Below are 235413 nucleotides of genomic sequence, written 5' to 3' on the forward strand. Positions count from 1 at the left end.
CATTGAGGTGAGGAGGGCAAAAGCAGAATATCAAAAAAGTAAAAGAGTAAAATAGCTAAATAGCATAATTCATAAAAATAGCAAGATAGTTAACCAAGTTAAATAGCAATACATCAAAATAGTATAATGGCAAAATAGCTCAATTAGAATAAAATCAAGATAGCAAAATAGCATTTTTTTTTAAATATCAGGATAGCAAATAACAATCCGCGTCATCAAAAAATTACGAAACCACCACCTCCCCCCCACCCCACCCCTCTTGGTCACCACTCATCCCCTAGCATTTATTATGAATCGAATCGATACATTGAGAACAGGAAATCGCAACACGTTCAAGGGAAGGTTGAGCCGTACAACGGCGCTGCGGTGTGGTCCAGACCAACATGTTCGGGATCTCCGCGACGTATTTCTCCAGCTGTTTTTGCCTCTACAGAGAGTGGCAGCGATCTTGTTACCGGTCGAGTACACGCCAAGGTTGAAGCGAGTCTCGAACTCGTCCTAGATCGAACCAACCGCTTCGCCAACGCTCTTCATCACTTCGCGACTCTTGTTCTTCTTCCCGCTGGACAACAGCGATCTCAACATTTTCTCCTTTGTTTTGACCTTTGGTACTCCGCCTGCAGCGACCAAAAAAAAAGAACCGACTTTTTGGCAACGGTTTCCACCTTGTCGTTTGCACTGTTTTCATGGACCCCAGCTGTAGCTACCCCGGACAATGTACAATGTACTACCAATGTACAGATCTTCGGGTGAGCGGGCGTTCTAGAAGAAGTAAAAGATCACGTCAAAGTGAAGATCGAGGAGCCTTTTCTGTATACTCACCGGTGGCATCAGCATCTGCCGCGAGGAAGGCGTCCCCGGAATGTGGATTAAGTCCAGATTTCGTCGAACATTGAGAGTAAACTTTTGCGCGGAAAATTTAACTCACTAAATGCGACCGACATGCCGATGCAACTTCCCGAAGGCACTGCAAACAAATACGGATTAGTATAAATTAGTTCACAAAAAATAAAGTTTAACTCAACATTCAGACTGTCTGCTGGCACCATCGAGTTTACACAGTTGCAGCATACGAACAGGTCGCCACGTGATCCACTCTTCACCGGGGTGCACATATTCCGGCGATCCCCGGCAACTGAGGACATAGGATGGCTCTCGTGGACACCCGAACTTTGTACGGCCGCGATCGACTTCAGCAGGTGCCACAGAACTGGCGGAAAAGAGCTGCTGTTGCCGTTGATGCAGGTGGTGAGGCTTCACATAACCCGACGGTGGTTGGGCGAACTCGTCCTCCACGATAAACGAGCATGTAGAAGAGATGTAAATTTGGATTGAACAGCGGCGTCTCCGGGTACTGCTGGTGTTGCAGCAGTCCTTTCTTCTTTTTCTGCGTATTGTTGGTCAGAACCACGATGGCATACCGAAGGTTTTGGTTTGCCTTCCATCGGCGCTCGATCGTCTTCTCCAGCTCCAGCAAGATCTCCACAACTTACGGCCAGGACGGTAGTCAAAGCCAATGTTTCGATCTTTCGGACCGTGTCGCGAACCGATGTCCAGTGGGCCGTTATCACCGAGGCCGATTTGTCTGTCTCGTCAAGATCAATGGTCGAGCGTCCATGCTGCCATTGTTCGCACAGTTCCTTCTCCTTCTTCCATAGCGTGTCCTTGAAAATGTTGCCCGCAGATTTCCACTTCCCCCACCGCCGGTTCATCGATGTCAATGTCGCTGCACGACTTCAGCTGACTGCCCACGTCCATGCTCTTGATGTTGATCTTCGGTTCGAACTCCTGGATCGCCGAAGATATGTTCAAGTTCAACGGAGTGCAGAATTCGCCCTGCGCCTGCGGTTGCCAACGGTCAGTAAGCGACTTATATTAATTTGCCTGGAATTAAAAAAGTCAACATTAAACAATGTGAGCCGCGAAAAGTACCGTTCCTAGATGAAGCTCCTGTTATCATCCCTTTTTCTCGGGGTGGACGCAGCAGAAACATCCGACTGGTCATCTCCTGACCAAATTTCCAAATCCGGGAACATTTCCACCAGGAATAAGTTGCGCCACTAGCGTCAACAATGGATCGGAAGCTGCTTTCTCTTCTGGATTAACAATCCACTTTTCTCCGAGTCCACTTTCGCCACTTCACCGTTCAACTGGTCCACAAACGATTCCTTCGCACTTCGTACAAAACCCTCACTCACATTATTCATCGGAATCTTCCCAACAGCTGCCGTGGTGATTCGTAACCGATTAATTCGCTACTCCGGTGGCCACTTTCGCTGCAGGAAAAACGGTTCCGGGCCGGAACTTCCGGCAGAAAACGGATCACACTGCCCAAGACAAATAATTTCGCGGCTTTCAAAAACATGTAAACAATAACAATGCTTGACAGTTTGTTTGACAGATCTAGCTTTCAAGAAGGGAAGAGAAAGAGAAAAATGATTATGGCGGCCGCTGTCACGCTGGTGGTAAGCGATTGAAAATTTGTATGGGGAAAATCCGTTTAAATTCGATATTTCCCAAATTGAGCAACGCTCATACATAAAATTTGACCTGATCAAAGGTAATATTTTTTTGAATCACCAGGTCAAATTTTGTCTGGCTGCGATACGTAGTTTTTGAGATATTTACAAAAAAGCAAATTTCTCAGAACAAATTTGAATTTCTTACCACCAAACGAACAGCGCCATCTATGAGAAATTTTGGCCCGTCCGGTAATCCATTGTTGCATGGTGTAACCGGTGTAACCTACCCAAAATTTGGTTTCACTAATTTTACCCAAAAGTAATTTATTTTGAATATACGTGTAGAAACATTCTTTTCAAACTCAATTTCCATCAAGTGTGCATTGCTGTCAAAGTTCTTTCATGCTCGTGCGCTCGTGGTTTGTCGTGGAGGTGAAAAAGCGAGGTTTTTTGGCCAACGCCGGTGAAAATCCGGGACCCGGAACCGCTTCATATCCGCGATTCGACTCTGAACACACGTACCCCCCCGTTGCATAATAGTGAGTATTGAGAACCGAAATGGCCGGAGTGCGCGGCTACGAACAGCAGCAGCCGGTTGCCGCCCCAACTTGCATGACGAACCGGCCGGAATATTACTATGTTTACGTGGCGGAATCGGAATTTTCCAACGTCGGCTACTGGATTCTGCTCGAGACGGATAAGACGCTTAGTTTGGTGAGTCTGCGCGGTTACTTTGCGACCTGCTTCGGGATCAAGTACAAATTTGTCAACGCCATCAATGAGGTCGAGACTCGGTACATCCGGTACCATAATGGGTTCTTCCGGTTCCCGCCGGGGCTGGACATGAACAATACACGCTTCGTGGCGTACTACTACAACGATAAGGATGACGTGAACGCGTTTATGGAGATGGCCGAGGCTAATGATGATGGGAGTGGGACGCTTCCGGCGCTGGAGTTTAAGGAACAACCGGCGGCAGTCAATCTGCAGCAGACGCAGCAGTTGCAAACGCACAATGATTCGACCTTTTTGGGGCGAACGGCGTTGAACTTTGAGATGGACAAGGTGTTGGTTCATGGTGCGCAGAGTACGCCGAACAAGCCGTTGCCGGGAGGGTACGTGTCCTCGACGTCGGACGTGATTCTGCAGGAGAAAACAATTGAGGTGATTTCGGTGCACGATTCCCAGTCGATGCTGAATCCACCACCTCCTCCGCCGGGTCCGCCCCAACATCAGACACCGAAGGTTCAGCCAAAAGCCGAACCGGTGGCGCCCGTCGTAACCGGTGTGAAGGCCAAGTTGGGACCAAGCGTTTCCTCCACCTCGGACGTGGTTAGGGCGGAACAACGCTTCAGCCGGACCAAACGCGACCGTGACAACGATTCCAGTGGCTTTCAGCGGGAAAAGAGCTCTGTGATGATCAAACCGCAAGTGGCGCCGAAGAGCAAGAACATGCTGAACCGGTACCAGCAGCAACGGCGAGCTCAACCGGAAGATGTATCGGAAAAGACGCCGTTGAAGATAACGCTCCAGACGCGTGGCCACCAGACGGAACGTAATGCAAAAATCCTGAAGATTGAGGACGAGAAAGGCCGAACTACGGCGCTGTTGACGAAACGCAAGTGGGGTGGCAAACCGGGCCCATCATCAACGGCTGGCCAGGCCAACAAACGTCGCTATGAACCGGAACAGGAAAGACATGAGCCAGAGCGTTACGAGAAACGTCGCCGGTACAATACGAACCATCAGCAATACTACCACCAGCCGGAAGTTACATCCCCAGTTTACGACGATTACTACCGAACCCTGAACGTGCTGCTCGTGGGCTTCAACACTACCGCTCCGGCCATCCAAGAAACGACCACATACTTTAGCGAATTTGGTCTCGTGCAAGATCTGCACCTTTACACGCTGGACAATCGGCACAACACTGCCGAATATTACGCGTTCATGACGATCCGGACGGACGATGCCGTGTCGCTGTTTTCCGACCGCCACCTGTACAACGGCACCGTAATCTACGCCATTCGCGTAGACGGTGACCGGCTGCCATCCAGACTGAACTGCAAGGTTTGCGGCTACTACGGCATCAACGTCGGCTATCTGCACTACCACCTCGAGGGCTACCCACACCAGACGCAGCTGCAGAAGCGGCTGGATTCGCTTGCCACGTCGGTTCCCAACATCTACCGCGATTCGTACTACCGAATCACGCACGACGAGGTTTACGTGCAGTATCCAAGTGAGTTCAGTTCAGCCTTACTATTCCAAGCGATCGTAATATTGCACATACGGCCTCGGTTCCTTAGACAAAACAAAGCATCTGTGTCAATTTTGAGCCTAATCGGTCTAAGGAATCAAGCCAGGGGGTGTGCCTGGTGTCCATTTGGTTGGTGTTTTGATGAAGAACTTTGTTTTGTGGCTCTATACGGGGTAGCAATACATACAACAATTTAACGCCTGAAGAAGAAGCACCCCTTCCCATCTCCGGACGTGCTGTTCAAGTATCTAAAGTTGTTCATCATGATCTATCTCTTCCTTTTTACCCTTCAGAGGTGTGGATCTTTAAGAACTTGTCATCTGAACGTTCATTTGGCCATCGAATGGCACAAGTTTTCTTAAACGGTTTGCTACGGACTGTTTTATGAGGTCAAACAAGAGACACTCAGGAATGACATAAAAAAGCAAATAGCGTTTATATTTGAGGTGATAGGTACATCCGCCCGCACCCTCCTCACCGGTAACATCCTGATAATATCTGTGTTCTAATAAAAAAAAGTTTCTCCCCTTCCGTAACGTGAATGCAGGTTCCAAATTCCGAGATGATTTCATATGAAAAGGAGAACTCGAAAATTCGTAACTCGAGCTGGAACACCTCCACTCGACGACAGAACTTCGTAGGCGAGTCAATACCTTAAACCATCTTTTGTACCCTGTCTAAACGGGCGATGGCTTTCTTTTTATTTGTGTTGTATATCATAGCAAGCTAAACTTATGTGCTTTCGTCTTGATCTAATGACAGTTAAGGAATGGTGAAAAGTGATAAACCGTTTCAATGGTTGCTTGGATTTCATGAATTTCATGGGTTGCTTCGCTAGTCAAAGGTGTGCAACGACGTTTTTACTGCTGTTTCCTTCAACTTGATTTAGTCCGGCATTAGTTCCTTCACCTTCATTGCCATTGGTTTTGAATTTTCCGGTTTTCGATTAGGTGTTGTCGCTGCTTTTCGATGTCTTCTTCTTCTTCAAAAAAAAAAAAAAAAGGATACCAAACTTAATGTAAAATTTAAAAAATTGCTTAATGCAAAAAACCATCGGTTAGGTCGCAATACTACGATCGCCTGCAACTTAATCAAAATGACTCGGCTCACCAAATTGTAACACGACTCCCCCTGTTTCCCGTTCCAGACGACGCCATCCAGGAGCTGGTCCGCAACAACAACGACTACATGAAGCGGCCACGTACGACGAACGCCGCCCCGGGACCGTCCAACAACAATCGTTACTACAGCACCGAAAGGGAGCGTTACTATTGAATAATTGTTCTTCTTCACATCATCTTGTTTAGAACCGATTTTTATCGGGGTTTGAGTTCGAGTTGACCCCGAGTCGATGAATCGGGGCTTTCGAAAGGAGATTGTTAAGTTTTACCCATCGCGAGATATTATTCAGGATTTTTATTTAAAAAGAGCTGTCGAAATTTTCATTGCAGCATTCGAGTTGTGAGAAATTAACGTTCGAAAATCGTTACTTTTTTCTGTGATTGCGCAGAGTCGATTTTATATAGAAATGATCTGATAATCCGCAGCTAGAGAAGTGAAGTCAGCCTCAATTCGTTCAAATGTTTTAGTTAGTTTTATTAGTCCCGCCGTCGAAAGCGATAGTCATCTGTTGAATTGAAAAGACGCGCGCGCTTGCGATCAAATCGCGTCGGATGGATTGTAGAGGCACAATGAATAAAGAAAAGCGTTCGATCGTTTCAAGTGTTAAAAAAAAAAAACGCTATCTTTATTGCTACCGGTTCATCTGGGTTTCCGCGTGTCGAATGTGAAAGTTGGCAATGTACTCGGTGTTGATGCGCTGCACGCTGATGGCGAACGGTTCCGTCGGGTGGAAGGTGAACGCAACGAGCCGTCGGCCCGAGTTGGCCTGCTGGTTCTGGACGCCGGCGTAGATCCGGAACTTGAGCAGTCCCGAGTCGCGTGCAAAGAATCGAATCGGGAACTCGGCGCAAGCCTTTGGCCGTTCCAGCACCGACACGAACTTGTCGTCGTAGCTGTACAGACTGAGATCGAGAAACGGTGAACTGCTGTACGATTGGGCACTGATTGGCAGCTGGGCCAGGATTCGCTTGGTGGCCTCTTGAACGCCACCGCCGCGGGCACCGATCATGGTTTGTTTGAACCGCTGGTGGATCAGATTGCTGTAGATGTTGTTGCTTGGCGAGCACGTGTACTGCGACTGCATGGCCAGATTTGCGTTCCGGAAGCTGTCGCAAAAGTTTTCGTACAAATAGAGCAGCTCAGCCGACTGGTTCCCATAAATCGCGATGATCTTGTTCTTCCAAATGTTGTACACTACAAATAAACTCGAGCTGTGGTTGTTCGGTTCCATCGTTTTCAACGTCACGACGTCTTCACTGGCGTATCGAATAAAAATGTGGTCATCGTCCAGCAGCTGCATCTTCCACATCCGCAGATTCCGGTACTCGTCAAAACGCCGATAAAACTTGCGCAACGCCAGCCTATCCTCTCCACTCTCAACCACCTGCTGAGCCTGCCGGAACAAAAATACCAACATCCGATGCTTCAAACTGTTTATCGTCGGTTCCCGGAACGCCCGCAGATTCGAATTGATCCCCGCCCGACCACCCATCGTCCCCAAACTGTACAGGAACCCCTCATCCGGACAGCAAAACCGCCCAATCATCCGCTCCAAAATGAACGTCCCCTCGGCAATCGAGTAGATGTGAATGTTCTGGTGCTGAATCGACAGAATCGCCAACGTCTCATTAAACAAGTACAGGCCCTGATTGTGCGACAGCACTATTTTGTCCACCTTAAAGTCTTTCGAGTCGGAAATGCGCCCGTTGTGCAGGTCGATAATGTACAGCGTGTAATCCTCCAGCGGGCAGCTCGCCGTCGGTTTGATCGCCTCGTTGTTCGTGTACAGCTCGTAAAAGTGGGGCCGGTTCTCCTCCGGGATGAACAGCGCCGAACCGACGATCACGAAGCGACAGTCGTTCGTGAACAGGCTGCACTCCCGGTTCAGCTGCTTTTCGTTGTTGTCCATGTTGACGACGTGCTTGAGCTGGAATTGGGCAAAAAAAGGTTGGTGAAGCTTCAATTTCAGCGATTTTTTTTTAATTTTAAGGCTCTTAAATTACTCAACTTTTAAGCTCGCAAGATTTGCAAGTTATTGCAATCGATCGTTTTCAGTACATCTATTTTAGATCATACAAGGACTATCGAGGTGGTTATTGCACTAGATCGTAGTATCTCGAAATATCACAATTTGTCAACGGTAAGTCGTAATTGGTTGAGATCAATCGATCGTTATTTCTCGATCTACCATTGACAAATTACTACTAACGATCGTTACTAAGATTACAGCGGCAGAAATTTTTGAAATTTTGTTTCACTTTTAAAAACTTTGAATTAAATAAAACCACATTGTTCAATGTTTGAATTTTCATAAGAATACTGAAATTTAATTTTTGCAATTCCGTCGTGAAACTACTTACTTTTCCTGTCATTCTTGAACGACGAAATAGCCTACTTTTCTGTACAAAAAATAACATAATCGAATAGTAACACTTTTCAAAATAAATGCTGAAAAGTTCTACTTTTCAGCACTCAAAAAACGAAGTTGACTTTTTATAGCTGTCGGCCACCATTGCTAGTACCAACCACTAGTGTCTTCCTTTTATCTACAAGGACTTCGCCGCCCTGGGCTCCTAAGTGTATGAAAGTATGGCACGGAGCGACGGCGCCGAATACCCATATTTACACAAAGAATTTTAGAGCGCCCGCCGCGGGATTCGAACCGTCGACCTCTAGATAGTGAGTCCAGTGCGCGGTCCGATTGATCCACACGGGCGGGAAAGTTGAACTTTTCAGCACTTGTTTCGAAAAGTAACACTTTTCAACATTTTTTTGATTTAAACGATTTATTGACAAAATACATGAAAATTTGACATAAAATTTCACTCAGTGTGTGTTTTTTGGAATTGCAAAAAATGTTGTATGGAACTCGTTGCAAAACTTGATTTTTTCAGCACTCTTCGTATTTATCCAACTCGGTGAACCTCGTTGGATAAATGTACGACTCGTGCTGAAAAAATCCTCTTTTTGCAACTTGTTGCATAAACTACTATTTTGATGATTTTGACATTTTTAATATTTTTATTTTATTTTACTTTTGATATTTTAAAGTTTTTGGATTAAAAAATAATAAATTTTAAATTCAAGCCCCGGACACATTTTTTTAACTTTAAAAATTTTAAAAGATCAAAAAAATATATTTTTTTAATTTTTAAATGCTGTAATGCTGATTTTTTTTTCGAAATTTTGAAAATGATATTTTTTATGACATCTTTGAAATTAATAAAAAATTATTAACGAAAGCTTAACAAAGGGCCATCCGTAAACCACGTGGATATTTTTTTTGCAAAATACAACAAAATTTACAGATCATTTTTTAATTAAAGTTTAAATATAAAAAAATCAATAACCAGAAAATAGAGTTTTGGGGTTTATTTTTGTAATGGTCCAATAAACAACATTTTTATTTTTTAGTTTTTATAGGTGTTTTTGAATACCCCTGACTCAAGGCGGTTTCAAAAACACTAAAAAAGGAAAAAATAGGTATTTTTAACGCTTTTAGAATTTACAAAATAGGCCAGACATTTTAGACATTTTGTGAAATCTTTGAAACAAATAAATTAAAAAAAAAAAAACAAATGATTTCAGTTTTTGAATATTGAAATTTGCGTTTTCTGAATTTAATTTTAAATTTTTTGTAGTTTGCGGTTTTTTATTTTTTTTTAATATTGAGGTTTTTATATTTTTGCTTTTTTTTTTTTTCATTTTAAAAAACACTAAATTTTAAATTGAAGCTTCGGCCACATACCGATCTTTTTTCTTCAAAAAACGTAATAATATAAGATACCGAAATTTTTTTTTTGAAAATTTTGATGTTTTTTTTTTATTTTATGTTGAATATTTAAACTTTTTTTTTTCATATGTTTAAATTCTTGTTTTTATTTTTGAAATTGATTTTTATTTTATTTTCTAAAACAGTGTTTACGTGGTTTATGGATTGCCCCTGATCGAGGTTTCAAATAATTAAATTTAATGATGTCCAAGAATTCCAAATTTTAAATATTTCAAATGTAAATAAATATATTTTTATGTAATAATAATTTTTTTAAATTTAAATTTAATTTTTTTAAATCAAATTTTAAATCAAACAAAAAAATTTTTTTTTAGTTCAAAGGGGTTCACAAAATTTAAAGATTTATTTTTTCATTATTTTTATGTTGAATATTTTGAATATTTTTTTTTGTTTTAAAATTATAAATCCTTGTTTTTTTTAAATTAATTTTTAAGACAATAAAAGTTTCAAATTTATTTTTTATTTTCCAAAAAAAAGTGTCCACGTGGTTTACAGATTGTCCCTGGTCGAGCTTTCACATAATCAAATGTTTGAAAATTTCAAACAATTCAATTAAGTCAAAAAAATCCAAATTTTATTTCATTTTTTTTATTTAGATTTTTTTATGAAAAACTAGAATTTCAACTAAGGCCGAATCCATTTCAAAAAATTGTGCAGCTCTGGAAACTTGAAGTTCACATCCGTGTTAGGAAAGGACTTATTTTACTTGCCAATTATATTCATTTTATTAACATTTTAGAATTTGTCGACACCATAATGGCATTGTCGAAAGTTTAATAGAATACACTCAAACCCCGATGGTTTGACACCAACTGTTGTCAAACGAACGGGGTCACTTTTTAGTTTGACACCCCTTTTACACGGAGTTCACGCACACTATCAAACGTTTGTTTTGATAGTGTGCGTGAGCGCCGTGTAAAAAGTGACAGATCGTCACTTTTTAGTTTGACTTTGACCAACCAACGGGGTACAAACTAAAAAAGTGTCAAACGAAAAAGTGACCAACCACCGGGGGTTGAGTGTATTACTGAACAAATTTCGGATCGTCTTGTCGTGTCATCGATGGCTCCTCACCTTAAATAGCTTCTCGAAAATCTGACTCCGGATCTGGTAGCTCTTCCCGCCCGTCCCATCGTTGCTGACCAGCTCGCTGTCGCCCCAGTCCTGGAACAGATCGCCGGCCGCCGAACAGCCCATGTAGCGGTAAATCTCCAGCGAGGCCTGATCCGACGAAAACGCAATCAAATACCGCCCGTCCGGGCTAAACTTTCGCAAGTAGCACGGAGGTTTCTCCACGTTGACCACCGTCGTGCCCGGCAGGATGTTCTGGTAAAACTCTCGAACCGAGTGCGACCGCAAACCGAGCGCGCGATTCTGCAACCGGTGGACGATGTTCTGGGAGCGAAACTTGCGGAACTTGATGCGCTCCGAACAGACAAACTCTGCGTCGCCGCCGGCGGAGGCATTTTCAGCAGCGTTCATCGGTCGACCGCCAGCAGATTACGGTTCTGGAAGCGAAATTGTAAGTGTTAACACCTCAGCTGTTTTCATGTCGTTTGTAAACAAGATTGTTTTGAGGTTTTGAGTTGTCACTAGAAACTACACGCTCGCTTGAAATCAGTTCGAAACGAGTTGTTCACGTCAGATGTATGCCTACCCATTTTTGAGTCAGCATCGAAGGTGACTCTTTTTGCACTGAATTTGTTTTATCCTGAAACGAGATAAACAAACGGGATCAAACCAACTGTCATCTTTCTGAGCGCGTTCGAGGTTGGTGAAAGGCGCGCGAAATAATCTTTTACAACGGGAAACCGGAAAGATGGAACCCCGGATGGAGCGTTACCTGACGACCCATTACGATGAGGAAATCAACGAGCTGCTCAACAATCCGGACGAGCTGCTTCACGTGTCCGTCGGTGTGAGGTTCGTAGCATGGCGTGGCGATTCTATGACAAGTTTGTAGGTAACACTTCTCTTCCGCACAGCTTAACCCACCTGGCCCGGAGCGAACCGCCGCTGTACGATGCATTGATGGCGTGTCCAATGCGCGAGCTGGTCAAGTGGGACCGGTCGCTGTGGCAAGCGCAAAAGAGTCTGGTTGAGGGACCTAACTTGTTTCTGGAGCCGGGGTTCAAACTCAAACACAACTGCCACGTGCGTTTTACAAACATGCCGTCGTCGTCTTTGGAGCGGGATGGTGGTTCGAAGAAGGACAGAGTTACGTACCCGAAGCTGGATCAGATGGGGAAGTTGGTCAAGGTGTCTGGGACCGTGATTCGGATGACGCAGGCGCCAAAGTTTGTAGAGTTTAAGCGGGAGTACGTGTGCAAGCGGTGCAAGCATGAGTTCGACGTTGAGGCGTTGTACCAGGAGAAGTACGTGTTCACCGTTCCGTGGGGGTGTCCGAATGCTAGGGAGACTGGCTGTAAGGGTGTTCCAGTGCGGAAAAATGATCAACCGGTGCCGGATTATTGTCGCAACTATCAGGAGATTCGGATTCAGGAGGTCGCTGGGAACAGCAACAATCCGGATTCGATCCAGGTTACGCTGGAGAATGATTTGGTCGACAGTTGTCAGCCGGGAGATCGGGTGAATGTTATTGGTACGGTTGAGTTGCGCTGCGGTCCGGGTATTGTGGGCAAGCAGACGGAGTTGACGATCACGTTGAATGCGAACAGCTTGACCAAGGAAGGCAACAAGATGAACACTGGGAAGGACTTTGCCGAGCATCTTTGCTTTGTACGGGCCGAGTGGCAGGGAACGGTTGATGAGATTGGTGAGCTGGCCGCGCGGGATCTACTGGTGCAGTCGATTAGTCCGGAGATTCACGGGATGTACCCGGTGAAGCTGGCGATCGCACTTTCTTTGGCCAGTTGTGCTCAACGGGACCTCAGCAATACGGCGGTTACTCGTGGCCACTCACATCTGCTGCTGGTGGGAGATCCGGGATTGGCCAAGTCCAGGTTGCTTCGGTTTGCGGCCGATGTTTCGAGCCGGTCCGTGTTCACGACCGGAATGGGATGTTCGGCGGCGGGACTTACGGCGGCTGCCGTCAAAGAGGACGGCGAATGGCAGCTGGAGGCCGGAGCGTTGGTCATTGCCGACGGAGGAATCTGCTGCATCGACGAGTTTACCTTGATGCGAGAGGCGGACAAGGCGTCTATCCACGAAGCGATGGAGCAGCAGACGATCAGCGTGGCCAAGGCAGGTATACGATGTACCTTGGGGGCACGATGCGCCGTCCTGGCCGCAACTAACCCAAAGATTCCGTTTTCCGTGAGTGATCTCGAGGGTGAAAGCGCCAGTCTCGGAGTAGGAGGACCACTGCTCAGTCGTTTCGATCTGGTTCTGCTGCTGCGCGATCAGTACGACCCCGAGTGGTACATGGACGTCTGCGATCACATCCTGTCGCTGTCCGTGCTCGACGAAGCGAAGGACCACTTCCAACAGATTTCCCCCGACACGTGCTGGAACTTGGACACGCTGCAGCGGCACTTTCAAGCCATTCAGGAGATCGATCCGAAGTTCTCCGAAGGGGCGAAAACCATTTTGAGTAAGTTTTGAATCTCACCTTGACATTCCGATCTTACTGAATCCATTCCCCACAGACGCATACTACCTGGCCTGTCGAGCGAATCCCAACCGAAGTCAGCATCGAACAACCCCTCGGCTATTGGAGAGCTTGCGCCGACTATCGCAGGCCCACGCGCGGCTCCTGTTCCGAGACCAAGTAACCGCGGTCGATGCCATCACCGTGGTCCGATTGATGGAGAGCACCTACGAAATGGGACGAATCATAAAGCCGATCGACGTAATTCGGGCTAAGCTACCTCTCGGGCCGAGCCCGCAGGAAATCCAGGAAATATTGTCAAAATTACCCCTCGAGCGTCCCGTCGAAGATATCCACATCCAGCAGGGCGATCCCACCAAGCTCGAACAATTCCGAACGAAACTCGCGGAAAAAAGTCGTAAGCAAACGCCCAGCAAGTGGGAAACACTGTCCTCCCAGCGAATGGCTCAGTTCGACCAAGATGTTCTGGCCAAGCTGGAGGAAAGCGCCCGCGAGGAACCCCCACAAGCGCCAGCACCAAAATCCGCCATCGACGACCTCTACTCCAAGTACTCCTTCACGCAGTACAAAAAACGGAACGCCGCCAAAAAGGTGAAAAAGTCCGAACCGGAACGGCAACCCGTTCCGCAGGACGCCATCGACAGTGAGGAGCAGCTTAACTCGATCATGGGTGGCCTACGGGAAAGCTTCGCTTCCAGCGGAACGGAAAACACGACGACGCCGGGTCGCAAGACACAACGTGGGGAGTCGTTCCACGCGCTGCTCGACATCAGCAGCTTCCTGTCGGACGAGGAGGAAACAGCACCGGCCGAAGACCCACCGCCACCACCAATCCAAGACGATGACAACGTGTCCCGGTTCAAGGTGACTTTGCCGAAGAGAAAGCCAAAGCCGAGCAAGCCTGTTGTGGACGAACAGCCGGCCTTTGACGACATTGCAAGTCTGCTGGCGGACGACGACGATGACGAGTTGGGTGGTGCGGTGAACGCTGCTCCGCAGCAGGTCAGAGAGGTTCCACGAGAGGCGATACCCGCTCCGGCGCAAACGCCGGTTTGTCCGGTTGGTGGAACCGAAGACGATATGGACGATGCGTTGGCCTTTTTCGCAAACATTGACGATATTTTGAGTGCGTCGAATAAAGACTGAATTGGTTGGATGGTACATAAATAAACATAATTTTATTCTTCAAAATTTGCCTTAAATCTTTAATTTCGTATTTTTTTTAAGTCCATTTTTATTAAATAAAAGTGCTGTTTTATGTGAAAAATTTTGATCTTTTTGGAACGATTTTGTGTTCGACGAAAAAACATTACAGCCTAAAAAGTAAAAACATGGTTAAAACATGAAATTCCAAAAACTAGGTAGTACATAATATTATTTTCCAGTAAAAAAAAACAAATATCAAACCTGATTTAAAAAAATACGAAAAGTATCACAAAACGCTTTATACATCATGACAGTTATGCTACTATTAGAAAATTTGCAAATATTCTTAAACTTTTAGTTCTTCAACCACTCCGTGGACTTACTCAATTCAATTAAATTAAAGAATCTTTATTTAATTAAAAATATTTGAATAAAAAAATATTGAACAATGCATTTTGAATAGTTTACAATCGATTTTGCACGTTTAAATGGAAATTTCAGTTAATAGTTATTTTTATTTCTATATTAAATTTTCAACAGGTCTCCTCTGCATATAAAATCCATGACTCTTATTTTTTTTTTAATTTAAACTGCAGAATTGAATTTAGATTTTTTATGTATATTTTTTCATATTTTAAACTCATACAAAAATATAATTACAATCTAGACTCGATTGTCTGAAAGCCTCGAAATACTTCGGATAATCGAGGCTTCGAATATTCGAGTCTGGACAGCATTCAGAATTCGACATTTCTGGAGGTTTTTTTTGAACAGGTCCAATAAACCAAATTTTCAGTTTTTGTTTTTTGGGTGTTTTTTAATACCCCTGACTCAAGGCGGTTTCAAAAACACCTAAAAAGCAAAAAACTGGAAATTTGGTTTATTGGACCTTTTCAAAAAAACCTCCAGATTTGAGCATAAAAAATTAAAAATACGTTTAATTCAGCAAATTAAACATGTTAAAAACTCTAATTCATAAATTAAAATATATTTTTTTTTAAATTTTGAATTATGGAATTTTAAAATTTCTAAGTTAAATTTTTCTTTGTAAATTTCCAAATTAAATCCAAATTTTAAGATCACATATTCATATTTTTTTTGAAACCTATTTTTTTGCTGTTATTTTTTAAATTTTCTAATTATTCAATAATAAATTTTCAAAAAGGGTTTTGATATTTTTAGTTTTTTTAACCTCTACCTCTTTTCAATCATATAAGGGACCATTCAATTAAAAAAAAAAATCTGGATTAAAATTTCAAAACAACCTATCGGTCATGGGTTTCCTATGCAGATAGGACCTTTTAAAAAAATTTATCTAGAATTAAAAAAAAAATCTGAATTACAGAATTTTACAATTTCTTAGTTAAATATTTCTTTGTAAATTTCAAATTAAACAAAATAGTAAAATTTTCATCGCCTTTACTGCCGTTCTACGCATAATTGTCCCATGTTCAAAAAAGTGCAACTGAGAAAAACGCGATTGAAATTTTCGACCGATTTCTGTGTTTCTACGCATAATTGTCCCGTGGGTTCCTATTCGCCCTATGTGTCCCTAATCGCCCCAGTTAGCAGTTTATCACCCTTATTTGTGATTATCTTGCTATACAACAGGTAAACAAGGCATAATGATTAGTAAAACTAATGATTCCGTGTAAGAAAATACTTGGTGGGACAATTATGCGTAGAAGTTCAACGATGGGAAAAACAGACTTGGTGTTGTTTTTGATGAGTTTGCGAACAAAGTACCAGATTTTATGTGTTTTTCTTAAAGTACACATCAGACTAAACTTAAAAATGACATATAGTCAAAATCGTCAAAAACTGACATGGGACAATTATGCGTAGAACGGCAGTTTATTTTTTAAAATTTTCTCATTTTTTCCAATCTTTAAACTTTTTAATTTTATTTTCATTTTATTTTATCTTTTTTGAGATTGTTTCGTTTTTGTTTTTTGAATTTGTTAAATTTCTTAAATTTTCTTAATTTTAAAACTTATTTTTTTCCATGTCCATTTGTTTTGAAAGAATCATTAAACATTTTAAAAATATGTTTTTTTTTAGTTCTACATACATTTTACTGCTTTTTTAAACCAAAATTTTTTGTGTTGTCGTTTTCAATTTTCTAATATCCTGAACTAATAAAAGATGTTGATATTTTTAGTTTTTTTTTTATTTTGCCATTTTTTTAAATAATATATGGGACCATCTATACACCACGTGGACACTTTTTTTTTTTAATTGCAGATCTGAAACCCGTGGAAAATTTACGGCACTTAAAGGATCTGTAGATGAACGATTTTAAATATCTTTAAAGTTGGTTTATCGTAAGAAGGTTGAACACCGATGCAAAAAGGGCTTTGTTTACCAATGGCTCTTGCGTCCTTTTGAAAACTAATCCGAGATATCTACAGTGAGTCAAATATTTGTCCGTACCCCCCCGTACGGGAAATGTTTGTGATATAAAAGTACATAAAATTCGACTAAAGTGCCATGTTTTATACATCAATCGACGCGGCAAAATGTCCTCTTTAAGACATTGTCATTGGATTTGCAAAAAACTTTTTCTTGAAAAATACAAAAATTGTTTACTGAAAAAAGTTAAAAAAAGAGGTCCGTACCCCCTAGTAAAAGTACAAAATCTGATCGATTTAAGTGAATTCATTTATGAAATGTTGTTTCAGTGTCAAATACTAGTACCTTTAGCCAGTTTGTGACAACTTTGAACTTCTGATAAGTTTGTTTAGTTAATTTATATTAAAAATTGGATTAAATTTAGTTTTTAAAGTAAAACTTATCAAAACATTAGTTTATAAACAACTATTTTTATAAAATTGCTATTTTGTGTTGTAAGAGTCTCTATTGAACAAGTTTCAACAATATTTGTTCAAAATATACATTGATTTCATCTTTTTTATTGACATTTTTCGACCAAAAAAACTGTTTCGGAACAATACCGTTAAACAATCCGGATTGTCCCGGAACCGGTTCAACCCCTCGGAGGGAAATTTTGTGGTGGTCAGATAGAGGACAAAAAAACTCTCTCATGCAATTTGAAGCATCCAATTTTGTCCACTTCAGCCCGATTACGAGTCCCTAGTCTGAAATTTGAAATTTTCACTTTCCGTGCTGAGAATTTCTGTACCGTTCTGGGTCAGAATGTTTTGCTTGGGGAATTTGAAAATTTCAAATTTCAGACTAGGGAATCGTAATCGGGCTGTAGTGGACGAAATTGGATGCTTCAAATTGCAAGAGGTGGGTTTTTGTCCTCTATCTGATCACCACAAAATTTCTCCGAGGGTTGAACCGGTTCCGGGACAATCCGGATTGTTTAACGGTATTGTTCCGAAACAGTTTTTTGGTCGAAAATGTCAATAAAAAGATGAAATCAATGTATATTTTGAACAAATATTGTTGAAACTTGTTCAATAGAGACTCTTACAACACAAAATAGCAATTTTATAAAAATAGTTGTTTATAAACTAATGTTTTGACAAGTTTTACTTTAAAAACTAAATTTAATCCAATTTTAATATAAATTAACTAAACAAACTTATCAGAAGTTCAAAGTTGTCACAAACTGGCTAAAGGTACTAGTATTTGACACTGAAACAACATTTCATAAATGAATTCACTTAAATCGATCAGATTTTGTACTTTTACTAGGGTACGGACAATTATTTGACCTCTTTTTTGACTTTTTTCAGTAAACAATTTTTGTATTTTTCAAGAAAAAGTTTTTTGCAAATCCAATGACAGTGTCTTAAAGAGGACATTCTGCCGCGTCGATTGATGTATAAAACATGGCACTTTAGTCGAATTTTATGTACTTTTATATCACAAACATTTCCCGTACGGGGGGGTACGGACAAATATTTGACTCACTGTACATTTCCGTCATTATTATTTCGCGAGAAATGCAAAATCATTTAGAAAATTCTAATTTCAAATATTTCGTCGCTAACATTTCAAAAAGCGCCATCGTTATTTTTGTATGGGCAATAGCCGAAATTGAATGGTGATTTGTACGGAGGACCAATGATGCAAAATTACTCTTGCAGGAAAGTATCCAAGTTTTAGGGGAATATTTCTTTGAAAAAAAAAGATTTTTGTTGAACTTAAAAATATTCTCGTTTTTATTATTATTATTATTTCTCTACCGCTCTAAGCCATCTCCACGATGATATTTTAGTACTTGATCTCCGTATCATATCATCTAGGGGTAAAACTATAAAATTGTCTTATCCTTAAGAAAAGTATTGTTAAAGAAACCTAAAGAAGTTATATAAGAAAGTGTTGCGATTTTCAACCCAAAATTCACATCTCTTTACGTGGTTTTACTTTCAAAATAGTTGTATCTGTATGTTTTGACCCATGATTTCGCGCCCACATAAATAATTGCAGAATTCAGCGGCACGTGTGTGTGTGTGCAAATCTGTTTCTATCTAAAACTCGGTGTGTGTGTGTGCTTTCAGTGTAATTTGCCGTTTTCACTTTTCGATTCTTAAAAATGATGATAAAACTGTTCTCTTTCCCATTCTTCCGATGCCGCTGCCACTTAATTGTCCCCATCGTGTAATAATTACGGCGCAAATATGCTTGAAATTGTTGTGTGATTGGAAATTGTTCTATTTGGTATTACGTTTACTTGCGTTTCTTGCTTGGAGAATTTTGAACTAAACTTTTCTTTATACATCACTGTACGATTTTTTTTTTAATATTCACATAAAGATAACGGGAGCTTCCGGTCCCACAGCGGCCACAACAGCGGAACAGCGACGCCGAGAAGCAGGGGGATGACACTTTCTTCCTAGTAAACTTTTGTTTCTCGCCGGTTTGTTGGAACCTGTGGAACCTGTTCAAGATATGGTACAACTGCTCTTTTCGCTAGTATTTCCATTATCGCGCTCGATTTGCTGCAACAGCAAGTGGAATATATCGGCGACGGACTGAAAGAGGGAGGGATTCGTTTGATTGCACTGTAAAAAAATATTTTTATGCTACAAACCTCATTTTGTTTCGCAGAAGTCTCTAAAAATTGCGCTTTCCAAGATTCGGCTAATTTTCGTCCTTCCTCGGTCGAAACTGCCCGCTCCTGGTGCAAATCGGTTTTGTTCCCAACGAGGGCTACCGGAACGCTGAAACGGCACGAGCCATTAACCATGGTACTACTCAAACCTCCTCCCAACACTCACTAGGCCTTCCCCATGACATCGAGCAGCTTCTCGTAGATAATCTGAATGACCTCGAAGGACTTTTGACTCGTGATGGAGTACACCAGCACGTACCCGTGAAAGTCCATGCTGTACTGGGCGGGAAATATGCTGTACTCATCCTGGCCGGCCGTGTCCACCAGCTTGACCTCGTAGTCGGTCGAATTGACGCGGGTTATTTTGGTGAATGCTGTCGGAGAGGAGCGAAAAAGGAATGATGATTCATCAAACGTGGAGGGAGAGGTTTGGCGCCAATTGCACACAGCCGTCGAGGGTGCTCGCAAATCGATGATAAGGATCACCCTTTTCTAGCTGTCGCGTCGCAATAACATAAAAAGCGGGTGTTGGTACTAGAGACAATTACGAACGCGCAATTATGATGAACAACCTTTTTTTTCGCTTGTGCGAACCTTTGATTATTCCAGGAAGAATTGTTAGCTGATAAACAGCAATTCAGTGTATAAGTGTGTAGTGATAAAAATAACTGTTTTGTTTGGGGCTAATCGAAGAATTGTTAGCAACAAGCGTTACTAACATTACTGTCCCTTTGAATCCGAGTTCTACAAACTGACATGGCGGGCGCCGTTGGTGGCCAACGACTGTTGCCTATTCGTATCTCTGATGTTCTGAGTTCTGATGACCTTGGTGTTTTATCTTTTCAGCGCATTCATACATGCTGTTGAAAAGGGAAACATCACTAGATCGTTGTGGCGTATGATCGGAAGAGCTTTTAAGTTAATACGATCCTGTTCAGCAACGGCAGGGCTGTAGGTTTTGCAAATTTTATCTTGACGGAAAAGCCTGAAATCATTTTTATCGTATTCTTCGGGAAGTTCAGGATTCCGAGATACGTTTTCTTGAAAATAACAAGTGGGGTTTCGGCAATATTCTCGATCAAAATATTACGATCGTAATTTGTCAACGGTAAGTCGTAATTTGTCGAAAGCAGATTGAGATCATTCGATCGTAATTTCTCCATCTACCGTCGAAAAATTACGACAGTCGATCGCTCAAAATTCATTTGTCCACGTTCAAAGCTTCTCTTCATAATTTCAAAAATATCCAATACCGCAAAACGGGGTGACTTTGATAGCCGGGGTGACTTTGATAGGTTTGCGATTTTTCCGCAAAATGAAGAGTACAATTAAAATACGTAAGGAATGGTTCAGAAACATACTGACCGTGGTAGAGAAGTGTTCAAAGTACCTCAAGAAGAACTTTTCATAAAATTTTGACAAGTTTAAAAAGTTAGTTAACTATAGTTAAGAAAATGATGATGAAAGCCATTATTTTAAACTTCTCAAAGTGTCATGATTTTCTCAGTGAACATGATTTTTAATCGGAAAACGGAATGCATTTTCGGATTTTTTGGACAATTTTCCACTAGGAGAAGGTTAAAAAAGTTTGTAAAAAATAAATAATATGTGTTTTCGAAACACAATTATAAAAACACTCTTAATTTATACGCAATTTCAGTTGAACAAATTTCATCTAAAATGTGAAAACTTGTGATTTGTGCTTCGAATTCAGTATAAAATGCAATATAAATCGATAATTTTATAAACAAAACTAGTTTTAACAAATTTCAGGCAAAATTCCGACTTTTTAACAATTTTACCTAAAATTTATATGTATTTTGCTTAAAAGCTTATACACTTAGTTAACTAAAAATAAACATTGATTTTTTTTTTCTTAAAAACTATATCAGCTACTTTAGTGATGGTACATTTAGCGTACAAATAAAGTTTGAACATCTTAAATATGATTTTAACAAGAAAAACTATGGCTATCAAAGTCACCCCGGAATTCAAACTAAGATTTTTTAACGTAACTATTTTTCTAAACGTTATTGAAAAAACTTTTTTTCCGAAATATTGCATGGACTTTATGTGGTCTACCCCAGTACATGTTTTAAAAATAATAATCTTGAGAAAAACCTTACCTGTTGGAAAATATTCTAAAAACAAATTGAAATCCTATCAAAGTCACCCCGGTTTACGGTACTTTAAAAGTTTACATAAAAAATCTGAAAAACGTAAAAAAAATAAAAATTCTAAGATTTCAAAGATTTCAAAGAATTTAAAAAAATTTAAACAGATTTGTTAAGATGTTTTTTTTAAAACTTTCTAATATCCTAGTTAGCAGTTTATCACTCTTATTTGGGACAATTAGGGCATCTCCAGCGCTGGGGTGCAAATCAAATTTGCACCCGGCTCATGAATACCGAGATCAAATTTGCCACCTTGAAAAAACTCCGTCATCCCCACCGCTAGGGTAGCAAATTTGCCACCGAAACAAGCCCACCGCGGGGGACAAATATGGGGTTTTATCATGTTTTGCTCTCGTTTACCTTCAAAATCAATAATTATGTGTTGATTCATGCCTAGAAATGCTAAAAGTTTATTAAACTATTTAATCCTATTGAAAATTTCAAAGAATTTCATTTTTCGAAAATGTCGAAAGCTAAACCATTTGCTCCCCGATTTGATTCCCACCAAATTTGCTCTCGAGTTTGCCCCCGAGTCTCCCACCGCGCGTAGCAAAGCAGGTATCAAATTTGATCTCAAGTTCATCTGTAGAAGAAAAATATGTGTCGGTACCTGTCGGGTACTCATTTTCTGATACCCGACAAGTACCGGCAAGCTGGGGGCAAAGTTTTGAATGCGTGTTTCGGAGATTTTTGTATGTCTGCTCATGTGTATGATTAAAAAATTCACAAATTCACAAATTCAAAAATTTAAAAATTCAAAATTCAAAAATTCAAAAATTCAAAAATTCAAAAAAAAAACAAAAATTCAAAAATTCAAAAAAACAAAAATTTAAAATTTAAAAAATTATAAATTTAAAAATTCAAAAATTCAAAAATTCAAAAATTCAAAAATTCAAAAATTCATAAATTCAAAAATTCAGAAATTCAGAAATTCAAAAATTCAAAAATTCAAAAATTCAAAAATTCAAAAATTCAAAAATTCAAAAATTTAAAATTTAAAATTCAAAAATTCAAAATTCAAAATTCAAAATTTAAAAATTCTAAAATTCTAAAATTCTAAAATTTAAAATTCTAAAATTCTAAAATTCTAAAATTCTAAAATTCTAAAATTCTAAAATTCTAAAATTCTAAAATTCTAAAATTCTAAAATTCTAAAATTCTAAAATTCTAAAATTCTAAAATTCTAAAATTCTAAAATTCAAAAATTCAAAAATTCAAAAATTCAAAAATTCAAAAATTCATAAATTCAAAAATTCAGAAATTCAGAAATTCAAAAATTCAAAAATTCAAAAATTCAAAAATTCAAAAATTCAAAAATTCAGAAATTCAAAAATTTAAAAATTCCAAAATTCCAAAATTCCAAAATTCCAAAATTCAAAAATTCAAAAATTCAGAAATTCAAAAATTCAAAAATTCAAAAAATCAGAAATTCAAAAATGCGTTTAAAAAGCTTAATTTTCGTTGTTTTTCTTAGTTTAAATAGCTTAATTTTTGTTGTTGTTTTATTTTAAATTTAAATAGCTATAATTTTTCTAATTTTTTTACATTTTCAATTTTTTTATTTGTTCTAAATTTTTTTCAATATTTATAATTTTTTCAATCTTTTTCAATTTTTCCAAATTTTTTAATATTTTTCAATTTTGAAATTAATTTAAATTTTATTTTTTTTAATTTCTTTAAATTTGTTAATTTTTTTGAAAATTTTATTTTTTTTTTAAATTTTTTTATTTTATTATGTTTTTTTTTTTTAATTTTTTTTCTTAATTTTTTAATTTTTTTTTATTTTTTTTTAAATTTTATATATATATTTTTCAATATTTTTTTATTTTATTTAATTTTTTTGAATTTTTTTAATGTTTTAAATTTTTTGAATTTTTTTAATTTCTAAATTTTTGATTATTTTTTAGTTTTTTTTTAAATTTTTTTAATTTTTTTTAATTTTATTTTTTTTTTAAATTTTTGTTAAATTTTTTTTAAATCTTTTTAATTTTTTGAATTTATTTTTTGATTTTTTTTTTCAATTGTTTTAAATTTTTATTTTTTTTTATTTTTTTAGTGTTTTGATTTTTTTTTTATTTTAATTTTGTCATTTTTTATTTTTTTTCATACATAAAAAACAGTTTAATTTTTTTCCGTGCATCATTCCATTTCCCGCAGTAGCAAACCAGCAGAATAGCGGGTAGCAAAGTGAAATCCCGAAGAACTGAGAGCAAATTTGCTACCACGACAGGTACCGCGGTGGGGTTGACGTCGGGTGCAAATTTGATTTGCTTCGATGTTTGCTACCCGCGCTGGAGATGCACTTATGCGTAGAAGTTCAACGATGGGACAAACATACTTGGTGTTGTTTTTCATGGGTTTCCGATCGAAGTACTAGATCTTAAGTGTTTTTCTTAAAGAATACATCAAATTAAACTTAAAAATGCCAAAAAAGTCAGAATCATCCAAAAATTACATGGGACAATTATGCGTAGAACAACAGTAAACAGCAAATAAAACTGCATTTTCAATGAGTCCGCCATTTTGGCCGCCCTCTTGGATTTATAAATTCAAAATAATTTTAGAGTAGTTTTAAATTATGGGTCATACTTAAGCTCGACCATAGAGAAAAAGACGACGAAAAAAAAATAGTGATTCGATCAGATTAAATTACCTAAAAATTACATCAACTCAAAAACGGTACATTTTATCTAAAATTCACATATGATTCCAAACCCAACTTAACATTCAACAGTTTTAGAAGCTTTTCGGGAAAATTTCCAATACCTTTTAAACATCCCTATTTAAAAAAAAAGACCGATACAAATATTTTTTAAAATTTTTCTCTCGACTCTGGCCGAGGTCGAGGTGTAGGGGTAAAAACTAAATAAATATAACACAGTTCAACAAAAAATCAAATGTTTCTTGTCTCTGAGACGAGAATATGTGTTCCTAGTAGATTTTTGCCTGCTGAATCCGAATCCGGGTCCAGAATTGCTCCAAATGGTCCCAATTTTGAGATACACCCGTTTGAAATGTTAGTTTAGGCCAAAATTAGCTACTTTGTCCACTATTTTACAAAAGAACTATTGAATAAACAAATAAAACAATACATGTATCTTAAAGTTCACGTTCTCCCCTTTCTGAAACACCCCTGGTTTTTAAAATTTGATTGTTTCTACGCATATTTATAGCCATTTTAAAATTAGAATTTGACTTGCATGCAAGTTGGAAAAACTTGAATGAGACCAACTGAAAATATAATTTTAAAATGGCTATAAATATGCGTAGAAACAATCAAATTTTAAAAACCAGGGGTGTTTCAGAAAGGGGAAAACGTGAACTTTAAGATACATGTATTGGTTTATTTGTTTATTCGATAGTTCTTTTGTAAAATAGTCGACAAAGTAGCTAATTTTGGCCTAAACTAACATTTCAAACGGGTGTATCTCAAAATTGGGACCATTTGGAGCAATTCTAGACCCAGATTCGGATTCAGCAGGCAAAAATCTACTAGGAACACCTATACTCGTCTCAGAGACAAAATCTTGTTGGACTGTGTAATAATTGAAATTGCAAGCCAGGATTTCAACATTGTAATGGAAAAACCATTGCTTAAAATGCATCACCCGTACAGTTGGAGTATCTTATTTATTTTTTTTTTCTTGAAAAGGTCCAATAAACCAAATTTCCAGTTTTTGCTTTTTGGGTGTTTTTGAAACCGCCATGAGTCAGGGGTATTAAAGAACACCCAAAAATCAAAAATTGAGAATTTGGTTTATTGGACCTTTAAAAAAAACTCCAGAATATGCAATTTTTAGTTTTAAAAAATGTATGATTCAACGAAAAAAATAAAAAATAAAACTGACTAGAAATGGTTTTTAATCGTGTTCTTTACCGTTGAACATAAAAATTTACATAAGGTTTTAGGATTCTATTGCTCTGTAGCAGCATAGAAATAATTACCTGTTTGCAAGATACAAATCAATTTTATGCCAGAAGTTACAAATTTCGATATTAAAAGTATCTAGGTCAAATAACTGTAGGATTAAAATAAGAAACACTTTCGTGACGATCACGTACTGCTCTTAAGACGAGATGACTATTGCAAACACAAAACAACACTTACTGTTCTCGATGGTGGGATCGTACGAGTCCACAAATTGTCCTTCCACGAATTGAATACTGAGCGATGACTTTCCTGGTGAGGAAGAGAAAAGGGAAAGAGGCAAGGATGAGCCACATTGGTGATCAACAATCGCGTTTTTTTCCCATCTTCTGCCAGGTGTGTTCCGTTCCAATTAGCACCTGCTGGCCCGGCAGCCACACAGCCTCCTCGGGAACACACCACGGTCACCGACGGATTGACGGAGACAACTTGAATGTGGATGTTGTGGCGCTTATCGCTTCGTCTCTTCCCTTCCGACGATGAGCCCAATTTTTGGCCAATGCATGAAGCTGCTGATAAGGAGGGCGCCAGCAGCTGCGCGATTGTGTGTGGAGTGGGATTTGCAACAGGCAACAAAGGGAATCTTTTCGCGGGGAGCACTCATTGCGTGCGTGTTTTTATTATTTTCAGCATCGCAATTGGAACCTGTTTTTTTTTGCGGGTGGACAACTCGTACCTACGGATCGGTAGCCCATCATGGCAATGTTACGCTCCTTGGCTGGCATCTTCGGGTCCGCTTAGCGCGCAGTTTAACAATGGGGGGATGTAATCGAAACAGTGCCGACGTAATTCCGGATTAACTCGGCCAATATCCCACAAGCAAATCGTAGTATTCACAGCGAAAAAAAGAACGATGTGATGACGGAGGAGCAGCTGTCAGACGCAGCGACAGTTCGCGTGTTCAGGGCCACTACGCAAAAAAGGGAGCAATCCGAAAATCACAGGCCGGAACGTGCGCACCTCACTGGGACATCGGAAGCGAACGGGTCCGGAACATTGGATAAACGACGCGACGCGCTATTCTTGCACAATCGAAGCAAATTTAACAATCGAAATTTTCTTGCGCGAGAGAAGAAGGAACCATCAGCACAATTTCACTGCAGGTTTGTTGTCTTTGAACTGAAGAACTTGACATTTTTGAACTTCGTCGATCACAAACACAGCCAAAAGCACGCGATCGGAAACACACGCACACAAGCGAGTACTTTTCGTTTGTCAAAATTGTGTCATTTGACGGATAGGTACAGACTTATTTGAAGTTACAAATGTTTTGGTGATAATATTCAGACCTTTAAAAAAAATAAAATTAGAAAAAATCCCATTTTTGTTGATTTACTAAGCTCTATGTTTTTCACATAACTGCAAAAGAAATTGTAACAAAAGGATCTTTTAAGAGGTTAAAAGTTACGAATTTGAATATATTTGAAATTAATATTTTTAGATTTTTCAAAATTTGTAAAATTTTTAGATTTTTTAAAGTCTTTTGTTTTTTTTTTAATTTAGCTGATTTTTAGATTAAAAACAAATGTTTTAATTTTTTTCAATTTATTGTTTTTTTTTAATTCTTAGGAATTTTTGGAGTTATTGGTATTGTTATTAGTGGATTTTCTGAAATTTGACGATTTTTGAGATTTTTTTTAATATTTGAAATTGGCAGATTTTTTTTATTTTAAGAAACTTTGAAATTTTGAGAAAATTTTTTTTAATTTAGTTTTTTTACAAAAATTCAAACTTGGATTTTTTTTTGAATTTTGGAAATCTATAGATTTTTTTTTAATTTCTGGTTCTTCTTTATTTTTTTTTTAATTTTGGAATTTTAGATTTTTTGAGTTTTTTGTGTAACAATAATAACAATAACAACGCATAACAAATTTCAAGTATATGCAGGTGAGCACCGATAACCATATCAAAAATTAAAGTGGACGAATAAGGCTTTTAACTACTTATTTAACTGTGTACAGGACGTCATGTTGAACATGTTCTGGCCTACCAATTATTTTGCAAATCGAAACCAGTTAAAAAAATGAAAAAAAAAAAACATTTTTATTTTTATGTCAAAAACCGAGATTGTTATCTTTTTACTCTTTGGTCTGACAGTCTTAGTCTGACAGATTTGGTCTGACAGCTCTATCATGGATTTTGGTCTGGACAAAGCGAGGGATAGGACACAGCACCCTCTTGGATTCGACATGTTAGCTTGGGTGCCTAATATATTTTTTATGTATAGCACTATAACAAAAAATCAGAATGATTTTTTAAGAATATATATTTTTAAAAATTTTGGATTTAGATGTGAGGGAGATACACTTAGTATTTATTTTGAAGCCTCTGTGCTCTCTTATGCTAATTTGATAGAAAACCCCGCAAGATTAGTGCAGAGGCATCGATTTGTTTAAAGAACCGGATAAAAAATGTTCAGAAATACACTCTAACCCCGATGGTTTGACACCAACTGTTGTCAAACGAACGGGGTTACTTTTAAGTTTGACACCCCTTTTACACGGAGTTTACCCAAACTACCAAACGTTTGTTTTGATAGTGTGCGTGAGCGCCGTGTAAAAAGTGACACTTTGTCACTTTTTAGTTTCACTTTGACCAACCAACGGGGTACAAACTAAAAAAGTGTCAAACGAAAAAGTGACCAACCACCTTCGATTTAAATATCATATATTTGACCAATTTTCTATTCCATAAATGCATGGTAGTATCAAAAACATTCCAACTTTTAATTACAAATTTTCAACTTTCTACGAATATTCGCTTTCGACCAGTTTAGATGACTTGGGAGTGTGTCTTAGATAGTTTAGGCACAGACAAACAGACGGGACACTTGAGTGCGGAACCATCGTCCTTCAATAACCGAGCCAAAAACGGTTATTTCAAATGCAATTTAGCTTCGGCATCCACTCACCCGGCGCTGATGGCGCTGCTGTCGTGACAGCTCGCCCGTTTTTTCTCAGTGTGTGTGATGTGTTTTTGTTGTTGTAAAGTTGAGCGTGAGCACGTGGCAGCAAATGAAAACAAACAAAATATGATGGAATTCTGGAATTTTATCGGTGAACCACAATCCAGGCTTTGCGGGACAAGATTGGGGCAGTCTCGGCCAGGGTCAGATGAGCGGCTGACTAGCGAGGACATACCTTTTGCCCCACTATTAACCCGGTAGGTCTGCCGATGTCGAGGCTGCTGATGCGACGTCCGCTACTGCGGAGGAAGCCGTATTTTGTGGTTGAATCATCTTCTTCGGAGCAACCTGCTTATCCTTAATGGATTGCCTCTGCTGGTCGTCCTTTTGGCGATGGTGCGTCGATTTCATCTCATTTGCCGCAACTTAACTGCGCCGTGGACCGTTTCCCGCGGATGTTTTCAAACGCCCATCGTTGGGATCAATTCCGGTAGATTTGAATTATTTTTTTTTTTTATTTCGGCGGCCACTACGGGTGTTTTCGGGACCTTATATCTTGTTGATGATGGTGTCAGGTGTAATGGTTCGAGGTTTCGATGGAGAAGGAATGTTGGACAAAACTTGGAAGCAACCAGTGGTTTGGTCTCTGTCGTTGCGGTTGTGGTGCGTCGTTGCTGGTGCTGCCACATGATTTGGCTCATGAGGTTCTGCCATTGAAAACGGAACCGACCCTCCGTCATCTTCGGCCGTCGGTGTTAATTTTTACTATTATTTCATCGAGTACTGACGATCAGAAACAACAATTATTTCAATCAGCTGTTGATGTTTACAATCGTTAAGGCTTGATTGTCTCACGCATACACTGACATGACACAGGACAGTAATAGGTTTGTATTGGTATGTTTGGGCTGCGCTTCGGCATCAGCTCACCAGGCAGCGCTGGCGTCGTCGTTATATGGTGGTTTGATGAAGGACGATGGATTTCAAAAATAATTTGTATGAAGAGTCACGTCTGTTTGTCTGTGGTTTAGGTGTGCACTTTGTTGGAGAGTTTTTTACAACTTTCACGATTTTTGCAAAATCTACGAAATCCGCAATAAATAATAATATTTATCGCGAAATTAAAAGTGAGAGTGTGTGCCACATGGAGTTAAACTTTCTGTGAAATTGCTGTGAAGATTACCACGGCACTTTCACGCAAAACGGACATTAGGTATAAATTCCTAATTTTTAGTATTTTTTGAACTTATGTTCTAGCTTGTCAAATTATACCTAAAAATTAGTATTTTTTTCTTCCTAAAATTTAGGATTTTTTTAGAACACTGAAGTACTTCTTAAAAATTCCTAAATTTTAGTATTTTTAGTTCTAAAATTGCGATTCACGTTTTGACAAGTCAAAACAAAATAATTTCGTGGCTGTGAGTTGGTGTTCCGCAGTGCTGCTGAAAACTTAGGAACTTTGGCAAGGTAAGTTTTGTGCAGGAAGAAAAGTGGCTCTCCGGTTCTGCACGGAGAACGGAACCCGGAGCATCCTTATTAGAGGAAGTGTGGCTCGCGTGCTTGTGGAAGAGGAGGAGGAGGAGGACGGAACCTTCAACTCCCGGCGGAATTAAAAAAGCCGCCACTTCCCTCTCGTGCTCTGGAGGACGGATCTCGGGACGGATATTTGCGGAAGAGCTGGAAAGGGGAAGTATAAACGGACCCCAACCGTGGGGATTGTGCGACCGTGGCGATTGTGTGAATGAAAAATTGTATCGAGTTTGAGTTTGACGAACCAATTTTTATCTTTTTGTGATTTGGTTGGACGTTGCGGGTGTGTGTATGTATGCGTTTGTGAAAGTGTTCGTGTGTGTGTGTGTGTGTGTGTGTGTGTGTGTGTGTGTGTGTGTGTGTGTGTGTGTGTGTGTGTGTGTGTGTCGTGTGTATGAGAGACTGAAAGTAAATGGGTGGGGGTAGACGAAGAGAAAGAGAGAAATAAAGAGAAAGTGGGAGAGAGAAGAGGAGAGGGAGAGAAAAAATGGGAAAGAAGAAAGAAGAAGAGGGAATGAAAGAGAGCGAAAATGGGAAAGGGATAGAGAAAGTAGAAAAGGGAGAGAAAGGGGGAGTTTGTGAGAGAAGGCTGGAGGGGATGAGCGAAAGAAAATGTGGGAAAGAGATAGGATGAGGGTAGAGGAAGAGAGAGATAGAAAGTAAGAGAGAGAGAAAGTGGGAGTGAGAGGGGCAAAGATGAAGAAAGAGAGGGATAAGAGATATAGTTGGAGAGAGAGTAGGAGATGGAGAGATAGTAGGAGAGGGAGAGATAGTAGGAGAGGGAGAGATAGTAGGAGAGGGAGAGAGATAGTAGGAGAAGGAGAGAGAGTAGGAGAGGTAGAGAGAAGGTGGGAAAGAGAGAGGTGAGAAAATATGGGAGAGAAAGAAAGGGAGAGAGGGTAGGAGAGAAAGAGAAAAAGTTGAATTGAGAGGAAGGGAAGAGAGAGAGATAGCAGGGAACAGGAAGAGCGAGAAAATAGAAAGAGAGGGGAGAGAGAGAAAATTTTAAAAATCTCTAATTCCAAACATTTTAAAACTCAAAAAAATCTTATATTCTACAATTCCAAATATTTAAAGATTAAAATGTTGAAGTTGTAAAAATATTAAAATATTAAAATAATAAAAGATATTTAAAACAAATAAATATTGAAATATTAAAGATATATTATATAATATTATACAAAATAATAATGTTAAAATATTCAAATCATTAAATATTTATTTTAGGTACGTACATTTATGCAAAAGTTGTGTTTTATGTAAATAAAAATATTAATATCATTTAAAATTTTGTTTTTCTTCTGCCTGCATAACTCTTGGAAAATACCTAATTTTAAAATTAAAATATTGAAATATTAAAATATTAAAATATTAAAATATTAAAATATTAAAATATTAAAATATTAAAATATTAAAATATTAAAATATTAAAGTATTAAAATATTAAAGTATTAAAATATTAAAATATTAAAATATTAAAATATTAAAATATTAAAATATTAAAATATTAAAATATTGAAATATTAAAATATTGAAATATTAAAATATTAAAATATTAAAATATTAAAATATTAAAATATTAAAATATTAAAATATTAAAATATTAAAATATTAAAATATTAAAATATTAAAATATTAAAATATTAAAATATTAAAATATTAAAATATTAAAATATTAAAATATTAAAATATTAAAATATTAAAATATTAAAATATTAAAATATTAAAATATTAAAATATTAAAATATTAAAATATTAAAATATTAAAATATTAAAATATTAAAATATTAAAATATTAAAATATTGAAATATTAAAATATTAAAATATTAAAATATTAAAATATTAAAATATTAAAATATTAAAATATTACAATATTGAAATATTAAAATATTAAAATATTGAAATATTAAAATATTAAAATATTAAAATATTAAAATATTAAAATATTAAAATATTAAAATATTAAAATATTAAAATATTAAAATATTAAAATATTAAAATATTAAAATATTAAAATATTAAAATATTAAAATATTAAAATATTAAAATATTAAAATATTAAAATATTAAAATATTAAAATATTAAAATATTAAAATATTAAAATATTAAAATATTAAAATATTAAAATATTAAAATATTAAAATATTAAAATATTAAAATATTGAAATATTAAAATATTAAAATATTAAAATATTAAAATATTCAAATATTAAAATATTAAAATATTAAAATATAAAAAAATTAAAATATTAAAATATTAAAATATTAAAATATTGACATATTAAAATATTAAAGTATCAAAATATTAAAATATTAAAATATTAATATATTAAAATATTTAAATATTAAAATATTAAAATATTAAAATATTAAAATATTAAAATATTATAATATTTAAATATTTAAATATTTAAATATTTAAATATTTAACTATTTAAATATTTTACTATTAAAAAATTAAAACATAAAAAACCAAAATATTTATAAAAAAGATAAATTTAATATTAAAAATATAGATTCATTGAAAAAATAAAATATGATTTAAATTTTAATATTCATTTTTAGGTGAGAAAATTTATGAAATAGTTGTGTTTGATATAAATAAAAATATTAATATCATATAAACCATTGTTTTCTTCTGCCTGCATATCTCTTGGATAATACCTAATTTGATCTTTGATTATTCTTAAGTATAAGTAATTTTCGATCCCTCACGTTTAAAGAAAATACCTCAAATTTAGGTATTTATGCCTAGAAATAAGGAATAAATGGTCCGCCATCTTTGATTATACCTGATTATCAGTAATTTTGGATCCCTCACTTTTCCAGAAAATACCTCAAATTTAGATTTTTATACCTAAAAATTTGGAATAATCATGGTCCGCCATCTTTGATTATACCTGAATATCAGTAATTTTGGATCCCTCATTTTTTCTGAAAATATCTCAAATTTAGGTATATATTCCTTAAAATTAGGAATAATAATGGTCCGCCATCTTGGATTATACCTGAATATCAGTAATTTTGGATCTCTCACTTTTCCAGAAAATACCTCAAATTTAGGTATATATTCCTAAAAATTAGGAATAATAATGGTCCGCCATCTTGGATTATACCTAAATATCAGTAATTTTGGATCCCTCATTTTTTCTGAAAATACCTCTAATTTAGGTATATATTCCTTAAAATTAGGAATAATAATGGTCCGCCATCTTGGATTATACCTGAATATCAGTAATTTTGGATCTCTCACTTTTCCAGAAAATACCTCAAATTTAGGTATTTATACCTAGAAATTAGGAATAATAATGGTCCGCCATCTTGGATTATACCTAAATATAAGTTATTTTGGTCCCCTCACTTTTCCAGAAAATACCTAAAATTAAGGTATTTTGGTTCTACAATTATACCTAAAATATAGGAATTCTCGTACTAAAACGCTATTAGTAATTTTATTACTAATAGCCGATTAGTAATAAAATAACTTATTGCAGTCAGGTTCGATTATACCTAAAAATTAGGAATTTATACCTAATGTCCGTTTTGCGTGTTGAAAAGTTTAACTCTATGTTGCACGCACACGCTCACTTTTAATTTCTCGATTAGATTATTGCTGGATTCTCACGTCAAATGACAGTTCAGAGATCAACCAAACTTGTTTTTACAGATATCCTGACAGAAAACACACAGAACCGGCAACCATGCCCCAAACTGACATAACCTCTTCGCTCTCTCCAAGGTCGCTCTCTCGCGATTTTTCCCCCGTCATCTCTCGTTGAATTCTCTTTTCCTGAGTCCGAGTACAGAACGTTGTCAGCTCGAGTGTGGTGGCCACGGCACGGTTTTTCGATTCAATCCCAATCCTTCAACAATCCTTCCGGGAAAAGTTTCAATTCAATTGAAAAAGCTAAAAAATGTTCGCTCGTACCTTGAAGTCCGTTGCCGCCCAGGGCGCTAAGAACTTCTCCACCAGCGGCCAGGTTAGTAGGATTGAGGGTGTGATTGACCGGATTTGGTTTTATTTAATTTTTTTGCAATGGTTTACGTAACCCGTTTGCCCGCCCTCACTAATGACAATCCTTGACCGGCTATTTCAGAACAATGTGAAGGTTGCCGTTTGCGGCGCTTCCGGTGGCATTGGCCAGCCGCTGTCGCTGCTGCTCAAGAACAGCCCGCTGGTGACGGAACTGTCCCTGTACGACATTGTCCACACGCCCGGAGTCGCCGCCGATCTGTCCCACATCGAAACCCGTTCCAAGGTCACCGGCTACAACGGACCCGAAAACCTGGAGAAGGCTCTGGCCGGTGCCGACATTGTCATCATTCCGGCCGGCGTTCCGCGCAAGCCGGGCATGACCCGCGACGATCTGTTCAACACGAACGCCTCGATCGTGCGCGATTTGGCCGCCGGATGTGCCAAGGCGTGCCCCAAGGCGCTGATCGGAATCATCTCGAACCCGGTCAACTCGACGGTGCCGATTGCCTGCGACACCTTGGCCAAGGTAAGCCTCGAATTGTGCAATGTTGAGTAATATGCGCTTCGCTGGTCGATTTTTTGTCCATCGTGATGAGTTTATAATTATCACCAGCGCTTTTAAAGTCATTCAACCTTAGCTCTTGCTTGCTTCTCAGTGCAGCGATTTTGTTTTTCATTTCAACTTGCTTATCAATATCATTTAGCCCTTGATTCAAGACATTGTTTATCTCGCTCTAGATTTCTAGCTTAGATTTCATTTGCCTTGAAATTTATTGATCTCAAATTCTTTCCAGGCCGGAGTCCTGGACCCGAAGCGCGTGTTCGGCGTGTCCACGCTGGACATTGTCCGTGCCAACGCCTTCATCGGTGAAGCCTCCGGAGTCGACCCGCAGAAGGTCAACATTCCGGTCATCGGTGGCCACTCGGGTGTGACCATCATCCCGGTGCTGTCCCAGGCCACGCCCTCGGTCAGCTTCCCCCAGGACAAGATTGCCGCGCTGACGGAACGCATCCAGGAGGCCGGTACAGAGGTCGTCAAGGCCAAGGCCGGTGCCGGTTCGGCCACGCTGTCGATGGCCTACGCCGGAGCTCGTTTCGCGCTTGCCCTGGCCCGTGCCATGAACGGCGAAAAGAACGTGATCGAGTGCGCGTACGTCCGCTCCGATGTGACCGAGGCCACTTACTTCTCCACGCCGCTGCTGCTGGGCAAGAACGGTCTCGAGAAGAACCTGGGACTGCCCAAGCTGAACGCCTACGAGCAAGAGCTGCTGAAGAAGGCCATTCCGGAGCTGAAGAAGAACATCCAGAAGGGCGAGGAGTTTGTCAAGAAGAACTAAGTGAACAACAACAACAAAAAAGTGATTCTAGATCAAGATGAAAAGATGTTTGTAACTAACCATTGAAAAGAACTTTCAAGTACAAGATTTAGCGCATTTGGCACGATACAGCACTACCATCCTTTTTAATTTAAGCTCATTCAGATGACTCTCTTCCTTAGGAACAATCAGCCAGAATCACAAACACAGTCACGAATAACGACCAATCAAACACCAAACGAATTGTTCATACAAAACAAAAAAAAAATAAGTGAAATTTAAGTTATTAACCACAGTTTTCTCTTCCGTAGAGGTAAAAAGTCAGGTAATTCAACAATAAATAAAAACCAATATGAAGGAAAAACTGAACTGTTTTCATTTATACAAAAGAACTTTATCCCAAACTGGCGTGCGTTAAGTTATTGCATTTTTAATTGTATTTGAAGTTGAAAAGACGAAAACTAAATAAATGCATTAATGTTTTACAAAAAAATTTTTTTTCATAATTCTTAAAAATTCAAAAGGCACTAAAATTTAAAAAAATATGTTTAAAAATAAAATCTAAAATTTCAATTTTAGAAGTTAATTTCTAATCTAATCAATTTTAAAAGTTAATTAAAAAAACATTTAAAAAAGTTAAACATACAAAAGAAGTTATATTAAGAAATGCTAATAATAAAATTTTCAAAAAAAACATTTACTTACATTTAAAAATAAAATCTACAAATTAAGCTTTAAAAATTTAATATTTAATAAATTGGTCTATAAATACTTAGAGTATTTCTTTTTTTTAATTCTGAAAAAAAAAAAACAAACCAAAAAATGTATCGTGCAATTTTTTTTTTATTTAAAGAAAATGCAATATTTCCACAAATTCATAAATATATAAGAGAAATAAAAAAATTTAGTATTTTAAAAATAATGAACACTTGTTTATATTTTTTTAGCTTCCTATTTTCCAAATTTTGAAACTATTAGATTTTTTTTCTGTGGTTTTTAGAATTATTTTAATTTTTCAAATATACAAAAAAAATTATATGCAGCAGTTTTTTAAAGCATTTTTGTTGTGCTTTACTTAACCTTATACATTTCGATAGGGACTTATGGGACCCTAAGATGAATCGAATGAGGCCAATACGGTCAAAATCGGTTCAGCCAGTGATGAGATATTCCAGTGACATTGATTCGGTATCCATGTCTACATACAGCCAAACACACAGACATTTGCTCGTGATTCCGAGTCGGTATGTACAAATGAAGGTAGGTCTAGGAGGTCTAATTAAAAAGTTCATTTTTCGAGTGATTTTAAAGCTTTTCCTCAGTAAGGTGAGGAAAGCAAAAAGAATCATTCCATTTGAGCAATTCTCTACGAAATCGGTCTTTTTTCTTCAATTTTAATTTTTGTATTTTTTAATCCGACTGAAACTTTTTTGGTGCCTTCGGTATGCCCAAAGAAGCCATTTTGCATCATTAGTTTGTCCATATAATTTTCCATACAAATTTGGCAGCTGTCCATACAAAAATGATGTATGAAAATTCAAAAATCTGTATCTTTTGAAGGAATTTTTTGATCGATTTGGTGTCTTCGGCAAAGTTGTAGGTATGGATACGGACTACACTGGAAAAAAAATAATACACGGTAAAAAAAATTTGGTGAATTTTTTATTTAACTTTTTGTCACTAAAACTTGATTTACAAAAAAACACTATTTTTAATTTTTTTTATTTTTTGATATGTTTTAGAGGACATAAAATGCCAACTTTTCAGAAATTTCCAGGTTGTGCAAAAAATCATTGACCGAGTTATGAATTTTTTAATCTATACTGATTTTTTCAAAAAATCGAAATTTTGGTCGTAAAAAATTTTCAACTTCATTTTTCGATGTAAAATCAAATTTGCAATAAAAAAGTACTTTAGTGAAATTTTGATAAAGTGCACCGTTTTCAAGTTATAGCCATATTTAAGTGACTTTTTTGAAAATAGTCGCAGTTTTTCATTTTTTAAAATTAGTGCACATGTTTGCCCAGTTTTGAAAAAAATATTTTTGAAAAGCTGAGAAAATTCTCTATATTTTGCTTATTCGGACTTTGTTGATACGACCTTTAGTTGCTGAGATATTGCAATGCAAAGGTTTAAAAACAGGAAAATTGATGTTTTCTATGTTTCACCCAAACAACCCACCATTTTTTATCGTCAATATCTCAGCAAGCATTAAGGTCCGATTTTCAATGTTAATATATGAAACATTTGTGAAATTTTCCGATCTTTTCGAAAAAAATATTTTCGGAATTTTCAAATCAAGACTAACATTTTAAAAGGGCGTAATATTGAATGTTTGGCTTTTTTGAAATGTTAGTCTTGATTTGAAAATTCCGAAAATATTTTTTTCGAAAAGATCGGAAAATTTCACAAATGTTTCATATATTAACATTGAAAATCGGACCATTAGTTGCTAAGATATTGAAGATAGAAAATGGTGGGTTGTTTGGGTGAAACTTAGAAAACATAAATTTTCCTGTTTTTAAACCTTTGCATTGCAATATCTCAGCAACTAAAGGTCCTATCAACAAAGTCCGAATAAGCAAAATATAGAGAATTTTCTCAGCTTTTCAAAAATATTTTTTTCAAAACTGGGCAAACATGTGCACTAATTTTAAAAAATGAAAAACTGCGACTATTTTCAAAAAAGTCACTTAAATATGGCTATAACTTGAAAACGGTGCACTTTATCAAAATTTCACTAAAGTACTTTTTATTGCAAATTTGATTTTACATCGAAAAATGAAGTTGAAAATTTTTACGACCAAAATTTCGATTTTTGAAAAATCAGTATAGATTAAAAATTCATAACTCGGTCAATGATTTTTGCACAACCTGGAAATTTCTGAAAAGTTGGCATTTTATGTCCTCTAAAACATATCAAAAATAAAAAATTAAAAATAGTGTTTTTTGTAAATCAAGTTTTAGTGACAAAAGTTAAATAAAAATCACCAAATTTTTTTACCGTGTATTATTTTTTCCAGTGTAGTCCGTATCCATACCTACAACTTTGCCGAAGACACCAAATCGATCAAAAATTCCTTCAAAAGATACAGATTTTGAATTTTCATACATCATTTTTGTATGGACAGCTGCCAAATTTGTATGGAAAATTATATGGACAAACTAATGATGCAAAATGGCTTCTTTGGGCATACCGAAGGCACCAAAAAAGTTTCAGTCGGATTAAAAAATACAAAAAAAATCGAATGACCGAAATCCTAGAGAACTGCTCATTTATTAGAAATTTTGAACATTAAGATCATTACTAGGATTTCTACGTCATGAGAATTTGTATATTTGATTATTTTATACAAAACTTAAAATTTTGATATTGTTACAAATTTTTAAGTTCTTTAAATTGTTGTAGTTTTGTTAAGTGTAAGTTTTCTTTTAAATGCAATTCCGTTAGGTAACAGTTTTGATACTGTTATTTTTTATGTGAAAAATTATTTTGCTAATCATATTCTAAAATATTTAAGGTTAGAGTTACAAAATATATTTTCTTGGAAATTATAAAATTTGATATTGTTTAAAAATGGCCCACAAACTTCTTAAAAATTAACCCGCAAGTAAAAAAAAAAATACTGATCGACTATATCTTGGAAACTATTGATTTGATTTTCAATGTTGAAAAGTGAAATCTAAGGAAAGTTTGTTCATTCATCTAAAAAATAATTTCAATATCTCGACTTGTTTTGTAAAAAGTATGACTTGGTCATTTTGAAATGTCTCTCTCGATTTTTATATTCGCAATTCGCAATTTTCAGTGTAAGAACGGGCCTTGACCGATCTTATGCACTAGGTTCCCGACGAACACGCACTGCCCTTACACCTACATCTCACCCTTGCTCTGAGTCAGTACGAGCAGCACGCTAGAACACGCTTTGAGTGTTCGTGCCAGGCATGCACACCTTCTTTTCCGGTTACGCATTTTAACTCGGCCGGGGGTGGTACATTACGTAGGGTTTGATGTAAGTATAAGCGCCTAACCATTTAAAGTGTGTCTATCAACTTTCATTAAAGCAAAAACTGTTTTATTTTTAGTTTGAATTCAAAAACTTATTGTTATTTACTGTGTATTGTTTTCTCCTGAAATCTTCCCTATTGTTGAGTCTGTTTATCTGTTGCTATTTCTTTTGTCGCGGTGTTTTGTTACAATTTTTGGTCCTAAGCATGTTATAAAAGTTTACCAAAAATACAATAGTAATATTTGTGTTAATCCTTTAACCATTCCATTAATTGTGTAAGGGCTCAAACCTCACTTGTTTGAAAAAAAGGGTGAAGATTGAAAACAATTGACAGTAAAAGAGAATTTATTTTATAAAAATCAAGTATCAGTAGTAAGAGAATGATTAGCGTATTTTGAAGAATAAAAATGAGGTAAAATTAGACAATAGTTAATAAATAGAGATACAAAACAAGCTTAGATTATAGTAATGATAAACAGATAAACAGATAAAGAATTATTCAAATAAATAAATTCGCAATAAAATCAAAAAAGATTAGGCGAATGATAAATAGACTTGATATTACTAGTACATTAAGGAAAAGTATATTTTTAAGGAAAAAAAAACAAAGTTTGTTACAGCAGTATCAATTAATAGAAAAGAGTGGAAAAGCTTTGAGAGATAAGAGAATCAAAAGTTAGTAAAATTAAAATCAAATGTTGGATATTAAATAGAAGAATCAGTGAAGAATTGGGAATCAGAAGAGAAAAATAAAAATAGGAGATAGGTGGTAGCTGAGAATGAAGAGAAGAGAAACCCTGTTGTGCGATGTTTCAGGTACATCCACAGCAGTTGACTCAACATACTGCGAATCAAAACAATACCGTCTACAATCACAAATTACTTCCCTTTCCCACATTGTCGAGCCCCTTTCTTTTAGCCGTCTCGAATCTGACCCGCGGGGGTCAAAGGTTTACGATCCGTTTCCACAGGCCACCAGCTAGGTCATCATGAAAACCAAGCCAACGTGGAGGTAAGAAAATAGGACACTCGCAAGGAACCAGAGCTATACTGTTCTGATCAAGATAATTCGGATGATCTAACAGAACTACGGATGTAGTTAGTTACGCTCCTTCCAGGATGTTCCTTACGTGGACGTCAACCGAAGAGCACGCAACAAGGTCAGTGCCATTGCATGCTCTTAGGTATCAATCCTTGGCCTGCAATGTCTCTCTCGATTTTTATATTTTGAAAATTTTTGTCCAGGAAAATTAGAAAACTGTGCAGAATTTCATTTGTTGACATAAAAAAAAATAATTAAATTTTATATTCTCTCAAATGTACAGTTTTGGGCACAAATTATTAACACCATAAAATTATATTAAATCAATAAAAATATAAAAAAAAACATCCGCAGATTAATAACTCTGCCCACCCCTGTCTACCGCCAAATTTTTAACTCGATGCCAAATTTGATTTTTTCAGCACTCCCCGTATTTATCTAACTTGTCAAATCTCGTCAGAATGTATGTATCACAAATCTTCATCTTACAACCATTGGCAGTTTATTTTTGTAGCATAATCCTGGGCTGCTCACTCAATCAATCAGTTATGATAATTCAAGATTAAAAAAAAGAAATCAAGCCGAAGAAAATATAGCTTTTCTTCCAATGTTCCAAAAGAACAGATCTAACCAAACCATTCTTCTTCTTCATTTTGAAGCTTCTAATATAACGCACATAACAAACCAGTTTACGAAAATTCGTCTATTTAGCATATCTTAATTCCATTCCTCAGGGAGCCACGTGAACCCGAGAGGTCGTTGGGTCAACCATGTTGCTTTGCGTACCTTATACCAAAACATCTTTTAAAACGTGTCATTGGCCGTTTTCTAGCAAAAGACTGTATTTTTTTTTTGAATTTTTTTGGTAAATTTTTAAACATAACTGTTCCTTCAATATTCTCAAGAATTCTCGTTACCGACCCGGCAACGTGAATTCTGTGTATTGACCATCGTCGTCGCACCCTCAAAACCCGTGATCGATGCGCTTTCCACCGTGTCAAAGCTTAATGAAAGTAAAGTATTAATCGTATGCACGGAATCGTTAATCGAAAGTGTTGTGTGCGCACACAGAACGGGAGTACGGGAGGGGTCACCCCTATAAAACGGTCCGGCCGGAACGATCGTCGTTCACTAGCGTACCGGTCGTTGCGTCGCTGAGTTCAAACGCCTTCTTCGTGGTTCTTACGGTTGAAACTGTACCAGCGCGGATTTTTCAAGTTCAGTGTCAATGTGCAGTGCAGTGAAGTAAAGCAGGAAGCTCGGATACTCAGGCGCGCCAATCCCCGGTGTACGGACTATTGTGAACCTGCTTTGTGGTTGTTACTTTGGGATTAAGGGTTTAGTGTGTGATCAAGGGGGTTGTGGAAAGTTGGTAGCATAGGACAATACAAGTAGTACAACGCAAGGATGGCCTCCACGATCGATAATCCGGCGATCGAGCATCGTGCCAAGCCGCCGACTCCTGGAGAGGAGATTGTCATCTCCGGTATTGCTGGGCGGTTCCCGAACTCGGACAATGTTAAGGAGTTTGGGTACAATCTGTTCAACAAGATCGACATGGTCGATGATCTGGAGACGCGTTGGCGCCACAGCAACGTCGAGATCCCGCGTCGTATGGGCAAGGTCAACAATCTGGAGAAGTTCGATGCGACGTTCTTCGGGGTGCACTTTAAGCAGGTAAGAGGCGGGAAGCTGGACGAGCTTGATAGGGTTGATCTGACGAGCGTGATCTTGATCTTTGTTACAGGCCCATACCATGGATCCGCAGTGTCGAATCCTGGTTGAGCACGCGTACGAAGCGGTCATCGATGCGGGTGTCAATCCAAAGACGCTGCGAGGATCGCGGACTGGTGTGTTTGTAGGAGCGTGCTTCGCCGAGTCGGAGAAGACCTGGTTCTACGAGAAGATCTCGTCGGGTGGGTTCGGTATCACCGGGTGTTCGCGTGCTATGATGGCCAACCGAATCTCGTACACGATGGGCTTGAACGGTCCGTCGTTCCTTCTGGATACGGCTTGCAGTAGTTCGATGTACGCGCTGGATTGTGCGTTCAACGCCATTCGTAACGGAGAGTGCGATTCCGCGATCGTCGGTGGATCCAACCTGCTATTGCATCCGTACGTAACGCTGCAGTTTGCCCGTCTCGGAGTCTTGGCCTCTGACGGCTACTGCCGTCCGTTCGACAAGGATGCTTCCGGATACACCCGATCGGAAGCCATCAGCGTGGTCTTCTTGCAGAAGGCCAAGGACGCACGACGAATCTACGCCAATGTGATGTACTCCAAGACCAACTGCGACGGGTTCAAGGAGGAAGGTATCACTTACCCGTCGGGATCGATGCAGCGTAAGCTGTTATCCGAGTTCTACCAGGAGATCAACATTGATCCGTCAACGGTCGACTACGTGGAAGCTCACAGCACGGGTACCGTCGTCGGTGATCCCGAAGAGTGCGCAGGTCTGGACAAAATCTTCTGCACAGGTCGCAAGAAGCCACTGCCCGTGGGTTCCGTCAAGTCGAACATTGGTCACTCGGAGTCCAGCTCCGGTATCTGCTCCATCGTGAAGAGCTTGATCGCTTTCGAAAACATGATGATCCCACCGAACATAAACTTTACCGAACTCCGTAGCGACATCCCGTCGTTGGTCGAGGGTCGACTCAAGGTCGTTTCGGAACCAATCAAACTGGACGGTCCACTGATCGCAATCAACTCGTTCGGCTTCGGCGGTGCTAACGCTCACGCTCTGCTCAAGGGTAACCCGAAGGAGAAGGTCAACTTTGGAATCCCCGAAGATAATCTGCCCCGTCTGGTCACCTGGTCCGGAAGAACCGAGGAAGCCATCGACGCTATCCTGACCGACATGAGCAACAGACATCTGGACGCCGAGTACGTATCGCTGATGCACAACGTCCAGAGTGAGTCCATTCCCGGAAACGTGTTCCGAGGTTACGGAGTGTACGCCAAGAACGGTACCGAGAACGCGCTTTGCCTGGGTCGTGAATGCCAGCATTACACAGGTTTGAAGCGCCCACTGGTCTGGGTCTTCAGCGGTATGGGATCGCAATGGTCCGAGATGGGCACTTCGCTGCTGGAGATCCCGATCTTCCGTGCCGCCGTCGAAAAGTGCCACAAAGTCCTCGAACCACGTGGACTGAACCTGATCGAGATCCTGACCTCCAAGGAGTGCAAATACGAAAACATTCTGCATTCGTTCGTCGGAATTGCCGCGGTACAAATCGGTATCGTCGACGTGCTCCGATCGCTGGACATCGAGCCGGACTTTGTGATTGGACACTCCGTCGGTGAGCTGGGTTGTGCCTACGCCGATGGCTGCTTCACCGCTGAACAAATGATCCTGTCGGCCTACTCTCGTGGTATGGCCAGTTTGGAAACCAAGACGGTCTTCGGATCAATGGCTGCCGTCGGATTAGGCTACCGTAAGATCCGTACCATGCTTCCGCCAGGTATCGAAGTGGCTTGCCACAACGGACCCGATTCGTGTACCATTTCAGGACCGAAAGAAAACGTTGAGGCATTCGTCAAGGACCTCACCGCCAAGGGCATCTTCGCCAAGGAAGTTCCGTGCTCGAACATTCCGTACCACAGCAAATACATCGCCGAGATGGGACCCAGGCTGCTGGCCCGACTCAACGAGGTCATCCCAGAGCCAAAGAAACGATCGCCAAAGTGGTTGAGCTCCTCAGTCCCGAAGATTCGCTGGGATCAACCCGAGAGTCAGCTCTCCTCCGCTCACTACCACACCAACAACTTGCTCAGCTCGGTTCTCTTCGAGGAAACCTCCGCTCTACTGCCCAACAATGCCATGACCATCGAAATTGCTCCCCACGGCCTACTGCAAGCGATTCTCAAGAAATCCATGCCCAACGCTATCCACATCGGTCTTACCAAGCGTGGCAACAAGGACAACGTTCAATACCTGTTCAACGCGCTCGGAAAGTGAGTTCAAACCCCCCTCCCCTTCAACATCTCCAAATCCTAACCCTAACCCATCTTTCAGACTCTACGTCAACGGTCTGGACATCCCGGTGTCCCGACTCTACCCGCAGGTAGCCTTCCCGGTGTCCCGCGGAACACCCCCCATCTCCCACCTCATCCGGTGGGACCACAGCGAGGACTGGTTCGTGACCAAGTTCGAGATGCAAAAGTCGTCCAAGAGCGGCGAACGGCGCGTAAAGGTCAAGCTGAGCGATCAGGACTACAGCTACATCTCGGGCCACGTGATCGATGGGCGTGTTCTGTTCCCAGCGACGGCTTATCTCCACCTGGCCTGGGAAACGCTGGCCATGGTGAAGGGTCCGATGTACTTTGATCTGGAGGTTGAGTTTGAGGACGTCAAGTTCCTGCGGGCGACCTCGATCGCAAAGGATCAGGAGATTGAGTTTACCGTCATGCTGCAGCCGGGAACGGGTCGGTTTGAGGTAGGTTTCTGGTAGTGGAAGTTGATCGTTGCAAGCGATTGGTAGATTGCGATCGTATTCAGTAGATTGACGATCTAAATTTTGTGGTCTTTACATATAGATCGACGATCCAAAATTGGAATCGTTTAAAAAAAAAATTAAATTTCTAAAAAAATATATAAACGCCAAAATAAAAGTTGGCATCAATGATTTTTTTATTTAAAAAAAATAACTTCAAAAATATAAGATTTTTTTAATTTCTAAAATACTTCTACAAAATAAGAATATTATTTTTATGATTTCTGGAATTTAAAAAAAAAGTATTTTTTTTAAGATTTTCAAAATTTTCAAAAAAATTATTTTTTTAAATAAAATAAAAACTTTGGTAATTTTACAAATTTTGGAAAAATAATTGTATTTTTTTTGTATCATTGAAACATTATAAACTCCTATATTTAGTTTTTTATGTCTAAAACTTTAAAAAATTCTATCTTTTTAAATATTTTAAAAATTGTTAGTTTGTGAAATCAAAAAAAAATATGTAAAACTTCCAAAAATTTCTAAATTTAAAAAGTACTTTAAACTTTTTAAAACAACAACAAAACTTCTAAAAAAAAAAAACTTTACAAATTCATAGCACGAGACTGTATGGGGGTAGCCTTGGAGCACAGTGTTGAAATTTACGTTCTTAGAATATTTAATTGACCATTATGGCACCCCCTACAGCGTGGTGCAGACCCGTTATACTATGCTATGCTACACATTCAGAGCAATTAAAAAAATATTCAATATTTTAAAATTTCCAATTTATTTTAAATTTTTCATATTCATAATTTTTTTTTTCAAAACGCATTTTTTTTTTTAATTTCAATGAATCTTAATTTTAGTTTTTAATTAAAATTTTCAAAATAAAAAAAAATATCTATATTTTCAATGCTATGATTTTTTCTAAATCGATCGCTTACAACAATCTGCGTGATTTTCAATCGGAGTTCATCAAAATTAATCGAATCTTCCAACAGATCACCGAAGGTACCGCCGCCGTTGTGACTGGTTACGTGAAGCACGTTGAAAACATCCAACTTTCGGAGATTCCGGATCCACCCCAGACCGACCACCCAGTCCTGACACCGCGTGACTTTTACAAGGAGCTTCGGCTGCGTGGCTACCATTACAACGGAGCGTTCCGATCGGTGGTGGAGGCTCGGGCCGATGCGCGCTGCGGAAAGGTCAGCTGGGAGCTGAACTGGGTATCGTTCCTGGACTGTCTGCTGCAGTGTTGCATCGTCGGCAAAGACACGCGATCGTTGATGATCCCGACGGGTATCGAGCGTCTGCGAATTGATCCCAAGATGCACCTGGCCATTGCCAACACCATGGACGATGGTCAGCAGGTGTTTGACTTCAAGTACTCGGACATTCTGAACACCATTCGCTGTGGAGGAATCGAAATCATTGGTCTGCAAGCGAGCACGGTTGGCCGCAGGAAGCCTCCAGGTTATCCGGTGTTGGAATCGTACCAGTTTATTCCTCACCTGCCGACGCCGAAAATGTCCAAGGCTGATGCGATCCGCGTTTGTGTTCAGCTTGCGCTGGAGAACATTGCCGTGCCCAAGGTCAAGGCGGTGGAAATTGACTTCCACAACGATACACCCATTACGCCCCTGTTTGCCGATGCTCTGGGTGATCTTCCGCTGGTGACGGCCGATCTCATGTTCCTGTCCCAGCAGCAAATTACCCCGGCTGGAGTGCACGTTGAGGACGGAAAGCTTTCGACGCAGTCGAACTGCCTGTTCCTGATTTCGATCAACTGCCTGGGACGACCGGAGCTCATCGAGGAGGCCGCAGGAAGTCTGCATGACAACGGCTTCATCCTGTCGCGTGAAGCTGCCAATTTGGCAACGGACAGCATCGTGGCTCCGGCTGGATATCAACTGATCGCGGTTATACCCGTTGAAAACGAAACCTACGTCCTGCTGCAGCGCATCAAGCGCAAGTACCTGGGAAGTCCGACGATTCTGCAGATTCCAGCCAACGACGAGCAGTACCAGTGGATTCCGAAGCTGCGTGACGCTCTGAAGCAGGGATCAGTTATTGTGGTCTCGCAGGGTGACAGCTCGTCCGGTATCGTCGGATTGGTCAACTGTATCCGTAAGGAACCGGACGGTGGCATGGTGAGCTGCGTGTTTATCGATGACCCGAAGGCACCCCCCTTCGAGTTGGATAACCCGATCTATAAGGCGCACCTCAAGCTGGGTCTCGCGATCAACGTGTACCGAAGCGGTCGTTGGGGAACGTACCGTCATCTGCAGCTGTTGCAACCGACGATCACGAAGCCGAGACGCGATCACTGCTACGCCAACGCTCTGACCAAGGGAGACCTGTCTTCGATGACTTGGCTTAGCGGACCGTTCAACCAGTGCCGACCAAAGGGTGAGATGGTCCGAGTCTGTTACAGCTCGCTCAACTTCCGCGATGTAATGTTCGCTTCGGGCAAGCTGTCGGCCGACTTTGCCAACTTGACCCGCATCGAGCAGCAGTGCGAACTTGGCTTCGAGTACTCGGGAGTGGCGGAGAGTGGTCGCCGCGTCATGGGCATGGTCACGACTGGAGCGATGGCAACGCACGTCGAGTGTGACGACACCCTGAACTGGACCGTCCCGGACAAGTGGAGTCTGGAGGAAGCGGCGACGGTGCCGGTTGTCTACACGACCGTGTATTGCGCACTGTTCATCAACGCCCACATCCACAAGGGACAGTCCATTCTGATCCATGCCGGAAGTGGTGGAGTTGGTCTGGCTGCGATCCGGGTTTGCTTGGCTTACGGGCTGGAGGTGTTCACGACGGTCGGATCGCAGGCCAAGCGGGACTTTTTGCTGCAAACGTTTTCGCAGTTGAAGGCGGACAACATTGGCAACTCGCGTGATACTTCGTTCGAGAAGATGATCATGCTGCGCACCGAAGGTAAGGGCGTTGACTACGTGCTGAACTCGCTGTCGGACGACAAGCTGCAGGCTTCGCTGCGTTGTCTGGGCAAATACGGCAAGTTCTTGGAGATCGGCAAGTACGACATGGCCAACGACACCAAGCTGGGTCTGCACCGGTTCCTGCGTGCGCTGTCCTTTACGGCCGTTTTGGTCGACTTCCTGTTCACGGCGCCACCGGAGGAGAAGGCCGTCCTGAAGGCCATGCTGGACAAGGACATCAAGGCGGGCATCATTGTGCCACTCAAGTCGAATGTGTTCCCGGCGAGCGAGATCGAGCATGCGTTCCGATATCTGGCCAGTGGAAAGCACGTTGGTAAGGTGCTGCTGAAGATCCGTGAAAACCCCAAGGACGACGAGTCGCTGCCGTTGGCGTATTTGCCACGCATGTACTGCAACCCTGACCTGTCGTACGTGGTTTGCGGCGGTCTGGGAGGATTCGGGCTGGAGTTGGCCGATTGGTTGGTGCTGCGTGGAGCGCGCAAGATCGTGATGAGCTCGAGCCGTGGCATTTCCAAACCGTACCAGGCGTACAGGATCAAGTAAGTTGTATTGCTGCTTTGAACTTGGATAAGTAGTAACGAACGTTCTTTTCCAGGATCTGGGAGCAGTACGGTGTCAAGGTGGTGGTCAACACCGAGAACATCTCAACGAGAAAGGGATGTGAGGCGCTGCTCCAGGCTGCCTGCAAGCTGGGTCCAGTTGGTGGAATCTACAACTTGGCGGTGCAGCTTCGCGACAGCATCTTCGAGAATCAAACGGTGGAGAGGTTTGTGGAGTGCATGGGACCGAAGGCGTTGGCCACCAAGTATCTGGACGAGCTGAGCAGGAAGATGTGTCCGCAGTTGGGATACTTTGTCGTGTTTTCGAGCGTTTCCTGCGGTCGTGGTAACGCAGGTCAGAGCAACTACGGAATGGCCAACTCTGTGATGGAGAGGATCATCGAGCATCGTCACGCGTGCGGACTGCCGGCCAAGGCTGTCCAGTGGGGAGCCGTGGGTGAAGTCGGTCTTGTGGCGGACATGCAGGAAGATAAGCTCGACATGGAAATCGGTGGAACTCTGCAGCAACGTATTTCGTCCTGCCTGCAGGAGTTGGACCCACTGCTGACTACTCCGGATCCGATTGTGGCCAGCATGGTTGTGGCGGAGAAACGTGCCCGCACAACCGGCAAGGACAACATCATCGAGTCGGTCATGAACATCATGAGTATCCGTGACATCAAGTCCATTTCGATGGATACGACACTGTCGGAGTTGGGCATGGACTCGTTGATGGCGGTTGAAATTAAGCAGACGCTTGAACGCGAGTACGAACTGTTCCTGACGCCACAGGATCTGCGTTCACTAACCTTCATGAAGCTGCAAGAGTTGACAGAGGCAAAGGCCAACGCTGACGAGAATGTCAAGCTGAAGTTGGCCAACGAAAAGACACCAACCGGAGTTGCGATGTTGTTGCGTAACTTGGGAGATGAGTTCAACAGCGAGAACACGATTCTTCGTCTGCAGTCGGAGAACGACTCCAAGAAGTACAATGCCTGCGTTCTGCTTTCGCCTGGTATCGAAGGTGTCGCTGGAAACGCCTGGCACAACATTGCCTCTCAGCTGACTCTGCCAACCTTCATCACCCAGCTCACGAAGACCATCAACATGGAGAGTATCGAAGAAATTGGCCAGTTCTTGTCGAACGACGTGATTGAAAACATCTTCAAGGGTACCGAGCACTTCTACCTGGTTGGTTACTCGTTCGGAGCGTTCATCACGCTCGAGATGGCTCGACTGCTAGAAGAAACCGGCAAGCATGGTCAGATCCTGCTCATTGACGGTGCGCCCAAATTCCTCCACAAACTGGCCATCGACCAAATGTCCGCCAACTGGACCGAAGAATCAATCCAGATCGTGCTGATTGCCGGCATCCTCAACACCATCTTCCCCGACGAAACAACCGACGTTCTTCCCATCATCACCGAATGCCCAACGTTCGAGTCTCGCATCGACAAGCTGCTGGAACTGGCCAAGGATCAGAACATCTACTCCGAAGGGTATCTACGAATGATGACCAAGGCCCTCTACAATCGCATCAAGATCACGCTGCTAACCGACGTGAACTGCATCAAACCGCTTGAATCCCCCATCACGCTCGTTCGCCCAACCGAAGTGTCCGTCGTGGACATCGAGGAAGACTACGGCCTGTCCGAGTACACCACCGGCACGGTCAGCCTCAAGTTCCTCGAAGGTAACCACATCACCATGCTGGAGAACCCCAAGCTGACGCAAATCATTACGGAGTCGGATCCGGTGCTCGAATCCGATCGCTCGTTCCAGAAGTACCTGCAGAGCAATGTGATTGCTGAGTAAAAACAAACACCCCACCCCCTTTTGAGAAATCCTCAACAAACTAACAGAATCCACAGAAGAAGAAAAAACCTAAATTGGCAAAAGACAACGACCCGTTAATACGCTAGAACAATTGTAACACACACTTTCTTCCAGGAACTTCCAGGCACCTTGAACCCAAAACCCACAACCACACCCACATGTAGAAGAGACAAATATTTATTACAGAAAATAAAGCTAAATGAATTCCTAATTCTTTGAATTTTAATTTCAATATCACTCATAAAATAAGGTAGAGCATTTTGGGTACCTGATGGGAACTATTTCATTATTTTCAATAAAAAAAACTGATTTCTTTTATCATCAATGTTGTAAATGAGAGATAGAAAAAAACTATCATTTGATGGTTCCTGCTCCAAAATATCAGAAGATAGAACGACCGTAACTATAGCTTGTGAGTTCTCTTCTTATATCTCGTGAATGCCAGTATGAGCTTTCTCTTTCTATCACTCCTTCTCTTATCCTCGTTCACCAACACTCGCCGAAGATTCTTTTGTTTTCTCAGAAAACCATAATTAAAGAACGCCGATCATAGATAACGGGACCTTGTCGGTTAAATTTTGTTTTGTAGCACCCTGTAGATGAGGGATGCTTGTGAATGTGAGAAAAAGATATTGTGACAAGGGATTGTGTTAAAATGAGCTATAGACCGACCATTTTTTTGCTGAGAATTTCGCGACGGAAACAAGGCCAGTGGAAGTTGGGAGATGAGATTCGAGAACTGAAAGTTTAAAAAAAAATGATAACATTTCTGACATGGTTTTTTTCTGAAAATTTTAAATTGTTAAGCAGTCTAAATATTTCGATCGTCCAGATCTTAGACTTGTAAAGTTTTCATGATTTCTTTTACTCTGATTTAAAACCAACATCATAATCCCTATTTGGTACGTTTATTTCTAACACATTTCAAAACACAATCCAATCAAGCTTGCTTGCTCGCAGCCTTACGACTCATGTTCCGGGCCACCTCTTCAAAGCCTAGACTAAAATTGAGTGGCTTCATGTTGAGTTGCGTTCCAAACAACTGCCGCAGCGCATCACGTGCCGCTTCATCGATGGCCGTGTCCACATCTTCCCCAAAGCCGGAACCAACAAACTGCTTGTTGCAGTAAATCGCCACATTGTGCGCGGCTAGCAGGGTATTCTTTCCAACCAGTCCAATCGAGCGCGGTTCAGGTTCGCCAAGCTTCTTCTCATGGCAATATTCCTTCAACAAATCGAGCGGCCTTTCAATCGTCCAATACTCGTTCACGTCTTGCTGGTTGAGCTGAGTGCAAATGAAATCACGAACAAAAAGGAACGCCCTTTCATCTCCGGAAGATCGCTGCAACGCCCCAACAACAGCCTTTATCGTGTCGGCTAGCAGCGTTTGATCAACGGGGAAGGTCGCCGCCAGAATAATGTCCTTTGTGCCAAGATGGCTCGAAACGTGCGCCAAGCTCGCCTCCGACGTCAAGTGGCCAACAATCGCACCGATTCCCTCCTGTGGAAATTTTGGCAGCGCCGTCAACAAAAACGCTTCCACGTACTGGTTGATCAAACTCCCACCCAGTGCAATCAACTCTCCGTTGTCGCTCAGCCCCAGTTCCGGCTGCTCAATGCCCACCTCGGCCTGCTTCTGCTCTTCTTGCGCAATGAACGACCGGTGGGTAAATGCTTGCTGCAGCAGCTTGGCGTCAAATTGCTCCGAGAGGCGCCTCCCAAAGGCAAACAGCTCCGCGTTGTAGTTCCAGTCGCTGTGACCCGAGCGGGATAGGGCCGCTTCCGGACCCATTTTCTCCCGGCGGCGCTTCAGTTCGCGAAGTGTGGGCGCAACCCAGCGGTGGATTTGCCGGGTTTGGTTTGCTGGAGAAGTTGCGGATTTTAAGTTTGAGTTTGATGTTATGCGGATAGAATAGATTAAAACTTACCAGCATGTATGGACCGAGGAAGTGTTCTCACGAGAATGCTTGAGAAATTTACAAAAGACATTTTTACTTGGCCACTATTTGAACTATTGAAAAAAATAAAATCACGAAAATGTGCACCAAATCGTGCATGGATTGTTTTGATTTTGTAATCGGCTCTTTGACAGCTGCTTGAACTTGAACAGTGTGCCTCATTGACCAAATTCTGCCATTTGAAATTGTCGGCACAACTCGAGCACGGAAAACAAGTTTGCTGTGGAAGTCAAAATGTTTGGTTATGCTTGCCAAAGGCAAATACACAGGCAAACATGCATTGATATACCAAGATCGAAACATCAATAAATGCGGCCAAGCCTATTGCTTTAAATTCATCGCAGAGATTATTCGTTGCTCTCAATTAAATTAGAGAAGTCATGTTTAAACAACGAACAATACTTGTAAATATTTTTAAACATTTTTAGAGAAAAATCGAAAAGCCTTTAAAAAAATCAGTCTTTAAATTTATGTTACGATAATTATACATGACGTTCGGACAAATTCTGCACAATAAATGTTTTAAAACATTTTCTCTGAAAATATAACTTGTTTATTGCTTTAAAAAAAACTAGGCTAAATCACTTACTTGCACCTCTGCACGACTCTCCTCCAATCACCCCGAACCGCCCGTGTCCGAGATGAGTCGTCCGTCCTTGTCCTTCAGCCGGACGCGCCCGTTCGAGTACCGGCTCTCTTGGCTGCCATCCGGATAAAGAAACTTTATCGTCCCGTCAGGATAAACGCGCCGCTTGTGCGCCCGGGTGTGAATCTCGACCTGCCCGTTCGGCAGCGTAATCACTTTGTCGTCGTTTTTCTTAACAATCACGGTGGAACCGTCCGCGTACTTCCACTCTTCGGCAATTTCCGCGCTGTTGGGGTTCGTGGTGCGGATGGAACCGTTTGGGAAGTGCACCTCGGTGGAACCGTCCTTGAAGCGGTGCTCGGTTTGGCCGCTGGAAGCAATTTTGAAAAGATTTTAGACTTTCAGAATTGAGCAATTCTCTACCAAAACCGGAAATGGATTTTATTTGTATTTTTTTATTTGGCTCAAACTTTGTGGGGGCCTTCCCTATGACCAAAGAAGTTATTTTGTGTCATTGGTTCACCCATACAAGTCTCCATACAATTTTGGCTGCTGTGCATACATAAATGGTACGTAAATATTCAAACAGCTGTTCAAAAAAGGGCAACTGAGAAATACGCAATTGAAATTTTTCGATTGATTTCTGTGTTTCTACGTACTAAAGCCATTTTTTATGTACAACGGTAAAAAACACGATTAAAAACCATTTCTTATCACTTTTTTTTCTTTTTAATGCATTTTTGTTTTTTTAACAAGACAACATTTTTTCTATACAGCGGTTCAAAGAAAAAGAAACACAAAACACAGCCAACCATTTTCTAATGGTCGGATTTTTAATGTTAAAGCATGAAACATTCGTGAAATTTTCAGAACTTTTTTAAAAAAATATTTTAAAAATTTTTAAATCAAGACTAACTTTTTAAAAGGGCCAAACATTGAATATTTAAAATGCTTGTCCTGATAAAAAAAATTTCACGAATATTTCATATTTTAACAACAATTTTATCAATTGTTTTTTGCATGAAATTTTTTTTTTTTTTCAAAAATTCATAACTCGGCGGAAGATTTTTTTGACCATGTTTCTCTATAGCTCAAAAGTTGCGGATTTTTGTCCCCTAAAACATTCCAAAAATCTCGAAAATCAAAAAATACGTATTTTTCACAATTGAGTTTTTGTGAAAAAAAGTTGATTCAAAAATCTGCATTTTTTTCTGTGTAACAATACCTACAACTTTGCCGAAGACACCAAATCAAGAAATTCACTCAAAAGTTACAGCTGTTTGATTATTTACGTACCATTTTTGTATGAACAGCAGCCAAAATTGTATGAAGACTTGTATGGGTGAACCAATGACACGAAATAACTTCTTTGGCCATCGGGAATAAAAAAATACAAAAAAAAAAAAATAAAAATGGTCGAAATCGGCCGATTTCGTAGAGAGTTACTCAATTTTAAAAATTAAAAATATTATAATTTTAGAATTTTTAAATTTCAAAAATAAAAATTCTAAAAATTATAGAATTTTTAAATTTAAGAATTTCAAAGATTTAAAATTTCATGATTTTAAACTTTTAAGATTTTAGAATTTTAGAATGTTAGAATTTTAGAATGTTTAAATTTTAGAATTTAAGAATATTAGAATTTTAGTATTCCAGAATATTAGAATGTTGAAATCACAGAATTTTTAAATTTTAGAATTTTTAGATTTTAGAAATTTAGAATTTCTAAATTTAGAATCTTAAAATTTTAGAGTTTTTCTTAAAAATGTCCTTTAAGCTATTGTGATTCATATGTTTATAGGACCCTTTAAAAATCGAAAAACTTCGTCTTAAGGCCCTATACGGGTAGCAATCCAAAATTTGTTGCACCTCTTACAATTTAAGACTTAGAAAAAAAGAAAGTTTAAAATTTTGGTTTCAAAGGATTTTAGAAGTTTTTGATATAAAGAATTTATTTGTTTATTTAAAAAAAATAGGTTAAATTAAAGAATTTGACTAAGATTTAAAAAAATATCGAGTTTTAGAGTTTAGAAAGTTGTAAATTTTCAAAATTCTGATTTTATTTAAAAGATTGTTTTATATTTAACTAAAAATAATTTAAGAATTTATATAATTTTTAAACTTCTTGAATCGAATGATTCTAGAAAAAAAGACATTTTTGAATTGAAAAAGCTTGAATTAAAAAAAAAAATAGAAGAAATAAAAATTTTTAACGAGAAAATTTTAAACTTTTCTCAATTAAGGAATCTATGAATTATTTGAATTAAAGAATTTAAAAAAATGGAAATTTAGATTTTTTTATCGAGATATTTTAAATTTAGTTCATATAAGAATCAGTGAAATAAAAAGATAGAACCAAGTTTTTTTTTTATAATCGGGGAATTTAGTCTTTTTTAAAATAATTTTTGAATTCAAGTATTCCGAATTTAGAACATTTTTGACTTGAGGAAGTGAGGAAAAAAAAGATAACTTACTCAGGAAACTCCAAGATCTCCAGCCCGTCCAGATAGGTCGTATGCCACGTATTAGTCTCAAAATAGTAGTACTTCGTCGTGCCCTCGCTCATGTTGGTCTCCTTGATGTCCTTGTTAAAGTATAGCATTCGCATAACCAACCCGTCCGGCGAGATTTTCTTCATGTTCCCGTTTGGATACCAAATGTCCCGGCTGCCGTCCGCATTCACGACTTCCTTTTTCAGATTCTTAATCAGTTCGGCCGTTTCCGGTTCGTTTGAGGTTGAATTTTGTTCGGGTGGATCGGGATTGCTGTTGTTGAACAGGCTCTTTTTACTTTTCGCCTTGAAGTACGAGGATTTTGACAGTTCAAGCGTTTCGCAGCCGGACACTTCGTCGGAACTATTTTCGTGGTTTTGGTTTTCAACGTCGCTTTCGCTGCTTTCAGAGGAACTTGGCTGTCTGTGCGACCTCGGATGACTGACCACTTTGGCCGTGGCAACCTTCCCAGTAATGTTCTTCTCGATAACGTCGATTTGCTTCATCTTGGAAGGAACACCTACTTTTCGAGGCTTTTCCGGGGATGAATTTCGTCGCGAATCGCTCGAGCTTTGAGGTGGTCCTGCTAGTTTAGCAATATTTTTGTTGATTTCCAGCAACATTCGGCTGTTGTTTTGACGTTTGAGTCGAGCGTTTTCAGTCTCTAGCTTTTTGTTGTCCTTCTTCATAACGTCCAATTCCAGCTGCGTTTCTTTGAGATCCTTCTCCAGACTTTTGATTTGCGATCGGAAACGCGCTTGCGACGACGCGTGTTTCGCTTCCTTCGCCTTCATCTCCTTCTGCAGGTCGACAACCTGTTCCTTCAACCTCAAGATTTCCTCCTTCTCCTTTTTGGTCGGCCTCATCGCTTCCTTCAGCGCTTTCTGACGTTGATCTTCGATCTTGACCCGTTCGTCGTGGAAGTAAACTTCCATTTTGATTCGCTCGTCGTTCAGCTTTTCCATCATTTCCTCCCGTTCGTGCTCAAGTTTGAGTTTGTCCAGCTCGTGTTCCTGCTTCATTCGTGTCAGTTCCGCATTCTCTCTCCGGAAGCTATCAATTTCCGTCTCCAACTCGGAGAGTCGCTTCTTGAGCAACTCACTCTTCCCTAGCATTTCCTCCCTGATGCGATTCTGGTCATCATTTTCAGCTTTTTCTTCCGGAACCGAATCGTCAATCGGATTACGTCCTGCCTTTTCCTTCGGCGTCGACATCCGACTATAATTCACCGTTTGCAGGTCAAGATCCGTTTCGTCCCGCTGCTGCTCCGACTCGTCCTCGCTGGCAAAGCGCACGTGAATCCCGCCTTCCCCATCCGTGTCCTCATCCTCATCGGAAGATTCGCTGTCCTCTTCCTCCGGTACAAAATGTCTCCTAGGATCGGGAACGGGTCGAATCTCCAAGCAGCGTACTTCTTCCGGTTCCACTAAGGGTTTCGCCGGAGTTGCGGGAACCAGCGTCGAGTCCATCAGGGCCAGATCCGACAGGTTGATGCTGTTCTCCGAGAGGAGCCTCAGCAGGGCGCTGGCATCCGAAGCGACACTTCCGTTGCCGGTGACCAGACGCTGCTCGAGGAATTCAAAAAGGTTGAGGTCTTTTAGTTCCTTCAATTGGCGAAGAAGGGAGGCGTCGTCTTGGAGTTGTTGCTTCCAGGGAATGTTTTGCTCGACGAGAGGTTTTTCTGCAAAAAACGGTTATTTTCAGTATAGTTCAAGGTGTTCAAGAGTTATTTTTTCATCGTAAAATGTCTTCTGCTATTGACAAATTACGACAAAGCTTTCCCTGAATGCCAGCAAAAAATAAATGTTTGTAACATTCTAATTTTAATTCTTTAAAAAACTCTTGAAAAAACTAAAATAAATATTTTTTTTAAATCCATGTCATTTAAATAAAATAAAGCTATGAAAAAAATATATTTCTTTAATCTTTGAGATTCCTAAAATTCTTTACAATCAACAAAAAAAAATTGAAATTTTTAAATTACGATTACATTACATTCTTTGCATTCTAAAATTTTTAACATTTTTAAAATTGTAAAAAGAAATCTCAAAATTATAAATAAATAAGAATATTTTTCTATTCGATTTTTGTTTTAAATTATCAAAATTTGTAAAATTCAAAAAAATAATAACATTTTGAAAAAAATAGGCTTCTCTAATGCTTCCTATTGAAAATTTCGAAAAAAAACATAAAATTTGGAAATATTCCTCAAATATTTTAAATTATTTTATTTTTCTAATTACTTTAAGAAATTATTAAAAATTAATGATGTCCTAGCAAATTAAAAAAAAAAATACGAAAAATATCAAACTGAAAAAACTGTCTCTCTTTCTTATGAGTGAACAAAATTGTAAAAAGGCGGGTTTTGTAAAAAATAATGTGTTATATATTCTAAAAAAATATTTGAAAGGCGCTTCCGATGAGCTCAAAATTTTAAAATCTAACAACCCTGTCAAAAATAATAAGTGTTTGATAATTAGTTTATATCGACGGTAACATTTCAAAAGGCATCATGTACATTTTTACACTTTCTGGGTTATTGTATATTCTGAAAGTACTTCTAATAAGCTACCTCTCCACCAAAAATGAGCAAAAGTTACTTCAGTAAAGTCTGTTTAATCATGATCTTAAATAAAGAAACATACACAAAATCTCTGCCATCAGCAGTCCCTGTTTATATAGCCCTGTCAACCTGTCATCATTAGAACATCTTATTTTGCTTTTATATAAAAATGGTAATTGAAAATGGATGCTCAACATTCAAATGCGTTTTTCTCAAAACGCATGGTTTGTACATGATGCTTTTTGAAATGTTGGCATCGATATATGATTTTATGATCGGATACTGCTATATAGGGAACACACAACGCACCAGATGGATTGAGTTAAATTGTCACGACCAGGGTTACCAGATAAATCTGGGAATGCCAGATTTTTCCGGTGTCAGCCAGAATAAAGATTCATCCTTCACAGTGCCAGATTTCGCCAAATTTTTCACTTCATGCCCATTTTGAACAACTTTTTGATTAAAATAAACGAATTTAGTTGAAAATAGAAAAAAAAAGTTTTCTTAGAAATAATGTAAATTACACTTTTTTTTATATTAAATTAATTTAAGGGACCATCCACAAACCACGTGGACACTTTTTTTTGGTAATCTCAACCCCCCCCCCCTCCCCTCGTGGACAATTGTCCATACAAAAAAAAACTTTTTTGTATGGAGCGTGGACAATCGCCATACCCCCCCCCCCCCTAAAGTTTCCACGTGGTTTAGGGATGGTCCCTAACCTGAACTCTAAATTTTTTGTTTTAAATTAATTTTTATCCTCCCTCCCCTTCACTATTGAGAAAGGTTAAATTTTGGTCTGCCAGTTTTTTTTTACAAATTTTTGATAGGTACTTTGCCAGATTTTCCGAATTTTGACCTGGTAACCCTGCCACGACTGCGCCGGGTTTGTTTATGTCACGGTTTTGCGATTCAGTGAATAGAGATGAAAAATTCATGTCAGCGTCGCCGATTTTCACCCTGACATTCTCAGCAGTGGTATTGGTAAAACAAATAAAATCTTGTTCAAAAAATATTAATCTTAACTATTTGAAAAAGAGTTTAAAATTTCTAAAATCTTAAAGAATTGTTAAAAAAATCTTACCATTGATTGGCTCGGAAGGTCTCATCTTGATCGATTCAATGCTCGGGAGAAGACTCTCTTCGCTGAACGTATCCTCGGAAAAGCTCTCATCAACTGTTTCCGATGGAACTTGTGGCGCTGGCACTGGAACCGGAACTACCAATTTCTTCTGTTGAACCTTGTTGATATCTAAGGCCACCTTGGGAGAACTGCTCCTCTTCTTCCGGACTTCTTCTACTGGCTTAACTTCCGCTTCCTTCACCTTTTTCACGTCCTGCCCGTTTGGATTCTTCTTCAGCGCCCTAATTTTCGCATGGTTAGCGTATTTATATTTTGGAAGATTATCTAGCTTAAATACGTTAGGATCAACTTTAAACCTGGCTTTAAGGCCTTCGCCACGCTTCAAGAACGGTCTCGCCGGAACCTTTCTGGGCTGCAGGTTGGTCTCCTCAAACTCGCCTTCTTCACTTTCGTACTCTTCGTAACCATCCTCCGGTTCCTGCTCCGATGGAGGAGCTCTCCCTTCGATCCCGAGAATCGTGTACATTTTCATCTGTTCCTGGTTGAGAAGCTCGCGTTGGGCGATTTGTTTTTCAAGTAGAACTTGTTGCTGTTCTTCCTGCCAGAGCTTCAGCTGCTCCAGCCTGGCCAGGATGCTGCGTGGCGAGTCGGCCATGGAATGTGGTGTGTTAAAACTTTTGTCACAAAATAAACTAAAACATTGGACAAAACTGCGTTCTTCTAAAAACAAATTCCAACCGTCGACTGTTTATTTACACTTTTGACAATTCGTTGCCGCGGAAGCGCGCACTCCTGTCGGCATAAATCGTTTTTGAGAGAGTCGGACTAATTGGAAATTTAATTTTCATGGCGTTCCCCTCTCACTGAATCAGTAAATTGGTATTAGTTTCAAAATATCTGTAACACACAAACGACGGACGACTGACAGACTTTCAGAGTTTGCCGAAGATACAAAATCAATCAGACCAGTCGACCAAATCGACCCAAAAATTGCCTGCAAAAATGTATTGAGACTTGTATAGAGTAATCTACGTGCGTATGTATTGCGTGTACGTACACGATTCTAATCAAGAAATTCAAAGGGTCATCGTGTTCCTTAGCAGCGTTCCCCTATAAAATCTGTAAAACTATTTGCCTCGATGTCTGGCTACACTGCCGCTCTTTCTCACGAAATCAAAAGAGAACGCAAAACAAAAACAAGACGTGACGTTCGAAGCGAAATCATTTTGATGTAAAATATCAGACATAAACATTTCCCTGCTGGCTGCTGGTCGCATAAACCGTAGAATATTCCGGAATTCCGTGTTTGGTGCATTTGTGTTCTGTCCGGAAAGTGGTTTCAACTAAAAGTGTAACAAGTTGCTCGTAGAATTTTCGGGAACTGTGTGAAATTTAGTTTTCCCGTTCCAAGCATGTCATCTTCGCCATTTTCACATTCCGCCTTCTACCAGGGAACCAAAAAAGTGGCCCCTTTGAAAATCCGGTAAGCTGGTGCTTTTTCCTAGATTTTAATTATCTTTACGAATCTCTCTTTTTCAACAGCAATCCGAGCATCCATCCCTCCCAGATAATGCCGACGCCGAGCGGAGTGCCGTTTAATGTTTCAGATATGCCGTGGTCCTTCAACGGAAACAGGACTCCTGGCCAGCTAATGGAGTTCAATGCGGTGATTAGACCGAGTCCTTTGTCGCAGAGTCCACCGTTTGGAAAGTTTCAACCGGCTTTGAGTCCAGTGGCCATGTGTGAACTACGTAAGAGGAAAACCGAACTAGAACCGATGCCAGTGTAAGTACCTCCCACATCAATGGCTAATTTCCAGTTGTCTACAACAGTTCTTGTTGCAATCCACAGACCTCCGAAGCAGTTTCTCACGGAAGAAGCAATGGCATCGCACCTCAACAACATGCACCTGTCGACAGAGTACACATCACATGGCGGTAGCACCAACTCCGGCGGCCTGTCCCCGTGCTCCTCGCTCGATGACGACATGTCCCTGGGGGAACCGGGACCGGGCTCGACTGCGGCAGCCGCGGCCGCTGCCGCCCGCCACGTCTACATGTCTCCCCAGGAACTCGAGGATCGGCTTCGCAAGGCGCAACGGATTGCCGTCTGCGAAGAGGTTCGCAAGTTGGACAATCGAGCGGAGATCCTGCCGAAGGTCCTGCTCGAGCGAATCGAAAAGCCGTGCACGGCCCTGGTGCTGTGGCAACCGCCGGCGACCCCGCTGGAACTGGCCACGAAGCTGGGCACGGTTCAGGAGCAAAAGGAAGAAGCCGAGCGCCGGACCACCGAAGAGATGATGGGTGAGGACGAACCGCTTCCGGATTTGCCGGAGTATGACGATGATCTCGACTTTGAAGTGAATAATAATAACAACAACAACAACGCCGCGGTGGGCGATTTCAACAGTATGGACATGGAAATGTAGTTTAGAGTTGTGCACGATTTCTTATAGTGAAGAATGAGAGGAAGGTATGAAATTTTTCATGCACGAGTTTTTTTTATATATATGGATGTTAGAAGGTAAGATTTAATTTGGTAAGCGAAATCCAATCGGTTATGTTGATACTTTTGAACGCGAACTTCGAAAATATAAATGGTAATAAGTTTTACGCGCAATTTGCCTAGCCTTTTTGCATCATCCGAAATCCTTGTGATAATTAAAGAAGTCCTTTGCATAGAAACATCGCTCGGATGGCACGTTGAAGGGCTCTGCAACGCCCATTTCGGGCCAATTTGATGACGACACCAAAGAAGAGAGAATCTTTTTCACAAAGTTTAAACTTCAAGAGGATGTAATCACAACAACTGATCAACAAAGTAAAAAATCGTGTTAATTTGAAAATTGATTTTTGATGTTTTGTTTGACAATTCTTTATATTTTTTTCCGAAAAAAATCAGATTTTTCAAAAAATCATATCTTTTGTACTGAATATTGCACCATCCTAAACTCTAACGTGAAAGATGCTTTTCAGTCCCCAAAAACATATCAGAAATATTTCGATAATAAAAAAAATAATTTTGTGAAATCAACTATCAGTGATAAAAAGTCAAAAACATTTTAATTTTCTTGAAATAAAAAAAGTTTTTAAGACATTTTAGATTTTTTGAAAAATCTATTTTTTTAATCCTTGAAATTTTGTAAATAGCTATCACAAATTTTCAATGTGATTTCTCGTTACGTTGTTGGTGACATTTACAGGCGTATCATTTTTCAATAAAATTGAATAAATTAAGCAAACTAAGCGTACTTGTTTATATTTTAGCTCTATTTTTCTTTAATGTTTTGGGACCTTGAAAAACATCGAAATGGTCAATTGTGAACATAAATTTAAGAACCACTTAAGAAAATTAACAATTTCAGGCCTGATGGGTCATATATGACCCAAAAATCTTTGCAATTCCGCCGTGAAACTACTTACTTTTCCTGTCATTCTTGAACGACGAAATAGCTTACTTTTCTGTACCAAAAATAACAGAATCGAATGGCAACACTTTTCAAAATAAATGTTGAAAAGTTCTACTTTTCAGCACTCAAATGGGTGCTGAAAAGTTGAACTTTTCAGCACTTGTTTCGAAAAGTAACACTTTTCAAAAAAAAAATGATTTATTGACATACATGAAATACATGAAAATTTTACATAAAATTTCACTCAGGAATTGCAAAAAATGTTGTATGGAACTCGTTGCAAAACTTGATTTTTTCAGCACTCTTCGTATTTATCCAACTCGGTGAACCTCGTTGGATAAATGTACGACTCGTGCTGAAAAAATCCTCTTTTTAAAACTTGTTGCATAAACTACTATTTTTAAACCAGCCTATCCAGGTTTTTAAGCGAAGATGGCGTTCCAATGTTCCTTTTCCTTAATGTACTAGTAATATCAAGTCTATTTATCATTCGCCTAATCTTTTTTGATTTTATTGCGAATTTATTTATTTGAATAATTCTTTATCTGTCCTATAAATTATCATTACTATAATCTAAGCTTGTTTTGTATCTCTATTTATTAACTATTGTCTAATTTTACATCTAATGCATCTAGCTTCTCATTTTTATTCTTCAAAATACGCTCATCATTCTCTTACTATTAATACTTGATTCTATAAAATAAATTCTCTTTTACTGTCTATTGTTTTCAATCTTCACCCTTTTTTCAAACAAGTGAGGTTTGAGCCCTTACTAAATTTATGGAATGGTGAAAGGATTAACACAAATATTACTATTGTATTTTTGGTAAACTTTTATAACATGCTTAGGACCAAAAATTGTAACAAAACACCGTGACAAAAGAAATAGCAACAGATAAACAGACTGAACAATAGGGAAGATTTCAGGAGAAAACAATACACAGTAAATAACAATAAGTTTTTGAATTCAAACTAAAAATAAAACATTTTTTGCTTTAATGATAGTTGATAGGCACACTATAAATGGTTAGGCGCTTATACTTACATCAAACCCTACGTAATGTACCACCCCCGGCCGAGTTAAAATGCGTAACCGGAAAAGAAGGTGTGCATGCCTGGCACGAACACTCAAAGCGTGTTCTAGCGTGCTGCTCGTACTGACTTAGAGCAAGGGTGAGATGTAGGTGTAAGGGCAGTGCGTGTTCGTCGGGAACCTAGTGCATAAGATCGGCCAAGGCCCGTTCTTACACTGAAAATTGCGAATTGCGAATTGCGACTCGTGCTGAAAAAAATCCTCTTTTTGAAACTTGTTGCATAAACTTCTATTTTTAAACCAGGCCTATCCAGGTTTTTAAGCGAAGATGGCGTTCGAATGTTGAACGACCGAAATGTCAAAATCGCGCAGTAGCACCAACATTAGAAAAAAAATGCGGCTGTCATGCCATGGCACACTTTTTTCGTAATGTTGGTACCGCTGCGTGATTTTGACATTTCGAGCGTTCAACATTCGAACGCCATTTTTGCTTAAAAAGCTGGATAATTTTCGTATGGTCTCTAAAATCATTTTTCTATCAACAACTAAAAACATTTTTTTAATTAAGGCTTATGGCCTATCTACAATCACTTAGCTTAGAACATCTAAGTAAAGTAGTTACTTAGGAAAGTCTGCAACTTACGTTCGTCATCCACAATCAACTTAGAAAACTTGCTGGGCTGATATACGTTGCTATGCAGTTGTTTGTTTACCTTTGATATGGAAACGTCAACTTACCGTATATTTTGAAATTTTCCAAACCAAACGTCAGTTTCTAATTTGATTGCTTTTCCATTGTAGAAACTCAGATTCATTTCCATTGATTCAAATTCCTAAGCTAAGTGAAATTTTCTAAGCTAAGTGATTGTAGATAGGCCATTAAAAGAGTTAACAAGGACATTAGTTCCGTTGTGGTTCTTAAAATCCTGAACAAAATTCACGACTTCATAAATTTTCTTGAGAGTGCTTGAGAGTGCTGAACCACATAGGTGGCAGTATATGCACTTCTGAAAAAACGGTCAAGAAAATTTTTAAAAGGGCATCGGCTGCGAAGTAAGCCAGAAAGACGGAAGAAAGGCCCGAAGAAATCGTACTCTCTCCTTTGTTCTGCTGTTCGTAAACCAATTTCTTGACCCCTTTTTGGTGAGGTGCGTATTGGCCCTCAACTTGGATTCGTTTTAGTTGCTTAAATTGATTTTTGGTTCTACTTCGCGGAACATCCACTACACAGAAAAAAGTTGAATTTTGAAAGGTTGAAACTTTGACTGGTTGGATATAACCTCTTTTTTTTAGTTACCTAAAATATGTGTAAATGTGAACCTGATGAAAATTCACCAGTGTCTGAAAAAAAATTATCTAATTTTCTGTGTACCAGCAAACCTTATGAAAAAAAAAAATAATGATTTTTCTCCGGACTGTTCTCTCCTCGGTTCTCTCTGGGTTACTCTGTGTGGTAACTAGGGTGGTCCAAATCTGGGCTGCCTCGGGGCAACCACCTGAAATCAAAGATGGACCATCACTACAGAAAAAATGATGGTAATATTCATCAGGAAATGGTGACCGATTTTGTGGCAAAACATATTTTTCTGCGTGTATCGACTAGTATGACAAAAAAACTTTGCTGACCGTTCCTCTCAAAAGTGGCATTTCAGAATGTAAAGCTAGCAAAAATGACAATCGGTTGTGAGAAGGGAGCAGTGTCTCGCATTTTTGTAACGCGCCGCAAATTTTCGTTTTTCTGAATTTACTGAAATATCATCAACAATCACGTCCAGTTGTCTGTACCCCGTGCATGAGCTGCTTGCTGTGTATAACCGGGACTAGAGAGCCTATATGGAGAGGCGAAATGTCACTCTCAGGGTTCCAATCGAACTGTCAAATCGGGGTTCCAATCGAGCAACAAGATCATGCAAGAACAAGGTCGGAATCAATTTAAAATAATTTTGACAAAAAAACGAGACTTATAACAATCACAAGTATTGTAAAACTGTTGTTGATAACAATCTGGTAGTTTTTGTTATGTTTATGCTTGTTCGGTACAAGAAAAGTGCCAGCACCAAAGAAAAACTACAAGTTTTCCAACCTTAAATTTGAATGACCTTGGTTGTTTGAAATTTCTCCCAGAACATTTCATTTCCCTATGTAGGTCCCTAACCGGGACCGGTTTCGCGTTCGCTGTGCTATGCGTCGCTCATTGGGCCACCAGCGCTTGAACGGAGTGGACGCACTTCCATACGGCAGCCGCTTCCCTAGCTTTGTGTATGGCGCGCGCCGGGGAGAAAGAAATGTCGAAAATTATAACAAACTAGCGAGAAGATCGAGCGGTCGGTCGGCAAGACAAATAAGATTCTCCGGGGGATGGTGAGCCGTCCCAACAACACAACGGCAGCCAGCCTACTGTGCCACTGCTAGGGCGGAGAGCGATTCGTGAGAGAAAACAGCGCTTGGTTTCGGTAGTGTGCGTGACGGCGGCAGGCAAGAGCCTCGTGTCGGTATACAGGTGCGATCGCAGTGTGCGTGTTGTCGGCGCGGACCATTTGCAAAGCTGACAGCAATATGAGGTAGAGCACCACAAGAGTGAGAGAACGGCAGTCGATGCGGAAGGTTGTGCTTGTGATTTTGCTGCTGGTGCCAGCGTAGAAAATTAATCGAGAAGAAAAAAATCGAGAGAAAAAAAAGTCCGAGAAAAGGAGTGGAAAATTGATAGGCTAGGCGCTGTGTGTTTTAAAGAGTTCTGGGCCCCCGTTTTTGTTCGTGTGTCCACCGTGGTTGGCAGGTTTTTTGGGGTGCTGCTGGGCAGAGCCTGGCGTGTGTGTGACGTGCAAAGTCACGGCATACTGCGTGGATAATGGTGTGAAAAGAAGTGGTAGACTCGTGACGACGGCAGAAAAGTATAAAGTAGCTGAAAATTTGGTGTTCGATCGACCGTTTTGTGGCTAAATTCCGTAGCGCGGCTAGAGCGTCCGAGGCGCGTGGGTCCGTCACACGGCGGAACGTGCTTGAGGAGTGTGTGTGTGCGCACCTTCCCCTCCTGCCTGCCAGGTGGAAGTGGACCACCACCGGAACATCCCCAACAACAACATGTCTGATAAAGTGTCGATATCGCCATCCAAAAGTCGGAGGCAATTAGTAAGTGATTGTAATTGTAATTGTAATTGATTGTTTATTTGTGACGAGAGCCTGTTAGTTTACAACTTTTTATCAGGTTAAGGAGGTAACTTTAAGATAGAAAACGGAAATAAATAAACCAACAAAATGGTTCCAAATAAAGCTAAAAATCCAAGTTAGATGCGGAAGGCTTAAACTAGTTGTTTAACACAGCTTTTAAACGAAAATAGCGTTGTTTTTGTCTTTGCCTCGATCGGCAATCCGTTCCAGCAAGTGGCTCCGTACACCAGTACACTTTTCCCACTGGAAGTAGTGTGTCTGGGGATGATGAAACAGCGCGCTCGTTCCAGTTGTCCTCGCTGCACGTGCTGCTGGATGTACTCGGGAAGGCTGCCGTGGTACGCTTGCCGCATGAAGCAGCAGATCCTTAGGCGTTGATTGGACGGCAAATCCACTCCCAGGATGTTGTCGCGAACAGCCGCTGTTGTGTCTCGTCGTCGGAGGCCGTAGACGAACCGTACGGCCGACTTGAAGCAGCGATGCAGCTGTCCTTTCAGTGCAGCTGACAGGCCCGGAGTGTAGATGATATCGCCGTAGGAGAAGATCGGCATCACCACCGCTTGCACCAACTTGAGTCTAGTCTGCGTTGACAGTACCGAGCCAAACCGGCGGAAAGTTCGTAGCACATTGTACGTTTTCATCACCACATCGTTCACTTGAGGCTTCCACGTCAGGTTCCGATCCAATTTGAGCCCAAGGTTGACTACGGTCTCCGACAGCGGAACAGTTTGTCCACAGAAGGTGATGTTTGTTTGTGGTTCGACGATCCCGGTCTTGCAAAAAACGATCGCCTGGGTTTTTTTCGGGTTGGGCGCAAGCCAGTTTGCGTCTGCCCAGCGCGCTATCGCCTCAAGATCTTCGTTGATGGCCCGTACAAGTGTGTCGACATCAGCAGATGGACCGGAAGTGTAAACTTGTAGGTCATCGGCGTAAAGATGATAGCTGCATTTTAGGGTCGATGGGAGGCTGTTTATGTATAAGCTAAACAGCAACGCGCTGAGGCAGGAACCCTGCGGTGTGCCGTCGGGGACATCGCGCTCTCCTGACAATGTGTCTGCGAGCCGAACTGATTGTTTCCTTCGCGCAAGGAAGGACGATATCAGATCGCACGCCGCTCGAGAGAATCGGAATTCGCTTTGCAGCTTCGTTCTTAATTTTGGTGCTTAACGCAATTGAACGCGAGGGAGAAATCCACGAGAACCATTACGGTGCAGCGACCGTTGTCAAGATTCTCGTATAGGTCGTGGGTTACCTTGGCTAGTGCGGTGGTTGTGCTGTGTCCTTTCCGGTAACCAGATTGTTGTCCAGCCAGCAGAGGAGCGTTGGGGTTGTCGAGGTGTTCAGCGATCTGCGACAGCAATATTTTCTCCAACACTTTTGAAACCGCTGGCAGAACGCTGATCGGCCGGAAATCCTTCGGCTGGGCTGGGTTCGACTGCTTCGGAATGGGGGTGATGATGGCCTTTTTCCAGCACTCCGGGAACACTTTGGTCATTATAATTTCGTTGAACAGATGCGTAAGGATGGGAAGCACAAATGGACACAACAGCTTGATGAAAGAAATCGGGATATCGTCCGGGCCGGTAGCGTTTGTCTGGATTTCGTAGATTTTCCGGCAGATTTCTTCGCCGGATGTGGCTCGAAAAGTGAATTCATCTGCACCGTGGTCGATTTCTGTTCTGTGCGCGGGTTCGGCTGGATTCTCTTGGCGTGCTCCTAGCAGCTGACGATGACCGTCACTGAAGAACTTGTTCAGTTCGTCGGCGTCAGTTCCTTCGGCAGCTTGGTTCTTCTTGGCGTTGTTGTGAATACCTTCTCTCCGCAGATTACACCACAATGTTTTAGCTGGCAGGTTGGCGTCGAAATGTTGATCAGCGTAGCGTTTCTTGGCGGCAAAGATGAGGGAGTTCGCACGATCACGTTTCAGGATGTAGTCTTGCCACTGGTTATCACCTCTGACTCGGTTGGGGTTACGGGAGTAGAGCGCAAACGCCAGGTCTCGCAGTGCCACAGCTTGCTTGATGGTCTCGGAGATCCAGGGGGTTCGTTTATCGCGAACAACGATGGTTCGCTCTGGGGCGTGCTGCTGCAGCAGATCCGTTAGTACACCGTTCAGCAGAACTGCTTTCGCGGACGTGTCCTCTGCTTCGAGGATAGGTTGGAGATTTCTGGCTTGAAAGTCCATTTGCAGCCGCATCGGGTCGATGGCACGTAGGTTACGAGTGCGCACAGTCTGCGGGGCAGATCGCGGCATCCTGACGTTCGAAAGCAGGTACACAACCTCGTGGTCCGAGATAGCATTGCCGGTGCAGGTCTTCGATTTGATCACCGATCCGGGAGAGTCGGTTATCAACAAGTCGATAGTGGTTGATGTGGTCTCGGTGATTCGTGTCGGTCCGGTTGGGAGGACTGTGAGATTGAATGCGGCGTTGATCCGGGAAAGCGCAGCCAGATTAACGCTTTGTTGAGGTGCAGCCACATTGATATTGAAATCGCCGACTAAGAATAGTCGGTCAAATCCAAAGTCGAGAAGGTCGATAAGAAGTTTTTCGTAGGCTTGAGCAAAGTGTGGGTTCGTGCAGACGGGGTTGTACAACACCACCACGCAGATGTTGAGGTCGTTAATTTTAGCTTGTACGGCAAGAAACTCAAATCTCTGGCTGATGGGAATAGCTGGGTCATGTAAGGATCTAAGGATTGGAGTGGCTTTGATCCCTTTCTGCACGTACAGCCCAACACCACCACACGTACGCGCACCACGCCCACGGCCAGTCGGCAGTGAGTGTTTGATAAAATTATAGGCTGGGACACGGATTGGACCAGCTGGTGAAGATTGTTTAAGTTTGGATTCCGTGACACCGAAGAAGTGGTACTGCGCCTGTGATGGTTGTTCTTCTTCTTTACTCCTCCTCCCCCTCCACTTTTTCTACCCAACGACTTCCCTCGAAGGAGAGTCACGACGACGACGACGACGACGGCGGTGGTGTGGTGACGGTGACGGGCAATGTAGGAACAAGAAGAACAAGAAGAAACCCCGAATCCAGTTCTGGTCCCGAAATCAGCAGCGGACGGAAGAACAGGCGAAAATACGCGTTTCTTTACGGGAGGGTTGTTTAGGTCGAGAGGATGCAGAGAGATACAAAAGAGACGAGATTATCAAGTGCATGCTGATTGAGCTGCGAGGAGGTGGCGAACGTTTCCGTCAATGTGGGTCGTGCAGACGCCATAATGGAAAATATATATACTGCCCATAGGGGGAGCGGGCGCGAATTGGCCAATCCGCTTGGGACCTACGAAAACCTTTCAAAAGATCAAAGCCATGATCTTGGAAACGATCAGGTACAGGACCGCCGCTACAACAGATCATAAAAATAATAAAAAAAGGCAAAAACTTCGATCCACCATCATCACATGCATTGCGGCATTTTCGACCGAGAGAATGATTTCATTCATTTTTCACCATGCTTCGACGTCGACGTCGTCGTGCGAGTCAAGCTCCGCAATGTAAGCAAGCTAGCAAGCAAGGAACATACACGACGATGAGCTGCTATACAGCGAAGCTGTGAAGAGTAAACGAGCAGAGGCGAAAGGCAAGAGAGCAGCAAAAAAAAGTAACGCGAAGCTTAGCTCGAACGAAACCAAACGACAGAATGCTCGAGATATTGCTGAACTCGTCCAGAACACATCCATCGGTGTTGGCGAACGTTAGAAAACTGAACGCGGCTCTCTACTGGTAGGAGTTTAGCTCAACTCTGTGACTGTGACACATACAGATTCAAGCTACCAAAGAACGAGTGAGAAGCCGAGAGCACCTACACTTGCACATGTACGAAGAGTCGAATATTTTGCCAAATCCGAGTGGGGCAGTGTTGGAAAACAGTTGGAGTATCGTAATCCTGAAAAACGTTGAACATACTTGAACGTTTTCGTTGAATCAAAATCTATCAAAGTTAAGGTTCTCAACAACAGTTGGAGTATCGTAATCCTTTAAAATCGTTGAACAGTTTGTCGAGATCAAATCTAAAAAAAAAATAATGTTCTCAACATACATCTCCACCAAAAGAAGCACATCTGGCAACCCGGGAATCGCTCGGCTCACCCGGCCATTAGGTCAGGTTGTCTCGACGATGCACAGCAGCCGCGGAATCACTCGCCATGCAGCAAGGCGAGGAGCAAGACGATGTTTGAGTTGGCTCCGCAGAACATCGCGCGGCGTAGCAGGTTGATGAGCCGGCCTGCACACGAGAGTACTCGCAAAAGGTCGTATACGAACGAAGTAAATAAAAATATTTTTCGGTTTCGTCATTCTCCGAACTGGAAGCGTCGACTGGACGCAAGAATGAGGGGCGAGTTCGCGCCGAAAACAGAACCTGCGTGATGTTATTGAGGGGGTTATGCCTTCAGATGTACATGTACAGGTCTGCAGGTAAACTGAGAATGGAGTAAATGGAGGAGCACTGGACGATGTGAGAAGAATGCCGATTTGTTTAGCACTGTCGAATGTAAAGATTGAAGCCACGAATTGGTGTGGCAGGAGGTTGAGACCAATTTCTGACATGGCTGGTGGCAATTATCGGGTTTGAATTGGAGTTGGATTTGAGGAAAGTGAAATGTAAACATTGATATTCCCCGTTCTATGGATTGGTAAGCAAAAATGCTAACCACTGTGCCATCACGGCTTGGTGAGCTTTGACTGGAATTAGGAATACTATTACTACCAACTAAATACGTGCTGGGTCTTTGTCCATTTGGCAAGGACCCGGAAGTTCTGAATAACGTTTAAATCCGATTGATGCAAACGTTCTTTAGGGCGGGGCTTGTCGGTTCAAGCTGAGGTACCTCGCGCACGGCTAGCCTGCGTAGAAATGGGTCACCGAAGCTCGGCAGAGCTAACACTATCCAAATGCCTATGCGAGTTATTTGCATGTATAGAATGTAAATCTAAAATACATGGAAACAACTCAATTTGTAAGAAGCGGCCGCGTGGCTCCGTTTGGTTGGTTGCACACACACAGTGAAATGTAAACATTGATTACGTGTGCTCACAAACAAGTGTGTTATATATATTATCGAAAAGGTGGGGATGGCAAGAATTGGAAAGACCGGTTCGTTTCTGTTGGATCAGCGTCTTGGAAGTCAAAAGAATTTTACCCACACCACCATCCGTCCTTACTCCTCCCAGAAGTCTCGAATTCAGTGGTCGGATTAGCATGTATTCACAACATTTCTTCTCTCAAACAGCGTGAACGGAAGCAACGCAAGCTGTACTCGGAAGAGTGGGCCCTCGGCGATGATGACTACGAGGGGGCGCGGGGCTTCAGCGTGGCCGAAAAGCTGGAGTCGGCCCGGTTTGCGCAGTCCGGAATGGTGCGCGAGATGAAGGGAAGCGATCTGACCGTTGGGTAAGTGGGGATAATACTTTGTACTTGAACAATCAATTTATGGAAAATGATAGTATAGGTTTGCAATAAAGGGGCACACTTACTGTGCACTCGAAAAGTCATTAAGATAAGACAAGGGGAGACGATTAGCGAAACGGTTGTCGATGTTTTCACAGTAAATGAATCTTGAAGAAACAGTATTGATTTGATTGCCACCTTTTCCAACTCTCTTTACAGATTCCTACAACAGTATGGCTTCAACATACCGCTGCTGTTCAAGGAAAAGACCGGTCTCGGTCTGCAAGTGCCATCACCCAACTTCAGAATCAACGACGTGCGGATGTGCGTCGGATCAAGGCGGGTCCTCGACGTGATGGACGTCAACACCCAGAAGAACGTCGAGATGACCATGAAGGAGTGGGAAAAATACTACGAGGATCCCAACAAGAAAAAGCTGCTGAACGTGATCTCACTGGAGTTTTCCCATACGAAGCTGGAGAACTACGTCCAGAGCCCGAACATTGTACGTCAGATCGATTGGGTCGATGTGGTTTGGCCGAAGCAGCTGAAGGAATCCCAGGTGGAGGGAACCAACGTGTTGAATGAAATGATGTACCCAAAAGTGCAAAAGTATTGTCTGATGTCGGTGAAGAACTGCTACACCGATTTTCACGTGGACTTTGGTGGAACGTCAGTGTGGTACCACATCTTGAAAGGAAGTAAAGTGTTCTGGTTGATTCCACCGACGGAGAAGAACCTGCAGTTGTACGAAAAATGGGTGCTGTCTGGAAAACAATCGGACATCTTTTTCGGTGATACCGTCGAGAAGTGCGCCCGAGTGTATCTTACTGCTGGTAATACCTTCTTCATACCAACCGGATGGATCCACGCCGTTTATACGCCAACAGATTCGCTGGTGTTTGGTGGAAATTTCCTGCACTCGTTTGGCATCGTGAAGCAATTGAAAATCGCGCAAGTCGAAGACAACACAAAGGTACCGCAAAAGTTCCGGTATCCCTTCTTCACGGAAATGTTGTGGTACGTGCTGGCCAAATATGTCTACACCCTGTTGGGTCATTCACATTTGGAGGGTGAACCCGGTCGTGAAGCTGAACTGGTTGACAAAAGCCACGTGCATTTAACCCATTACGAGCTGTTCGGATTGAAGGAGATCGTCATGTATTTGTACGACTTACCACCACAGAGGAAGAACGTGCCAGATTTGATAAAAGACCCAGTGGCGTTGATCAAGGACGTGAGAACCCTAGTCGAGCGTCACTGCAAGGACAATCCAGAACAGGCAATCACCGGAGTGCCGGTACTGCACCCCGATCTCAACAAGAGCAATAATACGTATCTCCGCGAGCGTTACGAGTACTACGCCGGCGAAGGCATGAAAACGCCCGGCCCCAACGAAGAAGAAGGTGAAGCGTCACAAGCTAGTCAAGAGGAAAACACACAGGACATGATGCCACCAGCAAAGCATTTAGCAGCACCGATTGAGAGTGGCTCGTTGGCCCCACCGAACCCCCAAATCGGTACGGACGATCCAACGAGCAGCAACGGAGTAGGATTGATGGCTGCTCCGTCGAGTCAGCAAGACGATGATCGCAACTTTGTTTCGCCACGACCTGGCGGACCGGGGGCAATCCGTGGACCGTACAAAAAGAGTAGCGGCAATAACAGCAGCGGAGGAGGAGGTGGCAATCGTTCCGGTTCAGAACGCCGGGATGGAAATGGTCCTCGAAGAAGACGAACGCGCTGCAAGAACTGCGAAGCTTGTCAGCGATCGGACTGCGGCGAGTGCAGCTTCTGCCTGGACATGGTCAAGTTTGGAGGTCCGGGACGGGCGAAGCAGACCTGCATGATGCGACAGTGTTTGCAGCCGATGCTGCCGGTAACGGCACAGTGCGCGTACTGTCATCTGGACGGATGGAGACAGGCACCGATAACGGCTCCGGCACAGGCCAAGCTGCAGGCACAAATGCAGGAAGGACCGTCGGCGCTGATGGAGTGCTCGGTTTGCTACGAAATATCCCACCCTGATTGTGCCCAACGGCTGGCGCCAGAAATCAACGGTATCGTCAACGAGGACTTGCCGAACAGTTGGGAGTGTCCGACTTGTTGTAAATCGGGCAAGAACACTGACTACAGGGTAAGTTTATTTGATTAGCTTCAAAGTAGTGTTATTCTAACGCTTGCAATTCTTCACATTCTAGCCACGCCACTTCCGGGCACGACAAAAATCGTCCGACATTCGGCGCTTGTCAGTCAGCAGCGATGCGTCCTCGGTTCATGGGGACGTGGGCCGGATAGGTGGCTCGGTTATACAGCCGCCGATGAGTAGTACGACGGCGGGTAGTGGCGAGATGTCCGTGGTGGTTGCTCCGCGCTTCCAGAATGACATGTTGTTTGATTTTGCCTCGTCGGGCAGTGCAGTCATCGTGGGTGGAAACGGTGGGAACATCCTGCTATCGCGAAAGCCGAAAATAAAGGACGAGGACATGTCCAGCGGGTCGGAACAGGACAGTCAGAAGATGGCAATGGGTGGGACTTTGATGCCGAACAGTGTACCAGTGAAAATGGAAATTAAGGAAGAACCAATGGACGGTGCAGGACATAGCAGTGGTATTGGGTTGAAAAGTGGAGAAGGCAGTGTCGATGCGAGACACGCTTCAGGAAGTATGGTGATGCCGAAGCGAAGAAAGAGTGACGATGGAAACAGTATGTGTAGCAGTGTGCAGGACTCTGTGGACATCAGTGAGCCCAATCATTCTCTGCCGAGGAAGAAGTCATCGCTCAGAACGCAGCTTGCCCATCAGATTCACAGTTCGTCGACGAAAGCAATGAAAAAGCCGCTGTACCCGGTGAGGCCGGCACACGTGCACACGCCCGTTCTGTCCCAGCCGGGAAATTACGCACTGGATCCGACGTGTCTGCTAGCAGTATTCCGTTACCTGCCCCCGGAGACCCTGGCCGCCTGTTCGTTGGTCTGCAAAACGTGGTCCAACATCTCGGTGGACTCTTCACTGTGGAAGCGCATGAACTGTGCAGAGTACAAACTCTCTCCTAGTCTGCTGACGGCCATCGTACGCCGCCAACCGGAGCACCTGATAATGGACTGGATCGGGCTGGGCAAGCGGCAAGTCACGTGGTTAATTTCGCGAATGCCAGGTCTGAAGCATTTATCCCTGCAAGGAACACCCATCCAGGCCGTGCTGGGCCTGCACACGTGCATGTGTCCGCCGTTGCAAATTCTCGATCTCAGCTTTGTAGCCGGACTGAACGATTCAGCGATTCGCGACATCCTAAGCCCCCCGAAAGACTCCCGTCCAGGGCTTGCCGACTCCAAATCCCGCCTCCGCAATCTCAAAATGTTGAAACTAGCCGGCACGGACATCTCGGACGTCGCCTTGCGCTACATCACCCAAGGCTTACCCAGCGTGACCCACCTGGATCTGTCCTCGTGTCAACGCATCACCGATGCAGCCATCGCACAAATCGGAACGTCTCCGGCAGCCATCAAAACCTTGATCGAGCTGGATCTCAGCTGCTGCAAACTGATTACCGAGCTGTCCCTCGATCATCTGGCCAAGTGCGACGCCCTGACCAGGCTCGACCTGAGTCACGTGCCGCAGGTCACCACGCAGGCCGTCATCAAATTTGCGTCTACTTCGAAAAATGACCTGCAACTGCACGACATCAAGCTGGTCGACAAGCGAAAACCGGCTCAGTAAACTCAGTTTTGATGCCATTTTAGAACACTTTCACTACTATTTTTCTCTTCAAGAAGCATAAAAGTAGCCTGATAAGAGCACACAGACTAGTTGAGTGAATTAAGAAATAGAACGTGTTTTTGTTAGAATTTAAACTTTACAACACATACACACAAACAAAAGCCAAAGACTACGTTTTAAGTTGCAGAAGGAGTAACAAAATATTCTTGTTTTCCCAACATTCAATTATGTGTACACACTGTATTAATTGTAGATGGACGTAAAATAATAATGAGTGAAGCTTTATGCACCGTAAAATTTGTTCAAGTGAAAGATTTCCATTTTCCGCAGCATGCAATTCAGAGTAGGACGACGAGCAGATGCTTCAAAAGCATATGTATTTTAGTTTTTTAACGCGTAGACAACAGATTCATTGTAAGCACAGAGGAACCACAATTTAAGGTAAAACGTTTATTTTGTAGTGTCGTTTATTCTGCCACTTTTCGCATAATTTATTGTGATTTTCATGATAAGAAAAAAACATTAGCAAGACATATATTATGTGTTTTAGTTGAGGAGCTTTAGTGAGAAAACAATTGTGTTTTTTTTATCCGAGTAGAGAAAGGTAGAGTAGTGAGACAAAAGCGTGCAATTTATGTAACGTTTTCTATTACGATTATACAACACACACAAAAACACAATAGATGTAGGATAAATAGTATCGGAAACACCCTCGTTCTTGGCATCTAGAACTTGAATAGATCATAGTTTTATCTTGAGCTGTATTAGAGAAGACAACTATTGCTGTCATCAGTAAACGTTAGATACAAAAATGAACACACACACACACAATTCTGACGTGAAATTTATCTATTCAACCAGAAATATTGCTAATCGTGGAGCCCACTATTTGTAAATAAATTCTAAAAATAATTGTGATCGAGAGTGACTTTTGGTATTTTTTGAGAATGCCTAAAACATAACCCTTTGTCCCAAAGGCAAACTCGCAAACGAAGCAAAATGGGCAAACTGTCAAAAAGTGCGAGTTTGTTCGTTTATCATTTTCTAATACCTCCTACTCCTACTAATCAGTAATCAGTTCTACAAACTAAATTTGATTGAAAATTGAGTGATCAAAAAGACAAATTCATATGCTTAAATTTTGACAACACTAAAATATCCAACAGGTTAAATATATTTAATTAAAAGTGAAACGAATCTGAAAAAGCTATACGTTACGATCCACATAAAACTTATGCAACTACAAGCTGGAGCATTTGATACGGTAAGTCCACGCATTCTTCTTTCGCTGTAGATTCTGTGAAATGTGATCCGTTCACAGAACCTCCTCTGTGGTAAACACGGTGCAGTAGGGCTGGCCGCTTTAATTTTTACATTACATTTTCGAGTGTTCCAGAATGTTCAGCAGCTATGATTAGTGATTACTAACAAAAAAAATGCAAAAAATATTCCAGCATGAAAGCTTGCATCGGACTGGCTGCGCTTGTGATTTTTTTTTTAAATATTCTAATGTATAAAAATGAAATAATTGAAATATATTGCTTTATTGGTTAAAATTCAAAAAAAATTTTTTTTTTGAATTTTAATCCTTTTAATCATAAAAAATAACATAAAAATCGTTTAACAACAAACGATTGTGTTATTTTGAACCCCGTTCTTAATAACTAGATCAACGATCGTCAAAATCAAGGTGTTGGACTTTTCTTCAGATGAACCCAATAAAACAACCCTGCTCTGTTTAGAAATGCTATATTTTTATGTTTTAAAGAAGTTTACAGCAAATAATAAAAAAGAAGCACATCATGTAAGCACATTTTATTCTTCCACAAGCATTGCAATTTTTTGCAAGATTACTCTTGCATGGCTGTTAGCAACGATCGGACCGAGGAAGTTCACGTGTATTTTGTTTTCTCTTATTTCTTCCTTAAATTGACGGATTTTCAGCAGACGCTATTTGTTGACTTTCGGGTTTTGGCAATACTTCCACAGCTAGGCACTCTATATTCAATGTACTACGAGACAGTCTTCTTTTCAGTTTGACGTCGTGTTCTTTTTTTTTCCTGCGGCGCGTATTTATCATTAAATGAAAAAAAGTAACTACTTATTTGTGATGTATGACTCTACAAGTTATACTTTCTACGCGTATTATTATTTTGAAGAGGTGTAAGGCAGAGATAAGTATTAGCCAGTAGAATATGAACCTTGATTAAATCGGTAAGCTTAGAGCACCACGTGCTTTTTGACACGTTGTGAAGAGGTTTGTTAAAATATATATATGTTTCTAGTATAGTTTATTTATATCCTTACATGCAATTTATGGTAGGATGTTGTTAAAAAAAAAATATCTTTCAGTTTCAGTTTTGTTGCTGTGCGTTTCTTAAAAAGTTATGAAATTAATTCAAATGTAACAAAATACGGTGATTGTTCTTTTGCTCAATTTGAGAATTCTTTTTGATGTGATTTGATTGAATGTAAGTGGTAACAGAGATTGTTCGAAAAATATGTACCTTTATTTTGGGGTACAAAAAAACAATTAAACAATTCCAAATTTTAAACTGATGATCTACAAATCAGCCGGAGGTGCGGACGGAGCGAACGCATACGTCGGATACCGTGGGGCATAATCCGCCGGGCCAACGAATCGAGTGAACTCGCTGTCATTTTTATTCGAAATGTTGGGCGCCTTGAAGGTGGCTTCCGCAAATGTTGGAGGAGCTGTAAAAAAAAATCAATATTTGTGTAATCTCACAAGATGTTATCACTGACGTAAATCTCATAGAAAATCCATCAATCAGCAATTTACTGGCCAATTCAAATGATCAGGAATTCACCACGCGTTTGACAGTTACTTGTATTGACGAATTTTTGAATAAGTTTTTCAATGATTTACGTTTGTTTAACTGCGGAATCTTAACTTACGTATGTTGGGGTACGGATTATCCGCTCCGGCAATGTTCCAGCCTAGGGCACCACCTGTGCCGTTGGGTGGGCTGGCCGGGCTAACCGGTTGCGTTGGCAACATCGATGGATCGTCCGTAATCGGAGGATTGTCAGTGTATGGCGGCGGAGGCTGGAACGACGCCAACGGAACCGTTCCCACCACGATCGGGATGTTTCCGTCCAGGTTGGCGTGCGGCCCGGACACAACAGCTTCCACCTTGATGTCGTAATCGACGTCGATGATGCCACAGTTGACGAGGTTGGACGGCGGCAGCGGAGGAATTTGAATGTGCTGGCTCCAGGTTTGGCTGTTACCACCCTCGACCGGACCGACGGAAATTTCCGAGATGACCTCCTTTTTCTTTTTGGTCTCACGACGTGGAGTCATCACGTGGAAGGCCAGCAGCTTGCGCATGGTCAGCTTAACCGAGTCAACGCCAACGTTACTAGCGTTATCGCACTCGATCGTCAGCGGAATCGTCTGACCCGACACGAATCCCGTCACTGGAATGTGAATAATCAGGCTGAGCGGACCAGAGGCACAGCAAAAGCAGCAGAACGTCTTCTCCAGCTCCAGCTTGAACGGATCCTTTACCCTTGGATTCTGGTTAAGATCAACCGGTGAAATTACGGTGAACGCCATCTTCAAGTCCTGATCAAACTTCCACGGCCTATCCAGCGTGACCTTTATCGTATACCTCACGAAGCCCCATTCTCCCTCGAATGAGGACGGAAGTGTCGGCGGAAGAGCACAGGTGAACGGATACGTGTGACTTTTCGCTTCCAGTTCGATTTCATTGCTGTTTTTACCGCCCAACAGATAGTACTGGATTTGGAAGTACTCTTCCTGGCCGGTCAGGTTCGTCGTACTTTCGTACTGCTTTCCCTCCTGATCGGTTTTCGTTTCGGTTTGGCTCCACTTGGTTTCCGCTTCACCGGCGAACTTTATCACGATTCCTAGGGTGAAAGCAATTTACACCTGTTATAACAGTAATTTCCCACAAAACAGCATGATTCGAAAAAAAAAGTTCTCCTTTCAGGCCCAAAATTGATGTGGGGGTTCCTTGGCCGAAATGTTTATCCATTAGGGTGACCTATGCTGTGTTAGGGTTTTTCCGTTACTCAACTGTAATTTTTTTTGGAACATTTTAAGGGAAATTTAATGTACTTTTCGAATCTACATTGACCCAGAAGGGTAATTTTTTCATTTAGAACAAAGTTTTTCATTTTAAAATTTCGTGTTTTTTCTAGCTTTTTAGTGTAATAATGTTCTACAAAGTTGTATAGTAGACAATTACAAATTTACAAATTTGGATATATAAACATAAGGGGTTTGCTCATAAATATCACCACTTATCCCACCCGTGTGGATCAATCAGACCGCGCACTGGACTCACAATCCCGAGGTCGCCGGTTCGAATCCTGCGGCGGACGCTCTAAAATTCTTTGTGTAAATATGGGTATTCGGCGCCGTCGCTCCGTGCCATACTTTCATACACTTAGAAGCCCAGGTCGGCGAAGTCCTTGTAGATAAAAGGAAGACACTAATGGTTGGTACTAGTAATGGTGGCCGACAGCTAAAAGAAAAATTTTGAAAAAGTTGGTCGTCGTCGATCATGGCCGTTCATTGTCACCCTCGACAGACACGGACGACATAACAAAGAGAAACGCAAAAAGTAACTTTTTCAAAACTTTTTTTTTCGTAAAATCGCGATAACTCGTAATGGTTACAAGCGAACCCCTTTTGTTTATATATCAAAATTTTTGTAATTGTCTGCTCTACAACTTTGTAAAACATTGTCACACTCTAAAAAATAACCCTGTAATGTTAGAAAAAACACGAAATTTTAAAATGAAAATGTTTGTTCTAAATGAAAAAATGACCCTGCTGCATCAATGTAGATTCGAAAAGTACATTAAATTTCCTATAACATGTTCATGTTCCAAAAATTTTTACAGTTGAGTAACGGAAAATGGCAGAGTTTTTCAAACTTTTTTAGTGTTTTTTTCTATGAAAAATATGTTTTTTCGGAATTCGGAGTACGCCATCAAATCGGACGTCTAATCTATCTATCTTCTATATATATAAAAAATTTCGATGGTTTTGTTTGAACGCGAATCAATTCAACACGGAATGTCGGATCGAGGTGCTCTTTGTTGCGTTGGGTTCGTATAAGTCTAAGGAAGGTTCTTACGCCAAAATGTTACAACTTTGCCACTCTGGAACCGATTCCGGGTAATTCTGCAGATTGTATGGGAAAAGTTACGTAAAATCAAATTATGATCACAGGAGGCTGAATAAGCAAAAAAGGGTAAAAACGTCAACAAACGAAAAAAAAAGGCAGAACGAAGTTTGTCGGGTAAGGCTTGTTTTACATAACTGGAGTTTTTTTTTGAAAAGGTCCAATAAACCAAATTTTCAGTTTTTGCTTTTTGGGTGTTTTTTAATACCCCTGACTCAAGGCGGTTTCAAAAACACCCAAAAAGCAAAAACTGAAAAATTGGTTTATTGGTCCTTTTTTTTTTAAAAAAAAAAACTCCAGATAAAGTCCTTTTGACACCAAATTTCTATCTCATCACCGTTTCAGGCTTCAAATTATTGAAAAACACCTCTTTTTTCGCATGTTCAAAAATTGAAGGGGTCATACCGCCCCTCCGTCACGAGGTATCAAAAAACGGACCTCGGATTCGCGATTAGGGACAAAAGTTACCCCTTAGGCAAAGTTTCACGCAAATCGAAGTGGGGCGGGGCAACTTTTCCCGATTTCGTGTGAGTTGGTAGAAAATTACCCCAATACATTAAATAATATTCAAACACAAATATCATTTCAAAAGGTGATAATTAATTTGCATGAATAGCATTTGCATGATCTTAGAAATTCTCACGAAATTTTATAAAATTAGCGTAAACAATCTAACAGGAAGCGAACAGCGCCCAAAAGCACGCAGCTTCAACTCCTCTCACACAGTTCTGATCCCGGCGTTGGTCGGATGCACGCACACACTTTGTCTCTTGGCGATGCGTTAAGCGCCCCAAGGTTTATTTATAAAAATAATTATCATTCCACTCGTTTTTCGCTGCGAGCATGCTGCATACTAGCAGTGTCGTCTTCTTCCGAACATTCCCAAATCTCAAATCTATGTATGGGTGGGGCTGGCCGTGCCCAATGTTACGCGTTCTTATCACACATCTATCGTTCATCATTGTAACTCGTGACACATTAAACACAAATTCTTGGTTTGATACCAAAGGTCACATAGTTTTGACCGTCATCAATCAGCGGCGTTGAATCATACGTCTTTGAGTGAGGTGTTGTTGGCTGCTGTTTTTAGGATATATTGCCACCATCAGTGCAGTCTTCGCTTTCGGCACTGACTTCAAGCTGAAGGTTAGCACTTACGGAACACCCCCGAAACCTGCCAACTGGACTGTAACGCAAAACCACTGCACCGGCTCGGTTATACATGCTCTATACCGCGAATCATCGCAGACTTTCGACAGCCGGATGATGTCATCGAAACGCTATTTATGGTCCTACACATATTCTAATGATTGTCTTTGCCACAACCAAAAATTACCTCGAACTTTCTTCGGCGAATCGAAGGTGAACGTAACTTTCCCGTTCACGGTCTGGCCGGCGTAATACGTGTTGTACGGGTTGTCCAGCTCAATTTCGCAGTCCTTGAGTCCCATCCTGCTCTGCTCGTCGTCGTCGTCGCCGCCGCTCGGATGCTGCACCTTTTAGTCACTCAGTCCAAGATATACCTCCTGCCTGTAGTTGGTACCTCGTCACAACACGGCCCTCACCCTGAGATATCACTCAACAAAAAAAAAAAAAAAACACCGTGAGACCGTGCAATATTGTAGCAATATTTCAAGCAAATTTCCGCAAGTGTCCGGATCCAATCTCGAACCCAAAAAAATCACAATTCAATCCACCGAAAATAGCAGCAGCAATTTTGGGACTTTGTCGGACGTGATGGAACTCCTCTGGCTACTGCCGCGTCGTCGTCGGCAAATTCGGTCGTGATTGCAGTCCGTCGTCGTCTACACCCTCTAACACTAACTCTCCGAAGAGGGGCCAGACCGGTTGGTGGTGTGTGCGATGGAGTAATCGGGGCTTAAACAGGCAATGGTTGCTATCAAGCAAAGTGTGAGGGTTTTGTTGCTTTCAGCGTGTTGGTGAAAAGAAATTTATCGATAGATTCTTGAAAAAATCTTAAAAAGAAACCCAGCATAAATGGTTTTTTTTTAAGTTGTCAAATAATCATCATAAAAATTACCGTCTTTTTTTGAGGAGAGTACACCAGAACAATGCAGAGCAAACCTAAGAAACAAAGAGAATCTGAATTTGCTCTCTTGCTTACTGTCTTGGGGTCGTGCATAAACCACGTGTCTTAAAATGGGAGAAGAGCACTTGTTGACTGCTTGTTATTTGTTAACAAAGTCCATAAAAATCTTCATACAATTTTGTTGTTGTTTGAAAAGCTAAAAAACTAAAATTAAATTTTCCTTGAGATTTTATTTAGAACCATCATTGAGACCACGCGGCATCCAAATTTTAAAGTGCTTCCTAACTATGATTTGATGTGAAATGAAGTGATACAAACTTTTTTTTATTTTAATATTTTAGAACAAAATTTGATATTTTTTATGAAAACATGCAACTTATAATAAATTGCCAATTGCAAGCTATACACGATTTTCATTTTGAACGTTTTAGTAAAACTAAATACTTGATAAACACTTTGTGAATAATTTTAAGCCTAAAAAAAAATTAAAAACTCTAAAATTCTTAAGTTAAAAAAACAAAAAAAGGTTTTGATGGAGAAATACTGATAGATTCGAAATTTTTTATCAAATACCTCTATCGAGTGTTAGATTTGTAGTCATGGAACAATTTCAAAAAATCGACAATTTGTAAATGTTTTCTAAATTTTTCTTGGAACATGCTAATCATTGCAATCGATCGAATTAAAAAAAATCATAAAATAAAAGAGGATTTTAAGCTTAAAAAAAAAACTCCAAAATCAAGAACTAAAAATTCGTAAGTAAAAAAACGAAAAAAAAATTATGGAGAAATACTGATTGATTCCAAAAATTTAATCAAATATTTCTATCGAGTGTTAGATTTGCAGTCATGGAACAATTTTAGAAAATCGATTTTTAAATATGTAGTTCCCTACTTATTTTGCAATAGGGCATAATCGGCATCACGACCTCCGTCACTTTATTTTAATTTTTTTCTCTGATGATGATGACGGACATGCAGATGCACAATTTGAAGCATTTTTGATGTGCATTATTTGTTTACAAATAACGCTTAGGACATTTTGAAAACTAAGCAGAGAATTGCCTTTTTTACTCATCTGAACTGAATTTGATATCGTCATATTTTTTTCATGATTTTTTATTAAATATTTATAATTAAACGATCAATTAATCTCTCAAGAAAATGACAAGTAAATTTTTCAATAAAAAAATTGGAAAAAAACTCTAGAGTTCTTTTTTATTGTTTTTGACAAGGTCCAATAGTTTATAGGACTTTTGAAAAAAACTTTAGAACTCATACATTTTTAGAAAGCTGAATTTTTCATGATTTTACTTGTTTTATGTGATATGCCAATGTTTTGAAATATGTAACTTTATCAGGAATCAACATTGATTGTGTTTTTGACTAACATTCTCAATATTCCATGTAATTTTAGTTATGGACCAGATTGAAAATCGAAATCGAAATCGAAAAAGTGACTAAGAAATATGAGAAAACAGCAAATAAGAAAAAGAAGAAAATATTTTCAAAAGAAAAAAACTAAAAAATAACAAAATTGAACATTATTAAAGCATTTTTGGACAGTGGTATTAGTTATTAGTTTTACCTCTTGCATCGAAACTTTGTTTTCAACAAATACACTCTCGACGTTCACATGACAGTCGGCATTTTATGCTTATGTGCGAAGCAGACATGCAGACACCTGATTCGTATGCTGCACAAGTGTGAGCTTGCATAACTCGAGTTGGGATTTTATTTGTGTGAGTTTTAAATGGGCTATGCTTTAATAAAAAAAAATCTGTCAGAAAAAAGCGTGAAAACAAAAAAAAACGGTCTAAACAGTTACTGATTTAATTACAAAAGTTATTTTTTTGGGCATTTTTTGCGTTTACGCAATTATAATATTTAATAGAACTTTGGAACTAGGATCGAATCTAAGCAAAAAAGCTGGGTCTATCACCCTCAACATTTACACTGGCCAAGCCTACTGCGCACAGTCTGCCGCAAAGGTGATTCGTTGAAAAATATGCTCCAAGAGGGAGTATCGTGTTAATTACATACAAAATATCTTTAAAAAGGCATTTTTTTTATTAACAATTCGGATGTAGCCACTTTCAACCAAACTGAATCTACGACGTTCCTTTGCCAGGATCTTCAAAGTTGTACACCGGATACCGAGGCATGAATGGTTTGGACATTGCCGGCTCTTGCGCTTGTGATTCTTCCTCGTTGTCTGAATGATCCGAAACGGTGACGCTCATTGCTTCCTCGTAAGTGGGAGGTGCTACAAAAGTAAATCAAGTTGAAATAACATGATTTTTTAAGGGGAGAAACCATTGCTTACGTAATTCATTCGGAGATGTCGCAGTTTGAGTGGTTGACGGAGCTGATGGTCCTGCAACGTTGGCAGCAGGTGGTTGCGATGGTCCGGGAGCACCAGATTTTTCCGGCGGAGACATTCCGTCCACATTGAAGCCGATCTTGGGTGGTTGAGGAGGTGGTGGCGGTTGATCGTCGGAGCTGGTTCCAGGGATTGGTCCCATCAGGGGAATCGTTCCGATAGAGATGGGAACGTTAAACACCGGGTTGTCTCCGGATGAGATGTGGACGTATACTACCAGTTCGTAGGATATTTTGATCAATGGACTCACGCTGGTTGGTGGCACAGCTGGGATGGTTAGATTACGCTCGAAACGAACCTGTCCCTGTTTGTGCATATCCCGATTCTCGACTTTGACCACGCTCTGTTGATCGGTTCGCTTCTTTTCGTACGGATCGGTGGCTTGGTATTCTTCGTTCTTGAACAGTTTGATGCGAACTCCGTGGATGCTGGCATTGCTGCTGTTATCCCAACGAACCGTTACCGGAATTGCCTGTCCAGGGACGAATCCCGTGCAGGGAATTTCTACGACTATATTTAAAGGATCCGACTTGAAAACCCACCAGCCGAAGGTTTTGCTCAACTCTAGCTTTTTCGGGATCTTCAGCGAAGGATCATCGTTGAGATTGACGTGTCGCAGTACTGTGAACGCCTCCCGATAGGTCGTGTTCTTTTGGGTTGGTCTATCAACAAGAATGGTTGCCGTGTATCGAATGTGCCCATATTGACCTTCGAATGATGTTGGCAGGTTGTCCGGTAGGACACAGGTAAACTTATACACATGTGTCCCTTGAGGAACGTTGACGGACGGTCCATTCGGCGTTCCTCCAATCAGGTATGTAAGACTGTTGAGATAATCTTGGCGCGCAGTAAAATGTCTCGATCGACGTCTTTGACCTTGTGGACGACGCTCGCTCCAATGCACCACCGTGAATCCTTCGATTTTGATGGAAATTGCTAAAATACAATTACAATCCTTGAGTTTCCGAAAGCTCCACGTCAGTCACTACGTCATTCATGACATCACAGCGTAAGTCAAGGTCAACTCTTGAACCAAATCACTTACCATTCACGGTGTCCGACTCCGTAAGCTTCAAAACTGCACTTCCCGACAACGTTTGTCCAGCGTAGAATATCCCCTGCGGGTTATTATCGTACTGAACTTCGACACTGATTGTCATGGTGATCAATAGTTAACTTCCAAAAAAATAAAATATCTCCAACTAAATCAGTCGCTTTCGTGACGATGACTGAAGGCTTTTGTCCATGAAGATGGAAATTTTGCTTCTGAACTCGCGATCGTGCGTTGATATTTGTGGAAGGAGACGCTTTCGTGCTGGCCGATCGTGGCTGTATCGTGTCTCTACACGTGTACCTGCACAACCTGCACCTGAGTCACCTCAAAGCAAAGTTGTATCATTGGCTGTGTGTGGCGGTTTTTTGAAGAAGTTGAACAACCAAAACAAAAACCGCCGTGTCGTGAAGGTCAACCGTGTGAATGGATGGCCTGTATCGCAATGTATCGAACTTGAAGAAGTTTGGAGCATTCAAGTGATTAATAACAATTAATAACGATACTGAGCTAACCGCGGGATTAAAAAGTGTCGCGTTTCTGTCTTTTTACGGTGGTTATTAATCCAGAAATCCGAATAATATTAGGAAAAATAAAATCTCAAATCGCATTTTAAAACTTTATGTATTTTAAGAATTAAGAATTCGATCATTTATTATAGATTTAAAGAAGCTAAAGAATTTACAATTTTGATTTTTTGGAATTCTAATTTTAGAATTTTAGAATTTTAGAATCTTAGAATTTTAGAATTTTAAAATTTTAGAATTCTAGAGGTTTAGAATTTTAGAGTTTTAGAATTCTAGAATTTTAGAATCTTAGAATTTTAAAATTTTAGAATTTTAGAATTTTAGAATTGTAGAATTTTAGAATTTTAGAATATCGTTGGAAAACCGCATCCCATTGCATTCATTACACACACGAATGCAATTATTTTCTCCGCTATACATTTTCTATAGTGGGTCAGCTTATCTCAAACACATGAGCTGTGACAAAGTAGTGAATCACACTGCATTTGCGCCACAAACCAGACCAAAAAACACGGCATGACCCACTGCGAAATAAAGTTCCACAACAACTCGCTCGGAATCTACTACGCGGGCCAAACCCTGGTCGGTTCCGCCGAGTTGCGGTTGGAGAAGTCGAAGAAACTTAAAGGTTTGTACAGTTTGACTATTGATGTAGTAGTCGGTTGATTGTTTACGCAATTTCAGAGTTCATTCTAACAATCAGTGGGATTGCGGAAATTTCATGGACAGAGAAGGATGGCGACGGCAAAGAATCAAGCTACAGTGGATCGGAACAGTTACTTAAAGCTGTGCATGTTCTGATAAAACCAAAAGGAAGCGAAAGTATGATGATTTGTGTTGGAATTTATACAAGTCATATAAGTTTTATGGTGTATTGCAGGTGATACCATTGAAATACCGGCTGGAATTCATGTCTACAATTTCGAATGCGCTTTACCATCTACTTTACCGACGTCCTTTGAGGGTTACCACGGTCACATTCGGTACACGGTATCCGCAACGATCGTGCGTCCCTGGAAGTTCAACCAGACCAGCAAGGCGGCGTTCACGGTGCTGCAAGCACTGGATCTCAATCTGGGACCGGAGCTGGTACGACAGCCTTCCAAAGCCGAATTCTCCAAGAGATTTTGCTGTTGGCCGTGTAGTTCCGGTCCATTGCACGTCACAGTTAAGACGCCAATCGCTGGCTATGTTCCGGGCCAAATTATCCACGTGATGGTCTTGCTGGACAATAAAAGTAGTGTGACTGTGAACTGTTTAATGACAAGTCTGGTCAGGATCGTTACGTATATCAGCAGTTGCGGAAGAACCAACGTAGATACCAAATCGATCGCCAGTGTTGAGAATGTGGTGACCGATGATCGAACTGATCGGTTCAGCCAGCACATGGTGGTTCCATCCATAGCCCCGAACATTAGTTGTTCGGTGTTGAATGTGTCCTACGAGTTGCTGGTTACGATCAAGGTTGGATGCTGCCGGATTAGCCCACGATTGAGGATACCATTAACCATTGGAACGGTTCCGATCGTGGCGGCGCCAACGACGGTGACAACCGCTGAAGAGACCGCCAACTATGGGACATTTGGTGCTATCTTTGGACCATCGGCACCAATTGAAGACTCAGTTGATCCACCAACTTATGCCGAAGCGATTAGCACCACGTCCGTCAATGTGAACGATCATGCCAATGCAATTGGAGTTCAATCTTACGTGCCCAGATATCCCGTGTACAAGTTTGGGGCCGGAGAACTTTGCTGATTCTTGTATGGAGAAACGCGAATTCTCTTATTTTTTGTATTACTATTAACAAAGCAGAATAAAAACATTTCATATTGATCGTTTATATACAAACATACATTCAATCTTGATACAAATTCAAAGGATATCTCTCTCCTGCAAGAAGATGAATCTTTTTTTTCAGCAACTTATACATAAAGTTTGCCGGTATAGGATGATGTCATTCTTCACCATCCGACGCATGTGTAGTGGTAATGTCTATACCAATGTTGTTGTATACATTAATCTCTTCGTCATATGCGTGCAACGTAGTTCATTAATGGTCCTACGGGTATGGTTGTGTGATGCGTAATATGAGTATTCGCGAGTGCCGATCATAACACAGTTTTGTGCTTGATTCCCCTAGAAAGATAAAATGTTTGTCGAAACAATCCGGCTGTCGATTTAGAATTTTTATTCAAGGTGAACAATTAGCATCGCAATGACCCACTGCCAAATCAAGTTCGATGACAATCCCCAGGGAGTTTACCACAGCGGACAGACACTGTCCGGCTCGGTCGAACTGCGATTGGACAAACCCAAAAAGCTTCGAGGTTTGTTTGATTTGAGTTTAATTGTGTACTTCATTGGGAAGTTATTACCTATTTTTAGGTTTTAAACTATTGATACGAGGAGCTGCCGAAGTTCGCTGGACTGAACGACATGGTAATAACAAGTCTACCACGTATTACGGAACGGCAGAACTGTTGCGATCGGAGATCGAGTTGGTAAATCATGGAGGAGGTATGTAGATTGATCTGAACGGAACTACGAACTTTGTTCATAAAATCTTTTTGCCCACAGAGGAAACCGTCGAATTACCACAAGGACTTCACGTCTACAACTTTGCTACGTTCATCTCCCCTCTGCTTCCAACGTCCTACGAAAGCGAACATGGACACATTCGATACACGGTGACCGCCACCATCGATCGTCCCTGGAAGTTCGACCAATCCAGCAAGGCTGCTTTCACGGTGTTGAAAACGTTGGACCTCAACCTGGGTTCCTCTGCACTACGAGAGCCGTTCAAAGAAAATCGCATCAACACGTTCTGCTTCCGTACGGGAAGGCTTGAAATCACCGTAGAAACACCCTTCAAGGGATACGTTCCAGGTCAAAGCATTGAGGTGAAGACAAGTTTGAAAAACATTGGCGATATCAATATCGAGTGCATTTCAGCCAAACTGTACCGAACCGTTAAGTACACAAGCGATGGTGGGAAGACTAAAATTGTGACAAAATCAATTGCAAAATCCAAACTACCAATAACTGATAAAAGAAAACCAAATCACACTCAGCATGTCCTAGTTCCGTCCATCGCACCGACTACCTCCTGCAGCGTACTAGATGTAACCTATGAACTAGTGGTCACCATTGAACTCGCCTGGTGCTACATCGACCCTCAAATACGCATCCCGCTCACCATCGGCACCGTTCCAATATCGCCCAATCCAGTCGGATGGACTATGCCCGCAAACATCCCTCAACCAATCAGTCGTCCTTCAGCTCCAGCAGCAGCTGTAGTGGCTGAAGTTGCGCCGAATGTGCCATTATTGCTGGATCCACCGACTTATGAAGAGGCCATGCACGCACCACCGCCGGTTAACCTAAACGACTATCCGCACGCAATTGGCTTTGGGAATTACGTTCCCAAGTATCCGGTGTACCAGTTTGAGACGAAGTGAAGAGAAGATTTCCCATGATGTTCTTAAAATGTGCTTTAGAGCAGAATAAGCTCTCTAATGAAAGATGCCTCTAAAATGTGTTAACGTACTTCATATTTCATATACTCATGTAATCTCAAGAAAATATATTATATTTAATTATACAGTTTATATAATGCTTCTAATGTTATTTGTATCAAGAAAATAAAAATATATATAAAAAAAATGTTTCTTATGCTTGCTCTTAATATCCTAATTCCTGATATCCTCACCCAATCCAATTAGCTTTGATGGTAATGTGGCCATTAGGGTGGCTCAACATGGTCGATTTTTCAGAACATTTTGGACACTGAACAACTCTCCAAAATTTGGGAACGATTGATAGCGTCAAACTAACACAATTGCCTTAAAATTTATAATATTCTCAAAAACATTCCCGAAGAATGTATAGTGCTATCTTGCTTCTGTCAAAAGATACAAAAGATGCAGCGTGCTCAAAACTGGATTAAAACTTTATTTTCGAGCAAAAATATAGTTTTGAATCAGTTTTCAGGACGAGGGGACTACCGTTGCATAATATTTTCTAAATGAAATATACAAATAAAGGTTACTCAAATTAATTTACAATGATTACTTTTCATATTTCTTCAATTGTGACTTAAAGTTACATAAAAAGTTTGAAAAAAGTTTTATTTATTTATTGAACATGATTTTTGCATCCAATAACCCCTCGGTGATTTCGGTTTGTTGACGTTTGTTTGCTTTTTAACTGGACTTCGGCCCAGTTATCGAGCGCCCAGTTAAACAACGCCCAGTTACCGAACAACTACTGTAATAGTAAGAATTACAAAAATCAAAATACTTAAGGATATTTTTTCAAAAAAAAAAATGTTTAGGGGCATCCAGGCCACTTAGGCAACACAGTAAAAAATCCGAAGGAAAATCGCATGCAAAAGCATGCACATCACCTTCATCAAAAAACAAACTTAATATTACACACTGCATGTACAATTTTTGTAAACACAAAAAAAGTTCCAACCGACGGGATTCAAATCCAGCACCAACAGTACGGACTAGCGCCTTAGCCCGCTCGCACTATGGGGTTTCAGGCGGTCATAAATCGAAAAACCGACATACTCTAATTATTTTTTTGGTATTTTTTTTTCGAAAATAAACATTCTAACTAAGAAAAATCCGGAGTTTGAAAGTTGTAGGTTCAAAATTCACTGAATTGCAGACCTTCAAAGGCGAAAATGGTAAGAAAAAACATGTTTTTTGACAAAAAAATGATTATTTTTCATAGTTGTACTGTGTAGCTGTTTATGTATTTTTTTCTGCATCTTTATATATATTCAGAAAGGTAATTGATTCAACTTTTCAATAACATTTTACAAAACACACTTTTACAGGCTAAAAAAAATAATAAAAATCAAAAAAGAAGGATTTTTATTCAAAATTTAGTTTTTTTCAACTTTGTTAATGGAGTACTTTTTTTGTGTGCGTTTGTGCGATCTGAAAATTTTGCAGCTTAAAATTTGAACCATGTCCTAACTTGTCTCCAAATTTCAAAGTGCACTTATGTGCACTTTTTGAGTTATGTCATTTTGAACATTTTGATTCATGCAAGAAAATTAATGATTTCGCGTATACGCTTGGTTAAAATCACATTATTTACCTGCGGAGGCAGAAATGACGTACCTGCTATGTATGTTTTGAAATTGATTTGATATTCATGACTTTGTTGGTACCCTAAGTACGTTTAATAAAATTAGAAATTCCTATTCTAAGTATTTTACAGAAACGATTCGTCGAATATTCATGTCAGTTCGTTGTTGTGTTCTTTTGGAAGTATGGATAATAATACCGTAGTGTCCCTGTACGATATAACGAAGCACTATTCTGAAAACGTGAGAACTGCTTTCGAGTATATTTGTAAAAATTATAACATTGCAGAACCATCACATGATCAACTCAGGGAAAAACCACAGATGAAAAACTACGCATGTTGTTCTGTAGCTTCAAAACGAGGAATACAAAATCCCATAGAAGAAGTTCATATTTTAAGTAATCTAACGACAATCGGTTACATAGTGATTTTGATTTAGAAGAATTTATCGTGGAAAACGTGAATTGTGCTAGTGGATCAACCAAAAACGTGGACGAGAATCCATACAATGTTCCATAAAATAAACCGTCTAAAATTCAAAAACACCGCAAAAATCAAATTTTAATTGGAGGGGGAGGGGGAAGTCTTCAAAGAGAGGTGGATTTTAACTCAAGAAGAAGGGGAGGGAGATTGAACGGAAATCAGAAACTTTAACATAGCATAAACCGCCATTCCGGGCATCAAATAGACAGAGCAAGAATATTAAAATTCACCACTTTAATGCATGTGGCCTAAAATATATGAAAAAATCGAAAATTAAACTTTTTTTTTTGGAAAAATATCAAAATTCATTTGTTTTCATTATACTAAGTACAAACAACACAAAAAAGTCACAAAAAAAGCAAAAAAATATTTTTGGCCGCTCGCTTATATGGAAATACCCCATAGTGGCTCGGCCATCAGAGCGATGAAGAATGAATAGGATAAACTCATAAATGAGCTTGACATTTCGGTCAAGTAGGTTTCCCATACTGATGGGCTACATATTTCAGGGTGTAATATTATATAGAATTTCATAAAATAATGCAAAAAATATTTTACACCGAGACCTTTTACACGCAGCTGGCTTACTACTTTTTTTAACTGAAGACAAAAAACGTTATTTAAAAAAATATTAACAAAAATTAAAAATTAAAACATTGTAAAAAGAATCCTATCTTTAAAAAATGTTTAAAATTAAAAAAAATAAAAGGAGTACCGAAAATTAAGAAAAATAAATAAAAATATTAAAGCCATTATGTTTAACAAATTTTTTAAAGCTAAAATGAAAAAATGAAAATGCATTAAAAAAATTAAATTAATTAAAACATGTTAAGGCCGATGCAAATATTTAAAAAAGTTTTTGTCCCTCGGCCCTGGCCGAGGTCAAGGGGGGGGGGGGGCAAAAAAATAAAAAAATATAAAAATTTAAATAACAAGCCATAGTCTTCACATTTAAATGAAAAAAAGTGATTTAAAATGCATTTTACACTAGTTCAGTTGTTTTGCAATCATTAGTTTTCAAAAAATCTAAGATCTGACAAAAACAAAAATTGTATCGAAAAAAAAGATTTTGCATCGAAAATTTTCAAAAAATCTTAAGATTTTTTAATAAACCCAAACATGCTAAAAATGATTTTAAACGCAGAAGAATGTATTTTAATTTGATTTCAGCTGGTTGCACATGAATTTTCATTGAAATTTTGAAGTTTATTGTAAAATATTTTTTTGCCCCTGATTTTTCGGGCCAATTTTGAAGGGGGTTGACAAAAACTTTTAAAAATATTTGTACTAGCCTAAATAAAAAAAACTAATTGAATCCACTTATGTGGTTGGTGGCTTCCTTACTCATTACAAACAGTGGGTGACATCAAGGGACACAAATTTCATCTATATGTTTAGATCCGGAATAAAAAAGTATACAAATATCACTCAAGTGGCCACAACTCGAGACAGGATTGCCAGATCATCAATGTTTTGGACTCGTTGGAAAGATCTTTCAATTACCTAACCAACAATGGGTCAGATGATAGATCCGGACATAGTTTACATACATTTAAGTGAGATCCGGATATTTGTGAAAACACATTTTTATATATAACTTTTGAATTACTTATCAAAACTTCAAATCATTCAATAACGACGTATCGTACCGTAAACCCAGTCGAATGCGACCAGTTTGAACAAAATTAAGCCAGTGCTGATAAAACTGAGTAAGATTATTGGTCACACACACATACACACAGACATTTGTTCAGTTTTATATTCTGAGTTGATAAGTAGGTAATTGAAAGATCTTTCCAACGAGTCCAAAACATTGATGATCTGGCAACCCTGTCTCGAGTTGGGACCACTTAAGTGATATTTCTGTACGTCGTGTACGACGACGACGTTTCCTGAAGAAGTTAATTTTCCGAGCAGGATCATAGCCTTACCTTAGGTGAGGAAGGCAAAACAGTCCAGGCTCGATAATCCGAAGTTTCGTCATACGAGTTGCATTGTCAAATTGATTTTGGTTAACCGCGGTAAATTTTCTTGAAATATTTCAAACTGTCAAAAATTCATCAAGGAATTTACCACATTAACCACAAAAAAAAAACTGTCGTAGAAAAGTATCCACAACGATCCAACGCGATCAATTTTTGACAGTTCGACGCCAACCAAAATCAAAATTAACAATGCAACTACGTTCTACCGTAGCTGAAGGTGCCATTTTAGTTCGAACGAAAAGATGATTTTCCAGAGTGGACGGATCACTTTACACTCCTCGGCAAAGTTGTTTTTAATTATTAGCTCATGCATTTTTGAAATCACTCTTCACGAATTCAATTTAATTTGCAAGAGAAAAAGAAGATGAAAGATAAAACAAAAAAATAAGTATTGTAGACTGAAGTAGCTTTATTTACTGTCACATTTCAACATTTTAACAAGCAAACTTGGACACATGGCAAAACATCTCATAATAATAATATCTGTATGTAAAATGTTAACATTCATTCCAAAACGACCATCTGCTGCCCAAACAATTCATTTTCCTAAGTCTCCAACTCCATGATCGTAGACTCGCGACGGTCGCAGTTCAGCGGAACCGTCCCGATCAGCACGGGAATGGTCAGCTTCATGATCTGATGTACGGCACCAACTTCCAGTTCAGCTTCCAGCTCGTACTCGATGCGGATCTTCTTGCTGCAACAGTCGCTACAGCTGGTCGCCGGCAGATGCGGTATCAGCAGGGACTCTTCGTACTTGACCTCGTCGAGATCGTCGATTTGGTCCAGCTCGGCCCGCACGACGTCTTCCCGGTCGATTTTGATCTTGGCTCGCGGGGTGTCGCTCGAGTACGAGACGACCATCACCAGCTTCAGGTGGATGACCTGGATTTTAGAACTGCTTCCATTGTTGATCTCTAGCAATACAGGGATTCGCTGGCCTGGGACGTACCCGGTCGCGGAGGTTTGCAACGCAACGACCAGCGGACCGGTTCTGCACGGCCAGCAGCGGAACGATCGGGTTATTTCTGTTCGAGCTGGTCCGCGGATCGACGGAGGTTGCGTGTTGAGATCAACGTTCCTTAGTACGATGAATTCTATCGTGAAAATCTTGTCTGCCTTCCAGGAACGCTGCAGGATTACGGTTATGATGTACTGGATTCGGCCATGCTTTCCCTCGAACGTGGCCGGCAATGATTCGGGGAGGAAGCAGTCAAAGCTGTACGTGTGCTTTCCAGCCGGAACATCCGCCGTTGAGTCACCTGATGATAGTGGAGTCGTTCAAAATGTATTGTTATATTACGCACTTTGCTTATATTACCAACTGCTCGCAGAAGGTCAATTTCCGAGTGCAGACACGCCTCACTGCCCTTGAAGGTTGTGCTGTACCGATTCGGACCTCGGTACTGTAACCACTTTACGTGGACCACTCCTGCGATGATAAGTTTGATTCCTACGAGACAAACAATGGAAAATTCGCAATTTACACTTTTTCTCACTGTTTCTCTCGCCGCGGTGTACAACAAATAGTAGGGGTGCGCCTGCAGGGTATGCCACACGCTAGACAGTCGCGCCCTTTTTTCTCTGTTCCCCTACTCTGAGACGCGAACAAGATGAAAAAAAAGAGGTTCTTTTGTGCGAATAATCGCTGGCGGAACCACCCATCCGTATGGATATTACCGTTCACTTTTTTAGCATCCGAAAAGGTGAGATCCACACTTCCTTCGAGCTTTTCGCCGCAATAGTACAGCTTATTAGTGTCGTTTCGAAGCCGAAATTTACAGGTGGTTGGCATCGTCGAAAAATTGCGTATGTGTATACAGACTAGAAACTATCACTGAAAAAGCTGAACAAAGCTGCGTTTGAAACCTATTGGTCAGCTCCTGTAGTCAGAGGTGCTTTTGCATCCACGAACCCGTAGTAAACACTGAATGGAGCTGGTGATATGGACCGTGTTGCATACACTCGAGGCGCAACAGACGTCCTCGCGTGAAACTGTAGAAAGAGCAAACTATAGTCGAGACTCTGTGTGTGTGTGTGTTTGCGTGAGTGCGTGTCAACCCTCGGGATCCGTAGAAAGCTGGAGGTCTACGCATGTGCGGTGCAGGCTGCCTACCTTGCAGGCGGCGGCGTGTCGAGACGGCAATTCATTCAACTGTCGATTGCTCATTCACTTCCTGGACTTGGTCAAGCAGGTGCTTCAAAGTTGATGAATGGGAACGAGTTCAAAACAAACTAGACAAATAATTTCTAAGAAAATCCTATGATTCTACTGTTGAATAATATTGCTGATTCTTGAAGCATGAATAAAAGATGTTACGATTTGTTCATTTAATTGTTTAATAATGTTAAAACAAATCAAACAAAGTAGGTTACAAAAAATATTCGTATGTCATCATTAAAATCCCCTAAACTTGTTGTTAAAACGACTTTCGGCGAAACTAAGAAACTTTACTGCTTTCTTCAGCAAATCTCCGAAAGCCCTCGAAAATCAACCCCGAAAAAAGCTGCCACTGCCCATGCTGATGTTATGTTCCGCAGAGCGCCGAACACAGACAACGTGGCGCCAGTGCTCTCAGCATCCACGTGCGTTCTATCTACGACGGTCAGTCTACATTCTAGGGCGCTTCCTTGCACAGTGTATTAGGTATGAGCTATCGTTCAGGATGACGATAAAAATTGAAATTGTGCTCACGAGTGGATCCGACGGGACGTTCTACCCCGGCCAGGAGGTTTCCGGCGAAGTGCTCGTAGTGTTAACCAAAACGATCAAAGTTTCCAGTGAGGGAAAATTTGTAAATGTGATGTAGGGAAAATAATGATTTTTTTTGTCTGTTTGTTTCCCAAGGAATCAAATTAGCCGTATACGGTGTTGGAGTGGCGGAATGGAGCGAACCAATCGTTGAAAATGCTCGATTCCTAAATCTGGAACAGTTTCTTTTCCAGACGAACAACGATGCCTCAAATGTGGCGTATTTTGGTAAAGAGCGCTACATGTACTCGGAATTGATTCTGTGCAAAGTGAATGGTAATGGTTAGAAATTCATGCTGACTAAGATAACTAATTAAACAATCCCTCAGACTTTGTCCCAGCGGGTGGTTACACGTACGGATTTGCCTGTCCACTTCCAGAGAACATACCAGCCTCGTTCGAAGGAACCGACGGATACATCCGCTATACGATACTTGCAACTGTGGAGCGTCCCTGGAAGCAATCAAAGATATTCACGCAAAACTTCCAAATCTCACGACACCTCGATCTGAACAACGAGTCTTTATTCCCCATAAAAGCAGAACACACCAAGTCGATAGGATGCTGGCCCTGTCTATCCACCGGTCATTTGTCCCTCTCGGTGCAGTTGCCCTCGAACGGATTCGTGCCAGGCCAAATCATCTCCACCCACATCCAGGTCCACTGTAGGCGGAACATCAAAATCCGAAGCGTCACAACGGTCCTCATCCAGCGAACCATCTACAACGCCAGAGCGCCAAAACCGCGCCAACGGATCGAGAACCAGGTCGTGTGCAAGAACGTTTCCGCCGGAATCCGAATGCCCGAGGGAGGCGCCGTGGCCGAGGACCAGCTGCAAGTGCCCTGGATGTTGCCCACCAGTTGCAACTCGAAGATCATCAAGATCTGCTACGAGCTGAAGGTGGCCCTGGAGCTGGACACGTGCTTCCTGCAGGATCCGCACGCGATCGTGACCATTCCGGTTGTGATAGGGACCGTGGCGGAGCGGGACGCTTCGGAGCTGTCCGAGTGCGAATCGATACAGCTTTGGCCGAGTAAAACGTGAGCGGAGTAGGCGTTGATTTTCATGCTTATTTGAATGTTCCAAATTTTAGCGTTGTGATGACCATTTAACATTCCAACGCCCATGGCTCCAAAAAAGTTGGAACGGTAACTTCAACTCAATGGTTCTCGGTAACTCAACCAATTAAGATGATTCTTCTTTCCAGTGATTTGTTAGGATGTCTAGATGATTCTAGACCTTTGTAGAACTTAATTTGATCAAATCTGTAATTTTTGCGATCAAAAACATCGTTCCAACTTTTTTTTCGCGTGTAAAAAAAAATTCGCCGAAAATTCCGCGGAGGCAGTCGTTTAAAAAAAGTTGGAACGATGTTTTTTTTTTGAATTATATATACTTTATTGAATCTTTCTTATAATAATTACATTTGGTTGATTTGGTTTACATAATAAGTGGTCAGCTGTGGCTCTTCAGCTTTAGTTTGCTTTTCGTGATTTAAACACTGTGCATTTTCTTAACTTTAAAAGTATATGATTTATCATTTTTGTAACACTAGGTACAACGAGGAAAAAAAAATTAAGAAAACATAACCTAACCTAAAACTAACTTAATCTTACCATAAACTAAACCAATCCTTGAATCAAGGGGTATTCAGATATAGCACATTTTTCCCTGAATTTCAAACATTTTTCTTGAATTTTCTGATCCAACATTTTTACTTCTGCTAATTCATGAACCTCACTTGATCTTGTCCAGCCAGGAACATTCAAAACCATTTTGAGTACCTTGTTTTGGACACGCTGGAGCTTCAATTTATGAGTTCTAGCGCAACACTCCCAAACAGGTACTGCATACTCAATAACGGGGTAAATTATTTGTTTGTAAACTGCTAGCTTATTTTTCAAAGATAGTTTTGATTTTCTGTTAATTAAAGGATACAAACACCTGATGAGAATGCTGCACTTGTTCAATATTTTATCTACATGCTGCCGAAACAATAGTTTCGAGTCAAGTAAAAAAACGAAACTATTGGCACTACGCCCCCCGGGGCATGGCCTTCCTCTAACGTGGGATTTCTGCTCCAGCGCCTCTGACGAGACAGGAGAAACCGGGACCGACGTTTTACTTCACCATCCGATAGAAGCTCAGTGGATAAGGCGGGAATCGAACCCGCGTCTCATAGCATCATCGGGATCGGCAGCCGAAGCCGCTTCCCCTGCGCCACGAGACCCACCCGAGTCAAGTATGAGACCTAAATAGACAACTTCCTTTGACCAGGGTATCGAAACATCATTCATTTTTATCAAAACATCATCCTTTGGGGCAAATCTGGCCGATTTGGAAAGTGGAAAAATGATGGTTTGAGTTTTGGCTGCATTTATGCGAATTTTCCAGTCGCCAAAGTATTCGGAAAGAACGTCAAGACCCTTCTGAAGGCGGCCAACTAAATATCTGGTTATTTTACCCTTATAAATAACGGCAGTGTCATCAGCAAAAAGTGACAACACACCATTACCAGGAAGAGTAGGCAAATCAGATGTAAAAATATTGTACAGAAGTGGGCCAAGAATACTTCCTTGGGGAACCCCAGCATCAATGTTGAATAATCCAGAAGCAATCCCATTCAGAAAAACCTGAACGATCTCTCCGAAAGATAGTGCTGGATAATTTTGATAAGATACATTGGAAAACCGTATAAATACAGTTTATGTATCAAACCATCATGCCAAACATTGTCAAAAGCCTTCTCAACATCCAACAAAGCCATAGCAGTTGATTTAGACTCAAGCTTGTTCTGCTTGATGATTTTAGTTACTCTCGTAAGCTGATGAGCAGTATTATGTCCCTTTCGGAAGCCAAACTGCTCATTCAAAATTATATTATTATCGTTGGTAAAATCCAAAAGCCTTGAATAGATGACCTTCTCAAAGAGTTTGGACAGACTACTCAAAAGACTTATGGGACGATAACTTGTTGGTGATGTTGGATCTTTTTGAGGCTTCAAAATTGGTATGACTTTGCCCAGCTTCCAATTGGTGGGGAAGTAACCAAGTTGTAAACATTTATTGAAAATATTGGCTAGATGTTCACTCTGTTTTTTCAACACTAGATTAAAAATGTTATCAAAGCCTGGAGCTTTCATATTTTTCATTTGTTTAACTGCAACTTTGACTTCCTCACCAGAAACATGGGAATCTGCAGGAAATTCAAAGGTAGAGTCATTGATTGTTGAAATACTATTGGCAACTGATGTTTCTTTACGGCTGGTCATGGAAGCGCCAAGATTATGTGAACTAACAAAATGAAGCCCAAGTGCATTTGCCTTTTCCTCGGATGTAATCAAAGGAGAATCCTCAACAATAAGAGGAGGAATAGGCTTTGGTTTGTTTTTAAGAACTTTTGAAAGTTTCCAAAATGGTTTTGAATAATTCCCAAGCTGGCTTACATGTTTTGAAAATTCTTGATTTCTGATATTGTCAAGTCGGTCTTGTATGATTTTGTTCAAATTGTTCACTGAAATCTTTTGTCATAGTCCCCAGTCCGTTGATATTGTCTCCTATAAACATTCCTAAGTCTAATCAAGTGTTTAGTATCTACGTCAATATCAGTTACCTTAAAATTAACAGGAACCTCCCGAACGTTGGCAGCCTCTGCTTGGTTGATAGCCTGCTGGATCACCTCCAGCGAACGATCAATATCGGCAGAAGTTTCCGGGTGTTGATCATAGTCGATGTTGCTGTCGACCACTTGCTGAAACTGCTGCCAGTCAACGTTGTGGTAATCTTTCCGGGTTGGTTGCCGCTGCGGAGTAACGGAAGCTCCAACCTCCACAACCACCGGATAGTGATCAGAACTCAACTCTTCAAACACCTCAGGATGAGCCACGTTCTCAGCCATATTGGTAATGAAGAAGTCGATGATTGAGTGATTCCCAGACCGAGCCACCCTCGTTGGACGATCCGGACTCACAACGTTGTAGTATCCGTTTTGCAGATCGTTGTGCAGAATCACTCCGTTCCGATTCCTCCTGCTGTTGCCCCAAACTTCATGCTTCGCGTTGAGGTCACCAGCGATGATGTACTTTGCGCTCCGCCGTGTCAGCTTCTGGATATCGCTCTTCAGTTTTGCTGCTGAACCATCTCTGGAATTCACCTGACGTGGGCAGTATGCAGCAATGAAGAGTACTGGGCCAACCGAAGTGGGAATTTCCACCCCAACGGCCTCGATGATGTCCAGCTTGAAGTGTGGCAGCCGGCGTGGCTTGAGATCACGATGAACAGCGACAAGCACACCTCCTCCTCCAGAGGTGGTCCTGTCGAGCTGCGTCGCGATCTTGTAGTTTTGCAGATAAACTTTTTCACCGGGCTTCAGATGAGTTTCCGTGATGGCAGCTACGTCGATCTCCTTCTCGCGAAGAAAATCCACCAGCTCTAAGTTCTTCCTCCTAATGGAGCAAGCGTTCCAATTCAGCAGCTTGAGGGACCTACGATCCATACTGGATGACGAACGAGGTCAGCACTTCAATCTGCTGGGTCTTGGTTTTGCATCCACGCAGTGCAGCGGACATCTGTTTGAAAATATTGAGGAGTTCGGTTGAGGTGTAAAGATCATTACCATTTTCCTCAACTGCTGGTTCTTGGGTTGGTCTTGGCTCCTGGCTGAAGCCCGGTGGTGGCGGTCTCGGCTCCTGGCTGGAACCCGGCCGTGGATGATTCATCTCAGCTCTCTTCCTGGGATCCAACGGCAACGGTGCCAAGTTCGGGACCTGGCGTCGCGGTTGAAGAGGTGGAAAATTTTGCTCCACCAGGGCTGGAGGAGTTCTACGACGCTGAGGCTGATTCTTCGTCGATGCTTGCTGCCGAATTTTCACGAACTCAGCTCTCTTGGGGCACTTTCGGTCGGTTGACGAGTGCTCACCGTTGCAGTTGAGGCACTTCACCAGCGAATCTTGGATGCACTGGGATGTGATGTGCGCATCGGTACCACATTTGGCGCAACGACGCTTCAGGTGGCAGTTCTTACCTCCGTGCCCGAAACCCAGGCAGTTGAAGCATTGTGTGACGTCACGATGCACTGGTCGGTATCGCTCCCACGACACGATAATGTTGAAAACCGCTCGAATTGCCTTCAGCTCAGGAAGCGTCGTCGATCCCTTAGCCAAATGCAGCAGGTAGAGCTGGTCACGGTACTTGATGTCTTTGTTGCGTCGGCTCATTTTGTGCACGGCCAACACATCCAGTTTCAAAACTTTTAGCTCGGCAGCTAATTCCTCCACTGGCATGTCGTACAGACCTCTGACGACGATTTTGTACGGCTTATCCATGACGACATCATGGGTAAAGTACTCCGCCTCGTTTTCGGTCAAGTAATCCTTGACCAGTTGATAGTGCTGCCTGGATTGCACCAGCACCTTAAATCCGTCCTGACACAGACGAATGTTGCCTAGGACTTTCCCAGACTTGATGAGTTCAACCAGCCCCGCTCGAAAGTCGATCGTTGCTGCTGATTGCCTCACATAAAAGGAGGCAGTTTCTCCTTTCGCTGTTTCACTTCATTCTCCTTTGCTTCCGCTACCTGGTCCTCGTCAGGCAGTCCAGCGAACTTGTTGTTCTTCAATAGCTGCTCCTCGTGCGACGAAGAGTTCTCCTCCTCCTCATCCATCGGTACAGTACCGTCGCTCTTTTTCGTCTTTTTGCTGTTCGATGTCACTTCCAAAAGCACCTTCCTTTTGGAAATCCCCGGTTTTTGGCCATCAGTTGAGGCCTCAACCTTCCTTTTGGAAATTCCCACTTTTTTGCCTGCTTGAGCTGCAGGTAGGGCAATATTGCCGGCGTTTTGCGCCGGGACGCGACGAGTCATGTTGATTCAGACAACCTTCACCAACGAATGCTCGGATAACAATGAATGGAACGATGTTTTCGGTCGCAGAAATTACAGATTTGTTCAAATCAAGTTCTGCAAAATTTTAGGATCATCTAGACATTCTTACAAATCACTGGGAACAAGAATCGTCCCGATTGGTTGAGTTATGCCCGAGAACGGGCGTGTTGAAGTTACCGTTCCAACTTTTTTGGGAGGCTTGGGCGTCCGTGTAAGTTGGACATGCGTTGGGCGTTCCAGTGTTAATAAAGTTCTCTTGCAGTCTTTTTCAGCATTTACTTTTTCAAAGAAATAAAGCAATAAAGATTTTACAACCCAAAAATTGTGTAAACCTAAACAAAATACCTCTGACATTCAATGCGAAGGTGTGCGTGTGTAAAAAAAAACTTTATAAAAAAAATTGCAACAGACTTTCTTACTTAAATTTTACCATATACATGATTTTAACATTGACAATCTAACCAATAGTTTCAGAGATAACGCGAGTGGAAAATTTAGGGCAAATCAGGTGACACTTTTTAAAGATTATTTTTCAAAAATTTAAACTGGATTTCCAATCCAGAGGTCGAGCGGTCGTAATGTTAAAGTTAAAAAAACAGCAGTCCAACCAACAAAGTCAGCTTTTTGGATTTTTTGTTTGCATGGGTGCAGCGATGGAATAATCATCATCAAAAGAAAATCATTGGATGTTCATCAAGAGAAAAAAATCCGAAGGGAGCATGCTCTCCTCTCTCGCGCACGAAAGATCGGTAAAAGGAATCTAGAAAAATCATCATCTTGATTATTCGGCGGAATATCTTTTTCACGACTACACTTTCAGATGTAACGTCACACGTCGAAAATGACCTGTCACATTTTGTAGATGGGCAATGTGTAAATAAAGTGGAATAAATAATTTTTAGTGGTGCTGACAAGAAAATTCACAAAAATCATCAGCGGATTGATTTTTTTGGAGAATTTCGGGAGCGATTTTCTCTTGCGTGATTCGCCTCCTCTCTCTTTCGCGGGTGAAAAAAGTTCGCAAGCGAAATTGATTATTTTGCGATTATTCCATCCCTGCATGGGTGCTTTTTCTTCATATAATAAAATCGAAAAAAAAAAATATTTTGAGGATTTTACTTACAGTCCTAATCAACTTTGCACAAGAAGACACTTAATCGATCAAGTCCGTATTAACTGTTCAATAGGGCGAAACCTTGGATGTAAACAAGAAGTCGATCCCTCTCTTGCAAAACGTGAACGCAAGTGGGATAGATTGTCAGGACAAATAAAAAAAATGCATGATTATAAATTGCGAAATTGTAGAGAAACTCTTTCGAAAGAAATCAAACAACCTGTTGAATTTATATGAATAGATAATCTTTAATACTTTGAACAGATTACAACAGTAATAAATAGCTGATGTCAAGATGGAATATGTAGTCGGTCATAAGTTATCTCCGGATTACGCCTTCCGCGTCCACACGCGAATGGCGTTGCTCTCCATCATGTTGGAGTCCCGGGTCGGAATCACTCCGATCACCACCGGCACTCGGATCACCTGGTTCGCGTTGAAGAAGCAGCTGTCGATCTCGAACTCGACGACCAGTTCGTAGCCGATCTGGACGACGCGCGAGAAGCTGCTGGTCGGTAGAACCCACGGTACCTGGAGATTCTCGGCCGCGAGGACACCGCCCTCGGGAAGCGTTATTCCGGGGGTCACGTTTTTGCACACGATGAATCGTTCGACCTTTTCGGTTAGCTTGGGGCGTCGTGCGGCGTAGGTGATCTTCTGCACTAGCATGGTAACGATTCGGGTTATTTTGTTGCTTCCTTTGTTGTTGACCTGGATTACGGCTGGGATAAACTGTCCGGGAACGAATCCGGAGGTTGGCAGCTCCACGGACGCGTACAGAACTCCGCTGGGAACGCACGGCCAGTATCCGAGGGATTTGGTCAGTTCGGATCTGACGGGAAGCAGGATTTCGTTGTTCAGGTCTAGCTGGCGAACGATTTGGAAGTTCAGCGAGGTGGTCTTTGACTGGCGCCATGGCCGCTCAAGGGTAGCCTTCAGGAAGTACCGAATGTGGCCACGTTTGCCCTCGAAGGACGCTGGAAGCGTGTCCGGAAGCTGACAGGCGAAACCGTGGCTGTACGTGCCGGCTGGGATTTCCATTGATTTCTCTGCCAGAATGTGATTTATTACAAAATTGTCATAGTGAAAGCCAGCATCTTACCATTGAAAGGTTGGAACAATATAAGCTCCGAATAGAGATATCGCTCCTTTCCCTTGAAAGTTGTGGCTCCACGACCACTATACTGCTCATACCAGGTCGTTTTCCCCACACCGGAAATGGTTAATCGTAGTCCTGCAAGGTACATCATGCGTCATCAAACAATAGAGCTTTTCGACATAAATCAACAAAACTTACTTGAAACATTACATGTTTTGCTCAGCACTGCGTTCACATCACCAATCAGTTCCTGGCCGGGGTAGAAAATCCCGTCGGAACTGTTGCTGAGGACAATCTCCAACCTAGTAGGCATGGTCCAGCCGAAAACGCATCCAAATTTCCATCAGGACGACGCACGAGGCCAAAGCATCACAGCATGCGGCGCCAGCCAGTCGCGATATGTCGTGTTTCGTCTCGTCGTCGTCGTCGTCGTCGACGTTGTTGTATCCAAGTATGCGCTCCGTCAATCAATGATGCGTGTGAAACATACTGTTTGACTATTGGTTTTCGACTTTTGAAGATTGTTTTACCAAATTTTACATCATTTCAGTAAAATCACATCACTTTTACTTTAAAAAAATCACGATTCACAAAAAAACGCCTGCGATGTGATGCAGCGTGCCTACCTCGAAGGCGCTGCGACGCACAAAGAGGCCTACTGTGATGCGTGCCCGTCGGTTTGCAGCGTGTGAAATCGACTGAGGACAGGACCAACTAGGATAAAAGACGATGACATCACGCGACGACTATTTCTTGCGTGGAAGGACACGACTGTTGGCGTTGCAAAAAAAGACCGCGGGAAGAAGGATGCTCTATTTAGAAGAGGCGCCTCACTACACTTGGTTCTATTTTTAAAATCGTTTAGATTGGTGTTATACACGACAATTTCATTTATTGTGAAATTTCTTTCTCGAATCAGGAACAACAAATTGATTGTTTTCAGACCAGCATTTTTATTCACTATCAAAACTAGGTAAAACTAACTACTTTTTGCAACTTCCGGTTTTGCAGCATTCCTTGCCGGAGTCCGTCTTGCAAGCGCAATTGCACTTGCATCCGGCATCACAGGGCTTGTTTGGTCCACACTCGGAGGTGCATTTGCAATCTGAAAGTTGAAAAATGAATCAAACTTTCTTATCAAACTGTTTCTTCACTGAGACACTTACCGTTACCACAACATTTGCACGGCATTTTTGATTCTGTTATCACACACTTTTGTTTTCACTGAAGATATTCAACTTCACTGCAAATGCAACTCTTGCCGAATGATGAGGTCGGCGACGAGCCGTGACACTTTTATAGGGTAGGACACTTTCGTGTGAGAGTGAGTCTTGTGGGACGGCGGGCTCGAAAAGTACCACCAATCAACGTGCAATTCGTAGAGTGTCGTGTGCAACGACGACGGTAGTAGCTATACTCCCGACGAAGCCAATCATTTTGTGGTGGATGGTTTGATAGGGTGGTAATAGCATACAAATTTTGTTCTAAAAGTGACCAAATTATCACCTTCATCAATCGGTTTTATATCATTCAAATCTTCTCTTTTTTCCAAAAACCTTTAAACAATATCACCCTAACCCTTCAATTGTGGCGTCACGACGGGCGTAATCGGGTGTGGTGTGGTGCTGTTTTCCTTTTTTTGCAAGCATCTCTTCTACGTACCACACGTCTAAACTGCTGCACCGGCACTTGGACTCTGCACTGCCCCATTAGTGGAGACACCGCGGCGATAGCGTCGTGACGTGCGGAACAACCTCCTCAGCTTATTAGATTAATCACAGACCTGGACCAATCACCCTAATAGAGAGATAGTTACGAACAAATTTGGATATATATTTTTTTCATTTCATTTATTGGATTGTTTTGGCAAAAACATCAGTGCAGTAATTAACCTAAGCTGAGATATGGGGTACCTTTCAACAGCTGACTAATTCAAACGGTGTTAGAGTTTACTGGTACACGGGAGAACAAATCGAGCAGGGGAAGGAAAAAAGTTACAAAATAACCCGCGAAATTGTTCATAGATGGGGGACTGTGGGAGGAAAGAAGGTATTTCTTATTCTAATATCACATTAAGGGATATATATTTTTAAGTATTTGGAATACAAAGCATTTTAATTTATTCACAAAAAATCAAATAAGCAAATTTCCATCGAAAGATTTTCTTAGCATGTAACCCAAGAAACAATATGGCATAAATAGTTCCTCATTACAAACTTGGCAGCTGACCTTACAAAAATGATATCAAAATATTCAAAAGGAACTTTAGCTTGCAGATTCATCATTTTGGGAAAAAAACCAAAAAAAATGCAAAAAAAAAAAACAAAAATACAAAAATTTAACAAATACAGAATAACAAAAATACAGCAAATACCAACACAATATAAAAATGCAAAAAAAAAAATAACCAATACAAATATTAAAACAACATAAAATACAAAAACATAAAATCGTATTGGTATCTTTTGTAAAAATACGATTTTATGTTATTGTATTTTATGTTGTTTTAATATTTGTATTGCTTATTTCTTTTTGTATTTTGTATTTTTAACTTTAGGAAAACGAAAATAATAAAATATAAAAAATACATGTAGAGCAATTCCATGTCAAATATAGGGAATCGGTTGTACCCGACCCTTTACGAAATCAATGAAACATTGTAGACATGTTATCCTACGCTTATATAAGCCATTTTTGTATATATAGGACCAGTTTCACACGATAATGACATTTTAAAAGGGCGTAAGTGTTTTAAATATGTTTGTATTTCGCAATTTAAATATTGCTGTATCTCGAAGCCGTTGCCTCGTATCAAAAAGTGGTCAAAAACAAACTTGTATGAAATTTGACGGGCTTTTATGTAAAATTGTCTGGAGAATCGACTCTCGTGTTTGGTCTTTGAAAATTGTGATGTTTAGAGTACTTTTGAAAAAAAAAAAACAGCTTCAGTAAATGATTATTGTATTTTGTTAGGTGACTTGCTCTATCCTGAATTTTTCGTGAGTCTTTTTGTAACATCTTTGGCTATTTTCACAAAAATGTTGAACAAAAAAAATTGTGGGCTCACCTTCAAATTTGACTTTTAAACTTGAAAATCAAAAAGTCTCATAAAAGTGTTTTTTTTCTTTCAGTTTATTTTTTTCGGAAAGCCCGTCAAATTTCCTACAAGTTTGTCTTTGACCACTTTTTGATATGATGTTACGGCTTCGAGATACAGCAATATTGAAATTACAAAATACAAAAACATTTAAAACCACTTACGCCCTTCTCAAATGTCATTATCGAGTGAAACTGGCTCTATATACACACACAAATGGATAACAAGTCCACAAGTTTCATTGAAATCGGAGAGGGTCGAGGAAAAAGTACCTAAAAATTTCCTGTATTGGGCTGGAATTGCTTTGTTCAGAATTACAAAATTACTTAACAAAACAGCTTTTCCAGAGATACCAAGTCGATCAGGCACCAAATTGATGGTATTTTTATACGAAGAGATGTTTAATCTAAATACAGTCCAGACTCGATTATCCAAATGCCTTGAAAAAATGTCACTTCGGATAATCGAATCACAAAAAAAAAACAAAAATCGATGAGTCTTTGTATGACTCCTACACTACTCTAAAGTGATTCAAAAAAATTAAATCCAAGATGGAGGCCAAAATGGCAGTGATAAAATATTGAAAAAAGCATTTTTTTATTTAATTGGCAATAAACCATTTATATTTGGGTAAAATGGGGTCACAGAACTCGAATTTGATGTTAAAAATCATAAAAAAGGAAAAAAAAAACAAAAAACATTTTTTTCGTGATTCGATAATCGGATAATCGATAATCGGATTATAGAGTTTGGACTGTATAGATTTGTATGGAAAAATATGACGCATTTGAAAATCTTTGGTGATAGAGAAAGTACACACAATTGCTCCGCCAAAACAAAAATCCCTTTTGTCACCTTTACTGACGGTTCTCACAAAGTTTACACAAAATAAATCAAATGTAAGTCATTCCAAAACTCATACAATATTTTGAATAAATGGACTAATTTTGGTTTCACTTTCTCGTTATTACCAGCAGTTGTGTTTCTGCAGCCCATGCACGAGATGCATGCAAACATACTCGAAAGGCAAGAGATCGATTACAGTTATTTTCTTAAATTGGCTCTAATTTGATACCTTCTTGCTCGTGGTGTTTACGGTAAGGAAGCTGTCGCGAAAAACAAATTCAATTTGCACGATTGAGGCTAACAAGGAAAACTGACGGATCGCGAATGTTGGCTGTTTCAAAATGGTTGAACAAGTTTATTAAATGCTTCAAAAACATTTCCTTCAAGCGTGTTTTCACCGATTAAAAAAATCAAATGTCAAGATCAAGATAACCAATGGAAAGAACCTTCCCGTACCAACTTTGCGTCCAAGGTCATTAGGAATGACCAACCAGTCTAGTATAATATTAGCTCAATAAACTCCACCGACACGAAGAGTGCTAATTTATGTAAATATCCCACACACCATGCTCGCACATGTGCAACCGTGCATTTCAAGTACATGGGTCGCGCCTGCAAGGTATGCAACACGCTCTGCATTAGAACAGCAAGGCTGGCTGCAACAAGTTGGGCATTTCGCATTTCAAGTTCAAGTGTACTGTCAGGCAAGTATGATGACCTTTTATTCTTAATTTTTTTTTTAAATCACTTCTTTTTTTAAATATCTAGAACGATGCAACCCAAAAATGCTCCAGCAATGTCACTTTTGGTCCAAATTCCATCCGTCGAGTATTCCGCCGGGGAGCAAATCCCCGTCACCATAATTCTAAGAAATGCGCCTTCAATCAAAATTCGTTCCGTACACGTGAGGCTGATGCAGCGTGACCGTAAGAAAGTGGTGCACCAGGAAAAGCTATCGCATTTGGGTGGTGGAGACTCGCTCGTTACGTACGAAATGGAGCTGGCGATTCCGAGGAACGCGACGGCGCCAATGAACTCGCGGTCCCGAGAGCAGAGCGAAGAACTTTTTGAAGTTGAGGTCTGCGTTCGAACGGGGTTGTTAAAGTGTTACGAAGTAAGACTACCTGTACGAATAAAACGGAATGAGGCAAAGAAGTGTAAGCATGGTTCTGACTTTCTTGTGCCTATATTCGCCTTCAAATAAAGTGTCCTTAGAATGACTTGAAATGTGTTTAGTTATTTTGTTTAATTTTTTTAAATTCGACAAAACTTTGATTTTCAACTAAAGTTTGAATTAAGACGGGCTTTGATTGAAAAAATCGCCAAAAATCCATTTGTCAATAAATTTTTGTCTTTAAAAAGCATTGGAAAGAAGAACTCTTAATTTTTTAAAATTTATGTGCTGGAAGTATTACTTGTTTTGTGTGACTTTGCCAATTTTTTTAAATAATGGTGCTTTTTTATAGCAGAAAATTTTAAAAATTTAAAAAGTCACTGTAAAAATATGAAAAAAAAATCAGAATAGATAGCCAAAATGTAATGTTAGGAGGTGTTAGAGTAAGCCAAAACACTACCAAAAATTCGCAATTCGCAATTTTCAGTGTAAGAACGGGCCTTGACCGATCTTATGCACTAGGTTCCCGACGAACACGCACTGCCCTTACACCTACATCTCAACCTTGCTCTGAGTCAGTACGAGCAGCACGCTAGAACACGCTTTGAGTGTTCGTGCCAGGCATGCACACCTTCTTTTCCGGTTACGCATTTTAACTCGGCCGGGGGTGGTACATTACGTAGGGTTTGATGCAAGTATAAGCGCCTAACCATTTATAGTGTGCCTATCAACTTTCATTAAAGCAAAAACTGTTTTATTTTTAGTTTGAATTCAAAAACTAGTTGTTATTCTACTGTGTACTGTTTTCTCCTGAAATCTTCCCTAATGTTGAATCGTGTTAATCTGTTGCTATTTCTTCTGTCGCGGTGTTTTGTTACAATTTTTGGTCCTAAGCATGTTATACAATAGTAATATTTGTGTTAATCCTTTAACCATTCCATAAATTGAGTAAGGGCTCAAGTCTCACTTGTTTGAAAAAAAGGGTGAAGATTGAAAACAATTGACAGTAAAAGAGAATTTATTTTATAAAAATCAAGTATCAATAGTAAGAGAATGATGAGCGTATTTTGAAGAATAAAAATGAGAAGCTAGATGTATTAGATGTAAAATTAGACAATAGTTAATAAATAGAGATACAAAACAAGCTTAGATTATAGTAATAATAATTTATAGGACAGATAAAGAATTATAAAAAAAATCGCAATAAAATCAAAAAAGATTAGGCGAATGATAAATAGACTTGATATTACTAGTACATTAAGGAAAAGTATATTTTTAAGGGGAAAAAAAAACAAAACAAAGTTTGTTACAGCAGTATCAATTGATAGAAAATAGTGGAAAAGCTTTGAGAGATAAGAGAATCAAAAGTTAGTAAACTTAAAATCAAATGTTGGATATTAAATAGAAGAATCAGTGAAGAATTGGGAATCAGAAGAGCAAAATAAAAATAGGTGATAGGTGGTAGCATAGAATGAAGAGAAGAGAAACCCCGTTGTGCGATGTTTCAGGTACATCCACAGCAGTTGACTCAACATACTGCGAATCAAAACAATACCGTCTACAATCACAAATTACTTCCCTTTCCCACATTGTCACGCCCCTTTCTTTTAGCCGTCTCGAATCTGACCCGCGGGGGTCAAAGGTTTACGATCCGTTTCCACAGGCCACCAGCTAGGTCATCATGAAAACCAAGCCAACGTGGAGGTAAGAAAATAGGACACTCGCAAGGAACCAGAGCTATACTGTTCTGATCAAGATAATTCGGATGATCTAACAGAACTACGGATGTAGTTAGTTACGCTCCTTCCAGGATGTTCCTTACGTGGACGTCAACCGAAGAGCACGCAACAAGGTCAGTGCCATTGCATGCTCTTAGGTATCAATCCTTGGCCTGCAAGCCAAAACACTACCAAAAACAAACAAAAACTAAACAAGAAAAATACAAAATTTAAACACAAAAAATGAAACAAGAAAAACATAAAACAAGAGAAGTGAAGTTTTTCGTAGAACAAAAGTTGCTCCTGAATACGGGAAAAATATTTTTTTTTCTTTTGTTTTATGTTTTTCTTGTTTCATTTTTAGTATTCCAATTTGCATTTATCTTGTTTTGTTTATGTTTGTTTTTGGTAGTATTTGGTCTATTCTACCACCTCCTATCATGACATTTTGCCTATCTAAATTTTTCAAGTTTTTATTGCCACTTTTTTTTAATTTTTTGCTGGTTTTTCACAGTTTCTGCTATAAAACGGCACCATTATCATTTAAATTGTAAAAATGCGTAGAGGCATAATCTGAAACACATAAAAAATACTGCATACTTCTTTTTACTCAAAATGTAGGAAATGTTAGTAAAAAAACACAGAAAAAATTCTAATAAGAAATTTTCTAAAAAATTAAGAGTTCCTTTTTCCAATGCTTTTTAAAGATCAAAACTTTGATTTGAATTTGAAAAGCTCTCAACTCAAATACAAAAAAAAAAAACATTACTTAATCCATCTAAGGTGGTTGGTGCCTTCCTCACATTATTATACTCTTGATAGGGTTGTCAGAAGGGTTTTTTTGATTTCGCATCCAACGATGGATCGCATAGTAGAACCGGACAATGTTTTCGTCGAAATATGTGAGATCCAGCCTCAGACAAGCGTATAAATAACACTTAATTGTTTATAACTTTTGATAGGGTCATCAGATCTCCAATGTTTTGAGCTCGTTGGAAATGTATTTTGAGAACGTTTTTAAAAATTTACTACTTGACGAGTTTTTTTTTACAAATAACACTGAAAATTTAGCATAACTTTTGAAGTACTTAACTAAACTTAATAATTTTCAATAGCGACATATGGGACCCCAAGGCGGATCAAATGTGCCCAAAAAGGACATAATCGATAAAGCCAGTGCCAAGATATTCGTGCGACAAATTTTTGATAAGCATCCCACCACACACACACAAAGACATTTGCTCCTGAGTAGATGTGTATACGTGAAGGTGGGTCTAGGAGGTCAAATTGAGAAGTTCATTTTTAAATGATTTTATAGCTTCTCCCCACTATGGTGAGAAAGCCAAAAAATCTTTTTCATCTGATAATGGGTAGAATCTAGTCCAAGAAATGACTAGCTCCTATACCTGCCCGAAACCGGGTAAAAAGTTCACTCGAACTCACCGAGACCACACTTGCAGATGATGTGGGATCTCTGCGTGTGCACAAGTTGAAGCAAAACGTCAGAAAACGCTGTAATCGAGGCAGCTTTGAGAGTTCTGCAGAGTGCCGCGTTACGGTACGCCGTGTCACTCTTTTCGCAAAATCTCGTCAAACTAGTCTTCTGACCAGCAGCAGCATCATCATCACGGCACGGCATTTATCTCCCCCGTTCCAGGTTGCTGCGCTTTTGTTGTCAGAATGGCCCTGCTGCAGTTCGAGTTCATTCAACAACACACCAACATCTAGAAGCTGGGTGGCGAAGGTCTAGTGTGCTGTGGTCGCTGCATGTTATAATGGAGAGTTTGTCTTTTTTATTCAATTCTATTTGATTTGAATAACAATAGTCGGCGGTGAGAACGCGGGAGCTCGCTCAACTGGAAAGATTTTTTCTCGCCTCGCCTGCTGCGGTAATCGTCGACGACGAGGTGATGAGCAGCAGCAGAACACGGAGAGTTTAGAGAGTGCCAGCAGTCAGGTCGGTGTTGTTTTCTGTGTGGGTCGATTTGGCAAAAAGTGCTGGAGCTGGAAGAAAGTGTTTTGGGGGTTTTGATTGAAGAAATGGGAAGTTCCGAATGTTTTCGCTTTTTGAACTGATGCTCCGGATCCTACTGTGAGGAGTGATTATGCATCGGGTTGGAAACTGGACGCGGCAGTCGCTTCGGGCGACCTAATCAGAATAGCTCGACGATTTGGTAGCTATTATCAGCAAAGTGGTGTTGCACACACTGTGTTTTGCTCCAGCAACACGAAAAGAACACGTCACAATTATCGGCAGCGCAGCAAAAAGGGATGAGAAAGTATTATTAATGCCAACCTAGTTCCTACTAGAACTAGTAACAGGATTAGCAAAAAGGGGAGGAAAGTGTCAAATTGTATTTTTGTACGTGCTAGTGTGATAAGGGGTAATTAGGGTTGTTTTTTAAAGAAATGATTCTCCGACAATTGATGGGACTCAACACCTGGGTCCGAGTGCTGATAGCATTCATCTCGGTGTGGGTTATTCTGGTGTTGATTTTCTACTCCAAGTTGAATACCGGAGGTGCGAACGACACCGAAGATGCATTCCGAAGGCTGAACCAAGCGCTAAGCTACCTGGAAAAGTCCAAACAAGTCGACCAGGAGCTGCGGACTCTGATCGACGAGTACATAAGTGATACGTCGTACAATCGCAAGCAAAAGTTTGTCGATGAGCTGGGTAACAAGCTGCAGATCCAGGGCGCCGGAGCTGGCCATTTCAAGGGAGTTCCGTCGCTGGAGTATGAACAGCTGCGTCGTAGGGTGTACAGCAACACGCAAGAGTTGTGGAACTTCCTCAACTCTGAAGTAATAAAAGCAGCTAAAATCGGACGGAAAAACTCGCCGGAGATTGCGCCTCCGTTGGACGCGCTGCTATCGCTGGCCTCGGAACATAAGCGCTCCCTGCTGAACGACATCAACCAGATGCGAGCCAGCGATGGGTACGAATTCTGGCGCTACAAAGAGTCCAAGGATCTGAGTGACTTGGTCCAGCGACGTCTGAGCTATCTGCAAAACCCAGAAGACTGTAGTACCGCTCGAAAACTAGTTTGTAGGCTGAACAAGGGCTGCGGATACGGCTGTCAGCTGCACCACGTAGTCTATTGCTTCATCATGGCGTACGCAACCGAACGAACGCTGATCCTCAAGTCCAAGGGATGGCGATACCACAAGGCCGGCTGGGAGGAGGTGTTCCAGCCCATCTCGGACACTTGTCTGGACGCGAACGGTGCCACCCACGCCAGCTGGCCCGGCACTACCGAAACGCAGGTCCTCACGGTGCCAATCATCGACTCGCTCAATCCGCGACCTCCGTATCTGCCACTGGCGATCCCCGCCGACCTGGCGCCCCGCCTGATGAAGCTGCACGGCGATCCGATCGTGTGGTGGATCGGACAATTCCTCAAGTACCTGCTGAAACCGACCGGCGAGACGCGCCAAATGCTCGAGAATGGCATGGAGAAGTTGGGCTTCCGGAAACCGATCGTAGGGTAAGATGAGTTGTTCTTGATATCTCGATCATTCGTACTAACAAGAACGTCCTACATTTTAGAGTTCACGTCAGACGTACCGACAAAGTCGGTACCGAAGCAGCATTCCACGGAATTGAAGAGTACATGATGGCGGTGGACGATTACTACAATCAGGTTGAAATGACGGAGGCAATTGACAAGCGGAGAGTGTTCATCGCTAGTGACGATCCCAAGGTAAAAATAAAACCACTAAGAAGTCATATCTCGTTGACGCAATAGAAACAAGACCGTCTACATGCGCTACATCTCCACTTTCCCCCCCTTGTCCTTAGGTCATCGACGAGGCCAAATCCAAGTACCCGCACTACGAGATCATCGGCGACCCGGACGTGGCCAAGGTGGCGGCCGTGTCAACGCGCTACACCGACTCGTCCCTGAACGGCATCATCCTGGACATCCACCTGCTGTCGCTGAGCGACTACCTCGTGTGTACGTTCAGCTCGCAGGTGTGCCGCGTGGCGTACGAGATCATGCAGACGCTGTACCCGGACGCGTCCGGCCGGTTCAAATCGCTGGACGACATCTACTACTACGGCGGCCAGAACGCGCACAACCGGGAGGTGGTGCTGGCGCACAACCCGAAGAACCACGACGAAATTCACATGCGCAAGGGCGATCTGGTGGGGGTGGCCGGGAACCACTGGAACGGGTACTCCAAGGGGAAGAACTCGCGCACCAGCCAGGTCGGGCTGTTTCCTTCGTTTAAGGTTAACGACAAAATCGAGGTGGTAGATCTTCCCAAGTATCCCAAAGTGAAGTAAGCGGCGGAATTGGACTCTGTTGTGATAGACGACGGGTTTGAGCATGTGGCGATTTGGTGTAAAATATTACTACTATTTTTTTTTTTGGAAGCCCCACGTAGAAGTGAAAACTGTGTTTGACTAAAAAAATAAATTGACCGTGTAACAACAACAGAACAAACAACAAAATTTGAGCGAACAAAGCATAGATTTAATGATTTTTAAAGCAAGTCTTAGAGATAATTCTGTCAACAAATAATGGAAACGACCTACCAACACAAAACAAGCATTAATTTATACAAAGCGATGTGAGGAGTAAAGCAATTACCTGGTATGTTGATAAAGCTTGAGCTTATTTTGGTTTTATATCACATTCCTTTGATGTTGTCTCATTCTCTTTTGGACATTTTGCTAACCAGTTTGCTTGCATTTATAAATAAACATTTATTTCAAAGTATAATATTGAAGAAAAAATTCAAAAAATATATTCAAACATTCTAAAATTCAAGAATAATAAAAATATTGTTCAATTTTAAAATCTAAAAACCATGAATTCAAGAATTTTAAATTATTTAAAATACTAAAATTCTTTGATTCAAAAATTCTTGGATTCAAAATGCCTAAGATTCCAAAAATTCTAAAATCATAAAATTTTTAAATGAAAAAAATAGGTTTTTAAGTTTTCAAAATAAAAACAATCTGAGATATATTCTAAAATTTTAACATTTTGAAATTCTATTTTTTCAATTCAGACTTTCAAAATTCAGAATTACTGGAACTTTTAAAATTCTAAGATTCTAAAATTATCAAATTCTTAATTCCTTACATACTAAAATTTTAAAATCCTAATATCCTCGAACTTAAAAATTTTTAGAACTCTGAAATTCCGGAATTTGACAATTTTTAAATTCAGAGATACAAAATTATTAAAGTCTACAATCCAAAACCAAACTTCAGATACTTAAAATTCTGAAATTTTAAAAAATTAATAGTTTAAAAATTCAAGAATTTAAAAATTGTGAAACTTAAAAATTCTGAATTCGCAATTCGCAATTTTCAGTGTAAGAACGGGCCTTGACCGATCTTATGCACTTGGTTCCCGACGAACACGCACTGCCCTTACACCTACATCTCACCCTTGCTCTGAGTCAGTACGAGCAGCACGCTAGAACACGCTTTGAGTGTTCGTGCCAGGCATGCACACCTTCTTTTCCGGTTACGCATTTTAACTCGGCCGGGGGTGGTACATTAAGTAAGGGTTTGATGTAAGTATAAGCGCCTAACCATTTAAAGTGTGCCTAACAACTTTCATTAAAGCAAAAACTGTTTTATTTTTAGTTTGAAATCAAAAACTAGTTGTTATTTTACTGTGTATTGTTTTCTCCTTAAGTATTTCCTAGTGTTGAGTCGTGTTTATATGTTGCTATTTCTTTTGTCGCGGTGTTTTGTTACAATTTTTGGTCCTAAGCATGTTATAAAAGTTTACCAAAAGTACAATAGTAATATTTGTGTTAATTATTTGATCATTCCAAAAATTGAGTAAGGGCTCAAACCTCACTTGTTTTTAAAGAAAAGGGTGAAGATTGAAAACAATGGACAGTGAAAGAAATATACTATTTGAAGAATCAATAGTAAAAGAAAGATATGTATGTATGAAGTAAGAAATTAACAATAGTTAATAAATAGAGGTAACAAACAAACTTAGATTGTATTAGGGCAATATATAGGGCAGATGAAAAATTATTCAAATAGATAAATAAAGAAAAGGCACATGATAAACAAAATTGAAATCGCTTCCAAATTAAGGGAAAACAGAAAGTATGTTACAGCAGCATCAATTGGTAAAATAGAGTGAAAAAGCGTTGAGAAATAAGAGAATCAAATGAGTAAAATCGAAATCAAATGGAGGATAGTAAACAGAAGCCGCGTTAGAAAATCAGTGAAACAAAATAAACAGAAGATAGGTGGTAGATGAAAGGGAAAGAAGAGAAACCCCGTTTTGCGATGTTTCAGGTACATCCACAGCAGTTGACTCAACATACTGCGAATCAAAACAATACCGTCTACAATCACAAATTACTTCCCTTTCCCACATTGTCGCGCCCCTTTCTTTTAGCCGTCTCGACTTTGACCCACGGTGGTCAAAGGTTTACGATCCGTTTCCACAGGCCACCAGCTAGGTCATCATGAAAACCAAGCCAACGTGGAGGTAAGAAAATAGGACACTTGCAAGGAACCAGAGCTATACTGTCTTGATCAAGTATGATCAAACAGGACTACGGACGTAGTCAGTGACGCTCCTTCCAGGATGTTCCTCGCCTTAGCGTCAACTGAAGAGGTATCATCAGCATCATTCGCACTTGGCCTGCTAACTTAAAAATTCTGAAATTATAAAATTCTCGAATTAAAAACATGTTCCAAAATCCTAGGTCCTATATACATAGGAACGCATGGTGTATTGGTTGTTTAGAAAAAGTAATCTAGAATTCTAAAATTTCAAAATAGACTCCAAGCCTTTAATTTTGAAATAGACTCCAAAGTTCAGTTTTTTTTTTTAATTGTAAATGTCTATCAAAATTACAAAAAAAAAAACAAAAGTCTGAAACTTTAAAATACTGATAAAAAGTCCAGACTCGATTATCCGCAGGCCTCGAAAAAAGTTCACTTCGGATAATCGATACTTCGGATAATCAAACCTTCGGATAATCGAATCACACAATTTTTTTTTGTCGATTATTGAGCTTGAATATGACTCCAAACATGCAAAAACTAATGTCTGTACATTTTTGTTTTCTTTAAACACAAGTGCTTTAGAATAATATTTTTTAAAATACTAAAAGAAATCATAAATTAGATGATTTTTTCATATTTAATTTTTAACTGTGAACAAAAGTATCTCAATAAGCTGAGATCCCTTCACCCATGATGACATAATGAACTCTCCAGAGCTCAGTTGCGGCAACTCACCGAACAGAAAAGAAACCGTACAACAAAAGTAGGTGCACAAAACAAAGTTTGTTTACATCCATTTTGTCATTCCACGTAGAGAGAGGTTCGATATCAAGCCACCAAAAATGTTATCAGCAATGATTAAGGATCACCAGGCTCGACAGGCTGCCAAAAAGGAGGAACAAGGTATGTTTAATTATTAAATTTATGAAATGGAACAAAATGTCCAAATATCCCTTTCAGAGCGACGTCGAAAGGAGGCAATCCTGTCTGCGAACGAACTAACTCAGAATCTTGTCGACCACCTTAATGTGGGGTAAGTTTGAGTCATATTTCTGGGTCTAACCAAATTTAAACTATCACATTTGAATCGGATTCCAGCGTTGCTCAAGCCTACCTGAACCAGAAGCGGCTCGATGCGGAAGCCAAGCAGCTGCACGTAGGTGCGACGAATTTTGCGAAGCAAACCCAGCAGTGGCTGACGCTCATCGAGAATTTTAATGGATCGCTGAAGGTACTGAAAACTTGGTTCTTTTTGGTTGATTTATCAAAACATATGAATTTCTTTGTTAGGAAATTGGCGATGTCGAAAACTGGGCCAAAACCATCGAGAACGATATGAACGTCATTACGACTGCACTGGAGATTGCTTATAAAACGAGTCGTGAAAAGTAGATTAGTTATTGGGAGTGTGGTTGAGGAACTTCTTCAAAGTGATTTTATTTATTTTACAATATATCTTTTAAACCAAAAAAATACACGAGTTCAATCCTTATTCGTTCCGATCATTTTGTGAAATTCCCTTTTTATAATGTAAACGAAAATTCCATTAAAAATTTAAGATTTTTTGGAAAAAAATTGTACAACGTGGCTCAACTATTTTATCATAATTTTCCAAAAGAATTCTATCCAAAATTAAATGTTTTTTTTTATCAAATATAGTGTCTACCAACTGTCTCAATGTCCAAACTTGATCAAACAACCTCTGACATATTTAGCAGGTTTATTAGGCCGTGGGCTCGCTTTTAAAAAAGCTTTTGATTCTTTTTAACTAATCGGGTAAGTATTTCGATTATCTACTCAGAAACGGGTGGCATGAAGACATCATTCATACCAAAAATCTTAGATCCGGCATCAACAAGTTTATAAATATTACCTTATATTGGGTGGGAGCTGTCGTCAAAAATGTGTCAAATACACTTAAGTACTCATAACATTTGGTAAGCTTGTAAGAACTTCAATAGGTTATCATTTATAGAAAGGTTATAAACTACCCTTCTAAAAACATTTCTGGAGTTTTTTTAAGTCCAAAAACAAAATTAGCATTTTTTGCTTTCTGGATGTTATTGAATACCCCTGACATAACAAAAATACCCAAAAAGCAAATATTGAAAGTTAAAAGCCCAAGCTAACTCACCCTATTCTATAGATATTTAAGTGCGGAGCTCAAAAGGAACGCGATTTCTTAGAGTGAAAATAAAAAAAAATGAGGGAAAATAGAAATCTTAAAATATTTTTAAAACATTTTTGCGAATCGAACTTGGGATTGAAGTTAAAATATTCAGTGTAAAATAAAAAAAAAAACATTCTTAAAATTTTATAAACTCTTTAACTTTAACACTTTAATTTCATTATTCCTGAATTTAAAAAAAAATAAAATCTAAAATATTTAAATTCTAATATTTTTAAATTCAAAAAATTTAAATTCTTGCCACGTTATTTAAAATGCCGCCATTTTTGCCAACAATTTAAATGACACAATATGAGGTGATTTGGAACATCTTTTGAGTCATATTTGAAATTCATCATTATCAAATTCTCTGATTTTTTAGTTTTTATTTTTAAATATCTGCGTTTATGAATTTTACAAATAAGATATAAACCTTATATTGTGTCTAGATTTCTGAATTTTCAGGTCATGAGCTTTAGAATTTCGTAATTTGTAAATAGAAATTTATAAGTTTAAAATTTTTGAGTATTTTTAATTTCTGAATTTTCTGTTTTCACATTTTTTTTAAAATTATGTTAGATTTGAATTTCTATGTTTGAATAAAAAAAAATAAATATTTGTAGTTTCAGGTCAAGGATTGTATTATGAACTTTTCCTTTTTTACTTCATTCTGAGCAAAAAAAATATGCGTCCTTTTTAAATTTAATTTTTTTCAGCATTTTATTTTAGTCGGAAGCGAAAGTCAAAGTAAAAAAAAAACTTACAAACAAAAAAAGGTTAAGTACTTACCGAGTCATGCGATGAGATCCAAGTCCAGGAGTTGGTAGGTATTCGAATCTTGGAAATTTGTCAGATCATAACGTAATTTTCAATTATTACCTATTAGGTACGTATTCCATTTCCAGTATCCGGAATTTCATGCTCATGATCCAAAATTAATTTGCAATATTTTTTTATATATCTAGGAGTTGTATCTTTGAGGTGATAACCCTAATAATTATTAAAACTTTCCATCCGTTGTAATTTTCCTATTTCCTAGAGTGTCTTCCTTGACCTGATCAAAAGTGTTAACTAACAAGTTATCGTACTCAATTAATCAACAAATTACAAAAAAAAACTATTTTTACCAAATTCACCAAAATCTTGATCACTGTGCACTTGTTTTTCTTCACCTGTCACCGCCAAATTCCACCAATCACTGCCTTCCGGGCGGCTGAGCCCGAGCTTGAAAAAAAGGGGTTTTCCTCATTTTTTTTGCAATTACCTTTTGCTCTTCAAAACCATGCCCCTGAAAAACACAGCGAATTCGAGTCGAAAGAATTGCTCTTATGAACAAACACTATTCTGAAAACGTAAACTTTTGTGAACGAAAACTCTTCAAGATTGATAATTTTGCGCAACAACGACGACGCACAACCAGCCGTCCCCTAAAATGACAGTTTTCGTGAGTTGCACGTATCCACCGACAGATGGCTAGTGGACCTCGTCGGAGTCCGCCCATTAAAAACGCAACTCAAAATTTGCTTGGGAAACTTTTTTTTTGTGACGGCTTTTGCGGCACGCTCCCTCCATCTGTTCCAGACTAATATTTTAACGCGGCGTATCTTTAAACAAGTTTTTCAAGAAAATGATTCTAGAATGCTTATTTTTTCGTTTTAAACCGAAACAAGGCAAAAACTATATTAATTTAAACTATTCGCCATTTTCAAATGTTTGGCTAGATGAAATCAATGGCCGCCATCTTAGGCCCACTGGGCCCACAAAAAGGGGTACGCTCAGTTTGTATGGGAGCTGTCAACATGCTCCCGGGCTGCGCACAACGCGTTTCGCGATTCAAAACCGTCGACGACTTCCGAAAAAACGCGTTTCGCGAATGAAACTGTCATCGACTTCTTGTAAGGCAGTGTTGCTGGTTTTTTAATCTATTTTTTTATCAAATGTTTTTTTTTTCATTTTGTTGTTTGATTTTAATCACGTTCGCGTGCCCGGAAAACGATATGAAATTTAAATAAAATTCTAAGAACCCTTCGAACGCGACCTGTCCCAATCGTCCCAATCAGTTCAGTGCAGGCATTTCACCGACACATCACAGACTTTTTGACAGAATCTTTGCAGATCACGCTGACAGCTCCCGCACTGCCAAAGTGTGCAAACGTCAAACCACCACCACCATCATCTCGCTGGCTCGCAAAGTGTTTCGTCAAAGTGCTGCCCGAGTTGACGACGACACAAGTTTTTTTTTCTTTCGCCTTTTCAAAAGTTTATCGGGCCAAAAAGTTCGATTCGCGGTAATCCGGAGTGCTGACCGTGTTGCGGCCGGAAACGGGTGTGGGGGCCCCACCTTGGCTGAAGATATTCCGTGAGTGTGTTTGTGTGTGTGTCTCGTTGCAAGTGCCCCACACAGGTTCGTCGGACCACTTTCGAACGGAGAAGGGAAGGTGGGACGCAGCGACGACGACGACGACGGATAAGCGGAAGAGGAGCAGCAGCAGCAGGGCAGCAAAAGTTTCAGTGTCTGTGCGGGGGGACACATACGTTTTTGATTAATCAAAACCAATAATATTTGTGTGAAATTCCTGCTGGAGCTCGATTCCAGCGGGTGTAGCTGGATGGTACGGGGTGGCGGTGGCCAACAGATTAGATAAGCTATCGCTGATTGAGTGGCAAAAAGGAAAAAAAAAGATCAGCTTGTGCAATTTTGTGCGTGGAATTAGGATCCACGGTGGAGGGTTGGCCTGCGAGTGGTTCACTTTTTGGCAGGGAGCTGGAGCCACAGGAAGATAAAATTTTGCACCATCATCCGCAGCAGCAGCAGGAGGTAGTGGACGGCGGAGGTGGCACCAGCAGCACCCCCAGCAGCAGCGGTGGCAAGAAGGAAGGCCGCAAGACGAAACCAGGTGGTGAGTAATCATCGTACAAGTCATATTACGGAGGTTTTCGCTGCTGCTGTTGTTGTTGTTGGATCAGGGGGGGCTTACGGGATTCTCTGCGCTGCGGCCGTCATCGTCGTCGTGTTCTTGAGGGGAGATCAGCTTTCAACCAACAACAACAGCAGCTTTAGAGAAGATCAATGAGTGCGAAAGTTCTGTCTTGGAAGCGGAATCCCGGTATGTGCAGCATTCCTAAAGTACCCCGACCGTGTGTTGTTGCGTCCAATGAATCATTCGGTGAGGTAATCCCTTGTCTGGTTAGGATATCGACTAGCTGGTGGTTCGTAGTGAATGAAACAGCTGCAAGAGTTAAGCCTTGTGGCTTGAAAAATAACATTCAGAAATTTAAGAAACCGCATTTTCCAATCGTTATTTACAGAACTTTAAATTGAGATAAATTTTAATCTAGCAAATTAAAATTGCTACCATAACTGTATGGAGACTTTTATGGGTGAACTATTACACAAAATTACTTCTTTGGTCAAAAAGTTTCAGCCTAATATAAAATAAAATAATCACAATCGGCCGATTTTGTAGAGTATTGAAACCAAATCGAAACCAATGCAAATTACCAGAATAAAAATTTTCCAAAAAACTAAAAAAAAAAAATAATAAAAATAAATAAATTGTTCGCTCTACAGAATTGCCCGGGGCGTTCTCGATTGCGAGATTCCTACTCGATACTAGCTCTAGTAACATTTTTAAACAACGTTTGAGGCAGAATGGAGTAATTCTCAAAAAATAAAAAAAATAAAGAAAAATACAAATTCTCATACTTTTGAAAAGTGGTCTAAACGTGCAAATTTTCTAAAAGTTTATAACGGGAATTGAATCTTCAGATAAGAACGTACTGACCTTAGTTTCAACCTCTTATATTTTTTTGTTTTTGTTTTTTTTTTTTTTTTTTTTTTTTTTATAAACACGGTTTTTGACAATGTAAGATGTAATTTTCGTGTGTCAAAAATATGTTTAAGGATTGATTCTCAAGCAGATAGAAATAACTAGAAAAGTTCAAGTTCACAAAATAACAATAATGATTTGATCGAAAATATTTTTTATACATAAATAACACAAAAAAATAAACAGAAAAAACAGATGTATCCCAATTTGATATTAAAAAAACTGAAGCTAGACAAGTTATCCAAGTCAACAAATAACTAAAGTTCAAAAGAAAAAAAAATATTCAAAAGTTTGGTTATGGATACTCCAATAAATTTGTAGCCCACAAAAGATGCAAAAATATCTAGTTCTTCAGCTGAAAAAAATATATTCTAAATTACAAAAATTATGTACCTAATGTGGTCATAAAACATTCAAATCATGCTAAATGGAACTTATTTAGTCGTAATAATTTTATAGTTTTCAACTCAAAAGGGAACGAGTTTAAAAAATGTTGTGGTGCTTACGTCAATGCGTTATTACAAGGGTTAAGTCCATATTTTGAGATGATTGTTTCTTTGATCAAAAGGTACAGTTTTGAATATTTTATCCACTAAAGTAAATACACTAGTTAAGATTGTCAAGTTTGTCAGTTTGTGGAAGGCAGAGATCGAGATTTGGTAAAAAACTGGATTTTTGGCGATTTTTTATGGTGTGGTTTTCATCAATACCAAGGAAAGGTTAAAGATAGAAGATCTGGCAACCCTGTTTCAAGTTCGACCACTTAAGATGTACCGTCAGTGGGGGTGACTATGGGTCAAAAAACACTTTTCGTAATTTCTTAATAACAAAAATAATTTGAATAACATCGAAAATCTTTCAACGTAGATTTGTTCTTAGATAGTTTACTAACATTTTCCCAAAATATGGTGGATTTTGATAAACACTACCTTAAATGCCCCCTTAGAGGGGTGACATTGGGTCAAATGAAACTAAAATGATGCTCAAATACAACGATATGTTAAAAACAAGTCATCCAACAGTGATTCTTGTTTTCGAGGAAATCGTATTGACATGCTACAATGTTTGAACTAGATATTTTCATACTTTGGGTAGTTTTCGAGCAATTCCAACAAAAATATTAGAAAAATGATTTTTCGAGAGGTATTTTTTGGCCAAAAACGCACCTCAACTTTAGACAGCTGCCAAAATAACAGGATCTGTTCTAGGAACGAGATTTTTTCAGCGAAGTCATTTTAGGACGTCCCCTGCACAACAATTTTAACAGAATTTAGTTTCATTGAAAAGAACCTGAGAAATGGTAAAATCCGTAAAAAATCACTTTGACACCCAATCTCACCTTCCAGACCCAATGTCACCCCCACTGACGGTATACAAACTTTTTGAGACCGAAACATAGTTGGACTAAAATGAATCGATGCATAAAACCGAGTTTGCTGCATTTCCAAATAATAAAACAATACGCTTGTTTACAGTTTGCGTTTTCATGATAGTTTCAATCATACCATCCAAACAAATCACTTCATTTGCGCGCTAATCTTTGCGAGGTCAAAATCATCACCATCCTCACTGCGGTGTTGCACCGCGTTGAGATGCGTTTCGTTTTCATATCTCACACAAACGCACCGAGACTGTGGTGCAGCATCCATCACAGTAGCATCTATCTACAGTGGGCTCTCCAGCAGCGAACAAAAAATCTCTAATTTTACCCCAAAGTGAAAAATAAATCACATCTCTCTCTTTCTCTCCAGTGTGCAAAGTGAGAGCGAATCAAAAACGCCAAAGTTCCAAATTTAGAGGAATGTGTGAGTTGCCTGATGAGTTTGTGTGTATACTCTGGAGAAGCAGAAGCAATAACAAAAAAAAAACTTCAAACCCCACCTCGAGAGTCGACCTGCCAGCACCACCCACCGAGATATAGACCGAAAGAGATTGTTGATGCTGCTGATGACGCGCGATACAGTGAAAAGCGCCACGATAAACATCTCTATAGCTATGAACTGTTGCGTTGCATTTGGCAGGTGGAATAGCGATTCTGATTCTGATTTGGTCACTGTTTGCTCCAATAATCGGTTGGAATGTCCAATCGAATTTTGAAACCTAGCCAGATAGACACTCACCGGAAGTTAGGCTGGATTGCGCTGCGAATGACATCGGAGCAGACCTGGTGAATGATGAAAAAGAACCGCAGCGAATGCATCGAGTTTGTGCAGTTAGAGTTGTGTGTCGCCAAATCATGAAAACAGTAGTCCAGTGGTTCTTGTAATTTCTGAACGGACTCTGCATCATGTCTCATGACTGTTCATGAAATAACGGATTGTCGGAAATCAAAATTCTTTAAACTAAACCAAATTACCTACGCGCGACCGCGTTACATTGATAGCCGGATTGACTTTCATAGTTTGAAGTTGTTGTTTGGTTATGATGCAAAGTATATCCATAATATATTCATTTCATAAGTCCAAATTTCAAGGAGACCGATCGGAATTTGAACTCTGAACCTTCTGCTTGCGAGACAGAAGCGGCAACCATGAGGCTACGCAGCTAGTATTTAACTTTATTCCTCGTTTAGTTCAGAACCATTTTAATTTTATCGTTTACAAATTGAAACATCACATAATACATAAGAGCACTTCTCTCAGATTTCAGTCATTCGTTTTTTTTTTGTATTTTTTAATCCGACTGAAACTTTTTTGGTGCCTTCGGTATGCCCAAAGAAGCCATTTTGCATTATAATTTGCCATTTAATTTTTCATACAAATTTGGCAACTGAACATACAAAAATGATTTATGAAAATTCTAAAATATGTATCTTTTGAGGGAATTTTTTGATCGATTTGGTGACTTCGGCAAAGTTGTGGGTATGGATACGGACTACACGGAAAAAATGATACACGGTAAACAAATTTTTAATGATTTTTTATCTAACTTTTTGTCACTAAAACTAAATTTGCAAAAAAAACACTATTTTTTATTTTTTCCATTTTTGCCTTTCTTACTAAAGAAAGGTATAGGGTTTGCTTTTGGCTCCGACGCCAAATCCAGCTTCGTTCCCAAATCATTTCTCGAGAAATATTCATTCGAAAAATCTGCAAAAAATCATGGACGATCGATTTTCGACGCCCGATCGATCGACAATGACAGAATTGGTCTATCTCCAATATCCGAATTTTGGCGCTTAATTTACTGTAGAGCACGCGTGACGTCCGTGTGTGGTAAAAAAGTGCTCAATTTTGTGGTAGCGGGTTTCTCAGAGCCCACATTATGGATTTAAGCTCTCTTGTGCGCATTTGAAAGGGGATGTGCTGAACCTGAACGAGTTCCATACCAAATTTGAATTTATCTATTTTTTATGGGGACTCGGAGTGTGTTTTCACCTGATCAGGTGGTTTTCAAATGAAAATTCGGTCGAAAATTGAAGTATTGAAATCGTTTATTTATCCAAAAAATTGCATTTTTCGAGCCCTACATCCTCCCAAATTTTCATCCATGTCGGTAATGTGGTTTTTGATTTACAGCTTGAGGACTAATTCACTGTGAGGGGGAAAAGCCCCTAAAAAAGGTAAAAGCCAACTTTCACCAAATGCCAAAACTATTCCTTTGGCATTTTATCTATTTTTTTTCTCCATATCATAATCTAAACCCAATCGAGGTTCTGAAACAAATTTCACCTCATTGGGATTAACCGTTAAGATTTTAGAAAATTTCCATTTTTGCCTTTCTTACTAAAGAAAGGTATAGGGTTTGCTTTTGGCTCCGACGTTAAATCCAGCTTCGTTCCCAAATTATTTCTCGAGAAATATTCATTCGAAAAATCTGCAAAAAATCATGGACGATCGATTTTCGCCTCGTCGCCTCAAGTTGAGCTCATATGCAGACGCGAGCAATGCTGGCGCGTGATGCTGGCGCGTATAGAGTTTTGATACTAGATTACCCCCTTTTAGTGCAAGTTGCTTTATCGATTGCTCGTTCATCACACATCGCCTTTCATGATTATCTATGCTAAGCTTCTGTGAACGCATACTAGACGCAAGCTGCTATCCGTTCTAAAGCACTATGCTCATTCTTATGCCTTTCTTTTTTGTTTTGCTCATTCTCTGATCTATCTCTGAGTGAACGAATTTCTGGTGAGCGTCCAAGCTGTCCATGCGCCAGTGACAACGCACATCACGGGTTTGGTTTTCTAGCTTCGGTACAAGCTTTTTTGTGTGTTAGTATTTTGGTTCATCGTATCGGCTCGTCGGCAATGAACCCAGCGTGCGTTTGTCGTAGTGAAGTCTCACCGAGCGCTCAGCCGCAGTATGCTTCCCAAACCCAAAAACGCCTAAATGCATACTACATCATTTTCTGGCTTGCTTATTGAAAGCTCACAATTTTGCCTGACGCCTAAATGTCAGTTTAGTGAATTCCAGCAGGCGTTTCAAAGCTTTCAAGAACATTTATGCGGTTTAATGTTACATCGTTTACAACACGGCAAATTCTCGGGTGTGGAAAAACTTTCTGCCAGTCATTATATAACCACATTAATGCTCTGGAGCAAGACGGAATTATTTTGTTTTCTCGTTAATTCTTGATATTTTGAAAAGTGCAAAAAACATTCAGAGAATAAGAACAATTTAGCGATAGGCAGAAAACATAACGAACATCGCAAATTGTGAGCTAATTCTCTGCCTCACAAATAATTTGTTCTGATTTTAAAAATCGAAAATGCTTGTGTGCGAGCACAGCTTACACCCGGCCATGGCAAATGAAGCAAAAACCAGCGCTTTTCAGTTTTATGAAAAAATCATGTTGAGTTTTGAATTGATTCATGAATGGACCATTCTTTATTTTGCTATTTCTTTGAAAAAAAAATCAACTGCCGTTATCTTCCTTTTGTAAGAAAGGCTCTATTTCACCCCAGATGGGATTAAATCGGGTTTTTAATATGTTTTAGAGGACATTAAAAGCCAACTTTTCAGAAATTTCCAGGTTGTGCAAAAAATCTTTGAGCGAGTTATGAATTTTTGAATCAAAACTGATTTAAAAAAAAAAACGGAATATTGGTCGCAACAATTTTTCAACTTAATTTTTCGATGTAAAATAAAATTTGCAATCAAAAAGTACTTGGATTTTGATAAAGTGCACCGTTTTCAAGTTATAGCCATTTTTAGGTAACTTTTTGGAAAATAGTAGCGGTTTTTATGTTTTTTTTTTAATCTGTGCACTTTTTTGCCCACTTTTGAAAAAAAATATATTTGAAAAGATGAGAAAATTCTCTATATTTTGCTTTTTTGAACTTTGTTGATAAGACCCTTAGTTGCTGAGATATTGCCATGCAAGTGTTTAAAAAACAGAAAAATTGATGTTTTCTAAGTCTCACCCAAACAACCCACCGTTTTGTAATGTCAATATCTCAGCAACTAATGGTCCGATTTACAATGTTAAAATATGAAACATTCGTGAAAAAATATGAAACATTCGTGACATTTTCCGCAAAATATTTTCAAAATGTTTAAACCAAGACTAATATTTTAAAGGGGTGTAATATTGAATATTTGGACCTTTTGAAATATTAGTCTTGATTTAATATTTTTGAAAATATTGTTTTCGAAAAGATCGGAAAATTTCACGAATGTTTCATACCCGTTAGTTGCTGAGATATCGACGTTAGAAAATGGCGTGTTGTTTGGGTGAGACTTGAAAAACATCAATTTCCATGTTTTTAAACCTTTGCATGGCAATATCTCAGTAACTAAGGGTCGTATCAACAAAGTTCAAAAAAGCAAAATATAGAGAATTTTCTCAGCTTTTCAAAAATATCTTTTTCAAGGGTGAGCAAAAATGGGCACTAATTTAAAAAAAAAATGAAAACTTCGACTATTTTCAAAGACTGGCTATAACTTGAAAACGGTGCACTTTATCAAAATTTCACTGAAGTACTTTTTGATTGCAAATTTGATTTTATGTACATCGAAAAATGAAATTGAAAAGAAAATTGCGACCAATATTTCGATTTTTTCAGAAAACCAGTATTGATTCAAAAATTCATAACTCGGTCAAAGATTTTTGGCCCATTCTGGAAATTTCTGAAAAGTTGGCATTTGATGTCCTCTAAATCATACCAGAAAATGAAAAAAATATAAAAATAGTGTTTTTTTTTTTGCAAACTTGATTTGATGATTTGATAGTGACAAAAAGTGAAATTTAAAATCACCAAAAATGTGTTTACCGTGTATCACATTTTTCCAGTGTACTCCTTATCCATACCTACAACTTTGCCGAAGACACCAAATCGATCAAAAATTCCTTTAAAAGATACAGATTTTAGATTTTTTTAAATCATGTTTTGTATGGACAGCTGCCAATTTGTATGGAAAATTATATGGATAAACTAATGATGCAAAATGGCTTCTTTGGGCATACCGAAGGCACCAAAAAAGTTTCAGTCAGATTGAAAAATACAAAAATTAAAATTAAAGAAAAATACCGATTTCGTAGAGAATTGCTCACCTATGGAAGCACCTGGCTATCGCAGAAGCTCAGCATCCATCATCAGCTGGCTGGTGATCGACTAAACGTAATCGGTTGCGGGGAATGGATTGAAAAATTAAATGCAATCATATCGGTTGGCACACAACAAAGCTCAACAAAGCGCTTTTCAATATGGGGAATTAGTATCGCTCCACGCGAGGCTTTCCATCGGACCAAACATGGTGCAAGATGCTCAATGAACAAGTTTGATGTTCATTTTCCGGGTTCCCACCTTAGTCTGGCAATGACAAAGCTAAGCCACATCAGAAAGATAAAAGGTGTCACACTTTGAGATAGCTTATCGCCACTCGGCTAAGGTGTGAATCCACTCCAATGTGAACCGCCTCCGTCGTAGATTATGATTATCGGTAGCTGATGGACAGGGGAAAAAATCGATGAGAATAACTGCTGATTTTTTTTTGTAATGCTGTAGGCCCCCATGGATTTGTTCTAAAAAATAAAGATTCAATCGAGATTACTTGCGAAATTTGATTTTTTAGTTTTTAGCCAAATATGAACTAAATTTTAATTCTGTCAGTTGGAACAGCTTCTAAGAATAAAATTCTTGACTATAATCATCATTTATTCACATTGACTTTCAAAGTATTGAGCAGAGTGCTATGATTTGAACATATTTTCTCCGTGACAAACCAAACCACTGTTGGAAATCTAATCAAATAGCAATCATTCTTAGTCACCCATTCGTCACCTCGTACTCGATGGAGTTCTTCACGATGATCGTCGTAACAATTTTTGGAACCACCAAAACGGCGTGTCGTGTGTGGCTGTCTTCTATAGAACGCCTCCGCCCCCTCCCGCTCGAGCTGCCCTTGTTTGGACAGCTCCTCTACAGAAGGGGCTTGCAATAAATAAAACACAACAATTCTTCATCCATACCTACTACTAAGCTCAACTCAACTAGAGGTAGAAAGAGCAGCTCAAGGGGACGAGGTGAGGTCGTCGTCGTATTAGGCAATCTCGCCAATGTCGACGGCTGATAGCTGAGCTGAGCTGAGCCAGGGTGGTCAGATCAGACCTGTTGAAAATTTGATGGTGTTGTGGGGGGTGGGATGTGCAACGCCATTGGGACGGGAGTGACGAATCATAATGACAACTTCCTCGCCAAACAACCACCGAAAGCGAACGCGCGTCGTCTCCTACCTCTATGTGTATACTTTGGATTTGTTTGTTTACTTTCGCAGATCCCGAAATAGCTAATTGCAGTCGTGGGAGTGGATTTTTTTTCTCGTTGTGTAGTTGGTATTAATAACAGCACACAGAAGGTTATTACACTTTTCAGTTTAAAAAAACATGATCATATCAATAAATAATAGAAGAATAAAATTGAGCAATTCTTCTTGAAAAACGGAAATTAATTTCACTATATTTGTTTTTGCTGTGATAAAAATTCGAGGGGCTTCCCTAAAAAAGGCATTTTACAAATAGCCTTACAATTTTGGCAACTGCCCATACCATAATGATAATTTAAGAAAAATCAACTGAATCCACTTTGTAAATTCTGGAGTTTTTTTTTTTTTGAAAAGGTCCAATAAACCAAATTTCCAGTTTTTGCTTTTTGGGTGTTTTACAAACCACCTTGAGTCAGGGGTATTTAAAAACAAGCAGAAAGCAAAAACAGAAAATTTGGTGGAAAATTGTTTGTTTGAAAAATAAAAATAAAATAATTATGTTATTTCAATCTATACAGTCCAGACTCGATTATCCGAAGGCCTTGGCAAAATTAACTTTGAATAATTGAAACTTCCGATAATCGAATCACGAAAAAAAATTATTCGTTCTCTATTTTTGATAGTCGAGCTTTAATACGACCCCTAGAATAGTCTTAAGTAAGTGATTTAGAATTTTTAAATCCAAGATGGCTGCCAAAATGTCGATGATGAAATTTACAAAAAATATGCCGCTCAGTTTTGCAAAAAAAAAGTTTTTTGGAAAAGTTGAAATTTTAAACCATTTTTTTTACTTCAGTTTGACTTTCAGTTTTCAAATTTGCAATCGAAAAGTACTTCACAGATTTTTGGATAAATAGCACCGTTTTTTTGATATAGCCACTTTAAGTTTAATTTTAACTGAAAAAATCCAATTTTCCCGTTTTTTTCGCCAACACTCCATGATTGTCCATTCTTGAAAATATTTTTTTTCTCGTTATTTTGAGAAAATTTCTATTAAAATTGCCTAAGAGACATTGAAAAATAGACCTCTGGTTGCTATATAGCGTATAAAAGTGAAGAAAACGACGGCAACATTTCAAAAGGCATCATGTACATTTTGACAGTTTTTGGGTTATTGCATATTCTGAAAGAACTTCTAATGAGCAAAAGTTACTTCAGTAAAGTTTGTTTAATTATGATTTGAAACAAAGTAACGTAAACAAAACCTCTGGCATTAGCAGGGCACGTTTATAAAGCCCTGTCAACCGGTCAAATAAAAGACTACATGAACCTCGTGACAAAAAAAAGCATCTTGAAAAAGACGCCATGTACATTTGCCGACGAAAAGCGAATCATAACAAAACTTCCCCTCCAAAGACAGCAGGGTGATATAGACGTTGGTGATTTCAAAAGATGTTATGTTTGTTTTTCTTAAATATAGTGACGGAAATAATGTTTTATTCAATATGGATGATCAAGTATCAATAAAAGCAACGTTTTTCATCGTTTGTTATCATTATAACAACTTCTTTTGCTTTTATATTAAAATGGGAATTGAAAAATGATGCTCAACATTCAAATGCGTTTTTCTCAAAACGCATGGTTTGTACATTGCTTTTTGAAATGTAGGCGTCGAAAAAGAAAATCGAAGTTTTTAAGTCTTATCCAAACAACCTTTTATTTCCTAGTACCAATATCTCAGAAACTAGTCTAGTTTTTAATGTTAAAAAATAATCATTAGTGCAATTTCTGATCTTGTCGAAAAAATATTTTTAAAATTCTGAAATCAGGACTAACATTTCAAAAAGGTCAAATTTACAACAATACGCCCTTTTGAAATGTTGTTTTTAGCGGGATGAACTATACATCCACGGATATGTCCAATGTTTGGAGTTGTCCTTTTTGAAATTTTGTATTTTTTACAGTTTTGAAAAGTTACTTAGTTTAGATCTGATTCCTACACCCAACCGACGATCGCATGATTGTGATGCATGGCGGCATGAAAGTATATCAGAATCTGCATGAAAGCTGTCCTCATGCATTTTTTGCGATATAGGGGTATGACATTTTTGCCCGTTACCGACAATTATCGACATTACCGACGGCTTTTTGGTTGTATTTCACAAAAAACCCTTATCAGAACGGGGATTGAACCACCAACTTCTTGGTTATTGATCCGATACGCTACCACCGCGCCATGTACGCTTGATGAAATGTGAGTGAAAGAGCACCAACATATTCATCTCTTTGGAGTGTTGCTCGGGGACAGGCCAGCTTTATATGTGTTGGTGAGAACTGCAGATCGCTGAAATGTTTACACGCGGGCAAAAATGATCTACGGCCTTGCTCCAAAAATGTTATAAAATGTGACATTTTCTGCAGCAAATCCACTGTTGCAGATTTTGAGATATATTTTTCCTTTGGGTGTATATCACGATTCTTGTCATGCTAGAGTTCAACCCATATGGCATTGTCCGATGTACGATAAAAGTTATCAATCAACCCCTTCTTCTCATTATCTCTGTTCGCCCTTTGGGTACTTACCAGCTCAGTGTTGTACTACTCATATTTTAATTTTTTACTTCCACAACACACACACACTGAGTGTGTGTAAATCTCAGTCTACTACCCAGTCTGCCTGGGTGGTGGCGCGCATAAAGTACGCTCAAACATAAGTCCCATGCTGCTGCTGCTGATGTTCGTTGTTCGACTCTTCTTTGTCACCAGGCGCGCGCGCACAGTCAGTGTTGTTCTGATTCTGATTCAGAACTTTGTTACGATCGCGTTGGTCTGGGCTGGGATGCACCTTAAACCGAACACGTATAGCGCACCCCAGGTCGTCGACGCACTTTAATCGCTGACTAGCTGAGGATTCGCGAGGAGGTCGCACACGTCGCGTTGATTGAGTCGTTTTTTTTGTTGATCGATTGTAATTAAGCATTCTTTAGTACCGTGTCAATACGAGGACTAATTTAAGGGTTCTTTCTATCTTCCTGCAGCTTCCTGAAAAATGCCCCCACCGCCGCCGCCACCGGGGCCTCCCCCTCCGCCGGGGCCACCACCCCCGCCGGCCATGAAGCTAGGAGGAGCGGGAGGTGCCCCCTCGGCGGACGGACGGAACGCGCTGCTGCTGTCGATCCAGAAGGGTGCCAAGCTGAAGAAAACGGTCACCGTGGACAAAAGTGGCCCGGTGATTCAGGGCAAGGTGTCCTCACCCGGAGCGGTAAACCGAGCACCGGTAACGACGACTCCCTCGGATAGCAGTAACGGCCAGAAGCTGGGCGGAATTTTTGAGGGTTTGTCGAAGATGCCGAAGCTGAAGCCGGTCGGCAGTAGAGGTGAGTCAGAGAGTTCTAGCCAGTTGGGGTGGGTGTGTCCACGTTGAGGGCGTGCGTTGAATCATTCCAGAGTGGTCGTGGTCCGATGTTGGAAGGGCAGTGACTCAATCGTAGTAATAGTAAACAAATGATAAGCGCATCGTGGCGGTTTGAGGAAATAACGGCGCCAATTTGAAGAGTTGTCAGCGAATATTTTAAATGACCCAAACAAAGTCAGGAAATTTTGGACATGATTATGAATTTTGGACATTTGAAGATAATGTTTGAATTCGCCAACTCGCAAAACTAATTTATGTGCTGAAAAATAAAGTTTTGCTATGGGTTGCATACAACATTTCTAAAGTAACATCTGAAAATGGCGAATAAGCATTTTGTTTAACAGCTGGAACTATTTTGCAAATTCTGAGGCAACCAGCGATGGAATAATCATCATCAAAAGAATATCACGTTCATCAAGAGAAAAAATCATTCGGCGGAACATCTTTTTCACTACTACACCTGCAAGTGTTACGTCACATGTCGAAAAATTACCTGTCACATTTTGTAGATGGGCAATGTATGTAAACAAAGTGAAATGAATATTTTTTTTTTGTGATGCTGACAAGGAAATTCACAAAAATCATCCGCAGATTGATTTTTTGGAGAATTTCGGGAGCGAAACCATCGGGGTTTGAGTGTAAAACATTTGAATCTTCTGACACAAGGGTGCTTTCCTATATATCTGAGGCAACACTTGAAAAGAGCAAATAAGATGTTTTTTTTTTAACTATTTTGCAAACCAGACCAAGACCCGCAGTGGAGCAAATATCCAGGGTGGCCACTCAATTGTCAAAAAATCGGGAATCCCAAGCATACTTGCATGAAAATTGTTTTCTATCTCTTAAATTTTTTTAAAATGTTTTGTACAATTTTTAAATTTAACAGGCCTTACCCGACAAACTTCGTTCTGCCTTTTTTCGTTTGTTGACGTTTTTTGCTATTTTGCTTATTCAGCCTCCTGTGATCAAAATTTGATTTTACGTAACTTTTCCCATACAATCTGCAGATGCTCCGGAATCGGTCCCAGAGCAGCATATAAACCTTCCTTGGGCTTACACGAACCTAACGCAACAAAAAGCGCCTCGTTCCGACGTTCCGTGTTCAACTGATTCGCGTTCGAACAAAACCATCGAAATTTTTTATATATATTCAAGCTTTACCCGACAGACTTCGTTCTGCCATTTTTCGCTTGTTGACGTTTTTTGATTTTTTGCTCATTCAGCCTCCTGTGATCAAAATTTGAGTTTACGTAAATTTTCCCACGTGACAGGTGTCCACGTGGTTTATGGATGGTCCCTAGATAAGATTCACTCAATCAAATTCTTTAGTAAGCTGTCCATACAAAAAGGCTATTAAATTAATCTAAAATCTGTAAAACTATAGTTCTGTTCTGATTTGCACACAAAAATTGATTGGCCGACTTCTTTTGAAATAACTTTTCCAATTGACAAAAACGTGGAAAAATGTCAAAAAAATAAGTTAACCTTATTTTGAGGCATAAATCAAATTAGAAATTGAAGAGTACTAAAAATAATAGATTTCGTACAGAATTTTTTCGATAAAATCAGATTTTTTTTATAAATTTGCCTCAAAAATATTGAATATACTATTAAATCTCTTATATCTCAAAATTGGCCGAACGAATTTATGCCGTATTTGTTCCATTATTAAATTGGTAAAGTGCATTAAAATTTATAGGGATAATATTATAAAGAGGGATTTTGACAGACGCAAAAATGTTAATCTTAACAATTCCGGTTCGGATATCATAAATCCCAACCCAATCTTGACTTTCGACTTCTATCCGAAAAAATTAGGAACTATCTTAACAACCCATTTTTTATAGTTTTTTTTTACAAATAGGGTTTCCTACAATTGCTCTAGTTAGGAAGTCATCAATCACGTTCAGCAAAAAAAAACTGCAATTTTGTTCAAAAATTAGAATTTTTGTCGTGGTCGTGTACAATCATCTTGAAAACGGTGCAAGGGTGCATTTTATAATAAGGAAAAAAAAACTCTTTCGATTGCAAATTTTATGTTGCGTCTCAAAACAAATTTTTAATTTATGTATGACAAAGTTTCATCCAAATAAAAAATATAAATAATTCTTAAAATTGTACAAACTGGTGCCGAAAACTTGTCCATAGCAGATGAGAATTTAAAAATTGGAATTGATTCGTCACCCTGCAATGGTATTAAAGAGCAATGACTCAATCTTTATTTATTTTTAAGTTTTCCACATATAGCAATGTACTGATTAGCTAAATTTTCCTATTTTATCTCACTCTTCACAGGCGCACAATCACCAGCCACAACAACTAGCAATAATAAGTCACCATCGCCGGAGAACACGATCAAAAGCAGCAGCAACAATCGGTTGGGAGGAGGAGGTGGAGCTGGAGCCGTAGACTTTGCCGATGAGCTGGCGGCCAAGCTGACGCTCAAGAAGCAGAAACACAACAACAGCAGCAGCAGTAGCAATAACAACAATGCCATCAACAACAACAACAACCACAGCCAAGTTCCGCCACCGGTGACGGAAAGCAATCTGCGAACGAATCGGGGACCGCCGCCGCAACCGCCGGTACAGTTGAAGGTGAGTTTAGTTGGAATTGATTTTTGGGCGATCTTTGCTAATGAGTGACTTTATTTTAGAATGCCAATGATTCGTCGTCGCCCCAGGGGAAGCCAAGCTACTCCAGTCAAAAGAGGTAACGTAGAAATTCTGGGCTCATTTTAGAGTCTAGCTGTTTGATGTGATTTTCTCTCTCTAAAGTTTGATTGATTTGATGGCAAACATCTTACAAATTAGATAAAAGCTGTCCTTTCGTACTTAGTTTTAAACTTTTTTTTATCTTTAGTGTGATTCTCAACATAGTTAGAGGGTTGTTTTGCACATCCAAACATCATCCCATAACGTATATTAAAGCAACACTCCCCGTATTAGCTAGCGTTTTCATCGTAAAAATCCATTCTCTTCGTTCTTTTCTCTAAACAAACGACAAAAATACATCACCAACACATGTAAACACGAACATCTCCTCTCTTCGGATCATCAATCATCATTTCCCCACCCAACCTATTTTGTCCCCGTCACTGGGTCACCGGGTAAGTAGCCAGGCGCCCTCCACGCCCAGTACGAATGGTCCGTCAGCAGTCACTAGTCCCGTCGGCGCCGGCCTCAATCTGCTGCCGAACAAATCGACCCTGTTTGGTGTTGGTGGCGGCACCAGCAGCGGGAACTCGTCCGCGTCCGGAAGTCCGGTGCCACCATCTGCGCCCACACCTCCGACCACCTCCGTCAAACCGACGCTAAACTATGGCAAACCAAATTTGGCCCCGAAGCCGCCGGGAATGCAGCTTAACACGAGCGGTGGCGGTGGCTCGACGGGGAGTGGAACAAGCAGGAACATGGTCGGTAGGCACCACAGCATGAGAAGTCCCAGGTAGGTTGTTTGAAGTGGTGTGTGGAGAGTGTGCGTGTGTGGGGTCTTTTCCTTTTATCGGAACTCTGGTTGTGATGTGTTTTGGGGGTTATTTTTGAAGAAGGTCTAAAGAAATGCTTTTTTTTCAAACAGGTCTCCTCCGGTGGCACCGAGTGGTCCAAACTTCCCGAACCACTTCGGAACGCTGCGTGGACCGCCGTCTAGTTTCCAGTCGTCGGAGTCCATTGCGAGGCAAAACAATCCCATTGGTAAGTTGATTCTCGTTTTAAGGAATTTGAGAAAAAAGCTCAAACAGTTCAAGGGTGTTACAAAATATCGATTTTTCGAACCCATTCTTTAGCATCGTTACTCGGTTGGCACGTCGACGGCTCATATGGAGAAATGCTATGTTCCATTGCCAATATCTTGGAAACCGTAGAGATAGAAAATTTGCGAAGTTGTAGGCAGGCTGAGAAAAATTCTTACAGCCTCATAAAGAATTCAAATCGTTGAAAATGAATTTCTATATGTGTCACCTAATTAACCTGTTTTAGCAATGTTAAAATGGAAACTTTTGCGAAATTTACTCAGTACTCATTTGTTTAACTGGTTTTACAGTATGAAATGAGAAAATTTATCTATATTTAGACCTTTTCAATAGTTATGTTTCAAATCAAAACATTAAAATCAGATCAGATCTTAGATTTTTTGAAAACTAGAGATTGCAAAACAACTGAACTAGTGTAAAATGTATTTTAAAACACTTTTTTCATTTAAATGTGAAGACTATGGCTTGTTATTTGAATTTTTATATTTTTTTATTTTTTTGCCCCCCCCCCCCCCTTGACCTCGGCCAGGGCCGAGGGACAAAAACTTTTTTAAATATTTGCATCGGCCTTAAAATATAAAAAAAAAATCAAAATTAAAAAAAAATATTTATTTTAGGAAATTGCTTTTAAAGCTCTGAAAAATTTACAGCAATTTGAAAGCTAAAAAAATCTTCAAATAGCTCAGGCCAATTTTTATGCATAACTTTTCTGTAAAATCGAGATATTTATATTTGGAAATTACTAATATTCAAAGGAATAGTGTAGTGTTGGACCCTAACGAAATTTGAAAATTGTCAAAAAAAAGTCAAGCAAAACAATGGAAATAGGTCTGTTAAGTTGGCTAAATGCAAAGAGTGCTGAAAAAAATGAGTTTTTGGACGGGTTGCAGACAACAACGTTTTGAATTAAAACAGTTTTTGAGCAAGTTTTTTTTTATCTTTAGTGATTTTTTTTATGTTGCCGCATGGTAAATAATAATATAAAACTTCCAGAATGTACAAGTTTACGAACATTTCAGCAATTGGGTACTAAACTTAAGCTTCAATTTGTAATATTATTGTTCATAATGATAATAGTAGCTTATGCAACAAGTTGCAAAAAGAAGATTTTTTCAGCACGAGTTGTACATTTATCCAACGAGGTTTACCGAGTTGGATAAATACGACGAGTGCTGAAAAAATCAAGTTTTGCAACGAGTTGCTTACAACTTTTTTTGCAATTCTGAAAAACGCTTATTTAATGGAATTTTATGTCAAACATTCATGTAAATAGTAAATTCATCGTTCAAAACAAAACAATATTGAAAAATGTTACTTTTCGATACTAGTGCTGAAAAGTTCAACTTTTCAGCACCCATTTTAGTGCTGAAAAGTAGAACTTTTCAGCACTGTTATTGAAAGGTATTAATTTTCCTTTCTGTTATTTTTGGTAGGGAAAAGTAGGCCGTTTCGTTTTTCCAGAAGTGCAGGAAAAGTTGACAGTTTCACAGTGGAATTGCAAAAAGCTTATTTTTCTGAGTACAGTGACACTTTGTACGACCGCAAAGGATTTAAAATCAATTTAAAAAAAAAAACAACTTCGCGGCCCTTCTTTGCAGAAGAGGTCCTACTTGACAGCTCGTTCCAAGGAGACCATAGTTGATCCATCGAAAAAATGTTGTGCACTTTTAAATTATGTTAAGCCAGTGGTTCAGAATGTAATTTTCTTAGAATATTAAACGTTTAGTCATTTTCATTATCCGAGTTAGAAAAATCTAAATTTGCAACGTTATGAAAATTTTACTTATGTGCTTCATTGAATGTTGTCAAATTTTCGTTATAAGGTTGATATAGTTGAAATTCTAAATCAATACGATTTTTAATGTTTCTTCACGCAAAAAAAAAAATATTTTGTAGAATCAGCCTGTACGAGGTTTGATTCAACAAATTTTTTGTTGAATATAATCAACGCCGATTTTGCGTTGAAACAAAACTTGATTTTCTCAATTCCACAAAAATCTTTTTTTGTTTTGAAAAAGTAGCTTTGAGGTTTAGCGTTGATTCAACAAAAATTTTGATTTTCAAATCAACAAAGCGTTTTGTTGATTCAAATATGCCTTATTTTTCTGCGTGTTTATAAAGTATGTTATTTTAATGAAACATGTAGTGTTTCGAGCTGTTAACTTATTCAATATTTCAATTTTCTACAGGTCGTCCCGCGGCACCTCCCCCCAAGCCTCCGGTCATGAAGCCACCGCCCCCTCCCCCGATCCGCAGCGTGTCCAACACGAACCTGTCGCATTTACCGATGAGCCTGGCGCCGGAGACGCCCGAGCCCAACTTTGGCTCCGCCAACAACGTCAGCATCAGCTCGGCCGTCACGGACGAGCTCAAGTCAAAACTCAACAGCAGCGGCGGCACCGGCGGTGGTTCCGCAAACAACGTCGCAACGCTGGCCAGTACGACCTCTTCCAACTCGATTGTGTCGACCAGTACGCTCAGCACGAAAACGCTCAGCAGCGGCAGCATCAAATCGACGGCGGCGCCACCCCTGCCACCGCACCGAACCTGCCCGGCACCACCACCACCTGTAAGTCACTATCTTATCTGGGCGGAGGGGCTTTCGATGAGATAGCGAGCGAGTGCTAATCTGGACACTTGTTTCATTTTTAGCAACTCAACACCAGCACCGGCGAAGCTCCGCCGCAGCCGCCCCAGCGAAATTCCTCGATTCGCCCGACCAGCAATAGCCACACCAACAGCAACAGTAGTCAGCAGCACAACGCGACGACGCAGCGCAAGGACACGGCCACCGCGGAACACGGAACCACGGAACGACGGAAGATGGCGCCACCGCCGCTGATGGAGATTGACCTCGAGGCCAAGTATTCGTTCTACTTCCACAAGGTGACGGAATTTCCGGCGCCGACACCCTTTCTCAACGTGGCCAAAGCCTACCCAAGTCTGGTGCGGCAACAACAGCAGCAGCAGCAGCAGCAAACGCAACAACAGTAGGAGAGGATGGATGGATCCGGGAGTGGCAACAAAAGTATTTCGGTGGCAATCAGTTGGATGTGATTCTGGTGGACGCGTAAGTATTCGCTGCAATTATTCTAGTAATCACGTGATTGGAATCGTTGGATGAATAGTAATATATTCAAGAACCATATCAAAGTTTACAATTTGCGCAAATAGGGCAAACACCATTACAACAGCAGCAAAGTAGATACTTCTTTCTGTTTAGACAACCAACCAACCTACAACAACAACAAAACAACTAACTTATGAACAGCCTCTAGACAACCTGTTCAACTGCTGCAGTAGAAAGAGGTTAAAAAAATAATGGCAGCACTATTAATACAATATTATTCACACAGACAACAAACCTTCCCTCCTCCCTTTTTCTTTTGCGGAGGAGAAAATGCCAAAAAAAAAGTGCATAACATGTCGGTTCAGAACGGAAACAATAATTACACGAATTTTAGGAAGAAGCGCACTAACGCAACAAAAAAAAATGAAGTCGTGAATAAACCTGTTACAAAAATTTCGAATTAGGAAGAATCCAAAACTGCTTCGCGAGAAAAACAAAAAAAGTCTTTAAAGCAAATCGTTACACACACATCGTAAAGAAAAAACAAATATTCTTTATTAATTTTATTGTTATTTTTTGTACATAAAACTATAAATATTTAACCCTTCTACTATTGATTAAAACGCAGAAAGATTTTAAACTAATTGGACAAAGAAGAAAAACAAAAGTCGCCCCGTTACTCTTCCGAAAGTCCCGTCTTGCCGATCCACCACAGGGTGAGGGAATTTTCCGGTTCCGTTGGTTGTGGTGACGCGCTTTCTTCCTCCTCCGATGAAGTCGTGGAAGCGTGGAACTGCCCGCTGGCGGTGGCCACGATCGACATGGTCGGGTGGAACGACACTCCGTTGCAGCAGTCGCGGTGCAGGGGGAACTGGGAAGAAAGAAAAAATATTTTTAGTGTTTGGCGGTTTGATTCTAGTACGGAGCTGGTAAGAAACGGTAATGAGAGATGAGAAGGAAAGGAAAGGAAGGAAGGAAAGAAGGAAATTGACGGAAAAAAATAGATAAAAAATATGTTCATTGGAAAAATAAAACACCAATTTTTTGCAAAAAATTATAAAATATATTATTTTTGATGTTTCAGGATTTTTTGAATTTAAATTCGAAATTAAGTTTAAAAATTCTTTTTTATGTCTACTTCTACTTAATTGATTGAAGAATTTTGAAATATTGGCGAATTTTACGCATTTTACGCAAGATTATGATTTATAAAAAAAATAGAATCTAGAATTTTTGTTAAAAGGCTTTCTAGTCAGAAATTTACCAACATATTAAAAGTATGGGGTTTGTTCAAGATTTTGTGGTTTATGGATTTTAGAATATGGGATTTTAAAATTTTTAACAAATTTAAAAAGCAAGGATTTTTTTATTTTTTCCCGTAATAAAAGTGATGTAATTTGATATGGAATATCTGGAATGCAAGTTTTTTTTAGATTTTCAGCGATTTTTTAAAAATGTAGAATTTAAGAATTTTACTGACTGAATTCCAAGTTGCATGCATATTCTTCAAAATTTCCATAAAATCTTGGAAAAATATATATAATTTTTTTCTAAATTGAGTTTTTTCCCTACTCTGTGGTCTCAAAAATCAATATTGAGCAATTATCTACCAAAACCGGAAATGGATTTTATTTGTATTTTTTTGATTTGGCTCAAACTTTGTGAGGGCCTTCCCTATGACCAAAGAAGCTATTTTGTGTCATTGGTTAACCCATACAAGTCTCCATACAATTTTGGCAGCTGTCCATACAAAAATGGTACGTAAATATTCGAATATCTGTAACTTTTGAATGAATTTTCTGATCAATTTGGTGTCTTGGGCAAAGTTGTAGGTATTTTTAAGGACTTTTGGGAAAAAATAGGTACACGGAAAAAAAATTGCCGATTTTTTTATTAAATTTTTTTTTACAAAAACTCAATTTCCCAAAATACGCATTTTTATTTATTTTCGAGATTTTTTTATATGTTTTAGGGGACAAATACCCGCAACTTTTGAGCCAAACATGTAACACTTTTCAACATTTTTTTGATTTAAACGATTCATGGACAAAATACATAAACATTTGACTTAAAATTTCACTCACTGTGTGTTTTTCTGAATTGCAAAAAATGTTGTATGGAACACGTTGCAAAACTTGATTTTTTCAGCACTCTTCTTATTTATCCAACTCGGTGAACCTCGTTGGATAAATGTACGACTCGTGCCGAAAAAATCCTCTTTTTGCAACTTGTTCATAAGCTACTATTTTAGGCAACGACTATGTTTCGCCATGTTTTTTAGTCTAAAAGATTTTTTTTAATGTAGTAGGAGTTTCAGGAAAAATAATCGGAAATTAAAAATAAAGTAATTTAAGAATCTAGATAAAATTGTGTAAAAAAAATAAAATTTAAGGAATATTTTTCAGAATTTTATAATTTTATAACGGCTCTCGCCTCTCAAGTGGTAAGTTTAATACCCGACCGGTCTACTTCACATTTATTGACTAGAATTGAACTTTGAATACTGACAAAAAACGAGTGGAACCAGGTGGAATTCGAACTAACACCTTTAGATTGGTAGTCTGATCCCCCAGCCTCTCGGCCCCCGAGCAGGGCTATATTATATACCTAAGTGAAAGTGAATCAATCCGTAGTCATGAAATAATGTCACAAGGTCCTTCTCCCAACCATTTTCGAACATGCAACATGGGACAGCATGAATCTTCAGCTGAAGCCGGACGAATGTATTCCGAAATTACAGAATTACAGAAGGTCCTTCTCCCAACGATTCCGATATAATAATTCGACGCGTTTTGTACGGTATGTCCACGTCTTCTTCCTTCCTTGATGACTCTATGAAATGTGGGTTCCGTTAACAGAATCTGAATCTGCTATTAATACAACGCTGCTAGCTGACCCGGCGGGCCGGTTTTATGAGTGTATTACATTTCAGGGGATCTCGAAAGTACTGATATCAATAACATTAACAAGAAAGCATTTGGGCCGTGATCTAACCACAAGTTCCACAGCAGCATATTATGATGTTAAATTATTTAAAAATGTTGAATTCTATAATTTAGGAAAATAAGTATTTTTAGAAATGTAGAATTTTAGAATTTTAATATTTTTGAATTTTAGAGTTTTAAAATTAGATTTTTTTAGAAACGTGGATTATTTTAAAATCGTAGAACTTAAAGATGGACGATTTTTTTCAATTATATTCTTAACTTAAATTTAAAAAGCGGTTGTTAAAATCGCATTTTTTTAAAAGAAGTTATGAAGGGGTTTAACTTATTTCAAATCAATATGTTTTGTTTTCATGAAATTTGGTGGTATTTTTAATTTGAATTTATGTTAAGTTTGATAACAAGATATGTATAACTCATCCGTATTGAACAGGTTCGTGAATTTTGTTTTGTAATTTTGTTAATGAGGAACAGTTTTCGTTATTACGGTTTGCTCAAGAACTGACTAGGTTTTTTTTATTTATGCTTGTATCAAAACAAAACAAATAGCAATACTCACGCTAAGCTGCTGGTACGATTTGTGGGCCGTATCAACTTCCAGCAGGTTCCACGCTCGCACCGTTCCGTCCGTGTTCCCACTTACAATCCACTCGCCGTACGGCGATGTGTCAAAGTAAATGCGCTGGTTCGTGTCGCAAACTCGATTCAGCACGTGGTACGGCTTTGTCATCTGCCGAATGTCCCACATCATTAGCTTCGGATCTTTGCGACCTCCGGACACGAACAGATTCGTCCGAGGAATAAACTTGAGCCAGGTGACGCCCGCGTTGTGACTGCAGTCGGTCGAATTTCGACCCACCGCGAGCTGATCACCCGAGTTGGTGACCAGCGCCGTTATTGAACGACTCCACGATCCGAAGATCATCAGGTTGGGCAACGGTGCGCACGCTGTCATGCAGGAAGCTGTCACTTTGGTGGTGAATGAGGATATCTCTCTCCCGGGACTCTTCACGTCAAACAGCTTAATGCTCTTTTTGTACCCGCCGTAGATGAACGCCCCGTCCAGCGACCAAGCAAGACTCAGAGCAGCTTCGACTTCATCAACCGCGTTGTATCCCTTGTACGAACAGCGTAGCTTCCCCGTGTAAGCGTCCCACATCTGGATTGGTTCGTGCTGCCTCGAAGCAATCCAAACGGCCGTTTCCGGCACCGAACTGTGCATTCCTGGGTACCACTGGTAGTCGTACACCAACGTACTCTCCCGAACGTGTACCGCAGCATCCAGCAGATTGACAGGCCGGTCAGTGCTCACCTTCTCCGCTCCGTACACATCCGTGGGTAGTTCAAACACGTGCATTCCGTCGTTGTTTACTGTCGACAGCACGCAGGAGCCATCCGGAGACCACAAACATCCCCGGACGTAGTTCTGTTTGGCCGCCTTATCCCACGAGCATCGCGCCAACTCGTGGACACTGTGTGACTGGAACAAGTCCTGCTCGTGCCGACGGGAACCGTTTTGTGGGTTGTCTGTCGTTTCTTCCAGAAGCTCGGCTTCATCCAGCAGGGTCGATTCCGGCTCCGACGCGCCTTCGTTTAGTAACTTATCCTCGACTTCATCTGATTCCATGACAGCTGCAGGTTCTGGTTCATCAATCGCCATCTTTTCAACATCGTTGGACTGTTGCTCAGAATCGACCGTAGGTTCCGCGGGTTGGCCGTTTGGTTCTCCCAAAACACTCGATTCGTTAGTTGCGGACATGCTAACCTACTAAATCTGAAAAGAGCACTTTTGCATGCTTCTTTTTGAGCGTGTTTAGTTTTTGTTTGACGACAGTGAGAAATGTCATTCTCTATTTTGACATCGGGAAATGTCAGAATTTCAAACTGATTTTATCAGAGGTGCCAGAAATGCTAAAAAATTAATGAATATTTAATATTAGTACGGATCTTAAAAAATAATTATTAATAATTATTTTTTTAATAGCTTTTACCTCGGCTTTAACCCATGGCAGTCAAGAAATATTCTAGCAGAGCTGGTTCTGTCAGAATCCTGCTAGAACGGTGGAACATTTCTGCTAGAATGCTCTAAAAATATCCAGCTCTCTAAGAATTCTGCTAGAATCTTGCTAGAACGTCGTGACTGGGAACCAGAAAATAGTTCTGGAGATTTAAAAAAAAAGTCCATTGAACATTTTTTTTCAATTTTGATTTTTTTTGGAGGTTTTTCTTTCATCTCTTTGAACCTTGTTGTGTTTATTTTTTTAATTGTCGTATTTTTTTTTATTTGAATCCGGAATATATATATTTTTTTGTAATTGTAGTTTTTAAAATTCAAACAATCAATAAAAAAACATTAAAAATAGACTGGCAACATCATCCGCCGTGCTTTCACAACCACAGACAAACGAAATTTGCGATTTTTTACCTTTTGCTCTCCCGTCAACACACAGATTCTCTTCCTCCTCCGCCTGCCTGTGTTGTGGTTTTTCATCGGCATCTCGCGGTGGTGAAAGTTGTGCATTTCTCGCCGATCCTCCCGGGTTTTTGAACAAGTTCACCGAAATGGCGTGCAGAATCTTCCACCTGTCACGGGCCGTGCTCCGCGGTCAGGCCAAACTGGCCGCGATCGCCCAGCAGCAGTCCGCGAGGGCGCTGGCCACCACCGCCAAGGTGAGCATTTTTTTGGAATGGGGAAAAAGTCGGAAAATTACATAATCGGATGAGGTTTTTTGGTTTTAAGTAAAAATGTGCCGGTAAAAGGTTTACCACAGAAAGTTTAGTTGATAAGCACTATCAAGTTATTGTGGTTTTGGTTTTGTTGTTGTATTCTTATTCTTCACTCTTATGGTTGATTCCGGTCCGATAGAACGCGGTTTTTGGTTGCTCATTCGATTAGCACTTGCAATAATGTCTGATATCGATATCAAAAGTGGTGACGAGTCGAGTGATTTCATACCAAGCAAGAAAGTAAAGTTGGTTAGTATGGATGTTATAATAAACAGTCCAATTAGCAGATTTATTAAAAATGTTTTGTCCAGAAATTGCAGAATAAATAAGGTTATGATTGTGACTGAAATTTCTACGTGTAAAAATAGTGATTTTTGAAATGTATTGAACACCGTCGACAAAAAATCAAAGATATTTATAAGCAATTAATTTTTTTTTTTTTTTCAATGGAAGATATTTTGCAAAATTCAACGTAAAAAAAATATTCTAGTTAAATTTCCTGTGGCTTTCCAATTAATAAACTGCCCATGTTCGCATAGATGTCCCATATGCAAAAACAGCAAGCTGAGAAAAACGCATTTAAAGTCTGTCCCATCCATAAGGCTACGTGTTAAATTTTCGCGAAAAAACTGGATTTCCTCTTGATTTCTAGAACAAAGTAGGGGAAATCTACCCTTTCCAATCAAACACCTATCTTCGTCATATGGAGAGTTTGATGCTCGATTAAAGCTCCAAAAATACTATTTGGGCTATAAACTTACCAGCAACAGCACCGCCTCGAGTAAGCACGCAAATGTATGCCACTTACTGGCCGAAAAGATCACATTTAATGCACTTTTGATCATAATTTGTATTTTGCGAGACCACTTCTCATCATTTTGTTGGCACACACAGTGACACACACGAGAATCCCTCAAACGCTTAATGAATATCGCCAAAATTAACTTTTCACTTTCGCTTACTTTTTCACGGCGCTTAAGATATGAAATTGCTTCCAACTACCGGCAACATGTTCTTTTGATCATTAGTAAGGCACTCACTTGAAGAATAATCCCGAAAAATGTAATAAATTAGCAAGCGCCATCAAAAAAACAAACGCGCCAAGTCGTTTGACGTTTCAATTTTCACTTTGCATTCCACTCGAAGGCTGAAGAAAACCGAGCGAGAGACGAAGGCAAAAAAGAACAAAGGTTGGCCGTCAACACCACCAGCAGCACAGCCAGCGATGCCAGGAAACTTTCCCTATAAATGCCACTTTTCGTGAGTGTTCGTTTGAACTGTCAGCGCAAATGGCAACACTCGACAGAGTGTTGGAAGAAAAAAGAACTAAGCCGATATTAGAAAAATGGGCGTGGCCCAATGCATTCGCCTCGATTAGAATACCCTTGGGAATTTTTTTGTTAAATGCTTGGTAAAGAAATAGAATAACTTTTAGTGAAAGTGAAAATAAACAGAAATGTTCACAAAAACTTGCTCTACTCGTTGGTGTACTTGGTTTTAGTAAAATTCAAGGGAGACTCTAGATTATCCAGCATCATTCAAACACGACCGCTTATTAGGATTAAAATGGGTAGATTTCCCCTACTGGATGTTATAAGCTCTTTCGAAAGAGTACACAATTTTCAATCAAACTGCATCAATAACTCGAAATCGATGAAAATGCATATGGGACATTTATGCGATCAGGGGCAGTAAACCCTTTTCGAAAAATCTCGTCTCGAAAAAAACCTTCGGAACCGTCTGGGATCTATCCCAGGTCGACTGGGTGAGAGTCAACCACGCTTACACCAACCGGATCCCGGCTTATCGTTATCAAAAATAATTTGTTTCTTTTCGATTGGAAATTTGACTTTTTTTTAACACACTGAAATAAGTTTAAAAAAAAAAATTATTTTGAATTTTACTTTTTGTGATGAAATGTTAATAAAAAAAAAATGTTTAGAGTGTATTGCATTTTTCTGAAAGGTACTATTAATTAACTTCAACTTTGTTGAAGATCACAAATCGATCAGAAAATCTCTTTACAATTTTCAAATTTTGTGATGGATACTTGTATGAACGAGCCTATAATGCTCAAAATCCAATAATTTTATAGGGATCGTTTTACACCTTCAGAACCATTGATCCTTACACTAAAATACTACGTCATTTCTGGATGTCGTCTTATAGGATAGGTCTCTAGAAAAAAATAGAAATCGATCCATATTGATTTTTATTTATTTTTTATTACTACCGATTACATTTTCAAAAGGGATTAAATTTTTTATTTAAATAACAAAAAAAAAAATGCGAATGTCTAGAGAGTCCGTTGTCCGTTGCAGCTCAGTAAATCAGGTTTTTAACTTGTTTTGTTGCCGTGTGCGAATGCAATCATGGTCATTTAATAGAGAGCGAGAAAAACGTCCCAGCAACACTCTCAGCACGACTCAGTAAGCGAGTGCTCGTTCATCAGTTAAGTCGCGTTTTTTGTTTGTTTTGTGTGTGTTTTCTTTAACTTTTGTTTCTGTTGCCCCCACTTGGTGCTGTTAATTTAGCGAACTTGTTGATTGTGGCTGGTTATCGTGGGAATTGTTTCAAGTCATGGTAATTGATTTTAAACTTTGGCAAAATTGTGGAATTTTAATTTGTACAAACATACGAGCTCTAAGTTCAGCTGGAGTTGCATAACACGTCGACGTGTCGAGCCCCTTAGGCGTATGGAATAATCAGTTTTTGTCTTTTCTCTGTTTCTTCAGGCTAGCAAAGACGTTGGCTTCCGCACCGAGTCGGACACTTTTGGCGAGTTGAAAGTGCCGAACGACAAGTACTATGGCGCGCAGACCGTTCGCTCCACGATGAACTTCCCGATCGGAGGACCTACCGAAAGGATGCCCCAGCCGGTCATCACTGCCATGGGAATTCTGAAGAAGGCTGCGGCCCTCGTCAACAAAGAGTACGGTCTGGACCCGAAGGTTGCAGACGCGATCGCCCTGGCCGCGGATGATGTCATCTCGGGCAAGCTGTACGACGATCACTTCCCGTTGGTTATCTGGCAGACCGGTTCTGGCACTCAGTCCAACATGAACGTCAACGAAGTCATCAGCAATCGGGCGATCGAGTTGATGGGCGGCACGCTGGGTTCCAAGACGCCGGTTCACCCGAACGATCACGTCAACAAGTCGCAATCCTCGAACGATACCTTCCCGACCGCGATCCACATTTCGGTGGCCCGCGAGTTGACTGGAAATTTGAAGCCAGCCATTCAGACGCTGCACGATGCGCTGAAGGCCAAGTCGGACGAATTCAAGGACATTATCAAAATTGGCCGCACTCACACCCAGGATGCGGTTCCGCTGACCCTCGGCCAGGAGTTCAGCGGCTATGTCCAGCAGATGGAGTTTGCTCTGCAGCGAATTGAAGCCTGCCTGCCTCGCGTGTACATGCTCGCCCTCGGAGGTACCGCTGTCGGCACTGGCCTCAACACGCGCATCGGATTCGCCGAGAAATGCGCCGCCAAAATCTCCGAACTCACCGGCCTGCCGTTTGTCACTGCCCCCAACAAGTTTGAAGCGCTGGCCGCTCGTGACGCCATGGTCGAGGTCTCCGGATGCCTCAACACCATCGCCGTCAGCTGCATGAAGATCGCCAACGATATCCGATTCCTCGGATCGGGTCCCCGTTGCGGCCTCGGTGAACTCAGCCTGCCAGAAAACGAACCCGGCAGCTCGATCATGCCCGGAAAGGTCAACCCAACCCAGTGCGAAGCCATGACCATGGTTTGCGCTCAGGTTATGGGCAACAACGTCGCCGTCACCGTCGGTGGATCCAACGGTCACTTTGAACTCAATGTGTTCAAACCGTTGGTCGTCTCGAATGTACTCCGATCGATCCGACTCCTCTGTAAGTAACCTCCACCCCGAAAAACAGACCTAAACTAATCAATTCTCCCGTCAAACCAGCCGACAGCGCACGCACCTTCAGCAAGAACTGCGTCGTCGGCATCCAGGCGAACCGGGCCAACATTGACAAGATCATGAACGAGTCGTTGATGCTGGTGACGGCGCTGAACCCGCACATCGGGTACGACAAGGCGGCCAAGATTGCCAAGACGGCCCACAAGGAGGGCACGACGTTGAAGCAGGCCGCCCTCAAGCTGGGCTACCTGAACGAGCAGCAGTTCAACGAGTGGGTCCGCCCGGAGAACATGCTGGGACCGAAGTGAGGAGGAGCAAGAGAGCACTGCGAATCAGGTGAATAATTTTGATTGTTTACTTATTATTATTATTTTCTATAAAGAACAGAAGAGTTTTGTGTCGTAAAACGAAGAGAGTCGTTTTATCATTGCGCCGAAAAGTCCCCTGAAAACGTGAGGTTTTCGAAGCTCAAAGCATCTAAACTTTATCAATCATCGGAATGCCTTTCGAACACCATTTGAATAATATGCAGACGGTTCCGGTAGAAATTTTCTTCAAATGTTAAGCTTAATTATTAAATTATTAAATTATTAAATTATTAAATTATTAAATTATTAAATTATTAAATTATTAAATTATTAAATTAATAAATTATTAAATTATTAAATTATTAAATTATTAAATTATTAAATTATTAAATTATTAAATTATTAAATAATTAAATTATTAAATTATTAAATTATTAAATAATTAAATTATTGAATTATAAAATTATTAAGTTATTAAATTATTAAATTATCAAATTATTAAATTATTAAATTATTAAATTATTAAATTATTAAATTATTAAATTATTAAATTATCAAATTATTAAATTATTAAATTATCAAATTATTAAATTATGAGTTGCGTTGGAGAATTTGGACGGTGCGCGTCGCGGTCATCACGCAGGATTTTCGTTGCCGTTTCCGTCTTTGTTGTTCCCCCGATTGTGTGTGTTTTTCGGTCCGGGCGGTTTCGCGTTTTTGCATTTTATTAGGTTTTATCTTTCCACAGCCAGCTGTCTAAGATTTAATCATTTATGCTAAACTCAACACCAAATAACCGGGAATAGTCTCATCCGCATACTCCGACTGTTTGCCTTGAGAATGCATAATACATCACACCATTAAACAAAATTTATTGATTATTGGGTCGCATCATCATCCTCTATGTTGAATCCTGGCCATTACCCTTACCCACTAACAAAATCCCAAGTAGAAGTAGTTTTTCCGGCACACGTGGGGGTGTGGATATCGTATAGAACCCACCCTTTGTAGCAACCTGGGCTAACTAACATTCCCGTCCCAATCCCCCGAGATCTACAAACTGACATGGCGGGCGCCGTTGGTGGCCAACGACTGTTTCCTATTAGCAACGGCTCTAGTTTTGATGATCGTGATGTTTTATCTTTTCAGCGCATTCATGCATGCTGTTGATAAGGGAAACATCATTTGATCGTTTAAGCGTATGGTCGGTTGTATTGATAGGATATTACGGTCCTGTTCAACAACGGAGAAGGACAACCATGGGTGGTCTGTCATGCTCATGCTCATGCTCAAATTATTAAATTATTAAAATATTAAATGCTTCAATTATTAAATTATTACATTATAACCTTATTACATTATTAAATTATTAAATTTTTGAATCATACAATTCTAAAATAATTTTAAATAGTTTAATTGATAAATTTTAAAATAATTTAACTACTAAATTATTAATTAATTATTGACTGTCTTGCAGAGTTGCCAGGTTGCCAGATAAATTTGAAAATGCCATATCTTCCTTTCCGTGGTGAAAAATCGTGAATCCCAGTACCTAAATTTCCCGGAGTGGTTTCTGTTTCGATTTTTCCTACCAGAGGCGAAAGATAGTAATCGAAATCCCAAACTTTATAATTTGTTGTGTTAAACGCATTTTTTTCTTGTTGAAATTTTGGGCGGTTATGTATTTGTGAAGGTAGATCGAATTTTTTTTATTGAGTCATCTGCAATCTGAATTTTCGCGTAATTTTACACCTCTTCCCAAGGAAAAAAGTTTCGACCAGTTGCAGCGATTCCTTTTTTCGAATTCGAATCCGTCATCATGATGTTGCGCGACACCTGTGCCCTTTAACTGTTTGTCGCGCAACATTCCGAAGCTGACGTGTGACGTTGCATAGTTCCCGATTTGCGCACGACCGCAAATCCCGAAGTCCCGAACCCTCCCCCGAAGGTGTAGGGTTGTTCTAATCTGGGAATTTAGAGGGAATAAAAACGAGTTTTTTTTTTTAGTCGTAATATTTTTAAAATCTTATAATTTAAATAAGTAGACTGTTTCAAATATTCTAACTTTGTTTACATTTTCTCAAAAGATTTCCAACTCAAACCGGTTTCTCCGAATCGTACCGGCGTTTTTGCTCCAATCCCAACCCAACATGGAGTGTGAGGACGACGAAAGGAAAACCTCACCCAGGCTAAAGCTTCATAAATTATTACCACAACGTGTGTGAGCGCCGTAATTTTCACTAAATTTTTCAATGGTGCTAATCGTGAGTAGCGGCGATGGTCAAATGGTGGTGCTTGCTTGGATGGAATTTTCAGTATTTTTGGGGGGATCCAAGTGTACGCGCCCAGGAGAAGTTCAACCTGGCGTTTACTCTCTAGCCCAGATTGTGCAAAATTTATCGATTATTTTCCCTCCACGCCGTGTAGCTCGTCGTCGGCGCTCCTGCATATCTCACTGCCATCGAAGCTATTGTGGTTCCGAGGGCACAGTGACAAATTTAATGATTTATACTTTTCTTTGAAACATTCCATATTGACATTCCGGTATTGATCCAAAGATTCAAGGTTTGAATCGTGTTCTTTCCAAATTCCTTTGTTTTTTTTTTTGCCGTGCAACATTGGGTGGATCACTCTCACAGGTTGCCATGGTGACGTAAATTATTCCTTCGCACAGAAGTGTGTGGCATGGCCTCCTTCTCCTTCTCCTTCGCCATTTTTCCTTTCCCCCCTGCAAATCCTTTCCGGTGGGAGATTGTACGGAAGGTGAAGTAGAAGAAGAAGAAGAAGCATTCCCGGGCCAACTTTTCTTTTGCTCGATGGTGTAAGTGCGTTTATGTGTGTGTGTGTGCTTCGTGGAACCGCAAGCCGGCATCCGCCGTGCCGCCATTTCCCCGAGCCGGATCTTGGAACAGGATATCCCCGGCAACACCCTCGCACTAACAATGGGCAAAATTTCGGGGTTTTTTTTTACGATTTTTGAATGTATAAGTGTGCGCTCACCGTTCCGACCATGGTTCCCTTAGGTGTGTGGTGCGCGCACGTGGGTGCTTGCTGGCACTTCTAGGGCTAGGGGGAAAACGGTACTGGCCAAGTAAAGTACCTCTTCCAGGCTCGTTAGATTGGTTTATATGGTAATGAGAAATCGCAGCTGAAGTAAGAGGGGAAAAGTAAGTCGATGTCGATTTTTCTTACGTTTAATGACTACAATGAATTCAATTTATTTTTTTTATTGTATTCTTCAAAACGAACTTTTTTGATCCGAAAACACATTGATCAAATCAATTCAAAACTTTTTTTTTAAATAAACCAAATTTTCAGTTTTTGGGTGTTTTTTAATACCCTTACTCAAGGCGGTTTCAAAACACTTAAAAAGGAAAAACTGGAAATTAAGTTTATTGGACCTTTTCAAAAAAAAAAAAAAAACAAGACTACAGAATTTCTGAATTTACCGTTTTTTTCCAAACTGAAGATGTTGTTTCAAACTTGAAATATAAAACAGCAAACAATTCAATGCTAAAATCGCATACAAAAACATGCACGTCTCCTTTGTGCAAAATTTACTTAAATGCAATCGACGGGATTCAAAGCCAGCACTCGGACTTTCACCTTAGTCATTGAATTTTTTGCTGTGTACTGTCACAAATTTGTTAAATGTCAATGAAAGAATGAAAACTATAGTTTCTCGTCTTTTTCCGTTTTCTTACTTTTAACAATAAATTCGAGTTCTGCAACCTCTTTTTACTCTAATTTGAATAGTTGATTGCTTATTAAATAACAAAATGCATTTTTTTCAATATTTCATCCCTGCCATTTTGGCAGCCATCTTTGATTTAAAAATTCTTAATGACGTTGGAACAGTTACGAAAAAAAATGTTTTTTTTTTCTGGTTCGATTATCCGAACTGATTTTTTTTCCAAAGCTTTCGAATAATCAAGTATGAACTGTACTGCAAATTCAAACTTAATTTCAAACTATTTTTTTTTGTTTCCATATGGGTGGTCCCAGACAATAAAAGCTTTTAAGAAGATTAAAAAAATATTTTAAATCCCACTTTCCCTAACAAACAGTTTTTGCCATTTTTTCAACATCAAATAAAAAAACAATAAAATGCACTGTTATGTATTCATTTAGAGGTTAATTTCACGAAAAAAGGACGACGCCGATACTAATACGACGGGTGCTGAAAAAATCAATTTTGCAACAAGTTGATTATAATATTTTTCGCAATTCCGAGAATCGCTATTTGACGGTAATAATACACGTTCCATTCGTCCATACAATTTATAAGGTAACATATAAAAAAAGTTGGATGTAATTTTAAAATCCTTAAAATTTCAACATTGAAAATCGAACCAATACAAAGTTACAATTACAATTGCCAGTTGAAAAATTCGGTCTAATTGGAAAATAAATTTCTCAACTTTCTGAAAAATTAAAGTTCAACTTTTTAGCAAAAAGTAACGGATCTGGTACATTTCGCCGAATGGACATTTCGCCGACTTAAAAAAACGGTTTGAGAATACTTCTGTGAGTTTGTGCATTCTTTCAAACAAGAATCGTTCTTTGTTTTAGCTTTTGGTAATTTTGGTGTTTTTATGTTTTTGTTTACCTTTAATTTTAATCATTTTTTTTTGATTCGGCGAAATGTCCATTCGGCGAAATGTACCAGATCCGTTACTTTTTGCTAAAAAATTGGACTTTTATTTTTCAGAAAGTTGAGAAAATTATTTTCCAATTAGACCGATTTTTTTCAACTGGAAAAAAATAGGCAACTATGTATTGGTTCGATTTTCAATGTTAAAATTTTAAGGATTTAAAATTACATCCAACTTTATTACCATTTTTCATATTTTTATATTATAAATTGTATGGACGAATGGAAGTTGCATTATTTTTATTTTAAAGGAAAAATACCAAGGAACATCCATCAGTCGATTGGTTATTTTTTTTATGGTTGGATTAACAAAAAGTTGGTATAATTCAACTAATGATTGATAGATTCTTTAACTCCAATAAAATACCATGTTCATGTTAGGTAGACTTTTGCAATTATTTACACTTTGTTTGGAACGATTATTTGGTTCGGAATGATTTATCCACGTTACAATCTGTCCTAACGATACCTAAATCGTTTAGATGGATAACTACGATAGCAACTCTTGTTAAACTTTGCGCAAAGTTGTTCCAGCAAAAGATTTTTATCACGCCTCTTGCAGTAACCCGCTTGAAGGCTTGAACTATTGATCAAACAATCCTCATCCTGCTAACAATAATAACAATTGCACGAGAGCACGTACCCAACACAAAAAGTAATCAAACACACGGACCTCTCGTTTCTCGACCCACACACCCCCCGGGATTCTCCAGGATAAAGAGACGACGAGTTCGTACAAATATGAAACAGAAGCCGCCCTTGTCAGCACTTGTTTCCGCCGGGCAAGCCAAACGAACAGGAAACCCGCGCGGGAGCTGATGAGAAGGACCTCTTTTTTTCAGGGAAAAATTGCATTCACGTACCACCACCGAGAGTTTGCGTGTTCAAGAGGCCAGCCCGGGTTTTTGCAGAATGGGTACATTGTTTGTACTGTTTTGTTGGATACTTGAGAACTTTTCATTTGTTCTGCTTGTTAATTAATCTGAGGTAGTTTTTGTTCAGTATGTGAAATGCCGGAAATTTTCTTAACTAGACGTGTTATATTTGTTAAAGTTCTAATTTGATTAGATTTAATTTCATGTTCAAACTAGTTTCCCTTAACATTGTACAAACTTCAAATAGACGCAAGGGACGTCGACACATGGCTAAGTACCACATGCGCGTTCGCTGCACATGTGCTCTGCAGCCGAATCAAAGAGATCCTTTCCACATTAGCTTACGACATCGGCAGCAGCAGCATCTAAAAACGGCGTTTGGAATAGAGGGTGAACCTCGGGTTTCTAAATATAATACAATCTTGACAAAAACTCGCAAACACAAACACACACATTCAGAGAACCGCGCCACGAGCCAACAGTGCAATGACCCCGTCCGTTCCTCACCACCCGAATCCTTGTGTTTGCCGCTGCTCTCTCCCCTCGGAGCAGATCCTCCGGTGGTGCTCTTTCTAGTTCGTTCTAAAACTCGAATGAAAATATAAAAAAGAACAGGATCTCTCATTTAGATTGGTCCTTGGACTGAATGGGGTAGAGGGCACAGTTTTTGCCATGCGTTAAAAGCATTGAGTGTATACAAAACATAGATTTTGAAATTAACAAATTTGAATTAAAATTCCTTTTTTTTTGCAATTTCGACGAAATGGCCTTCTTTTCACTACCAAAAATAACAGAATGGAAAATTAATACTTTTCAATACCAGTGCTGAAATGTTGAACTTTTCAACACTAGTATCTAAAAATTAATATTTTTTTTTGAGCTTCACACATGGATGTTAGACATAAAATTCCATTCTAAAAGCGTTTTTCGGAATTGCAAAAAATGCACGACACATACTGAAAAGTCCTCTTTTTGCAACTTGTTGCATAAACAACTATTTCCTGTTATTTTCGGATTACTTTCCATCGCCAAAAATAACAGTACTGAAAAGTACTGATCAGTATCCGATTGAGTCACATTTTCAGCAATTGTATCGAAAAATAACACTTTTCGATACTGTTTTATAGTTGACATTAAATTGAAAATATCCAATTCAAGAGTAGTGTTTTCTGAATTATAAAAAAAATGTTGTATTTAACTCGTTGCGAAACTGTTTTTTTTATCAACACTCTTCGTATTCGTACTCAGTAAAACATTGTACTGAAATTTTCGTAATTGAAATACGCAACTTTTGGTACCCAAACATGTATCGGTCATTCTAGTGAAAAAAGTTAATTTTAACCCGTTTTCCGCGCGGCCTATCGAAAAACACGGTTTTTATGTTCAAAAAATCATATCTCCGAATCCTTTTGGATATGGGTCATTCCACCTGAAGTGTGCAAGAAAAAATGCAAATTTGAAAATTACCATCTCTGATTCTGCTCAAATTTGGCAGAGCTGTTGAGACTATCAAAACATGCAAAAATCCCGAATTTCATCCAAATCGGACCACCCCCTCCATTTTTGTACCCTCCCAAAAAATCGACTTTTTGGCGATTTTTGAGCGAAACCCCTATCTTCAAACGACGATACCTCAGGAACCACAAATCTTAGAGGGTCGGTCTTAGAATCGTAGAATCCATTTCTGTGATCAAAATTTAGATTAAAATATGTTTTCTATCTGTATTGCGCAATTGAAAACTTTAAATGGCCGTATCTCAAAACAGCCTTATTTATTTTTTGAATTTGACCTCACCATCGTATTCCCCGTCCGATTCTACATAAGAATCACTTATCGACAGAAAGGAATATGTTTCGTTCCAGAGATATCGAATTTTAATGTTTTGAGTATTTGAGATTACCTAAATTAGCTACACTCGCCGCCTCTGCTAGAAGCACTAAGTCGTGCTGATCAATAACTGCTACCTGCTTTTATTGAAACAAGATTTCATCCCAAATAATCATTAGCAAAATAGGCATGTAGGAAACTGCTGTATAATCTTAAATTAAAAAATAGTATACAGTGAATTTGTGTGCTAGCCCAATGGATAGCCCAAGAATGGAATTCCCGCAGAGCTAGCAGGAAATTGCAATTGATCTTGTAAGTAACACTTAAGAAAAAGTGTACGATACATTATCGTGTTAAAAATTATGAATTAACATAAATAAAACTCTCGTGAAGCATGATTAAGGAGGAGGATTTCTGGAAAGTATAAAACTGAAAAATGTAAGTAAATCACAAAGATTAATCTGATTTATTATTTGATTAAGATCAAATTCAGTTGTGTTGCTTTCGAGACCGTCCGAACAATTTTTTTGTCAATCATTTAGAAATCTTGAAAGACGATAAAGCTGCTGTCCACATGTAACAGAATTGAAAACTGATGATTTATTCAGATGAAACTGGCTCACAATAAAAGAATCGATTTAATATGATCAAACCGTAAGGCAGATTTTGGGGTTTTTGCTGAATGACACTATTTCGCTACCGCACATGGCAATAGCCAGCTCTACATTTGTTCTCACTTCTAATAAAAGAAATAATTTGATAAAGTGGGAAGAAATGAGGAATTAGGAAAAATATAAAAATAATAGAAAAATGATATTTTTTTGGAAATTGTATTGTAAAAACTCTTTAGCATTTGCAAATGATTATTCAAAGTTCAAATTTTGCTTAATATGGTTTAATGACACTGAGATCATGAAGATCAGTGCATTGAAAATTGCCTAATAAATATTCCTTAAACAAAAAATAGATTGTTCAAGGTATTGATTATCTCAAAATGGTATAAAATTATAAAAATAATTCATCTTACAGAACACCAGGTAGTAATTATTCATCAGTGCGACTTAGTGCTTCTAGCAGAGGCGGCGAGTGTAGCTAATTTAGGTAATCTCCATTACTCAAAACTTTAAAATTCGATATCTCTGGAACGAAACATATTTCTTTCTGTCGATAAGTGATTCTTATGTAAAATCGGACGGGGAATACGATGGTGAGGTCAAATTCAAAAAATAAATAAGGCTGTTTTGAGATACGGCCATTTAAAGTTTTCAATTGCGCAATACAGGTAGAAAACATTTTTTAATCTAAATTTTGATCACAGAAATGGATTCTACGTCCAATTTCCTTCAAAATTGAGTCTAAGACCGACCCTCTAAGATTTGTGGTTCCTGAGTTATCGTCGTTTGAAGATAGGGGTTTCGCTCAAAAATCGCCAAAAAGTCGATTTTTTGGGAGGGTACAAAAATGGAGGGGGTGGTCCGATTTGGATGAAAATCGGGATTTTTGCATGTTATGATAGTCTCAACAGCTCTGCCAAATTTGGGCAGAATCGGAGATGGTAATTTTCAAGTGCTGTTCCGCTTCAGATGGAATGACCCATATGTTATTTAAAATTAAACAAGGAATCAGACGTTTTTGACGTACAAAGGGTAATTGTACTCAGAAGCTTAATTTTAGGACCCAATTCTGTTTTTTTTGTATTTTTGAATTTGAGGGGTATTCAGGGAAGGTTCTGAAAAAAAAACTATTTAAAATACATAAAACTTTAGTAAAAAACTAACTTAATCCACCTATGTGGTTGATGCCTTCCTCACTCTTTACCAACAATGGGTAATAAGATGGACACAAATTGCATTACTTTTTTAGATGCGGAATAACTAAGTACATAAATATCACTTTAGCGGTCATAACTCGAGGCAGGGTTACCAGATCTTTAATGTTTTGGACTTGTTGGAAAGGTCTTTTGATTACCTAACTAACGATGGGTTGGATGAAGGATCCGGACATCGTTTAAATACGTTTAAGTGTGATCCGGTTTCAAAAGAGTTCATAAATATCGGTAATGTGGTCATAACTTGAGACAAGGTTGCCATATCTTCAATGTGTTGGACTTGTTGGAAAGGTCTTTCGATTACTTAACCAACGATATACAACATGATGATATTTGGTGCGATTTCCTGGCATTTGTGCAACTTCCGAAAATAAGCGAAAACACATTTTTATACATAACTTTTGAACTACTTATCAAAACTTCAAACAATTCAATAGCACCGTATGGGACTCTGAATCAAGTCGAGTGCAACTGGTTTGATCAAAATCGGTTTAGCCAGTGCTGAGAAAACTGAGTGACATTATTGGTCACAAACACACACACACATACACACAGACATTTGTTCAGTTTTCGATTCTGAGTACATCAAGGTGGGTTTTCGAGCTTTACATAAAAAGTTCATTTTTAGAGCAGGATTATAGCCTTACCTCAGTGAGGAAGGCAAAAATCATCCATTGATACATGATGATGATTTATTTTTGCAAATTGGATAGAAATAGGATCAAATTCTTAATCTGCCTACGAGAATCATGAAACAAGCGTTACCGGTTTTTTATCAAACAAGTTGAATCATATTAAAATTACAACCATTTAATAAATTAATTCAACCAATTATTCATTTTGGCTTATAAATTGAAACAGCGCCCAATTTTTGATGAATATAATTTTCAGATATTGAACATTTTGGCCTCGTATTTTTGAATATTCTTGCAAACGAGGAATCGCACCCAAAAATTTCCCCCTTTACCCTTTAATCCCTTAGTCAGCGGTGGCATGGCTGTGTACAATCATCATCAGAGTTCCACATGTTGTTTAGAGCTGCTGCCTCGCCCCGGGCTCAGCTTGGCCTGGCCTGGCGCTGGTTGATGAAAGGACCTCATTTTTCCATTTTTCATCCCCCTCGTTGGTTAATGTGTGCAGCAGCAGCAGCAACTAAACCAAGGAGTGTAGTTATAATACGATACGCGAGATATGGCAGCACAAATGAATGACCGACCCACGACGACGACGGTGTGGCGTGGTGCGTGTTTTGGGACCATTTTCTCACCCTTCGACGGCCGAACCATGTTTCCGTTGCGATAAGGGAAGGTTTACCGTGGATGGGTGTGAAGTTGATCTATTTTTGCTGGTTGGATCCTGTTCAGGGGAAGTTTGCAGGGAAAATGGGTTAAGTCACGTCCATGAACGGTTGTTCCATTCAGTGCTGTAATGGGGCGAATATTTATCAACGCTGCACGAACTGGAAAATGAGGTGTGCCAATCTTTGGCTGGTTCAGTTTGATTTTGGTATCATGCAATGTTTTTATTCATGATTTCACGGATTGGATTCATGATTTCACATCACACTTGAAAAATTCATAGTTCGATATTTGCAGTTTTCGTTACAGTGTGATATTTCACGTATTTAATCAGGTGCATTTTGCATAAAACCACCATTGAATCCTGCATTTCCGGGGTTCGCAGTCATTTTTTAAAAAGGAAATTATTATTCACACAAAAAAAACACACACACTCGCGCTATTCATGAATATTTATTCATGGCACACACTCACAATTTGTAGAGCGGACCTTTTTGCTTCTCGTGAGGGTCGACGGAAACAAGGATATCAAATATTGCCACGAGAAAAACGGGAAAATGAAAAACGCGAATGTTCGAAACTTGTCTGCCTCATCAATACGAGCGAGATTAAAATTTGGCGATAAATCGTTGCCGAACGAGAGTTTTAATGCAAGTCAGTGGAATATGGATTCGATATGCTAATAAAATTCGCTCTATGCGGTGCTGGGTCGAAAATGCTAGGGAAAGTCACCCTCTCCGGTTGAGTCCAGCTGACGGTAAGACCATAGTTTGAAAACTACCCTCCGGCACATGTCCTGGCCAGAACCTGATAGAAACCTGGGGTTCGTGCGCGCAGATAAAGCACGTTAAGCATGACAACGAATCACGCAATGGCAGTAGAATAGTTGTAATGTTTTGGGTGCACTCTGCACCGGTCGTTCCGGTGCTGACTCTGCTGTGATAGAAGGTTTGCCGGACAATATGGTGTGCGGTCTGGAACGCAACTGAAAGTGACAGATGCTAGGGTAATAGACAGAGAGTGATTAAAGTAAGAAGACAATAATAAATAAAACATTCATTCGTGGTAACATTTTCTTAAAATATTGCACTTATATCCTTTCTTGAATGACAAAAAAATATCACCAAAAACTTTCATAATGTTGTCATTTTTGACTTAATTTTCCCTTTTGTGGTTTAACCCTCTAACGCCCATGGTTACTCCAGAGCACCACTAATTTTTGTGTTCAAAATTATTTTTTTCTGCAATCATGCTATTTTTCAACCTAGTTCAACCTGCATTAGTTTATGTAGAATGTTTACTTATAACCATTAAAATTTCATCCAATTTGGTCGATTCAGTTACGAGTAATAGTGAAAAACATGAAAAAAATCTCGATTTTGCTCTGGGCGGGAAGGCGGGAAGAAAATTACCGTTATTTTGCAATTTGTGGCATTCAAATCCGTTCACTACATCCCGATTTAGACAAAATTGCATGGAATTCCTCATTTTGTTCTCAATTGGGTCCTGACATTTAGCTGATTGCTGATTTTATTACACCCAACAATAAAGCTTATTTTTCTGAGCATATTTAAACTTTGCCTGTGTCCAAAAAATAGAATAGATTTTGAAACTAATTTGAAATGATTCAATCGCATCCCTCCTTCGACAAAAAAATGTTCTAGATTAGTCCGGGGGTCATTCACAAACGTCGCAATAACAAAAATCTCATGCAAGTGGTCCCCCTTCTGTCAGAGCCTGGTACCTCCAGTGCTCTAGACTGTTGGTAATTTTAATTTATTTCAATCACAATCAAGATAATGCCGTTACAAATGTTTTCTTAAAAAACATACTTTTCCCTTGGAAATAATTTTGAAAAAAAATGGGACCTTTATGGTTTCAATATATATTTTTCAAATTTGTGATATAACTGAAATAACGTATAAAAATGTTTGTGATACTTTTTGGTTAACATTTTAGAACATCGGGTTTGAAATTTGAAAATTTGTTTTTTGTTGAAAATAATATGAATTTTTAAAAATCCTTCATGTTTGAAATACAACAAAGTTTCACGATAGTTTATTATTGGGACCATCCACAAACCATGTGGACACTTTTTTTGGTAATCTCAACCCCCCCCCCCCCCTCCCTCGTGGACAATTGTCCATACAAAAAAAATCTTTTTGTATGGAGCGTGGACAATCGCCATACCCCCCCCCCCCCTAAAATGTCCACGTGGTTTATGGATGATCCCTATTTGACATTGTGAATTAGTGAATTAGACCATAACTTCCAGAGATATCGGTCAACGTATATTTTTTTTATGATACACTCAAAATAGTAGTTTTTGCAAGAAGTTGCAAAAAGAAGATTTTTTCAGCACGAATTGGACATTTATTCAACGGGGCTTCAAGAATGGGGTATAAATACAACCAGTGCTGGAAAAATAAAGTTTTGCAACGATTTGAAAAACGAAACTTAATATTTTTCGTTTTTTAACTCGCTCTGAAGAGGTGAGCACTCAAATTAATGCTGGAGGTACTTTTCAGTACTGTAATTTTAAGCGATTAAAAGCAGGCAGTTTCGTCATCCGAGAAGTTTAATAATGGAATTGCAAGAAATCTAATTTATTATTTTTGTTCACTTTTATGATCCAGAAATTGATCTAAATTTATAGAAATTTATAGGCAGCTTATAAACAAGAAAAAAGGATTAAAAATTTCTTGAGCTCTGCAAAAAGTTACATGCTATTTTTTGTACAGTAGGGTTCAAAAGTTAAGCTAAAATTAATGGTACTATTTTTTCCCAATAATTAAGGGGTTACATACTGCCCATGCTCGCATAAATGTCCCATATGCAAAAACAGCAAGCTGAGAAAAACGCATTTGAAGTTTGTCCCATACATAAGGCTACGTGTTAAGTTTTCGCGAAAAACTGGATTTCCTCCTGATTTCTAGAACAAAGTACTGGATGTTATAGGCTCTTTTGAAAGAACACGCGATTTTGAACCAAACTGCATCAAAAACTCGAAATCGATGAAAATGCATATGGGACATTTATGCGATCAGGGGCAGTATGTAACCCCTTAATTATTGGGAAAAAATAGTACCATTAATTTTAGCTTAACTTTTGAACCCTACTGTACAAAAAATAGCATGTAACTTTTTGCAAAGCTCAAGAAATTTTAAATCCTTTTTTCTTGTTTATAAGCTGCCTATAAATTCACTAAATCCACTAAAAATATGATTTTCAACCACTCCTGAAAGTTTCATGACGATAATTCGTGACTAAACTGAGTAAGAGACGATTTAAATTCACAATTTTGCCATGCGCAAACTGAGCTGTCAAACTTTGTGAACGTTTCTCTCTAAACAAGGAGTTGATTTACGGGTGCCACGAAATCTTGAGATGGGATGGACCAAAATGGCTGAATTTTGGGATGAAGACTCCCAAGACATATCCCGATCTGATGAAGCCCATTTTTTTTTATTTTTGTTATAAAAAATACAAAAATGAAAAACTGACGAATTTGTATATCCAAAACATACAAATATTTTTAAACATTTTTTTTTCAAATTAGGTCCTTTAAAATCGGCCTACGTCATGCACACGGGACCGGTTTTACGAGTCTTCACCAAAATTTTGAGCTAATTTGGTCGAAGAAGTGTTGAGATATCGTGGCACTGCTAACTTCAAATAGCTGTATCTCGGCAATGATACAAGCAATGTCTTCAAATATATTTTGGTAATAGTTTAAAATGTATATTTTAATTCACTGAAAACAAATTTAAGAAATGTTTAAGCGTGTGCTTGTACCGACCCTTGCCATTTTTGCCGATTTACATGTATTTTTCTATGCCATTTGGACGAAAGCGTTGGAAAGATTGGAGGGCCAATTTTGGCCATTTTCCGAGCACCAGATGGCGAATTTTGATACTTCAGAAATTTTCATCGCTGAAAAGAATGAACTTTGTGGAGTGATCTTCAAAAGATTCAACAAAACAAAATTTCCTCAACTCAGTTTAAGTAGTATGTTGATAAAAAATTATCCTGGTTGAGTAAATTTTGTGTAAAACATATTCTGATACCAATTATTCTTTCCCATAATTTCATAGCCGGCCGGATATTAAGCAAAAGGCCAGATTGTACCACAACGAAGGGTTTAAAAATTTTTATTCGTATTTTTTTAAATCGTATTTTTCGCTGTTAAAATTAATGTACCGAGAACCTTTTTTTTGTCATCATAAAGTTGAATAAACGTTTAATAAATTCTACTAAATATTTATTTAAATTTTTCAAATTAAAATAAAATATTCAATCAGCCTTTAAGCTAACAATCATTTCTACACAATCTGTAAGTCTAGATCGACCCTTAAAACAATCGACAAGGGGTTGAAAGTCAGCCCAGGTCTGTGTGTGAATGTGTCTGCGTGCTTCATGTTAATTTTTATCGATTTTCACCCAACCAAGGCAGGATAGGAGACTCCTTTGTGTACGCTGAAACGGCGCATGTGCCATTTTCCCAACAAGTCACGTTCTTCAACCCCCTGGCCCGGCCGCGGCCACCAATACTAGTTCAACAAGGTACGAGCTCTATGCTAGGAACGGGACTACTCTGGCACTGTTTGCGAGCCTAATTTCCATCAACTCAGAATGTGTTTTGTAATAAATTACTGAATGTACCCCGGGGGTTGAAGCAAAAAAAAAAAAAAAACTTGAGCTCGAATGTGTGTGTGAAAATGAGATTTTTATACGAAAGAACCAAAGGGGAGGCGTGGTGTGGTGGCGGGTTTTGCCGGCCGGTTTCTTTTTCTTCTTTTTCTCATTTTTATTGGCCAACAACCCCTCGGCGTCATCGGCATGTACATCCACCCCGACGACAGAAGGGGCTTTTAAATTTATGTTTATGCCAGAAACAGGTACCGCTCGTTGCTTTGGGCGTTCTCGGGCTGTCGATTTGATAAGGGAAGAAAAACGTGTAACCCGGGGCCGGATCGCGTGATAGACGTCGGTTCGGGAGGTTTACAACCCTCCGGAGGATAGGAGATTTAATTTTCTATGCCATTTGGACGAAAGCGTTGGAAAGATTGGAGGGCCAATTTTGGCCATTTTCCGAGCACCAGATGGCGAATTTTGATACTTCAGAAATTTTCATCGATTCATCTTCAAAGATTCAACAAAACTAAATTTCCTCAACTCAGTTTAAGTAGTATGTTGATAAAAAATTATCCTGGTTGAGTAAATTTTGTGTAAAACATATTCTGATACCAATTTTTCTTTCCCATAATTTCATAGCCGGCCGGATATTCGTAAGCACACATTTAAAATATGAAATTAAGATTTGAAGATAACTCATTAAAATCTAAAATATACATGAAAGTTTGATACAAACTATAAATTTTCTCATAATTTCATAGCCGGCCTTCGGATTATTAGATTGGCCGACTTGTCAAATTGTGGTTTCAAAGTATTTTACCAAAATTTTAAATTTGCTTAAAATTCATAAATGAAATTTCAATGAAGCTTGAAAAAGTAATCTGAAAACCAGTTATTTTGTTTACTTTTCTTACAAAATTAACCATCTCCAGGAAAATCCTGCATCGATTTTCCTTCCTTACTGATTCCTTCATCTTGCCACGGCTTCGCGGTTTGTTCGTTTGGGGATGGGCCGGCTGTGCTACTGCGCATGTGTTGAATTTTCTCTTCTTTTTTTGCAACCCCCTCAAGCGGGAAATTCGGCAAATCTGCATCTCCTGTATGTACCACACCCAAAATTTTCACTACAAACGCTACACGAAAGAGGGGAGAAAATATTGAAACAAGAATTTACTTTTTGCTTGATTTTCGTTTTTATTTACGCATATATTTAACTAGTTTTTGTACTCGGTGTTCAGTCTTATCAGTTTGTTTTGTTATTAGTTAAAAAAATTCCTAGAATTAGATTCCAGAAAGTCACAGCCTTTTCCTGTCCTCGACACCCTTTTTGATTTTTTTTTTGCAATAACTTTTTCGTCATTTCATGCTCTAGTGAGCTGGGTTATTTTACGATTTTATATATTTTTTTCATTTGCTTTGATTTGTAATTACGGAAAAAACTCTGAACACATGACGAAAAAATCAAGACAACAAACTTATGTGGTTTTGTTTTTTGGTAATCATGGAACAACAAATCAATAACAAAACATGTGAAATGTACCTGGAAAAAAGTGAGAAACGTTTGCACTTGCTCGTTTTTTTTTTGCTGAAAATAATTAAAAAATACAAGCTGTTTAACAATTAATCGATAAGACACGTAATTAATGCGCAATTGGGCGTTCAGAAATTAATTAGAACGTAATATTATAAAATTCACAAAGAACTGTGACTGTTATAGATAGACAACAATAAGTGGCGATGAAAATGAAACCGAGAAGAAATGATCAAAAAATACTTTTTTTTTTTTGATAAAATGAACGTTCTAAACATAAACTTAATTATGAATGTTGACTGTGGGGGTGAACTATGTTTTCAAACAGCATGCTAAACAAAATACAAAATGCGCACAAAAATACATTCACGTGTTGGTTGTTTACGGAAAAAAGTTTGAAAAAGTGTAATTCAACAAAAACCATGAAAATGTTATTAAAATAATTGTTAACATAAAACTCTTCTCAGAAGAGCAGAATGGTAAAAGAATGAAGACTACTTCACATAATAAAAACTCATTTTTAACAACTTAAGCATGACCAAATGATTGATCGCAGTAGCCATCGTAACAAGCAGACAGTTCATATGGACGTAACCATGTAGATAAACAAACAGTTCATTTCTTGTTTACGTCCTTTCGAAGTGTCACCTGAGAGATTTTACACGAGTCTACTGTGATTTCAAGCAAAACATTGTAAAAGGACCAAAGACGATGTGTTCGTTTTTGGTTCTTTTATTGTTATTTTGCTCGATTTCTGCTGTGATACGACAAAAATAACATATGAGATAAAATTGTTAGGTGGAAAGCTTGAAATGACAGTAAATAGACAACGGAAAATCCTGAAAACAGGAATAAGAAAGAAAACGTGAAATCATTACTTACCCACAGAAAGATAATAATAAGTAATAAACCAAATGAAATGATTTGCATTTGACTTAGGTATACGCTTACAAAACGATGCTCTAGGTTTGCTGTTGATACTTTTTTTTGGTTGTTGTTGTTTGCTTGGCTTTCACCGTGAATTCCGTGAACTCAAAAAGTCTGACGATACACGCACACACGTACACAAATTCACGGGAACTTAAAAGTGACGGAAACGGAAGTGAACAAATTCGATTGTTTTTGGTTGCTGTTGTTTTTTTTTTTGGAACGGAAGAAGAAGCCGATAAAAACTGATATCAGAACAAAACTGTTGCGATTTTTTGTTTGTTTGTTTTCAATCCTTTTCGATGGATGTTTGTCATCAAAACACAAAATTGGAATGCCTGACCAAAAAAAGGGTGGAGATTTGAGTGGACGAACCAAAAGAAACACATAAAAGTGACGTAAAAACCGACGTTTCGACCCTTGGAAGCGTGTTTTCTTGGTCTTTTTTTTTGGTAATTTGTGTGACTTTGTGTGTGTGTATGTGTGAAGGGGGCAGAATGAGTAAAGTGTATCGTTTTTTACTATTTTGAAGACGGTGAACTTAAAAACCCAATCGGAATACTCCTAAAACAGCACTTACAAACCCAAGAAACAGACGCACAACAAAACTGAGGAAGATAACGCAAAGTAGGCTGATTTCAAATTTAAGCAAAACAATTTAAATGGACGAATTTGCGTTTGTGCTTATTTTTAATGCAAACATTCACTGACGTTGCACTATTTACAAAAGCACATTCGTCCATTAACATTATTTTGTTTAAATTGAACTTTTTCCGCTTTACAGGGCATGATCACAAATATTTTAAAATTAAATTAGATTTTTGGAAACATTTCAGTGTCTTTTTTTTAAAAAAAAGGAAATATTTGCGTATCATACCCTGAAAATGCAGGAAAAAATGGCAACTTTTAAATCAGACAAACTCTCCGTTTTGGGACGCAACAAACGAACTCAAGGAAATGAAGCACACACGCCAAATTGTTGATTGCTGGTCGATACTGTTGCTTGAACTGCTATTTTTGTTGTTGTTAGTGGAAACCAATAAAGGAATAACGGAAAAATAAAATGAAGAAAAATGGACGTAAATTATAAGTTTTTATTGTATTCCATATTTTTTTTTCACTATTTTAATGTTGATTTTCTGTTTTATAATTTTTATATACACAAGAACATATTTGGGAAAATAAAATCATACATTGATTAATTCGAATATAAATAATGACAAATCAAAGCTGTAATTATATACGTTTTGCTTTTGTTTTATCCTAATGTTTTCTTTTTGTTTTTGTCTCTTTCTCTTTTTCTGCAATAAGTTAAAATGTTGTTGTATTGTTTCACTTACATTCAAGATATCTGTCCAGAAGGGGGAACAATAACTGAAGCTACCAAATGTGACAATTATTTCTATAGTTGGTTTCAAATATCAGTATTTTTCCCAGTTTTTTCTTTGCTTAATATTCGAATGTTTTGTTTTGAGAGTCGCTTCGATTTCCTCTTTAAGGTGGTATTACTCTGTGTTTATATAATTGTTCGAAACATTGCTTCCTAGTAAAATACAGTGAAAAACTGTGATTCTGAACAGAAATCAAGCCATCGTTTTTTTTTTTTTGTAATAACAATGTTGGTGGTTTTGGTGATAACTTTCTGCATTTTTTGTTTTGTTTAAATTGCTGATTTTCAGCCAGGGTTTTTTTCTGTTTTCTTCTATTTTAGCGTATTTCTTCAGCATTTGAAGGGGGGACAATCCAGCAAATTGTCTGATTACGAGTACGAGTTGTGTTCAAAACCTGTGTGGGAATGCTATTTTTCACTTAAGCGTTGTTTTTGATCTGTTTGTACTTGTGTGAGTGAGAGTTTGTGATTTTTTCCAAATGATTTTTTTTTCTCAATATATTGTTAGACAACACAATTTGCTGGATTCTCGGGGGACACTTTTTTTGGTTTAAATTATGACCCCATTGTTTTAAGGAACTAGGATGAAAAATTAGCGCCTCGCTTTCAAAATACTCAAATAAACAGAGTACGTTGCGTTTGCTGGCAAAAATTTAAAATGGTCAAACTCAAAAACTCAAAATTGCCAGTGTGTCTGTGCAGTGATAAGAGTGATACACAAATATGCTTACTTGTCTAATGTTTTGCTACCCAAACTATTTGTTTTTAAATAAGTGTGAAAATCTGTTTCAATAAATAAGGTTTCTCTCTGTCCGTTTCGCTCTAAATATATTCTAAGTTGCCTTACGATAATCTAAGCAAAAGCAAGAGTAGAATGGGTAGGTAAAGTAAGATTAAAGGTAGGATAGAAAGAAAAAAAAACATGGTCACATCCTATTGCACACATCACTCTCAATTGTTTCTAACATAAACCCTAAAAATAAAAAAAGAAAAGAAAAAAACACACGAAAAAGAAAAAGAGAAATTAAGACGAAAATAAAAATAAAATAAAAATACAATGCTTATAAATAATATAAATAAAGTATGAACCCATATGAAACTTATAAATAAAACCATTTGGTAGAAAGAAAATTTCTGTAAGACTAAGCTATCAATAGCAAAATCTTGTTTCGATTTTTTTTCCACCAAATGGCGAAATGATAAAAATATATTAAATGTAAGCTGAATAATTGAATGGACGAAAACAACAATAAATAAACTGAAAAAATAAAGGCCTTGTGCCTACGAAACAATAATATAAAGAAAAAGAAAATTACATTTTGTGATTTTACGCACGCGATTTTGCCTGTGTGTGTGTGTTTCCTGCTACAACTTAAGAGTAAGAATAAAGCAAACAAAAATTGAATGACGTTAAAAAGAACAGATTTGTCGAATTGTGATCATTTGTTTAGTTTTTGAATACTGTCAAACCTGAAGCAAATAATGATTTCCGTGTCAGATTATCTTTTCTTCTTCAAATCTTTCGAAAATCAAAAATGGTAGCACTAAAAACGAAAGAAACCAAAACAAACGAAATAATACAATAAACGTATAAACAAGTGAAAGAACGTATGAAAAGAAGAACAGAACAAAACAAAGTAAACGCAAAAAGAACTGAAATAAAACAGAAGAACAAATGTGAGAGCGCAAAAAATAAAAAAGAGCATCTCCTTTGCTCTCTGGCTCTGGGTGCATGTCGCTGTCAAATGTCAAAAGGGAAGAGATGCCTTTCTTCACGCGCGAGCCTGCTGAGATCCGCGCGTGCAAATTTGCAACAAGAGTCGTGGGAATAAGTAAAGTTGAGAACTAAAAATATACGCGGCAGCGGCACGGGTTGCTGCGCCGCAGGTTAAAACTTCGAGCCGAAATATTTGCACTTGTGTCAACGCATTCTTAAAGTAGTTTTTTTTGTTTTTGTTCTTGTTTTGCTCTTATCACAGTTTTATGGAATAGATTCGGGTGTTGGGGTGTTGTTGTTGTTTTTTTTAAATTAATAGAACGGTTCCATGAAACTTTTCGCTTGTTTTTTAAGTACCAACCGTAGGCCGTTTCCAAGCGCCGTACTGTTGGCAACGACTAGAAATTACGAAAGTTTTTGTTTTGTGTAGATTTAAATGCAAAGCAATGTTACTTTAAAATGAATAAATATTGTTTTATAAATTAAGCTGAGGACGAACAATTAAGGAATTGAAATGATGTTAACCTTAAGATTAATATCATTTTTGTTTCAGAGAGAAAAGAAGTGGGAGTATTTTTGTTTTGTGTATATCAAATAGCTGGTTTTACGTTCACCTTAAAAATTACTGTGCGAAAGTTTTATGCATCTGTTTGCCGCTTATACCGTTGGTTATCTCCATTTAGTGTTGTGTGAATATCTTGATAAATGTACCTTTTTATTCGCTTTGCGGCTTGTTGATAATACTTTACTTCCAATGGTCGCAAACTTTTCCAGAAAGCTGCTCAAAATTATTTAGTTTTCTCAACAAAAAAAAAAACACAGACAACATAAATCGTAGTCAGTGGTGGGTTTCAGCACGTGTATTCCATTTTAAGTTTGTCTCTTTTTTTGTATAAAAAGTCTATTAAAAGTCCTCGGACTGTTGATTTGAAAAAAAAATTAGCCATAAAAACTGTTGGCATAAAACAAAACATTAATGCTTTGTAACAAATTGAATTTCTTCCCAACTTTGAGTGATAAAAACCCAGTAATTCAACTTTGTCATTTCATTCTTTCTATATTCTTCTAAGTACGTTTCATTTGTCGTTTGTTTTGTGTCTCTTTCGATTTGCGCGTTTAGTTTTGTTTCACAGTGTAAAGGAATGACTCTCCACAGAATATCTCAATTTGACTAAATGACTCTGCTTCCATTCTTTTTTTTTTTTTGTGAGTGGGATTCTCCTCTACGTTTAACCACGTTAAGTTTTATACTAGAATGAGATCTCTTTGCTTGTTGCATGCACATACTTGCGGTTATTCATTTCATTATTTGCTTTCATGTAGTTGAAATTACAATGTTTATATTTTTGCTTTACTTTCAGCAAATAGTTTGCTTTTCTTACACATTAACCGTCGGTTACCACATTGTTTTTGCTTTTTTAAATAAATTAGTTGTAAAAATAAATAAAATTTTCCTAAAATATTACTTTAATCATACTATCTTGTATCGTCTCTCATCATAGCTTTTTTGCTTGCCTGTTATGCTCTGCCATATTTAGACAAATGGCTGCTCGTGATAGCTGTACGTGGATGTGTGATGAAAGAAAACTGTGTGTCGTGACATTGGTATGTAATAGTTTGCATGTTTTCTTTTTAAATAAATATTGCAGTACCACTTTCACTGTTGTAACACTCAGCGAAAATGCACATCCTCCTTGGTTTTGTTTTAGCTTTAATAGTTCTTTCAATACGTGTGTATTAGTGACCAAGGGGCTTGTGGGACATTTATGACTATAGCGTAAAAGATCCTATGCTGTCTAATATGCTTTTGTAAAAATTTCTTTTTCTTTTGACTAGAATTTCGTGTTTCTTTCAGTTTTTTTTTAAATCCAGCAGACATTCTTGGCATGTCTGCTGTTGTTACTTATTGATCGTCGTTTTCGTCGTGTCAACGAGCTTTGTCAAGCTTGTGTGTTGGTTGGATTTGTTAACTAGCCTCCTACCAGCTCCTTCAGGAAGCCCCATCAAAAATGGTTTCCTTTCCTTTTTTCCACCGTAAAATCTTGAACTTAATCGGATCTAATTCAAATTTCTGTATAATTTGCGTAAAGCCAACTAGATTGAAGACATTTCAAAAATTCGCAGCAGAGCATCTCCTCTATTATACTCTGATCTCATCACACGTTATCATCACTTTTCCAGCTGCTCATTCTATTTAAGTGTCGGGCTGCCTTAGAAGAGGAAGAATACGACGAAACGAAACACTGAATTAGTCGCCTGTGTGTGACGGAGCCGGAAAGAGAACATGTGCTAGTTGGCAATAGGTTTGGAAACTTGCTCAAGAGCGCCAACAAGAGATGATTAGCGGATGTGCTGCGAGCAAGTAAGAGCAAGCGTAAAGATGTGATTGCTTAAAACGTGAATGCATAAATGTATATAATATGTAATCCAACAAGGAGAAATTGTACGTTACTACGGATCATGTATAGATAGAGAGAGAGAGAGAAGGAGGGAAGTGCACACATACTTGTTTCCAGCTCAGTGCTGTCTGCCTGTCTGCTGCGTATTTTTGTTTGATGTCATCTATCTCTCTGGCTTTGGACACGTGTCAGTGTGTGTTAGAGCTGAGCGTCGAGTTGAGGGGGTGAGTTGTGTGATTTTCACGACACTGGCTTTGATCTTCCGCATGCGCTCAGCTCAGCTCGCGCGCGCGTTTTGTATGAAAAGTCGGAAAAATTCAAACTCCTCGGAACGCACCCTCGCGTCGTCGTTGCATCGAATGTCGGCACCCTCCACAACAAGCTCGCAATTGGTAATATTTAGTATGTGTCTGTGTGTTTGTATATGTATATGGTTGCTTTTACGTGCGTGTGTGAGTGAAATATTGCACCGTTGTATTTGCTCACTCACTCAAAACTCTCTTTCGATTTACTCACAAGGGGGTGTGGATGGTGGATGACCATTACTGCCGCGCAAGGGGGTAGCGTCCTGAGGCGCTTGATTTACTTCCTACAATGATCTTTAATGATCGCCCAATCCGGAGCTGGAAATCAAAATGTCAGCGTCAGAAAAAATTGGCAAATAGCTCATCGTTACATTAGTTTGTCATTTCTGGAGCGTATAAAGAATGAATGTGGGGGGAGAAATTTGAATTAGGATCACTGTGCCGCGGCCGCCCAATGTTGGGTAGACGGCAGACAGACAGAAAAAGTTGGATATTTTTAGCAGATTGAAAATTATTTCAAGAGCTTCAACACGCGTCCATCTCATGTTGTTTGATGTGTTAGTTGTGAGTTTTTTTTTGTGTGGAAAGGAGAAAGAAATCTGTTAGGTTATAAATTAGGGAAATTACTTTGATTTGTTGGTCTTGAAGCTGACTTGTAACACCCGCTGTCCTAGGGTGTACCCGTTGAGCGATCGGATCGCCAGCATGGCCTCCTCGTAATTGGTCATCGTGACGAATCCGTAGCCCTTGCACTGGTTCGTGGCGGAGTCTTTGATGATCTTGACGTTCTGAACGGCACCGAACGGGCCAAACAGCTGCCACAGCGTGTTTTCCTCAGTTTCCGGAGCGAGATTGTAGATGAAGATGCTCCAGCCGCCCGACGGTGCGACCGCGCCAAGTCCGTTGGTTGGGGCCGTCGGCAACATCATGTCCAGCACTTCGCCACCCATCGGCGAGAAACGAGCTAATCCCTTGTTGATCGGATGATGAATGGCACCCAGCCGGCGTGTCAACTGCGGGTTCAGGAAAGTTGGCAGCGCCGGTTGCACAATCTTAGCGGTCGAGTTTTGTCCGGGAGTGTTGGAGAACTTGACCGTAATCGGGTCGGTCAATCCCTTCGGGGTCGTTCCGTTCAGTGCAGCAATAGCCCGTTCAGCTTCCTTGCGCTGATCGAAACGAATGAACCCAACACCCTTTGGCTTATCATTGCCATCCTGTACCAACACACGGCTCGTAATAATCTCTCCGTACGGTCGGAAGATAATCTCCAACTCTTCTTGGGTGATGGTTTTGGGCAGACCCGAGATGTACAGATTTGCACCCTTGATGCCCTCCGAGCTGGGTCTGGCAAAGGACACCTTCAGAACCTTGTTCTGCAGGCGCAACCCGTTCAGCACATTCACCGCCTGTTCAGCATCCTGAGACCGGTGGAAGTTCACAAAGCCGTAACCCAAACTCTGTCCCTTCGGTTGACCCGGGTAGATGACGTTCTTGTCCCGAACCAGCTTGACGCTTTCTACCTCCCCCACCGAAGAGAAAAGACTACGGATCTCCTCCTCAGTCATTGTTTGTGGGAGGTAGTTCACGATCAGGTTGGTGCGTGCGTTGTCCGATCCGGATGACGCTGCAGTGGTGTTCTGCTGCGATTCGCCATTTTGTTTTTGTAGATCTTGTACGGCTGCTAACACTTTGTTGGTCATGATTGAAGTGGTAATTTTGAGGCTGTACTTTTACCCTGCTTTCACAATTAAAATTTGCTTTGGAGGCGTGCTGTTAACAAACACACACACGCTCACGCACGCAGCAATTCACCAAACACTTCCAAATTTAGACGAACTTTTTCCTCACTCAGCGTCGCTTGATCTGCACCTTCTTCGTTTACCAAATGTCACACACTGTCAGAATCGAGAACTTCACTTCCGAAGAGAGCGAGGAGTCCGCACAACTGATCGATGCAACGAACAAAAGCGTTATCAACAGTAGGCCGGAATCGACCTGTTTTGGTTACTTTTTCCGTTTGTGGCGAGAAAATTCCAGCCAGCAAAAAAAAAATCAATTTTTGCCTATTCTTTCTCTTTTGCTCTTTCACCGAAATGTACCGACCGAGGAAAATTTTCTTCTTCCTTCACTCCACTTTTGCAGGCCGACGTCGTATATAGATGTGTTTGTGAGAGAGAGTGTTGGCTAGATGTGCGAATGTGGTTGTCTGGGATCTGGAACTATACTGTGCTAGAACAAGGAGCTGCTTCTGCCTTTTGAACTAGGTTCTTTTCACGACCAGAGCACAACCGTGGCACTACGCTGATGACGATACAATGATTTCGTAATGCCGAATCGGGCCTGCTTTTATAGACTCGGGCGCGGTAGAGGTAGTCGCGTGACTGATTTTTGACACATGCTGAGTTTGTTTGGCACGTCCTGTTGTTGCACGACAAATTCCTGTTCGAATTGTATTTCAAATGAACGGTTGGGGCTACACTTATTTATTCTTCGTTATTCAAATTAGATTCGCCTTAATATTGTGAGTGGTAGAGGAAATTAGTTTGTTTTACCTGGTTAAAGCATAGTACGCACTCAAACGCGTATTCAAACGCTCGACTTCCGGAAAATTTTGAATATTTGATTTAGATATGCCGGGAACCGTGGTGTAGGGGTAAGCATGATTGCCTCTCACCCAGTCGGTCTGGGTTTGGTCCCGGACGGTTCCGGTGGTATTTTTCGAGACGAGATTTGTCTGATCACGCCTTCCGTCGGACGGGGAAGTAAATGTTGGCCCCGATCTAACCTAGAGGTTAGGTCGTTAGCTCAGTCCAGGTGTAGGAGTCGTCTTCCTAGGTCCTGCCACGGTGGAGTCGCTGGTAAGCAGTTGGACTCACAATGCAAAGGTCGTCAGTTCGAATCACGGGGTGGAAGGAAGCTCAAGTTTTAAAAAGAGGTTTGCAATTGTCTCAACAATCAAACCTTCGGACATCTAGTTTCGAGTAGGAATCTCGCAATCGAGAACGCCAAGCCAATGCTGTAGAGCGAATATTTTGATTTGAAGGAAAGATTTAGTTGCCTTATTGTTCACTTATTATTGAACCAAAATAGTCCTTTAAGTCTATACGAACATGTGGAACTCCTAAAGCACTACGTTTGTTAAAGCAAACCATCATAAAAATGGTAAAACCTCAGGTAAAACGGTTAAAAAGGAAGCCTGAGAACTAGTTTTGATCACTTATATCATAAAAAATAGTAAAAAAAAACTATAAATAAGATGTTGTATTTTAATTTTTTTTTATGCATACGTACAAAGGGTTATTATACACAGAAATTTGAAGTTAATTTTACGACTCAATTTGAAACTGTTTTGCTCATTATTTAAATCTAATGTTACTTTTTTTATATTTTGACCCTTGCTCTGATTTGCATAGTCCTGTCATCAGGGGTGACATTGGGTCTGGGGGGTGAGATTGGGTCATACAAATTTCAGCATTTTTGTATTACCCATTTTCACACCCCCAACTAATATTACTCCTGATGACGGTATTAAAAAATGTTGCGTTCGGAGTTTGCCGAGGAGTTTGCACACAAAGAGTGTAACCTGCTTATTAGCTCATTCACTTTGTTTTGCTTGAATTATTTTCTAAATTCTAGCAAAATAATGCCTTAGTGGGTTTGTAATTTGGTTTGTAATCAAAGATTGTATCTTGTTCACGATAGAGAATGTCTGACATAAAAGGGATACGCTTGTTGTTTGCAAACCTATTACGGCCTTTTTCATTATTTTGCTAGATTTTTTTTTAATTTTATTATTTCGACCTTTTTAGTTTCGACCCTGATAGCGGAACCCTCTAACGAAAAGTGACAGTGACAGTTCGTTCCTGTTCCTGCGCTGCTGTTGGTAAACACAAGTGCGAAAGTAAGCTCGTGAGTGCGAAAACATCGTGCAGTTTTGAATTTCATCGGGTGCCAAAGCATCAAATTTGTTCAGGTAGGTTGCATTCGGTGTTTTACAACATAACACGATGTATTAATAATAACTCTGTTTTTCAGCACAATGAATTTCCTGCGACAAACGTTGAGCGTGACGAAAACGCTTGCCAGTGAAGGTAAGTACCGCACCGGTGTTGGTTGTGTAATACTGTGTGTTGAACTGATACAAGATAAGATCTCGCCAAAAAATAGTTAAACATATGGTTTTATCAGGAGTTTTCTTTTCGGCAGAACTAGACATTGTTATTAGTACTTATCTACAATTTCAGTATGTTTTTATGTGTTATTATTCTATAGTCTGCCGCAGTCATTGAATTTAAAGCTGTCTCATGCGCCTGTTTCTGTATCTCTCAAATTTGTGCAATACAGCATTGGGTTCCTGAAATCGAAACCATTGCGTAAAAAAACATTAATCAGGTTGCAGGTTGCTTATCCGCCCTTTTCCCATGTTCCTCCAGATTTTTGCAACTTCATTGTGAAACTACCTACTATTACTGTCATTCTCGAATGACAAAACACCTACCTTTCTTCATCAAATATAACAGAATTGATAAGAAATACTTTTCGATACAAGGACTGAAAAGTACTACTTTTCGCGAATCAACTTTTCAGCACTTATATTGAATAGTATTTTTTTCAATATCATTTTGAAATGAACGGTGAATTGACTAAACATATCTGGAGTTTTTTTTTTTTTTGAAAAGGTCCAATCAACCAAATTTTCAGTTTTTGCTTTTTGGGTGTTTTTTAATACAAGGCGGTCGAGTTGCGGCTGAGGACAAAAGCAAAGGCCAGCAGAGCCAACCAAGACCCCTACACAATCCCCCTTCCCTTCCCACGCCTTGTCTTTAACATCGGCCTGCTCGGGGTTAGTAGGGAAGGGACTAACCCCGAGTAGGCCGCGGGTAATCGGCTCCCCTCCCACTAACATTTACACACAAGATCCTCTGTAACTATTAAGTCAAATGTAATTACAAAAGCCGACTCGGTCCTAATCAGGTCCCAGTACCGAAAAGGACCTAATAAAAAAAATTTTACGAAAAAAAAAACTCAAGGCGGTTTCAAAAACACCCAAAAACTAAAAAAAAATTTGAATTTCGCTCAGCTTCTGGTACAAAATATGGGAAGATGGTTTTTATGCATCTTCCAACCAACCAATGATTGGAATTGCTTTCTGGGGGTCTTGTGATAATACGAGCGATAATTTGAGAGAATTCTTTTGAAGAAATTTTCAATTTCTCTGCCGGCGTCAGTAGTGATCAGCATGATATTAGGGACCTTTAAAAATTGTGAAGGGGTGATGATTCCTACTTTTCATCTGTGGTCCACGGAGCAATTTTTGGGGGTCCAGGTCAATAACACAGTAGCATCTACGGGTAGACACCAATGCTATGCTAAAACCGTGGAAGAAGGAACTTGGAAGGGAATTTTCCAATTAACAAATGATTGTAAATGCTTTCTTTGAGTCTTGGAAACATGTTCCTGTTATAATACGAGCGAATATTTGAGAGAATTCTTTAAAAAAATTGAAATTCTAAAATATTAGATTTTTACGAATTTTGCTCAACTTCTGGAACAAATTCCTAGAAGATGGAACTTTGAATGCATCTGGATATTCTTTCTAAGAGTCATAACGAAGCTCTTTTATTTTTTGTTTGACTTTCATATAGAAATGCTGAAAAATAATAACGCAGGCCAAGGATTGATACCTAAGAGCATGCAATGGCACTGACCTTGTTGCGTGCTCTTCGGTTGACGTCCACGTAAGGAACATCCTGGAAGGAGCGTAACTAACTACATCCGTAGTTCTGTTAGATCATCCGAATTATCTTGATCAGAACAGTATAGCTCTGGTTCCTTGCGAGTGTCCTATTTTCTTACCTCCACGTTGGCTTGGTTTTCATGATGACCTAGCTGGTGGCCTGTGAAACGGATCGTAAACCTTTGACCACCGCGGGTCAGAGTCGAGACGGCTAAAAGAAAGGGGCGCAACAATGTAGGAAAGGGAAGTAATTTGTGATTGTAGACGGTATTGTTTTGATTCGCAGTATGTTGAGTCAACTGCTGTGGATGTACCTGAAACATCGCACAACGGGGTTTCTCTTCTTTCCGTTTTTATCTACCATTAGAGAGCCTGGAGCTTGTTAGAGAACGGACGTCTCAGGCCTGAAGTGCCAATCGAGGCGCGGAAGCTGTCAAGCGGAGGTGCCTATCGAGCAAAATCCTTTGTCTTTTGCTCGATTGGTACCTCCGTTTGAAAGTTCTCGTGCTTCGATTGGTGCTTTTGGTTTGAGGTGTCCGTCCTCTAATAGGTTCCAGGCTCTCTATCTACCATCTATATTCTGTTTATTTTGTTTCACTGATTCTCTAACACGCCTTCTGTTTATTATCGTCCATTTGTTTTCGATTTTATTTTCTTGATTCTCTTATTTCTCAACGCTTTTCCACTCTGTTTACTAATTGATGCTGCTGTAACAAACTGTCTGTTTTCCCTTAATTTGGTAGCGATGTCTTTATCTACTTCATTAATTACTATCTTTCTTTTACTATTGATTCTTCAATAATATATTTCTTTCACTGTTCATTGTTTTCAATCTTCACCCTTTTCTTTAAAACAAGTGAGGTTTGAGCCCTTACTCAATTTTTAATGATCAAAGAATCAACAGAAATATTACTATTGTACTTTTGAAAAACTTTTATAAGATGCTTAGGACCAAAAATTGTAACAAAACACCGCGACAAAAGAAATAGCAACATATAAACACGACTCAACACTAGGAAAGATATCAGGAGAAAACAATACACAGTAAAATAACAACTAGTTTTTGAATTCAAACTAAAAATAAAACAGTTTTTTGCTTTAATGAAAGTTGTTAGGCACACTATAAATGGTTAGGCGCTTATAGTTACATCAAACCCTACGTAATGTACCACCCCCGGCCGAGTTAAAATGCGTAACCGGAAAAGAAGGTGTGCATGCCTGGCACGAACACTCAAAGCGTGTTCTAGCGTGTTGCTCGTACTGACTCAGAGCAAGGGTGAGATGTAGGTGTAAGGGCAGTGCGTGTTCGTCGGGAACCTAGTGCATAAGATCGGTCAAGGTCCGTTCTTACACTGAAAATTGCGAATTGCGAATTGCGAATTGCGAATTGCGAATTGCGAATTGCGAAATGCTGAAAAATAATAACAGAACATCTATCGTAGTGTTATTAGAATTCAATATTTTCTTGTTTTGATATTAATGCATTTTTTCGTGGCGCTGTGGTTAGCGGCTTCGGCTGCCGATCCCTAAGTTGCTATGGGGCGCGTGTTCGATTCCCGCCTTATCCTCCTGGCCTTCTATCGGATGGGGAAGTAAAACTTTGGTCCAATTGCGTGAAAGAGGTTTTGAGTGACTCACCACACATAACCTTCGGACGCCTAGAAATGAGCAGGAACTTGCAACAGAGGCCACAAAAGACCCGGGGGTCGTTAAAAAGGATTGCTTTGCTTTTTTTGCATTTTTTTAAAGATAATCTTTTTTAAGTCGAAGTAGCAGGCCAAGTGCGAATGATTCTGATGATACCTCTTCAGTTGACGCTCAGGCGAGGAACATCCTGGAAGGAGCGTCACTGACTACGTCCGCAGTCCTGTTAGATCATTTCTTGATCGAGACAGTATAGCTCTGGTTCCTTGCAAGTGTCCTATTTTCTTACCTCCACGTTGGCTTGGTTTTCATGATGACCTAGCTGGTGGCCTGTGGAAACGGATCGTAAACCTTTGACCACCGCGGGTCAAAGTCGAGACGGCTAATAGAAAGGGGCGCGACAATGTGGGAAAGGGAAGTTATTTGTGATTGTAGACGGTATTTTTTTGATTCGCAGTATGTTGAGTCAACTGCTGTGGATGTACCTGAAACATCGCACAACGGGGTTTCTCTTCTTTCCATTTCATCTACCACCTATCTTCTGTTTATTTTGTTTCACTGATTTTCTTACGCGGCTTCTGTTAACTCCATTTGATTTCGATTTTACTCATTTGATTCTCTTATTTCTCAACGCTTTTCCACTCTATTTTACCAACTGATGCTGCTGTAACAAACTGTCTGTTTTTCCTTAATTTGGCAGCGATGTCAATATTGTTTATCTTTATTTATCTATTTGAATAATTTTTCGTCTGCCCTATAAATTGCATTTAATACAATCTAAGCTTGTTTGTTACCTCTTTTTATTAACTATTGTTAATTTCATTATCTACTTAATAAATTACTATCTTTCTTTTACTATTGATTCTTCAAATAGTATATTTCTTTCACTGTCCATTGTTTTCAATCTTCACCCTTTTCTTCAAACAAATGAGGTTCGAACCCTTACTCAATTTTTGGAATGATCAAAGAATTAACACAAATATTACTATTGTACTTTTGAAAAACTTTTCTAAAATGCTTAGGACCAAAATATTGTAACAAAACACCGCGACAAAATTGCTATTTCTTTATAAACACGACTCAACACTAGGAAAGATTTCAGGAGAAAACAATACACAGTAAATAACAATTAGTTTTTGAACTCAAACTAAAAATATAACAGTTTTTGCTTTAATGAAAGTTGATAGGCACACTATAAATGGTTAGGCGCTTATACTTACATCAAACCCTACGTAATGTACCACCCCCGGCCGAGTTAAAATGCGTAACCGGAAAAGAAGGTGTGCATGCCTGGCACGAACACTCAAAGCGTGTTCTAGCGTGCTGCTCGTACTGACTCAGAGCAAGGGTGAGATGTAGGTGTAAGGGCAGTGCGTGTTCGTCGGGAACCTGGGGCATAAGATCGGTCAAGGCCCGTTCTTACACTGAAAATTGCGAATTGCGATAATCTTTTTTAAGTCGAAGTAGGTTTTTGAGCAGGTTAGAATAAGAAGATTTTTTTCAGCACGAGTCTTACATTAATCCAACGAGGTTTCACCGAGTATTTGTTTTCCGTCTTAATAGTTTTCCAGGCAAGTGCTGAATGGTTGAGCTTCTCAACATTCAAATTATTACATAAAATTACTTTTGGGCCATTTGGCAAATTTCTAAACACGGCAAATAGGAATTTTCAAACAAATTTCAGAAGTATCAACCAAGATGACCAAGAATCCTAATTTGACAACTCCTCTCACTAATACAGTGCAACCCCGTTTATTTGCCTTACCTCTTTTCTTCAAACTTCAAACTCTCTCTCTCTCTCTCGGCCTCTCTCGCGCAGCAGCCAGTTTTTGTTGGGTTTTTATTTTCCTTTCGCAAGCTGCCGTGCCGAGTTGGGTGGAAGAAGTGTGTCGAAATGAGCAAGTTTTGATGGCCGCTGGTGGTGGCTGGCCGCTGCGTGCAGTTTCTCGTATCCGTGTCCGTATATCCCCGAGGGAACCCCGATTCGGTTTGCGTCGAAAACGGCGTGAAAAGATTTCACGAGCGGTAATTCACGGAGGGAAGAAGGGTTCAGGGCGGTTCCTAGGGCCCTCAGTGCAAGCCCCCGGAGCGGCCGTGAAAGTGTTGAACCAGTTTTTTTTTGTGGCGGTGGCCTTTGCCTTTGGTAGTTTCGAAAGAACGTCGTGAGGTTGCAGAAGGAAGAAGAGGTCACACACGCCGGAAGAACTGCAAGAAGAGAAACCAGTGACGAAACTGTTGTTTACGGTGTTGCTCCGGATCGTCCTCCGGACCGCCATACGGGGTGCATTTGATAGAGGACAGAGTTCACCAGCAAAGAAAAAGGAAACAGGCAAAAAAGGACAACTTCAGCAAAAAAAAACCTAAATTGTGTAACCTGTTTTACAACTTTGTGGACACACACAGGAAAAGACCCCGGGGGAAGAAGGCGATGGTGTGACGGCGGTGAATGGGTGGAATCGCTCGCTCTCTGTGTGTATTTGTGGTGGCCGCATAAAGGCAAGCATATTGTCGGTCGGATGGGTTGTGCGGATATTCGCCAGCAGTGGGCAAAGCAAAGCAGAAAAAGGAGCAAAATTGCACGACTACACTACACACCAGCCCAACCTGCTTCTTCTCTTGGCCATCCACCACAACATTCGGCACTAATAGCCGCTGGCCGATGCTGTTGTCGATGATCGTTGCTTGTGGGGGATCGTCCAAGGGGAGAAAACTATCCCAGCTAGTGTGGTCGCCGATTGCATGGAAATAGTCGAAGTGTCTTTGCCGCATATTCGGAATGGCGTAACACTAGGTTTGCTTCAAAATTTCATGCAAATTCTTGAAGTTCACATCTGTGTTTGGGAAGTGCATTTTCAGAAGATAATTTAAAGAACAGGGTCCAATCGAACAACAAGACCATGCAAAAACAAGGTTTGAATCAATTTAGAAATTATTTTGGCCAAAAAACTAAATTTATAACAATTATAAGCATTGTAAAACTGTTGTTTAAAAAATCTGGCAGTTTTTGTTTTGTTTTTGCATGTTTGGTACTACAACCTTAAATTTGAATGACTTTGGGTGTTTGATATTTTTCCCAGAAATTTTCATTTCCCTTTATAAGTCCTTAATGTGGACTCTACACAGCAAAAAAACATGGTAATATTACATCTGCAAAGAGATGCATCTTTTATGTCAGAAATAATGTGTAATTTTACCTCTGAAAATGTGCAATTTTACCACTTTTCTGGTGTCACTTTTTTAGTCTAAATTGAGGTAAAATTACATTATTTTTTACTGTGTAGCTTTTTTTTTAAAAAAAAGTTGACTCCTACTTCGACACCGACACCTGAGTAGTAAAAATATCTATGAATTTAATAACATTAATTTTTTTTAATCACATCACTCACATGTTCAGTTTACATTTGCCCGAATACCGCAAACTGGGGTGAATTTGATAGCTTTAATTTTTTTTTGCAAAATGAAAAATTCGAATTAAATACAAATCTAGTGGTACGGAATCATACTGAGCTTTTTTAAACGAAAATAAGTTCGAATCACAAAACGGTAGTGCATAATAGTTTCTAGGTTAAAAGTTTAATACGTTATTGAAACAGAATTCTTAAATATCTTCAGATTTAAAGGCATTTTCAGTTGTACAATTTTGTAAGTAAATTTGATTTTTTTTTTGTGAATCTTTTGAACTGTTAATTCACTCAACCTCAAAGTTGCATTTAATTTATTGATAGTTAATAAACATATATAAATAATTGTTAATTTTTCAAATCAAACATTAGAATAAACCTAGCCTTCATGATCGATTTAACATATAAATTCAATTTGCTCACTTTTCGGCTTACATTTGTAACAAAGACAGTAACTATTAGGATGTAACAAAAATGACTTTTTTGCGGGCATTCAGGGGTTTGTTCCGGTGGGCCTACTGAGCCCAAATCCAAAATATGAGCTTGATTGGACGTAACAGGAGCTGGCGCTCCGCCCTTCAATTTTAAATGGGATTTAACCCGTGAAAAAAGATTTTTTCAAAAATGTCACTTTTTGAGGCATTTTGGCCACTGAAGCGTTTATTTTCAACATCATTGGCGTGTTGGCCAGATCCTTGCGCATCTTTTGCTATATATAACATTGAAATTTGGAGCACCCTGGAGCTCGGTACAGGCCTTCAAAGTTAGGCATTTTTTCGAAAATTCGGTCCCGGCAAAAAAGATATGCGTCGCGCCTCGCGACGCCCTGGACGCCATTTGATTTTGCCGGGGCCGATTTTTCGAAAAAATGCCTAACTTTGAAGGCCTGTACCGAGCTCCAGGGTGCTCCAAATTTCAATGTTATATATACCAAAAGATGCGCAAGGATCTGGCCAACACGCCAATGATGTTGAAAATAAACGCTTCAGTGGCCAAAATGCCTCAAAAAGTGACATTTTTGAAAAAATCTTTTTTCACGGGTTAAATCCCATTTAAAATTAAAGGGCGGAGCGCCAGCTCCTGTTACGTCCAATCAAGCTCATATTTTGGATTTGGGCTCAGTAGGCCCACCGGAACAAACCCCTGAATGCCCGCAAAAAAGTCATTTTTGTTACACTCTAGTAACTATACAAGTCACTTTGGTTTTAAAATAACAATTTTCAATGAATCTTTTTTTTTAACTCTACAGATTTTTTTTAAACACGTACATGGACGTATACATAATAAAATTTTAAAAATAAATTGAAATCCTATCGGTGTGACCCCGGTTCTTGTCATTTTTAAATATAATGTTGAGATTTGTTCAACTTTTTTTAACGTTATCAAAATAGTTTGCTTAAGGAATATCATTTTGTGATCTTAGTGAAAAATAAAAAAAAAACTGATTTTTGTGAACTTACTTGCATTATAACAAGTACTGAACAAAAAAATATCCTAATTGCTGAATTTTAGATAACTCCGACTCCGGGCTACCAGAAATTTCCGGTTCGACTTCGACTATAGCTTATAAAATTTAACCGACTCTGATTCCAGTTGTTCAAGTTTTGACGACTCCGACTTTGACTCCAGTTCCTCAAAAAGACCCGAAAAAAATATTAAAGGATAAAAACATAAATTACTATTAAAATGTTTTGATTGGCAAAAAATAATGGTATTTAAGGAAAAATAATATATTTGTTTTACTGAAAAAAAATTAAGTGCAGTTTCCTGCGTTGATGATCATTTTTCACATAAGTGAAACAGTTCAACGAGTACCAGTACCACTGAAAGTAATTTATTTTGGGAAAAATAAATTGTGTTTGGCAAGCTTCTCGTTTCACCTTAAAATATAAATTTATTCTTGATACAAATGTCAAAAAATGCAAGAAAAACAACGTTGGGTATTGTTTTATTTTTTCATTAAGTGATTTTAACTCAAAAAATATTATTCATCACCAAACGTTTACATACACCGTTGGACCGCACTATTATCCCTTTTTCTGCACTCAGTCTATGTTGAGAAGGTGTGATTAGTTTAGTACTTTGGTTCTAATCAATTTGCTAACACTTCATATATAACCACGATCTGTTTTGAGAAATGATGCTTTCTAAATATTCGTATCATTTACCTTTTGAATAAAATTAAGTAATTTAAAGGTTGAATTCTACCCACTATTGCAAAATTACACCGTTAACGAATGCTTAAAACATGAAAATAACGTATTGTTGCTCGTTTCACTTGGTTTGGGAAAGAACCACTGAACCGAACGAAGAGCTATAGCTCGAAGAAGCGCCCCACAGCAGCGACCACAACTACCGCAGACTGGGGGCCCGTTGGGAGTAGAAAGGAACAACCCCGAGATCACCACCACCATCACCAGTCACCACCCACCAACTCCAAGACCCCCGTCCAGTTGGTTGTGCACATTTTTTTTTTTGCGCGATCCCTTTTTGCCTGCCTGTAGCTTTGTGTGTTGAACTCATCGCTCATGTGAGTGTAGTTTAGTTAATATTCGCTACTGCTGCTACTGCGGTGCTAGTGTGTCGCGTGCATCATCTCCAACTCCAACTTGAGAGCAAGTCAACGCGATAAGCCCCGAAGAGAGCGGAGTGTGTGTAATAAATTAAAATAAAAAAAAAACCAAAAGGAAACGGTGACCCCCGATCCCGGGGCCGTTTGAGAAGAGTGTTCAAAGCTCGACAAAAAGAAGGTGGAAAGCATAAAACGCGACCGACCGGAAAGAAGAGTAGTGACGGTCACCACCGGAGGTGGTGATTCCCCACCCAGGGAAGATGGGTTACGATCTGACGCGCTTCCAGGGTGACGTGGACGAGGAGCTGATCTGTCCGATCTGCTCCGGAGTGCTCGAGGAGCCACTGCAGGTGAGTCCAAATTTCTTTTGTCAACCAGTTTCCATTTTTTTTTTTTAATCATTTCTCGGAGAATCTTTGCCAGAAATACACGAACCCGTGTGGACTAAGTGTCTCCACGCGGTGACGGACGACAGCCCGGAGCAAAATTGATGAAGATAACAACAGTTATACCGACGACGACGACGACGACGACTTGGACGTCGGTCGCGTTGCGTGAGTTAATATAACTACCTCCCTTTACCAGTGTGTGCAAAGTGCAGTAGTATAGTTGGGAGAGAGATGCACTTGCTGCTGCTCGAAACATGTTGGCACGCAACTGTCGCTCCCTTTCTTCCTTACTTTCATTCAATTATGAGCTTCACCACTCGAGTGAAGGGGATCTCGTTTTTGGTTCCGACTTTGGGGCCGAAAGAAAGCCAATGGCCGAGTGGAGAGCCATTTTTGAAGAAATATGAGCAATTGAATAATTGTCCAACGAAAGTTGTAGGTATAGACGAACGAATTTATTGGCGATTGATGCCAATGAATGTTCTATCCAGTAGCTTTGCTTCTAATTGAAACAATTGATCCGTATTTGGGCACAACTTAGTATGGGCCGCGCCAATGAAAAGTGAAATTTATTGTTTCCATTTTACGACTTGTGGAGAGGAGGTTGGTTAAAATTGCAAAAAAACAGCTGTGTAACTGTGAAAATTTTGAGCGAAAAGATTAAGGTTGAAGGGTCGCTAAAGATCGTTACAGTTGGAGAAAAAAAAATCATGTCATGCAAAAACGTCTTCTTTTTTTGTCATAAAATCTTACCCGAGAATCTCACACTTGACCATTAGGACACATTTAACGACACCTTTTAGTGGAATTTGGATTTTTTGCTTTTCCCCATACATTTTTACGATTTTTTCCATGCAAATTTCAACGATAAAAAAGCGATTTAATCGATTTGGCTCAAATTTTGCTCAACGGGGTACCTCTTAAGATTTTCAAAAAAAATATTTTTTTCTTGTCACCCTACCGTATTTAAAAAATCTGTATTTGGAAAAATGTTTATTTTCTATTTTTCAGTTTTCGATTTTGTTTATTGGCGGCACAATCAAATTACTGTTGACCAACTTGTACCATATCTCTAAAAATTGCAGTTGCCCCAACCCCTCTTCGATTTCCGTGATCACAACTTTAAAATCGTTTTTCAATTTCTCGTGACGGAAACGGGACAATCCCTTTGATTGCTGTGGATTTTTACTAAGACACGTTATTCATTGCTCGAATACGTGAAAGAGTATTTTTCATCAAAAAAGGTACACAATAGTTTTAAAATCACTGCCATTCCTCAACTTCAAAAATCAAGAGACATGCTATGGGAAATTTATTGTTCTTTTCGAATCTTCAATAATTCAAAGGGTAATGTTTTTCTTCAGAAATTCCAAAATTCTAAAATTCTAAAATTTAAAATTCTAAAATTCTAAAATTCTAAAATTCTAAAATTCTAAAATTCTAAAATTCTAAAATTCTAAAATTCTAAAATTCTAAAATTCTAAAATTCTAAAATTCTAAAATTCTAAAATTCTAAAATTCTAAAATTCTACAATTCTAAAATCCTAAAATTCTAAAATTCTAAAATTCTAAAATTCTACAATTCTACAATTCTAAAATTCTAAAATTCTAAAATTCTAAAATTCTAAAATTCTAAAATTCTAAAATTCTAAAATTCTAAAATTCTAAAATTCTAAAATTCTAAAATTCTAAAATTCTAAAATTCTAAAATTCTAAAATTCTAAAATTCTAAAATTCTAAAATTCTAAAATTCTAAAATTCTAAAATTCTAAAATTCTAAAATTCTAAAATTCTAAAATTCTAAAATTCAAAATTCTAAAATTCTAAAATTCTAAAATTCTAAAATTCTAAAATTCTAAAATTCTAAAATTCTAAAATTCTAAAATTCTAAAATTCTAAAATTCTAAAATTCTAAAATTCTAAAATTCTAAAATTCTAAAATTCTAAAATTCTAAAATTCTAAAATTCTAAAATTCTAAAATTCTAAAATTCTAAAATTCTAAAATTCTAAAATTCTAAAATTCTAAAATTCTAAAATTCTAAAATTCTAAAATTCTAAAATTCTAAAATTCTAAAATTCTAAAATTCTAAAATTCTAAAATTCTAAAATTCTAAAATTCTAAAATTCTAAAATTCTAAAATTCTAAAATTCTAAAATTCTAAAATTCTAAAATTCTAAAATTCTAAAATTCTAAAATTCTAAAATTCTAAAATTCTAAAATTCTAAAATTCTAAAATTCTGAAATTCTAAAATTCTAAAATTCTAAAATTCTAAAATTCTAAAATTCTAAAATTCTAAAATTCTAAAATTCTAAAATTCTAAAATTCTAAAATTCTAAAATTCTAAAATTCTAAAATTCTAAAATTCTAAATTCTAAAATTCTAAATTCTAAAATTCTAAATTCTAAAATTCTAAAATTCTAAAATTTAAAATTCTAAAATTCTAAAATTCTAAAATTCTAAAATTCTAAAATTCTAAAATTCTAAAATTCTAAAATTCTAAAATTCTAAAATTTAAAATAAAATTAAAATTCTAAAATTCTAAAATTCTAAAATTCTAAAAATTTAAAATTCTAAAATTTAAAATTCTAAAATTCTAAAATTCTAAAATTCTAAAATTCTAAATTCTAAAATTCTAAAATTCTAAAATTCTAAAATTTAAAATTCTAAAATTCTAAAATTCTAAAATTCTAAAATTCTAAAATTCTAAAATTCTAAAATTCTAAAATTCTAAAATTCTAAAATTCTAAAATTCTAAAATTCTAAAATTCTAAAATTCTAAAATTCTAAAATTCTAAAATTCTAAAATTCTAAAATTCTAAAATTCTAAAATTTAAAATTCTAAAATTCTAAAATTTAAAATTCTAAAATTCTAAAATTCTAAAATTCTAAAATTCTAAAATTCTAAAATTCTAAAATTTAAAATTCTAAAATTCTAAAATTCTAAAATTCTAAAATTCTAAAATTCTAAAATTCTAAAATTCTAAAATTCTAAAATTCTAAAATTCTAAAATTCTAAAATTCTAAAATTCTAAAATTCTAAAATTCTAAAATTCTAAAATTCTAAAATTCTAAAATTCTAAAATTCTAAAATTCTAAAATTCTAAATTCTTAAATTCTTAAATTCTAAATTCTTAAATTCTAAAATTTAAAATTCTAAAATTCTAAAATTCTAAAATTCTAAAATTCTAAAATTCTAAAATTCTAAAATTCTAAAATTCTAAAATTCTAAAATTCTAAAATTCTAAAATTCTAAAATTCTAAAATTCTAAAATTCTAAAATTCTAAAATTCTAAAATTCTAAAATTCTAAAATTCTAAAATTCTAAAATTCTAAAATTCTAAAATTCTAAAATTCTAAAATTCTAAAATTCTAAAATTCTAAAATTCTAAAATTCTAAAATTCTAAAATTCTAAAATTCTAAAATTCTAAAATTCTAAAATTCTAAAACTCTAAAATTCTAAAATTCTAAAATTCTAAAATTCTAAAATTCTAAAATTCTAAAATTCTAAAATTCTAAAATTCTAAAATTCTAAAATTCTAAAATTCTAAAATTCTAAAATTCTAAAATTCTAAAATTCTAAAATTCTAAAATTCTAAAATTCTAAAATTCTAAAATTCTAAAATTCTAAAATTCTAAAATTCTAAAATTCTAAAATTCTAAAATTTTAAAATTCTAAAATTCTGAAATTCTAAAATTCTAAAATTCTAAAATTCTAAAATTCTAAAACTCAAAAATTTTAAAATTCTAAAATTCTATGATTCTAAAATTCTAAAACTCAAAAATTCTAAAATTCTATGATTCTAAAATTCTAAAATTCTATAATTCTATAATTCTATAATTCTATAATTCTAAAATTCTAAAATTCTAAAATTCTAAAATTCTAAAATTCTAAAATTCTAAAATTCTAAAATTCTAAAATTCTAAAATTCTAAAATTCTAAAATTCTAAAATTCTAAAATTCTAAAATTCTAAAATTCTAAAATTCTAAAATTCTAAAATTCTAAAATTCTAAAATTCTAAAATTTAAAATTCTAAAATTCTAAAATTCTAAAATTCTAAAATTCTAAAATTCTAAAATTCTAAAATTCTAAAATTCTAAAATTCTAAAATTCTAAAATTCTAAAATTCTAAAATTCTAAAATTCTAAAATTCTAAAATTCTAATATTCTAAAATTCTAAAATTCTAAAATGTGTCTAAAATGTCTAAAATTCTAAAATTCCAAAATGCAAAATTGCTAAATTCCAAAATGCCAAAATTCAAAAATACCAACATTCTAAAATTTCAAAATTGTAAAATTCCAAAAGTTCTTTTAATTTTGTAATTTTGAATTTTTTTAAATTCTAAAATTCGGTAATTTTAAAATTTTGCAAATTAACATCTGAAAATATTTAGAAATTTGTCAATTGTTGTGGGAAAAAATTCTTACTTTCGCTGGCAACGATTCTCCTAGGGCTATCCTTCTAAAGACCCCAAATACAATCCCTCCCTTTCACTTCCAGGCGGTAGCATGTGAGCACGCGTTCTGTCGAGCCTGCATCACAGAGTGGCTATCGCGGCAGCCGACCTGCCCAGTGGACCGGAATCCCATCACCAACAGTAATCTCCGAGCGGTGCCAAGAATTCTGCGCAATCTCCTGTCGCGACTCAACATTAGCTGCGAGAATGCCATGTACGGGTGTACGCTGGTGCTCAAGCTGGACACACTGGCCACCCACATCGAAGAGTGCGAACACAACCCGAAGCGGCCACTGCCGTGCGAGAAGGGCTGCGGCTTCGTGATTCCCAAGGACGAGTACAAGGACCACAACTGCTTCCGGGAGCTGCGTTCGCTGGTGCACAACCAGCAGCAGAAGATGAGCGAGCTGAAGAACGAAATCAACGATCAAAACCTGGTGATAAACGAGCTGAAGCGGGAACTGAACCTGGTGAAGGATTTTATGAGGGCGATGCGCGTGTCGAATCCCGCGATGCGAGCTATCGCCGATCAGATGGAGCGGGACGAAGTGACCAGATGGAGCAATGGACTGGCGAGGGCACGAGTCACTCGGTGGGGTGGAATGATCTCAACTCCCGATGACGCGCTGCAGGTACGTACGTTCGGTGATCAAGTCCAGCAGTCAGGCCAAATGTCCAACAGTAAAACAACTAAAAATCCTTCTTTTTGCTGCCCAGCTGATGATCAAACGAGCACTCTCCGAATCCGGCTGCCCGCCTCACATTCTCGACGACCTGATGGAGAACTGCCACGAGCGGCGGTGGCCCCGCGGTCTGAGCTCACTAGAAACCCGCCAAAATAATCGCCGGATATACGAGAACTACGTCTGCCGGCGAATTCCAGGTTAGTTCGTTGGTGATGTTAATATTTTGAGATTCCCGATCAAATTTGTTTCATTTTAGGAAAACAAGCCGTACTGGTGTTACACTGCGACAACACGCACATGTCCGAGGACGTTATGGTCGAGCCGGGGCTGGTCATGATATTTGCTCATGGAATAGAATAATTACGTACTACAACTGCACCACAAACAAACGCCACTTCAATTGCTACTAATCCTGAAGCTCACTAAGCTCTATACGTTCGAATCGAGAAAAAAAAATCACACCTTGAAGGCGCATTTATCAAGGCTGACAAAATCAGGATCCGTTTGCCACCACCACCACCGCCGTAGCCAGTTTGTGACCACACGATGGGTGCCATTTTGAGAAGCACAATAAAACTGTTTGACGAAATTTTATGCACAATAGTGTGAGAACTAACAAGAGCGAGGACTGAGTGCCGGAATATCAGCGCGGGAAAAAAGAAACTCTTGCCAATATCTACACCTTAAAACACAAAACAGAAACATTGATACACTTTTATGAGGAACCACAAAGAATAGACGTCCATTTATTTTCGTTGCAATCTTCGCCGTAGCCATCAAAAAGTTTCTTTCTTAAATACACCTACTTTCTCCTGATAGTCTAACTCGAATCATATCAGACAAACAACACAAAAATTGTGTAAAAAAAATATGTCGAATGTAATGGATTTGTACATGATCTCTGGATTTGGATTTGGAATCCCTATCGCTGCTGTGTTTATTTTTTTGGGTTTGGCTTTTCTCACATCGTGGGATGGAAAAAAAATCGTCGACGTGGAAAAGCAAAGCAAACCCTTTATTTTTTTTTGCTAGTGATGATTGCGAAGCTATGATTTACTTTTTTTTTGTTTTTTGTTAGGACACAAGTCGGCTGAAATTGACTGATGTTACTTGAGCAGGGAAACGTTAGCAGGGAAAATTTTAGTTCTCGTATTGGCCACCAGGTGGCGTCATTGAAATCCAATTTCCCTGCTCACTTCACATCGTCAGCAGGGAAAAAAATTGTGAAGACAGCAGGGAAAGTGAAATTTCCCTGCTAACGTAAACAGGATTTTTTTTAAACTATAATTTTTATCGTAAATGCAATCTTTTGAACAATATATTTGCTTTGATGTATTTAAATTAGTTTTTTTTTACGTATTTCAATGCCTTCGAATCTGAACAAATATTTTCCCTGCTAAATGAAATTGGGCAATCGGGAAGAGGAAAGATCTGTGCTTACCAAGAACGATGGGAAAAAATCGTTAGGGCGACAGGACAATTTCAGCTGATCTTTATAAATTGAATAGGAAACGTTGCATTGATAATTTTAATTTAGAACTAGCTACTGTGCTTATGTATTCTAAGAAGGATAAATAAAGAAAATTAATCCAATCAAACTGGTGTGTGTCCTTCGAAAATAACAAAAAAAACTTTAGATCTGAGTAATTTTCTGCGTCTCCCTAAATTTTATTTTTATTTTACATTTTTCGTGAGTTCATACAACTTTGCGCTCTGTATTGTGAGAAGGGATGTTTTGATCAATTCAAATTCGGAACATCAATTGGATAAAGTTACTACATGTTTAGAAAAATATTGAGTTTCCGGGATTTAAATAAGTTATAAGCTGTATAAGCTTAATCCAAGTCTGATAAATAATATACTTTCTCACTATTTCGCTGCGGGCCATCGTCTGTTGCGTATGAAGCACAAACACAGTGAAAACAAATTTTTTTATGAAAATTTTGAAAATCAAAAAGATTTATTCATAACTTTTGATGCAGCAACTATTTTCAATTCATCGATGAATATTTTTGGCACCAAACCCGAATACCATCATCTTGTTCTGGGTAAGGGAAGGCTATAAAATCACTCGAAAAATGAACTTTTTAGTTAGACCTCCTAGACCTACCTTCATTTGTACATATCGACTCAGAATTACCAGCTGAGCAAATGTCTGTGTGTTTGGCTGTATGTAGACATGTGTACCGAATCAATGTCACTGGAATATCTCGTCACTGGCTGAGCCGATTTTGTCCGTATTGGCCTCATTTGATTCGTCTTTGGGTCCCATAAGCTCCTATTGAAATTTGTAAGATTTAGTAAAGCACATCAAAAGTTGTGCTTAAAAAACTATATAAATAATAAATTTCACAGTTTGCATAAAAGGGTGGTTTTTGCATGAAAACCTGCCATATTATATATTTTTAGAAAGGTTCTGAAATGACCTTTCTTGCGGATTAAAATTTTTTTAGATCTGACTTACCTATCTAAAGTTACAAGCAGTTTAAAAAATGGTCTGAATTTACATAACCTCAAATAATCGGATCTGATCGCTATGAAAAAGCCGTGAAGAGGGATGCCATTTTCCTCAAAGGCGGTGTCTGTGTAACCATGACAAAAAGTCTGTAGGTAGTCTGTTTTTTTATTAGGACCTCTAAGGTACTGCGATCACGTTAGGGGGGTTGGAATCACTCTATAAATGAGAGAAAGGCACCACCCACCTAAAGGTGGATTAGGTAACGTTTTTAACAATTAGTTGTTGTAACTTCAGAATCAAGATACAGCAAATTTAGTTAAATCAAAATAGTAAATCCTTAAAAAGTGAAAAAAATTAAAAATCTAGATAGTTTTTATTTATTTAAAATTTTATCTAAAAATAAACATATGATCGCCACATAGTCAAAATTGAGTTGTGCTATAGAAGATCACCTGAGAGAAAATAGTTTGGGAATCACTGACTTGAAAATTGCGATTTTGGAATTTCACTTTTATTGATTCAAAGTTCAATGGAAAATTGGTTGGTTGGTTAATCAGAAAATAATTTTAAATTATTAAAACAAATAATTAATTAATTAAATTAATTTTTTTTTTTATTTACCAATTTACCAAGCTACAGATTTTCGAATACTTACAAACCATTTTGGTCATAGAAAAGCCTCCTCAAATCCAGATACAAAACAAAGTACAAAATATAAAAAAAACACTGTATTTTCCTAAAACCGGCGAAGTTCTGAAGTCATGTTTTTCCTCATACATTTTTGCGGATTCTCCCATACAAAATTCATCGATCAATAGCGACCCCTGAACGAACTGACGTGCCACGAGCAAACCACTTTTGACCGCGGTTGTCTTCTTCTTGATTGGCGTTTTTGCTTCTAGCGAACAATCTGTAAAATGGTTTTTCTCTCTTCTCTCTCTCTCTCTCTTTCTTTGCTAGCCTCTCTTCTCTCGCTTCACGCCATTGTTTTCATGCAATGTATTGTTGAAGTCAGCCTAAACTGACACACATGCTTTCAGCAAAACGATCAGCAATCTAACCTTAACCGATTCGGCTCCAATTTCGCACATTTACTTATTTTTGCCTGAGGAACGAGCCAAGGAGTATCTCAAATGTATTTTTTTAGGTTCTCCCTAGTGTACGACACAAAAGCCAAAAATAAATAAAATATTTGTCCTACAAGCATTAAAAAAGCACTTTAAAATCTCCAATTTAATTATTTTATTACATATTATTCATACAGTATTAAACATTTTCTAAGCTTCAACAAATCCTTCCAAAAACTCTCCCACAATCAGCCCCTCCAGTGTGTTGAACCAGTAGAAGTTGCTGGCCACGGTAGCCCTGGCAGCGGCCGCAGTACTAGCGCTAACTCTGCTTCCCAGCTTGCCCAGCAAATCTTCCAGCTGTTGCTGCTCGGCAGCATTGTTCGTCCTAGCGGCAATGTTCGCAATTGCGTTGTTCAGCGTACCAACGCCCAAGCTGGAGATGAACTCGTCCACGATGGTCTCGTCCATCAGGAACTCGACCATAGCGTCCACTCCCGCTCGGCTGGTCGAGTACACGGCGGAAACAATGCGCGTTCGCTCCGTTGAGAGCAGGTTGTTGGTTCCGAACGCGGACATCAGGTATGCTTTGAGGTACTCCTTGTTCTGGGAGCATCCGAGCGAGTCGATGAGCAGCGATCGCTCGGCTTGATTCTTTGAGGTGTGGAGTCGGTTGTACAACCAAACGAATTCCGTTTCTCCTGAGTTGTGCATACCGTAGCAATAGACCACACTGGAAACGTCCGGATGGACTGGGATATTGCTCTGAACGGCTTGCTTCAAGGCAGCTTCCGTACGGGTGAGACAGTCTGCAGTTCCAATGCGACACGCCCACGTTGTGATGCTCTGTCTCAGATATTTGTCCAGCATGGTTTCCCCATCTTGGACGGTTTCAACGGTTACGGTAGCGTAGACCGTATCCAGCATCGAGTGGACATAGTTGAGGAACGCCGGGTAGTGTTCAGTTCCACGTAGTTTGTTGTTCAAGTAGGTCAGGACTGTGTTGGCGGCTGCCCACGGCGGGTACGCGGTCTCCTGTGCGAGGTACTTCATGAGCGTCAACGGAAGCGACATGTCCAGACGGTCGGCACGAGCCAGGTTGTAGGCGTCGTTTATCAGCTGAGCTCGGTTCTGTACGTGAATCACGCTGGGATCAGCCATGAGCGCATCGATGAGCAGCTCCCAGTTCTGTGGGTCGTAATTGACTCGGTAGTATCCGGTTTGCTGCTTGTTGAAGATCACCCATTCGTTCTCCGCTGCTTCTGTCGATATCTTGGCCGCCTTCGAGGACAACCAGTCAAAGTGAAGATTGTCAAAGTCTGCGGAAGTTTGCGTTGCGAAATTGTACGGAATGTGGAAAACGTGGCTGTTGGGCAATTGGCGATCACTCAGGAATCTCTCTTGAGAGAGGTAGATTTGACCGTTCTTGTAGTCTCGCTTAACCGTCAGTAGAGGGAAGCCCGGGGCGGTAGTCCACGAATCCATCAACTGTTTGACGGTGAATCCGGTTGGGTAGACATCCTTTCCTTGTATTGCCAGTTGGAGTCCGTCGTACAGATGATCAGCAACGGCCGCGTCCAGAAGCCGTTGGTTGAAGTACTCCAACAGACCTGCGCGCCAGTTTTCGTCTTGGAATACGACGCGGAACATGTTCAGCACGCTGCCGGCTAAAATCAACATAGATGTTTTGAAATAGTTTCAATTATTCAATTATTCAAACCACATTTTTAGCAAAAAAAAAATCAGTGGTAATCGTTGATGTGACAGTTTGTTTCAGTATAAAATAAGTAAAACACGATCATTTAGCAAAACGATTAAACCAATTTACTAACTAGATAAAAACGAAGTCTGTTTTGAAAATCGATGCTAAATATTCAAGAACTACATAAACAACAAACAATAAAAAATTTCAAAAATTACAGTCCAGACTCGATTATCCGAAGGTCTGGGAAAAAATTCACTTGGGATAAGGCTGGTAAAAATTTTATTTAAAAATTTACGTGTTTATAAATTCTACCAATTGAAATTTACAACATTTTAAAAAAGAAACCTAAATTTTCAAAATAAACATTTTTTTCCAGCAGTTATACAAAATTTACACATTTTACTAAAATTACTTAACTTTTTAAAATTTACAGAAAATTTAAAAAATTCCAAAACGTTATAATTGTAAAAATTAGAAAAATATTATAAAACTTACAAAAAAAAAAACAAAAAAAAAATAATGCAAAAATTACATCAATGACAATAAAAACATAATGAAACTATTATAAAACTTACAAAAAAAAAACAAACATTAAAAAATGCAGGAATCACAAAAAAAATAATTACATGTTTACGAATTTTTCAAACTTATATTCAATTTCCAGAATATTCAAAATTTTCTAAATTTACTTTTTTTTCTAAAAATTAAAAAAAAATGCAAAATTTACAAACAATACAAATTTAGCATAAAACGCAACATTTTCAAAAACTGCTAAAATTGCAAAAAAAAAAAAATGCAAAAAATACTAAATTTTGAACCGAAAACCTTTTCACGATCACCATACCTTTACTGTACGCAATAGTATCAAACAGCGCGGCGATCTCACTCGGCGAAGCCGCATTCCAGGTCATCGGTCGGATCGACTCGCGGGCATCGGCGGCGAACGCGTTGTGAATGACCTCCACGTTCCACAGGTCCATGTACCGCTTCTCCGGGTAGGCCAGCTGCGCCGCCAAGTACTCGTACACCGTGGCGAATCCCTCGTTCAGCCAGATGTAGTCCCACCAGTCGGGACTGACCAGGTTTCCGAACCACTGGTGGGCGTACTCGTGGGCGATGATGGTATCAACGGTCTTCTTGTTTCGATAGGTGTTTACGGACGGGTTGAACAGCAGCACGGGTTCACTGGAAAGACACAAGTTCGATATTTTTAGCCGACCAGACAGTTATGACGGCAATCCAAAACTTTGCTTATCAAGAGTGAAACAATGGATTTGATATTTGATAAGCGACTTGTGCAACTCACCCGTACGCGACCAAGCCCCAATTCTCCATTGCCCCAGTGCCCCGATCAGGGATAGCAATTTGAGTCATTTTAGGCATATGATCGGTGTATTCCACTCTCGTGTACGCACTCAGTGCGTTCAGAATGTCCACGCCGGCCTGTAGCGGATATTCCGTCTCTTCGAATACGTTCGAGCGTGCGTAGACCGTCTGGTAACCGCTAGTTCGGATCGCAAAGTCCGACACGGCAAACGCTAACAGATAGGTGGACATTCTGGTCGATTTCTGGAAGTGAGTCGTGACAAAGTCGGCATCGTCCTGGTCCGGCTCCAGTTCACCTTCTTGAGGCATATTGGCAACGGCGTGGTAGTCCTTTCCGTGGGTAATGGACAACGTGAAGGTGGCCTTCAGACGGGGTTCGTCGTAGCACGGGAAGGCTGATCTGGCGTGGGTGGGTTCGAACTTGCTGGACGCCAGGTATCGACGATTTCTGTTGTTGTCCAGATACGACGATCTGAAGAATCCCATATTGTTGTTTTCCTGCAGTCTGCCGTCGAACTCGACCTTGATCATGTAACTTCCAACCGCAAGCTGCTGCGAACTGGTGATCGTGAGATGTTCCGTCCTTGGATCGGTGTCGAAGGGTGGAGTCTCCAAAAGTTCAGGCTCAGCTCCATCTCTATACAGCGTCACTCTTCGAATAACCAGGTCACGGTTGAGGATCGTGATCTTGTCGGTAGCTTGCAGTACATTTAGGAAGATCTCCACCGTTCCCTGGAACGTACGCTCGTTGCGGTGGATTGCCGTTCGAAGATGCAGATTGTAATGCGTTGGAGCAGTAACCGTTGGAAGTCGGTAGGATTCATCGACCTCCTCGAACGGTGCAACTTCTGCTTCAGCTTCCGGCTCTAGGTCTCCCTCCAGCTTGCGCCATATCGGATTTTCGGACACCACAACGGACACTACCAGCGCACAGAGAAACACTTCCTTCCAGCCCATGCTCGTTCACTTTCTAGCCAAGTCCGCACCCTTACTAAAGCTCCGGTGGCTTAAAGTGCGACTTTTTATTGCTGTCCGCCAACGGGTAATAAATCACCTGATAAGATTTTCAATATCTTTACGAGCCTATCAAACCCAATCGTTGAAGCTACTGGCTTAGATTGACTACGATCTATTTTTCGACCAATAAAGGGATTCTCAAATAAGCACGAATAAATTGTTTAGTATCAAACTTGGTTTATTCAGCGAGATTGTACATCTAAGCCTCAACCCACCCGGCGTACTTCTCCAGGAACTCCGCCACAATCACGCCTTCCAGGCTCGAGTGCCAGTCAAAGTTGGATTGAACCGTCTCCAGCGCAGCGCTGACGACATTCTCGGGCGCCATTTCTCCAACGGTCGCGAAAAGCTGCTTCAGCTGGTTCAGCTCCTGCTCGGTGTTTGTGCGAGCCGCAATAGCTGCGATGGCACTGTTGAACACCGGTTGCTCCAAGTAGTAGATCAGATCGTCGGCAATATCCCAATCGTCCAAAAATTTGATCAGTGCATCAACTCCTGTCCGGGAAGCCGAGTAGACGGCTTGCAGAACTCGGGAACGCTCCGCTTCGAAGTAGTTAACCTCGATTCCAACTCCGGCACCGATCGAAGTCGTCAGGAACGCATCTAGCTGATCCATGCTTTGCGAACATCCCAGCGCATCGATCAGCAGCGTTCGTTCGGCACTGTTCTGCGAGTTGAACATCCGCTTGTACATTGCGACGAACTCCTCATCTGTTGCACGGTGCATGCCGTAACAGTAGACTACCGTAGCGACATCCGGATGCACCTTGGTGTTGTCCCGAACGGCAGCACTAAACGCTTCGTGGGTCTTGTCCAGGCATTCAGAATAGCCGATTCGGCAGGCCCACGTTGAAATGAGCTGTTTGAGGTACCGCTGCTTCAGCGTTTCCTGCTCGTCGACGGTCACGACCGAGAGTGACGTGTAGATGTTGCCAATCAGTGTGTGAACGTAGTACACGAATCCCTCGTAATGCTCCGTTCCGCGAAGTTTGTTGTACAGGTAGTTGAGCGCGTTGTTGCCTGCGGCCCACGGGAGGTAATCGTAGTCGTTGGTGAGAGACGTAAGCATTCGTAGAACAACGCCAAAGTCCAGCAGGTCCGCTTTGGCAAGGTTGAACGCGTCATCAATCAGCTGGGCACGATTGTAGTGATGAATTGCTTCAGGAGTACGCACCATAGTTTCCGTAAGCATCTCCCAGTTTCGAGAGTCGTAGTTTACGCGATAATATCCAAACTGCTGTCGGTTGAAGATCAGCCAATGTTCGGGCTCGGTACCAACCAGAACCTTGGCAGCCTTGGTCGTCAGCCACAGGAAATGGTTCAGCTCAAAGTTCGGATCGCGCTGATCAGCCAAATTGTACGGAATGTACCAAACGTGATCGCTGGGAAGCTTCTTATCCGCTAGGAAACGATCCTGGGACAGGATCAACTCCTTGGACTGGTAGTTTCTTCGAACATTCAGCACCGGGTATCCAGCAGCATTGGTCCACGACTCCATGACCTCCTTCACCGTCATCGTATCGGGGATCATGCGCTTGCCCGATATGGCGCTTTGTAGTGCGGCGTACAGATCATCATCGGTAGCAGCTGCAAGCTGGCGGCTCAAAAGGTACGTCTTGAGACCGGTTCTCCAGTTGGCATCCCCGAGGACGGTGCGGAACATGTTCAGCACGCTTCCAGCTGGAAGTTCGTGAAGAAATCTTTAGAAAAGGATCACTGTATCAAATCTGGTCATACTCACACTTTTCGTAGGCAACTCGATCAAACAGGCCGGAAATTTCGCCGGGTGTAGCCGCATTCCAGTTCATTGGTCGCGTTGCTTCAGTCGAGTCCGGTCCAAGAGCAAGCTGCAGCACGTCCAGCTGGAACAGGTCCATGTACTCCTCCTCCGGATAGGCCAAATGAGCGCCGTAGTATCCGTACAACGTGGCGAATCCTTCGTTTAGCCAGATGTACTTCCACCAATCCGTGGTCACCAAATTACCGAACCACTGGTGAGCGTACTCGTGGGCAATGACCGTTGCGATGCCCTTTTTGGTGCGGTAAGTGTTGATCTCTGGGTTGAACAGCAGTGCCGGCTCGCCGTAGGTCACCAAGCCCCAGTTTTCCATCGCTCCGGAGCCCCAGTCCGGGATGGCGATCTGGGCCAGCTTTGGCATGTAGTTGTAGTACGAAATGTCCGTGTACAAGCTCAGCTCGAGCAGCGTCTTCTCGCCGGCTTCAAGCGCGAACGCGGTCTCTTCGATGGCGTTCGGTCGTGCGTGGATCAGCTGCATTCCGTAGGTTCTGGTTTCAAAGTCCGAGACGACGAATGCCAGCAGGTACGTCGACATGATCTGTGACTTCTCGAAGGTGGTAGTTACGAACTCCGGATCGTCAGTGTCCTCTACCAGCGCTTCAACCGGCATGTTGGACACGGCGTTATACGTTTTGTGGTGAGTTATTGAAACGGTAAACGTAGCCTTCAGCGTTGGTTCATCGTAACATGGGAAGGCCATCCGGGCACGGGTTGGTTCAAACTGCGTGGAAGCCAGGTAGCGATCACGGTTATTCTCATCGCGGTAATACTTGCGGAAGAATCCGCTTGGAGAGTCCCTTTGCAAATTTCCGTTGTATTCGACCTTCAACACGTAAGCGCCAACTCCAAGCTGCATCGCACACTGGAAGGTCAGCAGTTGTCTGGTTTCGTCATTCTCCGGAACAGGTCGATCGATCTCGGCCAGAACATCATCTTGCACTCGGTACAGCACAGCCGAAGTGATCACCAGCTCGCGGTTATTCACGACAATTTTATCCGTTGGGTTGACCACATTCAGGTGAATCTCGACGCTTCCCTGAAAAGGCCTATCGCCTTCGTGGACCGTTGTCCGCAGGTGGATCGTGTAGTGGGTCGGAACGGAATCCGACGGAAGCCGGTAACTCTCGTCGACCTCCTGGAGTGGAGCAATCGTCTGCTTCACGTCCGCATCGATTCCGGTTTTCCCCAGCGGGAATCGTAACTCCCCAGCTACTAAGGCAAGCGCAACTGCGCCCAAAAACGCGACTTTGAAGAGGGCCATCGCGGTACTAAGCCGGCAGTGGTTCGATCGGCTTATTTAAAGGCAATCGATTGACGATCTTATTGTGTGTTGAATAATTTTACAAGCGCGGCCCGAGCCCTGATTGCGCTTATCTGTTTGTGCTCTGGGATGGAAGCTGAGTGACATTCGGCTTATCTGTGGAGACGATACAATTGTATACGAAAGGGGTTCGGGCCAGATAACACCTTGGAGGTGGAATTTGTGTATTGGTTCGTGAAAAGAACCCCCGTCAATGTAGCGTATTTAGGCTTGCATTAAAATTCAAAGCACAGTTAAGCCGGTATTAATGGACAATACTAATCTTAACTACTAGAGTCACTATGAGGTGGAGGTACACGGGAAGGAGATTTATCGCAAAAGTTAAAAAAAAAACTTGAAAACGAAAAAAAATATTATTCTAAAATTTTAGAATTTTATAATTAAGGAATTTGGAAATTTCCGTGTATATTTGATATTTTTGGAGAGATTTTTTTTAAAGCTATACAAAAGCTTATCGAAAATGCGTGCAGGTATAACTGATAAGAGTTTATTCAATCTAAAAATGTGTAATCTGCTAGTAAACTGTGTTGGCGGCGTACTTCTCGTAGAACTCAACCGACACCAGCCCTTCCAAGCTGTCGTACCAGCCGGCGTTATCCTGAGCTCGCTGACGTGCCGTCTGGACGGTTTCGCTCGTGACGTGATCCTTCACAGCTTCCAGCAGTTGTTCCAGCCACTGGCGTTCCCCAACCGTGTTCGTGTGGGATGCAATGTTTGTGATGACGGTGTTGAATGCTCCTTCACCAATGGCGCTCAACAATTGGCTTGCATTATTCATGAGATAATCAATCAGAACGTCGATGCCTTCGCGACCGCCGGCTACGATGGCGTCCACGATCTGCGACTTCTCGCTGGACAAAAACGAAACCGTTGAGATCTGAATTACGGTCAACAGAGCCCGGACACTTTCCGCGTCCTTCGTACATCCCATGGCGTTGATCAAATCGGTGCGCTGAGCTTGATTCTTGGACTGCACCATCTTGGGGACCAGATAGGACAGAAGTTGATACGATCCTTCGCGCAGCCCGTAACAGTACACGACAGCCGACACGTCTGGATGGACAGCTTGCTGTTCGATTACTTCGTTCGTTAGGGCGTTGAAGGTTCTGTCCAGACAGTCTCGATTTCCCATCCGACAAGCCCAGCTCGATACAGTTTGCTTTAGGTACTTGTGCAGAGTTGACTCGTCTTCCGATACGGTGGTCACCTGCAGGGTCGCGTAGATCTCGGACGTAATTTCGTGGACAAAGTTGGCGAAACCGGCGTAGTACGGTGTTCCACGAAGTTTTGCATAGAAGTAGCTGAGCACGTTGTTGGCGGCGGCCCAAGGAGCGTATTCTGTTTCGTGGCGCAGGTAAGTTAGGAGTTTCAGCGCAACCGACATGTCAAGTCGATCGGATCGAGCTAGGTTGAAGGCATCGTCGATCAGTTGAGCCCGATTGGCGCGATGGATGGTCGCAGGGTTCGTGAGCAACGTGTCGATGATGAGATCCCAATTTCTGCGATCGTAGTTGACTCTGTAGTATCCGAACTGTTCGCGGTTGAAGATCACCCATTGATCTTCGTTGGTTTCAAGATCGATCTTGGCCGCTTTCGTACTCAACCAACGCAGTTGATCGCCCGATCTTGCTCCGCGATTCACAAAGTTATACGGGATGTGCCAGACGTGATTGACGGGCAGGCGTTTGTCGGCTAGGAAGCGATCTTGCGAAAGAATGGCTTCACCAGTTTTGTAAACTCGACGAACGTTCAGCACCGGATAACCGGGAGCGTCCGTCCAGGACTTCATCAAATGTTCAACGGTAAAGGGTTCGGGAAGTAGATTTTGATCCTGTGTTGCTGCTTGTAGTTCGACGTACAGGTCTACGGGCTTTGCACTGCTTAGCTTCCGCTTGAGTAGGTAGGACTTCAAAGCTGCTTTCCAGTTTTCGTCACCGATCACCTGACGGAACATGTTCAGGACACTTCCAGCTGAAAAGAGTTAGAGTTAGACACGGAAAAAAAAGTTTTCTAGAGATCATGAATTTCCTACACTTTTGATACGCGATCACGTCAAACAGGTGCCAAACTTCATCCTGCGTTGCCGCCGGATGGTTCATGGCACGTATGTCCTCACTCGCATCCTGAACAAAAGCTCGCTGAATCACTTCCACGTTGAACAGCTGCCAGTACTCCAGCTCGGGATAGGCCAACTCCGTCCCGTAGTACTCGTACAGGGTGGCGAACCCTTCGTTCAGCCAGATATACTCCCACCACTGGGGGCTGACCAAATTCCCGAACCACTGATGGGCAAACTCGTGCGCGATAACCGTGGTGACACGTTTACGATTGCGATAGCCGTTGACCGCCGAATTGAACAGCAATGATGGTTCGCTGTAAATAAATTTGAAGCCGGTTTATTGCTGGAACTATCTAATCTGATTGACGGTCATACCCGTACGTCACCAAACCCCAGTTTTCCATCGCTCCGGTACCCCGGTCCGGCACGGCAATCTGAGTCATTTTCGGCATGTAGTCGTAGTACGGGACTCCGGTATGCTGATCCAGCGCTTCCAGAATCTTAGCGCCAGCCTGTAGAGCTAGTCCGGTGTCCTGAATTGCATTCGATCGCGCAAAGACTTGCATTTTTCCGTTGTATCTTCCCTCAAAGTTGGTCACAGCGAATGCCAGCAAGTACGTAGACATTTTTGGAGAGATCCGGAATTTGGTAACAACATACTCTGCGTTGTTCGGATCGGGGTTGCCGGAATCAATTGGCATATTGGCGATGGCTGAGTAGGTTTTATGATGCGTGATCCACAGTGAAATGGTGGCCTTAAGATCGGGTTCGTCGTAGCACGGGAAAACACGGCGAGCCAGCGTCGCCTGGAAGTGCGTAGATCCAACGTAGTTGACGACATCGCTATCATCCCGGTACGAGGATACCAGATATCCGCTCTGATAATTTCTCATAGTTCCGGTGTACGTCACCTTTAGGTAATATCTCCCAATGGGCAGTTCACTTTCCGTTTTAAACACAACGTGCTCGATTTTGGTATCAATTTCGACCCGAGGACTTCCGATCTTGACTGGATCTCCGAAATTGTCCGGAATCCTGTACAACTCGGTCAGCTGAATGTCCAACTCCTGCAGATGCATTGTAATTTTGCTGGTTGGATTAACCACGTTGAAGTAGATCTCCGTCGTGGCACGGAACGTCCGAACATTCGCGTGAATATTGGTAGTCAATTGAATGAAGTAATGAAACGGAATTGTATCCCTCGGAAGAAAGTACGACTGATCAACTTCACGAGTATCCGAATCGATTTGGCTGACGCCAGCTTCTTTCAGCGACGTTCGCTCGTAAATTGGGTGATCTGCGCCTACCACAGCAAGCACTAACGCTAGTAAACCACCGAGGTGGGACAACCTTCCCATTTTCGTGACCGTTTCGCGAACCGTTTAGATGCAAACTGGACGTTTCTCGCCGCCAGGTGAGATTTTTAAGTGTTCAAGCAGTAAACTGATAACGACGCAGGGATCATTAAAACCGTGCTCGAAATCGAAAGATAGGAGCGCATCTTTGGTGCTCGTAATGGCTTGTTTGTCTCATGTGAAAATACCTAACGGTCGAACAATTTTTTTTTGATGTCGATAGAGTGAAAGGTACAACAACACTTTGCATAGACGCCCTTGTTTTTATTGGGTCAGTTAGTCTATGCTTCACTCGGCTTATTTTGTGGCACTAAAATTCGTTTAAAAAAACTTATGCACGTGGTTTCACATTATGGACCAACTTGCCATTTCTACTTCCATCGAACATGTATCCAATTTAAATGCAAATCAAGTTGCATTTCCAAAGATATCCTATTGGATGCAGCGTCCTGTCCCATTTTGGTTAAGTTGCTGCACGTGTGCGTCATTCCTTTCAATTGTTTGGCGGTGTTATTTTTGGCCAGCTCTTTCTCATAACAAAAACACACCTTTTTCTGACAGGATTTTCGGTGAACGCAAAACTTTCCCATACGACCGTCCAAACGGGATTGAGTGAGCGAGAAGGACGCCTCGCAAAGGACAAACAAAACAATTTCGGCTGGACAATGGCAGCTTCGAGCTTTGTCCAATTGGGAAATGTGCGAAAAGCTTGGTGCTGGTCACTTTTTTGTCCCTTTTGAAATCCACTGCGGCTTTGTGAGGAATTTTAATTAGTTTTTTTTTTCATTTTATTTTCCAGTGGGAAATTTTTGATCGCAGGTGTGGCGGGTTGACCAACAATTTGAATAGACATGAATGAGTCATGCTTACTCATATCTTTTTTATTGGGAAAAAACCTTCTTCTTATATCTAAAATTTGAAAAACACGACAAACAATCTATTATTTTACATTGCATTTTTGAAGAATAATTGCACGATTTCGATTGACTTTATAACTCTTTTTAAAAAACAACATTAATAAATTTCCCTTTTAGACATAATCTCTGATGAAAGTTTCATCTGAAAGCTATCAAAAATTCAATATTTTGTGTTTTAGATCCAACTCGTCTATTCTGACGGTCACTTATGCGGAAATCAGCACCATCCCTTTTTCGCAAAAAAAAAAAAACGAAAGCAAAATGAAACTCAGCAACCCTTGCGATCGTCATCATCTGTGCTACAGGGATTAATATTTCATGGCCTCCTCTTTACCCCATAATGTTGTGTCCACCACCAGTTGGTGACTGTGACCAACATCGGCTAGGCTTTCACATGGCCTGCTAGGCTGCGAGAATTGAAGAATGTGAGGCACACAGATGTAAAATACCGTAAAGGATTCCGGAGCCATCAGGCTCGATCCCCGCTCGTAGCCAATTTTTGCGGGCAGGTGAGCTATCACAAAACTAACTCAAAGGACACAACAACAGTTGGTGTGAAATTGAGATTTTCACTATCGAGAGATCTGACCATACGGCGCGGCGCGTCGAAGGGTTCGAACCAACTCTTTTCGTCGCACATTTCCCAGAACTTGACATCTCTTTTCTCGTTTTTTGTTTCGCATCAAACGTGTATAATTATGACCTTTCCGATTGTTGGAAATGGTCAATTTTATGCAAGAAACAATCGCCCGAAGCCTACTTTCTCTATTCAGCCAGCCATAATGGCCAGCTTTGTTTGCAACAATCGGTCATCTGTCACTCCTTTGAGGGACAAAGGATTCCACAAAAGCAAAAATCGTTCAATCATCTTGTGGTGGGAGATATCGTCCTGCGCAGATCTTTCCTTGTAAACGCACGTTTAATAGAGAGATGTTCTGACGCCACATGCATAATGGAAAATGGGACAACCGCAGCTAAATTGGCTTCACGTGTGTGGCTTATAGAATTTCTTAAGAAATTGATTCGATTGTTAGGGTTGACTTTCTTTAGTGTCGGTTATTGAAATTCTATTTTTTTTTAAATTGTTTAATCATCACATTTAAACTTGTTTATCTTTAACCTAACCGTTTAGATTTATTTCAAATTAGATAGTTATTAATGTTATTGATATTTCCATTACACATTCCATGAAGTTGAACACGTTATTTGGACCATAAGGTTGCTCCTTTTCATTACCATTTTGACTTTGTAGTTTACTTTACAAGAAAGGGGAATCAATGTTTTGAATTTGGAAGAAGGTTATATACAAACATACAATTTAAAACAAATAAACTGTTATTTTCTTAATGAAACTTGTTCTGCAAAACTAGTTGCCACGTTCTGATTGCGCATGAAAAATCAATACAGTTTTTGCATTAGAATCGCAATAGCAATAAATCTAACCAAACTTTCCAACTCTCCCTTCCAGCCTTCTCATCGTTCCTGCAGCGCGGCACGATGGCCACCCTGAACCAGATGCATCGCACCGGACCGCACATCAAGAGCCGTCCACCGAGGCAGCCCCTGGACGGGAAACCCTTTGCCAAGGGCGTCATCCTGAAGACCCTGATCAAGAAGCCCAAGAAGCCCAACTCGGCCAACCGGAAGTGCGTCCTGGTGCGGCTCAGCACCGGCAAGGAACTGGTCGCGTACATCCCCGGAATCGGCCACAACCTGCAGGAGCACAACATGGTGCTGGTGCGGGTTGGTCGCATGCAGGATTTGCCCGGAGTCAAGATCAAGTGCGTCCGCGGCAAGTACGACCTGCCCCACGTGAGCAAGCAAAAGTAAGCGGAACGTGCTTCCTCGTGGTCCATCAATAAAGGAGAGATGTGTGTTAGCTGTGTAAATTGGCACGATTTCGAGCAGAGGAGATGGAAGCGAAAGAAAGTCCCTGACTAACGTAAGTTTTTCTCGGAATTTTCCTCATTTCTTGCGGCTTCGAAAGGATAAAGAGCAAAGAGTTGCCGAAAGTGACTCAACAGATTTGATGTGTGTTGTTTTTTTCTCAGTGGTGCTGGTAATTCTCGGAAGAAATGTACAGATTTGACCAATGCCACACCGGTCAGCTGGAAAATTTCTTAGACAAAGAGTTTAGAAAGGTGGAAGCAGTGAAAGAAAGTTGCCAAATCATTCTCCCATTTGTGGTAAGGTTATATTGATTTGCATAAAAATGAGCAGAGGCTGCGGTAGCAATTTGTTACGTTGTTTGTCGGTCATTACACGCACAAAATTGATGTTCTCCACGAAGAAGATTAGTGCAAACTTACTTTTGGTGTACAAATTAGCAGAAATATCGAAAAAAAACATATTTTAAGGAAATTTAAAAACATTCTAAAACTTTTAAAATCCTAAATTTGTCAAAAATTACTAAAACAACTCTTTTTTGGTTTCCTTAAATTACAGAAATTTGTAAAATTTATGAAATTATATAATTTATAAAATATTCAAAATTAACATCATTCTAAAAAAACATTAAATTAAAAATAAACTTTACAAAATAAAAAAAAAACAAATTTTTAAAATTCATGAAATTCATAACATTCATAAAATTCATAACATTCATAAAATTCATAAAATTCATAAAATTCATAAAATTCATAAAATTCATAAAATTCATAAAATTCATAAAATTCATAGCATTCATAAAATTCATGAAATTCATAAAATTTATGGAATTCACAACAATTTGTTAAACTTGTTGAATTTGTTAAATTTGTTAAATTTGTTAAATTTGTTAAATTTGTTAAATTTGTTAAATTTGTTAAATTTGTTAAATTTGTTAAATTTGTTAAATTTGTTAAATTTGTTAAATTTGTTAAATTTGTTAAATTTGTTAAATTTGTTATATTTGTTAAATTTGTTAAATTTGTTAAATTTGTTATATTTGTTAAATTTGTTAAATTTGTTAAATTTGTTAAATTTGTTAAATTTGTTAAATTTGTTAAATTTGTTAAATTTTTAGGGTTTGTTGTCTTTACAGTAAAATTTCTAAACAATTTTTGAAAATTTTACCTTAAAAATTTGAAAATTCAACCATTTTGAACCGACTAATTCGGATCGTGTTCCAAAGAAACTGTAAATCTACAATTTACATCGTACAATCTCGTGAGGAAACACAACTAATCTCGAGATTGACCAAAAGCTGGTAAACCCGCAGAGTCAATGATCGATTTTGAAAAAAAAGCAAGACAAGAAACAAAAAAACCTTCCTTGGGATACCATTTTTCGTAAAATTACACTCCGGTTTACACCCACTCTTGTGCAGTAGATATGAAGGTGTAGATTTTGTTTCGCCATGTTTTACTAAACCCATAATTGTACATCCTAACTCCTGGCCCGGGATAATGCGAGGAAAACAAACAAATCCTTTTTTAAACCTCTTCCAAGCAAACACCAGTGCATTCGGGAGTGTTTCCTTGAATCGTTCAGCATCTTTACCTTGCCCTCGCCCTAGTCTCCTGATAATGGGAAGCTGCTGCAGCAGCAGTCAAGAGATCGCCCAAAAAATAAAATCGAGAACAATTTTTGGTCACATTAACACCTTCTCGTACATCCCTTTTTTTTGGATTGGTTTGGTTTGTCTTTGCAAAATCCTGGAAGTAATCTGTTTCACTTCTTTATGCCTGCAAGTTTCGTCGATAAAAGATGAGTCTCGCAAATCCGTTTTCCCAAACATCAGCCAGCGCGTTAAGCCGTTCTTCTCTCTGGGAATGGCAGAGGAAACCCGTTAGATCTTTGTCGAGGAAAGGAAAAAAAAGAGTAAATGTTCTGCGGAAATTGAAAGGTGTGAAATGGCAAAAACTTGAAACGTAAGCCCTTCGATGTTAAGTGATGACAACGCAGTTGATGCCATCTGCTTGAAAAAAGAATCACTTTCTTTGAAATGAAAAAAATATTGTACTAAAAATACAAAATTTGTATAAAATAAAAATATCGGGAATTCTGTTCATTAGAAACAGTTATAACCCGATTACAAAAGAAATATTCGTCACATAGTGCAAGCCCTTAACTCGCACCGTAATCCATTGCCACCGGCATTCGCCAGGAGCTTCTAACCCTGTCCAAGTTACCCCGCATTGTTCGATTTCATTCCGCTGCGCGTGTGTTTCTGTTTATTTATTCAGGGCATGTGCAGGCAATCGAAAAAGTTGGGCACTTTATTGGGTTTCATTCCAGCCCACCACCGCCACCAATATTGACTGTTCACAGCTTTGGCTTCCCTTTTTTTTTTTTTGGTTGAACCATTTTTGAGTAGGGATCCTTTCGAGGATTGATTCGTGTGTGCAAAGGGCGTTACAAATCAACACCTAAATAGGTGTGATTTATAGAAGATGAAAAAAAGAACCTCTATCAATTTAGTGGCAGCTTACGGGAAAGGTGTGTGGGAAAATATTGATTCCCAAAAGAAAGTAATAAAGGAAAGGTTTATGTCGAGTACAGTTACACATCTGCATTGTGTGATTCAAAGAGGTTCGTCACTTTGATTCGCATTTGAATCACCCGAGCCTTGTGTGAGCTGGGTTACCGTTCTCTAACGCTTGGTGACTTGGAAGCTGCGAAAGTGACGAACCTTTTTAGTGTGAAGCGCAAATTTTCAGAGGAGGAAGTTTTTTCACATTTTTTTTTTTTTTGTTTTTGTTAGCAAGATTATTTTATATCTCTGAAAAAAAAATACTTTGTCGTTACTATAGAAAAAGGAAAATTAAAATAAGATATCGATCCTTTATTCTTCTTTGAAAAGATTTTATTCAGATTCAACTATCAGAGATATTTGTTAAATTGTTTTTGTTTGCTAAATACCTGCAGGATTGAATCAACTTTCCAGAATTCAATTTTGTTAATTTTATATTGCGATTGAATGAATTTTAAAAGTATTTGAAAAAATGATTCATAACAACTTCCAGCACTTGTTTGGAACCAACCGCTTCAGGAAAACCAAATCTGGCTCGCAAGACCAAAAGGTTTGGGCACTCCTGAAATAAAAAGTCGAGCCTTATTTTCAAAACATTAAACAAAACAGGGGACGGGAACATTAAAATTGTAAGGTAAGAATTTCTCATTCAACAAAAAATGTTTTTTTTACATTGAAAGAAAGTACATAAATTGCTGATAAATTGGCAATCGAATATTTGACAAAATTTGGGTTACACTCAGAAAACCGCATTTTTCAAATTTGTTTTTCTTTAGCTAAAAAGATGGCACTTTTTGTCATCTAATACAACCCATTTTTATTTAATTGGTATTTTTGCGCAATTTGATTTATTTAGTATTGAAAAAATGAAGTACAATGTGAGGAGGTTGTGGCTAACTGTGACCATAATTGATTTTTTTCGCATAATGTTTTGCTCTGCTAAAAATGTTTTTGTTTTGCTTTTTAAACTCAATTTCATTGACATTGATTAGGTGACATGTGATCCATTTAAGAAACTGTCTATGCGTTTATAGCAACGCAGTAGGCCTGGCCACTTTAATGGTTGTGTTACATTTTTGGGGATTCTCATCAGTCATTATTATTGACATTAATTTTGATCTTTTCATCATAGTTTAACCGCGCGTTTTCAACGTTTATTGGAGCATATCACTTATCTAAATTCCAGAGGCAAACTAAATTTCTGCTGATTTAGAAAGCTCGCACATTTATCGGAATTTTTCTTTTTCAAAAATTGTTGAAATTAGAACTATGAAGAAAGCGTAAAAATTGTTGTGTGTAACGTTTCATATGAGGCTACAAATATTGACAAATTGCTTCTCGGTTGGAGTCGGGAGCTTCTGCCTGGCGCGCAGCATCCATTTATCTTCTTTCGAACATCATTAGCAACGTCGTGGGTATTTCCTTTTTGGCCAAATTGGTGCCAATCCCATGTCCTATTTTTACTGTCCGTTATTTTTGTCTGGAAAATTTCGCAGAAGTGCAGCGTTTCCCCTCAGCTCAGCCAGGATAGAGTTGAACAAAGTTGCATCGTTTATTTATGTTTCACTAATTTCCGACACACAAAACAACAACACCAGCGACAGCCCAACCGCCCCGCAAGCAGACACAACTCGTTGACTTTTTTTTTGTTTATTTTCACAAGATGTCTTCCTAAAGGTTGATCCTCTGCTGGAGGAGAACTGGAAGGAAGCAATTTTCGGAAGAATCGACGTCAGGCAACATCTGCGCAGAATCATTAGTGGAGTCGATTCTGTTTCCATTATATTCGCAGACACAGGCGAAGAAAGTGGAAAATCATTGAGGAAGAGTTACGACGACTTGGAGAGGGCAAACATTGGTCGACGTCGGTCGTCGTCTTCGAGAGCAAGAAAAATAAACTTTTCCAGCCGCCTTTCGAATTGGTGGGTTTTCTTGGCTCGTGTGCCATTCATTTTGCCTGGTTATGTTTGGGAAGAATCTCTATTTCAAGATCGTGTTCGCAGAAGGTCGTCGTTCTTGTTTCGATTGGCGATAGATGGATGGACGAAAGGATAGATGCTGCGGGGCAGGATTGAATGGTACTAATTTGAAAGCTGCATCTCGTGGCCACATGGGATTTGACCACGTGCCACGGGCTTGGTGGGATGACGAGACGATATGTTTTATGCTTTTCATTGTATTTTTATTTATTTTTGCAATCGAAATTGTCGAACGGAAAGTTTCAGTAGTAATTAGAAGATTGTCCGGCAATATTAATGATTGCAATTGCAAGGAATTGTTTTGTACATCTGCAACCATCAATCAAAATTCGATTTCGATTTCTCGAAAGCGATGTTTTTATATTGCAAGCACCTCCAAAAATATACTTTTGGAATCATTTGACTTCGTAAACCGTCGTTACAGTAAATTTGGTTGAAACAATTGTGAACATTCAAACGTACCTGTTCCTCTGTTCTTAGCCATTTTTATGAATGAATTGGATTACGATTACGGAAAAGCCGAAGGGAAAAAGCAAGTTCAAAAGGACATCCCTACCTGCCGACTGATCCTCGCGCTATCTGCTTGCTTGCACAGTAAATCTAAATCCGATAAATGCAAATTTGCAGACCTTTCATGTTCGCTACTGCTGCTGCTGCATTTTGTCCCACAATCCGAGCTCGGATGCTCACATAATCAGATTACGCGAGTTCTGGAAGCCATTTGTCTCCGAAAGGTTTATTTCCACAAGGTAGAATTGACAGAATTTGAATAACCCCAGCAAACGCTCAATGTGTATCGTCACTCAAGCAGAACCAACCTCGAACGGTCACTTCCGTGAGAAATGTCTTCATCATCCCACGCGGTTAACACCAGAAGCTCCGAAAAAAAAAATCTTAGCTTTGTTATAATTGTGTCCCCGAAAAGAACTCATCAATCATAACTGCCACTTCCGGAAGTTGTGTAATTAAGCGTGAACCTCGATGATCGGGGTTGTTCTCTGTACTCTTTGGGTGGCAAATCGGCGATCTTCCAAGTCTCCGAACGAAACCGTTATCCATCAGCCTGGGACATTTCCATTTTACAGACTTTGAGCAAATATTTGTGGAGCCTTCGATGGTCAAAGTTTGTGAAGAGGCAGAAAACACATGTTCCGACTTCCGCTGCCAAAAAGGGCGCACACCTTTCTACCGCACGCAGTATTTGCACTCATATGAAAGACGAAATTTCGGGTGCGTTAAAAACTTGTTTCAAAAACGAGTTTTCCATTATTTACAGCAATTTGATGCAATTTGGATGCCGTAAGCGCGTTAAGGTCTATTGCTTTCAAACCGGCTCAAGAGGTTCAGTTATGTAATGTGAGAAAGTAGAATGTTTGGGTTGTCAAATTAGAACTGTTTGTTTTTGGTAAAAATACATTGGCAACATTAGGTAAAATGATTTTAGTGAAGCATTTGTTTGATTTACCAATTATTATCAATTACGAAATATCTAACTTGCTCTTATTCCTTTTTATGGCACCAATCAAATTATCTAACAACAACAACAAAAAACTAGCAATATACAGTATGTAAAAAAAGTATTTACACCCCTTGGGCACTATGCACATTTTGTGATGAAACATGTAAAAAGTTTAAAGTTTGACAGGAACCTAGTACTACGTTTTGTTCAAAATCTCATGCCAAACATTTTGCTACAAAAAGCTCATGAAAAGATGATTTCTATAAAAAGTTATATAACAAATACTATTACGAAAATAAAAAAGGCGCAAAAAAAGTATGTACACCTTTCAAAAAATTAACATAAATAATGTTATTTGTTGACAAATCACCATAAATCCAGTCTCCCAACTCCAAATAGGCATCCTTGACTGATTAAAAATAATTTGGATTGAATATAAAGTTTACTAACTACTTAGTATAAAAGTTTATATAACTCTGGAAATTCTATATAAAACTTATCTAAACTTAATTTTGCAAACTTTTAATTCAACTAAATGTCAATATATTACCATATAATTGCTAAATAAACATTTTGGAGTGGGTATAACACCGTTTTGGGGTATTTGTATCGATAGAATAGATTTTTCGTTGGAATTTCGTACCAACCCGGAATTACGTCGTAGGAAAATCCGCCGGCATCCGAACCGGTCCACGATTCACAAGTCAACCTATGTGGAATCGGAAAGGGCATAAAATTTCCGATCTTTTGATACCCAAACATCTACGTTTTCTTTAAAACCTACGTTTTTAAATACCTGGGCAAAAAGTAAGTTTGATCCACGAGAACAAAAATTACGAAATTCCATACATTTTTGGCAGGTTGCTCAAACGAAACCATAACAACATTTTTGCTTAGGTATTTAAAAACGTAGGTTTTAAAGAAAACCTAGATGTTTGGGTATCAAAAGATCGGAAATTTTATGCCCTTTCCGATTCCACATAGGCTGACTTGTGAATCGTGGACCGGTTCGGATGCCGGCGGATTTTCCTACGACGTAATTCCGGGTTGGTACGAAATTCCAACGAAAAATCTATTCTATCGATACAAATACCCCCAAAACGGTGTTATACCCACTCCAAAATGTTTATTTAGCAATTCTATGGTAATATATTGACATTTAGTTGAATTAAAAGTTTGCAAAATTAAGTTTAGATAAGTTTAATATAGAATTTCCAGAGTTATATTAACTTTTATACTAAGTAGTTAGTAAACTTTATATTCAATCCAAATTCTTTTTTTAATCAGTCAAGGATGCCTATTTGGAGTTGGGAGACTGGATTTATGGTGATTTGTCAACAAATAACATTATTTATGTTAATTTTTCGAAAGGTGTACAAACTTTTTTTGCACCTTTTTTATTTTCGTAATAGTATTTGTTATATAACTTTTTATAGAAATCATCTTTTCATGAGTTTTTTGTAGCAAAATGTTTGGCATGAGTTTCTGAACAAAACGTAGTACTAGGTTCCTGTCAAACTTTAAATGTTTTACATGTTTTATCACAAAATGTGCATAGTGCCCAAGGGGTGTAAATACTTTTTTTACATACTGTATGTAGTTTACAGTGATTATTCTTTTTTGGCAAGTGCACTTGTTAGATATTTTTGAAACTATTCTTAGACAAGTTCATTTAAATTTGCATAAACAATACAATCTCCAGAAACATTTTATTTTATTTTTTTTCAATTTATCGTGAAATCTTCAAATTTAAATATGTTATACTGATTTCTAAATCTGGTGACCACCTTGTACTATGCTGACTCATGTAGATATTAGCTATCAAGAGATATTTATCCTTTCAATAATTTAGTTCAGATACTTTTGTGATCAACTAGAACTACATATTTATTCACGAATTGCAGTTCTTTGAGTCTGTCGATCTGTCGGTACAATTCAATAGAATAACGTAATAACACGGTGTGTTGCTTAAGAATCTTTCGATAAATTATTATCTTGCATTTATGCACGGTAAAATTCTTTAAAAGAATTCGGGAATCAACCCCCATTTTCAGGACGTGCACCTAGTGCGTCCATCCCGGGAATTCCCGGGACAAAAATCCCGGGATTTTTCCAAAACCAGGAATTCCAGGATCCCGGAAATTTTAAAATTTGTCCCGGGAATTCCCGAAATTAAAAAAAAACTAATTTTGGTCTGGAAAATCATATTTGGTTTAAGGAAGTAGATGACAAGTTGAATGCATAGTAATCGATAAGAATTTTTATGCATTAAACTTTATTTTTTTTAGCATATATCAGCATTAATTTGGCTTTTTATGAAAAATTGTTAAAATTTTCGTTTACAGATCCGCTATAAATAGCCAATAAACAGCCTAGCGCTATAAATATTTTCAATTGAATTTTATATGGGTAATTCTCTACCAACTCACACGAAATCGGGAAAAGTTGCCCCGACCCCTCTTCGATTTGCGTGAAACTTTGTCCTAAGGGGTAACTTTTGTCCCTGATCACGAATCCGAGGTCCGTTTTTTGATATCTCGTGACGGAGGGGCGGTACGACCCCTTCCATTTTTGAACATGCGAAAAAAGAGGTGTTTTTCAAAAATTTGCAGCCTGAAACGGTGATGAGATAGAAATCTGGTGTCAAAGGGACTTTTATGTAAAATTAGACGCCCGATTTGATGGCGTACTCAGAATTCCGAAAAAACGTATTTTTCATCGAAAAAAACACTAAAAAAGTTTTAAAAATTCTCCCATTTTCCGTTACTCGACTGTAAAAAATTTTGGAACATGTCATTTTATGGGAAATTTAATGTACTTTTCGAATCTACATTGTCCCAGAAGGGTCATTTTTTCATTTAGAACAAAATTTTTCATTTTAAAATTTCGTGTTTTTTCTAACTTTGCAGGGTTATTTTTTAGAGTGTAACAATGTTCTACAAAGTTGTAGAGCAGACAATTACAAAAATTTTGATATATAGACATAAGGGGTTTGCTTATAAACATCACAAGTTATCGCGATTTTACGAAAAAAAGTTTTGAAAAAGTTACTTTTTGCGTTTCTCTTTGTTTCGTCGTCCGTGTCTGTCGCGAGTGACCATGAACGGCCATGATCGATGACGACCAACTTTTTCAAAACTTTTTTTCGTAAAATCGCGATAACTCGTGATGTTTATAAGCAAACCCCTTATGTCTATATATCAAAATTTTTGTAATTGTCTGCTCTACAACTTTGTAGAACATTGTTACACTCTAAAAAATAACCCTGCAAAGTTAGAAAAAACACGAAATTTTAAAATGAAAAATTTTGTTCTAAATGAAAAAATGACCCTTCTGGGACAATGTAGATTCGAAAAGTACATTAAATTTCCCATAAAATGACATGTTCCAAAATTTTTTACAGTCGAGTAACGGAAAATGGGAGAATTTTTAAAACTTTTTTAGTGTTTTTTTCGATGAAAAATACGTTTTTTCGGAATTCTGAGTACGCCATCAAATCGGGCGTCTAATTTTACATAAAAGTCCCTTTGACACCAGATTTCTATCTCATCACCGTTTCAGGCTGCAAATTTTTGAAAAACACCTCTTTTTTCGCATGTTCAAAAATGGAAGGGGTCGTACCGCCCCTCCGTCACGAGATATCAAAAAACGGACCTCGGATTCGTGATCAGGGACAAAAGTTACCCCTTAGGACAAAGTTTCACGCAAATCGAAGAGGGGTCGGGGCAACTGCTGTGTGAGTTGGCGGAGAATTACCCATATGTTTTTAAAAGAGTTGGGAATTATATTTACGTTAATTATTTAAATCGCCGCAAAAAAAAAAAAAAACAAAAATGTTTTAAATGACTTCGATTAAAAACAGGAAAAGAACAAAACAATTAGTTCACCGATTTCTTACTTTATTGTTTTAAAATCTCATGTATCTATTCCGACTATTTTCCCCAGTTGGCGGTAGTAACTAATAGATAATTTGTAATATATGTTTTTTTTTATAAATCATGAAATTCAAAAAGTATCTAAAATTTTACATTAACATGTATAATTTTATTTGTTGCCAATTCTTGTTTTTTATACATTTTCGAAGAATTTTTTTCAAGTTTTTCCAGTCATGTCATATAAAAATATTAAAAAAAATATGTTTATGAAAGACTTATGTCTTTTTTTAAATCACATTGGATAAAACTTTGTAGGTACTTCATTTAAAATCCAAAGCACAACAAGGAGCATCAAAAATCCAATTTTAATTTCTTTTAAGCTTTTAAACAACTATCGTCCTTGTTAAGTGTAGATTATCACCAATTAATATTATTGAGCTAATTCTATGATTTAAAGCTTGAAAAACATAACAAATATAGAGAAAACATAGATTTTATGACTGTTTCAAAAATATCGCGGGATCCCGGGAATTCCCGGGATTCCAAAAATATTTTTCCCGTTTCCCGGGAAATTCAAAACCTGGGAAAATTGGACGCCCTACGTGCACCGCCTGCTCAAATGGGTGCAACGGTTACACATTTTTTTAACGAATAAATTATACATCATAGCATGCCGAGAATATCCGTAGACTGAAAGCTTAAAAATCATATTCGAAATATTATGAGAAATTCATAGTTTTTTAACAGATTTTTTTTTGATTGCTGCACGCATCAAAGAAAAAAATCTAATTCCTTCAACTTTCATTCAAACAGAAGAGCATTTCATAATGTCAGTATACTTAAAAGAAGTTCATCCTCTTTTGCACGAATAGCTCAGAAAATTTAACGCTATCCACCACACAAAAACCAACCATATGTTATCAATTCTGAACGATCTCTTCTGTCCGGTAAGACCCACAGAGTCCGGATGCTGACCAATTTCCGAATCTGGTGCGCACTCGACCAACAATTATGAAATTATTCTCTAATCCTTTTTCACGCATCCATTCAGGCCTTGGTTTTTGCAGCAAGTAGCATAGTTCCAACAATGGTTAATCCTTTTACCCCGGTCCGTGGTGGACTGGACGGCATCCCGGTCACTATCAGCAGACCGTGGCCCGGAGAAGTGCCCCGTGGACCTGCTGCTTCTTCTGCAAATCCGATTAAGCTCAATTAGAGGCTCACGCGGGCGATCTCCTCTCTGGGTTTTGCTTCCTGCTTCCTTCCTTTTTTTTAAACGAGTGAGTCCAATATCTTTTGAACTCATATTTTGCAGTCGAGTGCAATTCAGAAGTTTTTTCAAAGATGTTGGAGGGTTTTTTTTTCAATTGGGCATTTTTGTCCAAAGACATTGTGTGAAGGAAAAGGTCGGCTCTTGAGAGGAAGAGCGGATTATGTGGTAGGCGTTTATTGTTGGTTATTTCCTTATGTTTCTTGAAAATTGTACCAGCATTCAATTTTTTACTTGGTTACTTTGGATGACAACTTGTATAGCTTGCCCTGAACAATTTTATGCCGTATGATGTGACCTTAACCGGGACCAAAGCCGTCCGAATGTCTTCGGGAAGTAACGAAGAAATTGTCCTAGCATAATGCAGCCTTCATTAAGCGCTCCTCGTCAAGATTCACCCCTTTTCATTGAACCGAACGGCGCGTCCTAAGCCAGAGTGAGAAAGACGGCGTACAAAATCAATAAAGCCATTCTTTCTCTTCCTGCATCAATAGTAGTCCCGTCCGAAAAGGGTTCCCTGTTTATTGTGCTACCCCCGGCAAAAACTCTCACGGAAAAGCAAAATTAGAGCGCGTGTGACCCTCGAGAGCTCACTTTTCCCGACCCACCCCCACCACATTAGAAAGGGAAGTTTTGGTGTGTCCTTTCACACGACGCACATATGCATGCATACGAGAGTTTGGCCTAACGGATTCCGGACCCCGTTTTTCGAGATATTATACTTTTCTTCTTCTCTGGGTTTTGCAAACAATCAGAATGAGGAAATACAACGCACAGGGCGAAAAAGGCTTACGGTACTGGTAAGATGGTTCATGTGGTCTGATTTGAGAGAAATGGCAGTCTCATAACAAAATTTCAGCATTTTTGCTCATAATTTTTAAATAAACAGCTAAAAAAAAATAAGAATTTTAATGTATAAAGTTCATAGTTGAAAATTTAAGAATTTTAAATTTTAAAACTCTCAAATTCTATAATTTTTTCATTCATGAAAAAAATCTTAATTACCTATCAATTGGAAAATTGGAAATTTAAAAAAAATCTTAAAATTTGTATGCTTCTCTATAAAACATTAAAACTCTTCAATTCCACAACTCTGAGAAATAGTTTCAAAATTTTAAAAATTCTGGAGTTTTATTTATATAAGGATAAAATTTCCATTTTTTGCTTTTTGAGTCTTTTGAATACATCTAACTCAAGGCGGTTTGAAATACAGTCCAGACTCGATTATCCGATGTTTCGATTATACGAAGTTAGATTATCCGAAGGTTTGTATGGGATTTTGGCTAATCAAAACATGAGCAAAAGCATGTTTTTTCGTATTTTTTTTTTTTTTTTTTCTTTTAACAACAAATTCGAGTTCTGCGTCCCAATTTTAGTCAAATTTGAATGGTTTATTGCCTACTAAAACAAATAAGCATTTTTTTCAAAATTTCATCACCACCATTTTGGCAGCCATTTTGGATTTAAACATTCTTAAGCACTTTAGAGTAGTTAAGGGGTCATACTTGAGCACGACAATAAAAAATAAGACATCGAAAAAAAATATTTGGATGACATGATGTTTGTCAGTTTATAAGACAATGATATACAGTGATATGGGCGCACAATTGGCGAACAAATAGCTCAAGGTACTTCAAATAAAATAAAGTTTTTGGGAAACACTAGTTTTGATCCAGAAATATCTGCATTCTGGGTACCTACTTGAAATTTACTTTTTGTGATTGGAAAGTGCAAATTCAGGGGAAAATTTCATTGTAGTAAGCATCCATTTTAGGGAAACCTACGTTGGCTTGGAGTTTCCGAAAACTATGATAGTATTGCGAAACTTTGCATTGTTTCAGTAGTTAAACCTAATTATCACCTTTGAAAGTTTAATAGAAAATAGCTGATAAAATGTTGAATCGAATTATACAAAAATCAAATCGATTTAGATTTTGCTGAACGAAGTCTGAAATCGATATTCATATTTTTTCGTACTATTACAAAGCATACAAATTGAACGATTAACACTCAAGACTTAACAATGAAATATTCACATGAATGAAAAATTAACTAGAACCAGAATTGCAAATTTCTCAAACTCGGGAATACTAGAATCTAACTCATTTTTGTACCAAAACCAATGCAGGAAAAGTGTTGATTTCGCTAGTTTTCGCGTAGCGTAAAACTAGCATTATATAAGCACTCGTAGCACCTTATTAATTCAGGGAATAGCTTTAGTGACAGTCAGATAATTCGGTCAAGTCTTGGAAAAAAAAAACAAACAAACTTAAAAGCTTATCATAATGGCCTGCTACGAGTTGACCTAAAAGTTAACCAATGTTTACTGCCGGAAAATCACATCGCACCCTCTTAGGTAGATTCGTCCAAAACCAAAATTTTCGAAAAACTCTTTCCATTTCTCTCTCTCTCTCTCTCTCTCTCTCTCTCTCTCACTCGTGCACACACGAGATCGCCCACAATAAACTCCTTTCAGAGCGATTCGGGAAGGGACCGCAAAAAGTCACAAGTGTCCCGAATGGGCCACTGCAGTGAGGGATTAGCTCTCGAAGGCGAATGGGAGAAAGGGAGACAAGGAAGGAAAAAAGTGACCCTTTCAAATTTGGATTTTCGATCTTTTTTGTTGCACTTTCTCTCTGGGTGCGTTGGCTAGAGCGGGAAAGAGTGACAATTTACAGAAATTTTGCATATTTTTCACTTCCTAGGGCCTAGGCGTGGGTGCGAAAGGGTTTCTCCAGAGCCGGGTATAAAAGCCGGTCGCCGTGGTCAGTTTGCGGTCATTGAGTGAGAGAATCTGAAACTAGACAGACGTTAGCTTGTGGAAGGAATACGATCGCCCTGTTTTTGAGCGTTTGTTTGATTTCGTGGATTATATTGCGACGAGTTGAAAAAAAAGTGTGATTATCAAATCAAAATGATGGCTCAATTTATGATGGATCTCAAAACAGGTAAGAATCAATCATAATTTGATGAAAAAAAGTAGTGATTTTTTTATATAAAAAAAAAAAAAAACATTTTATTAATATAACATTATTTTTACAGAACATCGAACCAGTCCTTCGCTGTACCCGCCAAGTTCTCCAAAAATGCACGAAAACTACCGCCCAGACTCGACCGATTCCGGCGTCCTGGACTTGTCCAAACGTCGCGATTCTGTCGAAACTCGCCGAACTCCGTCACCGTACAACAGCTTCAGCGAAAACGGATCGCCTCCGTTCCAGAACTCCTCCCCGATCAACTCAACTAACGCACTTCTGATGAACTATCACGCCATGCAGCAGCGTCACCACCGAGAACTGTCCCCGAAGGCAGCTATGCCCTACGAATCCCCAAACCACCTGGACCTGAGACATCCGGCGATGCCAATGGGATTCCTTCCAGCTCAAGGATTTCCGCTGATCCCCAAACAGGAAAACCATCCAGTGCATCGTCCGGAGATTGCTTCCTATCTGCTTCAATCCGGTGCCATTCCGCCCCAGCACCAGTTCCCTCACAGCAGTCCCATTCATCCGGCCCGTGAATCCGACTCGCTGTCCGAATCCGGTTCCGAAGGACAACTCATCGGATCCACCATGAAACTACCTCAGCTCAAAATTCCCAGTGAAACCAGCTCCAACACTTCCGGTGGAACCTACCCGATGGTCGTTGGCCGCGACGGAAAACTCGCCCGACCCTTCAAAGCCTACCCCCGCGATCCGCTAAGCCTCGCTACCGGCTTCATGTCCAGCGGCTCCATCCTGGACGCCAACTCCGCCGAAAAGTACAACATGTTCCGCAAGCGGATGCTGGAGCAGATTCACGCGGCCAACGGCGGTCAACCGACCGTGTCGAACCCGAAAATGCGACGCCTCAACAAATCCCTCAGCGACGCGTCCGAAACGGAAAGCGTCCCCGAACGGACCTCCGAATCCATCGAGCACCAATCCCACCAATCAAATCAACCCAGTGACAACACGCCCACCGAATGCAGCAGCAGCAAGCCATGCCAGGAAGACGCAAGTGGCGCAAGCAATGGCGGCGGCGAACGAGGAATGGTGAAAGACTCCGCCTACTACGAGCGGCGCAAGAAGAATAATGCGGCGGCGAAAAAGAGCCGCGACCGGCGTCGGATCAAGGAAGATGAAATCGCGATTCGGGCGGCGTTTTTGGAGCGGGAAAATATCGAGCTGAAATTTGAGCTGGCCGCGGCACGGAAGCAACTGGCGTTGTACGGGGTTGCGGGCGCGGGATCGCCTTGATGGGATTCGACGAGTTCGGTGTAAATAGGTGTAAAGTTCCTTGTGCGTTTGATCGGCGTTTGCTCGATATTTGCCAAAATGTGTTACTTATTTGTAACAGAATCATCCTACAAAGACTGTTTTCAAAAGACTGAGCTGTAAATCGGTTAGTTTTTAAGGTTCCAATAATGTATATTGATAAGTAAAAATTGAAAATTCATTAATTATTAAATCAATGATTTTATTATTTTCCAAGTATATCACACTACTCCACCTCAAAATATTCCCAAAAAATAACTTCAAACCGTTAAAAATACCATTTCAGTTCTGGGACCAAAGATTTGCAACTGTCATGAAATTAAGGAAGCTATGATTTAAAAAAAAAAATAAATCGCAATGTTAAAAATTTAAACATATGTGAAATAGCTGATCTTTCGATTAAAAGTATTTTCAGAATGTAAAAATCAGCTCACATTTTTTTAAGGACCTCTCAGATAGGTGAAAAACTAGAAAACCTGCAAAAATATTATGAGTAGGGTTAGTGAATTTTCACGGCTTCCCGTAAAAACCCATGACATTTTTCTGTATCCGTCACATATTTGAAATATTTTATCCATCAAAATCTACATTTTTTTTAAATCCTTTGTTTTTAATTTTAATGTTGTTTTAAATAATTTTGTCAAAGTATGAATTTAAAAAATGTATTCTTTTATCATGTATTATATTTTGACCGCTGTACTTTTTTTTATATTCAGGATGTTAACAACTAGCAATTTTACTTAACAGAAAATAAGCATTGAAAAACACATTTAAATCAGTTTACAAGACTTGTGACTCAGTGTTACTTTTACTTTTGTCAATAAAAGTTTTATGATTTTGATAGGGTTAATTTTTAAGCTCCTTGATCTTTTTTAAACGATCTTTTAAGTGGAGTAAAACTTTTTTTTCAATGTAATGATCTCAAAAAAAAAAAAAAAAACATAATGTCTATATCAAATAAAACTCAAACTTTGATGAGGATAATTAAAATTCGATTGAAGATTAATATTAAATAGAGTGTTGAAAATAAAGTATGTACTTTTATCTTGAGATATTATAAATTATTCTATTTTATTTTACGTTTCGTGATATATTTGTGAAATTTATTATTTCTAAAGAAAAATCACTGAGCATAATTGTGATAGACTCAAGATTTTTGGCTTTAGATTTATTTCTGTTGAGTACCTAGTTTTATTTTTTTCAAAATAAATGTTTAATGTGTTGTCAGTTTTCCCATAAAAATTTGCATACAAATGGAAAGAATGAAATTTCGAAAATTTACACAACCGCATGATTTTTTAAGTACCTTTTCTGAATTCAATAAACGCGATAAATAATCGAATGAATTCATCCATTTTATTTTTTAATGTATTTGAACATAGATTTTTTCATTATTGTTCCCATTCATACAATTATTGCTGTTAAACAGTTTCTGTTTTATTTTCTTTAACATAAATTGGACAATTTTTTATGGAAATTTTGCTACTTTTTTATAACAATTATTAACACCTAAACTACCATGCAAGCGAAAAAAGGCGAAGTCCAACTTCAAACAGCTGTATCTCGGCTCCCTGTGAACGGATTTTCAAAATTCAAGAAGCAAAAGTTGCGGACAGGTCTCTAGATTATTTTGCTTTTTGAAAAGTCAAAAACAGAGGCACTTACCCTAAGTTATTCTCAAAACCAACCAGGTAACTTTTTTTCAGTCCTGTATTTTCTAGTTGTTTTGCATGTTGGATCGAAGGTTGAATGACAATCTGTTTAAAATTTTATCATAATGCAAGTTACAGTACAATTATAATATCCAATACCATATTGGACCGATCTGGCCACATTGGGACCGGTTCCAGGTTCTCCGGTGGAACCCGGAATATCCCCAATTCCAGAGTATTTTCAAGAATTTTATTGGAGTTGCAATATGGGTATCAAAATTAGGCATTTTCAAAATCATGCTCATTGATACTATTATTGCTATTAAACAGTTTCTGTTTTATTTTCTTTAAAATAAATTGGACAATTTTTTATGGAAATTTTGCTACTTTTTTATAACAATTTTTAAAAGATCTATTAAATCTATGCTGAATCCGATGGTGAAAAAAGAAAATTAAACAAATTAGAGCATATATATTTTATTTATTTATTTTTTTTTTTCAAAAAAGTTAGTTTAGAGTTGAGATATTTTGGTACGATTATTTGTAAAACACCTAACAGTAATATACATTTTAAAATTTGTTGAGAATTTTGATTTAAATATAAATTCGAAATAAAATATTGCAGAGTTGGTCAATCTTAATCATGATTTCTACTGGCAAAAAAGTTAATGTTTATACAAACAGTCACCATTAAGGGGATAGAACATGAACTCAAAATAGAGTTCTTTCTGGTTCTAAATTTGATTCTAAATCTCAAAATTATGTTTAAAAAAATTTTGTTTAACTGAATTTAAGAGGATTTGGAAAATTATGATTTCTTTAAAACTATTTTAAACCATCTTGTGTTCTAAATCAAAAGAAGACCGCTATCGACCGCCGCTCACCAGCCAACAAATCACCGAATATTTAGGCATATGTAAAAGTAGATTGATATAAATTGTAAAATAATTGTAAAGATGCAAAAATAGCATAAGGCAAATCGAGCCTAACCTTACTCCAGTAAGGTAGGTGAATATTCCTAGCATGTATGCTGCGAAGTGCGAAATTCAGCCTTAATAAAAAAAAAAAAAGACAATTTCCAAACATTTTCACTGTCGCTCTAATCGAGTCCGTCCCATATGTAAAAACTGCAAGCCGAAAAAAAACGCATGTCAAATTTATCCCGCCCATAAGGCTACGTGTTAGAATTTCACGAAAAAAAAAATGTTTTTCTCCGGTTTTCTAGAACAAAATTCTAAATTTTATTGGTTTTCTGAAAGTTTACATAATTTTGAACCGAACTGCATCATTACCTCAAAATTGACGAAATTACATATGGGACGGACTAGCTTCGAGCGCCAGTAAATCAGTAATAAAAAAAAACGCAATTTCGTTTTCTTGTGAATAATTTAAACAATTTCAAGCAATAATCTTTTTTTTCATCCCATCAATACCTTTTTTTGACAAAAATACAAAATCGTCTTGTCTCATCTGACCCTATATTGACATAACAGCTCATCACGTGGTCGTCGCCGGCGTGGTCCTTGAGTGCGCCAAAAAACCAACAGCAAACTTTTGCAAAACTTAAAAACCAACATTCGAGACGCCACACAATCTCGAAAGGAGGAAGTTTGCGAGGACTCTGAATAAATATTGTTTCAGTCCTCGTCGGCTTCGCCAACCGAATGAGAACCGAAATCGAAATCCAAGAAAAAGCTGACCTCTTTGCCGTGGACGGGTTAACGGTTTATGGACCTGCCTGTTCCTGCCTGGAACCGAAAACGTGCTAGTTTTGCAATAAATGTACGACACATTTTGCAACACTCCAACACAAAAACGAAATATAGATACAGTAGTTGTTCGGTAACTGGGCTGAGAACGTAGCCCAGTCACCGAATGCTGCTCGTTAACTGGGCTGAACGAAAAATAACGAGGGGACCACCGATGCATAATATATTCCAGATGAAATATAAAAATAAAAGTTACTCAAATTAATTTACAATGCTTACTTTTCATTTTTCTTTAATTGTAACTTGAAATTAAACAAAAGTTGGAAAAAAGTTTTTTTATTTATTGAATATGATTTTTGCATCCATTAACCCCTCGGTCATTTTGGTTTGTTTTGGTTTTTTGACGTTTGTCTGCTTTTTAACTGGGCTACGGCCCAGTTATCGAGCGCCCAGTTAAAAAGCAGCCCAGTTAAACAACGCCCAGTTACCGAACAACTACTGTATCTCACGCTGAGGCAGTAAAAACAAAACCTTCGGGATATGACGAACGTAAAGTTAATGATTAATGAAGAAGGGAAAGGGTTTTGCTCGGGGGGCCGTAAAAAGAGTTAAACGACCCAATATGCAAATAAAGCCGGACTGCTGACTGACCGTTGAGGCAAAGCTGACTATTGGCCAATAAAATGCTCCCGGGCAGGGGACAATTGCGAGGGACGATTTACGAGAGTCCTTTTTGCGAGATTTGTTCCTTTTTAGATGCTTTTGCGGCATTTTGCCGATAGCTGGACGTAAAAGGACATTATACGAATGGTCATTGTGTGCTGCACCGTGACTCGTGCGGAGAAAGGGGACATAATCCTTTCTCCCAGCAAGGGACCACGTTGGGTTAGAGTGGAACTTCTTGGAGAATTATTTCGTTACCATTAATCAACTTTTCAGCAAACGTCTCAACATTGAGCAACGTCCTCGTTTCAAAAATCTTCGAAGGCTCATTTGTTACGCTTGCATGCAAATCTTTGTCATTTTAAGTTACGGTGAAGATCTACTTTTGCTTTAGGGTTGACCTTCCGAAAATTTCTCAAACTCGTTGCGTTGATCCGCAAGAGATGACCAGACTAGCACAGAACTGCCTGAGACAGGAACTTCTTACCTGCGGATTAAATGGTGTGATGTAATTTGGCCGTTCACTCCTTTCTTTCCCAACAGAATGGAGCAAGATTTAAAATACTTTTCAAAATGTATTTCAGGCCATCCAAAACGTCAAAAAAATTATATGCTGTAAGTTAGGTGATTTTTAGAATTCAGCTCACTTTTTGAATTCTGTTATACTTTTTTCGCAAAAAAAATACTATTAATTTTAAATTTATTGAAAATATGCGTAACGTAATTTTCAACATTTAAAATGATTATGAGCATTTTATGCATATCATCAAATCAACAGCTTTTTCAATCAGTACCGTCATCCTGGGGCGAATCGGGACACATGCGGTGACTTGGGACAGCAGTTAAAGCAATTTTACATTCATTTCCCATTTTGAAGCATTTAAGTGCTCTTGAACGTGCTGTCCCTATTCAGACTGTGGTCCCGATTCGCCCCAGTTGACGGTAGTCTGTGATTAGTGGCATATTTTTTGGCCCTTCACGACGTTGTGAAACAACATATTGCAACTCAAATAAATTGTATAATGACTTTTTCAGCACGCTTTTTTTAGACGCAATAGCAGGTCATTTATGCTTTCAATGTTGTTTCTGAGTTTGACAATTATCACTGAAAAAAATACAATACAATATTATCATTATTATTTTTTTTTTGCGATACCATTTTGAAATAGTAGCATATGCACCAAGGTGCAAAAAGTAGATTTTTTTTCACAAATTTTGCCCCGAGTTCCATACAACATTTTTTGCAATTCTGAAAACAAACTTTGAACAGGTTTTTAAGTAAAAGAAACGTGTTTGTTTTCCATGTATATTCAACGACTGTTCCAACCTAGTAGTCATTTATTATTGCAATAATGTTTTCCTGTCACAAGTTTTTGAGGCGTCTTACAGTCATCCCACATATTCGGAACACTTTTGTGGTAATTTGTCAACAACATGCCAAATGCAGCTTTTCTGTCGACCCTACTATTTTTATGATCTTCATTTGGACATTCTCTTGTACTTTTTGAACAAAAAACCTCATTTCAAGACTATTTTATTATAAATAACATTAAAATTTGGGTGCACAAGTTTACATTTTTCACTGAAAATTCAAATTATTTTTTTATTTATTTAGAAATATACTGGCCACCATTGAAAAAACGGCTAATATCCACTTTTGGCAAAAACGAGATATTAGCACCAGGTGGTAGAGGACGTTCCAACGCATCTTCTGGAACTTGAATTTTACTGAAATAGTATCTAGACTTGGCTGCCGATGCGAAAAACCAAACGGCTAATATGCCACTCTTATGGGAAATTACCTTGACGGAGATTTTGTGTCAAACACTAAAACGCGTTTTTCTCGGAATACTTGATTTGGCATAATAGCCGAATTTTCAATTATGGGCAATATAATGGTATGCAACTTTTTGCAAAACTATTTTTTTAAGCACTTACGTCTGCTAGATGTACTCGTACTGAAAAAAGTATGGAGTTTTTTTTTAAAAAAAAAAAAAAGGTCCAATAAACCAATTGTTCAGTTTTTGCTTTTTGGGAGTTTTTGAAACCGCCTTGAGTCAGAGGAATTATAAAACACCCAAAAAGCAAAAACTGAAAATTTGGTTTATTGGACCTTTAAAAAAAAACTCAAGAAGTAATAATTTTGCAACTTGTTGGAAAACTACTATTTCAAATCTTTTCATTCTACTCCAATAATAGCAAGACAATTTTTCAAGCTAATTCAAATGATTTTATGACAGATTTTTCGTTTGAAAATCTTTTTAAATTGCAAGCTTTACAATACTACTATCTCTCCCCCACATCACTTCCGGTAACGTTACATTGATCACCCCTGTACGACGCAAACCGACTCAATTAACGGATTTTCCTCCCAACCCAACCGAACCCAATACCGAGTGAAATTGCCTGCGGTTCTTAACGGATCGGCAGATGCAAAATCCGGCTCACGTGGCTGTCCAGGCCAGGGCATTGTGCAGTGCGTGGGTGGAATAAAGCAATCAAGTGATGAAAAGTTCCGCATTTCTGAGCAAATATGTTGAATTTTGGCACGTCATTCAACGGCAGAGAGCGACCCCTTTCTTTCTTTCTTTCGGGGATTCATCCCGATTGGTTGGGCTGGCCCTGGCCTTGATGCACTCTGATTAAGGGTTCTGATGTAGAACGGAGAAAAATTTGCTTCCTGTGGTAGCGGATAGGATTAGAAGGGAGCCCCCGTATATATTTGGACGCCTACACTAACGGGAATTTTCGGCCGAGGGATGGTGTGTCATGACTAAATTAAGCAAACTTATGTGTATTTGCCCTCAGCAAAATGAAAGGGGTCTGCAGGATGAAAATGCGCTCGAACTGAGATAACACGCACTTCCGCATGCGGTTGTGGAAGAGTTTTTATTTCCCGATGCTGCTAAAATGAGGGAATGTGACTCAAGTGATGGCAGTTGGTCGTTGAAACGTAATTAAATCCAACGCGTTGGAAGATGCAAACATAACATTAGGGGAAATCGTTGTGGCACTTTCCGGAAGATTTTATTGTATTATAGTGTCTGATTGACTGAACAAAATGTTGGATTTTAGACATTTGACCATAATACGCAAGATTTATAAAAAAAAAACTTTTTCTTTAACGTGAAGAAAAAAACAAGCTTTTTGAAATTTTTATTTGATTAAAACAACAACAAAATGAACAAAAAAAAATGTCTCCATTCACTCCACGTGCTCATTTTTGCAAAACTTGACGGAAACTTATTATTATCTTAAAATTGACGATGTATTTGAAAATGTGCAAACCTTTTTAAACTTACTAGACATTTAAGAACTTTAAGATAATAGTAAATACACGATTTATGAAAAACCCAAATTTTCTAAATTAGCCTATAATTTATGTATGCTTCTGGAAATCATTATTCCATCATTAAGAAAAAAAATCCAACGAATTTCATATACAACTTTTGTAAGAAATATACTGAATGAATTGGTTGTTGGTTGGTTGGTCAAAATCAAACTAAAAAGTGACGAACTGTCACTTTTTACACGGCGCTCACGCACACTATCAAAACAAACGTTTGATTGTGTGAGTGAACTCCGTGTAAAAGGGGTGTCAAACTAAAAAGTGACCCCGTTCGTTTGACAACTGTTGGTGTCAAACCATCGGGGTTTGAGTGTATTCGAATTCCTCGGAAAAATCACTCACAAAAAAATGTCTTATTTGGGTCGACGAGCTGTGGTAATGAAATACTGAGATATTGAAAAATCATCTGGTCATGTAACAGGCAATCGACCACTCAAATTTTACTAAAATACGATCAGAGAACTTGAATTTGATGTTAACAGTGAGAAAATAAAAAAAAATATGAAAACTATCTTTTGGTCATGATTTGATTATCCGAAGTTTCTAAGAATCTTTTGGATAATATAAACTTTGAGTAATCGAGGCTTCGGATAATCCAGTCTGGACTGTAACGGAACAATAACAAGATCGATTCTAAGAATATAAAACAGCTTGAGGAAATGAATAATTCAAAAGTATTAATAAAATCAAGAAACGAAAGCCTAATAATATTTTTAATAAATGTTGATGTAAAAATTTTTTTTGAACTGAAATAACTGAATACAACATCTCCAAGTCAGCAATCAAAACCAAATACATTGTAATGAATATCTTAAAATCTAAAAAAACGGAGTACTTAGAACTTTTTAGCGGTGTATGCACTTCGGAAGGATTCGGTCAAGAAAAATTTCAAATGGGCAGCGGCGGCTGCGAAAGCAAGCCAGAGAGGGTGAAGAAAAGCCCCAAGAAATCGCTTCCTCTCCTTTGTTCTGCTGTTCATAAAGCCATTTCTTGACCCCTTTCCTTCCGATCAGCGTACTAGCCTTTATACGAAAGCAACAATTGGGTCCTGAAATTAAGCTTAAATCTCTGATATGTTGTTCACGACGATAAACCTTTTTTTGAGTAATTTTTTTTTTTGCATTGAAATAAAAAAAAAGTTATCAGAAAAGGTTTTTAATCGTTACACATAAAAAATTACATGTATATGGCTTTATGACCCAACTGAACGCTCAATCTTGAAAACAAAAAAAAACACCTTTCAATGAATATTTTATTTGTTAAAGTTATAATAGAACAGCATGTATTTCCATCGTGCATCTAATGTCAGCATATCAGCATTTCTACGTTTGATTACATCTTCTAAAAGTAGTT

General features: G+C 39.1%; 29 protein-coding genes and 1 long non-coding RNA gene across 39 annotated transcripts; 17 read left to right on the plus strand and 13 right to left on the minus strand.

Annotated features, from left to right (window-relative positions):
- Window positions 1-2834: 2834 nt before the first annotated feature.
- Window positions 2835-6151, plus strand: LOC119769390. Its single transcript, XM_038261512.1, has 2 exons — window positions 2835-4704; window positions 5870-6151. The coding sequence occupies exons 1-2, from the start codon at window positions 3021-3023 to the stop codon at window positions 5995-5997; spliced, it is 1812 nt and encodes a 603-aa protein (XP_038117440.1). The 5' UTR covers window positions 2835-3020; the 3' UTR covers window positions 5998-6151.
- A 307-nt stretch (window positions 6152-6458) lies between these two features.
- Window positions 6459-11230, minus strand: LOC6040468 (DET1 homolog). The gene is made up of 2 exons (XM_001849806.2): window positions 10712-11230; window positions 6459-7771 (listed from the first exon to the last, which is right to left on the minus strand). Exons 1-2 carry the CDS (start codon window positions 11117-11119, stop codon window positions 6476-6478), a joined length of 1704 nt encoding a protein of 567 aa, XP_001849858.1. The 5' UTR covers window positions 11120-11230; the 3' UTR covers window positions 6459-6475.
- Window positions 11231-11355: 125 nt separating this feature from the next.
- LOC6040469 (probable DNA helicase MCM9) lies at window positions 11356-14369 on the plus strand. Its single transcript, XM_001849807.2, has 3 exons — window positions 11356-11560; window positions 11623-13190; window positions 13246-14369. Exons 1-3 carry the CDS (start codon window positions 11457-11459, stop codon window positions 14352-14354), a joined length of 2781 nt encoding a protein of 926 aa, XP_001849859.2. The 5' UTR covers window positions 11356-11456; the 3' UTR covers window positions 14355-14369.
- Window positions 14370-18457: 4088 nt separating this feature from the next.
- On the minus strand, window positions 18458-26626 carry LOC6040475 (GTP-binding protein Rheb homolog). The gene is made up of 5 exons (XM_001849809.2): window positions 26159-26626; window positions 25663-25734; window positions 19547-19754; window positions 19360-19489; window positions 18458-19300 (listed from the first exon to the last, which is right to left on the minus strand). Exons 1-5 carry the CDS (start codon window positions 26205-26207, stop codon window positions 19211-19213), a joined length of 549 nt encoding a protein of 182 aa, XP_001849861.1. The 5' UTR covers window positions 26208-26626; the 3' UTR covers window positions 18458-19210.
- Window positions 26627-33695: 7069 nt separating this feature from the next.
- Window positions 33696-35575, plus strand: LOC6040476 (malate dehydrogenase, mitochondrial). Its single transcript, XM_001849810.2, has 3 exons — window positions 33696-33899; window positions 34017-34421; window positions 34690-35575. The coding sequence occupies exons 1-3, from the start codon at window positions 33834-33836 to the stop codon at window positions 35230-35232; spliced, it is 1014 nt and encodes a 337-aa protein (XP_001849862.1). The 5' UTR covers window positions 33696-33833; the 3' UTR covers window positions 35233-35575.
- A 5820-nt stretch (window positions 35576-41395) lies between these two features.
- Window positions 41396-50251, plus strand: LOC6040477 (fatty acid synthase). Its single transcript, XM_001849811.2, has 5 exons — window positions 41396-41940; window positions 42011-44217; window positions 44279-44699; window positions 45701-48204; window positions 48261-50251. The coding sequence occupies exons 1-5, from the start codon at window positions 41671-41673 to the stop codon at window positions 50017-50019; spliced, it is 7161 nt and encodes a 2386-aa protein (XP_001849863.2). The 5' UTR covers window positions 41396-41670; the 3' UTR covers window positions 50020-50251.
- A 678-nt stretch (window positions 50252-50929) lies between these two features.
- On the minus strand, window positions 50930-52132 carry LOC6040478 (39S ribosomal protein L44, mitochondrial). Its single transcript, XM_001849812.2, has 2 exons — window positions 51969-52132; window positions 50930-51903 (listed from the first exon to the last, which is right to left on the minus strand). The coding sequence occupies exons 1-2, from the start codon at window positions 52027-52029 to the stop codon at window positions 50981-50983; spliced, it is 984 nt and encodes a 327-aa protein (XP_001849864.2). The 5' UTR covers window positions 52030-52132; the 3' UTR covers window positions 50930-50980.
- Window positions 52133-52518: 386 nt separating this feature from the next.
- Window positions 52519-59496, minus strand: LOC6040479 (myosin-7). Its single transcript, XM_001849813.2, has 3 exons — window positions 58727-59496; window positions 55059-56757; window positions 52519-52954 (listed from the first exon to the last, which is right to left on the minus strand). The coding sequence occupies exons 1-3, from the start codon at window positions 59379-59381 to the stop codon at window positions 52615-52617; spliced, it is 2694 nt and encodes an 897-aa protein (XP_001849865.2). The 5' UTR covers window positions 59382-59496; the 3' UTR covers window positions 52519-52614.
- A 423-nt stretch (window positions 59497-59919) lies between these two features.
- Window positions 59920-61345, plus strand: LOC6040480. The gene is made up of 3 exons (XM_001849814.2): window positions 59920-60209; window positions 60269-60511; window positions 60578-61345. The coding sequence occupies exons 1-3, from the start codon at window positions 60139-60141 to the stop codon at window positions 61152-61154; spliced, it is 891 nt and encodes a 296-aa protein (XP_001849866.2). The 5' UTR covers window positions 59920-60138; the 3' UTR covers window positions 61155-61345.
- Window positions 61346-65553: 4208 nt separating this feature from the next.
- On the plus strand, window positions 65554-76378 carry LOC6040481 (jmjC domain-containing histone demethylation protein 1). The gene is made up of 4 exons (XM_038260244.1): window positions 65554-66297; window positions 71578-71738; window positions 71955-73872; window positions 73937-76378. Exons 1-4 carry the CDS (start codon window positions 66250-66252, stop codon window positions 75452-75454), a joined length of 3645 nt encoding a protein of 1214 aa, XP_038116172.1. The 5' UTR covers window positions 65554-66249; the 3' UTR covers window positions 75455-76378.
- Window positions 76379-77187: 809 nt separating this feature from the next.
- Window positions 77188-82474, minus strand: LOC6040482 (arrestin domain-containing protein 17). Of its 2 annotated transcripts, XM_038263637.1 has the most exons (4): window positions 82335-82474; window positions 81974-82203; window positions 78374-79351; window positions 77188-78169 (listed from the first exon to the last, which is right to left on the minus strand). In XM_038263637.1, the coding sequence occupies exons 2-4, from the start codon at window positions 82086-82088 to the stop codon at window positions 78018-78020; spliced, it is 1245 nt and encodes a 414-aa protein (XP_038119565.1). In that variant the 5' UTR covers window positions 82089-82203; window positions 82335-82474; the 3' UTR covers window positions 77188-78017. The 2 variants fall into 2 exon arrangements, with proteins under 2 accessions (XP_038119565.1, XP_001849868.1); XM_001849816.2 differs by having other exon boundaries at window positions 81974-82473.
- A 2263-nt stretch (window positions 82475-84737) lies between these two features.
- On the minus strand, window positions 84738-86704 carry LOC6040483 (arrestin domain-containing protein 3). The gene is made up of 3 exons (XM_001849817.2): window positions 86115-86704; window positions 85013-86005; window positions 84738-84952 (listed from the first exon to the last, which is right to left on the minus strand). The coding sequence occupies exons 1-3, from the start codon at window positions 86227-86229 to the stop codon at window positions 84798-84800; spliced, it is 1263 nt and encodes a 420-aa protein (XP_001849869.2). The 5' UTR covers window positions 86230-86704; the 3' UTR covers window positions 84738-84797.
- Window positions 86705-87010: 306 nt separating this feature from the next.
- Window positions 87011-88502, plus strand: LOC6040484 (arrestin domain-containing protein 3). The gene is made up of 3 exons (XM_001849818.2): window positions 87011-87275; window positions 87332-87469; window positions 87528-88502. Exons 1-3 carry the CDS (start codon window positions 87164-87166, stop codon window positions 88403-88405), a joined length of 1128 nt encoding a protein of 375 aa, XP_001849870.1. The 5' UTR covers window positions 87011-87163; the 3' UTR covers window positions 88406-88502.
- A 108-nt stretch (window positions 88503-88610) lies between these two features.
- Window positions 88611-90284, plus strand: LOC6040485 (arrestin domain-containing protein 3). Its single transcript, XM_001849819.2, has 3 exons — window positions 88611-88977; window positions 89036-89167; window positions 89228-90284. The coding sequence occupies exons 1-3, from the start codon at window positions 88866-88868 to the stop codon at window positions 90106-90108; spliced, it is 1125 nt and encodes a 374-aa protein (XP_001849871.2). The 5' UTR covers window positions 88611-88865; the 3' UTR covers window positions 90109-90284.
- A 4323-nt stretch (window positions 90285-94607) lies between these two features.
- LOC6040486 (arrestin domain-containing protein 3) lies at window positions 94608-96246 on the minus strand. Its single transcript, XM_001849820.2, has 3 exons — window positions 95902-96246; window positions 95543-95674; window positions 94608-95483 (listed from the first exon to the last, which is right to left on the minus strand). The coding sequence occupies exons 1-3, from the start codon at window positions 96014-96016 to the stop codon at window positions 94768-94770; spliced, it is 963 nt and encodes a 320-aa protein (XP_001849872.2). The 5' UTR covers window positions 96017-96246; the 3' UTR covers window positions 94608-94767.
- Window positions 96247-96815: 569 nt separating this feature from the next.
- LOC6040487 (arrestin domain-containing protein 17) lies at window positions 96816-98027 on the plus strand. Its single transcript, XM_038264572.1, has 3 exons — window positions 96816-97002; window positions 97070-97249; window positions 97303-98027. Exons 1-3 carry the CDS (start codon window positions 96888-96890, stop codon window positions 98016-98018), a joined length of 1011 nt encoding a protein of 336 aa, XP_038120500.1. The 5' UTR covers window positions 96816-96887; the 3' UTR covers window positions 98019-98027.
- A 6164-nt stretch (window positions 98028-104191) lies between these two features.
- LOC6040488 (arrestin domain-containing protein 2) lies at window positions 104192-109544 on the minus strand. The gene is made up of 4 exons (XM_001849822.2): window positions 109240-109544; window positions 105266-105838; window positions 105071-105202; window positions 104192-105017 (listed from the first exon to the last, which is right to left on the minus strand). Exons 2-4 carry the CDS (start codon window positions 105378-105380, stop codon window positions 104299-104301), a joined length of 966 nt encoding a protein of 321 aa, XP_001849874.2. The 5' UTR covers window positions 105381-105838; window positions 109240-109544; the 3' UTR covers window positions 104192-104298.
- On the plus strand, window positions 108856-109386 carry LOC119769901. The gene is made up of 2 exons (XR_005278570.1): window positions 108856-109063; window positions 109139-109386. It is a non-coding gene; the product is annotated as an uncharacterized LOC119769901 (long non-coding RNA).
- A 4707-nt stretch (window positions 109545-114251) lies between the features above and the next one.
- On the plus strand, window positions 114252-116572 carry LOC6040490 (alpha-(1,6)-fucosyltransferase). The gene is made up of 3 exons (XM_001849824.2): window positions 114252-115330; window positions 115393-115546; window positions 115645-116572. Exons 1-3 carry the CDS (start codon window positions 114252-114254, stop codon window positions 116131-116133), a joined length of 1722 nt encoding a protein of 573 aa, XP_001849876.2. The 3' UTR covers window positions 116134-116572.
- Window positions 116573-119087: 2515 nt separating this feature from the next.
- On the plus strand, window positions 119088-119817 carry LOC6040491 (biogenesis of lysosome-related organelles complex 1 subunit 1). Its single transcript, XM_001849825.2, has 4 exons — window positions 119088-119247; window positions 119305-119377; window positions 119443-119575; window positions 119635-119817. Exons 1-4 carry the CDS (start codon window positions 119187-119189, stop codon window positions 119734-119736), a joined length of 369 nt encoding a protein of 122 aa, XP_001849877.1. The 5' UTR covers window positions 119088-119186; the 3' UTR covers window positions 119737-119817.
- A 2839-nt stretch (window positions 119818-122656) lies between these two features.
- Window positions 122657-142717, plus strand: LOC6040492 (WAS/WASL-interacting protein family member 2). 2 transcript variants are annotated; one of them, XM_038261224.1, is made up of 8 exons: window positions 122657-123411; window positions 135023-135361; window positions 137695-137996; window positions 138056-138111; window positions 138517-138846; window positions 138979-139094; window positions 141343-141722; window positions 141806-142717. In XM_038261224.1, exons 2-8 carry the CDS (start codon window positions 135034-135036, stop codon window positions 142145-142147), a joined length of 1854 nt encoding a protein of 617 aa, XP_038117152.1. In that variant the 5' UTR covers window positions 122657-123411; window positions 135023-135033; the 3' UTR covers window positions 142148-142717. The 2 variants fall into 2 exon arrangements, with proteins under 2 accessions (XP_038117152.1, XP_038117153.1); XM_038261225.1 differs by lacking the exon at window positions 138517-138846.
- A 36-nt stretch (window positions 142718-142753) lies between these two features.
- On the minus strand, window positions 142754-146989 carry LOC6040493 (telomerase Cajal body protein 1 homolog). The gene is made up of 2 exons (XM_001849827.2): window positions 145728-146989; window positions 142754-143094 (listed from the first exon to the last, which is right to left on the minus strand). Exons 1-2 carry the CDS (start codon window positions 146925-146927, stop codon window positions 142900-142902), a joined length of 1395 nt encoding a protein of 464 aa, XP_001849879.2. The 5' UTR covers window positions 146928-146989; the 3' UTR covers window positions 142754-142899.
- A 605-nt stretch (window positions 146990-147594) lies between these two features.
- On the plus strand, window positions 147595-152199 carry LOC6040494 (fumarate hydratase, mitochondrial). Of its 3 annotated transcripts, none has more exons than XM_038263757.1 (3): window positions 147595-147838; window positions 150631-151774; window positions 151834-152199. In XM_038263757.1, exons 1-3 carry the CDS (start codon window positions 147731-147733, stop codon window positions 152094-152096), a joined length of 1515 nt encoding a protein of 504 aa, XP_038119685.1. In that variant the 5' UTR covers window positions 147595-147730; the 3' UTR covers window positions 152097-152199. The 3 variants fall into 3 exon arrangements, with proteins under 3 accessions (XP_038119685.1, XP_038119684.1, XP_038119686.1); XM_038263756.1 differs by lacking the exon at window positions 147595-147838 and adding an exon at window positions 148005-148144; XM_038263758.1 differs by lacking the exon at window positions 147595-147838 and adding an exon at window positions 150319-150478.
- A 16425-nt stretch (window positions 152200-168624) lies between these two features.
- On the minus strand, window positions 168625-177793 carry LOC6040495 (protein elav). Of its 4 annotated transcripts, none has more exons than XR_005278141.1 (3): window positions 176111-177793; window positions 175695-175801; window positions 168625-172035 (listed from the first exon to the last, which is right to left on the minus strand). XR_005278141.1 is itself a non-coding variant. In XM_038259161.1 (2 exons), the coding sequence occupies exons 1-2, from the start codon at window positions 177181-177183 to the stop codon at window positions 175780-175782; spliced, it is 1095 nt and encodes a 364-aa protein (XP_038115089.1). In that variant the 5' UTR covers window positions 177184-177793; the 3' UTR covers window positions 168625-175779. The 4 variants fall into 4 exon arrangements, 1 of the variants encoding a protein (XP_038115089.1); XR_005278140.1 differs by having other exon boundaries at window positions 175286-175801; XR_005278139.1 differs by having other exon boundaries at window positions 168625-174989; window positions 175286-175801.
- Window positions 177794-179311: 1518 nt separating this feature from the next.
- LOC6040499 (40S ribosomal protein S12, mitochondrial) lies at window positions 179312-211284 on the plus strand. The gene is made up of 3 exons (XM_038259270.1): window positions 179312-179456; window positions 179519-179574; window positions 210864-211284. Exons 2-3 carry the CDS (start codon window positions 179523-179525, stop codon window positions 211223-211225), a joined length of 414 nt encoding a protein of 137 aa, XP_038115198.1. The 5' UTR covers window positions 179312-179456; window positions 179519-179522; the 3' UTR covers window positions 211226-211284.
- On the plus strand, window positions 184693-195970 carry LOC6040496 (E3 ubiquitin-protein ligase NRDP1). 3 transcript variants are annotated; one of them, XM_038259268.1, is made up of 5 exons: window positions 184693-184889; window positions 188806-189187; window positions 193731-194318; window positions 194404-194569; window positions 194629-195970. In XM_038259268.1, exons 2-5 carry the CDS (start codon window positions 189098-189100, stop codon window positions 194730-194732), a joined length of 948 nt encoding a protein of 315 aa, XP_038115196.1. In that variant the 5' UTR covers window positions 184693-184889; window positions 188806-189097; the 3' UTR covers window positions 194733-195970. The 3 variants fall into 3 exon arrangements, with proteins under 3 accessions (XP_038115196.1, XP_038115197.1, XP_001849882.1); XM_038259269.1 differs by having other exon boundaries at window positions 188811-189187; XM_001849830.2 differs by having other exon boundaries at window positions 188845-189187.
- LOC6040497 (aminopeptidase N) lies at window positions 198049-201933 on the minus strand. The gene is made up of 3 exons (XM_001849831.2): window positions 200909-201933; window positions 200447-200787; window positions 198049-199564 (listed from the first exon to the last, which is right to left on the minus strand). The coding sequence occupies exons 1-3, from the start codon at window positions 201883-201885 to the stop codon at window positions 198108-198110; spliced, it is 2775 nt and encodes a 924-aa protein (XP_001849883.2). The 5' UTR covers window positions 201886-201933; the 3' UTR covers window positions 198049-198107.
- On the minus strand, window positions 202103-205028 carry LOC119768691 (aminopeptidase N-like). Its single transcript, XM_038259267.1, has 2 exons — window positions 203687-205028; window positions 202103-203625 (listed from the first exon to the last, which is right to left on the minus strand). Exons 1-2 carry the CDS (start codon window positions 205002-205004, stop codon window positions 202145-202147), a joined length of 2799 nt encoding a protein of 932 aa, XP_038115195.1. The 5' UTR covers window positions 205005-205028; the 3' UTR covers window positions 202103-202144.
- Window positions 205536-208513, minus strand: LOC6040498 (aminopeptidase N). Its single transcript, XM_001849832.2, has 3 exons — window positions 207499-208513; window positions 207097-207437; window positions 205536-207035 (listed from the first exon to the last, which is right to left on the minus strand). Exons 1-3 carry the CDS (start codon window positions 208479-208481, stop codon window positions 205579-205581), a joined length of 2781 nt encoding a protein of 926 aa, XP_001849884.2. The 5' UTR covers window positions 208482-208513; the 3' UTR covers window positions 205536-205578.
- Window positions 211285-225517: 14233 nt separating the features above from the next.
- Window positions 225518-226669, plus strand: LOC6040500 (protein giant). Its single transcript, XM_001849834.2, has one exon. It carries the CDS (start codon window positions 225518-225520, stop codon window positions 226667-226669), a length of 1152 nt encoding a protein of 383 aa, XP_001849886.2.
- The last annotated feature ends 8744 nt before the right edge of the window (window positions 226670-235413 follow it).

The sequence above is a fragment of the Culex quinquefasciatus genome, chromosome 3 (genome assembly GCF_015732765.1).
Source record: "Culex quinquefasciatus strain JHB chromosome 3, VPISU_Cqui_1.0_pri_paternal, whole genome shotgun sequence".
Lineage (NCBI taxonomy): Eukaryota > Metazoa > Arthropoda > Insecta > Diptera > Culicidae > Culex > Culex quinquefasciatus.

Bases quoted from the DNA above. Each gene is read 5' to 3' on its own strand.
- LOC6040491 (XM_001849825.2), top strand. From the start codon at position 119,187: ATGTTATCAGCAATGATTAAGGATCACCAGGCTCGACAGGCTGCCAAA. The intron at 119,248-119,304 runs GTATGTTTAATT...TATCCCTTTCAG, and splicing joins TGCCAAAAAGGAGGAACAAG to AGCGACGTCGAAAGGAGGCA. The intron at 119,378-119,442 runs GTAAGTTTGAGT...ATCGGATTCCAG, and splicing joins GTCGACCACCTTAATGTGGG to CGTTGCTCAAGCCTACCTGA.
- LOC6040492 (XM_038261224.1), top strand. From the start codon at position 135,034: ATGCCCCCACCGCCGCCGCCACCGGGGCCTCCCCCTCCGCCGGGGCCA. The intron at 135,362-137,694 runs GTGAGTCAGAGA...CACTCTTCACAG, and splicing joins GAAGCCGGTCGGCAGTAGAG to GCGCACAATCACCAGCCACA. The intron at 138,112-138,516 runs GTAACGTAGAAA...CCGGGTAAGTAG, and splicing joins AGCTACTCCAGTCAAAAGAG to CCAGGCGCCCTCCACGCCCA.
- LOC6040498 (XM_001849832.2), bottom strand. From the start codon at position 208,481: ATGGGAAGGTTGTCCCACCTCGGTGGTTTACTAGCGTTAGTGCTTGCT. The intron at 207,438-207,498 runs GTATGACCGTCA...ATTTATTTACAG, and splicing joins TGGGGTTTGGTGACGTACGG to CGAACCATCATTGCTGTTCA. The intron at 207,036-207,096 runs GTAGGAAATTCA...AACTCTTTTCAG, and splicing joins CGTGATCGCGTATCAAAAGT to CTGGAAGTGTCCTGAACATG.
- LOC6040468 (XM_001849806.2), bottom strand. From the start codon at position 11,119: ATGAACGCTGCTGAAAATGCCTCCGCCGGCGGCGACGCAGAGTTTGTC. The intron at 7,772-10,711 runs GTGAGGAGCCAT...GCCCAATTCCAG, and splicing joins TTTTCGAGAAGCTATTTAAG to CTCAAGCACGTCGTCAACAT.
- LOC6040486 (XM_001849820.2), bottom strand. From the start codon at position 96,016: ATGCCAACCACCTGTAAATTTCGGCTTCGAAACGACACTAATAAGCTG. The intron at 95,675-95,901 runs GTAATATCCATA...TTTGTCTCGTAG, and splicing joins GGATGCTAAAAAAGTGAACG to GAATCAAACTTATCATCGCA. The intron at 95,484-95,542 runs GTAATATAAGCA...CACTATCATCAG, and splicing joins TGACCTTCTGCGAGCAGTTG to GTGACTCAACGGCGGATGTT.
- LOC6040497 (XM_001849831.2), bottom strand. From the start codon at position 201,885: ATGGGCTGGAAGGAAGTGTTTCTCTGTGCGCTGGTAGTGTCCGTTGTG. The intron at 200,788-200,908 runs GTGAGTTGCACA...GTGTCTTTCCAG, and splicing joins TGGGGCTTGGTCGCGTACGG to TGAACCCGTGCTGCTGTTCA. The intron at 199,565-200,446 runs GTATGGTGATCG...TGTTGATTTTAG, and splicing joins TACTATTGCGTACAGTAAAG to CCGGCAGCGTGCTGAACATG.
- LOC6040479 (XM_001849813.2), bottom strand. From the start codon at position 59,381: ATGGCCGACTCGCCACGCAGCATCCTGGCCAGGCTGGAGCAGCTGAAG. The intron at 56,758-58,726 runs GTAAGATTTTTT...CGTTTTTTGCAG, and splicing joins ACCTTCCGAGCCAATCAATG to AAAAACCTCTCGTCGAGCAA. The intron at 52,955-55,058 runs GTAAGTTATCTT...AATTGCTTCCAG, and splicing joins GAGATCTTGGAGTTTCCTGA to CGGCCAAACCGAGCACCGCT.
- LOC6040485 (XM_001849819.2), top strand. From the start codon at position 88,866: ATGACCCACTGCCAAATCAAGTTCGATGACAATCCCCAGGGAGTTTAC. The intron at 88,978-89,035 runs GTTTGTTTGATT...ACCTATTTTTAG, and splicing joins CAAACCCAAAAAGCTTCGAG to GTTTTAAACTATTGATACGA. The intron at 89,168-89,227 runs GTATGTAGATTG...TTTTGCCCACAG, and splicing joins GTTGGTAAATCATGGAGGAG to AGGAAACCGTCGAATTACCA.
- LOC6040490 (XM_001849824.2), top strand. From the start codon at position 114,252: ATGATTCTCCGACAATTGATGGGACTCAACACCTGGGTCCGAGTGCTG. The intron at 115,331-115,392 runs GTAAGATGAGTT...CCTACATTTTAG, and splicing joins TTCCGGAAACCGATCGTAGG to AGTTCACGTCAGACGTACCG. The intron at 115,547-115,644 runs GTAAAAATAAAA...CCTTGTCCTTAG, and splicing joins TCGCTAGTGACGATCCCAAG to GTCATCGACGAGGCCAAATC.
- LOC119768691 (XM_038259267.1), bottom strand. From the start codon at position 205,004: ATGGCCCTCTTCAAAGTCGCGTTTTTGGGCGCAGTTGCGCTTGCCTTA. The intron at 203,626-203,686 runs GTGAGTATGACC...ACGAACTTCCAG, and splicing joins TCGAGTTGCCTACGAAAAGT to CTGGAAGCGTGCTGAACATG.
- LOC6040500 (XM_001849834.2), top strand. From the start codon at position 225,518: ATGCACGAAAACTACCGCCCAGACTCGACCGATTCCGGCGTCCTGGAC.
- LOC6040499 (XM_038259270.1), top strand. From the start codon at position 179,523: ATGAATTTCCTGCGACAAACGTTGAGCGTGACGAAAACGCTTGCCAGT. The intron at 179,575-210,863 runs GTAAGTACCGCA...TCTCCCTTCCAG, and splicing joins GAAAACGCTTGCCAGTGAAG to CCTTCTCATCGTTCCTGCAG.
- LOC6040480 (XM_001849814.2), top strand. From the start codon at position 60,139: ATGTCATCTTCGCCATTTTCACATTCCGCCTTCTACCAGGGAACCAAA. The intron at 60,210-60,268 runs GTAAGCTGGTGC...CTTTTTCAACAG, and splicing joins GTGGCCCCTTTGAAAATCCG to CAATCCGAGCATCCATCCCT. The intron at 60,512-60,577 runs GTAAGTACCTCC...TGCAATCCACAG, and splicing joins GAACTAGAACCGATGCCAGT to ACCTCCGAAGCAGTTTCTCA.
- LOC6040496 (XM_038259268.1), top strand. From the start codon at position 189,098: ATGGGTTACGATCTGACGCGCTTCCAGGGTGACGTGGACGAGGAGCTG. The intron at 194,319-194,403 runs GTACGTACGTTC...TTTGCTGCCCAG, and splicing joins CTCCCGATGACGCGCTGCAG to CTGATGATCAAACGAGCACT. The intron at 194,570-194,628 runs GTTAGTTCGTTG...GTTTCATTTTAG, and splicing joins CGTCTGCCGGCGAATTCCAG to GAAAACAAGCCGTACTGGTG.
- LOC6040476 (XM_001849810.2), top strand. From the start codon at position 33,834: ATGTTCGCTCGTACCTTGAAGTCCGTTGCCGCCCAGGGCGCTAAGAAC. The intron at 33,900-34,016 runs GTTAGTAGGATT...CGGCTATTTCAG, and splicing joins ACTTCTCCACCAGCGGCCAG to AACAATGTGAAGGTTGCCGT. The intron at 34,422-34,689 runs GTAAGCCTCGAA...AATTCTTTCCAG, and splicing joins CCTGCGACACCTTGGCCAAG to GCCGGAGTCCTGGACCCGAA.
- LOC6040488 (XM_001849822.2), bottom strand. From the start codon at position 105,380: ATGCCTACTAGGTTGGAGATTGTCCTCAGCAACAGTTCCGACGGGATT. The intron at 105,203-105,265 runs GTAAGTTTTGTT...TGTACCTTGCAG, and splicing joins CAAAACATGTAATGTTTCAA to GACTACGATTAACCATTTCC. The intron at 105,018-105,070 runs GTAAGATGCTGG...ACATTCTGGCAG, and splicing joins ATTGTTCCAACCTTTCAATG to AGAAATCAATGGAAATCCCA.
- LOC6040495 (XM_038259161.1), bottom strand. From the start codon at position 177,183: ATGACCAACAAAGTGTTAGCAGCCGTACAAGATCTACAAAAACAAAAT. The intron at 175,802-176,110 runs GTAATTTCCCTA...TTTGATTTCCAG, and splicing joins TTCAAGACCAACAAATCAAA to CTCCGGATTGGGCGATCATT.
- LOC6040475 (XM_001849809.2), bottom strand. From the start codon at position 26,207: ATGCCAGCCAAGGAGCGTAACATTGCCATGATGGGCTACCGATCCGTA. The intron at 25,735-26,158 runs GTACGAGTTGTC...CTTCCTCACCAG, and splicing joins GATGGGCTACCGATCCGTAG to GAAAGTCATCGCTCAGTATT. The intron at 19,301-19,359 runs GTTTGTAGCATA...TCCCTCTTTCAG, and splicing joins CTTCTGCGAAACAAAATGAG to TCCGTCGCCGATATATTCCA.
- LOC119769390 (XM_038261512.1), top strand. From the start codon at position 3,021: ATGGCCGGAGTGCGCGGCTACGAACAGCAGCAGCCGGTTGCCGCCCCA. The intron at 4,705-5,869 runs GTGAGTTCAGTT...TTCCCGTTCCAG, and splicing joins GGTTTACGTGCAGTATCCAA to ACGACGCCATCCAGGAGCTG.
- LOC6040484 (XM_001849818.2), top strand. From the start codon at position 87,164: ATGACCCACTGCGAAATAAAGTTCCACAACAACTCGCTCGGAATCTAC. The intron at 87,276-87,331 runs GTTTGTACAGTT...ACGCAATTTCAG, and splicing joins GAAGTCGAAGAAACTTAAAG to AGTTCATTCTAACAATCAGT. The intron at 87,470-87,527 runs GTATGATGATTT...GGTGTATTGCAG, and splicing joins AAAACCAAAAGGAAGCGAAA to GTGATACCATTGAAATACCG.
- LOC6040478 (XM_001849812.2), bottom strand. From the start codon at position 52,029: ATGTCTTTTGTAAATTTCTCAAGCATTCTCGTGAGAACACTTCCTCGG. The intron at 51,904-51,968 runs GTAAGTTTTAAT...CAACTTCTCCAG, and splicing joins TCCTCGGTCCATACATGCTG to CAAACCAAACCCGGCAAATC.
- LOC6040482 (XM_038263637.1), bottom strand. From the start codon at position 82,088: ATGGGACTCAAGGACTGCGAAATTGAGCTGGACAACCCGTACAACACG. The intron at 79,352-81,973 runs GTAATTTTTGGT...CTTTCACCCTAG, and splicing joins TTCGCCGAAGAAAGTTCGAG to GAATCGTGATAAAGTTCGCC. The intron at 78,170-78,373 runs GTAAGTTAAGAT...TTTTTTTTACAG, and splicing joins TAATCCGTACCCCAACATAC to CTCCTCCAACATTTGCGGAA.
- LOC6040477 (XM_001849811.2), top strand. From the start codon at position 41,671: ATGGCCTCCACGATCGATAATCCGGCGATCGAGCATCGTGCCAAGCCG. The intron at 44,700-45,700 runs GTAGGTTTCTGG...ATCTTCCAACAG, and splicing joins CGGGAACGGGTCGGTTTGAG to ATCACCGAAGGTACCGCCGC. The intron at 48,205-48,260 runs GTAAGTTGTATT...GTTCTTTTCCAG, and splicing joins TACCAGGCGTACAGGATCAA to GATCTGGGAGCAGTACGGTG.
- LOC6040483 (XM_001849817.2), bottom strand. From the start codon at position 86,229: ATGACAATCAGTGTCGAAGTTCAGTACGATAATAACCCGCAGGGGATA. The intron at 86,006-86,114 runs GTAAGTGATTTG...ATTGTATTTTAG, and splicing joins GGAGTCGGACACCGTGAATG to CAATTTCCATCAAAATCGAA. The intron at 84,953-85,012 runs GTAAGCAATGGT...TTACTTTTGTAG, and splicing joins GACATCTCCGAATGAATTAC to CACCTCCCACTTACGAGGAA.
- LOC6040494 (XM_038263756.1), top strand. From the start codon at position 148,013: ATGGTTGATTCCGGTCCGATAGAACGCGGTTTTTGGTTGCTCATTCGA. The intron at 148,145-150,630 runs GTTAGTATGGAT...CTGTTTCTTCAG, and splicing joins CAAGCAAGAAAGTAAAGTTG to GCTAGCAAAGACGTTGGCTT. The intron at 151,775-151,833 runs GTAAGTAACCTC...CCGTCAAACCAG, and splicing joins CCGATCGATCCGACTCCTCT to CCGACAGCGCACGCACCTTC.
- LOC6040481 (XM_038260244.1), top strand. From the start codon at position 66,250: ATGTCTGATAAAGTGTCGATATCGCCATCCAAAAGTCGGAGGCAATTA. The intron at 66,298-71,577 runs GTAAGTGATTGT...TCTCTCAAACAG, and splicing joins CCAAAAGTCGGAGGCAATTA to CGTGAACGGAAGCAACGCAA. The intron at 71,739-71,954 runs GTAAGTGGGGAT...CTCTCTTTACAG, and splicing joins GGAAGCGATCTGACCGTTGG to ATTCCTACAACAGTATGGCT.
- LOC6040493 (XM_001849827.2), bottom strand. From the start codon at position 146,927: ATGTCCGCAACTAACGAATCGAGTGTTTTGGGAGAACCAAACGGCCAA. The intron at 143,095-145,727 runs GTGAGTATTGCT...CTTTCTTCCCAG, and splicing joins AATCGTACCAGCAGCTTAGC to TTCCCCCTGCACCGCGACTG.
- LOC6040469 (XM_001849807.2), top strand. From the start codon at position 11,457: ATGGAACCCCGGATGGAGCGTTACCTGACGACCCATTACGATGAGGAA. The intron at 11,561-11,622 runs GTTCGTAGCATG...TCTTCCGCACAG, and splicing joins CACGTGTCCGTCGGTGTGAG to CTTAACCCACCTGGCCCGGA. The intron at 13,191-13,245 runs GTAAGTTTTGAA...CATTCCCCACAG, and splicing joins AGGGGCGAAAACCATTTTGA to ACGCATACTACCTGGCCTGT.
- LOC6040487 (XM_038264572.1), top strand. From the start codon at position 96,888: ATGACGATAAAAATTGAAATTGTGCTCACGAGTGGATCCGACGGGACG. The intron at 97,003-97,069 runs GTGAGGGAAAAT...TTGTTTCCCAAG, and splicing joins CAAAACGATCAAAGTTTCCA to GAATCAAATTAGCCGTATAC. The intron at 97,250-97,302 runs GTAATGGTTAGA...ACAATCCCTCAG, and splicing joins GATTCTGTGCAAAGTGAATG to ACTTTGTCCCAGCGGGTGGT.